Source organism: Aptenodytes patagonicus, chromosome 17 (genome assembly GCF_965638725.1).
Source record: "Aptenodytes patagonicus chromosome 17, bAptPat1.pri.cur, whole genome shotgun sequence".
NCBI classification, from domain to species: Eukaryota; Metazoa; Chordata; class Aves; order Sphenisciformes; family Spheniscidae; genus Aptenodytes; species Aptenodytes patagonicus.
The window spans coordinates 6,479,220-6,751,153 of NC_134965.1; the positions used below are offsets into that span (position 1 = coordinate 6,479,220).

A 271,934-nucleotide genomic window follows, 5' to 3' on the forward strand; every position below is an offset into this window, starting at 1 on the left:
CCTGTGCCAGCACCTGGTTCCAGCGCTGCTGCATCCAGGTAGGCGGCATTGCCCCCAGCCCCTGACATGATGAGCCCTGTCGTCAACCCATCTCAGGGTCTCGGGTTGGGCTGGGGCGAGCCCGGCCACCACCGAGCCACTCGCCCAGTGCAAAATTGCAAGAGAGGCATCGCAGCCGAGCTGACAACAGGTGGTTTTGGAAAAGAAACTTGCCCGGGGCTTTGGCAAGCGCAAGCCTCACGCTGCGTGGTTTGCCGGTGGCAACAACCAAACCCAAAACAGACTGACGGCCCTGGCGCATCACCAGTGGCGCAGAGCTCCCGGCTGCTCGCCACACTTTCCAGCAGCCCTCGGGTACCGCAGGGGCCAGAGGGGCCGGGAGAAGGATTTTCCATTCACCGGTTGCCCTTTATCAATATCTCTGGGCGGTTCTTTCCCCGGGGAGAGCCCACAGCTGTCATGGAAAGCCTGGCCGGGGAGTACACCACGCCGAGGTGCAGGCAGGAGAGGCAGGTCACTCTCGGTGGCCCCGAGTCAGCAAGAGCTGCCGGCTGCTGGTGCTGACTGAGCCCCAGGTCGCACGTCTGGGGCTGCTCACCCTGCTGCTGGCAGCTCTCTGGACTGGAAGCCAGGGCGTCTCCTGTAAGTACCGACGTTGAGCCTTTCCCCACGCCTGCCCCAGCACCGTCCCCGCCTCCTCCACTGACGGGGTTTTGCGGGGTCGGGAAGGGGGACAAGAGCTTCAACTCCTGCTTCTGCCATGGGCTTGGGGGGCTAAGGGCATCGCCAGCTGCCCGAGCACGGGGCTGTCCTGGTCTTGTTCAACATGAGCAAAAATAGGCTTGGGGATGGCTTCAGCCCCGGCACCCTGGCTGGGGAGCTCAGTAATAACCCCCCGTGGGCAGGGAAACGGGGGGCTCCTACCCTGGGGCAAAGCAGCACCGCCGGGGATGCGAGAGGGGACCCCTCGTAGCGGGAGGGAGCAGGAGAGTCCCTGGGGGAGCACCCACACCCCTCAGGGTAGCACCCACACCCTTCATGCCAGGCGTGGGAGAGCACTAACCCCTCTCGCCTCCTCTCAGTCTGCAGCCCCTACGGCGCCTGCTGCTACAAGGAGATGTTCGTCCGGCAGAAAATCCCTGCCTTCCTCATCAGGAGCTACCAGAAGACGCCTTCCCACTGCTCCCGCAAGACTGCGTGGTGAGTATCCCCAGCCCCCCACCAAGCCTTCCTCCCTGGCACCTCGCTTCTCACCCTCGCTCGCCCAGCTTCCCTACCAGTTGTTCTGCCTTCAGGGATCCCCCAAAACAAGCCACCCCCAAAGGGTGCCGTGGTTGGGGGTGCCCTGCCCTGGCTCTTCACATGCACCTCCCTCCTCACTGCTTTATCCCAAATAGCCCCCAAATCCCCCGTTTCAGCTGCCAGCCAGAAAAACAGGAAGGAAGACGAGGTTTCAGAGATTGCTAAAAGTCAGCACTTTGGGGGGATGCGGGGGGCAGGATGCTGCAGGCATCCCCAGGCTGGCAGGGGAACCCCAGGGCACGGCCGGAGCCTGCACCCACCCAGCTAACGCAGCCCCTCTCTCCCCACCAGCGTGGAGCTACTGAAGGGGAAGAAGTTCTGCGTGGACTGGGAGGAGGGCTGGTTCCAGCAGTACCGGCGGCAGAAGGAGTCGACCAGCACCTCCACGTGAAGCTGCCTTCCATATAAGCTCTATTTATTCGCATCCCGCAATTATCTGTATGTTGTCGTCTCGTTAACTTACGGAGCCGGCTCCGTCCCCTCTCCTGCCGTCGCCCCCTCCACACTACTGTACATCCCTCGACAGGTGTAATAAAACAGGTCGTGCGGACCTGCAGCTGGAGTGAGACGATGTAAATCCTGCGTGAGAAAACAGGGGTCACATCAGGGCTCAGAATCCCCGCGGGGACCCAGGCATAGTCCTGGAAGCCCCTGGCAGGGCAGGGAAACCCAAAGGGCCGAGGCTGAACCCCTCAGCTCCCCCCCAAGATGAAGCGGCCCCAGCCCGGGCGGCTGCCCGCCCGGTGGGATGCGCATTGAGGCAGGGATAAAGGCAGGTGCAGGCTGGCAATGGGAGAAAGGCTGGGTTTGGGGGGTGTTGGGGGTTTGATGTTGTGCCCATCATCTCCTGCAAGGGGCAGGGAGACGATGAGCACAGCAAGCCCATGCCACACTCCCTCCCTCCCCGGATCACAGCCCTCTGCCCGTCCCCAGGTCCCAGATGCAGGGAAGGAGATGACTGGGCGTGGGGACATTTGTGACCCGGCTCCGCACATGCAGGTCTGTGTTTGTGACCGTACATGCGTGCGGTGCCATGTCACAAACACCCAGGGCTGGATAAATACCCCAACGCAACCGCCCCCTGCTCAGTGGCGCGTTTGCCACGGACGCTGGAGGATCAGGACGGTCTTCGACCGCACCGACATCCCCACGCCCAGCCACCTCCTTCGCTGCAGCCACTTGCGGTGATGGAGCTGAGGTCGCGGCGCCGAAAGGTGCCGCAGTCCCCCCCTGCCCAGTGTCCCGCAGCTCTGCAGGACGAGCAGGCAGGACCCTCCTCTGCGCCTCCCCCGCGCAAAAGGAAGCGTCAGGTCCCCAAGGAGGAAGGTGAGTGCAGAGCAGCCCCCCAGGCACCTGCTAGAGGGGATCTTGGCCGATGCCTGGCTGTGCAAGCAGAGGCCTCTGTACCATGTGAAGGTGCTCCGACCTCTCCCCCATCCCACTCCCAGCATTACCCCCACCGGCACACCCGCACGGTGCTGGGGGTGACAGTGCCATTGTTCCCCAGCAGTGTGTGGGCTGTGCCGGCGGACAGACTGCGACCCCGAGGTCGTTGGGCAGCTCTGCCGTCACCGTGGACTCTGCGTCCATGAGAACTGCCTGGTGAGTCCACGGGGCTTGACACCCCACAGTCCCCAGCACCCCCCGGTCCCCAGACCCACACCGCCAGCAGCCCCTGGCACGCACCCCCTTTTCCCCTCTTGCAGTACCACGCCAGCGGCCTGAGCCAGAGAGGGGCCGATGAAGAGGGCTTCTACGGCTTCCTCTTCCCCGACATCCGGCAGGAGCTGAAGCGGGTGGCACAGAAGGTGAGGTCAGGGCACACGTGTCCCCACCGTGGTCCCCATGCCCGTGTCCGACACTGCACAGCCCAGCAACCCCCCAGGGATGCTCTGGCAGCCGGCTGCAAGCAACCCACCCAGATCCTCCTTCATCCAAAAAGGCCCATTTCTGTGGAAATGGGGGATTTGGGAGGGCAGGTGGCTTGATCGGTGGCCCCGTGTCACCGGCCAGGCGGCCCACCGAAACGTGGCGGGGCTGTGCTGGCTGAGGGCAAAGAGGGTTCCCCGGGGACCTGCAGCGCTGACACTGTCTACCTCCGTGCCATCCCCAGAGGTGCTGCATCTGCCGCCTGCGGGGCGCCTCGGTCACCTGCCGGGGCCGGCGCTGTCCCCGAATCTTCCACTTCCCCTGCGGCAGGGAGCGGGGCTGCGTCTCCCAGTTCTTCGGGGAGTTCAAGTGAGTGTAACCGCCCTGCGGGGCCGTGCCGGTGCCAGGGGGTGGAGGAGCGCTGGGACCAAGCTGTCACCTCCGTCTCGCAGGTCCTTCTGCTGGAAGCACCGACCGGTGCAGCGCGTGCGGGCAGTGCAGCAGGACCAGACCCTATGCCTTATCTGCCAGGAGGCGGTGGCGGGGCGGCCCTGCTATGACACCCTGGTCTGTCCCGCCTGCACCAGCGCCTGGTTCCACCGCCGCTGCATCCAGGTAGGTGGCATCGTCCCTGGCCCCTGACGTGATCAGCCCTGTCGTCACCCCATCACCCACCCCCGGGGGGGCGAACGGGACCCCCCTGCCACTGATGCTGACGCCACCTCTGCCCCAGGGCCAGGCGCTGCGCTCTGCCCTGCACCACTTCCGCTGCCCGCTCTGCCAGGACATGGCCACCTTCCAGGAGGAGATGTTTCGCCTGGGCATCAAAATCCCTGACAGGTCAGTACCCTCCCCCCTGCCTCCCTCCACCTCCGCGATACTCTGGCCGATCACCTCCTGCCTCCCTGGGTGCTGGCGGGGTGTCCCCCACGGCCCCGGGGCTAAGCGCTCCCCTGCTCCCGCAGGGATGCTGCCTGGGAGGAGGATGGGGCCTTCGCAGACCATTACCAGCGGCACAGCTCCTGCGACGCCAGCCAGTGCCTGTGCCCAGCGGGACGGCAGCAGGCGGAGGTGAATGGGTGAGTGCTGGTGGGCCCTGTCCCCGCAGCCCCAGCAAGGAGGCGATGCCTTCGTCTCCTCCTTTGGGCAGGGATGGAGGTTCCCTGGGTGCCGAGCCGGGCATGGCGCAGGGTGCGCGCCGGCAGCTCAGCCCTGGCTGCCAGGGGGTGGAGGTGGGCTCAGCACAGTGCCAGGGCTGGCACCCCACAGCTCGGGGGCCTTTGGTGGCAGTGGGTCCCGTTGCTCCCCCAGGCCCTGGAGACTCCTGCTGTGCAGCTCCTGTGGCTCCCGCGGGACACACCAGCTCTGCTCTGCCGTGGGAGAAGGTGCCGACTCCTGGGAGTGCGGAGACTGCAGCAACACGGGCACCGGTGAGGGGTGCAGCCGGGGGGACAGGGTCCCCAGGGCCACGAGGCCACCACAGCCATCTGGGACCTGGGGAGAGGCGCAGGGCTGTGGTCCGGGCAGGGAGGGACTGTGGCATCGGCTTGTTGTGCTCATCATCTGCCTGTCCCTTGCAGTGCCCGCCGTTGCAGCCGGCCCAGACTCCAGCCCCGCCGGTGCAGGGACCCTCGCACAGCACCCCGGCTCCTGGCACTTCGGCTGAGGAGGAAGAGGCCAGGATCCTCGCAGGACACCCTGTCCCAGAAACCTGCAGATCCTCACTAATAAAAGTTGGATCTTCACACATGCGTTTGCTGATGTGCCCGAGCACTGCAGGGCAAGAGCCTCCACGGTGGCACCGACCCTCCTCTTGGCACCGTGGTACCGCCCTCGGGTTATTACCCATTATTGCTTTCTCATGTAGGCAGCGATGAAGTTGCAATAACTAGTCCAAGGGCAATCAAGAGAGACTTCAGGGCCTTGGGACGACTGGTTAAGGGATCAGGAGCACAAGTAGCGTTCTCCTCTATCCCTCCAGTTCCAGGGAATGATGAGGGAAGAAACAGGAAGAACCTGCAGATCAATAACTGGCTCCGAGACTGGAGTCACCTGCAAAATTTTGGGGTTTTTGATCATGGGTCGGTCTACACGACATCAGGCCTGTCTACCTCCGTGCCATCCCCAGAGGTGCTGCATCTGCCGCCTGCGGGGCGCCTCGGTCACCTGCCGGGGCCGGCGCTGTCCCCGAATCTTCCACTTCCCCTGCGGCAGGGAGCAGGGCTGCGTCTCCCAGTTCTTCGGGGAGTTCAAGTGAGTGTAACCGCCCTGCGGGGCCGTGCCGGTGCCAGGGGGTGGAGGAGCGCTGGGGCTGAACTGTCACCTCCGTCTCGCAGGTCCTTCTGCTGGAAGCACCGACCGGTGCAGCGCGTGCGGGCAGTGCAGCAGGATCAGACCCTATGCCTCATCCGCCAGGACGCGGTGGTGGGGTGGCCCTGCTACAACACCCTGGTCTGTGCTGATCACCTCCTGCCTCCCTGGGTACCAGCAGGGTGTCCCCCATGCCCCTGGCGCTGAGTGCTCCCCTGCTCCCACAGGGATATTGCCTGGGAGGAGGATGGAGCCTGCACGGACCATTACCAGCGGCACAGCTCCTGCGACACTGGACAGTGCCTGTGCCCAGCGGGAGGGCAGCAGGCGGTGGTGCATGGCAGTGGCGGGCCAGCCCTGCTATGACACCCTGGTCCGTCCCGCCTGCGCCAGCGCCTGGTTCCACCGCCGCTGCATCTAGGTACGTGGCATCGCCCCTGGCCCCTCACCTGACCACCCCTGTCGTCGCCCTGTCGCCCAGCTCTGGGGGGGAAACGGGACCCCCCTGCCGCTGATGCCACCTCTGCCCAGGGCCAGGCGCTGCGCTCTGCCCTGCACCACTTCCGCCGCCCACTCTGCCAGGACATGGCGACCTTCCAGGAGGAGATGTTTTGCCTGGGCTTTCAAGTCCCCCACAGGTCGGTACCCCCCGTGGCAGCTGCCCAGATGCCAGCCCCGCCAGCGCAGGGACCCTCGCACAGCACCCCCGCTCCTGGCACTTCGGCTGAGGAAGAAGAGGCCAGGATCCTCAAAGGACACTATCGGAAAATAACGGATGGTTGGCGAGAAGTGACCTGCTTAAGGGACCTGCAGCTGGGGCATAGAAAAACACATACATCATACTGCATGGTGTTTAGCCTTGTGTGTTTGACAAGTAGAACACCTGCATTTAGATAACATAGGCCAGTGACAGACTTGGAGGCACCCCATCGAACACGCTTGAGATTCCTGCCCTGCTACAGGAAAGATCAAAGCACAGTGGTAAACTACGCCTGCGCAAATCCCTGATAAACAGGCAAAAACAGCAGGTTCGGCGATCCTCTAGCATGGACTGAGCTCCGCGGCGCCTGCCTCCCCGCCTGTGTGCCTCTGCCCGGGTGCTGCTTCGGGTATCCCCCCCGACTGGCGAGGTAACGAAAATAAATTTACTCTTTGCATTTTGTCTGTGGTTTTGTGGTTGCTCCTGCGCCCTGCCTGTGCCAGCTCACACATTTGGCGTAGTCGGCAGGATCCAGGAACAGCTATGCCATGGCCGGCAAAAAAATCGGGGACTGGGGAGGCCACGACGGTGACTCCCTGTATTCCGGGATGGCCCAGTACTGAGCGCTGGACCCCTGTGGACACTTTCCTGGCTACATTGGCTCCGCCGGAAGCATGGCCTGAAATAGATGGCGGGGCCGTGGTTGCCCCCCAGACAATTGAAACGGCTATGCGTGGGTTGCCATGGGAAGCGGCATCGGAGTCTTCTCGCAAGTTAGCGGGGAGATTGGGATGGTTATTAGTTACCGGTCTTACAGCTCTTGACTGTGAAGTTGTTGCATGATGCAGCAAAAGGAGAGAGTTGGAAAGGGAAGTCGGGACTTTACAAGATGCAAAGGCAATCGCTCAAAAATTGGTGTACAATGGACGAAGGTATTAATTTGGTGCGGCAGATGGGGATGGCTCATGCGTCAGTTACGGGATCCAATCCGGACAGGGTAGCAGTAACGAGAAGTATGAAAATGCAGCTTTTGAGAGGAGCGCCTGCCTCACTAAAACTCTTGATTATAGCAGCAGTCACAAATGCTACGGGTAATGTAGGTGCCCTAGCAAATACCTTGAGGGAAATTGGGGCTGTAACTTCGGGACCATCTCTGTGGGTGGTGAACAACGGAAAGCCGGCAAAACCAAAAGAGTTGCATCACGGGTGATGAGGAAACAGATGTGGAATGATCCTGTACAAGCCGGTATCCCACAATCAGAAATAGATGGGATCACAGCATCAGAAACGTTTCGCCGATGGCAAAAGCTAGCGCTACCAAGCAACAGGAAGCCTTTGATGCCTGCAAAAATGCTTTGATTGAGCATGCGCAATTATACGCTCCTAGGCAAGGATACCCTTTTGAATTAGAAGTAACAATTCTAGACGATATAGTCTCGTGGGGATTGCGGCAGCTGACTGGGCCCAAGAGGACTGGCATGGACAAAAATACCCTATATGGGGGACAGATATATGGCAACAAATTTGGCAATATGTACAAAGGTATTCTTTAAAAGTAAGGCATGTCTCAGCTCATCAAAAAGATGATTCGCTTGAGTCACAAAATAATAGGGAAGTAGATAATATGACCTCCGCCAAAGTACATGCTCAAGCTATAAATGCGCATATAGCTTGTGGACATCGATCAGCCCATACTGCGCACGCATGGGACATTGCTCACGGTCAAACCCCTTTGCCATTACATATTTATAAAGCATGTGCACACAACGGTACTATTTGTACGCAGCTACATCTAAGGGCATTATATAGGCCATGGGGAAAGATAAAACGGGGTCAGTGGGCCTTCAATACCTGCCCGGTCGATTACGTTGGCCCCTCGCCCCCGTCAAGGGGGTGGCAATATGTATTCACGGCTGTGCATACAGTGTCAGGACTGGTTTTGGCTAAACCCACCAAATATGCTAATCACCAGAGCACAACTGAAGCATTAGAACAACTCGTTCACCAATACGGACCTCCTCACCAAATACAAAGTGACCAAGGAACACACTTGAGTGGACATAATGTACAAGATTGGGCTCAAGGGCTAGGGATAGACTGGATATTCCACATTGCCTACCATCCCCAAGCTAATGGCTTGACTGAAAGAATGAATGGGATGTTGAAGGAACAGTTCAAAAAGCTAACCAGCACTAAAACTTTACAGCATTGGAGTTCACATCTTACTAAAGCAGGTTTTTTTGTTAACCAGCCGGAATATTCATAACCAAACACCCTATGATCATATTACAACACCTCCAGTACACAACATGGTGAGGATTGAAATTCTTCCAGACGGCATCTCTCCCAAAGTATTAACTACAGGGGACATGGAATCCTTTACACCGACGGATTGCGTGGTGGGACCGCAACCTGTTACTCTAGACGTGAAGATTCATATAATAACCCCTGAGAATGCCGTGTGGTTCTGCACCCCAACTTCTCCTCTTATTTTACATCCTCTGTTGAGATCAGATTCTCGAGTTCTAGTATTTCAGGTGTCTTCGACAAATATCTGTGCCTTATCTAGAGGAGATGGCATTGGAACGGTGTTATCGGTGTCACGAACCCAACACCGAATTGAAGTTCAATCTGAAAAAGCGCAAGCCATAGCTCTTCAATCTGTGTGAGCAATTACCCCACATCAGGTCATCAAACCCAGAGTGATATTAGCTGAAGGAGCTGGAGCAACAGCCTATGTATTACTGGAAGGAGATGACACTCCTGTTTTCCTCCCTTATCACAGGTTGGCTCGTCGTGCTTTGTAGTCTTGTACTACAAGCACATGCCCTGGATACTTTTCCGCAAGATCAGCGTGTAAATACTTGGACCTGGTTGGACTCTACTGTAACTAAGTCATCTGCCTGTTGTATTGAGGGAGGATTAACAGCCGCAGATCTTTTGACAACGTGTTTCATTGGCGTGCCAACCCCAGTAGCTGTATTACAGAATTATACTATGCTAAGTGCTTTTGATATGCGTGTTCCTCATTGTTATTTCTTCCAAGTAGGTAACGGCTGTACGCCAAGGAACATGAGGCGCTTGGGGACATGGTTTAGTGGGCACGGTGGTGTTGGGTTGACGGTTGGACTCGATGATCTTAGAGGTCTTTTCCAACCTTAATGATTCTATGATTCTATGATTACAAAATCGATTGGCGGTGGACCATCTCCTTCTTCAACACCATAAACACTGCTCCGATTTTGAAGGCATGTGTTGCTTCAACATAACTGATGAATCAGCCAGCGCAGAAGACGACATCCAACACCTCCAGGTCTTAATGCATCAAATGAAACAATCTACCGGTGGTGCCCGGCGGGCTGAGTGGTTTAATTCCCTGACAGGATGAGTGGGACACCTGATTCAAAGCATTATTGTAGGGATACGTTTATTCCTTTTTCTAGATGTGTTTATTGCGTGCCTCTGTACGTGCCTCTGGTGTGCCTACACCCCACAAGCCCAAATGGACACCTCCAGCTTCGCCAGCCCCAGCGGAAGTGGTCTCTTGAGCGAGGGGGCGGAATGAGGGAAAATAACGAAAGATTGGCTGAGAAAGAGGAGGCCAGGATCCTCGAAGGACACCCCCGACACCCAACTGCCCTCCCAGCCCCTGTCCCAGAAAACGGCAGATCCTCACTAAAAAAAACAGCACCCCAGGATGCGGTTCGCCCTCTCGGCTGCCAGGGCACACTGCTGACTCCTACTGAGCCTGCTGTCGACCAGCACCCACACATCCCTTTCTGCAGGGCTGCTCTCCAGCCACTCCTCTCCCAATTTGTACTTGTGCCCGGCATCATTATTTTCCTATACTTTAAATTGGTTTTGTATTTTCCCTTTTCTCAGCAAAAAATATTTAGTTCTACTTAAATAAGTTAAACGGAATAAATTCTCCCCTTGAAGAAGGCTGCAGCTCAAGCACCCTCTGGTGACTCGGGGAAAACGGCGGTTACACCGCGGTTACGCCTCCCGCCGTTGCTCCTGGCCCCGCCCACGTCTCCTCAGCCGCTGGCGCGCGAGCCGCGGGCTCCTGGCGGGGCTCTCCGCTCTCCTGAGGTTTCCCCGGTTCAGGACCCCCCCGTACACGGCGCTAGACCGCTCCGCTACGAATCGTGCCGGCACCGGAGCTGCTCGCCGGGGCGACTGGCGCAGGGTGAGCGCGGGCAGCTCCGCCCCGGCTGCCGGGGGGGGAGGTGGGCTCAGCACAGCGCCGGGGCTGGCACCCCACAGCTCGGGGGCCTTTGGTGGCAGTGGGTCCCGTTGCTCCCTCAGGCCCTGGAGACTCCTGCTGTGGCTCCCGTGGGACGCAGCAGCGCTGCTCCACTCGGGGAGAAGATGCCGACTGCTGGGAGTGCGGAGACTGCAGCGACACGGGCACCGGTGAGGGGTGCAGCCGGGGGGACAGGGTCCCCAGGGCCACGAGGCCACCACAGCCATCTGGGACCTGGGGAGAGGCGCAGGGCTGTGGTCCGGGCAGGGAGGGACTGTGGCATCGGCTTGTTGTGCTCATCATCTGCCTGTCCCTTGCAGTGCCCCCTGTTGCAGCCGGCCCAGACTCCAGACCCCCGGCCAGAGGGGACTTTGGCCGGTGCCTGGCTGTGCAGGCAGAGGCCCCCACGCTGTGGGAAGGTGCTCTGGCCTCTCCCCTATCCCGCTCACGGCATTACCCCCACTGGCACCCCGGCACGGTGCTGGCGGTGACAGTGCCGCTGTCCCCCGGGGACACTTGGGGCACACGTGTCCCCACCGTGGTCCCCATGCCCGTGTCCGACACTGCACAGCCCAGCAACCCCCCAGGGATGCTCTGGCAGCCGGCTGCAAGCAACCCACCCAGATCCTCCTTCATCCAAAAAGGCCCATTTCTGTGGAAATGGGGGATTTGGGAGGGCAGGTGGCTTGATCGGTGGCCCCGTGTCACCGGCCAGGCGGCCCACCGAAACGTGGCGGGGCTGTGCTGGCTGAGGGCAAAGAGGGTTCCCCGGGGACCTGCAGCGCTGACACTGTCTACCTCCGTGCCATCCCCAGAGGTGCTGCATCTGCCGCCTGCGGGGCGCCTCGGTCACCTGCCGGGGCCGGCGCTGTCCCCAAATCTTCCACTTCCCCTGCGGCAGGGAGCGGGGCTGCGTCTCCCAGTTCTTCGGGGAGTTCAAGTGAGTGTAACCGCCCTGCGGGGTTGGGTCCGGTGCCAGGGCAAAGGAGGGCTGGGGCTGAACTGTCACCTCCATCTCGCACGTCCTTCTGCTGGAAGCACCGACCGGTGCAGCACGTGCGGGCAGTGCAGCAGGACCAGACCCTATGCCTCATCTGCCAGGAGGCGGTGGCGGGGCGGCCCTGCTATGGCATCCTGGTCTGTGCCGATCACGTCCTGCCTCCCTGGGTACCGGCAGGGTGTCCCCCACGCCCCTGGGGCTGAGTGCTCCCCTGCTCCCGCAGGGATGCTGCCTGGGAGGAGGACGGGGCCTCCGCGGACCATTACCAGCGGCACGGCTCCTGCGACACTGGCCAGTGCCTGTGTCAAGCGGGATGGGAGCAGGCGGAGGTGAATGGGTGAGTGCTGGTAGGCCCTGTGCCCGCAGCCCCAGCAAGGAGGCAATGCCTTCATCTCCTCCTTTGGGCAGGGATGGAGGTTCCCTGGGTGCCAAGCCGGGCATGGCGCAGGGTGCACGCCGGCAGCTCAGCCCCGGCTGCCAGGGGGTGGAGGTGGGCTCAGCACAGTGCTGGGGCTGGCACCCCACAGCTCGGGGGCCTTTGGTGGCAGTGGGTCCCGTTGCTCCCTCAGGCCCTGGAGACTCCTGCTGTGGCTCCCGTGGGACGCAGCAGCTCTGCTCTGCCGTGGGAGAAGATGCCGACTGCTGGGAGTGCGGAGACTGCAGCGACACGGGCACCGGTGAGGGGTGCAGCCGGGGGGACAGGGTCCCCAGGGCCACGAGGCCACCACAGCCATCTGGGACCTGGGGAGAGGCGCAGGGCTGTGGTCCGGGCAGGGAGGGACTGTGGCATCGGCTTGTTGTGCTCATCATCTGCCTGTCCCTTGCAGTGCCCGCCGTTGCAGCCGGCCCAGACTCCAGACCCCCCGACCAGAGGGGATTTTGGCCAGTGCCTGGCTATGCAAGCAGAGGCCTCTGCACCATGCGAGGGTGCTCCGGCCTCTCCCCTATCCCGCTCACGGCATTACCCCCACCGGCACACCCGCATGGTACTGGGGGTGATAGTGCCGCCGTCCCCCGGCAGTGTGCGGCCTGTTCCGGCGGGCAGACTGTGACCGCGAGGTCGTTGGGCAGCTGTGCCATCAGTGTGGGCTCTGCGTCCATGAGATCTGCCTGGTGAGTACCCGGGGCTCGACACCCCACGGTCCCCAACACCCCCGGTCGCCAGGCCCGCACCACCAGCAGCCCCTGGCACGCACCCCCTTTTCCCCTCTTGCAGTACCACGCCAGCGGGCTGAGCCAGAGAGGGGCCAATGAAGAGGGCTTCTACGGCTTCCTCTTCCCCGACATCCGGCAGGAGCTGAAGCGGGTGCCACAGAAGGTGAGGCCGGGGGACTCGTGTCCCCACCGTGGTCCCCATGCCGCGTGTACGGTGCTGCACAGGCCAGCAACCCCCCAGGGATGCTCTGGCAGCCGGCTGCAAGCAACCCACCCAGATCCTCCTTCATCCAAAAAGGCCCATTTCTGTGGAAATGGGGGATTTGGGAGGGCAGGTGGCTTGATCGGTGGCCCCGTGTCACCGGCCAGGCGGCCCACCGAAACGTGGCGGGGCTGTGCTGGCTGAGGGCAAAGAGGGTTCCCCGGGGACCTGCAGCGCTGACACTGTCTACCTCCGTGCCATCCCCAGAGGTGCTGCATCTGCCGCCTGCGGGGCGCCTCGGTCACCTGCCGGGGCCGGCGCTGTCCCCAAATCTTCTACTTCCCCTGCGGCAGGGAGCGGGGCTGCGTCTCCCAGTTCTTCGGGGAGTTCAAGTGAGTGTAACCACCCTGCGGGGTCGGGGCCGGTGCCAGGGCAGAGGAGGGCTGGGGCTGAACTGTCACCTCCATCCCGCAGGTCCTTCTGCTGGAAGCACCGGACAGTGCAGCAGATGCGGGCAGTGCAGCAGGAACAGACCCTATGCCTCATCTGCCAGGAGGCGGTGGTGGGGTGGCCCTGCTACGGCACCCTGGTCTGTGACGATTACCTCCTGCCTCCCTGGGTACCAGTAGGGTGTCCCCCACGCCCCTGGGGCTGAGTGCTCCCCTGCTCCCGCAGGGATGCTGCCTGGGAGGAGGACGGGGCCTCCGCGGACCATTACCAGCGGCACGGCTCCTGTGACACTGGCCAGTGCCTGTGTCAAGCGGGATGGGAGCAGGCGGAGGTGAATGGGTGAGTGCTGGTAGGCCCTGTGCCCGCAGCCCCAGCAAGGAGGCGATGCCTTCATCTCCTCCTTTGGGCAGGGATGGAGGTTCCCTGGGTGCCGAGCCGGGCATGGCGCAGGGTGCGCGCCGGCAGCTCAGCCCCGGCTGCCAGGGGGTGGAGGTGGGCTCAGCACAGTGCCGGGGCTGGCACCCCACAGCTCGGGGGCCTTTGGTGGCAGTGGGTCCCGTTGCTCCCTCAGGCCCTGGAGACTCCTGCTGTGGCTCCCGTGGGACGCAGCAGCTCTGCTCTGCCGTGGGAGAAGATGCCGACTGCTGGGAGTGCGGAGACTGCAGCGACACGGGCACCGGTGAGGGGTGCAGCTGGGGGGACAGGGTCCCCAGGGCCACGAGGCCACCACAGCCATCTGGGACCTGGGGAGAGGCGCAGGGCTGTGGTCCGGGCAGGGAGGGACTGTGGCATCGGCTTGTTGTGCTCATCATCTGCCTGTCCCTTGCAGTGCCCGCCGTTGCAGCCGGCCCAGACTCCAGACCCCCCGACCAGAGGGGATTTTGGCCAGTGCCTGGCTATGCAAGCAGAGGCCTCTGCACCATGCGAGGGTGCTCCGGCCTCTCCCCTATCCCGCTCACGGCATTACCCCCACCGGCACACCCGCGTGGTACTGGGGGTGATAGTGCCGCCGTCCCCCGGCAGTGTGCGGCCTGTGCCGGCGGGCAGACTGTGACCGCGAGGTCGTTGGGCAGCTGTGCCATCAGTGTGGGCTCTGCGTCCATGAGATCTGCCTGGTGAGTACCCGGGGCTCGACACCCCACGGTCCCCAACACCCCCGGTCCCCAGACCCGCACCACCAGCAGCCCCTGGCACGCACCCCCTTTTCCCCTCTTGCAGTACCACGCCAGCGGGCTGAGCCAGAGAGGGGCCGATGAAGAGGGCTTCTACGGCTTCCTCTTCCCCGACATCCGGCAGGAGCTGAAGCGGGTGCCACAGAAGGTGAGGCCGGGGGACTCGTGTCCCCACCGTGGTCCCCATGCCGCGTGTACGGTGCTGCACAGGCCAGCAACCCCCCAGGGATGCTCTGGCAGCCGGCTGCAAGCAACCCACCCAGATCCTCCTTCATCCAAAAAGGCCCATTTCTGTGGAAATGGGGGATTTGGGAGGGCAGGTGGCTTGATCGGTGGCCCCGTGTCACCGGCCAGGCGGCCCACCGAAACGTGGCGGGGCTGTGCTGGCTGAGGGCAAAGAGGGTTCCCCGGGGACCTGCAGCGCTGACACTGTCTACCTCCGTGCCATCCCCAGAGGTGCTGCATCTGCCGCCTGCGGGGCGCCTCGGTCACCTGCCGGGGCCGGCGCTGTCCCCAAATCTTCCACTTCCCCTGCGGCAGGGAGCGGGGCTGTGTCTCCCAGTTCTTCGGGGAGTTCAAGTGAGTGTAACCACCCTGCGGGGTCGGGGCCGGTGCCAGGGCAGAGGAGGGCTGGGGCTGAACTGTCACCTCCATCCCGCAGGTCCTTCTGCTGGAAGCACCGGACAGTGCAGCAGATGCGGGCAGTGCAGCAGGAACAGACCCTATGCCTCATCTGCCAGGAGGCGGTGGCGGGGTGGCCCTGCTACGGCACCCTGGTCTGTGCCGATTACCTCCTGCCTCCCTGGGTACCAGTAGGGTGTCCCCCACGCCCCTAGGGCTGAGTGCTCCCCTGCTCCCGCAGGGATGCTGCCTGGGAGGAGGACGGGGCCTCCGCGGACCATTACCAGCGGCACGGCTCCTGCGACACTGGCCAGTGCCTGTGTCAAGCGGGATGGGAGCAGGCGGAGGTGAATGGGTGAGTGCTGGTAGGCCCTGTGCCCGCAGCCCCAGCAAGGAGGCGATGCCTTCATCTCCTCCTTTGGGCAGGGATGGAGGTTCCCTGGGTGCCGAGCCGGGCATGGCGCAGGGTGCGCGCCGGCAGCTCAGCCCCGGCTGCCAGGGGGTGGAGGTGGGCTCAGCACAGTGCCGGGGCTGGCACCCCACAGCTCGGGGGCCTTTGGTGGCAGTGGGTCCCGTTGCTCCCTCAGGCCCTGGAGACTCCTGCTGTGGCTCCCGTGGGACGCAGCAGCTCTGCTCTGCCGTGGGAGAAGATGCCGACTGCTGGGAGTGCGGAGACTGCAGCGACACGGGCACCGGTGAGGGGTGCAGCCGGGGGGACAGGGTCCCCAGGGCCACGAGGCCACCACAGCCATCTGGGACCTGGGGAGAGGCGCAGGGCTGTGGTCCGGGCAGGGAGGGACTGTGGCATCGGCTTGTTGTGCTCATCATCTGCCTGTCCCTTGCAGTGCCCGCCGTTGCAGCCGGCCCAGACTCCAGACCCCCCGACCAGAGGGGATTTTGGCCAGTGCCTGGCTATGCAAGCAGAGGCCTCTGCACCATGCGAGGGTGCTCCGGCCTCTCCCCTATCCCGCTCACGGCATTACCCCCACCGGCACACCCGCGTGGTACTGGGGGTGATAGTGCCGCCGTCCCCCGGCAGTGTGCGGCCTGTGCCGGCGGGCAGACTGTGACCGCGAGGTCGTTGGGCAGCTGTGCCATCAGTGTGGGCTCTGCGTCCATGAGATCTGCCTGGTGAGTACCCGGGGCTCGACACCCCACGGTCCCCAACACCCCCGGTCCCCAGACCCGCACCACCAGCAGCCCCTGGCACGCACCCCCTTTTCCCCTCTTGCAGTACCACGCCAGCGGGCTGAGCCAGAGAGGGGCCGATGAAGAGGGCTTCTACGGCTTCCTCTTCCCCGACATCCGGCAGGAGCTGAAGCGGGTGCCACAGAAGGTGAGGCCGGGGGACTCGTGTCCCCACCGTGGTCCCCATGCCGCGTGTACGGTGCTGCACAGGCCAGCAACCCCCCAGGGATGCTCTGGCAGCCGGCTGCAAGCAACCCACCCAGATCCTCCTTCATCCAAAAAGGCCCATTTCTGTGGAAATGGGGGATTTGGGAGGGCAGGTGGCTTGATCGGTGGCCCCGTGTCACCGGCCAGGCGGCCCACCGAAACGTGGCGGGGCTGTGCTGGCTGAGGGCAAAGAGGGTTCCCCGGGGACCTGCAGCGCTGACACTGTCTACCTCCGTGCCATCCCCAGAGGTGCTGCATCTGCCGCCTGCGGGGCGCCTCGGTCACCTGCCGGGGCCGGCGCTGTCCCCAAATCTTCCACTTCCCCTGCGGCAGGGAGCGGGGCTGCGTCTCCCAGTTCTTCGGGGAGTTCAAGTGAGTGTAACCACCCTGCGGGGTCGGGGCCGGTGCCAGGGCAGAGGAGGGCTGGGGCTGAACTGTCACCTCCATCCCGCAGGTCCTTCTGCTGGAAGCACCGGACAGTGCAGCAGATGCGGGCAGTGCAGCAGGAACAGACCCTATGCCTCATCTGCCAGGAGGCGGTGGCGGGGTGGCCCTGCTACGGCACCCTGGTCTGTGCCGATTACCTCCTGCCTCCCTGGGTACCAGTAGGGTGTCCCCCACGCCCCTGGGGCTGAGTGCTCCCCTGCTCCCGCAGGGATGCTGCCTGGGAGGAGGACGGGGCCTCCGCGGACCATTACCAGCGGCACGGCTCCTGCGACACTGGCCAGTGCCTGTGTCAAGCGGGATGGGAGCAGGCGGAGGTGAATGGGTGAGTGCTGGTAGGCCCTGTGCCCGCAGCCCCAGCAAGGAGGCGATGCCTTCATCTCCTCCTTTGGGCAGGGATGGAGGTTCCCTGGGTGCCGAGCCGGGCATGGCGCAGGGTGCGCGCCGGCAGCTCAGCCCCGGCTGCCAGGGGGTGGAGGTGGGCTCAGCACAGTGCCGGGGCTGGCACCCCACAGCTCGGGGGCCTTTGGTGGCAGTGGGTCCCGTTGCTCCCTCAGGCCCTGGAGACTCCTGCTGTGGCTCCCGTGGGACGCAGCAGCTCTGCTCTGCCGTGGGAGAAGATGCCGACTGCTGGGAGTGCGGAGACTGCAGCGACACGGGCACCGGTGAGGGGTGCAGCCGGGGGGACAGGGTCCCCAGGGCCACGAGGCCACCACAGCCATCTGGGACCTGGGGAGAGGTGCAGGGCTGTGGTCCGGGCAGGGAGGGACTGTGGCATCGGCTTGTTGTGCTCATCATCTGCCTGTCCCTTGCAGTGCCCGCCGTTGCAGCCGGCCCAGACTCCAGACCCCCCGACCAGAGGGGATTTTGGCCAGTGCCTGGCTATGCAAGCAGAGGCCTCTGCACCATGCGAGGGTGCTCCGGCCTCTCCCCTATCCCGCTCACGGCATTACCCCCACCGGCACACCCGCGTGGTACTGGGGGTGATAGTGCCGCCGTCCCCCGGCAGTGTGCGGCCTGTGCCGGCGGGCAGACTGTGACCGCGAGGTCGTTGGGCAGCTGTGCCATCAGTGTGGGCTCTGCGTCCATGAGATCTGCCTGGTGAGTACCCGGGGCTCGACACCCCACGGTCCCCAACACCCCCGGTCCCCAGACCCGCACCACCAGCAGCCCCTGGCACGCACCCCCTTTTCCCCTCTTGCAGTACCACGCCAGCGGGCTGAGCCAGAGAGGGGCCGATGAAGAGGGCTTCTACGGCTTCCTCTTCCCCGACATCCGGCAGGAGCTGAAGCGGGTGCCACAGAAGGTGAGGCCGGGGGACTCGTGTCCCCACCGTGGTCCCCATGCCGCGTGTACGGTGCTGCACAGGCCAGCAACCCCCCAGGGATGCTCTGGCAGCCGGCTGCAAGCAACCCACCCAGATCCTCCTTCATCCAAAAAGGCCCATTTCTGTGGAAATGGGGGATTTGGGAGGGCAGGTGGCTTGATCGGTGGCCCCGTGTCACCGGCCAGGCGGCCCACCGAAACGTGGCGGGGCTGTGCTGGCTGAGGGCAAAGAGGGTTCCCCGGGGACCTGCAGCGCTGACACTGTCTACCTCCGTGCCATCCCCAGAGGTGCTGCATCTGCCGCCTGCGGGGCGCCTCGGTCACCTGCCGGGGCCGGCGCTGTCCCCAAATCTTCCACTTCCCCTGCGGCAGGGAGCGGGGCTGCGTCTCCCAGTTCTTCGGGGAGTTCAAGTGAGTGTAACCACCCTGCGGGGTCGGGGCCGGTGCCAGGGCAGAGGAGGGCTGGGGCTGAACTGTCACCTCCATCCCGCAGGTCCTTCTGCTGGAAGCACCGGACAGTGCAGCAGATGCGGGCAGTGCAGCAGGAACAGACCCTATGCCTCATCTGCCAGGAGGCGGTGGCGGGGTGGCCCTGCTATGGCACCCTGGTCTGTGCCGATTACCTCCTGCCTCCCTGGGTACCAGTAGGGTGTCCCCCACGCCCCTGGGGCTGAGTGCTCCCCTGCTCCCGCAGGGATGCTGCCTGGGAGGAGGACGGGGCCTCCGCGGACCATTACCAGCGGCACGGCTCCTGCGACACTGGCCAGTGCCTGTGTCAAGCGGGACGGCAGCAGGCGGAGGTGAATGGGTGAGTGCTGGTAGGCCCTGTGCCCGCAGCCCCAGCAAGGAGGCGATGCCTTCATCTCCTCCTTTGGGCAGGGATGGAGGTTCCCTGGGTGCCGAGCCGGGCATGGCGCAGGGTGCGCGCCGGCAGCTCAGCCCCGGCTGCCAGGGGGTGGAGGTGGGCTCAGCACAGTGCCGGGGCTGGCACCCCACAGCTCGGGGGCCTTTGGTGGCAGTGGGTCCCGTTGCTCCCTCAGGCCCTGGAGACTCCTGCTGTGGCTCCTGTGGGACGCAGCAGCTCTGCTCTGCCGTGGGAGAAGATGCCGACTGCTGGGAGTGCGGAGACTGCAGCGACACAGGCACCGGTGAGGGGTGCAGCCGGGGGGACAGGGTCCCCAGGGCCACGAGGCCACCACAGCCATCTGGGACCTGGGGAGAGGCGCAGGGCTGTGGTCCGGGCAGGGAGGGACTGTGGCATCGGCTTGTTGTGCTCATCATCTGCCTGTCCCTTGCAGTGCCCGCCGTTGCAGCCGGCCCAGACTCCAGACCCCCCGACCAGAGGGGATTTTGGCCAGTGCCTGGCTATGCAAGCAGAGGCCTCTGCACCATGCGAGGGTGCTCCGGCCTCTCCCCTATCCCGCTCACGGCATTACCCCCACCGGCACACCCGCGTGGTACTGGGGGTGATAGTGCCGCCGTCCCCCGGCAGTGTGCGGCCTGTGCCGGCGGGCAGACTGTGACCGCGAGGTCGTTGGGCAGCTGTGCCATCAGTGTGGGCTCTGCGTCCATGAGATCTGCCTGGTGAGTACCCGGGGCTCGACACCCCACGGTCCCCAACACCCCCGGTCCCCAGACCCGCACCACCAGCAGCCCCTGGCACGCACCCCCTTTTCCCCTCTTGCAGTACCACGCCAGCGGGCTGAGCCAGAGAGGGGCCGATGAAGAGGGCTTCTACGGCTTCCTCTTCCCCGACATCCGGCAGGAGCTGAAGCGGGTGCCACAGAAGGTGAGGCCGGGGGACTCGTGTCCCCACCGTGGTCCCCATGCCGCGTGTACGGTGCTGCACAGGCCAGCAACCCCCCAGGGATGCTCTGGCAGCCGGCTGCAAGCAACCCACCCAGATCCTCCTTCATCCAAAAAGGCCCATTTCTGTGGAAATGGGGGATTTGGGAGGGCAGGTGGCTTGATCGGTGGCCCCGTGTCACCGGCCAGGCGGCCCACCGAAACGTGACGGGGCTGTGCTGGCTGAGGGCAAAGAGGGTTCCCCGGGGACCTGCAGCGCTGACACTGTCTACCTCCGTGCCATCCCCAGAGGTGCTGCATCTGCCGCCTGCGGGGCGCCTCGGTCACCTGCCGGGGCCGGCGCTGTCCCCAAATCTTCCACTTCCCCTGCGGCAGGGAGCGGGGCTGCGTCTCCCAGTTCTTCGGGGAGTTCAAGTGAGTGTAACCACCCTGCGGGGTCGGGGCCGGTGCCAGGGCAGAGGAGGGCTGGGGCTGAACTGTCACCTCCATCCCGCAGGTCCTTCTGCTGGAAGCACCGGACAGTGCAGCAGATGCGGGCAGTGCAGCAGGAACAGACCCTATGCCTCATCTGCCAGGAGGCGGTGGCGGGGTGGCCCTGCTACGGCACCCTGGTCTGTGCCGATTACCTCCTGCCTCCCTGGGTACCAGTAGGGTGTCCCCCACGCCCCTGGGGCTGAGTGCTCCCCTGCTCCCGCAGGGATGCTGCCTGGGAGGAGGACGGGGCCTCCGCGGACCATTACCAGCGGCACGGCTCCTGCGACACTGGCCAGTGCCTGTGTCAAGCGGGATGGGAGCAGGCGGAGGTGAATGGGTGAGTGCTGGTAGGCCCTGTGCCCGCAGCCCCAGCAAGGAGGCGATGCCTTCGTCTCCTCCTTTGGGCAGGGATGGAGGTTCCCTGGGTGCCGAGCCGGGCATGGCGCAGGGTGCGCGCCGGCAGCTCAGCCCCGGCTGCCAGGGGGTGGAGGTGGGCTCAGCACAGTGCCGGGGCTGGCACCCCACAGCTCGGGGGCCTTTGGTGGCAGTGGGTCCCGTTGCTCCCTCAGGCCCTGGAGACTCCTGCTGTGGCTCCTGTGGGACGCAGCAGCTCTGCTCTGCCGTGGGAGAAGATGCCAACTGCTGGGAGTGCGGAGACTGCAGCGACACAGGCACCGGTGAGGGGTGCAGCCGGGGGGACAGGGTCCCCAGGGCCACGAGGCCACCACAGCCATCTGGGACCTGGGGAGAGGCGCAGGGCTGTGGTCCGGGCAGGGAGGGACTGTGGCATCGGCTTGTTGTGCTCATCATCTGCCTGTCCCTTGCAGTGCCCGCCGTTGCAGCCGGCCCAGACTCCAGACCCCCCGACCAGAGGGGATTTTGGCCAGTGCCTGGCTATGCAAGCAGAGGCCTCTGCACCATGCGAGGGTGCTCCGGCCTCTCCCCTATCCCACTCACGGCATTACCCCCACCGGCACACCCGCGTGGTACTGGGGGTGATAGTGCCGCCGTCCCCCGGCAGTGTGCGGCCTGTTCCGGCGGGCAGACTGTGACCGCGAGGTCGTTGGGCAGCTGTGCCATCAGTGTGGGCTCTGCGTCCATGAGATCTGCCTGGTGAGTACCCGGGGCTCGACACCCCACGGTCCCCAACACCCCCGGTCCCCAGACCCGCACCACCAGCAGCCCCTGGCACGCACCCCCTTTTCCCCTCTTGCAGTACCACGCCAGCGGGCTGAGCCAGAGAGGGGCCGATGAAGAGGGCTTCTACGGCTTCCTCTTCCCCGACATCCGGCAGGAGCTGAAGCGGGTGCCACAGAAGGTGAGGCCGGGGGACTCGTGTCCCCACCGTGGTCCCCATGCCGCGTGTACGGTGCTGCACAGGCCAGCAACCCCCCAGGGATGCTCTGGCAGCCGGCTGCAAGCAACCCACCCAGATCCTCCTTCATCCAAAAAGGCCCATTTCTGTGGAAATGGGGGATTTGGGAGGGCAGGTGGCTTGATCGGTGGCCCCGTGTCACCGGCCAGGCGGCCCACCGAAACGTGGCGGGGCTGTGCTGGCTGAGGGCAAAGAGGGTTCCCCGGGGACCTGCAGCGCTGACACTGTCTACCTCCGTGCCATCCCCAGAGGTGCTGCATCTGCCGCCTGCGGGGCGCCTCGGTCACCTGCCGGGGCCGGCGCTGTCCCCAAATCTTCCACTTCCCCTGCAGCAGGGAGCGGGGCTGCGTCTCCCAGTTCTTCGGGGAGTTCAAGTGAGTGTAACCACCCTGCGGGGTCGGGGCCGGTGCCAGGGCAGAGGAGGGCTGGGGCTGAACTGTCACCTCCATCCCGCAGGTCCTTCTGCTGGAAGCACCGGACAGTGCAGCAGATGCGGGCAGTGCAGCAGGAACAGACCCTATGCCTCATCTGCCAGGAGGCGGTGGTGGGGTGGCCCTGCTACGGCACCCTGGTCTGTGCCGATTACCTCCTGCCTCCCTGGGTACCAGTAGGGTGTCCCCCACGCCCCTGGGGCTGAGTGCTCCCCTGCTCCCGCAGGGATGCTGCCTGGGAGGAGGACGGGGCCTCCGCGGACCATTACCAGCGGCACGGCTCCTGCGACACTGGCCAGTGCCTGTGTCAAGCGGGATGGGAGCAGGCGGAGGTGAATGGGTGAGTGCTGGTAGGCCCTGTGCCCGCAGCCCCAGCAAGGAGGCGATGCCTTCATCTCCTCCTTTGGGCAGGGATGGAGGTTCCCTGGGTGCCGAGCCGGGCATGGCGCAGGGTGCGCGCCGGCAGCTCAGCCCCGGCTGCCAGGGGGTGGAGGTGGGCTCAGCACAGTGCCGGGGCTGGCACCCCACAGCTCGGGGGCCTTTGGTGGCAGTGGGTCCCGTTGCTCCCTCAGGCCCTGGAGACTCCTGCTGTGGCTCCCGTGGGACGCAGCAGCTCTGCTCTGCCGTGGGAGAAGATGCCGACTGCTGGGAGTGCGGAGACTGCAGCGACACGGGCACCGGTGAGGGGTGCAGCCGGGGGGGCAGGGTCCCCAGGGCCACGAGGCCACCACAGCCATCTGGGACCTGGGGAGAGGCGCAGGGCTGTGGTCCGGGCAGGGAGGGACTGTGGCATCGGCTTGTTGTGCTCATCATCTGCCTGTCCCTTGCAGTGCCCGCCGTTGCAGCCGGCCCAGACTCCAGACCCCCCGACCAGAGGGGATTTTGGCCAGTGCCTGGCTATGCAAGCAGAGGCCTCTGCACCATGCGAGGGTGCTCCGGCCTCTCCCCTATCCCGCTCACGGCATTACCCCCACCGGCACACCCGCGTGGTACTGGGGGTGATAGTGCCGCCGTCCCCCGGCAGTGTGCGGCCTGTGCCGGCGGGCAGACTGTGACCGCGAGGTCGTTGGGCAGCTGTGCCATCAGTGTGGGCTCTGCGTCCATGAGATCTGCCTGGTGAGTACCCGGGGCTCGACACCCCACGGTCCCCAACACCCCCGGTCCCCAGACCCGCACCACCAGCAGCCCCTGGCACGCACCCCCTTTTCCCCTCTTGCAGTACCACGCCAGCGGGCTGAGCCAGAGAGGGGCCGATGAAGAGGGCTTCTACGGCTTCCTCTTCCCCGACATCCGGCAGGAGCTGAAGCGGGTGCCACAGAAGGTGAGGCCGGGGGACTCGTGTCCCCACCGTGGTCCCCATGCCGCGTGTACGGTGCTGCACAGGCCAGCAACCCCCCAGGGATGCTCTGGCAGCCGGCTGCAAGCAACCCACCCAGATCCTCCTTCATCCAAAAAGGCCCATTTCTGTGGAAATGGGGGATTTGGGAGGGCAGGTGGCTTGATCGGTGGCCCCGTGTCACCGGCCAGGCGGCCCACCGAAACGTGGCGGGGCTGTGCTGGCTGAGGGCAAAGAGGGTTCCCCGGGGACCTGCAGCGCTGACACTGTCTACCTCCGTGCCATCCCCAGAGGTGCTGCATCTGCCGCCTGCGGGGCGCCTCGGTCACCTGCCGGGGCCGGCGCTGTCCCCAAATCTTCCACTTCCCCTGCGGCAGGGAGCGGGGCTGCGTCTCCCAGTTCTTCGGGGAGTTCAAGTGAGTGTAACCACCCTGCGGGGTCGGGGCCGGTGCCAGGGCAGAGGAGGGCTGGGGCTGAACTGTCACCTCCATCCCGCAGGTCCTTCTGCTGGAAGCACCGGACAGTGCAGCAGATGCGGGCAGTGCAGCAGGAACAGACCCTATGCCTCATCTGCCAGGAGGCGGTGGCGGGGTGGCCCTGCTATGGCACCCTGGTCTGTGCCGATTACCTCCTGCCTCCCTGGGTACCAGTAGGGTGTCCCCCACGCCCCTGGGGCTGAGTGCTCCCCTGCTCCCGCAGGGATGCTGCCTGGGAGGAGGACGGGGCCTCCGCGGACCATTACCAGCGGCACGGCTCCTGCGACACTGGCCAGTGCCTGTGTCAAGCGGGACGGCAGCAGGCGGAGGTGAATGGGTGAGTGCTGGTAGGCCCTGTGCCCGCAGCCCCAGCAAGGAGGCGATGCCTTCATCTCCTCCTTTGGGCAGGGATGGAGGTTCCCTGGGTGCCGAGCCGGGCATGGCGCAGGGTGCGCGCCGGCAGCTCAGCCCCGGCTGCCAGGGGGTGGAGGTGGGCTCAGCACAGTGCCGGGGCTGGCACCCCACAGCTCGGGGGCCTTTGGTGGCAGTGGGTCCCGTTGCTCCCTCAGGCCCTGGAGACTCCTGCTGTGGCTCCTGTGGGACGCAGCAGCTCTGCTCTGCCGTGGGAGAAGATGCCGACTGCTGGGAGTGCGGAGACTGCAGCGACACAGGCACCGGTGAGGGGTGCAGCCGGGGGGACAGGGTCCCCAGGGCCACGAGGCCACCACAGCCATCTGGGACCTGGGGAGAGGCGCAGGGCTGTGGTCCGGGCAGGGAGGGACTGTGGCATCGGCTTGTTGTGCTCATCATCTGCCTGTCCCTTGCAGTGCCCGCCGTTGCAGCCGGCCCAGACTCCAGACCCCCCGACCAGAGGGGATTTTGGCCAGTGCCTGGCTATGCAAGCAGAGGCCTCTGCACCATGCGAGGGTGCTCCGGCCTCTCCCCTATCCCGCTCACGGCATTACCCCCACCGGCACACCCGCGTGGTACTGGGGGTGATAGTGCCGCCGTCCCCCGGCAGTGTGCGGCCTGTGCCGGCGGGCAGACTGTGACCGCGAGGTCGTTGGGCAGCTGTGCCATCAGTGTGGGCTCTGCGTCCATGAGATCTGCCTGGTGAGTACCCGGGGCTCGACACCCCACGGTCCCCAACACCCCCGGTCCCCAGACCCGCACCACCAGCAGCCCCTGGCACGCACCCCCTTTTCCCCTCTTGCAGTACCACGCCAGCGGGCTGAGCCAGAGAGGGGCCGATGAAGAGGGCTTCTACGGCTTCCTCTTCCCCGACATCCGGCAGGAGCTGAAGCGGGTGCCACAGAAGGTGAGGCCGGGGGACTCGTGTCCCCACCGTGGTCCCCATGCCGCGTGTACGGTGCTGCACAGGCCAGCAACCCCCCAGGGATGCTCTGGCAGCCGGCTGCAAGCAACCCACCCAGATCCTCCTTCATCCAAAAAGGCCCATTTCTGTGGAAATGGGGGATTTGGGAGGGCAGGTGGCTTGATCGGTGGCCCCGTGTCACCGGCCAGGCGGCCCACCGAAACGTGGCGGGGCTGTGCTGGCTGAGGGCAAAGAGGGTTCCCCGGGGACCTGCAGCGCTGACACTGTCTACCTCCGTGCCATCCCCAGAGGTGCTGCATCTGCCGCCTGCGGGGCGCCTCGGTCACCTGCCGGGGCCGGCGCTGTCCCCAAATCTTCCACTTCCCCTGCAGCAGGGAGCGGGGCTGCGTCTCCCAGTTCTTCGGGGAGTTCAAGTGAGTGTAACCACCCTGCGGGGTCGGGGCCGGTGCCAGGGCAGAGGAGGGCTGGGGCTGAACTGTCACCTCCATCCCGCAGGTCCTTCTGCTGGAAGCACCGGACAGTGCAGCAGATGCGGGCAGTGCAGCAGGAACAGACCCTATGCCTCATCTGCCAGGAGGCGGTGGTGGGGTGGCCCTGCTACGGCACCCTGGTCTGTGCCGATTACCTCCTGCCTCCCTGGGTACCAGTAGGGTGTCCCCCACGCCCCTGGGGCTGAGTGCTCCCCTGCTCCCGCAGGGATGCTGCCTGGGAGGAGGACGGGGCCTCCGCGGACCATTACCAGCGGCACGGCTCCTGCGACACTGGCCAGTGCCTGTGTCAAGCGGGATGGGAGCAGGCGGAGGTGAATGGGTGAGTGCTGGTAGGCCCTGTGCCCGCAGCCCCAGCAAGGAGGCGATGCCTTCATCTCCTCCTTTGGGCAGGGATGGAGGTTCCCTGGGTGCCGAGCCGGGCATGGCGCAGGGTGCGCGCCGGCAGCTCAGCCCCGGCTGCCAGGGGGTGGAGGTGGGCTCAGCACAGTGCCGGGGCTGGCACCCCACAGCTCGGGGGCCTTTGGTGGCAGTGGGTCCCGTTGCTCCCTCAGGCCCTGGAGACTCCTGCTGTGGCTCCCGTGGGACGCAGCAGCTCTGCTCTGCCGTGGGAGAAGATGCCGACTGCTGGGAGTGCGGAGACTGCAGCGACACAGGCACCGGTGAGGGGTGCAGCCGGGGGGACAGGGTCCCCAGGGCCACGAGGCCACCACAGCCATCTGGGACCTGGGGAGAGGCGCAGGGCTGTGGTCCGGGCAGGGAGGGACTGTGGCATCGGCTTGTTGTGCTCATCATCTGCCTGTCCCTTGCAGTGCCCGCCGTTGCAGCCGGCCCAGACTCCAGACCCCCCGACCAGAGGGGATTTTGGCCAGTGCCTGGCTATGCAAGCAGAGGCCTCTGCACCATGCGAGGGTGCTCCGGCCTCTCCCCTATCCCACTCACGGCATTACCCCCACCGGCACACCCGCGTGGTACTGGGGGTGATAGTGCCGCCGTCCCCCGGCAGTGTGCGGCCTGTGCCGGCGGGCAGACTGTGACCGCGAGGTCGTTGGGCAGCTGTGCCATCAGTGTGGGCTCTGCGTCCATGAGATCTGCCTGGTGAGTACCCGGGGCTCGACACCCCACGGTCCCCAACACCCCCGGTCCCCAGACCCGCACCACCAGCAGCCCCTGGCACGCACCCCCTTTTCCCCTCTTGCAGTACCACGCCAGCGGGCTGAGCCAGAGAGGGGCCGATGAAGAGGGCTTCTACGGCTTCCTCTTCCCCGACATCCGGCAGGAGCTGAAGCGGGTGCCACAGAAGGTGAGGCCGGGGGACTCGTGTCCCCACCGTGGTCCCCATGCCGCGTGTACGGTGCTGCACAGGCCAGCAACCCCCCAGGGATGCTCTGGCAGCCGGCTGCAAGCAACCCACCCAGATCCTCCTTCATCCAAAAAGGCCCATTTCTGTGGAAATGGGGGATTTGGGAGGGCAGGTGGCTTGATCGGTGGCCCCGTGTCACCGGCCAGGCGGCCCACCGAAACGTGGCGGGGCTGTGCTGGCTGAGGGCAAAGAGGGTTCCCCGGGGACCTGCAGCGCTGACACTGTCTACCTCCGTGCCATCCCCAGAGGTGCTGCATCTGCCGCCTGCGGGGCGCCTCGGTCACCTGCCGGGGCCGGCGCTGTCCCCAAATCTTCCACTTCCCCTGCAGCAGGGAGCGGGGCTGCGTCTCCCAGTTCTTCGGGGAGTTCAAGTGAGTGTAACCACCCTGCGGGGTCGGGGCCGGTGCCAGGGCAGAGGAGGGCTGGGGCTGAACTGTCACCTCCATCCCGCAGGTCCTTCTGCTGGAAGCACCGGACAGTGCAGCAGATGCGGGCAGTGCAGCAGGAACAGACCCTATGCCTCATCTGCCAGGAGGCGGTGGTGGGGTGGCCCTGCTACGGCACCCTGGTCTGTGCCGATTACCTCCTGCCTCCCTGGGTACCAGTAGGGTGTCCCCCACGCCCCTGGGGCTGAGTGCTCCCCTGCTCCCGCAGGGATGCTGCCTGGGAGGAGGACGGGGCCTCCGCGGACCATTACCAGCGGCACGGCTCCTGCGACACTGGCCAGTGCCTGTGTCAAGCGGGATGGGAGCAGGCGGAGGTGAATGGGTGAGTGCTGGTAGGCCCTGTGCCCGCAGCCCCAGCAAGGAGGCGATGCCTTCATCTCCTCCTTTGGGCAGGGATGGAGGTTCCCTGGGTGCCGAGCCGGGCATGGCGCAGGGTGCGCGCCGGCAGCTCAGCCCCGGCTGCCAGGGGGTGGAGGTGGGCTCAGCACAGTGCCGGGGCTGGCACCCCACAGCTCGGGGGCCTTTGGTGGCAGTGGGTCCCGTTGCTCCCTCAGGCCCTGGAGACTCCTGCTGTGGCTCCCGTGGGACGCAGCAGCTCTGCTCTGCCGTGGGAGAAGATGCCGACTGCTGGGAGTGCGGAGACTGCAGCGACACGGGCACCGGTGAGGGGTGCAGCCGGGGGGGCAGGGTCCCCAGGGCCACGAGGCCACCACAGCCATCTGGGACCTGGGGAGAGGCGCAGGGCTGTGGTCCGGGCAGGGAGGGACTGTGGCATCGGCTTGTTGTGCTCATCATCTGCCTGTCCCTTGCAGTGCCCGCCGTTGCAGCCGGCCCAGACTCCAGACCCCCCGACCAGAGGGGATTTTGGCCAGTGCCTGGCTATGCAAGCAGAGGCCTCTGCACCATGCGAGGGTGCTCCGGCCTCTCCCCTATCCCACTCACGGCATTACCCCCACCGGCACACCCGCGTGGTACTGGGGGTGATAGTGCCGCCGTCCCCCGGCAGTGTGCGGCCTGTGCCGGCGGGCAGACTGTGACCGCGAGGTCGTTGGGCAGCTGTGCCATCAGTGTGGGCTCTGCGTCCATGAGATCTGCCTGGTGAGTACCCGGGGCTCGACACCCCACGGTCCCCAACACCCCCGGTCCCCAGACCCGCACCACCAGCAGCCCCTGGCACGCACCCCCTTTTCCCCTCTTGCAGTACCACGCCAGCGGGCTGAGCCAGAGAGGGGCCGATGAAGAGGGCTTCTACGGCTTCCTCTTCCCCGACATCCGGCAGGAGCTGAAGCGGGTGCCACAGAAGGTGAGGCCGGGGGACTCGTGTCCCCACCGTGGTCCCCATGCCGCGTGTACGGTGCTGCACAGGCCAGCAACCCCCCAGGGATGCTCTGGCAGCCGGCTGCAAGCAACCCACCCAGATCCTCCTTCATCCAAAAAGGCCCATTTCTGTGGAAATGGGGGATTTGGGAGGGCAGGTGGCTTGATCGGTGGCCCCGTGTCACCGGCCAGGCGGCCCACCGAAACGTGGCGGGGCTGTGCTGGCTGAGGGCAAAGAGGGTTCCCCGGGGACCTGCAGCGCTGACACTGTCTACCTCCGTGCCATCCCCAGAGGTGCTGCATCTGCCGCCTGCGGGGCGCCTCGGTCACCTGCCGGGGCCGGCGCTGTCCCCAAATCTTCCACTTCCCCTGCAGCAGGGAGCGGGGCTGCGTCTCCCAGTTCTTCGGGGAGTTCAAGTGAGTGTAACCACCCTGCGGGGTCGGGGCCGGTGCCAGGGCAGAGGAGGGCTGGGGCTGAACTGTCACCTCCATCCCGCAGGTCCTTCTGCTGGAAGCACCGGACAGTGCAGCAGATGCGGGCAGTGCAGCAGGAACAGACCCTATGCCTCATCTGCCAGGAGGCGGTGGTGGGGTGGCCCTGCTACGGCACCCTGGTCTGTGCCGATTACCTCCTGCCTCCCTGGGTACCAGTAGGGTGTCCCCCACGCCCCTGGGGCTGAGTGCTCCCCTGCTCCCGCAGGGATGCTGCCTGGGAGGAGGACGGGGCCTCCGCGGACCATTACCAGCGGCACGGCTCCTGCGACACTGGCCAGTGCCTGTGTCAAGCGGGATGGGAGCAGGCGGAGGTGAATGGGTGAGTGCTGGTAGGCCCTGTGCCCGCAGCCCCAGCAAGGAGGCGATGCCTTCATCTCCTCCTTTGGGCAGGGATGGAGGTTCCCTGGGTGCCGAGCCGGGCATGGCGCAGGGTGCGCGCCGGCAGCTCAGCCCCGGCTGCCAGGGGGTGGAGGTGGGCTCAGCACAGTGCCGGGGCTGGCACCCCACAGCTCGGGGGCCTTTGGTGGCAGTGGGTCCCGTTGCTCCCTCAGGCCCTGGAGACTCCTGCTGTGGCTCCCGTGGGACGCAGCAGCTCTGCTCTGCCGTGGGAGAAGATGCCGACTGCTGGGAGTGCGGAGACTGCAGCGACACAGGCACCGGTGAGGGGTGCAGCCGGGGGGACAGGGTCCCCAGGGCCACGAGGCCACCACAGCCATCTGGGACCTGGGGAGAGGCGCAGGGCTGTGGTCCGGGCAGGGAGGGACTGTGGCATCGGCTTGTTGTGCTCATCATCTGCCTGTCCCTTGCAGTGCCCGCCGTTGCAGCCGGCCCAGACTCCAGACCCCCCGACCAGAGGGGATTTTGGCCAGTGCCTGGCTATGCAAGCAGAGGCCTCTGCACCATGCGAGGGTGCTCCGGCCTCTCCCCTATCCCGCTCACGGCATTACCCCCACCGGCACACCCGCGTGGTACTGGGGGTGATAGTGCCGCCGTCCCCCGGCAGTGTGCGGCCTGTGCCGGCGGGCAGACTGTGACCGCGAGGTCGTTGGGCAGCTGTGCCATCAGTGTGGGCTCTGCGTCCATGAGATCTGCCTGGTGAGTACCCGGGGCTCGACACCCCACGGTCCCCAACACCCCCGGTCCCCAGACCCGCACCACCAGCAGCCCCTGGCACGCACCCCCTTTTCCCCTCTTGCAGTACCACGCCAGCGGGCTGAGCCAGAGAGGGGCCGATGAAGAGGGCTTCTACGGCTTCCTCTTCCCCGACATCCGGCAGGAGCTGAAGCGGGTGCCACAGAAGGTGAGGCCGGGGGACTCGTGTCCCCACCGTGGTCCCCATGCCGCGTGTACGGTGCTGCACAGGCCAGCAACCCCCCAGGGATGCTCTGGCAGCCGGCTGCAAGCAACCCACCCAGATCCTCCTTCATCCAAAAAGGCCCATTTCTGTGGAAATGGGGGATTTGGGAGGGCAGGTGGCTTGATCGGTGGCCCCGTGTCACCGGCCAGGCGGCCCACCGAAACGTGGCGGGGCTGTGCTGGCTGAGGGCAAAGAGGGTTCCCCGGGGACCTGCAGCGCTGACACTGTCTACCTCCGTGCCATCCCCAGAGGTGCTGCATCTGCCGCCTGCGGGGCGCCTCGGTCACCTGCCGGGGCCGGCGCTGTCCCCAAATCTTCCACTTCCCCTGCAGCAGGGAGCGGGGCTGCGTCTCCCAGTTCTTCGGGGAGTTCAAGTGAGTGTAACCACCCTGCGGGGTCGGGGCCGGTGCCAGGGCAGAGGAGGGCTGGGGCTGAACTGTCACCTCCATCCCGCAGGTCCTTCTGCTGGAAGCACCGGACAGTGCAGCAGATGCGGGCAGTGCAGCAGGAACAGACCCTATGCCTCATCTGCCAGGAGGCGGTGGCGGGGTGGCCCTGCTACGGCACCCTGGTCTGTGCCGATTACCTCCTGCCTCCCTGGGTACCAGTAGGGTGTCCCCCACGCCCCTGGGGCTGAGTGCTCCCCTGCTCCCGCAGGGATGCTGCCTGGGAGGAGGACGGGGCCTCCGCGGACCATTACCAGCGGCACGGCTCCTGCGACACTGGCCAGTGCCTGTGTCAAGCGGGATGGGAGCAGGCGGAGGTGAATGGGTGAGTGCTGGTAGGCCCTGTGCCCGCAGCCCCAGCAAGGAGGCGATGCCTTCATCTCCTCCTTTGGGCAGGGATGGAGGTTCCCTGGGTGCCGAGCCGGGCATGGCGCAGGGTGCGCGCCGGCAGCTCAGCCCCGGCTGCCAGGGGGTGGAGGTGGGCTCAGCACAGTGCCGGGGCTGGCACCCCACAGCTCGGGGGCCTTTGGTGGCAGTGGGTCCCGTTGCTCCCTCAGGCCCTGGAGACTCCTGCTGTGGCTCCCGTGGGACGCAGCAGCTCTGCTCTGCCGTGGGAGAAGATGCCGACTGCTGGGAGTGCGGAGACTGCAGCGACACAGGCACCGGTGAGGGGTGCAGCCGGGGGGACAGGGTCCCCAGGGCCACGAGGCCACCACAGCCATCTGGGACCTGGGGAGAGGCGCAGGGCTGTGGTCCGGGCAGGGAGGGACTGTGGCATCGGCTTGTTGTGCTCATCATCTGCCTGTCCCTTGCAGTGCCCGCCGTTGCAGCCGGCCCAGACTCCAGACCCCCCGACCAGAGGGGATTTTGGCCAGTGCCTGGCTATGCAAGCAGAGGCCTCTGCACCATGCGAGGGTGCTCCGGCCTCTCCCCTATCCCACTCACGGCATTACCCCCACCGGCACACCCGCGTGGTACTGGGGGTGATAGTGCCGCCGTCCCCCGGCAGTGTGCGGCCTGTGCCGGCGGGCAGACTGTGACCGCGAGGTCGTTGGGCAGCTGTGCCATCAGTGTGGGCTCTGCGTCCATGAGATCTGCCTGGTGAGTACCCGGGGCTCGACACCCCACGGTCCCCAACACCCCCGGTCCCCAGACCCGCACCACCAGCAGCCCCTGGCACGCACCCCCTTTTCCCCTCTTGCAGTACCACGCCAGCGGGCTGAGCCAGAGAGGGGCCGATGAAGAGGGCTTCTACGGCTTCCTCTTCCCCGACATCCGGCAGGAGCTGAAGCGGGTGCCACAGAAGGTGAGGCCGGGGGACTCGTGTCCCCACCGTGGTCCCCATGCCGCGTGTACGGTGCTGCACAGGCCAGCAACCCCCCAGGGATGCTCTGGCAGCCGGCTGCAAGCAACCCACCCAGATCCTCCTTCATCCAAAAAGGCCCATTTCTGTGGAAATGGGGGATTTGGGAGGGCAGGTGGCTTGATCGGTGGCCCCGTGTCACCGGCCAGGCGGCCCACCGAAACGTGGCGGGGCTGTGCTGGCTGAGGGCAAAGAGGGTTCCCCGGGGACCTGCAGCGCTGACACTGTCTACCTCCGTGCCATCCCCAGAGGTGCTGCATCTGCCGCCTGCGGGGCGCCTCGGTCACCTGCCGGGGCCGGCGCTGTCCCCAAATCTTCCACTTCCCCTGCAGCAGGGAGCGGGGCTGCGTCTCCCAGTTCTTCGGGGAGTTCAAGTGAGTGTAACCACCCTGCGGGGTCGGGGCCGGTGCCAGGGCAGAGGAGGGCTGGGGCTGAACTGTCACCTCCATCCCGCAGGTCCTTCTGCTGGAAGCACCGGACAGTGCAGCAGATGCGGGCAGTGCAGCAGGAACAGACCCTATGCCTCATCTGCCAGGAGGCGGTGGTGGGGTGGCCCTGCTACGGCACCCTGGTCTGTGCCGATTACCTCCTGCCTCCCTGGGTACCAGTAGGGTGTCCCCCACGCCCCTGGGGCTGAGTGCTCCCCTGCTCCCGCAGGGATGCTGCCTGGGAGGAGGACGGGGCCTCCGCGGACCATTACCAGCGGCACGGCTCCTGCGACACTGGCCAGTGCCTGTGTCAAGCGGGATGGGAGCAGGCGGAGGTGAATGGGTGAGTGCTGGTAGGCCCTGTGCCCGCAGCCCCAGCAAGGAGGCGATGCCTTCATCTCCTCCTTTGGGCAGGGATGGAGGTTCCCTGGGTGCCGAGCCGGGCATGGCGCAGGGTGCGCGCCGGCAGCTCAGCCCCGGCTGCCAGGGGGTGGAGGTGGGCTCAGCACAGTGCCGGGGCTGGCACCCCACAGCTCGGGGGCCTTTGGTGGCAGTGGGTCCCGTTGCTCCCTCAGGCCCTGGAGACTCCTGCTGTGGCTCCCGTGGGACGCAGCAGCTCTGCTCTGCCGTGGGAGAAGATGCCGACTGCTGGGAGTGCGGAGACTGCAGCGACACAGGCACCGGTGAGGGGTGCAGCCGGGGGGACAGGGTCCCCAGGGCCACGAGGCCACCACAGCCATCTGGGACCTGGGGAGAGGCGCAGGGCTGTGGTCCGGGCAGGGAGGGACTGTGGCATCGGCTTGTTGTGCTCATCATCTGCCTGTCCCTTGCAGTGCCCGCCGTTGCAGCCGGCCCAGACTCCAGACCCCCCGACCAGAGGGGATTTTGGCCAGTGCCTGGCTATGCAAGCAGAGGCCTCTGCACCATGCGAGGGTGCTCCGGCCTCTCCCCTATCCCACTCACGGCATTACCCCCACCGGCACACCCGCGTGGTACTGGGGGTGATAGTGCCGCCGTCCCCCGGCAGTGTGCGGCCTGTGCCGGCGGGCAGACTGTGACCGCGAGGTCGTTGGGCAGCTGTGCCATCAGTGTGGGCTCTGCGTCCATGAGATCTGCCTGGTGAGTACCCGGGGCTCGACACCCCACGGTCCCCAACACCCCCGGTCCCCAGACCCGCACCACCAGCAGCCCCTGGCACGCACCCCCTTTTCCCCTCTTGCAGTACCACGCCAGCGGGCTGAGCCAGAGAGGGGCCGATGAAGAGGGCTTCTACGGCTTCCTCTTCCCCGACATCCGGCAGGAGCTGAAGCGGGTGCCACAGAAGGTGAGGCCGGGGGACTCGTGTCCCCACCGTGGTCCCCATGCCGCGTGTACGGTGCTGCACAGGCCAGCAACCCCCCAGGGATGCTCTGGCAGCCGGCTGCAAGCAACCCACCCAGATCCTCCTTCATCCAAAAAGGCCCATTTCTGTGGAAATGGGGGATTTGGGAGGGCAGGTGGCTTGATCGGTGGCCCCGTGTCACCGGCCAGGCGGCCCACCGAAACGTGGCGGGGCTGTGCTGGCTGAGGGCAAAGAGGGTTCCCCGGGGACCTGCAGCGCTGACACTGTCTACCTCCGTGCCATCCCCAGAGGTGCTGCATCTGCCGCCTGCGGGGCGCCTCGGTCACCTGCCGGGGCCGGCGCTGTCCCCAAATCTTCCACTTCCCCTGCAGCAGGGAGCGGGGCTGCGTCTCCCAGTTCTTCGGGGAGTTCAAGTGAGTGTAACCACCCTGCGGGGTCGGGGCCGGTGCCAGGGCAGAGGAGGGCTGGGGCTGAACTGTCACCTCCATCCCGCAGGTCCTTCTGCTGGAAGCACCGGACAGTGCAGCAGATGCGGGCAGTGCAGCAGGAACAGACCCTATGCCTCATCTGCCAGGAGGCGGTGGTGGGGTGGCCCTGCTACGGCACCCTGGTCTGTGCCGATTACCTCCTGCCTCCCTGGGTACCAGTAGGGTGTCCCCCACGCCCCTGGGGCTGAGTGCTCCCCTGCTCCCGCAGGGATGCTGCCTGGGAGGAGGACGGGGCCTCCGCGGACCATTACCAGCGGCACGGCTCCTGCGACACTGGCCAGTGCCTGTGTCAAGCGGGATGGGAGCAGGCGGAGGTGAATGGGTGAGTGCTGGTAGGCCCTGTGCCCGCAGCCCCAGCAAGGAGGCGATGCCTTCATCTCCTCCTTTGGGCAGGGATGGAGGTTCCCTGGGTGCCAAGCCGGGCATGGCGCAGGGTGCGCGCCGGCAGCTCAGCCCCGGCTGCCAGGGGGTGGAGGTGGGCTCAGCACAGTGCCGGGGCTGGCACCCCACAGCTCGGGGGCCTTTGGTGGCAGTGGGTCCCGTTGCTCCCTCAGGCCCTGGAGACTCCTGCTGTGGCTCCTGTGGGACGCAGCAGCTCTGCTCTGCCGTGGGAGAAGATGCCGACTGCTGGGAGTGCGGAGACTGCAGCGACACGGGCACCGGTGAGGGGTGCAGCCGGGGGGGCAGGGTCCCCAGGGCCACGAGGCCACCACAGCCATCTGGGACCTGGGGAGAGGCGCAGGGCTGTGGTCCGGGCAGGGAGGGACTGTGGCATCGGCTTGTTGTGCTCATCATCTGCCTGTCCCTTGCAGTGCCCGCCGTTGCAGCCGGCCCAGACTCCAGACCCCCCGACCAGAGGGGATTTTGGCCAGTGCCTGGCTATGCAAGCAGAGGCCTCTGCACCATGCGAGGGTGCTCCGGCCTCTCCCCTATCCCGCTCACGGCATTACCCCCACCGGCACACCCGCGTGGTACTGGGGGTGATAGTGCCGCCGTCCCCCGGCAGTGTGCGGCCTGTGCCGGCGGGCAGACTGTGACCGCGAGGTCGTTGGGCAGCTGTGCCATCAGTGTGGGCTCTGCGTCCATGAGATCTGCCTGGTGAGTACCCGGGGCTCGACACCCCACGGTCCCCAACACCCCCGGTCCCCAGACCCGCACCACCAGCAGCCCCTGGCACACACCCCCTTTTCCCCTCTTGCAGTACCACGCCAGCGGGCTGAGCCAGAGAGGGGCCGATGAAGAGGGCTTCTACGGCTTCCTCTTCCCCGACATCCGGCAGGAGCTGAAGCGGGTGCCACAGAAGGTGAGGCCGGGGGACTCGTGTCCCCACCGTGGTCCCCATGCCGCGTGTACGGTGCTGCACAGGCCAGCAACCCCCCAGGGATGCTCTGGCAGCCGGCTGCAAGCAACCCACCCAGATCCTCCTTCATCCAAAAAGGCCCATTTCTGTGGAAATGGGGGATTTGGGAGGGCAGGTGGCTTGATCGGTGGCCCCGTGTCACCGGCTAGGCGGCCCACCGAAACGTGGCGGGGCTGTGCTGGCTGAGGGCAAAGAGGGTTCCCCGGGGACCTGCAGCGCTGACACTGTCTACCTCCGTGCCATCCCCAGAGGTGCTGCATCTGCCGCCTGCGGGGCGCCTCGGTCACCTGCCGGGGCCGGCGCTGTCCCCAAATCTTCCACTTCCCCTGCAGCAGGGAGCGGGGCTGCGTCTCCCAGTTCTTCGGGGAGTTCAAGTGAGTGTAACCACCCTGCGGGGTCGGGGCCGGTGCCAGGGCAGAGGAGGGCTGGGGCTGAACTGTCACCTCCATCCCGCAGGTCCTTCTGCTGGAAGCACCGGACAGTGCAGCAGATGCGGGCAGTGCAGCAGGAACAGACCCTATGCCTCATCTGCCAGGAGGCGGTGGTGGGGTGGCCCTGCTACGGCACCCTGGTCTGTGCCGATTACCTCCTGCCTCCCTGGGTACCAGTAGGGTGTCCCCCACGCCCCTGGGGCTGAGTGCTCCCCTGCTCCCGCAGGGATGCTGCCTGGGAGGAGGACGGGGCCTCCGCGGACCATTACCAGCGGCACGGCTCCTGCGACACTGGCCAGTGCCTGTGTCAAGCGGGATGGGAGCAGGCGGAGGTGAATGGGTGAGTGCTGGTAGGCCCTGTGCCCGCAGCCCCAGCAAGGAGGCGATGCCTTCATCTCCTCCTTTGGGCAGGGATGGAGGTTCCCTGGGTGCCGAGCCGGGCATGGCGCAGGGTGCGCGCCGGCAGCTCAGCCCCGGCTGCCAGGGGGTGGAGGTGGGCTCAGCACAGTGCCGGGGCTGGCACCCCACAGCTCGGGGGCCTTTGGTGGCAGTGGGTCCCGTTGCTCCCTCAGGCCCTGGAGACTCCTGCTGTGGCTCCCGTGGGACGCAGCAGCTCTGCTCTGCCATGGGAGAAGATGCCGACTGCTGGGAGTGCGGAGACTGCAGCGACACAGGCACCGGTGAGGGGTGCAGCCGGGGGGACAGGGTCCCCAGGGCCACGAGGCCACCACAGCCATCTGGGACCTGGGGAGAGGCGCAGGGCTGTGGTCCGGGCAGGGAGGGACTGTGGCATCGGCTTGTTGTGCTCATCATCTGCCTGTCCCTTGCAGTGCCCGCCGTTGCAGCCGGCCCAGACTCCAGACCCCCCGACCAGAGGGGATTTTGGCCAGTGCCTGGCTATGCAAGCAGAGGCCTCTGCACCATGCGAGGGTGCTCCGGCCTCTCCCCTATCCCGCTCACGGCATTACCCCCACCGGCACACCCGCGTGGTACTGGGGGTGATAGTGCCGCCGTCCCCCGGCAGTGTGCGGCCTGTGCCGGCGGGCAGACTGTGACCGCGAGGTCGTTGGGCAGCTGTGCCATCAGTGTGGGCTCTGCGTCCATGAGATCTGCCTGGTGAGTACCCGGGGCTCGACACCCCACGGTCCCCAACACCCCCGGTCCCCAGACCCGCACCACCAGCAGCCCCTGGCACGCACCCCCTTTTCCCCTCTTGCAGTACCACGCCAGCGGGCTGAGCCAGAGAGGGGCCGATGAAGAGGGCTTCTACGGCTTCCTCTTCCCCGACATCCGGCAGGAGCTGAAGCGGGTGCCACAGAAGGTGAGGCCGGGGGACTCGTGTCCCCACCGTGGTCCCCATGCCGCGTGTACGGTGCTGCACAGGCCAGCAACCCCCCAGGGATGCTCTGGCAGCCGGCTGCAAGCAACCCACCCAGATCCTCCTTCATCCAAAAAGGCCCATTTCTGTGGAAATGGGGGATTTGGGAGGGCAGGTGGCTTGATCGGTGGCCCCGTGTCACCGGCCAGGCGGCCCACCGAAACGTGGCGGGGCTGTGCTGGCTGAGGGCAAAGAGGGTTCCCCGGGGACCTGCAGCGCTGACACTGTCTACCTCCGTGCCATCCCCAGAGGTGCTGCATCTGCCGCCTGCGGGGCGCCTCGGTCACCTGCCGGGGCCGGCGCTGTCCCCAAATCTTCCACTTCCCCTGCGGCAGGGAGCGGGGCTGCGTCTCCCAGTTCTTCGGGGAGTTCAAGTGAGTGTAACCACCCTGCGGGGTCGGGGCCAGTGCCAGGGCAGAGGAGGGCTGGGGCTGAACTGTCACCTCCATCCCGCAGGTCCTTCTGCTGGAAGCACCGGACAGTGCAGCAGATGCGGGCAGTGCAGCAGGAACAGACCCTATGCCTCATCTGCCAGGAGGCGGTGGTGGGGTGGCCCTGCTACGGCACCCTGGTCTGTGCCGATTACCTCCTGCCTCCCTGGGTACCAGTAGGGTGTCCCCCACGCCCCTGGGGCTGAGTGCTCCCCTGCTCCCGCAGGGATGCTGCCTGGGAGGAGGACGGGGCCTCCGCGGACCATTACCAGCGGCACGGCTCCTGCGACACTGGCCAGTGCCTGTGTCAAGCGGGATGGGAGCAGGCGGAGGTGAATGGGTGAGTGCTGGTAGGCCCTGTGCCCGCAGCCCCAGCAAGGAGGCGATGCCTTCATCTCCTCCTTTGGGCAGGGATGGAGGTTCCCTGGGTGCCGAGCCGGGCATGGCGCAGGGTGCGCGCCGGCAGCTCAGCCCCGGCTGCCAGGGGGTGGAGGTGGGCTCAGCACAGTGCCGGGGCTGGCACCCCACAGCTCGGGGGCCTTTGGTGGCAGTGGGTCCCGTTGCTCCCTCAGGCCCTGGAGACTCCTGCTGTGGCTCCCGTGGGACGCAGCAGCTCTGCTCTGCCGTGGGAGAAGATGCCGACTGCTGGGAGTGCGGAGACTGCAGCGACACAGGCACCGGTGAGGGGTGCAGCCGGGGGGACAGGGTCCCCAGGGCCACGAGGCCACCACAGCCATCTGGGACCTGGGGAGAGGCGCAGGGCTGTGGTCCGGGCAGGGAGGGACTGTGGCATCGGCTTGTTGTGCTCATCATCTGCCTGTCCCTTGCAGTGCCCGCCGTTGCAGCCGGCCCAGACTCCAGACCCCCCGACCAGAGGGGATTTTGGCCAGTGCCTGGCTATGCAAGCAGAGGCCTCTGCACCATGCGAGGGTGCTCCGGCCTCTCCCCTATCCCGCTCACGGCATTACCCCCACCGGCACACCCGCGTGGTACTGGGGGTGATAGTGCCGCCGTCCCCCGGCAGTGTGCGGCCTGTGCCGGCGGGCAGACTGTGACCGCGAGGTCGTTGGGCAGCTGTGCCATCAGTGTGGGCTCTGCGTCCATGAGATCTGCCTGGTGAGTACCCGGGGCTCGACACCCCACGGTCCCCAACACCCCCGGTCCCCAGACCCGCACCACCAGCAGCCCCTGGCACGCACCCCCTTTTCCCCTCTTGCAGTACCACGCCAGCGGGCTGAGCCAGAGAGGGGCCGATGAAGAGGGCTTCTACGGCTTCCTCTTCCCCGACATCCGGCAGGAGCTGAAGCGGGTGCCACAGAAGGTGAGGCCGGGGGACTCGTGTCCCCACCGTGGTCCCCATGCCGCGTGTACGGTGCTGCACAGGCCAGCAACCCCCCAGGGATGCTCTGGCAGCCGGCTGCAAGCAACCCACCCAGATCCTCCTTCATCCAAAAAGGCCCATTTCTGTGGAAATGGGGGATTTGGGAGGGCAGGTGGCTTGATCGGTGGCCCCGTGTCACCGGCCAGGCGGCCCACCGAAACGTGGCGGGGCTGTGCTGGCTGAGGGCAAAGAGGGTTCCCCGGGGACCTGCAGCGCTGACACTGTCTACCTCCGTGCCATCCCCAGAGGTGCTGCATCTGCCGCCTGCGGGGCGCCTCGGTCACCTGCCGGGGCCGGCGCTGTCCCCAAATCTTCCACTTCCCCTGCGGCAGGGAGCGGGGCTGCGTCTCCCAGTTCTTCGGGGAGTTCAAGTGAGTGTAACCACCCTGCGGGGTCGGGGCCAGTGCCAGGGCAGAGGAGGGCTGGGGCTGAACTGTCACCTCCATCCCGCAGGTCCTTCTGCTGGAAGCACCGGACAGTGCAGCAGATGCGGGCAGTGCAGCAGGAACAGACCCTATGCCTCATCTGCCAGGAGGCGGTGGCGGGGTGGCCCTGCTACGGCACCCTGGTCTGTGCCGATCACCTCCTGCCTCCCTGGGTACCAGTAGGGTGTCCCCCACGCCCCTGGGGCTGAGTGCTCCCCTGCTCCCGCAGGGATGCTGCCTGGGAGGAGGACGGGGCCTCCGCGGACCATTACCAGCGGCACGGCTCCTGCGACACTGGCCAGTGCCTGTGCCCAGCGGGACGGCAGCAGGCGGAGGTGAATGGGTGAGTGCTGGTAGGCCCTGTGCCCGCAGCCCCAGCAAGGAGGCGATGCCTTCATCTCCTCCTTTGGGCAGGGATGGAGGTTCCCTGGGTGCCAAGCCGGGCATGGCGCAGGGTGCGCGCCGGCAGCTCAGCCCCGGCTGCCAGGGGGTGGAGGTGGGCTCAGCACAGTGCCGGGGCTGGCACCCCACAGCTCGGGGGCCTTTGGTGGCAGTGGGTCCCATTGCTCCCTCAGGCCCTGGAGACTCCTGCTGTGGCTCCCGTGGGACGCAGCAGCTCTGCTCTGCCGTGGGAGAAGATGCCGACTGCTGGGAGTGCGGAGACTGCAGCGACACGGGCACCGGTGAGGGGTGCAGCCGGGGGGGCAGGGTCCCCAGGGCCACGAGGCCACCACAGCCATCTGGGACCTGGGGAGAGGCGCAGGGCTGTGGTCCGGGCAGGGAGGGACTGTGGCATCGGCTTGTTGTGCTCATCATCTGCCTGTCCCTTGCAGTGCCCGCCGTTGCAGCCGGCCCAGACTCCAGACCCCCCGACCAGAGGGGATTTTGGCCAGTGCCTGGCTATGCAAGCAGAGGCCTCTGCACCATGCGAGGGTGCTCCGGCCTCTCCCCTATCCCGCTCACGGCATTACCCCCACCGGCACACCCGCGTGGTACTGGGGGTGATAGTGCCGCCGTCCCCCGGCAGTGTGCGGCCTGTGCCGGCGGGCAGACTGTGACCGCGAGGTCGTTGGGCAGCTGTGCCATCAGTGTGGGCTCTGCGTCCATGAGATCTGCCTGGTGAGTACCCGGGGCTCGACACCCCACGGTCCCCAACACCCCCGGTCCCCAGACCCGCACCACCAGCAGCCCCTGGCACGCACCCCCTTTTCCCCTCTTGCAGTACCACGCCAGCGGGCTGAGCCAGAGAGGGGCCGATGAAGAGGGCTTCTACGGCTTCCTCTTCCCCGACATCCGGCAGGAGCTGAAGCGGGTGCCACAGAAGGTGAGGCCGGGGGACTCGTGTCCCCACCGTGGTCCCCATGCCGCGTGTACGGTGCTGCACAGGCCAGCAACCCCCCAGGGATGCTCTGGCAGCCGGCTGCAAGCAACCCACCCAGATCCTCCTTCATCCAAAAAGGCCCATTTCTGTGGAAATGGGGGATTTGGGAGGGCAGGTGGCTTGATCGGTGGCCCCGTGTCACCGGCCAGGCGGCCCACCGAAACGTGGCGGGACTGTGCTGGCTGAGGGCAAAGAGGGTTCCCCGGGGACCTGCAGCGCTGACACTGTCTACCTCCGTGCCATCCCCAGAGGTGCTGCATCTGCCGCCTGCGGGGCGCCTCGGTCACCTGCCGGGGCCGGCGCTGTCCCCAAATCTTCCACTTCCCCTGCGGCAGGGAGCGGGGCTGCGTCTCCCAGTTCTTCGGGGAGTTCAAGTGAGTGTAACCACCCTGCGGGGTCGGGGCCGGTGCCAGGGCAGAGGAGGGCTGGGGCTGAACTGTCACCTCCATCCCGCAGGTCCTTCTGCTGGAAGCACCGGACAGTGCAGCAGATGCGGGCAGTGCAGCAGGAACAGACCCTATGCCTCATCTGCCAGGAGGCGGTGGTGGGGTGGCCCTGCTACGGCACCCTGGTCTGTGCCGATTACCTCCTGCCTCCCTGGGTACCAGTAGGGTGTCCCCCACGCCCCTGGGGCTGAGTGCTCCCCTGCTCCCGCAGGGATGCTGCCTGGGAGGAGGACGGGGCCTCCGCGGACCATTACCAGCGGCACGGCTCCTGCGACACTGGCCAGTGCCTGTGTCAAGCGGGATGGGAGCAGGCGGAGGTGAATGGGTGAGTGCTGGTAGGCCCTGTGCCCGCAGCCCCAGCAAGGAGGCGATGCCTTCATCTCCTCCTTTGGGCAGGGATGGAGGTTCCCTGGGTGCCGAGCCGGGCATGGCGCAGGGTGCGCGCCGGCAGCTCAGCCCCGGCTGCCAGGGGGTGGAGGTGGGCTCAGCACAGTGCCGGGGCTGGCACCCCACAGCTCGGGGGCCTTTGGTGGCAGTGGGTCCCGTTGCTCCCTCAGGCCCTGGAGACTCCTGCTGTGGCTCCCGTGGGACGCAGCAGCTCTGCTCTGCCATGGGAGAAGATGCCGACTGCTGGGAGTGCGGAGACTGCAGCGACACAGGCACCGGTGAGGGGTGCAGCCGGGGGGACAGGGTCCCCAGGGCCACGAGGCCACCACAGCCATCTGGGACCTGGGGAGAGGCGCAGGGCTGTGGTCCGGGCAGGGAGGGACTGTGGCATCGGCTTGTTGTGCTCATCATCTGCCTGTCCCTTGCAGTGCCCGCCGTTGCAGCCGGCCCAGACTCCAGCCCCGCCGGTGCAGGGACCCTCGCACAGCGCCCCGGCTCCTGGCACTTCGGCTGAGGAGGAAGAGGCCAGGATCCTCGCAGGACACCCTGTCCCAGAAACCTGCAGATCCTCACTAATAAAAGTTGGATCTTCACACATTCGTTTGCTGATGTGCCGAAGCACCGCAGGGCAAGCGCCTCCATGGTGGCCCCGACCCTCCTGTTTGCACCGCGGGTGCTGCCAGGCCATTTACCAAATAATAGCCGGCACTGGCAGCCCCATGTGAGGTGCTGGTGTTACACCGTGGGGACATGCTGGGTGGCACCGGAGCTGAACCTGGGCTGGGGAGGGGGAAGCAACGTGGGAGCTGCCGTGGGGCCAAGGTCACCCTGCCCAGGGGGGAGCAGTGAACCCAGGGTGTGGGGAGGGCAAGGGGGTCCCCGTGTCAGGGCTCCAGCAGGGACTTGAGAGACACCCAAAGGGGTTGTTAGCACAAACACTTTATTTAGGCATCAAATGTCCTGACTCTTCATTAACAGGCGCATTGATATAGTTTAAATTATTTTTGTATTTTCCCTTTTCTTAGCAAAAAATATTTAGTTTAACTTAAATAAGTTAAATAGAATAAATTTTCCCGTTGAAGAAGGCTGCAGTTCAAGTACTCTCTTGCGTGCCTGGGGCTGGAAGCCAAGCCTGCCGGGGGTAGCACCAGGGGCATTGTTGGGTGGCAGTGGGGAAGGGTCAGTTCCTCAGGGTCTGGAAGTGCTTCAGATGCGCCTGCACCCAGGGCGCCTGGGGGTCCGCGCACAGCTCCTTCTTCTTCTTGGTGACCAGGCTGCCGGGACAAAACCTGTGTCGGGGCGCTCGGCCGGGGCAGCGGGGTGCCTGCGCTGGGTCCTGCCAGCAGCGCCCTGGGTGTCCCCGGCCATGTCCCCATCCCGCTCCCGGCCACCCTCTGCCCCGGCCATCGCACCCTGAGCCCCCCGTAGCAGTGGGTACTCACATCACCCCTGGCTGGGTGCAGCTGCTGCTGGTGATGTAGGCGGAGGTGATGAGGCCCCGCGGGACGGGGCGTTGCTGGTAACTGAAGCAGCAGGCGGTGGGGACGCCGTCTGTGAGGGCAGAGAGACAGACAGACAGCCCTGGTGAGACCCCAGCCTACAGCACAGGCTCTGGCCCCACCGGCGCTTGGGGTTCCCCAGGGATTTGCCATCTCCCTTCCCCCCCTTGTGTCATATTCCCTGGCAGTGGCCCCCAGGAGACCCCTGCCCCAAGCCTGAGTCCCAGCATTGGCGGTGGTCTCCTGCTCCCAGCCCTCCCCACAGCCACGAGGGTGCCCGCTGACGGGGATGGGGCTCTCCGGCTGCCCCGGCAGCTCCCGTGGAGCGATGGCACACCCAGCCCTGGGGAGGACGCAGCGATGCCGGACTTACCGAGATGGGCCTTGCACGGGGAGCAGGTGGCCATGAGGAGGAGAGCGACCAGGGCGGCTGCAGGGACCTTCATGGTGCTGCGGGGGCCGAGGGATCTGCAAGCAGGGCTGGAGCTGGGGGGGCTGCAGGGCTCTCCTCTGCACATGCTCGGCCCCTGTGGCAATGCCCTCCTTTTATCCCCGGCTGCTGGGCGGGCGCAGGGTTTCAAGGAAAGAAAAAATGAATGCATCATACCGGGGAAATTATGTCAGGATCGCTCAGTTTTGCTGAGCTGGAGAAGGCAAGGAAACCGCAGAAGGGGAAGCGCCGGCCACGGGGCTGCGACTTTCAGATTCCATTTGGGTGCCCAGTGGGGACCGGCCGGAGCCCAAACCCCCATGACACCGACCCTGCCGCTGCTGCAAGGACCCCACCGGCCGTGAGCCGGGCTGGGGCACGAAGCTCTGTGGCCAGAGCCCTGATGGCACTCCCAAGCAGGCAGCCGTGAAGCAACACCAGCAAGCTCCAGGCAGGGATTTGCTTTGCAACAGCCCAGCAGCATCACTGTGTCAGGGGGCTGCGGAGCTGCTCTGCGGATGGACAGCCCAGCCCAGCCCAGTTCAGATGCCATGGACACCCCCAGCCGCTGCTGCTATGGCTGGCAGAAAACCACTGCCAGGCGCCAAATCCCAACTTATCCCCAGTTTTGCCACAAATAGCACTTCTCACCCTGCTCCACCGGTCACAGCAGGGATACAGAGTTAGCTCCATAACGATGCATTGCATCTCGATATAATGTATGAATGTAACGATACATTCATCTCCACTGATAGCACTGATTCTTAGTTGGACATGTAAGAAAGGAAAGATCATGTAGGAACGAGGTTATGTTGAGCTAGAAGTCACTGGGGGTCTCACATTTGTCTCTTTTTGCTGGTAATACAGTCAAAAGCAGTATTCTCATGCTGGAAAGGTTGCAGAGACATGGAGGACTGGATGGCTTGGAGGGACTGGACTCTGTTGCCCTGCTCCAGGGCTGGAGCAATGGGCTCAGGCTGCAGCCTAGCCTGCCACCCTTCCTGTCCCCAGGATGAACAAAGGATTTACACCTCTCTAAGGATTTTAGTTTTGGCTGCAGTCTGCAGCCTCTTGACAGTCAAGTTGTTGCAATTACTGCTTGCCCACTTCCTCCCAAGCAGGATAATTTCATCCAATTTAAGCTCTCTCCACTGGCTTAGCCCCAAAAAAGCAAACACATCCGTGTCAGGAGATAGGGCATTAAGAGTAGGAGCTAGACGGAGGAGAAGATTCTGCTGGTGTCCACTGAAATCAGCTCATTGCAGCCTTGCAGATGAAACCTCGAGGAGATTGTAGCATGACTGAAAAGGGGCATCATTTGCAGTCCCAGAAGGTAATTCCCAAATGCCCCCACCAGTGCACACCCAGAAAGAGCGAGCTGCCAAACTTGCTACTTCCTCCTTTCTCTTTTTCTTTTTCCGGCCTTGCCCTGGTGCTGCCTTGTGGTGCCACAAAAGGTTTGCTGCCCAGCTCCCAGCTACCACAAAAACCCCCAGCCTCCCACCGCCTGCCTCCTGACCCTTGCTCAGGCATGGCTAATTCCTGCTGCCCTGATTCAAGGGAAAAGTCTAACTCACCGAGACGTTGAGCAATGGCTGCGCCTGTCCTCCCATCCCCACCGCACGGCAGGGGTGATGCTCCCCATTCACACACAGGGATAAACCTCTCTTAACCTCAAAGCATCCTCTGTGTGCAGAGGAATCCCAAGTTCAGGGGTCAGCCAGCAGAAGCCTTCTGTTTTTATGAACCCCTCTGCCTGTAAACCCCCACATCTCCCACAAAGGCCTGCCCCAGACCTCTGCCCTCTAACCACCCCATTCTGGCATCCCTCCTGCCCTCACCAGAGCCAGCTTTGCTTTGTTTAACAAGGAGAAGTGTCAGGGAGGACATCAGCATGCAACAGGTTGTTATAATGAAGGCAACCAGCAATTGCTCTCTGGGTCAACTCTAGGAACAAGATGCTGAGCTACCCGAATGCCAGGGTGGAATACTTCTGGGGAGAGCAGCCCCGAGCCAGGGTTGAGCTGGGCTTGGACAGGAGAACCAAGTCACAGGGCCCACAGCCGGGGATGAGCAATGGCAGTGGGCCACACTAGCTTGGTGGGAGCACCTTTGCCTGCGTAAGCAGAGAGAAAAGGGGTGGGATAGGCAAGAGAATAGCAACAGGAAACAACAAATGCCAGGATGGTGGTAAGAAATTAGAAACTGAGATCATCGCAATGACAAGTAGAAGCGTGATGATCTGTGGCATTGGCTCTATTAGCTGTTACCAGAGGAAAGCCTGTCATCCGGTAGGAACCACAGAAAATCTCACAATTGCAAAGATTATTTCTGATGGAAATGGCGAAAATATTTCCTCTTTGCTGCAGAAGCGGTTGGCCAAGCTTTCAGTTCTCCATTTAGATGACAGCCGGATGGGACTTCTTACTGGATGCTGATGAAATACTTTCCATTCTAACTGGAATCAAGGACATTTCAACGAATTGCACAAAATTGCAGCTCAGCAAAAGTAGATAGCTTGTGTTTAAGTGTGTTTATGGAATTAAAGATAAGGAACTGATGTAAAGGGAGAGTGAAGAAATGACTTATGGTTTTATTACTCTTGCCATGGAAGACCTCTGCAAACAGATGACTTTCCAATCTGGCAGAGAAACACAAGAGAAATTGGGGGGGGGGGAGGGCGAGGAGGGGAGGAAACACAGGAGACCAGAAAACCCAGCTTTACAAATACAAATTTGAAAAACAAAAGAAAGTAAAAGCCCATTAGTTAGGAATGGGAGCAAGTAGCCAAAGATGCCACCTCTTTTTGGTTTGTCTTTGCATAAACAAAACAAGAGGTTATGGTCAAGTACTCAACACAATCAAAATTTAGTGCACATAGGTGAGAAAAGGGAAAAGAGAACAAGTAAGGAAGGAAGAGGTAAATAAGGCAGGTGTAGTGAAACAAAAAGGCCCCAAAGGTTCCCCAAACTTCCTCCTGAGCCAGGCTGTGGCCATCTCTGAATCACTGGTGATAAGTAGGAGAAACTCACATGGAGTGGGAGAGGTACCAGAAAGCCAGTGATGAGCAAACATGACACTAGTCTTGCATTATCAGATGCTTTTGGCACTGCCTTGCATGTGTCTCTTTAAGAAAACAAGGGAATTAAAGTCTAAAAAACACATTAACCCCAGGGGCTGCGAGCAGGGTTAAAAGAGCAGAGGGACCATCATTACTGACCTGACAGCAGGCAGCTGGCAAGGCAAAGGGGGACAAGTCGAGGCATGGCAACATGTGAAGAGCTGCACTGAGAGAGCAGCCAGAAACAGCAGGGACGGTGTGCAGTCAGAGCAGACCCCCAGATTTGCTCAGTACTGGGGTGACTGCTGCTGGTAAGGAACTTGCCCCTTAGGGCCTCACATTTCAAGAAATAAGTGAGAAGAGCAAGAAAAGAGCGGCAGGAAAGTCTTGTGTCCTGACTGGGCAGCCAGACAATGTCACAGGATTCATTTAAACTAGAAGAGAAGATGAGGGATGATCTCAGTCGTTGTAAGAGGACAGCATTGCTTCTGGTCCCCAAGTCTGCTAAGGAAAGATGAGACACAACTGCCTCGGACTGCAGCCGACTTTAGGAAAGCCTCCCCAACTCTGCAGACAGTTTACCCTGAGGGCAAATCCCTGCTAGCTGGCAGAAGCAGGCTGTATTTCTGACCCTGAGTCAGGGCAGAGGGATGCTCTCTGCACCTCTTTCAGGAGAGGCTGCCAGACACATGGGGCTCCGCGCTTCACAGCACTAAAGGGATCACAGCAGCCCTTCTGCCTGCACTGTGCACCAGCGTAGGACAGAAGGAAACCACAGGCAGAAAGAAATGAAAGAAGCAGCCAACACCACGATCCCATGCAAGCGTAGAGAAAACCACACAGCATTATGCAACATCTGTCTGGGAAGTGACACTCATCATTGATAAAAATTATGCAAAGGGGTCCTGTGGCTAGAGGTTACAAGCTGCAGTGAGCTGTCACTGACCCTTGCATATATTGTTTTATGAGAGTAACTCAGCATTCAAAGTGGAATTCCTAAGCCAGTCCCCACTGCTATCTTTTTAATTCAAATTCCTGAATGTCCCTTCCCCCTCAAAGGATCCTGTGCTATGCCCTGCACAAAGACCCACAATGCAGGACAGGGATTTTTCTATGGTCCTGGATCAAAGATAGACCTCTTCCCCCCACAGCTTGAGTGACTTCTACACTAGACTGAAAGGAAAGAGCAAAAATAATCTCTCCCCAGGCAGGAGGTTGCAGCACACACACAATGTGTGTGCACACATTACAGAGAAACACAAGCACCTCAGTAAGGTCCAGCAAAGGGAGAGCAATTTGGCACTGCAGGCACATGGGCCTGGAGACCCTCCAGCCACCCAGCACAGCTCTACCAAACCACAGGGGCACTTGGAGCTGGTTACCCTCAGCTCTGTGTCGGAGAGCTTAGAGACCACTCTAGGGGATGTATTTCACGCAGAGATGGCTGCAGCCTCAGCTTCTCTCACCCTCTCCCAGACTCCCCATATTGACTCCAAGTCCCCAGCCTCAAGCACCCCTTGCTCCTTAAGGCAAGCAGATACATTTCTTTAAACAAAACTAGGGAAGAGAAATGCTGTGTGAGCAGAGCAAGCATTTACAGAGAAAGAAGTACCCTGCTTCACCTAAATGTAAATACATCCCTCTGTATGTAGCAGGATTCAGAGTACAAGGCACAGTGAAACACCCAGGCTAGAAGCTCACTCGCCAGCCCACTGGCACCTTCTTGCCACACTCTGAACCCAGCTTTGCTCTGCCCTAGCTCCTCCAAACAGCACCCACAACCTCCCTCTCAGCTCTCACACAGTGCTTACCCCCACCCCAGGTCCCCATCCAGCTGTTTGTCTGCTGTGCCTCATGACTTGCCTCTGCAGCCCTGTCCCCACCCCTGTGCTCAAGTGGAGGAAAACCATGGGGCTAATTCTCACCAGGGCTGGTTTTGGTTTTCCTATGGCACGTGGATTGTGGTCTCCCAGATGTACTGACCTACAGCTTTTCTGTGCAATTTGGCAGAGCCAGTGGCTCTCAGCTACTGCCTCTGCAGAGATCTGCGCCTGCCCACATGAATACATCATTGGGACTTTAAAAAGAAGTTGTCTGACTGCAAGAAGTTATTTCAGTTTTGAGTTTGCAGACACCAACTATCATTACCTCCTGCACCCAGACGGCAGATTGCATAAGCCCCATGTCCATGAAAACAGGCTAAAAATAAAAAATTACCTAAACTTACATAGCTGGGGTTATCTCATAGCAATTGCTTCTGCCTTTCTTCTCCACTTTTTGCCCTTGATGAGACCTTCTGGCAGAGAGTTTCACATGTTAATTATGCCTTGTGTCAAAATATTTCTCTCTAGTGCACGGTTTCTCTCTTGAAATGGTTTTAACCACGTAGATGTCCCTTTCTTCTTCAGCAAGAAAGGGTAAATAATCAATATTGAATGTTTATTTTTAAGCTCCCTTCATCTATTTGCCCCACTCTTTTCAATCTTTAATCTCCAAGTCGCTAAATGCTTTCATCACCTGGCTCAAAGTCTTCTGTGTCGGCTCTATCCATCTCTGAGTCAAAATGATCAGAGCTGAATGTGGCATTCAGAAACCATCCTGCTGGTTTCTACAACAACATTATGGCATTTGGAGAATTAGTTTCTGTCCCATCCTTCACACGCTCCAATATTCTGCTTAATCCTTGGACTTGCAGCACCAAAGATCAACTCTAGAAAATAAGGAGATGTTAAGTCTCATTTTATAAAGAAAATAGCATTTAGGGGACCTGAATGTCATTGAAGAGGAATGGAACAGAGACTTCTAAGTCACATGGGCCAAATATTCAGGACCCAAATATCTTTAAAATCTGGCCATAAACTCAAAAACATTACCACATGCCTTTTTCTTCCCCAAGTAGCTGTAGTTCATTTGACCTTAGAAACAGAAATTAGTATTTCAAATGACTCCCAAGTGAATGTCATCTGCTAGCATGTTGCTCCATCAGCTAACTCTGTTAAACCCCAGTCTTCCCCAACCCTGATTAATGTAAATAATCTTGTATTTTGCAGACATATGCCTCCCACTGAACTCCCTTCTCCAGACCCTCAGGCATCTCACAAGATACAACATAGCCACAGTACATCACGCAGTATTGGTCCTGACGCACACCAACACTAACCTAATAGCTTCCTTTTATAAGTTCACAGATATTTGCGATGAAGGAACAGCAGTAGATCTTACTCATCTGGGCTTCAGTAAGACATTTGAAATGGTGCCACATAGTAAATTACTAGCTAAGCCAGAGAAAATGTGACTGGCATATAAAATGTAAAGTGGGTAAAGAGCCGCCTGAAAGGGGCATGGTAATTGCTTCAGCTGAAAGGGGATGTGTTAGACTGAAAGGGGTTTACTAGTACAGTTCCTTGAATTTCTGCCTCAAAAATTATTCTGCTTAACATTTGCATTCATGATCTTGGCGCAAAAAGCAGGAGAATGCAAAGGAAATTTGCTGATGAGGCAAAACGAGATGCTATTATCAATCTAGAAGAGGCCAGGATATCACACAGAAAGTTTATAATGACCTTGAGGACTGGAGTAATGGAGAAGGGATTTGATTCAGCAGTGCAGACTGTACGATCATGCAGTTGGGGACAAGGGATGACAGTATCAGCCATTCCAGTCTGGGAGGCTGTCAGCTGGAAATGTCTGGGGCAGGGAAAGATCCATGCTACAAATCACAGGTCTGTGACAAGACCCTGGTGTTATACGACATGAGAAGAGTCAAATGCAAAGAGCTTGGGTTGAGGGGTTTGGAAAATGGGGGACGGATCAGTGAATGCATCAGAGTCACCACCAGGAGTGGAAAAGAGGTGCAGTGGACACTGCTGGTATAAGGACATATGGCTAGAAACTGGCTGGGAATACAAATAGATGGGAAATTAGATTTCCACATGAAAGCAGTAAGTTTCTCATGCAGGTTTCTGACCCAAGCAGGGCAGATAAAAAACAACCACCACTCAGATGGATATCAGTCCTACTGTGCAACCAGCATGCTCGAGAAGCCAGCCAGATTAGAGGTGTGATCTTCCTTCTGAATTGGAACTGGTTTGCCTTTACAAGGGCCTATTCACAGAGGCATTTTAGACTCCTATTTTAAAAGGTGTCACTAACCACAATGTTATTTTGGAATCAAATGTTCTACAAGACTGTACAAATGCCATCAGCTGGGGTGGACAGCAGCTGCCTGCTCTCTTATTCCCAGGACAAATGCTAGATTCACTTGTTCCCCTCCAGGACTGGAAGTGGTTTCAGCAGTTGTGGGGTTTTGGTATGTGATTAACTGCTTCACTCTGAAACCCTTCTGGCCTGCTCAGCTCAAGTGAATAATAGTACTTCTTACAAATTTCCTCCAGAGTATCCTTTTTGTACACTCCCACCTCCAACAGCTCCTCTTTCTCTGCCCTGAAGGAGTAGGGCTGAGGCAGAGTCTCTTGTAGTGCAGACACCCCCATCTCCTAAGCTGACTACTTGCTGCATCTGCTCCCCAGGAGTGAATTTAGTTTTGCAGTTGCAACCTTTTACCCTTCACATCCCCTGTATTTACCCATCCCAGCTCGCTGTCCTTGCTGCCACATCCCCAGGAACACAGTCACCTTCACGGCAGTACCTAAGCACATTCAATCTCCTTTGGGATCATCAGGGGTTTCTATTTCTCTCTTTTTGGTTTCCTCTGCATACATGGCTCTGATCGCCTCCTGCAAGTCCCTCAGAACTTCCTGGGCTGCTTCTCTGCTGAGTCAAAAGATTTTTATAACACTATTTTAAATTTTCAGGCTTTTTCTATTTACTTCCTCTTTCTCTGGAATCTCCCTTTTGAATTTACTGGCACAAGACTATTTCTGGGGTCAGCTTGTATCCCTTTCCCCTTGCTCCTTTCAACCACAGGATGTAGGGCTGAATCACACTGTAGGCAAGATTATTTAATGGTCCCTCCAGGTCTCTCACTTCTATCCCCCCCAGTCTGTGAACCCCAGCACCCACAGCATCCCCCCCACACCCATGGCCCAGCCACAAAGCTGTCTCTTTGGACAGTCTCTTCCACTTTTCAGCTGAAGGGGACTGATTTTTTCTTCTGTGAATTCCCCAGTGAGAGCACAGAGGTTTACGGCCCAGCAGGTAACAAGCTGTCACATCTTGGCTTTGCTTTTAGGACCAAGCCTGGAGTAATGGCAACCATTAGCCCTTTACTATCCTTTTAAGAGATGGCTCTTTCCTAAGGACTCCACGCCCTAACCCTGCTGGGTGTAATTCAGCATGACAAAGCCTTCTCCTCCCAGGAGAGGTATCACTCCTGATTCAAAGTGCTCTTTGGTGTGAAAACTACTTTCTACCCCGGTCTAAATGCCTCAATGCAGACCCAGGGGTGGGCTCCCCTGTGTGCCCAGAGCCCCTCCAAAAAGCTGACCCTGCTATCCCTGAAAATGCCTTGCAGGAAGATAGAAAGGAGTCCAAAGAGTGCAGAGAACCAGAAATAACAATACATAGTTGAGTCTTGCATCTGGGCCTGTCTTTTGCCCATAGAGCTGTGTGAAAAGAGTTTGACCTGTGATTTTTGCCACCAAAGACTCATCACAGCTGTCCCCATGCCAGGACTGCGTCCCCACCATACTCCCCATCACCCAGAGCAGCAGGCTGGGAGCACACGTGACTGGCAAATTAAGGGTGCTAGCCTAGTGTCCCACACACACTCCTGAGGTTTGAGCACAAGTGCCAGGGATGCTCTGGGAAGGATACAAGAAGTTGACAGCTGCCTCCAGCAACAGAGAGCAAAGATCACGGGCACAAGAGACAACAATAGACCTTGCTGGCTCAGAGTGCACGAGGCTAGAGAGAAGTGAGGTAGCAACACAGTGGGATGCAGGGATGACAGTCTGTTTGCAAGGAAGAAGAGGAAGAAGCTTGCTTGTGCATAATTCTGCAACAGCAGTCTGTGAAGGCAGGATGTGCACTCGTGCTGCTGGTGACTGGCCTCCTCAACAGCAGCAGTGCAGGCTGGAAAAGGTCAAGAGCAGATGACTCGGGGGTCAGCCACGTGCACTGTGGTGCCTACCTTCCAGGGCCAGGTTAACTCTGGATCAAAGGTAGGTGAATATGAACTGGCTGGTCTTTAAGAGACAGGTCCCCCAGAGAGGACATGCTGTCCCTAAGGACTAAACAGCATTTGGTTATTCCCACAGCTCAGATAAGGAACACCCTGCTGAGCAAGAATACGCAGTTTCCCATCTAAGGTTTTTTATGAGGGCAGGGAGAGCTCCTTGGGGTTAGAGCAAGTGGTTTTTCCACAGAAACACAGAAAATAGGGCTGGGGAGAGTCATCAACTTCCACACAGATCAACACTCATCGTGTCACTCCAGGAACAGACTTCCTGGCTCTCCGGTCATCTGCTAGCACTTCCTCACTGCTGCAACTTTTTTTTTTCTTTTCCATTTTTTGCTGCAGTTTGAGACCAGAACATCATGTCTTATCCAGCATGAAAACAAAGGATGAATTTGTTCTTTCCTCCTTGCAGTGACCCTTGTAGACTGTCCTCAGGCCTCTCCCACCTTCTTTAGACTTACACACCACAATTCTTCCACGCTCTGCAAATTTAACAGGCCTGTGCTTGTTTCAAATAGCATTAATGAATGCATCACATAGCACCGGACCTGTGGGGTCCCGCATGCTTCTGGCAGTCATGGATGAAATCCACTCAGGCCATTTTCACAGTCTGATGATGACAATGATATGTCAGAACTATTACAGGATTTTTTTTGCAATATGGGGAGCTAGCTCATACGCATGGGACTAAGCTGTTTGTGCAATAATCACTTCTCAGAGTATAGTGCTTGCACATTTTGAATCCCCATCAAAAATTATGCCAGGTTAAACTCCAGGAAGAGAATACGAGCAAGTTCAGGCTAGTGTGGGAACATACAAATTGGTAGAGATTCCCAAGGAGCAATAGTTTCCGAGTCAGGTCTTTCCGAGCTATGGTAGAGCACATCTAAGCTGTGCGGCAGAGCAGCATTGCAGCACCATCTGCTGACTGCTGGCTGCAGGTCCACAGGTCTTCAGTCAGCTGTATGTTAGGCCTCGAACGTTCAGAGATGCCGACAACATCATCAGATAAATAGCTCGCTCTTTAGGGTGACCAATCTTGCAATTACTGATTAGAACAAGGTATCTGTGTTCTCTTCCATGCTTTGGGGGAAACCAGGGCTCACGCTTCTCATACTTTCTTCAACTGAAAGACAATCTCACATCCTCCTCAACACATCTGTAGCTGCCTGTTTTAAGAATTGGTCAATACTGCAAGTGAGTATGAGCATCAGAAGCACCAACATAAAGTTTAATTGCTGCAAATATTTATTTAGGTTTTAAGCAAACTAATGCCTGGGTGGCACTTCTCTTTGCAGTGCCCTCCCAGCAACACCCCAGTACATCTGACTTCATCTGTGGTTGTGCAAGCACTTCTCCAGCAGATCCCAGCTCCTCTTGCCCCATCTAATCTTTCAAAGACCCACACAAGTATGCAGGAACATGGTGCTGCACATGAACAATGCACAGTGAGAATACCTGCAAGCCAGCAGGTTGAGAACAGCTTGTGCAGATAGGCTTCATTTTTAAGCTGGCAGCAGTGTGACCCCGTCCTTTTCTTCATTGTGATACACAGGACCAAGTCCAAAGAAATGAATCGATCATGCATGCGGAGCATGCTTCCTCTATGCCCTATACCATGATGCAACTCAGATGACAGCAAAAGGAAGACCCAGCACATGTGGCAGAATGAAGGTACAAGCTTAATTATCTGTGGCAAGACACACAAAAAAGAGGAAACAGGAAAAGAAGAACCAGGGAAATCCCAGCACTCCTCCCCCCCCAAATCCGAGAATGCCATGTTCAGAGTTGTTTTGTACTGTTTTCCTCTAGGACCGTTTCCGATCTCACCACTGTCCAAGTTCTGGCCAATGCCACCTACCCAACCTTGGAACCTTGACAACATCTGCCCTCTTGTCTGACACCTCTGACAGCTTCTCCATCTCACACACAAGGCTTTTCCCAAACAGATCAGAAACTATGCACATAATAGCCAATAGTCTGCAAACACCTCCTATCAGACAGAGCTGTGAAGAGAATTAACACACCCCCTAGACCCCCCCACCAACCAAAGGCAGCAACCACCTCAAGGCTGAGAAAAGAGACAACAGGACACCACTGCAGATCGCCGTTATGTGCATCTTGCCATGTAACTGTCACGACTGTCATGAGCTGGCTACAGATGCTGTTCCTCACTGTGCTCTCAGTCTGTTGCAGATGTGTACAGAGGAGATTTGTGTGTTTGTTCTTAGAACTTGCCTTGCTAATGTTGTTGTAATATTGACACAACATTCAGTTCAAAGCTGCTCCTAGCAAATGGAAATGGAAGGTTTTTATTGAATGTACTTTTTTTAATCTTAGCTTTCAGAACAAGTATTTAACAACATTAACATTCATTTTACATCACATGTCCCATGCTCAACCGTGCTACTACTATAGCTACAGCTGCATCTTGTCTGCTTCCCCAGAAGTCCTCAGACTGAAGATTTATGGTGAAACAGACACTTAAACACACACAAAACCAGAAAATGCAAGTAGGTTTTACTAATGAGGCAGACATTTTGCTGCATGCACCATGCACCTCTCCATCAGAAACAAGTCCAACTTTAGCAGACACCAATAGCATCTTTTGTCTTTGTCTAATTTGGAAGCTGTGTTGCACAGAACTGGGAAACAAGTTAATGTATGCAAAGTTTGCTGGAGCGGCAAAAGCAACAAAAGTGCTTGATCTAGTGAAAAATTGTAAAGAGAACGGAAGCTTTGCATTCCAAACAAAGGATTCCCCCAGGAACGAGAGGTATTTGAAGATGTCCACTTCTACATCTGGAATTAAAAGCTGAGATTTCTCACAGAGAAATGCAAATCAATTAAGCAAACCAAGCAATGTTTGGGGAGGAAAAGGAAAATATTTGGCAGGCAAACACTAAAATGTTGAGCAGCTCTGTGGGAGTCACGTCCCACAGACCAAAGCAAAAACATAATTAGTCCATTGCATAGGTAAAAACCAAGCTCGTGTACAATGTTTTTCTCATCCCAAACATCTCCTGGACACTTGCTGCCTAGCATCCTTTCTACAAAAGTAGAGTATCACACTGATAAGTCGGTGTGTAAAAACACCTGGGGGAGAAAGGTTTAGCAAAGTATAAAGTGTTTCTTCAAAAGTGCATAAGTAGTAAACAACACTCCTCTGGGTTTGTATGTTTACCATTGTACCCAAAGACACTAGCCATTTTACACTGGCAGTTTTAGTGCTCCCAGCTTATGTTATCTGCTTGGAAGCTGAATAACACCACTAACTATAGTACCATGTCTCTTACACTGATGCCCGTCAGCAGAGCTGCGCAAGCGTCCTCGTATAGGTGCATTTTGCAGCAGCCAAAAAGATGGCCACCAGGTTCTACCAGTCTGGTAAGGAAACGAGAGGCTTCAAATGTAGATCACATCCGAGTCATGCTGCTGAACCTACAGTCAAATCAAACAGGAAAAGTTAATTTCGTCCTGAACTCCTACTTAAAGCAAAGTAACTCCCTTTGGTCCAGTTCTTCCTTTACCTCTGACTGTAACCTTTTGCAAGATGCTCTGCAATAGCTTTTTCTTCCTTCTTAAAACAGGCATATTTGCCTCACCCCTGCTATTTGGATTAGGTTAGTCTTAAAAGTTGCTTCTGTTACTTGCATTAGAAAGAGCTGCTTCCTCATCTGTTGCTACACTCAGTTGTGTTCCTTCTAGTTTAAGCACACAACCCTGAAGAGTCAGGTCTTGAATGTTATATACTAGAGCCTCTAACTGATCCTAAAAACCCTCAGTTTTGTTCATATAAACCAGCAGCAAATACATCAAGCTTTCTTTATTCCCAATACCTCACACAATTAGCATTGACTAGAGAAAGCTGATTTCCTTCCCACTGTTCAAGATCGCATGCCCTTACAGTTCTTCTTGAATGCATACTAGATTCTCCATTCTAGTGAAATTTAAAAGCAGGTTGTTTTTTCATAAGACCCAGCTCATTAGCTCTTCAGGACTCTCTGATAAGGAACACGTTGGAAGAGAACTGAACTGTTGGAAGTCTAGGCATTTATTGGTATCTTACTCCCTGCCCCTTAAAACCAGAAGGCAGGCACAGTATGTTTTAAGCTCTCTGTACTTGGGAGCACATTCTCATTTCCAAGCCTGGCTGATACAAATAAGATTTAACACAGATCCTCCTACTGCATACGGGCATCTGTTTCATTCACCAGGGCTTACAGCTTTGCATCATAAGTGAGAAAAAACAGGTGCCCTCAAGTTACAAACAGTCCCGAATGGTGTGCCATTGCAGGGTCTCAAAACTCATCCAACAGTCATGCATTGACTCGTCATTTGGGAGGCTGTGACAGAGCTGGACAAAACAGGCCCCTAAAGCCAGACATTCTTTACCTCTCTGAACTTTTAGTCAACATTTGGGAATTTACTTACAAATCTGATTACCTTTACAATCTGTTTTCTGGTTCCTGTGCCCACACTGTTGGCAACCAAGGAATTTGCTTGAAAAGATGATTTTTCCACTGGCACTGTGTGTTGAATTTTGTTGGTACAAGGCCAGCTGCTTGTAGTATTTAACGAGAAAGCAGGGAAAGGTCTTTGAAGATTTATACCCAATGAATCTCCAGGTTCGAAGGTTTTCATCCATGATGGGGTCTTTAAAAGAAAAGAACACATGGAAATTTAATGCCCTCTCTATATCAACACTCATTAAGCCAAAAAACATCAGACGCATATTCAGAAAATAAAGGCCATCTTCCCTATGATTTTTTGAAGCCTCCCTTCTCTCTCAAACTGTTGACTCAGAGCCATTTTTGCTACATGTGGAACAACCTGGAAAGACAAAGCCAGCCCTATTCTTGCACTGGTTCAGGAAGAGGCTGGAGTATTTATATAAATAACATGAAACTTACAACAAAAATCTGGGCTTAGCTCCTCACTGTGTTAAAAAAAAAAATACACCAAGACTTTTATGACTTTTAGCAACCACAAAGCACGTGAAGAAGAATGTGATGCAAACTATGAGGTTAACAAATGTGATGCCCATCTACAAGAAGGGCCGGAAGGAGGATCTGGGGAACTACAGGCCTGTCAGCCTGACCTTGGTGCCGGGGAAGGTTATGGAGCAGCTCATCTTGAGTGGCATCACACAGCACGTACAGGACAACCAGGTGACCAGGCCCAGTCAGCATGGGTTTATGGAAGGCAGGTCCTGCTTGACTAGCCTGATCTTCTATGACAAGGTGACCCACTTAGTGGGTGAGGGAAAGCCTGTGGGCGTTGTTGACCTGGACTTTAGGAAAGCCTTGGACACTGTTTCCCACAGCATTCTCCTGGAGAAACTGGCTGCTCATGCCTTGGACAGCCATACTCTTCACAGGGTAAAAAACTGGCTGGATGGCCGGGCCCAAAGAGTTGTGGTGAATGGAGTTCAATCCAGTTGGCAGCCGGTCACAAGTGGTGTTCCCCAGGGCTCAGTGTTGGGGCCAGTGCTGTTTCATACTTGTATCAATGATCTGGACGAGGGGATCGAGTGCACCCTCACTAAGTTTGCAGATGACACCAAGTTGGGCAGGAGTGTTGATCTGCTCGAGGGTAGGAAGGCTCTGCAGAGGGATCTGGACAGGCTGGATCAGTGGGCCGAGGCCAGTCATATCAGATTCAACAAGGCCAAGTGCCGGGTCCTGCCCTTGGGTCACAACAACCCCATGCAATGCTACAGGCTTGGGGAAGAGTGGCTGGAAAGCTGCCTGGCGGAAAAGGACCTGGGGGTGCTGGTCGACAGCCGGCTGAACATGAGCCGGCAGTGTGCCCAGGCGGCCAAGGCGGCCAATGGCATCCTGGCTTGTGTCAGAAACAGTGTGGCCAGCAGGAGTAGGGAAGTGATCGTGCCCCTGTACTCGGCACTGGTGAGGCCACATCTCGAATACTGTGTTCAGTTTTGGGCCCCTCACTACAAGAAAGACATTGAGGTGCTGGAGCGTGGCCAAAGAAGGGCAACGGAGCCGGTGAAGGCTCTAGAGCACAAGTCTTTTGAGGAGCGGCTGAGGCAGCTGGGGTTGTTTAGCCTGGAGGAAAGGAGGCTGAGGGGAGACCTTATCGCTCTCTACAACTACCTGACAGGAGGCTGTAGCGAAGCGGGTGCTGGTCTCTTCTCCCAGGTAAGAAGTGATAGGACGAGAGGAAACGGCCTCAGGTTGCGCCAGGGGAGGTTTAGATTGGATATTAGGAAAAATTTCTTCACCGAAAGAGTTATCAAGCACTGGAACAGGCTGCCCCAGGAAGTGGTTGAGTCACCATCCCTGGAGGTATTTAAAAGATGTGTAGACATGGCGCTTAGGGACATGGTTTAGTGGTGGACTTGGCAGTGTTAGGTTTACGGGTGGACTCCATGATCTTAAGGGTCTTTTCCAACCTAAATGATTCTATGAGGAACCACATTTAAATGTGTTAAATTACAACAATTTAGTTTGCTCCAAGACCTTAAACCGTTACTGTGATTTCATAATCTGTAAAGTAAGATGATTATTTTTTGCTTATGGTAGTAGTATCCCGCCCAAGAAAAACTTCTTAGATTTTGTTTTGACATGAATTTTCCTTGTCTGTGTTCACATTTTTAATATTTTACTATCAAGGGTACTAAAGCATGTGCCTTGAACTGAAATACAGCAACTGCCTTTGGCACACCCACACTATTCTCTTTTATGGTTTATGCTGAAAGAAGTGGCAGGTATTTAGGGTACATACATTTCCTAAAGAGCGATCCAAGGATCCCAGTACTTCATTCCAATGAGAGTAAAGCCCAGACTGTTTTTCTTCTAGTTTCAAAGCATGAATTTCGGACTTCAGTTCTTTCAGCCGATCTTCGAATTTTCTGCTCTTTTCTAAGTAGTCTAGCCTGTAGTCCACACATTGGAGACAAAAAGCTCATTGGCATGACATAGCTCAAGAACAGGTGTGTGTGGAAGGAGGAGAGAGGAAGTTCTTCGTTTCATTTTGGTATTTTGATAGGCTGACATGTGCCAGGCATCATTTTGCCTGACTCCCCTGACCCAGTGAGAAGGGGGTTCACTTCCACCCTTCAGCATTCACACACTTACTAACTTTTTACCAAGCATTTCCTTCCAGACCGAGAGGAAAAGCCTCTCGATGTATTAGATAAAAGCAATACCACACTTCAACACTAGAGGGAAACTTCTGTCCTCTAACATGCTGTTATTCCAGAAAAGTACTTTGCCCCTGACATAACGCTCTCCAAGACAGAAGGGTCCTGGACTTGTCATGGCTTGATACCACCAGAACACTTCCTCTATGTAAGTAACTAGTCTTACACAGACATAATCCACACCAGCTCAGTAAAGGCCTCCAGCCATATGTACAAGTAAGAGGCCATCCTGAGTTGTTAAAAGGATCAACTGTGATTCCCAGAGATTTTTTTTCCTTTCTGTACTTTCCATTATTAACCGTCTCATTTATTTACACCATAAGAATACTGATACCTCTCTCTCTCTATCTCAAAGGATAGTCTCTTGAGGTCAATGTCCTTCAAATCCAGCTTTATAGATCCTTTGTCAAAGTTGGCATCTCTGGTGTCAGTTGGTGAGTACTGTGGGTACTTGACCATGTGCTGAAAGAGGCAACACAAGCAGTCAGTAAGATCTGATTGTTTGATTTTGGGTTTATCTCCCCAGTTTCTGCAAGAATGCCATGCTGAGCCATTTCATAAAGTTACCCATGGATTCTGAGACACATAGATGCTCCTGCAGCCCTTCACCTCTACCTGAGTGGTCCCAGATGAACTGCTGAAGCCCACAACCCACAGATCCAAGGGCAGAGTAGTATCCTGGCTGCAATGTTCCTCTCTATTTCAGCAGAGAATGGAAATCCATTCTCAGCAAGACGAGCAGAAGAGGGTGTTGGGGCACACAGCCTTAGCACTGCCTTCTTGCTGGAGACAGCTTCATCTGCTTTGCCTAAAGACACTTAGGGGAAATTCACATGCCAGGACAACATAGCTGGCTCAGTACAACCACCTCTGCAAATTATTGCCTGACTGAGATGGCACAGAGACAATATTAGGCATGAATGCAGGCAAGACAATCTCTGCTCACTAAGTCCCAACACCAGTCCTGTTTTTTTACTTTTGTCTTGCCTTTCTTATCATCCTGACTTACTGCCCAGAACAAATACAACTGCCATCCTAGATACACTGTGTTTAAGCACCAATTGGTCCTATAGGTGTTTGTCCCCCAGCTGGATGCAGACATGCCACTACTCAGCTTGATGGGGGCCATAAAAATGCAATCAACATCTGACTATCTCTGAAGATGAAGTGGTGCCCAGCAGAGCAGAAACTTACAGGATAATTAAGCCTGGTTATGTCTAAGAGTTTCTGCTTTGCTTTCCGTTCAGCCTCTCTGGCTTCATGCAGATCTTGTTTCAGATGCTCTGCTTCCTTGGCTCTGTAAGACAAATATCCTGACATGAATGGCTGATGATTTCCAGTATAGAGCAACACATGGATTTCAGAGCTATGTACCTCACTAGCTTCCAGAGAACAAGATCCATTACTGTGGGTGATTCCTTTACTCAGACACTTGTGGTAGGATGGTCACATGGAGAACTAACTGGACACAGCATGACATGTGCTTTCAAAGACAGTCCTGCACAAACTGGCTGAATTAACATGTTTTTCCCACTCCTAATTTCCATAGGCTCAGTTATGACCCACTGATGCAGATTCTCCAGGCTGTCAGAGATCCTCCCTGAGGTGAGGAGAGGTGCAACATACCTGCTCTTTATTTTGGCAAGCTTTTTGGCAGTACCCTAAAACAAGCAGAAGGCCCTTAATAGCAAGGTTAAACATCCTCTGTCAACACTGGTCTGCTCTACATCTTCAGGCAGCACAGTGTTATGGAACATGCAAACACTTAAGAGTGGTTTATATTCCACATGAGTTTACCTGGTTTACACTTCTCAAAGATCTGAAAGGGATACAAGAGACCATCGCTTGGTACTAATGAATGATAACAGCCTCATAACTCACAGGGTATACAGATTGGTAAATTTAGATAGCTAGGTAGCCAGTGCTCTTTTGATAATACTAAATAGAAAGTGCTTCTGCATTCTGGATCTTTAATACTAAAGATCTAAAACCTGACATCTGATCCTCTGTAAACTTCTTGACCTGCTTCACAACCACCGGTACCAAGTGGAACAAATAAGATGCAAGAAGGCTTAGTCACTCTGAAGTGTTGCTTTGGGAACAATTCCTCCCTCCCGGGCTTAGCTCGGAGAAAAACAGCACTCTCTCAGGCATCCCAGTAGAGACCACACAACCCCACTCAAGCAAATCTAACCTCCGGTCAGACTCCTTCACCAGCTTCACTGCTATCAGCTCTGCCTCCCGCATCTTTTGCTCCATGAGGCGTTTCTCCTCCTTGGTTTTCAGAGCTGTGATCTCCAGCCTCTGTCGCTCTTGCTCAGCTTCTGCAGCATTCTGGGCCAGCAATTTTGCCTCTTCTTCTGCAATCTGAGCTTTCTCAGCCAGCAACTCTGCTGCTTCCTGGGATCGGAGCTAAGAAGAAACAATTTTTCTTAGTTACCCTGTCTAGCATCTACAAAATCATCCCTGCAGACAGTCAGGAAGAGGATGTATTTTCCCAAAAGATGCAGCGATAAAAATATTATTCCTTAAAATAAAAAGAATAGTAAACATAATTGTAGGATCTGATGTTCCTCCTCTGCTGAAGTGCCTAACTTCCTTCTCCTGCCTCTCACCTCTACAAAGCAAGGAGAGACATTTGCTTAGAGTTGCACAAAGACATCAACCAAAAATTGAGGTTAGCCCCTTCAGTTGCCAGTGCATCATGCCCCTTTCTCCCAATTTCAGCTCCAAGGTTGCTTCCTTTCTTCCCTCTTTGCCTGAAGAAAGCACTGTGAACCAAATACAGGGAGAAAATGGCTCACAGTAAATGGAGATTATGGCAGATCAGAGTTTTCCCAGGTATTCCAGCACATCCTCTCCACCAGTGGTCAGAAACTCTCCAGCCTTGTCTGAGCCATAATTCCTGGTGTCTCACAGGAGCCATAAGAAAAAAAAATGCTTCCAAACCAAGAAAGCTCGTCAAGCACAAGAATATTCAGACTGATGTGCTACTCACCAGGGCCTCATTGGCCTGCCTGGCTTCATCTTCCAACTGGAAAAGACGCCTTTCCAGCTCTTCTTTGGCTCGCTCAGCTTCTTCTCGGAGCTGCTTCTCCCTGGCCAGCCTTTGATTCTCCATCTGGAAATAGAATGAGCAATACCACATTTGTGGGTTTGCAGCAGAATCTCATCTGGGCCTGAGGCAGCACAGCAAATGAATCTAATGAAGAACGGACTGCTCTCTAGCTGGTGGACTGATACTCACCAGAGATGCAATGCTGAAGCTGCTTGCACTTTGCAGCACTGAACTCCTCTAACAGGTAATACTGGTTATTTCAGACTGCTGAAAGAGCACTTGGATCAAGCTGTTATGTACCCCAAATCTTTGCGATCACCTATGCAGTTTCACAAGCATCACTTACATCCTCAGATGCTGCATACACACTAGAGCTGTTCCCACATTAAATCCTGCTGCACTTTCTCACCTGCCACACACATATTGATGCAATGCATGGACAGCAAGGGCACCAGCTGGAATAATAATCAGTGTTTTCAACAATAGAGGAGCAGAAAGAATCTACCTTTTTTCTAGCTTTTTCCTCCCTGGCTTGTGCTTTCATTTGCTGGATTTCTATTGAGTCCACTTTTCTTCTCCTCATAAATAGGTCGTGGTTTCCAATGCACAACTGCAAAATCTGGATAGGAAAAGCAAAGCAAATGTGATTTTTATGTACTTGTGCCCCAGCCAGAGGGACAAAGAGCCCCACATTAGCCTCACAGGACAGAAGCTGACAATTCTGACTTCAGCACAAGTATTGGCAGTTGTTTCCCTTCCAAGAAAATCAGCACCCAGGGCAGGCTCATACCCAGATACATAACAGTTTAGAAAAGTTCTTAACAGGATGAGGGGTTCCTCCTGTCCTTCATCCCCCTCTGGTTCCATTTTCCTAAATAAGAACAGGCAATAGATCTAGGCCAAGAGTACACAAGATGTAGCTGTGGGAATGAATGGTCACCTGTGATGGCCCCTCCACAAGCTCATTGAGAAGTGACCCAGCCCCTGTGGTTGTGTTAAGAAGCAATCAATGATGATACAACTAGCCAGTTGATTAGGTCCCTTCCTTGTTGCTTCTCCCAGAAAAGGAGAGGCAGTAGCTGATTAAGAACCCGCAGCAGCCAGATAGGCAGATGCTGCAGTGGCTTTGCACCTTTCCATACACTACATCCTCCCCTTCCAGCATCTGGATTTCCCTTTGTGATTTGGGCCTTCTTTCATATCTCACTTTCCACCCATCATCTCCCCTTCCCAGAGAGGACAAACGTAGGCACCCTCACTTCCCGGATAGAACAATCCTCAGGAAAACACATGCTGAAACTCAGTGATCCCTGGCCTCTCCACAGGTTTTACAGCATTTCTCACTCAGATATCAGTCAGTATTACCAGGCTGTTTTAAAGAAGGAAAGCAGGACACTTACCAATTTGTTCACTTTGAGTTGAGAGGAAAAGAACTTGAAGACTTCTGCTTTTTTGTCAAGAGGTTTAATAGTTAACTATACAGGCAAAAGAAAAAAGGAAACAGTGAGAAGGAAGAAAAACAAAGCTGAAACTATTAATACTAATGCAAACTTTAGCCTATCTCCACTTCTCTCCAGGGAAGCAGTGATTTATGCGACAAACATGGGGAGAGTGATGCAAAAATGTTTTGCTCAAAAGAATCAGAACCAGGGCTGCTGTTACACAGGTTCCTCATCTGCTCCCGTAGCAGGCTGTTAGAAGATAAAGCCTCCCACAGACCCACCCCAGTGCCAGTTTGGATGGTGGTTTTCATAATACCACCACCTATGCATTGCAAACTATCCTAAGAACACTGGAACAAGCACTGGTTATCAGGAGAACAGAATACATCACAAATCCCCAGAAGTAGTCATATTCTTAAAGTCAGGGAGATGTCAAACACCTCTCTGAACACCAATCATTGCAGGCGTAAACAAAACGTATCAAGGGCCTGAAGGACCTGTTCTTCTACCATCAGATAACAGTCCTGGAGCTCCTGCTTTCTCACATTTTCAGTCCTATCTCCCGAGCTGTTTCCAGAGGACATGAAGGGCTTTCATGCTGCCAGGTCAGTACACACTGTTTCACTTCATATGTTGTGCTCGGTTTGGCTGCATAACAAAATATGGCTCCATTCTTTAAGATCCTGTTTTCTGTGACTCATGGGTTAGCTAGCACTCTATTCCTATAATTCATTTGCAATGCAATGTATAATTTCAGGCCATCTGAGTCACCAAGATCATAATGTGCTAGAGTTCGTTTCACCCCGTAGGTAACAACTGGTTGAATGTGTTGCCTTGTGAGGAGCAGGGCTGTGAATGTGTCACTGAATATAGTGCAGCTTTAGTATAGGGCTGCCCAATTTCCCAACAACAGGGAGTTAAAGCAGTTTATCCACAGACCAGAGGAGAAGTTTAATGTCATGCAAGGACCGAACACTTTTTGGAGGCAGAACTCCTGCAGGCTGCCCTGCCTGATTTAACATATGCACATCTAACTCTGGACAGCAAGTCGCATCCTCAATGTTTTTCAGAAGGCCCACAGAAAATGGAACAGGCTGTGCTGTCCTTTGGCTGACAAATTCCAGGTATTCCAGTACCAATGTAGTTTTTCTGGTTTTGTTTTTCTGATTATAGCCTTCATGTAGCCACATGATTTGTAAGGAGACTAAATTTCACCCACTCCCCACTGTACCTTCTACAAGTGAAAGATGGGCTCTGAAATCACAGTGAAATTGCAATGGTAGGGTTGTGCTGAAGACTGAAATCATGCACTGACGAACTGGCAGAATTCAAGCAGAAAAACATGTACATCTCTCTGCATGTCTCCTCTTGCCAGTGTGCTTCAAACCTCATCTACAAGGACAGCTTCTGCATATGAAAATGGCATTAAGTCTTTACAGATCATCTAATTCCTGCTGAGATAACTGAAGAAGCTAGTCACGGTGGCATTCATAATATCTATCTTTTTCAGAGATCAACACACTTGTTTTGCAAAGGACAAGCAGCAGGGAAGGAACCAGAACAGTGGGCTCCACAAGTTTGGAGAGCTCAGAGCAGCCTCTAGCTCCTAGGGGAACTGAGGTTATGCAGCACATCTGAAAGGCAGGTCTGTTATTTATAGTTTTGTAACAAAGCTCCCTAGGATTTTCCCCTTCTCCCCCAAATTATTTAAACAGAGACAGCTTTCAGCCTGTTCCAAGAATCCCAGTCCACACCCATGCCCATATAAAAAGAATAATATATCAAAGCCATCATACCTCTTTCTCACTATAGGAAATGTTTCTGATAGCACTCCACTCAAACGACTTATTTGGAGAGAACCTGTTATTAATGCTGTAGATATGAATACCTTTGGCATCAACTCCAAGTAGGAGATCTGTATGGTTTTTATTTTGCTAAAAAACAACAGATATCAGTAAATGCCATTTATGGTGACATTAAACAGCCACAGACAAGAACCACACTTATTCTAATACATTGATATTTATCTGTATTTTTAGGAAATTGATGTTTCCACAAAATATTATGAATGTTGTCACTGCTAGCTAATAAATCCAGTCCTCTAGGTTGACTGTAACAGCTCAAACTTTCAGTCTATTTCTCTTTCTTCCTATTACATACCCAGAGCTACTCCAGACCTTCGTCAGATTGTAAAACATTAATCTTAACCGGTTTATTTACCTACTCATTTAGCAGGCAAGTAAACCAAGTCAGGACAATCAGTACACAGCCCACCATCAGCAGAGAAAAGCAGAAGTCAGGAGTCCCAGTTCCAAACTCCTTGGAGGATTTTAAAAGGACAGTACCATCATCTACAGCAATTGAAAACTACTAAAATAAAGCACTTACAGCAATTGGAAAATAATTGACACCGTACATTTCCAAGTCTTGGGCAATTTTCAGGTAGTTCATCTCAGCTTCATCCCTAGAGAATAAGGCCATGATTATACTTGGAGATTCCTTTCCAACCTTTCTCTCCTAGCTGACTCTACATTTTCCACTTAGAAAAGAACAGGCAATCTGGTCCTTTGTACTTTCTTTAATTTTGCCATCTTACTCTCAACAATAGAAAAAGGATAATAAAAACAGCATCTCTACAGAATAAAGACAGTAAAGCTGTACCTATTTTGAATCATGTATAGTGTAATCTTTATTAAAATTCAAGTCCAGTCTTATCCTTGTGTTAGTTTTGCCACTCCATCATTATTATGTCTTGAAGACTTACCCTACCATTGTTTTCCATGACATCAGGATATTTCCTTCAGGAAATAGAGTTCCTTGAGAAATGAATCCTGAACAAATTCTAAACAGACCTTTGGGCAGAGGCCAAAGAAGGGTGAGAATCTCTCCACCCATCTTTCTTCTCCCTTCAAGGTGAGGCATCAATAAGTTTTGAGAAGAATATTCAGTAAAAATAGTGCTAAGAGGCATCTAGAACAGCCAAAGAGAAACTGAACTGAAATACTAGGAAAGGCTGCCTCTGGGTGCCAACAGCTCCTACTTCTTGTTTAATTGAATTTCCAGGCATGCTGAATGTCTACATGGACTAGCACCAAAACTCAGTCCTGGAACTATGATGCTGTGTCTTTACTGTTTTGGTTCCTTGCTAAGTATGCTGACACCCTTTTGAGCCATGATTTTCAGAAGGTATAAAATATATCAGATTCATTCTTTTTATTCTAGGGGGAGACTGGTGTGATATGGCTCCAGAAGGGCAGCTGTTGCATAGGGCAGACACACCAGCAACTCCAGGTAGCTAACAGCCTTAAATGAAAAGGCTAACTCTCAGGGCTAACTGCAAATTCAACACAACGCAAACTTTTTGCAGGAACTTGTCTCTGCTGGCATACATGGACTCTGATGAGACAGGACTCCTGTTTTAGATATGTTAGGTCATGAAGCTCTGCAAGAGCTCTCAGCTTCTCAGTTCACTTCAAAGCAAGTCCAGTTTACAAGCACTTGGAGCCCTACACGAGACACTTTTTACCCCAGATGGGTGTTTTTATCCTTAGTTATAAATTAATCTATTAACATCACAGCTTGGAAACCGGTATTTCTTTGCTCACTCTACAAAAGCCAAATTTCACGGAAGACAGCAAATAACCAGTTACTGAAATGTATGGAATTTCCAGAGAATGAAATGATTTCAATACCTGGCGATACCCCTGTGCTCAGCATACCAAGCAGTAATCTTTTCTTCCCACATCTCTGCTGTCAGCTGATACTGCCTGAGGACCTACAGAGAAAGGAAGGAGTTTGGTTTCCTTTGAAGATACAAATACATGTGCTGCCTCTCCCAAGCAACGTGAATGCAGCAATGCAGTTCGCAGCTCGGTCATTTTGCCAAGTTCAGGGCAGACACAAACAGTTTCTAATGCTCCGATTAATCCCACAGCAGTATCTGTGCTGCAAAGAGTAGATTCAAAGATTTAGTTTTATACAGAATAAAGACTTACCCTTTTGGGTAGAAGTTCATCATGGGCTAGAAAGCCTGGCTCATGAAAATTTGGGTCGTAGTCACCATACTGTCCCAAGAAAAGAAAAGATACTTTAGTTTGTTAGATGCAGAATGCTGAAGAACTTGTTGCTTCCGTAGTTTGACATGATCTCTTGAGACAGATCCTGTTTAGGTTCTCCTGTATACAGGGTAACACATAATAAACAGGCTCCCCTCATCTGAACTGTCTGTGGAAGTTACTTCCAGCCTTTGTGCTACACACATGGCTCCAATACAGCCACTAAGGTGGCCTATAACCTTAGACTTCAGTCCTAGCCTGCAGCTCTCGGTAACTGCAGGTATGAAGGAATCTCCCATGACTTCATACCCTTCTCTGAACTACAGGCTACATTCAGGAGTGTAAGCTCCGCTACTCCTATAGCCTACTGCATATAGGCTGGGCTGCTGCAGAGAGCCCATTGTATAAGTTTGGCTCTTGGTGGCATGAAGTGAACTATGTTCTGAGAGATACTAAAAAACATCATGTCCTTCCATTGTGAGCCCTGGTATTAGCACCTGCTGTATCCATGAACATTTTTTAAAACAGGAAATAATTCTAGCTGGGAGAAAGATTACATTAAAATGTTAGGTCCAAAGAAATCCCCCTAAGTTGTGAAAGCATAGCACATAATACCAAAATCCTTGTAGTGGCATCTAATGCTTATTTTTCTAGCTGCACCTGTACCTCCCAGGATGACCTACTTCTTTAATAGCAAATTTTAACACTGCTGTGTTTTGCATACCACCATGTATGTGTCTTGGTTAAAAAAGAAAAAATTCAATTAAAAAAAGCGCTTCTATGCACAAACCTTGGCCTGAACAGCATAAGAAGCCAGTAAAACTGTTGCTTCTGGAGAACAATAGATTTCCTCATCCAGTATTTGTTTCTTAACCTAAATCAAGAGAAAAAGGAAGCAAGTTAAAGAAGCTCAAAGTCAGGACTTATGTCAGGCTTGAAATGAAGCTAGACATGCCCGGACTGTAACTTAGCACCAAACATCACCATTATGAGTTAATAACAGCAACAATAAAATGGCATTCAGAAACACAGGAAGCCTTTACTTAGCATTACATTTAATGAAAAAAACCCAACTTTTGAAAGTGTTTTAATTCTAAGTTCATAGAAATGCCAGTTGGCTATCTCCACACATTTATGTAAGGAGTCCTGAAAAAGAATGTGTTATAAAACATGAATTTTATTGTCTGCGCTTCATTCCTTTTAACAATTCTTCTTTTTCCTGCTTTGGAAAAGTTAGCTTTACAACATGTAAAACATCAAATTTAGGTTGGAAGGGACCTCTGGAGGTCATCTAGTCAAAGCAGGTACAACTAGACCAGATTGCTCAGAGCTGTCCAGTTGACTAATATTGCCAAGGACAGAGACATACTGAAAACCACAATAGTATGTTCTCAAGCTTTCCAGAATGACGGAATAAAGGAGACCCCACAAAGGGAAGCTGACTAACAGAGCATTTAGTTTATTCAATTACAGTGGTCTAAGCACAACAAAAACATAGGGGCTTAAAAATGAAAGCCCAGTATAAATGGTGGAGAGTCTTTTAACATTCTTTTCATTTTAATAATCTATGGTGCTACCAAGATCAGAGGTGTAATAGTTTGTAAGATGTTGCTTCATTTTAAATCAGTTGGGTAATTTTTACTTGAAAACCTAAAGAGGAAAGGGGAAATTAATCTTCACAAATCCTCCTCTCAAGTGTAATGTATTTAGCCTACTAACAAGCACAAGACAAGAAAATTTTGCATAATGCACAGTCTTAAACATTTCCAAAAAGAAAAATTACTTGAGATAGCTCTGAGCTATCTTTACAAATACACTTCGGCACTGTAGGTACTGTGAACTGAAATGAACCATCAAGAAAGTTTTTCTTTTAAATTTAGTCTCTGGTGAGCACAATATATGAACCCAAGTTATAGTACAGGGAAAATTCTTGCTAAGCTGTTAAAATGGAAAGAATGAAAAGACTGAAAAGACTTTTCTTCCAAATTGGAAAGCTTCAGCTTTCATGTTCCATCATGCAAATCATACATTTCAGAACTTAGAACCACTTAAGCTAAATCCTCCATAAGTGTCTGGGGATTTTTTCTGATCAGTTCTTACAAGGACATTTATGAATGAGCAAATTACCTAATCTTTACACAGACAACATTTAGCTTTAGTTGTTTACATTTATTCACGCATTTTGCAAAAAGCTATTATGCCACATTAATTTGTAAAGATCTGAATAGTCAGTGGAGCTGCAATCTGTACGCATCCAGATGTCTGTACATGTTTTTCCTATTAGCATCCAGGTGTGATCTTAAGTTCTTATAGTCAGGAAACTTTGCAAGTTCAAATTTGTTTCAGTCTTGTTTTTCTACTTTGGAATGAGAAGAATTTGCTAATTGCCTATCTGCTAGTCAAGGCAGGTTCAAGGAGAAAAGAAAAAAGTGAAAAAAATCAGGATTAAAAGACTAGGAAAAGAGTTCTGCCCCTCTCATTCCTTTCCAAAATTAGCTTAAGAAACAAATTGCCAAGTGATTAAGGGTTCTGGATGAGTTCTAGTTAGTATATTAACCCTCGGAACAACAGCATTTTCCCATTACTTCATTAACACATCCTCCTCAGGGAACAAGTGTATTTACTGTGTTTATTTACAGATGCAGACTGAATTTATTCCATACACCCAATCTACTTGCACAGACACATACTGCTGAAAGCTACCAGAATAAAGCAACACATCAGAAGGCTGTAATTTGCAGAGGACTCCACAGCAACTCAGGAGAGAAGCTGGATGTCACAGACATTGGAACAAACAGCTGACCAACAAGTGACCATCTAAAAGTCAATGCTTGTATACCTATTGCTACAGCTACAGCCTGTTGCTGCAGCTATGGAGCCACAGCATGGCTTTTCCTGGTTGATGCATCTGTGTTTTGATAACAAAGCATTGTACTCCAAGAATTTGCTCCTTCATCTACTTTTTAATGGAGCTAAGAGAACCCTAAATTTCTGGGACAAAAGAAAACCAAATGGCAAACAAGAAAGCTGCCTCTGCAAAGCTACTAGCATCAATGCATGTGTGGGGTATTACTTTTACTGGCTTCCATCTCGCAGAAATTTGTAATTTGTAAGAAGCACCACAGTGTACAGTCCAAGCTGTGTTCACATAGCTAACAACTCTGCTCTTGAGCACAGTACTGTTGTCCTGCAGCTCATCAGTAGCTGCCCCTATGGCAGAGCTGAAATGGGTTCCGTTATCTGTAATGAAGATTTGTCAGGGCTGGAGATTTATTCTGCTAGTGTGAGTAGCAGGCACCCAGTTCAATGGGGTAGGGAAGACAACCCAAACTGGCTAATTTGACTGGCAGAAGCCAGCATGTGCAAGTCTGGACATTTCAGAAGAACACCGACACCATACCAAGGGAACAGCACTTCTCATCCAGGGCCTATCAGACAAATATGATGATGCCTCCAGACTTTGTCTTTAAAAGGATCACACATTGTGGTGAATCTTCTGTTTGAGTCGTAGCTGTGTATGCTGCTCCACTCCTTTTCAAACTTGCTAGATGAACAAACCTGTATTTCAGAATGGCTATCAAATTCTACGATCTTTTTTCCCTACAATCCAAAATGAAGATTTAAGAAGGACACGTTAGGGAGTTCTTGTTTTCTACTAATTGTGCCTTCTATAGTCATATACAACAAGATCTCCCAGTAACCACCTGGTCTATTTTTAGGAACTTCTAAGTTTTAGTTTCAGGGATAGGCTGTAGTCACAGGTCTTGTTCCATCTGCAGCTTATATGGGTGAAAAAGCTTATTGTCCCCAACTGCCGATCACCATTCCTTCCCTCTTCACCTTCACAACTACCACCGTAATTGCTTGTGTAGTCACTCCCCCACACAGTGCGTACATCTAATAACAGGTCTCTTCTGATTCTGCCCATTTTGGAAGAACTAGGTTAGGGAATGGTTACACAAGAGGTTACACCAGCAGGTCTAAGATGATGATGACAAGGAGCTGTTGAGACTCTCTTAGCTACAGCCAGAGCAGACCTCAAAAACTTCTGAAGCTGATAAAAACAACGGCTTCACTTCATTCTTCTCAGCACTGACCAGTTAGGGCAAAAGTCTCGCAGTTCTTCAAGCAGTGCCAGCCTTGCATGGATTTTTTTTTTAAACACATACTATAGGAGCAAAACAAGTCTGGAATATCCAGATGTGGAATTATCACCCAAACTGCTAGGTGTAAAAGTCATTTTACATAAGACTACAGGTCTCAGCAATTTAACTCCCATTCCTAGCACAAATAGTAAGAGAAGCCATCAAGAGGAAAAAAACCCACAGAAGGCAAACGACATTCAGCTTACCAATACACAAAACCACAGCAGTCAGGAGAGATGTTTGTATTTCATAAAAATGAGATCTTTACAGAGACACTGATACAGCTGAAGCCAGCAGAATCATTCTGCAGCTGCCAACAAGATCAAAGACAGTACAAAAGGACTGGGGTAAATACGGAAGGAATTCATAGTTAAAAACTGTTCCTGACCTGAAGGAAGAATAAATGTTGGGTAATTTCCTGTAATAGTTCCTCTTCTACCTTCTCTGGGTAGAATTTAGCCAGAAAATGAAAGCTAATGGGATCTTCTTTGGGGATTTCTTGATCTAAAACCTGTTTAAAGATAAATAAAATCAGCAGCAAAAATAGTACATAAGTGTCCCAAAATAATATTCCAGAGGAAAAATCAGAAAGCAGATGATAATCCATTTAAAGCAGCCTTTCCATATATTAGAAGGAAGGGCAATGCTGAGCTTTAATCTAACAGCAATCAGTGCGTATAGTGGTGATTGGTGTGTGATACTTCAGGCCAAATGTGATAGAAGCAATCAGACCAAATAACACAATGAACTTTAGCCTTAAAAAAATAATACCATCTAAAATTATGAGTTGTCATGTAACACATTCCTTTAGCTCCTGTGCTAAAAAAGTAAATCTTTTTATATGTAGAAAATTGCCACACTGTTATTTTGTTTCCTATACCTTTTTGTCCATCTTTAACCAGGTGCACATTCCTTTTATTGTGTACTGCAAGCCAAAAAACCAAGTCTCCCTTAAACCAAGTGCTCGGCACACCAGATCAAACAAGTCCTTTCCCTTCCACTTCATCTAAAAGAAAAAGAAAATTAAGAAAAACAGGTATATATTGAATGAATTTCCTATTTTTAGTCAAGCAAACCAGGCTACCATTTGCCTTTCTCCTATGAACTCTTATTTCACCTTTAGCTTTTCAATGAAATATGCCTACTGCTGTCTACAGCAAAGGTGCAATAGTTATAATGCTTTACCTCCTCTTCCTCTTCTCCAGAGAAACATTTACAGAGCAGCTGTAGTCATTTAACCACAGCATCATGCACTTTATGAGCTCAGGGAATGAGGACTGTACTGTTGATTTCCTAGTACACGGCAAGGCTTTATTAATATTTGTAAAAATCTTATTCAATAGTTTATACAAATTGGAGAGACTGAGAGATGGCCAGGGAAATCAAAGGAGTGTCAGGGCACAGTGTAGAAATGCCAATCAAAGCAAATCCATCTTTCACATACCTCAGCTATTTCAGTAGCACCAAGCCAAGCCTTTATGCTACTCTGATTTAAATGAACAGGAGCCTGTCTTCTAGAGTAATTTACTAGCCTGGCTCCATAGAGAACAGAAACTTTGATTAAAGATCCCGAAATTCACACACACGACATCACATTTTTTTCACTGCAGACGCAGCACATCTTTCTTCTGTTTGGCTACATATTAAAAAGATTATTTTGTCTAATTGCATGGGTCAGCCACTAAAAACTTAATGGCAAACAAAAGAACTTTGGGGCAATATTTGGATGGAAATCATCTCAGCAAAAGCATAATATTTGGGGAGAAAGAGATAGCAAAGGAAGGAATACATCAAGCTGGATTTGATAACAAGGACTCTAATCTCTAAATCAAATTTTCCAAATCCTTTATTTTCACAACTCTGCCTGCAAGTATTCTAGATCAGTAAGTCACAGAAGTGCACTGCTTGTGACTAATCTATTCTGAGGGACCCAGTAAATGAAATAAGACATGCCCCACAAGACAGTCAAGTCTCTCATTTGAATTGCCAGTCCCATTGGACCTCAGTTTTCTAACTCCTCTTCTGAAAATAACTGCATGTCTTTCTTTGCTTTTGCTGGATGATTAGGAATTAATCATGCACAGTTCTGTCTCCTCGATAGGTGCAGCCCAATTCATTAGCAATTGATCACTTGCTATATTTGTTTTCTTCCATAGTTTTCTGCAGTCACAATTTCTCTATCCAATTTACTAGATAGCCATAACTAATAGAAGAAAAGCTGGCTTTTCCATCTGATCATTTTTCTCTTCTGCCCAGAGATGTAAACCAGCCATTGTAGCTAAAGAAATAAACTGGAGTTTACAAATGGCAAATTGCATTTGAAGAGAATGTCCCAGATCAACTGAGCCCAAAAGTACCATTTTATAAATTATTTTATAAGTAACATCTTAGGAACAGCTCTGACCAGACTTCTTTATCCAAGCCAGCAGTGTCTTAAAGAGCCGTGTCACTTACAAAAAGATAATTTTGCGGAGAAGTAGGTATACTTACAAACAAGCCCTGCATCATGTGCTGGAACGCTTATGAAGAAAGCAGGCCTACTGCTAATTTAGCAGTGTCACAGTCAAATGGATTTAATGGAAACAGCTTTAAATTCTGAATAGTCAAGAGTTGTTTAACAGAAGAATGCATCTGAGCATAAGTAGTCCATTGTTTATAAAAATAATAATCAGTTTTAAGACCATCCATGAACTGATAATCTGAACTTTTCAAATTTATGTCTTGCTAATACAAAGGTCAGTCTCCATCTTTCTAGCCATCTGCTGAGGACTCTTACCTCACAGCTGAACTCCATTTCAGCATCCACTGTTATAATTTTGACTTTAAAAGTCTTCGGTTGTTTCTTCTTCAGGCCTCGGATGGACATATTTTTTAGTTTATGAGGATAGCCACACCTGAAATCAAACATGCGATATGTTTAGGACTGGAAATTCAGTAACATTTTCTTGGCTAGATTCCAAAGTAGGATGAGTCCAAACTTGCAGAATAAAGTCACCTTTAAATATGCATTTCTGTGTCCAAGACTATAAGAAAGAATGTTGAAACAAAATATTTAGTTTGCTCCTTAAAAATCAATTGCTCCAAAATGTCATTCCTGTCTTTCCTCTCAGACTTTGACAAACACTGGGTTCCTACAGTACTAGAAAGAACTTCATTCAGACCTTACATTGCAAGATCCAGGGGCCTGCCTCTCTCTACAGCTGAGGACATCTAGGGAACCTCCAGTCCAGCCCTCGTGCTCCATACAATCACCTGCATCCATGCAATTCAGTAGTCTCTTGCAACGAAACTCTGCAATGGATGAATGTTTACAGTTTCATAAAAGTAATACCTGGCTTTTGAATAATGCCAACAGAAATATGACATTCCTCATCCCTTTTACATATCCAAGCAAAATTCCCTTTCTCTGTAAAGGTCTCTGCAGTTATGTACCAACACCAAATGCATCAGTGGAGGCTTCACTTGTAAAACACAGTAGAGAGTAGAGAGCTACATCACGCAGCAAAGCCTTATGATATCAAATCCAACTCAATTCTTTTCCATCAGTTATGGCTCCTTGAGCAACTAACCGATTGAGTTTCTTTACAAAATTACATCTTAACTCCTTGAAATGATACAAATGCCAAAAATATGCAGTAAAATTAAGCTGAATTTACCCTGTTCTCTTGGGCACACTAACTCACAATGATGAAAGCTATTTAGAACACAAATTTTTCCAATGGAGTTCTTGTGAAGTGAAATGAATTTAATTTTGCAGAAGCCTACAGAAAATTCCTTCACAAATCTTCTATTCTAAATGCGATTGACTGCATGCCATCAAGAAAATTGATGAGACATGCTATTTCCACAGCCACGAGGGTTTTGTGGATACCATTCAAACCAAATGTTGAAAGTTGGGGTTAAATGATAGTGCGAATCTGCACTATGCAGTTCTCATGTTTATTTCCGAGCACAGGAAATCAGCCTGTAAAGTTTTCTTCTTGTTTTTACTTTATAAAATTAATAGCTCAGACTTGCAAAACCTAGTTACTATCTGTGAACTATATAGGTCAAGAAGAGACTGAGGCATTCTTGGTTTCCTACAATATAAAACTATTACAGTGTGGCAGACTTCCAATCTCTCCTTAAGGAATTCCAAAATAAAGTTCTAGTTTAAACTGAGAAGTTCAATTTGTCTGTTACCTTCCAGGATTTTATAAAACATCTTGTCCCCTTCTCTGCTTTTGCTGAGCTCTAAATTGGCTTGCAAATGTACTGATTATTTTCCACTTACTTCGTATCTGCCCCTCATCCAAAAACTTCAAGTAGCTAAATAGGAGGTAAAATGTATATGGAAGTTTTTCTTTTCAAATTGTAGAGAAGTTGAGGCAGAGAACAGACAAGTTAGTTACCAAATCATATGGACATCAGTGGCAGAGTTGAGAACAAGTACTTGAGACAACTCAGAGTGGGGAAGAAAAGCTCAGGAGGAAATTCATCTTTCTGACGCCACTGAGGCTAGTTGAGGAGTCCTCTCCCTCCAGTTGGCTCTGGTGAAGCTTCTGCTGAAGTCTTGTTCAGTTTGGGGCAACACACTTCAGGAAAGATAATGGGCTAACTGGAGAGAATCCAAAGGAGAGATCCAAGGGCTAGAAAATAATCTGTGGTGAAATGAAAGTACTGGTTAGTACAGAGAAGGGACAAGTGTGGTGAGACATTATAATGTCTGCTCTTCATGACCACAATGGTTAGGACAAGGAATAATGGGCTTAATTAAATTGCAGACAGGTTGCACACTGAGAAAAATTCACTAGCAAGAAGAATATTATGATGCTGGAAAAGCATAGGATGGAATTTCTATCTTTCTGAACTTCTACCCAAAACAGTGTGACAGTATCTGCTCCCTCCTCACGACTGGAGGAACCACATGCCCTCAAAGTACTCTTCCCAAGCTGGTCCTGCTGCTGGTGCCTGCCACCAGTCCTAGGAGAGGCCAGTTCACACTACCGAGAATCAGTGCAAGCCAGGGTGCTTCAGGGATAGGCATACCCAGGGCCTAAATCCCATCACCCCCACGGTACCCCCTTGTCCTCGTGGAATATTTTTTTAGAGGAGTGAAAAACAGATCTTGCCACAGAGTGCATTTCCTCTGTAATTTAGGCAACACCTCAGTGCACACTACTGAGCAGAGCTCAGGTCCTTTCTACTTAGCATAGAAAAGTGTTTTCAATTAAGGGGAAAGGAGTATTTAAAAACCAAAAAATGACCACAGTAGTATGGTGTAATGTGACCACAGTAATACTGACAAGGAGAGCATCATGTGAAGGCATCCAAAACAGCAGTAATTATTCCAGTAAATTTTGATCTCTAATCTGCAAGCTGCAACACAGCTAACACCAAATTATATTTTAACCTGTTACATTCCAAAGGTCTTTCCTGTCCACTTTTCTTCAAAACCAGAGATTTACTGTAAATAATTGTACCATTGGATACAGCAGTTAAAGCATGAGAACTACAAACTACTATACAGTACTGGAAACAACCCCTTCTTTTATTACTTCTAGAAGAAACACCAATGGCTGAAGACAAAGGAGAAAAAATCTTCACAATTCATTTTTAATATGTAATTTGAAACGGCCAATTGAATTAAACAGGAACTTGGAGTTAGGGCCAGTACAGAACATTCTCAAAGAGTTTCATATGGAAAATGCTGAACAGAAAATTGAACAACTGCAGAAGAATGTACTAATTTTCTCAAAATATGAGAAAAACACCAGAGCCCTTCATTTTTACTTTGAAGTTCTTTCTTTTTTCATGTATAACCTGTTTGAAATGACAATATAATTTATTCAGCATTTCCAATAGCATTTTTTTTCCTTTCCAGAATTTTTATTCCATGGAAAAGTACATTCTGACTCACAGTGAAAAGACATTTTTGAATATAAAATTTTCCCAAGAAATGTAAACTGCATTTTAATCACTAGCACCGGTAAAGAAATAGAAAAGGTTTTCGCACTGAATAGCTTAAATTAATGTCAGATACTGACAACATAAGCAAAAGCACTTAACAGTCAAGGTTTTAGAAAAATAACTTTTTCAAATAAGAGAAATCTTGCCGAATAAGACAATCTGGGTTTGCAATCTTTTTGTTTAAATGCAAAAGCAATCCACTCTCTAGATCCCTGCTAATAACAGCATTTAACTGTGAATCATGTGCAACGTGTTTCAAGATAGAGTTTCTGTCACCGAGCTCCAGTGATTTATTTCTGCAGTTGCCACAGGGATCTAAGCTCAAGACCCAGAAGCAGCAAAATGCAATAGATCAGAGCATGTCGCAACCTTACCAAATAACATTAATCCAAAATAGGGCGGGGTGAGAAAAGATTCCTGTCCAGCCAGAATCTGGGAACAGATAGTTCAGAAGCTGTGAACGTGCACAGCTTCTCCTGCACCTTACAAAAACCAACAGAAAGATGATTAAAGCTTTGCTTGATGAGGGGAGCAGAAATGCAGTGATGAGGAATATAATTTGCAGGAACTAAACGGTCCTGCTGCCTTTCAGCATGTTCATGTCCAAGATGAAAGAACTGACATCCACCAGCTCTGAGGATTACAGTCTTCTCCCTTCTTCACAATGAAAAACTAGTGCCTGAGCAAAATGTGGGGGTGCAAGGGAAACTGGGAACAGCAGGCAACAGCAAGAAGAACTGGCAAGGCGACTCTTGCAAGGACTAACGCTTATCTATATCACAGCACTAGATGGGCAGTCGTGTTATACCACTGCGCTGCACACTATTGAAATGGGAAATAACCCACACATCAGATACCACTTACTTAGAGTGTTAACTGAAAAGCACAAAGAGAAAAAGTGAAATCAGCATTCCCCTCCAAAAGCTCAATAAATCCACCAGAATTCAGTACATTAGAGACAGACACAGAGAAATACCTCAACGAACAAGCTGTAATTAACCTTCCCAAGAGCGAGAGTACAATTTACTTTCAGTTGAGCATTTCCAAGGTGAATGGATGGTTTGCAGGGCTCTCCACAGGATATAAAGATTTCCCTTCACATGGCACTTGCTCTCAGTGACAACTGTGCATGAGCTATTACCATCCAATCACACTTTGGTCATCCACACTCAAGTGAAAAAGCATCTGTTTTCACACGCACAAAAAGCCAGCAGCACTTTTTAAGGTGAGACCTCCTTAGTCTCAGCTGCAGACAGGCTAGGAATGGAAATTGTGAGACCCCTCCCTCATACCCCCAAAAGCAGTCTGCCCTTAAGGATCAGAACATGCACAGGGGCAGCAACTGTACCATCTGCTAGCCAAGTCCTTAATACGAGCTGGAAATATAAAACCCTTGGGAGTGCAGTGTGGTTTAAAGAAACAAGGTTTGGGAAGTACTTTAAGAGCCACCAATAGAAGATGCTTGAAGCATCAACTGCAAAAGTACATTAACATAGATACTAGTACAATTTGAAAGTCTCCTGTCATTGCTGAAATACTTACTGCAACTCTTAATCGCAAATTCCCCTGACTCATTATGCTTCTCCCAGTTCCTGAATTTCTATACTTAAGCTCATAAATTAATGCAAGCAATTTGAATGCAGACAATACAGGAAAGCATTGTGGGCTTTTTACAGTTGTTGACTCACACTTCTGCCTGTGCTCCCTGCCCAAGTAACAATTTAAGCGAAGAATTCAGTTTTAAAATGGGTCAGCAATAGAAAGATTTTTCTTACCTCTCAATCTAAAAATAAGTTATCTAAAGTCACCAGTTGGAATCAAGACTTACCTCACAGATCATTTTCTGAATGAAGATAAGAAGAAAAAAAATTCTTTTTAATCCAAAATTCCATATTTTTCAGCAGACGTCAATATCCAGCCCTCACAAGTTCTGCCACTGAAAATAAAATCCAAGAACAACTTTTATACTTGATCCCCTTTCCTTTGTTTCCTATGAACTGCAGCATGTTAGCGCCCTCTGAAAAATCAAAGAATTGCTTTCCCAGGTGATATGAAAGGCTGTTAACCATTTCCTGCCTGTGCCAGCAAGACTCCTCCCAACTTCTCTCCACTCTAATTCAAGCAATAAGGCACTAAAATAAGAGAAGCCCATGAACCTTGACTTGGATATCTCTAAGAACTGATAATGAACTTCCAAATAACTCCTTTGATAGCATTTGATCAAACTATTTCAACAGTATCTCCAGCCATACAAAGAATAGCCTGTTCTCACCATACCCAGCCACCTTAAAAAGGGAAGCTGCACAGTATTGTCCTACTAAGTAAATACGATTCCCTACCTTCCCTCTTCCTGTGGTGAGAGATGATGGGACAATAATGCCTAAAGAGAACAAGCCTGAAAACTGGGCAGCAGCCAAAATACTTGCCAGCAAAAAAAGATAAATGAACACATTTAAATAAAAAAAGGGATGGCCTCAGCCTGAAGTCACACAGAGACCACAAGCTCCATAAGCTGCCAGGAGCACGTTACCTTAAAGGCAATGGCAAAGTCAAGACTTTTTTTGCTATTATTCATTTTATAAGTTGGGGGTTTTTTTAATCCTCCATTTTAGATACAGATTTACAGAAACTGAATTTCTACCGGGGTATGGATAAGCAAGGACAACAGGCCAGCTCTCACTTCATACATGTTACAATTATTCCAGATTTACATGGGAAACCTTCAAGATTTACCTCATTTACATAACTTAACAGCAGGTGGAAGAGCACAAAACTACTTCCTGTGGAAAGAGACCTCAGTGCCACGCAGCCACAAAGAGACTGCACTGACAGCTTCATCTCCTGAAATTCAGAGTGTAAAAAGGCACCTCAGCTCTCACAACTCTGCCTCCTCACCTCCTTCCAGCGCCTCCAGACCGAGGCCTGCTGCAGATTGTGTCCAACCCCACAGCACAACACATTGCTGCTGAATGTGGCACCCAGATCAGTTATTTATACTAAAAGTCAGGCTAGATTCAGCTGTGTGAGCCTGCAGAGGCCAGAGGTAGGGCAGGTCTCCCCACAGACAGTGGCACCCTGAGAAAACAGGGCCCATGCCCAGCATCTGCTCCCCAATCTCCCCTGGCTGCAGGCCCAGGCAGGGCCCCCTACCCCCCTCAGCCTGGGAGAAAAAGAAAACCTCATTTTGATCAGCTTTAGCCTCTTACTGCACACTGAGGCAGCCTCGGGGCAGCACACAAACACCGCACTACCTCAACAACCCCCCTCACCCGCTTCTGGAGAGGTGAGGGTGGCTGCCTGCGCCTTTAAATCCTCCCAGGAGGCTCCTCCCTTCCCCGCCGTTGGCTCCGCCCCGCTGCCGCGCGGCTCTTCCGGCTTCGGCTCTGCCCCTTCCGCCTCCTTTTCTTTAAGGCCCCTGAGGCGCGGCGGCGGGAGCGTTGGCGGTGAGAGGGGCTGAGGGGTGGCCGTGGCGGGGGTGTCTGGGCGTAGGGCGCTCCCTGGGCTGGAGCTGCTCTCTGGGAGGCGGCTGAGGCGCTGAGCTGAGGCCCAGCGCCTGCGGAACAGGGCCTCCCCCCTCAGCCCTGCTGGTAGGGAGGTTGCTGAGGCTGGGCCTGGTGTGGAGGGATATGGAGACCGGGGGTGGGGGGGTAAGGCTCTAAATCTGTTTGAACTTACTCTTTTATCCTCTTCTTCCGCGTGAGATATACCTTGCCTAGCTGCCTGGCTCCTGTCTTCCTGGTAGCTCCTTCGTGCTTTGTGGGTGTTGCTTATTTTGTACACGTTTGCCTCTCCCTGGCCTGGTCACTGTGTGGCTGTGGTGGTTAGCCCTGTTTTACAGAAGGAGGGCCTCTCACACTGACTCCCTCCTCCAGGCTTGTGGGTCACACAGCTGAGTCAAGGATGGTAACAGCAACCCTGAGCATTGCGGCTTGAAGCATTTCATCTTATGGATGTGTCTATGTATCCCTAAATTTTTCTTTTGATGTGTTGCAACATCAAAGCAAGTGTGACTTAGTGTTACAAAATGTGTAGATGGAGAATTCAACAGGTGTCAGTTGTGCTTAACAGTACATAGCTGGGTGGGAGAGAAAAAGGTCATTAGTCTTCAGCAGTTTTAATATTGGTTCAAGTCTTCTAATGTTTAGCTATCTGTTTTGCCTGTGACTCTTGCAGGGGTGGTATAGAAGGCTTTCCCTGTTTAAACAAAACAAATAGGGTAATGGAGTATAATTACTTACAAGAAAGAACTAATTCAAAAGTGATTAAACTTACTGTCAGTCAGACAACTCTCTGATATGTCATTTGTGCTTTGAGAAGCTTATTACCTTTCTTCAGTTTCATCAGCTCAGCTAACAATGAGATACACAGAAGCAAATTACTTTCTAACTAGAAGTTATAGGCTGCTCCCTGTTCGGGTTAACTCTGGTCGTATACAGATGTGATTAACTATTCATCAAAAACAGCTGCTGGCATATGAGTTAAATTCATAATAATTTCCACAGCTACACATTTCTGTATTGTGTATGTGACAACTGGTATGATTCAAAGGAATTTTGTGGACCCTGTGGGATAAGGGTTCATCGTCACGCTATTATGTCCATTTTTACTGCCATCCTGAAGTAATTTTCCCTGGTAATGGGGTCATATTCATATCCCTTCTTACATTGTAAAACAAGGCTGAGGTGCAATATACGGAGTTTTGAACTGCTTGCATCTACCCTGTTTTTCCAACAAAATGACCGAATTAAACTGTTAGTCTGAAATGGAAATTGTAATTTCAGTATTGAGCAGAAACTGGTTATGTTTTTTTGTTAAAATAACATGTCTGCTTGCTTGTTGCCAGGCACTGGATGACCATAACTAAACAATGTCTGTACCACGTGGAGCTGTCCATGCAAAATGGATAGTAGGGAAAGTAATAGGAACCAAAATGCAGAAAACTGCCAAAGTGAGAGTGACAAGGCTTGTGCTAGATCCTTACTTACTGAAGGTAAAAGCTGGTTAACAACTTGTCTTGCATGGTAATTTTTGTACTGTGTGGAGGAATGTTTTATTGATTTGACTCTTAGAATTTTTGATAGCTCTTTACAATACAAACTCCTTAAGGAACTTGCATAATGATTTGGCTGTGGGGTTGACTGCAAAGGATGAAAAGCAGTGTGTTGTGATGATACTTTCATACAGATTATCTGCTAAATATATTTCTTTGAAGTGTTTTGTTAATGTACTTCATTTGATCTCAGTTGAGAAGGTAAGTTTTTCTTGTTTCACACTTAGATTTAATTTTTCATATTGGAGTATGCTTTGTTTTGGAAACTTGATATTATATGGAACACTTTTACAATAAATTTTGTAGCAGTTTTTCTGTATGCATAATTGTAAGTATACTTAGTATTTGAATCTGTACTGTGATGTGCTATACGAGCTTTGTATTTATCACTTCTTGTCAATGCATTTCAAACAGGGGTTAAAATTAGTATTTTCTCCATTTTTAAATGGGGAAACTGGTACATGTAGGTGGAATAACTTGGTGACCAGAAGGTTAAGGATAGAGTCAGGATTAGATAATGGATCTTGCGGATCCCAGTCCAATACTTTATCCAGTAGAAGAACCTGTTAATTTCTTTCTTAAAAGAAAGATTCTGAATTCTGCTGTTTCAATAAGAATAAATGTTGAATTTTTATATGAAAGAAAACTAATTGAGCAAGAAAACTCAAATGACAAACTTCAAAATACTGATTTCAGGGCTAATGAACTTTAGACATATTAGGATGAATAAGAATTCATATCAGTTCTTGAAGTGTGGACTGCACAGAAAGGTCATTCAGCTTGGAAGAGCCAAGGCAGCTGTCTTGCTGAAGCAGTGTTGATGTGAAGCATCTTGAGAGGAAAGGCTAACACAGCAGAACTAGAGAGCAGAGAGGCCAGTGGAAGGTGGTGATGCTAGGAAAGGGAATCTATGTTAAGTGAAGAGCTTGTTGTTTTTACCTGTTATCCACATGTTCACTATGAACAGCTTTTTGTACTTGGCTTTTTCTTCCCCATCTCCCTTTCTACAGGCTTGGTTGGCAACAACATCCTGACCAGAGAGATTGTCAGGGAAGGGTAGTGCTGGGCTTCTTTGGAAAAAGAGCAGAGTGCACAGTTGCATTTCTCTTCATGTTCCAAACTGAATCTCATTAAAAAAAGACTTACTTCTCCTTAGTTAAATTTAGTTTGTTTCATATTAACTATATATTTGCCAATTGCTTAATTTTGAAATCTAATGCCAAGGTTTCCTTTTTTCCTTCTACAGTTCTTTAACAAACGAAAAACTTATTTTGCCCATGATCCATTGCAGCAGTGTGTTGTTGGAGACATTGTTCTTCTGAAAGCTTTGCCTGAGCGAAGGAGCAAACATGTGAAACACGAACTGGCTGAAATTGTTTTCAAGGTTGGAAATGTCATAGATCCAATAACAGGAAAGCCCTGTGCAGGAACCAGATTCCTTGAAAATCTGTCAGATTCGGAAAATCTGACAGAGGCAGATACTACCTATCTAAGTGAAAAACTTCAGGAACTTAAAGTTTGTTCAACAGACAAATAGAGGGGAAAATATTTAAACAGAGGACTTTTCAGCTTGTCTCTGTCAGGGATGTTTGGGGCCCTGCTGTTGTATGTTAAATGTTTCAGTGAAATCTGTAGTCAAAGTAAATAGTAAACATAGTTGCTTATAAAAACAGGTGTTACAGGTTGATAGGCGCCTCAAATCTTTAAATGAAGATACAGAGAAAATGTGAGTTTAGTGTTCACACTTCATTTTGTTGCATGTAGTTTTGCACCAAGCCTTGATAGTTTCAAAAGCCAGCTGCTCACTTGGAATGACTCTTCTGTATTGAAAAAGACAAGAATATAACTGTATAATGTTTAAGTTTGATGGGAAGGTCATTATATTTTATCTGTATTTCAGACAGTCTTGTGTGGTTTGTAGGATTACTTAAGATAATGCTATTAAACCTCTTGAAAGGAAGTGTAGAATCTTAAAACCAGCTACCTGCATGTGTCCTTATTTCCTCTTACTGCAATGTGGTATGAGTGACTATCTTCTAACTTCCAAAATCTAACAAAAGCACAGCCACTTGCCTTTATAATGGCAGTAAGGTAAGAATAAAAACTTTGAGTAGCTTAGCATGGTTGCCTTTGTAACCTGTCCAAAGGAAGTATTTAGTTCTGGGAAAGATGGATCTCTTTGAACTGCCAGAAGGAAATAAAGCTGATGAGAATACAAAGCCAAAAAAGTAGAAGTAAAGATGGTTAGATTTAGTCTCATCAGAAATGCTAATTAAAACAACACATTTTGGGAAAGATACAGGTACTGATTTGCTGCATACTTTAATATGAAACTAGAAGGCCATATAGCAGTTAATGATTAAGCATCACTTTATCCTGCTGCAGCTCTGGGGATCTTGTGTCCTGTCTTCCAGGACATGAGGCAAACTAAGGGTGTGCAGCTGTTACAGCAGCCTTGTGTTGCTGACTCTTCATTCTGATCTAAAGGGGCATCTGCCTCAAAACCCAGCATCTGTGGGGACAGTATTCCATGTCCCTGTATGGAGGGGCGAGTGGTATATTAAAGCTATGAGAAATCCTTTTTTGAGGTGTCCATTTATGTCATTGGTCTTTGTTTAAGATCAGAAGCTAAACAAGGTGTATCTGAATGGAGTTCCTCTGACCTAAAATATCTTGCTTTAAGAAACTGAGCCAGCTTACAATAGTAAGCTCTCAGTTGTGTTCTCTTCCGTTGTCAGAGTGGTGTAAGTCACTTGCCCTTTTAACTTCCTTCACCTGCACAAAGTCAGTTTCAGCTGCCTGCAAACTGCTAACAAAGTCCAGTTGAACTCCGCAGATTATTTGGGCCAGGAAGAATGAGAAACTTAAATTTTCTTTAGTGCTTCAAACCGGAAAATACTGCTCTTTGAATGCTAGTCCTCAAGTACTGTCCTGCATGTCAGATCAATAAGCCAGGTTGTCAAGACACCTTGATTCAAATGTCTCTGTAAATCAATAATGTGAACATGGTCTCTGACTTTGAGGAAGTGTCTTAAACATATGGCTGTAGGTTATTCTTGTTGGTATGTTTGAAGTGGTTTAGGTTTATGTAAATGACTTAGTAACTGTAGCTGGCTGGTTAAGTCCCTCATCGAAGTGGAAGGAAACCTGGGCTCTGACTCCTGCTCGAGTGAATGTAAAATGTGAAACTTCATCCCTAGCAGAGATTAAGAGAAATCAGACCCGGGCCAGAACATGGCCCTGGGCTGTAGGAAATACATGTAAGTTGTGTCCAAGCAGGCAGTAAAGGAACTTGACTCTCAGTACTTGTGATATGAGTGTTCTAATAACTAGACATAAAATGTTTGTAAGAAACAGAAAAAGCTTCCTGTTTGGTTCATGAGTTGCATCTACATCTAATCGGGGAAGTAAATCTTCTTTCCTGATATTTCCTGTGATTTTTCTTGAGTAGGTGTGAAAATATGATTTTTTTTCCTAAGATTGATTCATCACAGCAGGTTGTCAGTTTTTTTCAGTTTACAGGTAGGCTTTTGAGGGTTGCTTGAGAACTCAGCATGTTGTCAGATCAAAATGTGATTAAATGTACATAATCTGAAGTGTAACTTGGTTTTGAAAGAATGAGGCAATTGTAGGTTAAACTGGTTTATAAAGAGGCACCACAAACATTGTACTTTACTGATGTTAAAGCACGCTGCATGTGCTAGCCTCTGACTTTCGCAGAGTGCTGATAGAAAAATCATAAAATGGCAATGGATGAAAGTGAAATGATAAAGCTTTATATGTGCTATGTAGAAAGACAAGGTTTGCTCATTAACTTGTTTTCTGTGTTTACTGGCTAGTTGCTTTTAGAACTGTCCTTTAACTATTAGCCTAATTGTAAGTTTATTCTTAATTTAAAGTCATTCAAGGATTTGATGCTAGCACACACCACCAGTTTAGCCAAATTAAATACTACTGTAGCTGAACAGTGTGAAGAAAACACTGCAACTATCTGTGGGTGGAAAATTTATTTGGGGAATAAGAAACAAGTTTTTGCACGCGATTCAAAAAATGTGTTCTTAGTGGTTTTTCAGGCGAGACCCTAAACTAGGGCTGGGGTCACCCCAAAAGCTGAGCAGCCAGGGTACGGAGGGGGATTCCTGGGCTGCGGCAGTCCGCGCATGCGCACCTGTGGCTTTCCCCCCTCCTGGGGGCGTGGCCGGAGGACCACCGCCCCCTTCCCCCCGCCTCTGGCGGCGGTGCGCCCCTTGCGTCTGGCGGCGGCGCTGCAACTCTCAGCCCCCCCCCCCCCCCCCCCCCCCGGGCCCAGGAGGGAGGCGGCCGGAGCAAGATGGCGGCGCGAGTGCTGCTGCGGCGGAGCCTGGCGGGAGCCAGCGCCGTGCCGCGCCTCCCGCCCGGCGGCGGCCTGGCCCTCAGGTGAGCCCTGAGGGGGTGAGGCGGGCGGGAGAGGGCCGCCGAGGGAGGCTGGAGACGGAGCCGACGCCGCCCGCGCCTCAACTCGCCCCGCCGCGTAGACCGCCCGCCCCCCCTCCCCTTTCCTGACTGGAAATGGCGCCCCGCTCGTCGGGGCAGCTGACGGGCCGGGCCCGCGGCCCTCCCGTGGGGCGGGGAGTGCGACCCGCTCGGGGTGTCCTTCAAGGTCATGGGCCCCAAAGCCAGCCCCTTCCCCTCCCTCCCCCAAGTCCGCCCCTGGGTGGGGATCATGGCCGCGCCGCTGACCCGCCACGCCAGGGACGGGCTGCCCGCCACCCCCTGCCGCCTATCCCCCGGGCTCAGGCTAGACGGACACCCCACCCCTGCAGTCAACAGGGTGCACAGACACCCCACGGCCACGTATCGCCGGGTTTTGGAGTGCACAGCCGCCCTGCACACGTATATTCCCGGTGTTGGGGTATATGGATGCTCTGCACCCAGATACCCCTCCAGGACCAGGGTGTACAGCTACTCTGCATCCCAACTCCACCAAGCAACAGGGTGCGTGGCCACGCTGCATCTCATGTCCTCTGGTATTGGAATGCATGGCTGCACGCACAACACCCGTTGGTGTCAGGACGCACAGCTGCTCCACACTCAAGGTGCCAGGTTGCACCCCTACCCAACATCCATCTTTCCCCCAGTGTCAGGGTGTATGACTGCGCACACCAGCATCTTCCTGCCTTCATAATGCACAGTTACACATGGACCCCAGCATGTGTGTGCACCCCTTGGGTGTCAGGGCACATGTATTCATCCTTGCCTTAAGAGCTGGGATGTGTGTGCATGTGCATACAACCCCCAGGTGTCAGGGCATGTGCACAGACACATCCATCATATTTTGGGGTGCAGACATTTGCATGCCCACATCTGGTGTGTGAAGGGTCAGACACGTGCATACCTCTTGGGTGGCAAGGATGCATACACACATACACAGCTCTCAGGGCGCAGATATGTGCACATGTGTCTTGGGTATAGGAAACAGACAACACGTGCTCCCTGGGTGTTGGAGACACAGAAGCACCCAAGCTGGGATGGATCTACACACATTTTTTCCTCCCTTTCTTTGAAGCCGGGAAAGCTGCTGTCTCAAGCCTCAGAATGGGCAGCAGCCCCTGTGCAAGACTAAAGGCATCACTGCAAGCAGCTGTTTAAAACAGGAATGGGGAGAGTTGTGGAGAGTATATGTTGTGAGATTTTATGTACGTTTTGGGGGGTTTTTTTAGTTTCAAATAAACTTTGTTTAGATCACAGATCAAAACCTGTCAATTATAGACAAGTTGTTTTTCTTCCTCTTCCAGGCAGACATAGGTTACTACAAAATCTAAATATTTGACCTGATATCTCTCACCCAGTTTATATTTTGTACTAAAGCAGAAGCTAAGTGGGATAGAAGTGTTTTCACTGTCATTTTTAATCTAATATAAGCAAGCTATTCAGTGTTACCCTTTTGTGTTCACAGCCCAATCTTTGTAGCAAGAAAGGTAAGCCCATAGTTAACATTTGTAGGATAAGAACTTGCTAGCAAAGTCAAGCAGTGCCTTAAGAGATGGCATGAAAACTCTCTTTAATCAGTATTGTTCCCAGAAAATAAAAAATTGTGAAGTTTGATGGTAATTCCATATAGTGTGTCTACATCCATTCTGTGTGTATATTCACATTTTCATTAGTGGTATTTGGGTTTTGGAACAATTTGGATCCAATATCTGTTTTACTTGGAACAGGTATTATAATATGGTGGGACATAATGTTAAGAAGTTAGTTAAAAGTAGATCTTTTGGATGATGGATTAGTTTTGAACTAATTTGTGGTTGATGCTCACAACTGGCAGTCCAAAGACATGAATTTAGTCCCTACTCTTCCAGAGCTAATCTTGGGTACATATTGCCCACACAAGCGAACCAGTAATCAGTTCAGGGTTTCTTGATTTGTGGGTATCTAGAATGACACCAGTAGTGTAGGACTTCTCTAAGGATATGGATTAAAAATAAGGCCCAAGCATCTCAGGTTGGGTGCACTGAGTATTTGTTTTAATAAACTTCAGCTGTTACCATTCTTTATTATAAGTAAAGTGTATATTGAGATGGATAGTCATGGTTTGTTGGTCATTGTTCATGAGGAACTTTACAATTGCTGGGTAAAAGATTTTACATAAATGTAAAGTATTACTCATTTCATTGTATTGAAAATTAAATATACCTCCAGTTTTAGGTGCAGTTTAACACTCAAGTCATGAGACTCTCCTAATAGCAAAGGAATTTGCTTTTCAGTATTATCTCCGTAACTCCAGCTTACTCTTGCTGCTGATAAAGCTGGTTCCCAAAAAAAGCATCATGATTATTTGTCTCTTTCATCTTCAAAGTTTGCTGCAAACAATAATCCTCATAGAATAGTGTTCTAAATATTAGTTTGCTAACTCTGTTTAATAAAGGGGAGGAAATGGCGATAGTTTACAGGTCTGAGTTAAAAAAATGAGCACTGCAGGACTGGGATTGAGTTTTGTCTCCTGGAGCCCCATTTGCTGTCCAGTGAGCATTAGTGCTTTAAGGGAGCTTTTTAAAACAACTTGGATTTATTAGGTGGTGTTTACCCCCTATCATCTGGGACAGCTTGTGTCCCTGTGGCACCTGATACAGATGTGACAACACAACTGCAGTCACCTGTGCCTCACCTCGTCCAGCTGAGATCAGAGATACGTCTACTCCAGGCAGCTGCGTACCCTCTATTCTAGCAACAGCCTTATTGTGGAATGCCCTTTTAAATGCTTGTACTCAGGAATAGCTGCTTAGCTTTCAGCACAGTAACTTGTTTGTGTGTTTGCCTAGGGCCAAAGAAGGCACCCTTTTCAATAAATACACCAATAAGGCATTTACCAATTACTTCTTAACATTGAAGGTCATCTCAGCTGCAGTTGTTCTTCTGGTTGTTATTGTTTCCCTGCCATGAAATACTTTTCCTTTCCTCCATCGTGCTTCCACAGCGTGAACCAGTTCATTATGTTATTTTCAGACATTAGGAGGTTGATTGTTGAAAAACACTGCTAGTGTGAACTACTTTTGTGTAATACAGACAGGCATGTTCGTGAAGATATTTCTCCCAAAGGAAGTTGAGATTTTCTTTCCCTATTTTTTTTCATTGAATGATTGTCACAAACTTGATACCTGGAAGACAGCTTTATAGGTGAAGATTGATAGCTATCAGCTGGATCCCCTAGTCAGTAATTAATGGTGAAGAGTTGACTTGTGAGGCAGGAAAAGGTTTAAATTTCCAGCTGTAGTGCCACCTTTTTAGTATGTCAGAGAAATATTTTAGTATTTCAGCAGAAACCCATGTCAAAAAGAGGCAAATTGAAGGAAGTGCTTCTTATGAGAAAGAAGAAAAAACATTTGAGCTTGGGGTCTCCTGTCATATGTTGTAGAGAATCAGTTAAATACATCACCTTTCTTGTTGTTCTGCACAATTTTTGGTGATTGAGGGGTCTTCTGTGAGCTGGAGAAGAGAAGGGTAATTCCTTTAACATACAATTTTAAAAAAGCACAGTTACCAATTGTAATGTTTTGTGTACTCTGTGGTATAAAGGGAAGTGGTATTACTTTGGAAGTGTACTTGCAGAAACTGCATAAAGATTAGATAAAAAAAGACAGTGAAATTCTTCTGTTTCAAAGAAAGGGAAATTGTGAATGTTGTACAAAGAATGTGGTTCAGTACCCCTACGTAGTACAGTTGCCAGAATTTGGAATTGAAATATTTGCAGGCTGTTTGTTTCCTGCCACTCGTCATTTTTCCCAAATTAGACTTTCATTATATTTTTTCTCTTGAAAGATGTGCTATTTAACTTTTCCTTTTTTAGAGCTATATTTAAGCAACATAGGAACATATGGCAGTTACTTTCCTATTTACACTGTACCAATTTTTCCTTATGCACACTTGCTCTTTTTCACTCTTGCCTGTGTACTTCAGGATAGACCCAGCCTTTTTGAGCAAAGACACTTGATTAAAAAGAAGATAAATTGGCAGCAAAAGCAGCCATCTATCCATTCCCTGCCATGTGCACAAAGAATAAAAGTGGATAGTGTACCGTTAACTGTTCAGCTCTGTGTCAAGTAAAATGGTTTGTGAGAGGGTAAATCTCAGTGGGGGAAAAACTGCCTTTACCTTGCTAGGAAGTGGCTCAGTGGAAAGTTTTAGTAACAGACATGTATGTAACTGTGTGTTATGATACTGTTTGCATTAAACTTGATTCTGCCTATCTTCCCTGTGTTGTGGGCATTTTCAAGACACGCTCAGTGACAGTATAATGTACTTGTTAATATGTAGGGGGCTGGTATCTTCAGCTAGCAGACCTCGTGAAGACAGTTGGTTAAAATCGCTATTTGTTCGCAAAGTTGATCCAAGGAAAGATGCTCACTCCAACCTTCTAGCCAAAAGAGAGACCAGCAGTCTGTATAAACTACAGAGTGAGTGATATTTTTATATTTAACATTGCCATTTATTTATTCTGTTCCTGCATTTCTCACGTAATGTTGTTGTTTCAGTTCACAATGTAAAACCAGAATGTCTAGACGCCTACAACAAGCTTTGGTAAGTGTGCGTATGATGTTTTCACATTTTAGATATGTTGATTTGATCACAAGTTGTTCTGAAAATTGGCAAATATCATAATTATTTAGAGGGGAGGTAGAAAAATTCTGCTTTTACTTTCAGGGTATGATGGTAAATAGATCATGTTATTCTTGGAGGGAAATGGCAAAAGATACTTTACTCAGTTCACCCCCTGCCTTCCCTCTTGGCGGTGTCATTTTCCTAAGCTGCAATTTAGGATGATGCCTTTTCTGAAAACATTGGTGACATTTGTTGGAACAGCTCTCCCCCGTCCCTTAGTTGTCTTACAATTGCTGGTCCATGCGGGTAGATCCTGGTATGCTAGCATGTCCCACTCCAGCTGCCATGTAGGAATGTGTTGAGGGTGGTTATTGTCTGCATACAGGTAGGAAAGGGAGAGATCACGGGTAAGTAAAACTACATGCCAATATTAAATTGAAGTATAACTTTGAGGAGATTTTAAAAACCCAGGGATTGACTTTCTCTCAGCTCATCTATATCCTTCTACAAAAATAATGTTACTGAGATCTACTCTTAAAGAGCTATGCAAATCCTTGGATAGGATCTTTGCATTGGGGTGATATCCTCCAAAGGGAGCAGTACTGTTATGGGTTTTCCAAAAAGTTACAGCTTTATAAAATGTATGCATTAGTAACATTTTAAATTTACTACTTTAAGGACGAAATTGCAGAAATATTAGTCCTGTTCTACCTACATAATCACTCCTCTGGAGCCAGAACAACTGCCTTTTCAAGAACTGTATGTTTAAATTTGGAAATGTAGTGAGCCTCACACGTTTCGAAACAGCAGTGCTTTCTCACTGACAGTGATCATCTTGTCAGTTAAATAAAACATTCTTAGCATAATGATACCCTACTGCAACCAATTTTTTAAGTGTGGCGTATTGGTGAGAACACCAGCTGGGCTGGAGGGTGGGGAAGAAGTTCACAACTCCCAGTTTATGTCCTCGACTCTGTTATGGGTTGGCTGTACAGCCATGAGTAGGTCGTTTAACATCTCTGTGCCTTCATGTGTTCAGCTTTGAAATGGGGCTAATTAACCCAAAACTCTTTTCCTTGCTATACAAACGTAGAAATCCACTAGAATAACATTCAATCATAAGGTACTTTTAACTTTTTTATTTTAAAGAATAGATGCACAGAGAAGCACAGTTAGCATTCAGCCAGCTTTCTGTTTAAAAGCTTAATATGAACATGTCCCATTATACAAGACAGGGAACCACTTCTCCGCGTTATCTCATGAGCTACCTAAATGTTGAGTGAAAGCAGAGACTTTTATTTTCAAGGAAAGAGACAATAGCAAAGAAAGAAACTGCTGACAGTAATCGGATGAAGGTGTTTAGATTTATTCTTTCCAAACCAAAGCAAATTAAGTATTCCATGGAAGGAGAAAACATAAGAATGGAGTAATAAAAAAACCTAAGCATCTTGAACTTCCCTCCTTCTTCTCCCTAAATTAAAGATGAACAGGTTAATTCCTTATTCTGTATCAAATCAGAATAAGGATTAGTCATCATGTATTAATAAAGAAAAAATGTAATGAAGACAATTATGAGAGTACTTCATGAATCACTGTGGTTAAGGACCCCTTCTGAAGAATTAGGAACAGTTATTTTTAAAAAGGAAAAAGATGGTGTTCATAACGTATTCTGTGGGCATTTTTTTCTATAATTTGCAACAAAATATATTTTTAGCGTTATTGTAATAATTCAACATTCCTGTTTAAAGCTGCCTTTCTAGGATCTCCTTATGCTTTGCAAAAACGAACTGATGGTGAAACATCCTTGAAAATATCCTTGGAGAGTCATTCTATCATATTATTTACACTATGTAGTGAGAAATCTTGAGGTACAAATTGGTAATGAGATTTGCTCAAGGTTGTCTAGAAAGTCAGTGGCAGAATCAAGAGGAAAACTCGTATCTAACGACTCTCAGCCCAAGACCAGCCTACTTCCTATTATTTGATATTGTGCAGAAACTGATTGCCTATGAGCCAAACTGAGTAAGAGGGGTAATTATTCAGGGAAAAATATTAAAAGGCAGAGTTCAACCAGACTAATTGACTTATTCATCAAAGTACAGTGCAATGAAAGCTGTCTTAACCAAGTTAGCAATTGGTAAAACTTAATTTCCTAATGCTAATGTAGGCCACTTTTAAAGTTTGAAAAAATGTTAGAAATACTGGAAATAGTCAAACAGATTTTGTGTTGCAGGTATTTTTAAAGCAGTTTCAGTGTATGCTTTAGTGGGTAAGTTGCCTCAAACTAAGACCACTTTCTGAAATGGTAGAAAGCAAGAAGGCTGCATACTATGAAGTACAGTCATCATTTGATCTATCAAAGTACTTGTTTTTATTCACTCAGCTCAACAGAATTAATACCATTGTAACTGGTACAGAAGACTGTCCTTTCCTACTTTTGTGTATTCTACCTCCCTTGATAAAGAGCTTTTCCTAAAGCACATCACCCATGTAGTTACGCTGCATTTTCTGCAAGTGAGATATCCTGATACTTACTTTACTAATGTGTTGGATAACCTTTTAGGTGATAGACAGACATAATTTATTGCATCGAAAGAATTCTACCATGCTGTGTATTTGTCATACAGTCTAAGAAATGGTAACACTTACCTTAATTTTTCATAGTGTTGTAGCTATCTTTCCCCTGTATAGCAGATTTTTGTATTTCAGCTTTCTCTTCTGAAAAGTAGAGCTTGTGAATTTTCATACCATAATGATAAACGTGTGGTGATTTGTTATACATATCAACTGTAGCCTCCCTGAAGGAAATGCAACATAGTGTCTGTATTCCTTGTTTTCAAGTCAAGAGGTGCTGCCAAAGATTCATGAAGAAAAACACTACCCATGTGCACTGGTGGGGACTTGGAACACGTGGTACGGAGAGCAAGATCAGGCTGGTAGGAGATAGAAGTACAACAGAACGTAAAACCATACAAGTGAAACGTGTGCTTGGCAGGTTTCTTATCTTTAAATCATCTCTGTTGACAGTAAACCTTTAGCAATGTATACAGCGAGGGTGTGTGTGCATCAATTATCAGTATTCATATTAACATTTACAGTGCTTGCTTTTTGTCTTGTTGAGTTTGACAGTAAAGCATTAATTCCTAAAATTTGTCCTATTGTTAATACACTTTCATGTTTTCCAGGTGGTAGATTAACAGTTTTGGGAAATGCTCGTAAAATGTGGTCCTGTAATATTTTGCGGGCACAGATTATGTTCCTGAATATTTAGGGTAAAGGCAAAGGCTTACAAAGACAGAGTTTATCTTGCATTGGCCAGTATAAAAGCTTTACTCAGACTTTCATACTGTAACTGCTGTATGATAATGAAATGCAAATCATTCACGCCATCTGAAAAAATGATTGCATTATAAGCTCAACAATAAGCTAGGCCTTTACTGGAGGAAAGTAAAAATACTTCTGTTCGTGTTCATATAAGGATACTGCCTAACTGTGCAGATTGAAAATATATTGGAACTAGAAATTACTGAAGAGCTGCTACGGAGGTAACTACAAGGAGTCTAGCATAGAGAGAAAACCTGAAAAATTTCCTCTGGGAAATTGAAAGGAGTGGGAAGCCACAGATACAGAGTGGTGTACTGATACTTGTTACGTAGTTTGTTGTGTAGCTCCATTGTTAGAGCTATGCTAGTATCAATGTAATTGCTTCGTTATTGAAAAATAGGTGCACGTTAATTTTTCCTGCATTCACAGCATATTGCAATATTGACACTGAACAAATGCGAAGAAATAACAGTAGATAAACCAAACGATGTCTGAGAAACAATTCTAAAAGTTGAAAGGAAATTAGGGAATGAAGACAATTGAAATGAGAGTATCTTAGCAAAGTCTCATTTGTTGCTTTTGTAACGTATTAACACAGACTGTATCTGTAATTGCATCCATAGCCTGCCTTGAAAATGTTATTGCAGCAGTTCTAGCAGTGTAATAAAGCAGATTATGGGGTTTTGACTTGTTCAGTACTTGTGCCCAGGCTGTGTTAATATTAGGTGGATATATCAAATTTGCCCTGGGGATAAGACAGCGGAAGTAGACGCACTGGATGAATCTGCTATCCTAGTGAAGTGCCTTACATTAGTCCCCAGTTCGCTCTCCTGGGAAAGGCACAGGACTGCTTTAGAGGAGAGAAAATAGCTTTTGTGACTCTTTGAGGTGAAATATTGTTGCCTTGCTATATTAAGTGCTTGTACATAAATCTTGTTATGATTTATTAAAGGGTTTTATTATGATTTATTAAAGAGAGAATGCTTTGAAAAAACTCAAATGTAGATACCTGTTCTGAAATTGTTTTTATGGGGAAAATCCTAGCAATTGTAACAATTCTAGCATGTTCAGATGTCTTCTGCTTTTTTTAATGTAATGTTTACCTCAAAAATAACATTTGCATCATTTTTCATGTCCTACAGAAAGCGTGTTGCTCTTTGTGCTTGAGTAATTAACTGAGCTAAAAAGTCCAGCCCTCTATTGCTCTTAGATGAAATTGGTATAAAACACATTTTTGGAATCAAGTTACCCTCTTAAATTCAATCTCAATTTCAACTACAGTCATGTGAAGTCATCACGTCTTACTAGCATGGCAACAAAAAGTCCTTTCAGAAATTTCCCTGTTACCTTCAGAGTAGATTGCAAAATTTTCCAAGAGAACCCTTTTCCAAAAGCAGATGATTCCATTATTCGTAAAACGTTCAAATGTGTAGTGCTTTCTTTAATGAAAATCTATTTTTAAACCTGTTACCTGATTTCTGGTTTTGTATAATTCTGTAGTATGACGAGCATTTTACACTGTGATATTCCATAAGATTTAGCACTGGTCTGTGACATCCCTGAAAAAGCTTTCTTTTTTCTATTTCAGTTCATCTGTGGAGATATGAGGGAGGCTATCCAGCTCTCAATGAGGTCATGAGTAAACTCCGTCAAAATAAGGTAAAATGCATTGATTTTGTTAGAATTGGTTATTTTACTCAGAAGAGAACAAAGAATATTTGAGCAAAAAACCTGCACATTTGGATACCCGCTTTTATTTCAGTATCTCATCACTTCCTGTACAAACTTAGAAACCTCTTTAGAAAAAGGTTTATTCTTGTATTCGGAAATACTAAGGTTTAATATCTGAACACTTTATGAAACACTTGCACTTAGTGCTGTGTAAACATGCCACTTGAAATTTTCAAATATGCCAGGGGAATTTAGATACCTTTACAATTTAAAGGATTTCAATGTCCCCAAACCCCAAGAGAGCATTAAAAAAAAAAGTCTAAGCCACCGTATGGTATACTGCTTTTTGTTGTTGAAGCATAATACACAGTTTGACAATGATCACATTGGTTTTTTAGGAATTCACAGAGTTTCGCAAAGAAAGAGGTAACATGCTTCTCTCACGCAAGAACCAATTATTGTTGGAGTTTAGTTTCTGGAATGAACCTGTTCCCAGAGAGGGGCCTAATATTTATGAACTGAGATCCTATCAACTTAGAGTAAGTTTAAATTTTTCTTTTTATTTTTTTAAGCTCTGTGCTGTCGTAAAATGTTCAAAGCATGTTTATACAATGTAGATGGAAAACAGACCTCATCTTAAAAATCTGTTTCTTATCAAAGCTGATGTCTGAGTCATTGTTGCTCTCAAAGTGTGGGGTCCAAAATGAAGGCAGGCTCCAACAAGATACTAATATCTGCAGGGCTGAAAACCCTGTGTTTTCATTTGAAGGAAACTTCAGGCAAATGACTAAGAAGTAATACAGTAAGCAAACAGAGTAATTACAGATTAATATAATATGCTTATCAGTTGAAGGAAGTGATTTTGTTAATACATTAGTGTTTTCCATATGTAAATGTTGTGAAAACTGTCCAAGTATTCTAACTTTCTTTAAACTACAGTTTTAACAGTCTGTTTTGTTTTTGTAGCCCGGAACAATGATTGAGTGGGGAAATTACTGGTAAGTGTTGCTTTAGCACTTGCGTTCTCCTATTTGAGAGACGTAAGTTTAAAAATCATGAAGTGGAGGTGGCAGAATGGTACCAGAGCATTTCAGTCACACAGTTAATGGCCTGCTTCTGTACTTATGCCACGTGTAAGATAGTTCTTTGACCCTTAATTTATCCTTTGAGGAAAGAAGGAGGAATTCTGTGTGCCAACAACATTGTGGGCTCTGTGGTTTGGCTTTCCTTCACATAACCCTTTTAGTTTGCTGTAATATAGCAGAAACCATTTATTTTCAGCAGAAAGCACTGCTTAGTGAAGGATGGTGGTTAACTCCTTGAGACTATGTTGATCTTTCACAACTTTCACGAGACCACTAGAAGCTGACTTACTTTTAGTTTAAATGGGCTAAATCTTGGCTCTTTTAATCTTTAAAAGTCAAGTTGCTTCTTGAAAAGCTATTGAGCAGCACATTTGTATTTTAATCTAAAGGTTAAAACCATTTGAGACAGTCTTCTGTTGAGTATATGCTTCTGATTTTGTCTTATTTAAAACCAGTGTAAGTTTCTTTCAATTTACATTCACTGTTCTTGCAATTCTAATGGTTATAGTTAAACAATTTGGAGTATTTTCAATTATTTTGACAAAGGTGAGGACTTGGATTTTTAGATGTGTCATTGTCATTAATATAATTTATTTAATTACAGTAATTTGAATAAAGTAAATTGAATTTAGAATTTTTATAAAATAGGCATATCTATAGTGGTAGCCAATCTGTTTTAGAAGATGCAACAGATTTATAGTTAAGAGAAATACTGATCTTACTTACACAACAAATCATGGAGTGTTGCATAGGACAGCTGCAAAGCAGAGGTCTGTGTGAATAAAAAAGTTGTATTCTGCTACCACAAAATCTGTGGTAAATGAGTATGGCAAAGACAATATGGCTGAAACTCATGGATTTAGTTTTAGAAGAACCTGCTGTAAAAATGGCCTGCCACTTTACACTGTTCCAGCAATTATCTTTATACTGAATCTAACGTTAAAGAATAATTAATGCACAGTCTAGTGAAACTGTAGGCCTCCAATTTTAACTCATTCTAACAAGATATATAGGTATATTTTAATTACTTAATGCTGAAAATCAGTGTATTGAAGATTTTTTTTTTTTCTTCTTTTTAATTGTGAAGTGTACTGCAAATGCTGTTTAACATTTCGGCTTCTTTTCAACTCTGTTTTCCTTTCAATTATCACTTATTTCCTACCCAGATCTGCTGTTTTTAACGGCTGCTTTGCTCTTCTGTAGGGCTCGTGCAATTCGTTTCCGACAGGATAATAATGAAGCAGTTGGAGGATTTTTCTCACAAATTGGACAGCTGTATATGGTTCATCACCTTTGGGGTAAATTTGTGTTCTCTGCTTTTTTCTCACGGAATCAGCCCCTAACAGACTGTTGACTTTGCCCAGGAGACAACGTTTTTACAAAAGGCAAAGGAATGTCTTAAAAGGGTTTTTTTGTTTTGCATCAAGTGTTGATTTTCTTCATTTTTGTGTAGGTAACTTTATTCTTCAAACAAGCAAGCAGAAGTGAACGTTTCATGTTTTGTTCTGTTTCCATCAACAGTTTCTCATGGCCCTTTCTTATTGGGGACTACTTGTTTGCTTTCTATAACATGAGCATGACAAGCCATGTCCTGCCATCTCTTTTCTCCATCCCCATTCATGCTGAAGTCAGGTTTTTACAGTTTAGTTTCAAGCATCAGATATACCACACCTACAAAAAGGAAAGTCAAGCATTTATTTACATTACTACATCATGGTGTTTTGGCTTTCTCTGTGTGTTAGTCTCCACAAATGCTTAGCTGCTTTTCACGTTAGGATTGTTTCAACTTGAAGAAACTCATTGTCTAATATTTATTTTAGAAAATATGCAGTATTACCTTCATATCTCGACAATTCAGAATATTATATTCCAGCATTAGAAATCTGACACCACTCGTGTAGAGCTGTACTCTTTTGCATTATCTGTCTTACCTGTGTCTAAGACATTCTCTCTCTTCCCCAGTTCTTTCTGCTTGCGTTGGGTTTGGGAGCTTTTCCTTTTTGTGGAGAAGAACTTCTGACTTTTTTCCTTCCCAGTGTTTGCAGCTTCCTAATTACGCATGAGAATACTTTTAAGGGAGCTATTCATGTGTAGAAGGAAAAGGAGTTACTTCTAAGCTTTGTGCTTGTTGTTTTCCCTCACCAGCTTACAAAGATCTCCAAACCAGAGAAGATATAAGGAACGCTGCGTGGCATAAACCTGGCTGGGACGAACTAGTCTATTACACAGGTAACCTATTAACTTCATTGGAATGCTGGAGGTAGACTTTTGTGCATGCCATCATTTTTGTTTTTCAGTACATTGCACGATGATAAAAAGTTTTGCATCTCTGGCGTGTGTGCGTGTGTGTGTCGGTTTTTCTACTGTAAGGGAAAGGAGGGACATTTCACTAAGCTGTAAAGTGAATTTTGCAATTGATCGTACCAACTTGGAAAAGTTGCCTAATTGCTAGAAAATGGCTACATTAATAGTAAATTTTTATACAAGCACCTCTCCTGTAGAAGAACAGATTTGTGTAAATGCTTAAGTTTGTGTCCAAAAATTTAGGGAGCCACTAGTGAAATTTATCTTTATATTAAATTATTACCTCTAATATTTCATGAAATACGGGAGCCTTGTTAAATGCATTCCTTTGAAAAGGGAATTTAGACTTTGGAACTAGAAGCCAGGAGATCTTTGAGATCAAAGATAGCTTTCATAACAAAACTCTCAAAAGTATGCTAAGCATGTCAGATTTTGGTTCCATAGGTACACTTCAAAGGAAGTATACCAGAAAAATGTAAGATAACTTTCATTATGGTGAAAAGGAATAGAAATATTTGTCTTCAAAGGAGCAGACAGATTATATTAAAAAATCACTTGTTCTCAAGACTACTATGCTTCAGTTACAGGAATGTTGGTGGTTACTGATGACTTGGCATGCACTAGCTAGGAGAGTAATTTGAAGACAATAATACCTGTTCAAACTGAGTGTGCAGAACTGCTAATGATCTCTGTTAGTGAAATTAAACCCTGTCTCAATTTTTTTTCAGTGCCCCTTATTCAGGAAATGGAGTCCAGAATCATGATACCATTGAAGATTTCTCCGCTTCAGTAAAGTCACTGATTTACTTGTGCCTACATAGATAAAGTGACAAGTATTTGTCTTAAATTAATTTATGGTATACATTGTATATCATAGTCTGAAATATAAAAGTACTGTATTGAGCTTATAAAAGAGACCTCTTTTCTTCAGAATCTAATGACGTTTTGCTCTTAGGATTGTACCAGGAAAAAAAGAAATCTAGGACTGTAATTAAAGGGTTGGTTAATTGAAAACAAGTACAAAGACATATATGAGTTCCTCTGTGAGACAGCTCCTCAGGTTGGGTATGGCATACAGTATTTAATATCTTCTGCTACATAGGCAATGCCTGGTGTTCAGGAACAGCAACAGAATGGAGTGTTACAGTTGCTGTGGCCTTTGTGTTAGCATTATAATGACTGCAGATTTTAAAAACAAACGTGGGAGTTCTGAAATTAGAAGCTCTGAAGCCCTCAGGCAGCTCTGAAATACACCTAGCTGTTCTAGCAGGCCTGAACTCAGTAAATAGCTCTAAATTTACAAATAGGCAGTCACTAATTGAGGATAATGCTGTTTGTCAGGAGATAGCTTATGGACAGAGAATAGGGCATTCTGTTTTGCAAGGACTCTGAAGCCTGTTGAAACTAATCGCACATTTGTGTAGATATCTACACCTGAAATTAATTTTGTGAAGTATGACCTACAGTTTTCAAAGAGATACTGACAAGACGTGGTTGCCTGAACATTCTGCAGGGAATCAAATTCAGTTAAATACATTTATCTCTACAAATAACTTGGAAGTCTAGGAAAAGGGGTTTAATTTGATAAGCATTCATGACTTCAGACATATGCTTGGTCGGGTGTTTCACTAACTGTACAGTAGGTACTTATGAATTGATGTGTGAAACTGGCGCATGTTGAGTCAATAGGATTGGCATAAAGCGGTGTACCATTATGTCCAGTTCTATTTTGGTTTCACTTTTAGACTAGAAAATGTCAACACTTTTGGTGTCTGCAATGATGTGAACATCCTGTAAGTGAAAATAATATTCTCTCTTTAAAGTGGCTACAAGAATCAGTGTAACATACAGAATGTACAAATCAGTTACTGAATGTCCAGTTTGTACATTTCAATGAGTTTTCAGGAAGAACATATCAGTCAATAAAATCCTTTTAATTTTCACATTTTACTGGCACCTTATATGTATTGCAACACCTGTGTTTTCTCTCATCTTGCAGTGTTTATTATGGAAAATTTGAATAATTGCATAGAATATTTCATCTTAGTTAGCCAATATCACTTCTCTGTGTCAGGGACAGCATTTCCCAGTATTCTGCTCTCCTCCTCCAGAATGAATTTACAGTATCTCCATTACATCCCATTTTGCTAAGTGTTCTAGAGGTCCTAAGTGCTGTGGTGATCAATACAAAATATTTTTCCCTTCGATTTTTCTCCACAAATTATGCTTAATTTTTCAGCTCTGATTTCTTTGTTTCTTCCCATGTGAAATACACTGCACTCTTGCCTTTGCTTGAATTTCATCTTGAACAAAGTCAATATTTGATCTGATTCTTGTCTGTTTTCATATTTTCCTCCTGTTGTCAACTGATTATGGGATTTTACTGAGTAAAATTCTGTACTATATTAGCTGAAAGTTCTCAGCTTGGCTTACTCAGTGGGCCAAGTACATCATCTCAGCTGTTCCTTCTTGTAAATCAGTCATGAGCAGTACTGTCATCTGGGGCTGTCATTTTTCCAGACTTTTGGGACTACTGTAGCTGCAAAAAAGAAAAAAAGGATGACAGTATCAGCTTCCGGCCCTTGTTATTTCTCCCACCATCGTCCCATATTTCTTGTTCCTAGAGAATTATCCTTGTAACCTACCCCTCATAACCAGCGATCTCGGTCAGAGACAAAAGGTGAAAAACATTTTTGGAGTTACAGGATTTTGTGGGTTCTGATGCAATCCGTGTTTCTTACCTTCAGCCAGGAGCACTAGGAATTAAATAGTCGGGCAGAGCTCTTGTTGTTTAAGGACCATGAAGTTTTGCATGAATAAGAAATCTAAGCAATAACTGGATGTTCTGCAGGATGACATTATACGGCACGAGTCTCTTCAGCCTTTATACACTACCTAAGATCTGAATTCCCACTAGTGTTGTTGTAATGTATTATGAATGTGCCTCCTGTTGTTCTGAGCTTCAAACTTGTGCTCTGGTTGTCATCAGAGAGAGATTAGTTCCTGTTATTTTAGTTACAGATAACTGTATAAACTCACCGAACATAACACAGTAGATAAATAAGTAATGCCAATCTTTTCTTGCTTCCCTTTGCGTGAGCCCTTTCTGAAGTTGGTTTTCCCCTGTTGTGAACACTGTTCTGGTTTTCCCTCTTAATTTCATGGCCAAGTCTGCCTTCTTGCTTTGACTAGCAATACTTCAGCATTTCTTAGAGCAGAATTTGTAGAGTTCAGAACTGAAGTCACTTTCCAGTGGTTGGAAAGTGGGGGACAATGCCTGGAAGGGTCTCTGGTAATTATCAATTCTTGTTCCACTGTAATGAAGACACAATTAAAACTCAAGTTCAGTTGTCCTGTAGTCTTCCTAGAAAAGACTGCAAACTGTTCTATTAAGAAGTCCCCTCATGCAAATTGAATATATAACTTAAAGCAATTCTGCCTCACTGGATAATCGCATTAAAATAAAAGGCTTTATATGAAGCGGTGTGCCTCCCCATGCTCTTAGTCAGGAGACCTGCCTGAAGACCAGGTATTACTTGCCTGACGTGTGCTGCTCTCCAGACTTTGCTGTACTGTGATGAGATATGTTCAGGTAAATTGGTAGCTTGGTTGTAACATTGAAACTTCCCTCACGCTGCTTTATTCCCTCCTATTTTTTTCCAGTATTTTACAGACAAAAGAGCTTAGCCACTGACTAAGCTAAGTAATCCTTTTGCTACCTCCTGGACTAGAGGTCAGGCTTGATATTTGCCCAGTGGAAGGGGGGTGGTTTTTTTTTTCAAACCAGTCAGACCTAAAGAGCTCTTGGGAAATCATTGGCACAACACCATGTTTCCATAGCACTCAGACTGGCAGAAGATTCTGCCGTGAATGTTAACATCTCTATGGCACAGAACCTCCTGCACGGTCTTCTGACTGTGGCATTAGTGAAATTACATATACTTGAAATGAAGCGTGTCACAGTGTTTGTAGGATCAGGGCCTGTAGCTATAGCTGATTAGCTGGATGTTAGGGTTTGGGGTTTTTTTGTGGCCTTTTAATTTAATAGAAAACTGCAGCAAATAGAAACACTTCTGCTTCATAACTGTAGAATTGCAGAGGAACACACTGAATGAGCAGAAAGAGTTTATACTTGTTCTACTCGTGCAGTCTTGACTAAACAAAAGCATGATTGTACATGAGCTGCTCTTGGAGCTGGCTGAGATTTTTCTCAGGAAGAATTTAAAAGAGATCATCTTTAATACCCCCAGAAGAGTTCTGGGGAGCAGCCTGCCAACTATTGTCTGTCTTGGCTTTTGTGAAGTTTTTTAAACTCTGGATACAGATATTCATTATAGCTGTTTGTATGTCTTGCCTTTCTCTAAAAAGCCATCGTAAGTTTGTTTCTGGATTTGTTTTCTTTTAACCCTTCTACTTCTCTAGTATTTAAATGCTGTTGTAACTTCAAGCAATTATTGCCTCAGTTTTTTTCCTAAAAACATTAGATGGCATCACTGAGAGCTGCCATTCATCACTTTCTGGGGCTTTGTTAACGCCTCTTTCCCCTATCATCATCCTTTCTGATGATGTCGCAGAATGGACAGAACCAGTATTTATTTTAACTGTTGGTGATGCTTAAACAATTGGACAGGAGCTCTCTCACTGCACCTTGATTTAATCTTATTAAATTAAGGAAATCTAGTGCAAGTTGTGAAAACCTGTGATTATGTTGTGGAGACAGTGTGAGCTTTTGGAGGGTAGGCACATCCCTTGTTTCTCTTCCTATCTATGAAATATGTTGTGGGATGGAAGAGAATTGGCGCACTCAGCCTGATCTTCAGTTTCCAGAAAAATACTGGGACTGTTTGTAAGCACCCAGAACATAAGAGCCTGCATGGATTTTTTTCCGGGACAGATCACGTCATATCTACCCATCTTTCTCCTGTGATGGTATTACGTGGATGGAAGGAAGTGGAAGATGTGACATATGTTTTAACATTAGTAAAGCTTTTCACATTATCAGAGGTGGGATTCTTAAAAGCCAGGGAAATAAAAGTACCATGATGTGTCAGCAAAGCTGGTTAAAAAGACATCCTCTGAAGAGTTGTCAGGAACTTGCTGACAAAAAGGCAGCATTTATCAAGTATGTTCTGCATAAGGACCCTCTTGGATCAGACACTGCAGCCACAAGAGACAAATCCTTAAGAAACTAGGATTCGTTAGCTGAAGCTCAGAGAAGTACGTAGAACAGGTGAGGCATTTTTAGCACAAACAGTTCAAGGGTGGTTGATCCACACTTGAGGCAGAGGAAGAGACTAGACAAGTTTCACAGTATTTTCTTAATCAGTAGACCATTTTTTTTAAAGGTTGATGAATTAGCTTCCATCCAGTTACAGGTTGATGTGGGGGATTGTTAAATAAATAAAACAGTTAAGTGAACAGTGTGACCATTTTACAAAATCACCATTTTGGAGTTTAGTTTAAAGTATTTTAATGAGGTATGGGAACCACTATATCATTCACCTTAAAATATGCTTCTTGGACACTGATGAATATTGCATATATCTCAGATTTGCTTGCATCTCCTGTCTTTCAGACTACAGGTTGAGTAACAGTGATATTGAGTAACAGATGACATCTCGGGTTCTCCTGTAGCCATATTTCAATGAAATCAGAGATACTTGGTAATGTTTCCTACCTATCCATTCACTGCTTAACCTAACTCTGAGATTCTTCGGAATGGAAAGTACTTACCGTACCGTTTACCTTTTAGACTATATTATTGGGTATTATTATTATTACTATTATTATTATTATTATTATTATTGATTAGACAAACTTCTCATTTGTGGCCCCCTTATTCTTCTTTTGCCACCCAAAATAAGTAGAGGTATTAGCTTCAATGATTCTGAAACAATAGATATGCAGTACTGACCAGGGGCCAATCCATTAAGGTATTTTTAACTTACTGATAATTTCCTACCTTTGGTCTTCACTTGTGAGTGAATAATCAACTGACATCTTCTACCTTGGAAAAGATGTTTAAAAAATCTTATCGTTTTCATTACAAAGTATGTGAGTAGAATGGTGCCATTTGCAACACAAATTTCAGGCCAGAGAGGAAGGTACCCAACACCCAGAATCATTAAAAAATCCAGAACACAACTTTGCAAACAAATATATGTTTAATTGCATTGTATAATGGATTTATAGTTGTTAAATATATTATTTTACTGTATAATTTATCGTTCTTCCAGTTCCTTTAGCAGTTCGTCAAAGTGAGTAATGTACCATTTAGCTTTCTCCTTCACTTGCTTTCTGATTACATTTCCTCCAAATCCAATGAAGCAGTCCTGGCAAAACAGAAAGAATGGGCACATATATTATTGCAGTCTCATGTAAGGAACGGAGCTTCTTAGCAATTACGTTTGTTTTTAAGATTGGTTTTTAAAATTACGGTTTTCCTCCCTGCCTCTTCCCCTCTTTTACTTTGCATGTTCATTTTTCAAATTTATTAACAAGAACTTCATTAACATTTAATTTTGCACCACTTTGGTTATTAGAGTTTTGTTCCAATAGGAAAGTTGTATCTCTCTGCCTTGTAACTTCCAAGATTGTTCAGATCTGAGATTTTACTGAAAATCTGATGTAAATGTGATGCAACATAAAGCCTTACTATTCAAGAATGAGTTAACATTCGAACATGCATGCAGCATCTCACAATTATGTGTATACTGTTTATCTTAACTCTGTTTACCTCATTTGATAGATACCAAAAGTAAACATTAACCACATCTTCAATCATTAACCAGGAACAATCATCATTTCTACATCTTAGAAAACCATCTGCAGTGAAAGTGCAGTGTTCAAAATTTCCACTGCTGCTTTTTTGCCTTCAGGTGGAAAGCACTCAGCAAATACTAAGCTGCTTTGGTCGTGCACATATTTAATACTAAGGGACCAGCTGTCGTAACTCACATCAGAATAGCTCTCAGAGTTTGTTCCTGTGCATTTCCATGCACTGGGATATCTGTCCTTCAGCACTGGCGAAGAAGGGGTATTGGGGTACTTCCATGTAGAGAAAGGCGCTAAAGGGGAGATGGAATTAAGATCTCTCCTCTCTGAAATGACCATTAATAAAAGTTGTCTTTCTATTCATTTTTTTATTATTTCACCCTGTCAGGGCTGATATCTTCAAAGGTATCATCACTGTACAGTGAGATGAACCCTCTTGCTAGGCCAATATCAGGTAAACGTGCACCAGATCTGTGCCAGACCTTCATGCCAAGCACCATTAACCAGCGTTCAGAACCAGGATCTTGGCAGGGTAAGACCTCTGCACAGAAGCAAGCACTTACTGTGCAGATATAGAGGGGAAAGGTAGACATGATAATACCAGCTTGATTTGAGACAGGTCGCTAGACTATTACACAGTCCTGCTAGACCCAGCCAGCATCCTCGCTTAGAGGGTGACACCCTTACTGAGATTGTTTGAACTGAGAGAAATCAACCATTGCATGATGCAGGATTTCTAGAGGAAAATTACCTACACAGATCTCTTTTAGGCTGTGGGAAGTGCTAAAGATCTTCCCTGAAGTCCTATAAAGAATTCAAACCACACTTTTTTTTTTCCCCAAAGGATTTGCTCAAAAGGAATTTAGATTCCAGTTCTTTAATACTTACAGCAGGGGGACAGGCTTCCATGTCTGTAGCTCCATCTCCAATCATAACTACTTTCTTAAAGTGGAATTGTTCCTTCAGATGAGTAATAACCTTTCCTTTCCCCCCTGATTCAGCTGTTGGTTGTGTTTCATCAAATCCTGCGTATTCTCCTAGAACACAGTGGAAGGACAAGTTAGACACATAGCATATTTTCTTGTAAATGAAGAAAGAGATATGCCTATGGTCTTCACTTCAGAAAACAGCTAATTACATGCAGTCCTGTAAGCCTCACAATATCAGCATCCCAAAAAAGTAATTAGAAGGTAAACGTAAAAAGTAGGATTTTACCCAAGTCTTCAGTGGGGATATTTTCAAAGAGCTGAAATGCTAAGGCAAACGTAGAAACCCTGTATGGGTAGTGTTACAAATCCATTCCCAGTCACTCTGGTCCAGTCATTCTGGTGTAAACATTTCAAAAGCAGCATCCAGTATGATGTATAGATAGTGTGTGAAACACTGAGTAAGAAACAACCTCACTAACTACAGTTCTGCTTGATTACACTAGCTTAAAGTCCAGAGCAGCTCTACTAAAGTACATCGGTCTCCATACGTACCTCAAAGTCACTGAAAGTGAAGTTTGCCTCTGAAAGCAGGTAAGTGTAATAAACTCTTTTAACTTGAAGGAGCAAGAGAAAATGAAACCCTGCTGTCAGCAGCTGTAACGGGTTTTACCTTTGGCACAGCTTGCAATTAAAAAGTAACTACAGCTCTATTTCCTATGTCTGGAAAATGACCTGAACTCATGTTTTTGGTAAGGTCTTGCAATTTTCCTACTTAGAGCTAGCTGGATTGGTAACAAGGTCATGTAGGCTGGACAGTATCTGTAGCCCAATATCTGACAGTTTGAACCAAAAAAAGTGGCATTAGCAGAGAAAAGAGACTTTAAGGGCATCTCACCATTAAAGTAAAACTTCAGCCTGTTGGCAAAGACGTTTGCTGTTGGAATGTTCAGCTGCAAGGCCACGTGCTCCACGATGCTCTGAAACCCCCCCGAGACCAAGAAGACCTGGACCCCTCGTTGATGAAGTCTGCTCACCAGCTCCCTGAGAAGAAAGAGCAGTCACCAAGTGTGAGTGCCTGGCAGCATCTAGGGATAACAAGAAAGTTAAAATACATCTTTCCTAAAAAAGACTGCCCATACTTTGTGTTATTCCAGTTTAGTTAGGATGTGTGCTGCTTTCCAGCTCCATCCATCTCTGCTGCCCAAAGCTTTTCCTTCTTTCCCTTGCAAGTTTGTGCATACACCTTGCTTGAAAAGAGCTGAACAAAACCATCATGTCTAGAGACAAACAGGTATTTAGTTGCTCAGAAACAAGCACTCCCTAGAAATGTTTTCTTTACACTTTCATACTGTTCACATTAGTTCCCTTGAACAGATGAGAGCAGATCCAGTTCAGATTCTTTTCTGAAGTGAAGTAAAACAACAGCAAGAAAATGAATTTATAATGCAGAAAAAAGTAGGGGATGTGGGGGAGATAAAGCCACTGCACCAAAATGCAAAAGTGGGCTGAAAAGTGTGCGAAGTGCAAACATTTTCTAACTTGGAGTTGGTTCCCCAGACACTGGACGTCAATGCCATCTTTAGAAGAGGGCACCAGCTACAGAAAAGGAATCAAAAAAGTAGCAGTTTTCAGACCCAGTTAATGTCAATGGGGCTTGAAGGCAGTTAAAAGTTTTACAAGATTTGGCTCTAGAAGCGGGAAGATCAGCATGCAACAATGCTGAGCAGTAGAAGTGGTAGCAGTAACAGCAGAAATGCTAAATACTAAAAAGCAAAGTGGAGGCTTAAAGCAAGCTACACAGAAAAGGAGGAAGAAAGGGAAGGGTTGAAAAGAAAAATCATGTGATTCTAAAGGAAACAATGTTCTCTTTGTAGTTATATCGAGCTATGCCTTCTACAGAAAAAGCGGAGCATGTGCTTCATTTCAAGGAGAAAATACAAGCACAATATCGTCTAAAACTACTGTATGTGCTAAAAATATTTTAGAGTTGGAGCTATGGCCAGGTTTTGTAGTAAGGAAATTCTTTCCGATTGTTGAAACAATTTGAATAGGAAAAAACTTTTCAGTTTAAATAGTTAATGTTTATTCCAAACCCAAGGATGAATGAATAGACACATATATATGTATTTCCCCTTAATGATTTTTTAATACTTTTTTAGGGACTTCAGTACAGGATGGGTAGCTCTGAACAATGGATCCCCTAAGCTGAGTCCAGAGGTGTGACTGCACACAGAACTGTAAGAGAGAGGTAATATAATTGCAGAATAGACCAAGCCAGTAGTTCATACTGGGTATTAAATCTCCTCCCAGTTCCATCACTCATCAAAAACCAGATGTGATTGAACAGATTATTTTCCATGCCCGTTTAATCCTTGAGCCAGAATTTGAGCTTGCCAGCCAAAATGCCAGTTAACACCTAAGGCTTTTCTTTTTACGTGGATGCTTAGCCACTTGACATGGACTCAGGCCATTATAAGCTCTTGATATAAGCTTTGTACACAAGCAACATGGAAATGGAGTAGGAAGGCAATCTAAACCAGCTCTATGGTCTTACAGCCTCAGTAACATCACAGAATTTTGTTGATCTATGCCACATGCAGAAGACTTTTTCATTGGATCATTTGAAATTCTTCTTACCTTATTCCTGGTGTTAGCTGAGGTGGGTTGTCAGATATTAGTTTTTGCACTTGCTCATAGGAGGGACGTATGAGACCTAGTCGTGCTGTTAAAGCTGCTTTGAATGTCACAGTGCCACCCATAGCTCTGCGGGTCCTAAATTGTGATCCAGAGAAAACAAATCGGTGATGCTTAAGAAGTTGAGGCTTCTCCCAAGACCAGTTAGTTAAAGAAGAATGACAAGGAACAAGGTAAGAGACCATAGGTTCTAGGTTATACCATATCTGTGTGGTAAAGGAGAAGATTGGTACACTGCAAGGATTGGTAGCAACCACTGGTAGAAGATCTCCACAGATTGGAGCTCTTGTGAGAACCAGTGAGGCAAAGGAAAACTGCTTCATTCCCTCTGAGTGCATCTGAGCCACTGGGACCAGTATCCCTAAACGGCAGCCCAGGTGCTGCTCTTTGAAAGTAACAGAACTTTTGCTACAAGCTTCAGTGGAAACAACATCAGCCTCAGAGAAGTGTTAAGAGAATTGTCCCCTCTCCCCTCCATCTCATAATAAGGTTTGCTAGCACTTAGCCAAGTTTAATGAGGCTTGATCTTAGTCTATCAAAGAAATTTACATTAGAGAATTTATGTCAGTATAGTTTTGTTGAGTGGCTTCACAATTCCAAAAGAAGTTACTTCATTATGCATTAATTCCACTTATTATTCCTAAAATCCTTTTTAAACTGTAATAATCTCTATGACAGAGTTGAATTAATCCCTATTGCAAATTCATTGTCACAGATTAACCTTATCCATGCTTATTTTTTACTACTATTCCTATGAAGTAAACAGCAAATATACATACATCTCTGCGACAGCATCTCCAACTCCACAGAATTTCGCAAGCTCATCAATGCCTTCTTCCCTGATGACTGTACTGTCCACATCAAAGCATACTGCATCAGCATTGCGGAAGATTTCTTTCATCTCCAAGAGGGACGCCATCCTTTTAGGAACCTTCTTACTGTGAGGGGACAAGATAAAGTCTTTCTCTAAGTGACAGTACTGCACTCCGTCTTGAGCCATTGGCACAACTGATCTGGTTCTTGCAAGTAGGGACAAGCACAGCCTGGTAGCCAGCTTTTATCAAAGAGTGTGAGCAGTGGTGGAGGTCTGGCTCGGTTGCTGATTTGCTCTCTCCTGTTGCTGCCTACTGATGTTCAGTTTACGTTACAGGTGGGCTGTGGAGCCCTGTCAGTTGCTGATTTGCTCTCTGCAGGCTCGGCCCATTCATGTTCACATGGGGTTCAAGGTTGTAATACTTGGCATTTGCTGAACCATCAGACAGCCAACTGCTGTGTGGGACTTGCAATTCTCTGTCTCATCTTGCCCTCACCACTCAGATGGATCTTGATTTCTCATCAGACCCAGTCTAGTGTGTCAAATTAGTTGCTCCAGGAGATAGTAAAAGACACCCATCCCTTAAGGATTTGCTTGATCGCAGTAGACATAACTATTTTAAACCTATCAGTGAGTGGTTGTCCCTAAATCATGAAGGTTTAGATCCTTTTCTATGTCCTGATTAATATAAACTAAATATTCGCATCATCTCTGAAGGCATAGAAGATTTGGCCATTAGCATTGGGAATTAGTCTTTTATAAAACCCAATAAAGTCTTGGGCTTTGGGAACTTCACTCATGCCTTAAGATACCACAACATCATGACACAACTTTTTCCATTACAATGCCTGACAAAAGTTTATTTTCTTCCCTTTTATATCTGTCCACTTAAAAGTGCTGTTGAGCACTACTTCTTCTGCAGATCAGAAGCACAAAGTGTTAATCAGGTATTTTCTTACTCTACCCTGCTCACCTTGTGCTTCGCCTTTCATAAGGGAATTGTGTGGACTTCACTATTTACCAATCTGTACATTTAGATTGGTAAATAATCTTTCAGCTTTCCATCTATACCATTTCCCAGATTTCTGTAAAAGCTTTTGTTTGGTTGTCTCTTCTAATCTCCTAGACTCCTCTCAGAACACGTCTTGTGTAATTGGTCTGGGTAGCAGGTTCTCTCTTTTTCTGGGATAGGGGAAAAAATACCATCGAACAGCATGTTACATACCTTCATCACGTTATATACCTTCATCTTTTGTTTTCCTCTCACTAAGCTAATTTATTTTTCTCCTATATATCATGTGAAGTTTGATGGTGAGAGGTCTTACTCACACAAGTTCCCACAAAACATTTATTTTTTGCCCTTTTTGGACAAACTTTGCACCCCCAGATACAAAAGACATTCAGTGAAGATGGAGAAAATGATCCCTATGTACTTTGCTGTGGAAAAGTACAGGAGCTGATCCGTACTGATGTAGCTCACTGCCAGACAGGAGTCATCCAGGGATCACACATGGTAAGCACCAGTGCTGTTTTCTGAGGTGACCTGTGTGCTCACTGAGAGGTCACAGCTAAATAGTTAATGGTCAAAGCAGGAACAGGAACCTTTGGTTTTATTCACACGACTAGTAACCGTATGGTGAATACTGGGATACAAAAGGCTTTACGAAAAATTACCATAATCACTGAAAAAAAGTATAGAACACACACTCATCTTTTATCTGTTCATGTGTATAGAATAAAAGAGAATACTCCAGTCCTTCATTGAAAGGTAAAAGTCTGTATAAATGAAGCCACCAAACCTAAGTGGTGAAACCTGTTGTGAACAGCTAAGAGCCATATCTGTAAGAGAGAATCTCTGTTTAACAAACAGGTAGATATGAAATAGCAAGCAACAGAGAGAGGAAGTCACATTAAAGGCAAAGCTATCCAAAGGCAGCCATGAAACAGTACTGTTTGAGAGGGTCGTTCTAGCTATTCTTGAGGTTTTTGGTGTGAACACACTGCTATAGTAACCAAAGTGGGTTCGTGGCTTTTGCCCAAGGCCGAGAATGTGACACAGGAGCTTCCTCAGTACTCATCTGCATCGCAGGTGTGAGTGAGAATGGGAAAGCATCACCCAGCCCATATTTCCCTCCTGTGCATTCGGTTCAGGTGTGGGAAGGTAGGACAGAGCCTGGGCTCAACCTCCCCAGTGTGCCAGAAAGCAAAGGTGAGTGGGTATGCAGTAAAGAGGAGATAGTGCAGAAAAGGGCTTTTACAAACTCCACCTCTGGGAAGGGCAGAAACAAGGACTGAACCATAGTTTGACAGGTCTCTGCTCTTCCATGCACGGACCTATTGTAAAACTCTGGTCTAGCCTTAGAAGCATCGCTAAAGAATTATTTGCTGCAGACAGCACATGGTTTTTTATATTCCTCTATAAAGACTGCACTGTACAAATAAGAAATACAGTCATGTGCCATCAGCACGGCACATAAGAGAAACCTCTCTCACTTAAGTGACTATGGACACAAAAACTTCCCTCTGACAGAGACTGTTTCTGAGCTAAGACTCGGCAGTAGGTGGACAGGTGACACGTGAATTCCAAGTTTACTTTGCGTTAGCCTTGACTTGACATTGACTCCACAGCACTGCGTTTGTATTTTCAGTGGAAGATTTTGATTTTCTGAGCAGGAGGACTTTGACTTCAGGGCAGGCCTTGACAGCCATTTGCTAGATATATTTGTGCAGTGCAATTAAAAAAAACCCCATCCACTAACATCTTGTAAATGGCAGAGCGTTAATTTTTTCCAGCCTACTGGAAATTATAAAGTCTACCAAAAATTCAGCCATGGGTTTGGTGCCAATTTTAAAGATTTGCTCTACTGGACAAACTTGTTGCATCACTGTGGCGTGACATTTGCATCACGGTGTTCCAACACTGATTCTTTATTACGCAAAGCCATCACATTGCCTCATGCTAACCTGAGGCACTGCAACATTGCCACATTATGATGCAATGTCACTGTGTGGGGACACCGCACTGTGATGTGATTTCTTGGTGAGAACCTGAAATATATTTCTGGATACGTGTCTTCAAAATTTTAATCTCTCTGAGAAAAATGTTATCGCTAGAAACACACATTGGGAGCAGGAAGGAAGAGACATTAACTTTTCTTTCTCCCTGGTATCCACATTTCCATACTCCTTTCCCTTCTAGATGCTCCTTACAATGACAAGACCACTGCTGTGGTGGCCTTTGCACTTTGATGGACAAATAGACAAGTTAGAGGAAGAATTACGGATACTAGTTGTGCAGCCATGGTTGGAATTAACCCTGTCCTCTCTTTGTTCCATGCAATAACTTTTTTCAAGAGAGTTTCAAGCTGTGGTTTATGGTGCCTAAAAATGACAAGTTGGAAGGGGAGAATTGTGTTTTGAAATGCAGAAACCATCAGTAGTTCCTGATCTCCCTTGGCCTGTGACCTGCTAAAATCTTTCCACTTTCTGCTATAGCTGGGCACTGAGCCCTGGAAAACACAGACCTGGTTTTGGCTAATGTACCATTACACATGTTGGAGAACTTGTGATGAACTGTAAAGTAGGGAAGCTCATACAGGAGCAAAAAGGAGAACCCATGAAGGAAGCTTCAGCTATTGCAGGGAGTCTTGCTGGTGGGGAAAGCAATTTTTAGGAATTAAAGGTGGTTCACATGGAGTGAAATAAGGTTCTTCTGCCCTTGTTGGAAGAGCTCCAGGGGTCACCATCAACTCCAAGGGCTGGCGAATGCCACTCCAATGGTAACATGCCAATTTCAGTAACTTGTGAATGTTTTTTCCCAGCCCTAAATGTAGATGAGAACATAAGGCAAGGCTATTAGTGATTGAGTAATGGGCAACAGGAGTGGGGAGAAATACAAGCAGGAGAGGTTCTGCTCCTTCCCTTGTTCTCAGAATTTTCACTGGGCTATCCTGGCATGTCATCCACCAGGAAGCTGCCTAGAATTCACCTCCAGGTAAGTGCGCATAGGAAATAAGGACAGACACAGTAGCTTCTCCACAGGTAGGTGTCACTTGGAAACATGAGCAAAAAGAACTGAAGCTGTGTAAAACCTTTCTATGGACAAATATCTACCAGCTGTAGTAAGGGAACAGCAATTTTTTGTTCCAGAGTGGTATAGGCCTCTACAGTTGGCAGAGATTAAATTACTCTGAAATACAGGGCATCTGATTGCTTAAATGTGTCAATGTTTTAATGAGATGGTAAGAAAAAAGAAATTCCCACAAATAATAAGTTCTGTCTCCATATGAAAAACATGCGTAGAAAATCCCTGATCTTTCTGCCATTGAATTTCAGATAGGTAATCTATCCCTATCCTATTATTTGCAAGCTGGAAAAGCATCCAAGGAGCAAACATTTCAACAGGTCTGATAATAAAATATTGTGGGGAAAAGCTGAAAAAAAGAATATGGGGAAGAGAATAAACAATGGGCAAAGAAGTGACTAGAGAAGACACAAGAAGAGAGTGACAGAGGGAGAGAGGTAGGGTGAAACTTGAGATAAAGATGGAGAAAAAGGAAGTCACAAGGGAAAAGTGGAATTCCCATGCGATCTCCTTGCTTCCAGACTATGAAGTACTTCATTAGGCCATTTGGGAAAAAAAACGGCATTTCCACAAGAAATAGTTCTGTTTTGTAACAGAGAGGGTGGAGTCACAGAAGCGAGCACAGGAATTATGTAAGACCACGTGTCAAAGGAAAACAACTGAAATGTTTTCTGTTTGCTGACCCTTCAAAGAAGGGCACTTGCCACACTGTGAAAAACTGAAACATCCGCAGTATCTGCTGCATATAATGCAAAAGGAACAAGTAAATGGTACTCAGAACTCCAGGTATTCTGGGGCTGGTATATTTTGATGAGATCTTGACGAGATCTCAAAATCCTCATTGTGACTAGACTTCACTTGTTATCATATTCCAGCTTTCAGAAGTGCTGCCACGCTGCTACTTTGTATTATGTTCACATTTATTGCTGTGAAAAAATGAAGATTAAGTGAATCTTAATGAAATATTACCTAAAATATCTTTTTAAACAGATCACTTGGGGATATCCTAATTTGCAAACAGTTTCTGGTGTTTCTGATTCTGATTCACTTTCCCATTTAACAAGGGGAGAGTGAGCACTTCACTGAGATACACTCCAAGATACATTCCTGCAGCAGAGTAACATTGCATTGAACATGCAGTGAGATTAACAGAAATGCGACCACATTAAACTGTTTCTGTTGCATTGAAGGGAAACTGCTGCTTAGAGTAAGGGATTTGGAGAAAATAGTTCTTGAAACACTTCTCGGGACCTGTTCCCACTACAGGAGTGGTCCTGCTCAGGAGTGTTTCCATGGTATTAGTTTAAACAAACCACTTAATCCTTGTTGTTTCTAGTCCTATGTCTGTAAAATGGGAGTAATATAGTGATACGGCTTTTCTATGCTGAGGTTTAACTCTCAGTATTAGCAATATGTTTTGAAAGCTTCAGAGGAAAGGGGATACATTTAAGCAGATTAGTTATATTTAAGCAAATTGTGACTGCTGTTTATATCCCTGCAAGTACTACTCTTTAAAAGTTCAACCCATCCATCCATAATTGTGAGTTTCTGTGGTTTTCAGCGCGAGAATAGAAAGATTCAGTCCTTAACCTCACTAAGCTTGCTTCACACTTCCTGGTTTTCAGTTCAGTTTTTAAAGGTAGTAATACAAACCTGTATGCAAGTCAAGAGATTAATTGTTTGCAGCTATACACTAATACTTGAACAGCAGTGCCTAACAGTGAATTTATTTAAGCACCTTTTAAAAAGTAGTTGAAAAGGGCTAGAAGGAACCTGATGGATGTTGACATACACCTCCCAACTCTCCAATCCACTCGTGCCTGTCCTGACAAAATGATGATGCTTTCCCCCTGCATGATTGCATCATTCATTCATGCTGCTGTTATAAAACAGGCACCACACTGCTGCTGCGTCTTGCAGGGCAGTACAGTCACAGCCCCAGCAGAAGAGACTCTTCATTTTCTATGCTAGAAAAATATGGTAAGTGTTACGGATCTGATATGCCAAACACCAACCCCTTCCAAACTGAGAGAAAAAAACATTCCCAGTGACTTACAGTATTGTACTGGCCGTGGCTGTTGCTGCTGCTGCAAACCTCTTGGCTGCACAAGAAAAGAAGATCAGCTGAGACCTTCAGTCACATAAATACAACGGCACGGGCTGATCTGGAAGAAAGCCGCATTTTGTAAATCACTCTTTTATAATCTGCTGAGTAAGCCAGCCTGGATGTTTTTTTTAAATGGTTGCACACATGTAACCAGAGAAGTCCAGCTGTTCGCTGACAGGCGTAGGGAAGAGAGGTGTAACCTTGCCTACGTCGGGGGAGGAGCCGCTCGGGCCCAGTTTGGGGCGCCCCCAGCTTGGGTAGGCACGGCTTGGCAGGGAGCAGACCCTGCACAAGATGATGGGGAGCTTGCTCACCCGTCAGCTGGCCCGTGCCACAGGCATGGAGAACAAGACAGGTCTTAGCAAACTCACCTTGCTCCACGCAGAGCGCCAGCACGGGAGGGCGAGGGACGAGAGCCGAGGAGGGGCTCTGACAAGCAGCAGTCAGGAGCTTCTCTTGGCGTGAAATCAGAGGCAAGGCAGGGGCACTGTTTTCTTTCACTGTGGATGAGATGAAAGGTTTTGTGAGTTAAGACTGCAATATTGTATTTTGGCTTAAGCTGTTACTCGGTGCATCAGAGTGTGCAATGTTACACACAAAAAAAATCACAATTCATCAAAAGCTTTGAAGGCAAAATTAGAACTTTTGCTTATGAGAAGGCTCTGTTTTGTTTCCCCAAATGCAATGTTGTCAAAAGCAACAGCAAAATTGCAAAACTTGTCTGTGCTCGTGTTTTGGCATCCCACGGAAGAGCTTCCCTCAGACATGACTGTGGACATTGGTTAGGAAATGGGAAGCTGCCAACCCAGAACTATGAAGCTGGTTGTTTGGTTCAAGGTCAAGAAAGCCAGATTTAGCTGATTTAGCTTCTTTCATTCGCTTGTGATAGGGGTCTTATGACTGCTGCCTGTCTTGAAAGACCGTTCTGCACCACTGGATGCACCAGTCACATTCTATGCATGATCTCTTTTGCAATTCTGGCAGTATTAGCCCTCAAAATTACATGCATTAATTAAAATCAATAGCCTTGTGTGCCTCTCCTCCCATCTCATCCTTTATGTTTTTTCAGAAGTTCTCAGTACATGACTGTTTGTCAACATGAGCATCTATTAGTAACTTCTTGTGTCAGGAAAAGCTGGTACCAAGCCCCTTTGCTGCAAAACTGGTGACATGGTTCACTGTTGTCTGGTCCTGTTTGTTAGTTTTATCGTGGCAGGACAGTATGTTTTTAAAACAGATTTAGAAATCATTTCTGTGAATAAGGTTAAATGAAAACAGATCTTGATAAAGATGAAAGAAAACTGCTTTTACTGAGAATCTCAGAAGTTTTTTTGCCAAGATAAGCAGTGCATGATTTGACTAAGAGAATTGTTGCTGAATATTTCATGAAGGATATTCCTTTTATTTGGCTTAGTTTAACAGACACGTTGGTTGTAATTCAATTAAATATTTTGATTCTAATCTGGTGTAATTTGTTGTAAATCCATTCATTTCAAAGGACAATTTAGGCCTAGTAAGCATCTGCCCTGTATTTTTACTATGCATTAAAACCAAAGATGCAGAACAATGCAACAACTACAGCTAAGACTGAAAAATGTAGAAAAGCTTGTCCTGATGTCTGAAAAATGCTGCAAAATGGGGATTTAATGTGAAAATGCTAATGAGAAATGTTACTATACCATAAAATAACTATCCTCAGACATGTGATCCAGGAAAGAAACACAGAGAGTTCTGCCTGGAAGCTTTAAGAGGATGTTGAGGAGTGAAAAACACAGCTCACATGGATGTGTGACTGTCAACACAAGCACAGCACCTAACTCTTGTACATGACTATGAAACCTCTCCTTTTGTACAAAAAGCAGAGACCACCTACACGAAGGACTAGAATGTCTTTGAAAATGGCTTTCCGTTTTTTCCCAAAAAACCCATCTAAAATTCAAACTAAAATTTGCCAGGATGATTGCTTTATTTTCTCACAGTAATAATTCCCCTCACAAACCTGAACCTGCTTGGGGAACGGCCATATCACTGTCAGCAACCAGCCCCACACATCGCAGGTGTTTAGGATGGAAAATTCCCGCCTTTCCACAGGACATCACCCACGAGGGTCACAGAACAGCAGCAAGAAAAACATAAAATACAACATGCCCGCTGGTTTGCGTATGGGTTTGACAAGGCTGCCCTCTGCCGAGAACAGCCCCAAGAGAGGATCAAGGCAAAAAAATTACAAAGCAGAGAAGCAAGAATAGCAAAATATTTGTGTGTGACCTGGGGGCTACAGAATCCAGGGCAGAGCTGGGGATTCAGGTGTTTTAACTGGGCATTGCATCTAGGCGCCACAAATACTAGCACTGCAGCCCCTCAGGGCTGGGTTGGCGTGTTTTGTTTTGTTTTGTTACAGTTTCAGCAAGCCGGTAGCATCCCAACAAAAGTGAAGATTAAACATTAACAGAGTTCTAGAGCCAATTATGAAATGCCAAGTGTAATTTCCTGCATTTTGCAATGTTTAATTTTTATTTCTAATGATTACAGTAACAGAACAGAAAGCCCAGCCACTATACTAAAGAGTCAGCATTAAAATATTTCACAAGATATATGCGCTGCTCAGCTAAACAAAAAGGCTCCAAGCTTGTGTTGTATTATGTTCAAACACCAACTCCATCTAAAACGTTTAAAAACCAGAAACCCAAGCATATTAACAGCTGTCCCCTCCAGACCTGCCAAGTCAGACTGACAGGCCATACATGGGAGTCCTCCTGCACAGCATGGTGTTTTGCCCAGAAATCTGAGATCCTCACCCAAGCAGATTCCCAGAAGGTGCCATAGCCTACTGGCAAAAGCATTGAGGCTGGTGAGTCTGCCCTGACACTTGAAACTCACCAACTGTTTCAGTCAAGCTCCCCCAAAACGCTTGTGCAACAAAATTGTACCCAACAGCAGGCTTAGACTTTACTACTGGAAGTGGTATGATAATATGAACAGCCCATTGCATTGCTGCTCAGCACCACTACAGTGGGTTGCCGAAGCCCGGCATCCAGGGCTGCATCCAGGGCTCCCTGCTGCAAAGAGTGGGACGGAGTGGGGGAGATTTACCCTGTGTCATCCTCACGCCTGGTGGATGAGCGTTGGGGGAGGCTGTCTTTCTTCTCTGTACCGAAGACTGACAAAATCCTCGCCTCGGGGCCAATTGTCCCTGTTTGCTGGGGGTTAGCACCCTCCAGGGAAGATGGGCTGCAGGAACACCAAAAACCGCTTGGCCTGAATCTCCCTGGCACACCTCTGCAGCCACAGGCCATCATTATTCTGGGAGCAGGCACCTTGCTTACGAAATATGTGAAATAACAAGAGGGTTGTGTCATGTCTGATATTGCCAGTTGCTTAGATGCAGCAGATGGGTGTTTGGGGGTACAAGCCCAGATAGGACAATGTGGGAGCCAAACCTGGTTCAATCTGTGCCCACGGTGTGTGTAAGGAACCATGGCAGGAGCTTTCTTCTCAAGCTCCTCTCAAGGGAAACTGTCAATTGTCCTCCATTTCAGAGCCCAAAGACAGTAACACGCAAATGTTTCACAGCCTCAAGGACTGGGCCCTGACAGGCCACGTAGGCCAAACGCTTCCAGCACCCATCAAGGTTGCCTTGACTTCAACAGTGTTTCTCGTTTTCTTCCCCAGGCCTCATGGGAAACCTCTGCGTGGCCTTGGGAGAGATCATCCCCCATGCTTAGAAAGCCTTGTGAAGGGTTCAGGCCCAGGACAGGCCTGGGCGTGTGGGGCTGTGCTGTGGTGGCTGTGCAGGCCCTGGCAGCCCACACAGCAGCTTCTGTATTAAGAGAAAACGAGTTTTGATTAACCTCAACTGAATTTTTAGCAAGAACCATTTTGATTATTAATCCGGTCTGCTTAACTATTAATTCTATCGACATAATGTTAAATCACCGGGTTTAATTATTTATTCTCACGGTTCTACGAACCTGCCAGGGGTGTCTGTCACATGAGTGGGTGGGACTAACGGCCGAGCGACCCTGCCCGTTCGAAGGCCTCGTGCACACACGCATCGCCTGACCGCGCTGAGCGCCGGCCCCCACCGGCCGCTCCCCCGCAGGGGGCCGCGTTCCCCGTTAACCACCGCGCCCGCTTCCACACGAGCCAGCGGCTTCCAACCGCCGCGCCCCACCGGCGCCTCAGCGGCGGGGCGGGAGCGGGCCGGCGGAGCGACAGGCGCCGCAGCCAATGGGAACGCGGCTGGCGCGCCGGCGGGCCAATGGGCGCGCGCGCGCCTCGGAGTGTTCTAGAAGGGGCGGGCGGGGAGGCGCGGCCTGCCCTGTCCCCGCCCCTCGTTGCGGCGCTCGGCTCGCCCCGCCCGGCCCGGCCCGGCCTGGTCCAACGCGGAGCGGAGCGGTGGCCATGGCGGTGAAGGCCCTCAACCCTAAGGCGGAGGTGGCCCGTGCCCAGGCCGCGCTGGCGGTGAACATCAGCGCGGCCCGCGGGCTCCAGGACGTGCTGAGGACCAACCTGGGCCCCAAGGGCACCATGAAGATGTGAGGGAACCCCCCGGCACCTCCCGTCGGGGTTGGGGCGGCGAGCGGGCGTTACGGCCTGAGGGGAAGCGTGAGGAGAGAGGCGGGGGGAGGCTCGTGTGAGGCCGGGACGCCGTTCCTGCTGCCGCCGTGCGGCGGAGAACAAAGGCGGAGGCCGCCCGGCCGGGTGGGGCTGAATGAATGGAGAGGGAGCGCTGCGGGCCTTCGGCCGGGCACGTGTGGCGGGGCCGGGGGGGGGGCCTGCTCACCCGCCTCGTGTCGCCCGCAGGTTGGTGTCGGGAGCTGGAGACATCAAGCTGACCAAAGATGGCAACGTGCTGCTGCAGGAAATGGTGAGCTGGTTCTTGCCCGCGGGGGGGTGGGGACCTTGGGGAGCCGTGGGGGGACTGCAGCAGCCTGCTCGTATTCCCTTAGAGTGCCTGTGGCTGAGGGGGGACCGCGTCCCCTACTGCCCCCGGCCTGCGTTTCTGGGATATTTAGCCCTGTGCGTTGAGGGGAAAATGTCCCTCGGGAGGAAGGTAAATAAGTGCAGCTTGGTAGATGGTCAGTAAAGTTTGTGTGCTAATTTGGCAATTAAAAAGGAAACATAAACTGTTTAATTATATTGGCATTTTTTTCGCTTTCTGTTTTGCTTACGGGACGCAGCATACTTCTGTTGTACTCAAGCAGGCCTAAGACAGCAGAGTTCTTCATGAATTCTTCATGGGCTTGGAAAGTGTTTAAATCTGGCTGATGGATGCAGCTCATACTGCTTTCCCATCGCGTCTGGGGTTGTATCGCGGTTTCCCCCCTGTAGGGGTGAAGGTTACCCGAGGGCTGGTGTCACCCCGTGGGGTCTCACGTGCTGGGGACCGGCGGCGTGGCTGGGCCCACCGTGGGCCCTGGGTCCTGGGGCTGTCGGCTTGCAGCGTGCCCGCATCCCCCCTGGGTGGGCACAGCCTGTGGTGGAGTATTTAGCTCTACTAGCTGTCTGTTGTAATTCAGCATAAAGTATCGAAGTTAATATACGCAGTGATCTGGCAAACAGGAAGAATTCATTACATCAGTTCTTTGACACTAGAGGTAGTACTTTAAAAAAAAAAAAATGGTAAAAAGCTAAACGACAGTATAAATGGTCCCATTTGATTTTACCTCGCTCTAGTACAGTTACCAAGCACCAACCTGGATACTGTTCTGTAGGTTAAAATACTGTTAAAATACTCTTCAGTCAGCCATTGGAGATGCTAAGTGATGTGCGTGTTCCATAAATTTAAGAGGCTGACTTGTGTAAGTAACGTATGGTCGTGTGTGGTGGTTGTGAAGTTTGGCCAGACAGGAATGATGTCCATAGCTGGAACACCAAATGTTACTACTTATCAGAGGAACTGACAAGCAACAAACTAGTTGAATGTTCTTTAGTTTCATAAGAATGAGTAAAACTGCCAAAGAAATAGCAAACCAGGTAGGGTATGTACAGCACTGATCGTGCAGAGATTCCGAAATTAACCCCTAAACATGCTGGTTTTAGCACCAGCAACAGTCTAGTTGTGATGGTGCATCCTTTGCCTAAAGGAGAAAAGGGCTCTGTCAAGTTCATGAGTTGAGGGCTAGTTTGGCTCTTAGCACTTAACATTTTTGTGTATAGATGCATAATCTGAGGGGGGAAATAGTGTTACATGGATTAATTCAATCAACCTATTGTCAAAGTGATCGTTGTTGTTAATTGGTGTTACTTGTTGAAACCTGCCAAATTGACATGAATCATGAAAACATCGACTAGTCCTTAAATATTTTGTTAAGCTGATTTCAGATTGCTTGCTTCCTGTACCAGTGCAGTGAGGCTTACTGCTCAGCTTCTTATTTTTGTTTAGCAAATACAACACCCCACAGCCTCCTTGATAGCAAAAGTAGCAACAGCGCAAGATGACATCACTGGAGATGGTACCACTTCAAATGTCTTGATCATTGGAGAACTCCTAAAGCAGGCAGACCTCTATATTTCTGAGGTATGTATGCAGTATTGCTTTCGTAGGTGGACAAGTTAAAAGCTTCATCTGAGACCATTCAACTTGTTTTGTGTTTAATGCTTAATACTCATAAGTCAAACGTGAAAATGAATATGTATTTCTGCTTAAAATGAGTGCATTACAGAACTTGTCAAATGGGGAAAAGCTGGAGAGGAGGACTTAAGACTTGTTCAAAATCAAAACCGCTTATTGTGGATACTGTAGCTTTTAATAAGGTTTTATCTGATAACTGCTGTTACTTTTGTCTGTTTTGTGTGAGTTAAATCACTTCTTTTACTTGTATGTTAACAAGGAGATCCTCCCTCATATTAGGTATTTTGGATGTTGTAAGTTACAGAATAGGCATTCATATTGCACAGTGAACACCCAAGTGTGCTTTGTAGTTCCCTTGGTTTCAATTCTGTGCTAGAATAATCTGTACTTTTCCTCTGCATTGGAAGGATTTGCATTCCTTTTATATGTATTCAGAAGGACAGTACATTTTCTTGTCTTTGTGGGATGCATATTCCCTATGTTTTGACATTACATGGAATGTTGAAACCACAGGTTCTATTTGTGAAAAAGTACCATTTTGTCTTCTATTGTCTAATGATTTTCCTTCTTTCCTTGCATTAGGGTTTGCACCCTAGAATAGTAGCAGAAGGATTTGAGATTGCAAAGGAAAAAGCACTTGAAGTTTTGGAGCAGGTCAAAGTAACCAAGGAAATGGACAGGGAGACCCTTATAGATGTTGCCAGAACATCCCTCCGTACTAAAGTTCATACCGAGCTTGCTGACATCCTAACAGAGGTAAGTGTACATGTCTCTTCTGCCTCTTTTTGTGTGAAGAGGTCCAGCTTTTAAAGTGCTGTGATCATTACTTGAGTGAAGGGTGGATGGAAAGATGTGAACTTGCACTTTGGAAGACTAATGGTCGTTTTGGGGCTTTTTCTTCCTTCCTCTCTATTCCAGGCTGTAGTAGATTCTGTTTTGACAGTCAGAAAACCGGATGAGCCTATTGACCTCCACATGGTAGAGATTATGGAGATGAAGCACAAATCAGAAACTGACACAACGTAAGTAATGAGTATCCTTGAGCTTCACTTTAATGGTGCCCTGACGTTTGAGTAGTCTGTGGGGTTTTTGTTTCCTTTTTAGGAGAATTTGGGTGTCCTAAAGCTACCACTAGAAGAGTTACTAGGGAAGGGGTGAAAGAAAGGCAGAAATACAGATTTTAGCCATAAGTTACCTAGACAGCAGAAGTTCCCCAGTCACTGAACTTGATTCCCTGATGAGATTTTTGAATAGCAAAGGTTAACACTGGCTTAGGCTTTTACATAACAATGTTGAATAAATACTTTTTTCTTAGTAATAGTGTCTGTGGCTTGATTATGCTTTAGGCTTGTATCTGTTCATTACAAGTACAAAATGGCATTCGATAAATGGAAACTGGATTGTTGTCATCTGGCTGGATATTCCATAGGCTTTATATTTACCTCAGTGGCATGGACGAATTCTGCACTAGCCTTCCTCAGTAGCTAATGCAGTCAGACACTATGCCAGAGTAAATTCCTTTTTCACACTCCGATTGGTATGCTTTTTATATGAGAATGGGCATGCCCTTGGAAGTGGGATACATGGTTGTCGTTTACTCCCAACACAAGTGCACAGGCAGTTCGTGTTTGACCAGTTGCACTGTCAATTCTCTGGGTGGTCTGCACTTCCATGAAGTGTGTATTTTCTGTATGTGTATGTTGACACGCAAAATGCTTTTTAATCTCTCAGGCTGATTAGGGGGCTGGTTTTGGATCATGGTGCTCGTCATCCTGACATGAAGAAAAGAGTGGAAGATGCTTATGTTCTTACTTGCAATGTATCTCTAGAATATGAGAAAACGTAAGTACACAGCAATAAGGTGAGGAGCGGAAAACGCTCCTGTCTTAGAAGACTTTTATTTAAGGTGTGTCTAAATAAGAACTGAAAGGACTGCATAGACTCTTCTAGAGCGAGGCAGGTAGTGTAGAAGGTGGAATGGAAGAGGTGATGCTCCTGCAGTCTGTTCTTGGAAAGGGGAAGCTGGTGGCTGAGAAAATGTCTTTGTCAGGCAGAGCTTCGTAGTTGTTTTTATTTTGTTGTTTCATTGAAGAAAGGCTGGAAGTCCTTCCTTTCTTAGGCATAATTTTATATTCTAGAGCAAACATCTAAATATACTTCAGAGTTCGCTCAGTTTCAAATGGAAGAGCTCTGAACTAGAGAGCAGGAACAGCTACATGTTGCATGCTGGTTTCGGGGGTGTGTGTCTTGTTTGTTCTCATTTTTTTTTTATTTTATTTTTTTAGAATGTAGCTGAAAGGATTGATTCCTTATACTTAAGTTTATTTCTACAGCACAGAGGATAGTTAGTTACTGCTTTTTTGTTTTTGTTTTCTCCTTCAGAGAGGTGAGCTCTGGATTCTTCTATAAAAGTGCTGAAGAGAGAGAGAAGCTAGTGAAAGCAGAAAGAAAGTTCATTGAAGACAGAGTGAACAAAATCATAGACTTGAAAAGAAGAGTCTGTGGTGATTCAGATAAAGGATTTATTGTGATCAACCAGAAGGTGAGATGAAGGGTATAACTAACTAGAAAAATTAATCTGAAATGCTGGCTTTCTTGGCAAGCCGTGTGCTGTTTGACTCACTTGGTACAGTTCTTCAGAAATAGCTAAATCTAGGCTGATGTACTTTTGAATATGTGCGTACAGTTCCTTCTTGAGATCTTCTTTGAGCCCTGAGGAAGAACTTACTCATTAGTGTCAGACTAAGGGAGGGTGTTTTTAGCTTTTCCTTTATACTCATGGTCACTTTTCTTTGTTTCTAGGGAATTGACCCATTTTCCTTGGATGCACTTGCAAAAGAAGGAATAGTTGCTTTGCGGAGAGCTAAAAGGAGGAACATGGAAAGGTCAGTTCCTGGGGAGAGGAGGGGGTAAGATAACTTGCTCTTTCAAACTCGAACAATGAGTCAAGTCTGGCTTGAATCCACCTTCAAGGACTTGCACTAAAAAGTCCACTTCAATCTGTCCAGCTCTTAAAGGTGTAACTCAGGGTAGTTTGTACAAACCATAGAAATGTCAGTTCAGCACATGGAGTGATGCAGGAATTTGAGCTATCGATATGCTTCGGATGTAGACACCTATAGAGGAGACTTAATTGTACAAGCTTATTTTTGTGAAGAGGTCTTTCATGAACAGAAACAAACTTGTTCCAAGCCTAGGAAGTGCAGTGTTCTGCGTGCTGAAATACTGTTGTTATGTTAGTGACTTCAGATTTTACTTAATATAAAGCAAGTGCCAAGCTGTATTTGTTCTCTCTCAGACTGACCCTTGCATGTGGCGGTACTGCCATGAACTCTGTGGAGGATCTCACTCCTGACTGTCTGGGACACGCAGGGCTTGTCTATGAGTATACACTGGTGAGTAGGACTAAGCTTTCAGCTGAAGCCAGGTTAAATACGCCTCACTTGATGCCAGCTCTTCTTTTGTCTTGGTATGTCCGTGCATGGATTTTTCTTCAGTGTTTTAAGAGCTACACTGGAGCATGAATAAAGGCTGGAGGCATTTCACATCCCAGTGTACGTGAACAGCACTTGTATGTGAACATCTGCCTGGTTATTTGCTCTTGTCATAGTGTGTTTTCCTGTTGTTATTTCCATATTATGCTTTTAATATCTGTAAAATTGAGAGAACGGAAACAAGGTTCTGCTGCTTCTCGTCACTTCTTGAAGTGCTGTTAGTGCAGAACTGAATCTGAAAGTGTCTGTTCAATTTTTTTTAATTATGTGTGTATGTTGATTAAGCGAATGTATGACATGAACACATAACCCTGTTCTACAGGGTGAAGAGAAATACACCTTTATTGAGAAATGTGACAACCCCCGCTCTGTTACCCTGTTGATCAGGGGACCAAATAAGCATACGCTCACACAAATCAAGGATGCAGTAAGAGATGGTCTGCGTGCTGTTAAAAACGCTATTGAGGATGGTAAGTCTCAGCTCTGTTTAGTGATGTTAAGGATCTTCTGTTGAAACTCATCTCAAAATCAGTGAATTTTGTATCAGCTTCCTTGGTATCCGATGCAGTCAGACACCAAGCTAAGTGTATTTCAGTGTGAAGTGCTTTTAGTTACTGTTCTGACACCTTGTGTTCTACAAGTGGTTGATAACTGTGTAAGTACTTACCTGATCAGATCACAGGTACAAGCTGTCCTTTTTAAGGATGAGGGAAGAGATGAAACTACACTAAAAATTAACTGTTTAAATAGGAGTAGGTGCTTGTTGCAAAGTCTCAATGTGGAGTTTTCCCTTGCAGGATGTGTGGTTCCAGGAGCAGGTGCACTAGAAGTGGCAGTAGCTAATGCTCTTGTTAAGCATAAACCTAATGTAAAAGGAAGAGCCCAGCTTGGAGTTCAAGCTTTTGCTGATGCTCTGCTCATCATTCCTAAGGTATAAGGGACTCCTGAATAAAGCGGCTTTAAAGCATGCTGTGACCCATTGCTTTTTCTGCTGGAGGTCTCTTCTAATTAACAACATGAAATAATGTCTCTGTTCTCTCAAAGGTTCTCGCTCAGAACTCTGGTTACGATCCCCAGGAAACACTAGTGAAGGTTCAGACGGAACATGCAGAATCGGGGCAACTCACTGGAGTTGATCTGAACACTGGTAAGAATCTTCTAAAATAATGGGATGATGCTCTAGTAAGAAACTGTCATGGCTCAGCTCCATGAAGAATAAAGTTGCTCTGAATGCAGAAAGCTGTACCCTTTTTCATAAAAAGCTATGTGGAATGCCTTGGCAGGTGTCCTGTGCTGCGGGCAGTCTTGGCATGCCGTAGTACTTAAACGCATTCTGGTTAAGTTTTTTTGTGAAGATAAAGCACACAGTTAACACTGCGTTGGATGTTGCAAGTAATATCAGATGTTAGAGAGCGGGAAGTCTTACTTTGAATTATGTGAACTGGTTATTCAAAGATTGTTTTACTTTGTAGGTGAGCCAATGGTAGCTGCAGCAGCTGGAATCTGGGATAATTACAATGTCAAAAAGCAACTGCTTCATTCATGGTAAATGTTACAGTATTTTCACTTTAAATACCGATGGGTGTTTGATCGTTGAAATTGATAGAGTAATATGGAATCGAGGGGATCCCGCATAGAGGAAGCTGTCTTGAAAGGCAGAAATGAAGCCGAGTTGGCTTTGAACTACGTTGAAATGGATATTCTAACAATATTTATTTAATATTTCTAGCACGGTGATCGCTAGCAACATTCTCTTGGTGGATGAAATTATGCGAGCTGGAATGTCCTCTCTTAAAGGCTGAGTTGGGTCTGCTGTCATTGACGGTGGTCATCTCTGGGAGTGCCCCATGGAATGTCTAAGAAATCCACCCGAAGGCGCTCTTTTCTTAGCCGTAGTGGGTTTGCCCAGCAACGGAAGTTACTGTGCTGTAACGAGCAGCCCCTCTTTGGTAAACATGGCCACTCAAAATATTAGCAACTCTTCAAATATTTGGCTCTAAAAATCAGTTATTTATTTTTAATTTCACTGAAGTGTACAACTGAAGTTGCTTTCCTTTTTACCCAATAAACTGTTACGTTCCGTGCTTTATGTGTGTTGGTTATTTAAAACTTTACCTTTCTTGGGCCAAACTCTTGAACATTCTGCTCGCAGCCTTCGTCACCAGTGGTGGGCTACAGGCCTTGATTTGCAGTTTCTGACTCCCGCCTCTGCGTGCTGGACTTCATTATTGACTCTGATACTTGCCATGGCAGGAGGGCTGTGAAAATGCTGCTCAAGGCTCTGCTTCTAGCGTGGTGTGGGTTCAGACCTGGAATTTGGTCAGTCCATCGTAAAGCTGGATTAAGCCAATCGCTTCGTAGTTCTGTGCTTGCTCGCAGATGGAACTGAGTGAGTTAACGTACTCCACAGTGGCTTGAAGTGTGTTGCGTGTTATTATCCTTGTCATAACAGCGTTAAAAATCCACCATTGTGTTAACTGCTGCATTAAACTATTTACGGACAACTAGCAATACCCGAAGAGGTGGTTGGGTTTATGGGAGGGGAACAGGCTTCTGCAGTCCTACTGTGATTTTCCCTAATCCTAATAACAAAGCTGTGCTTTGTTATGTTAATGGACAGGAGTTTCCTTCCCTAGTCACAGGTGGCTGGCTGAATGACTAGAAAAGCAACGGTTTTTTGTTTTTTTTTTTTTTTAAAAAAAAAAAAAACACCACCACACCCCCCAAAAACCTGCTTCTGCTTGTGGAACACTCAAATTCCTCAAGGCTGGTGCTGGTTTTGTTGCTGGCCCCGGCAGCAGGAGGCTTTTCACGTGCGGAGACGAAATGCTTTTCAACCTTTACGCGTAACTGCCATGTTATGAAAGTATCCCTTTTCTTAAAAAAAAAACAAACCAAGTAATCCTGAAATACACACGCGTGATCCTGCGGGTGGCGGTGCGTGGCCGGGCCGCCCACGCGTGGAGGCGTGCCCGGCGTGGGGAAGGGCTTGGCCGCCCTCCCGGGGAGGGGGGGAGCGAAGGGCCCGGAAACACTTCCCCGAGCCCGCAGCTCTTCTGGGTCAAAGCCCTGCGGTTCCGCCGGTGATTCGCTTTTCTCTCCCCGGAGCTCCTGCCGCTGCCCGGCATGGCTCCCGGGGGCCTGGGGCTGGCTCTCCTGCTGTGCTGCTGGGTGCTGGGCAGCGGCCGCGCTCCGCGGGGTGAGTGCGTGAGCTGGTGCTGCTTTCGCCGGTCCTTCTGCCTCGGCTTGTCGCAGGGAAGCCGTGAAAATCGCTTTGCTTCTCCCCGCATAGGTTCCCTTTCTTCTAATTGCAGCAAACCATTAATTTAAAGGAGCCGCTTTGCTGATTTCACCTGACTGGAGTGGTTCCTTTCCCAAGAGGGACACTGAAAATGTAACTTTAAAATACTTTAAGCTTGTTACCAAAAAAATGCAGACCTATATAAATGCTAATCACAGTCACTTACTATATTGCACCCTACCTCCAGTGCATGAAGTGACTTTCTGGCAAATAACGCGTGCTGTCCTGTGCGGTCATGTTTAAAAATGAAAGTTCTTGTACCGAATTTCTTCACTTTTAGCATTTGGAAAGGATGAAAGCATGGTGCAGCTGCCTGGGGGCAAGTTTCAGATGGGATCCAGTTCCCTGGAGAAGAGGAGTGAAGAGGGGCCCGTCAGGGAGGTGACAGTGAAGCCATTTGCTATCGACAAATATCCCATCACAAACAGGGATTTCAGGTAAGAGTGAAGTTTGGGGTCTGTTTGGCTCGTGGGGTCTCAGCAGCTCAGGGACGGTGCAGGTGATGGTGCTGGGTCTTTTGGGGCTGGTTGGGTCTGAAAGCCAATGCTTGGATGCTCCCAGCAGTTTCATTAGAACAAAAAAATGTGTCTTTCAGTAATAGATCACCTCTATGGGTGCGGCCTGAAGCATCTTACCAGTGTAGCTTGCAAACATGCTTCCTTTTCTCTCCTTTTCTCTCCTTTTCTCTCCTTTTCTCTCCTTTTCTCTCCTTTTCTCTCCTTTTCTCTCCTTTTCTCTCCTTTTCTCTCCTTTTCTCTCCTTTTCTCTCCTTTTCTCTCCTTTTCTCTCCTTGCAAACATGCTTTTTTATCTGTCTGTCTTTTTCTTGCTAATAGGGCTGTACTGTTTCAGATTTCAGGTTCCTATAGGTTCAGTTTCCATTTGTAAATACAGGACCACTCCTCCATGTATTTTACAGAAACCCTTGTACAGAGCACTAATAAACGCACTGGGGGAAATGCCTTTCTTTGCCTGGCTGAGCCCTTGCCGGTTAAAAAGAGCCAGTACTTCCACCCACCGCTAAGTGCCCAGCCACACACAGTAATGGCAATTACTGCAACTTGGGCAATGGGGAAACAAATGGGACAGAAGCAGGGTGAGATTATTCAGCAGTATGTGACATTTTTTTGCATTTTGGGGACATGTAACTAACAGCAGCCGTAGGTTTTAGTGACTTGAAGGGATTTTTGATCCGTGCAAAATTACGTTTTGTGGAAGACCAGGGTGCAGGATGAGTTTACCTGTATAGGTAACATAAAAACTATCAGATCTGCAAACAGATGCAAATTGGACTGTTTTATCTGTTAAATCTGTATCAGACCAGCTGGACCTGTGCCGGGGAGGAGCCGGGACTCTCCGCAGATGGGGTGTCTGTAGGTCGTGTACGTTTTGCCTTGCTCTGAACTTGTTGCGTGTGCAGATCGCTGTATTTGGTGGTGCGACTCTTGAAGAACTCTTACCCAGATGCCTGAGCGTGTTGTATTTATGCCAGGGAGTTTGTTAGAGAAAAGAAATACAAAACAGAAGCAGAAGCATTTGGCTGGAGCTTTGTCTTTGAGGATTTCTTATCCGAAGAGCTGAAAAAAAAAGTCACCCAAAAACTGGAGGTAAATCTAAATCCCATGGGGATGAGTTTCAGTGATGATGATGGAGATGGTACTTCTGATCACATCCCTGTCTGACCTCTCTGTTTTAAGTAAAAAAAACCCAGGAGGGGAGACCCTTGCTGGTATTGCTTTTCCACTGAGTAGCAGCTATGTCTCAGTGCAGAGTCTGGCCATTCTCAGTGGTTTTTCTTTAGTCTTGGGTGGTTTTGCTTTTGAAATTAACAGCAGGGTTGAGCCTGGGTCGATTTATGGCATTCCTCTGTTTACATCCTCTCCAAACACTGTCAGACTGGACTCATGAGATGCTCCAGTGAGCTGGGAGAGAGCAAAGCGCATTTCAAAGTACTTTATTAATCAAACCTTGAAATAGAAAAAACTAAACAGCATGGGCTTCTTCATCTATTTTCACTTGTAAAAGCAGAGGCCTCTACTCTGTTGGAAAGCACTATCAAAATGCCCGTGATAACCCAGCTCAAACTACAGCATTTAACCATTTCCAGACTAACAAACCCTCTTGTTTACACATGCTGCTGTAGGATGGTGTCGGGGGGGTGTTGCCAGTTCAGCTTTAATCTGGTGTTGTTTCTTTTCCCAGTCTGCCCCTTGGTGGCTGCCCATCGAGAAGGCTTTTTGGCGACAGGTGAGTAAAAACCCAGTGCGGTGAGTCCTCTCCATGCTGGGAGCGTGCATGTGTTAGTGTGTGCTGAACCTTATCGACCAAAAATGGGGGGGGGGGGAAAATAGCATCTCCGGTTGCTGCACGTTCCCTGCCTTGGTCTGTTCTGTCCTTTTATTCCCTTTTTAATTGAAAAATTTATAAAATCAATTAAAATCTGTTCAATGCAATTCTTCCCAGCCCTCAGGTCCTGGCTCCAGCATAAAGGACAGGCTGGATTATCCAGTGCTGCACGTGAGCTGGAACGATGCGCAGGCATTCTGCGCCTGGAAAGGGAAGAGGCTCCCGGCGGAGGAGGAGTGGGAATTTGCTGCCAGGGGAGGACTGGAGCGTACGTACGACAAGCTCTGACCTTTTTCCAAACGGAGGCACCGAGTAATGTTAGTTCTACCAGATCTAAACCTCCATCCAGGGACGTTTTCAGAGGTTAATCTGGGGGGCTGAACCACCTCTTTTGGCCTGGGAGTCGAATTAATAATAATACTAATAAATAATAATAATATAGGAAGAAGAAGTGGCTTATCTATGGTCTTAATGTATCTTCCTAAACAAAGCACTTCTGCCAGCTAAAAATACCATTTCTTGGGTTTTGGGGCAAGGAGTGACCCACCTGCCCCCACACATTGGTGGTGGCATAAAGCAGCTCCTGGGATCGCTGAGGGGACCACGGGACTCCCTGGCGTGAGCGATGGTTTGTAAATGGGAAGCTGTTGCTGATTCCCATCTCTCCTCGCCTCCTTGGCAGTGTCTCTAGGGATTAGACCAACTAGCTCCGTTCATATAACCCCTCTCAGTGTCCTGAGCTGAGCAGAAAAGGATGGTCATAAAAGCCTGGTTTAAAAATAGGCAAATGCAGAGGCTGGAGTGACACAGGGGTAATGGGTGTCTCTTCCTCTTTGGCAGAAAGGGTGTATCCCTGGGGAAACAAGTTTCAGCCAAACCGTACAAATCTGTGGCAGGTAAGATCCTAAAAATCATCCTGTCTGTGCTGAGCTCTTCTGAGGAGGGTGGTGTCTAACTCGACCACAGAGTGTGCGTGGCTGCCTGAGCAGGCTGCGTGGTCCCGGGAAGCAATGCAAACTTTCCTGCAGAGTACTGAAATTCAGCTCCTGGTGGGTTATCCGAAATACCCTTAGAGGGAGCAGTCTCAGCCCAGCTTCCCTGGGAAACCAGGATTTCAGTGCTTCCAGAAATTCATACATAACCAAAAAATCATACGTAAATTTGTTTGAAAAGGAGGTTGTCTTGGGAGAACTTTAGATGGTTGATCTCCTCGCTCGGCCAGAAATGCTGCGTAGAGTTAATTTGCAATGGAGACTTATTTCCATTATTTAAGTGTAACACAGTCCTGTGAAGAGCAGGACTTTGTGTCGTCTCCGTGGTGGGTCTTTGCTCGGAGTGATCTTTCTTCCCACAGGGCGATTTCCCGAGGGGTGACACAGCTGAAGACGGTTATCACGGCGTCTCGCCGGTGGCAGCATTCCCTCCTCAGAACAACTATGGTACAGAGCAGACATCCCCATCCTGGCTTCGGGGATGGCATCTGCTTCCTAATATCCATTCAACGCTAATTACAAAATCCCGTCATTGTAGCAAGGTTTCAGATATGACATAGGATCACGTCAGCATCTTGACAGAATAACCGAGCCCAGCAAAAGCACTGATGGTTGTTACTGAAGTTGGCGGACGTGCACCTAGTGCACTTCAATGCGCCAAACCGTCCCCTGCTTTTAATTAGCAGTCAGTTATTTTGCACTTCCATGTGATTTACCTGCAAATCCCAAGCGTGTTGTTTTGAGGGCAGCGGATGCCATGCCCTCACGCAGGTGGGAAACAATGAGACACATTTAAATGAGAGATTTGGTGAAGGTTGAGTTGTAAACGGGGGCCAGTTTGCAATACAGTAAAGAGCTTCTCGTTCCTAGTCTCACCATTAAACCATGCTCTTGCAGTGATGCTCTGAATGTTGTTCCCCCCTCCCATACATCAAAGTGCTTTTGCAGCCCTTGTAAATGTGCTCTCATAATCCTGATGCAAAACCGTCCGTGTCTCAGGGCTCTACGACCTGCTGGGAAACACCTGGGAGTGGACCGCGTCGGAGTACCTGATTCCGGGGCTCTCATCGAGGCAGCGCGCTCAGAACATGCAGGTCCTGAGAGGTGCCTCGTGGATTGACACTGCAGATGGGTCTGCAAATCATAAAGCTCGTGTTACTACCAGGTAGGTCTGGGCAATGCCCAGGCGCTGTTTCGCAGTGGTTTCTTCTGGCTTGGTTTTATTTGGAAGGGGGGTTTATTGTAAAAGACATTTGTTTGTTCCTACTCAATTTTTCTGAGAAACAGTTAGGAAAACATACTACAAATACTGCTAAAAATTTTGGTGCTATAAATACGTTCCTAATTGCTTCTCAAATCACATGTATTTTCCATCAAGTATTTAGAATTAAATGCTTTTCTTGAAGTTATTCAAGGGAAGTGGAAGGTGTTTCTAGTCCGTTACAGAGGGTCACATTGAAGGATGTAAACGTTAACTAGGAATGATCCCTAACTTTGGGTCTCTTTTTCCCCGTGAGAATGGGGAACACGCCGGACTCAGCCTCCGACAACCTCAGCTTCCGCTGCGCTGCCGACGTCCCGCCCATCATGGCCAAGAAAAGCCGGACCAAACCCGAGCTCTAAAGAGGTCGCTCAGGAAGACCTGAAGGCATTTTCTCCTGTGGAGACGAACAGTAACCCCCAGCAGTCACTTTCATCAGGACAGTTTTAAAAATTAAAATGAAATACTTTCAGCTAAAACTCCTTTCTGCACTGGGATGTCTGGGCATGAGCAGGGACTGGGAATGGCAGGCAGGGCGTTTTGTCTTTAATGTCCTCTTGCTGTAGTAGATATTACAGCTCTCCTTTCAGTGTCTGTTTTAAATAAGCAGAGGGGTGCGTGTGTGTGGGACCAGGCCAGAGCTGCTCTGACCTCCAGCCCCAGCCAGAGGGAGCGAACGCCCACAGCCCCGCCGTGAGTACCGGCATGGGGCTGCCGTGAGGGGCAGCTGCTGGGGGGGAGCGATGGGGGCATGTCCCTGGAAGGGGGGACTTGTATATCGGTCCAGCTTCATACCAGCCTCCGAGCCTTCCCAGAAGTGACAAGTTTCCACAAGCTCTGCCACCAAAGCCCTGAGCACATGGGTGGGCAAGGACACTCCTCCGGGGGCACTGCTCATCCCTCCTCCACCTGCAACTGCCCCAAAAGGGTCCAGCTCCAGGGCTGAGCTGAGCCTTCCCCAAACAGATCTGCTGCTCTGAGCACATCAGGAGCAGCAGCTGGTTATGGCTCTATTAGAGGCAGCTTCTCCAAACCCATCCCTTACAATGGGACATAGAATCATTAAGGTTGGAAAAGACCTCTAAGATCATCGAGTCCAACCATCAACCCAACACCACCATGCCCACTAAACCGTGTCCCTAAGCGCCTCATCTACACGTCTTTTAAATACTTCCAGGGATGGGGACTCAACCACTTACCCAGGCAGCCTGTTCCAATGTTTCACCACTCTTTCAGTAAAGAAGTTTTTCCTCATGTCCAATCTAAACCTCCCCTGGCGCAACTTGAGGCCATTTCCTCTCGTCCTAAAGCATAGCCCGGGAGCAAACCGCAGCTGTCTGCTGGGTTTGCATTGGCACCTGACCCGAGGCCAGCTGTATCTCTTTAAGAAAATGCGAAAGAAATCACCAGTTGGTTTTCAAATATTTTACTCGCCTTAAGTCTGAGCAAACTCATCGGCTTACGCAGCGGCAGTCAGAACAGCCCTTCCTCAGCTGCCAGGGTCAGCAAAATGGCCTTGCAGGTATTCTCGAAGAGGGCAGCTCTGTTCTGCACCTCCCCCTTCTTCACCCAGTGCCGGTAGGTCCTGAAGGCGCAGGCATCGATCAGCTTGCGGATGGGCTTCAGTGCATACGGGTCCCGCACCACCAGCTCCCTGGTGACTGACTTGACCAGCCGGTACTGGTAGTAAATACGGACCGATGCCAGGACGGTCAGGCAGATCACCTGCAGCACAGGGGGGGAACAGGCTGGAATTTGTGGCCAGTCCTACAACGGGACCGGATCGGCCCCAACACATCCCACATGGCTGCTATCTGTGTGGAGGAGTCAGGAGGGAGCCCGGCTTCTGGCACAGGTATTTAGTCCTGTGTGAGCAGTACAGGCTTTTTCCAAGTGTGCCCTTAACATCAAAACTATGGGTCAGTCCTAAATGTGTCACCTAATGCCACTTTGGGTACCTCTGAGCTGCCCTAATGGCTGGCTGTAGGGAAGGGAAAGGATTCCTCTATCAACTTTCGCACCATTTGATGCACCCATGTGATGTCAGACTCATCGATTTCCCCTTAGAGGTGATTTTTTTTTTTCCTTTTTAATGATTTGCGGGGAAGGCAGGCTTTTCCCTTTTCTTATTTAATCCTCTTCTGTGAAAAAGCCCTTAGGAAGTACCAGAAAGTAAGCAAAACAGTGCTTGGAGAAGGGTCTCCACCCAGGCTGCCGCATCCTGCCAAAGCCCAGGTCCATCAGCCTTCTTGAACTCCCAGTTTCTCCCAGCTCAGCTGCAAAACCCATCCCACCACTCATCTCCTGCAGCTCCCGGGCTCAGGGTCGGCATGCTGAGACACCCCCATACCCAACCTCACCCTGAATTTCCGGAAGGGGCTGAAGTGCCGGACCTCCTCCACATCGTACTGCTGGAAGAAGGGGTGGGCCAGCGCCTCGCCAGCTGTGTATCGCTGCCGCGGGTCCACCACCAGGAACCGGGAGATCTGCACCAGGGCACTGGATTGACCTGGGGTGTCCCAGGTGTCTGCAAAACCCACCTCCCAAAGGTTTTCCCATCCCCAAGCACCTACCAGGTCCTTGACGGTGTCCGAGCGGTCATCCCACTCTGGGGAGCCAAACTGGTAGTCCCCGTTCATTATCATCCGCAGCATCAGCATCTGCTTGCGGTGCCAGAAGGGAGGCGAGCCGGCCAGCAAGGTGTACATGATCACCCCGGTGCTCCACCTGCAGGCAGCCCAGTGGGACCCTCCAGCCCCGGGCAGCACCCCAAGGGCACCTGGCCAGATCCACGCCCTAAGGGTGGCTTGGTGCCTCCCCCCAACCGGGGCACGCTGCACTTTGCCACCCTGGAAAACCAGGAGGACACTGCCCTGCGTGGTGTCTGACGAGGGAGGCTGAGCTCACTGCTGAGGCTCGCTAGCCCTGATGGGTAATAAGAAGCAGGGGCTGTCCTGCTGCTGGGGAGGGGCTTGAGGATTTTGAGTTGAGTTGATGTAGAGCTGCTCTCCTAGATGCTGCAGGAGGAAGCTGTGAGTTGGAGGTGTTTGCCTTTCTTGGTTTTTTTAGGGGAGGGAGAGGATGCAGGAGGGTGGGATGTGGTGGGACACGGGTGTCAGCAAGGCTGGGTGCTTTGGGGCTGTCTCAGTTCAGACTGTGGTGTGCAAAGTGTCCTGGCATGGGGCTTAATGGAGGTATTTAAACTGAAAAGGGGCTGAAATGCCCTGGTGTGTCTCAGGTGGTTGCTTATAGCTCTGACCACTGCAGACCTGAGCCCAAAGCCACCAGAAATGGTGGCAAAGTCCCTGCAGGGCTCAGACTGAGCTCTGATGGGCTTTCCTGAGCTGGCTGCTCTCTTGAGGGCTGCCTCCGGCTCATGTCTCACCATGGAGTGTGTTTATAAAGCCCTGTGTCTTGGATTCCAGCCCCTGAGTTGATTTTTATGAGCAGAAAATGTCGCTTTCCCCCTTCCCTGATGGGGCAAAGCAGGGAGACAGGCTCATCCCCAGGCTGCTTCTCCCCCAGCTCTGTGCCAGAGCCCCCTCGTCACCAGACAGCCCCTCACGGCCCCTGAGGGCATTTTTCGGTGCATTATTTAATTCCTTCCAAACACTCAAATTGGTTCCCATCTGCACAACTCTTGCTGTGCCTCAAACCATGCATGTTTTGGGAGCAGCCTGAGGGGCGAGGTAGAAAGGCAGATGTCTCACTCACATATCGACCTCTTTGCCATAGCCTTGGTGCTCATCGTCCATGGAGCACTGCAGGATCTCGGGGGCCAGGTAGCCAGGTGTGCCGCAGATCTCTGCAAAGATGGGGTAGAGCATCCCCCTGAGCCACCCAGGAGGGTTTGTGCTGTCCCCACCCACCCCCGAGCAGTTGATGAGGGGGTCTGGATCCCAGGTGGGATTTTTGCAGTGATGGTGCTCACAGGGAGTAGCTGCAACTTGTGTGCATCTCACTGGTGACTTTTCTTGGCGGATTATAAGGGCTAAAATGTGAGTGAAGAGAGCGATGGGGATGCCAGTGCGGGGGGATGCCCACTGTTGGTTATGTGGCCCTTCATAGGGTAGGAGTGGGAAAAAACCTTAAAGTTGGGCAGTAAATGGATGGGGTAATGATGGTCAGCTGGAGGGGAAAAAAGTGGAAAGAATAGGATGGTTTTCCTAATGGGCAGCAACTTCTTCATGGCAAGGAGTGAGGTGTGGAGGCTGTGCCGCAGGCAGAGCCAGGCTCGCACATGAGCAGGAGGGCACCCCAAGCCAACAGGCAGCAATTTGCACCAGCGGCAGTGAGACTGGCCCCAAGGAGACAGTGGGGCTGGAGAGACTCCACTGACTCCCTGTGGACACTGCAGCAACGGAGCGGCCATGGGCAAGCCCAGCATCGTCCCCGCCTCACCATCCTCCTACCTTTGAGCTTCTCGTTCTCATGCAGCTGGCAGGAGAAGCCGAAGTCCGTCAGCTTAATGTTCATGTTGTCATCTAGGAGGATGTTCTCTGGCTTCAGGTCCCGGTGGACGATGTTGATGGAGTGGAGGTACTGGATCACTTCCAGCAGTGCACGCATGATCTTCCTGGGGATGGGTGACAGCAACTCTCCTAGCCCGAACGCCCACTGGCACCGTGCTCCCAGGGATGGGGATGGGGACAAGGACCGTGCAGCTCAGTCCCTGTGTCTGAGCGCAGGGGCACAGCCTGGGGTGCTGTTTTGCCCATGGGAGCCGTGCTGGCTGCAAGGTCGTCCTTCGAACCCGCGCTCTGCTTTTGCAACATGACTTTCAGCCATCTGCATCTGGCCTTACCTGGTTTCCTTCTCGCTCAAGGTGACTTTCTCGGTGAGGTAGTCGAAGAGCTCCCCTCTCTTCATCCTACACATGGGAGGGAAAATGGAGGCAGGCAGCGGCTGAGTTGCAATGGCAAACTGGCCCCAAGCCCTTGGGGAGGATCGCCCGGGGGTCGCTGCCCCTTAACAGCCCCAGGGCACCCATTGCACAAAATGACAAGCCAACTTGTTAATAAAAAGGGGTAAAAATGCCTCTATACTGCTGCAAAACATCAGGCAAGAGGAGGAAAGGCTGTCCCTGGAGAGGGCGGGTTTCGGATGGGACAGGGACGGGGCTCTCCTGGTGCCATCCCCCTCCAGGGCAGCATGATGGAGGTCAGCGGTGTCAGGAGTCATGGTGTCACATGTGCCCTGGTCCCGCTGGGCATATAAATAACCCGCAGGGATGCGTGATGGCTCCCACCAAAGGTTACGGGGAAACCTGAGTAGCGCTGAGCCGCTGACGGATGGGAAACACTGCCGACGGCAAGGCTGCAATGAGCTGGCTCGCAGCAATCAAGGCTCGTTTCTACCTTAAGCAAGAGCTGGTTGTCCCCCTGCTTTGCCCTGTTTGGGCTATAAAAAGCTGGGGCGAGTGTTGGCTCTTGGCCATCTGCAGAGCAGGAATGGGCTTGGGGAGATGGTGCTGCGGTGACAGGCAAGCTGGTACTTACAGGTCAAACACTAAGAAGAAGAAGGTGCTGGATTCATAGCTGTCCTTCAGCTGGACTGCAAAAAAACATGGGGGCTGTGAGCACAGTGTTCCTGTCCATTAACGGACTAAAAATTGCTGATCTAATTGCTAATTGAATTAATGAGGAGTTGATCTTCACTAGTGTTTTGGTTAGGAGACAACCTTGGCAGCATAGGCATGGCTAGCGTGCGCACGGAGGTAGAGCAAACGATGCTCTAAGTAGGTGCCCTGCATTGCGTTAGGACCATCGGAGGTCTGACCCTCCAGGGATTTCACCCCAAAAACCCTTCCTGGGGACACCTTGAAGAATAAATGGGGCAGAAAACCCCCTTGCCCTGATGCTCAGAGCCTGACTTACTGACGTTGGGGTGGCCTGAGACTTTCCGGAGAATGTCGATCTCTTTAGTGGTGGCTTCTCGCAGTTCCTGCACCTCCTTGGGTGATATGTTACCTGCCGTGATGTCGATAATCTTCACGGCATACTCCTGCTGGGTGGTTTTGTGAATGCACCGACGGACAATGCTGCTCACTCCCCTGCCAGGGACAACACAGACAAGATTTTCATTCCGTTTCCATTTCTCCCTGTCCAGCCCGACTTTGCGGCCGTGCCATCGGCACCTGGCCTGGTTGGTATTTTCATGCACGAGTGGGTCTCGCTCTGTTACCCTGTCTTGGTGGGACAGATTTTGAGCTGATGGAAAGTGCTGCTTCATGCTATTTTTAACCCCACGCTGCTATGGGCCCTGTTCATGTCAGATTCCCGGGGACACTGTTCCTATCGGGTACTGGAGTACATGAAACCACAGTTTCCCAAAAACAAGCTTTACCTGCCCAAAACCTCCTTCGGCTCATATTTTTCATAAAACTCCTTGGATGAATTCCAGTCCGGTAGGTCTTCTTCCTTGGTCATCTCTGGGTCCTGTCTGGTGGCACTCTGGACTTGTCTGCTGCCGGAAAGGGGCTGCAAGGAGAAAAGAGCAAGGATGGGCGCTCGCTGCACCCGGGGCAGGGACCCTTGATCCCTTCCAGAGGAGAAAACATTGAGGACAAAGAGGAGGATGATCCTGGACCACAGACCAAAGCGGATATTTTGCTGGTTGGAAAAGCAAAGCTTTGCCCTCAGGACCCCGTGGAGATCCCGTTGAGAACAGGAGAAATCCCACTGGATCCCCCGTAGCCTGCTGGGGCCAAGGCTTTGGGAAGCGCTGCAGCACCTCAAAACCTCATCCCTTTCTGCAGAGCACCCGCACCCAGCTCACAGAGCATCATCCTCCATCTCCTACCATGTGCCAAGGGCTATGCCACACCTCTCCTGGTTCCTCCCACCTGGGAAAGCAATTAATTTTTTTGAGACTCCCATGGGGAGAGCGCTGGTGGGGGAGGCAGGGGCTGAGCTGCACCTTAAGCTCGCAAAGGCACACAGCAGCAAGGCAATGCTGGCACAGCAGATCCAAAGGTCCCCAGCAGCAGCAGCCTCCAGAAATGTCACCCCATGCCAACACCACCCAAAGACCCCTGCGAAGTGCTGAAATCTGCCTTGCCTTTTTTTTTTTTCCTTCTTTTTTTTCCTGTTTATTTTTAAGACGACAAAGTTGTCTGGAATGGTTTGGCTGAGAACAAAGAGGAAAAAAGAGTGTTTAAAGTGAGGGGAAAAGGACTAAGGAGGGAAAATGCGTGGCGAGGGTTGGTGAAGCGGCATGGGGGGCTCGGTGGGTCAGGGTGCAGGCAGGGGACTGGGTGCCCGGGTACAGCCAGCTCTGTGGGGTCAGCCAGGGCCAAGCCAGCCTGAGGACAGCAGCTGAGTGAGCTTCCTCGGCCACACGCGTGCAGCTGCCAGCAGCCTCCAAAACTCCTGAAAGGCTTTTGTCCCATTTTCTTTTCCCTTTTTTTGGGAGTTTGTTTTTTGTTGGTTTTTTTTTTTTTTGGTATGTGCTGCCATTGCTGAAGGAGAAGTGGTGTGACAGTATTTTGATGGGGGTGGGGGAAATAACCAGTAGTCCTGACCCCTAATTTTCACCGGCATTTCCCTTTAAGCCCTGGGAACTGGATGTCCTCAGCTTGTTCCTGCATCCTGAATTGCTGAAATCATGATTGTCTGGGTCCAGCTGCTCCGCAAACGTACAGAGACCAAGCAGCTAGTGTGGAAAGCAGCTCTTACAAGCTTGGGCAGCAAAATTGTCACTTTGGGGTGACAGAGTAGGTGGGCAGGAGAGCCCCGATACTGTGGGTTTTCCTTTGCCCTTCTCTCCGAGGTGGCAATAATTCTGCCAGGATGCTCCCAGGCAAGTTTGCAACTCTAAGTACATTTAAATCTCATTATCAAAGCGTATCTGTCCTGACCTGGTTATAAGGACCAATGCTGTGTTTTACGTGTCTGCTGCCGCTGGGAGGGATGTCTAACGAGGGCTGGAGCATTTCTAAACAGCCATGAGCTTGATTTAATTTGTAAAATTTTAGCTGTTGGAAATATTGTGAGCAACGCCAAACCAAGTCAGGGCTGAAATTACAAATGAGAGGCAGGATAAGGGAGTAGGGAAAAGAAAATCTCCAAGGTGGGGGAGAACCAACAACTTTGGGTTTGGTTGGTTTTTGGTTTTTTTTTTCCAAGCTGAAAATCAAAGTCCTGGGGGGTGGTGTTGTAGGGAAGGGCTGGAGGCTGCGGAGCATCTGCGGAGCGCTGCCAGGAGAAGCTCGGGGTCTGCGTGCCGCCTTCTGGGAGGAAAGAGCCCAGGAGTTTGTTTAAAACGTCCTGATCTTATATAAGCAGCCGGTACAGAGCACTAACAGCGTAACCCGGTTTTATTATCAGAGCTGTACGAGCTCCACGGGAGTGCAAGGGGGGGGTAAAAAGGGGGTCGGGGGGGGGGGGTTCTGGCTTGAGGCAGAGATGCAGGACTGCTAACGGCGGCGGCGCTGGACATTGCCGCCCGGCGCGTGGCCGGCCCGCTACTGTGGAACGGGGCTTTAAATGTTTGCCTTGGTAAATATTCAATAACATGCAAATATTTATTGAGATAAATCTGGAAGGCCCAAGCTAAAGTCAGCTTTTAGGCCAGCACGGGAGTGACCCCCCCCCCCCGCCAACCTCCCGCCTCGTCCCGGCCCCGCGGCAGCACCCCCGGCCCCCCGGCGAAGCCCACCCCCCGGGAGGGTGTTTCTGCACCGCAACCTCCCGCTTCGGGGAGGGCAAGCGAGCAAGGAGACGCTGCAGCTCCCGGGAAACCAGCCCCGGCGCGCTTAGCAACTAAGGAAAAAATAATGCTTAAAATAATACGGAAAACAAGCTTTTTGCGGTAGCTAAAACCCCCACCGGCTCCGAAACCCTCCCCGCCCTTAAAGCACCGTCTCCTGAAGCCGGTTGCTTCCAAAACCGGGTTCCCGGCAGAGCGGCTTGCCGCCGGCCTCACCTCGCTGCAGGCAGCCTGGGTCCGCCGCCGCCAGTCCGCCCCCGTCCCCGGGCCTCGGGCGGGCGAAGGGCAGAGGCCGGGCTGGGACGGGGGCCTGGGCGCTGAGGAGCTGCCGCTCGCTCAGGGCTGCCCGCCGCCGCCGCCGAGCCAAAAATAAAGCGCGACGCGACTTGGCAGCCGCGGCCGGCGGGCGGGCATGGCGGGCCGCGGCTTGAAGTGAGGTTCTCTCCGGCTGTGGGTGGCGGGGGGGAGCCCGGGGGAGGCGGCGGGGGGCCGGGGGAGAGGAGCTGCCGGCTGCCGCGGTGGGGAACGGAAGAGCCGCGCGGCAGCGCGGAGGTTGGGCGACTTCCTCCGCGGCACCGCAGCCTTAACTCTTCCCTGCGCGGCCCTGGGCTCAGCCCCGGAGCTGGGTCGCCTGTTTGGTTCGCGTCTGAGCCGCTCGTCAGCGGCGGTGCTGCGGGGGGGGGGGGGGGGGCCTTGGCTCGCCCGGACCCCCGCCTGGCCGGGTCCCTCCTGCCGGCTTTTCTGCGAGGGCGTTGCTTTTCAACCACCGCGGGTTGCAGACCGGCTTACCGGCCGCGCTGTGCTTTTCCCAAAGGCTGAATGCATCTCCCTGCCTGCTCGTGAAGAGTATTTTAGGGGTGTCTGCTGGAAACTCGGCACCAGCCCAGTGCAGGCATTTCTGGCCCAAACTGTTCTTATTGCTTTTCATCGGGACAGTGAAACGCCTGTGAGGTGTGAGTTTGATCAGCAGAAGCAAAGCTTCTCGTGTCACCAGGAAAGGTAGTCGTGTCCTTGTCCCCCGTGTTTGAGGTAACCCTTCCCCATTTTGAATACTGATTTTATCTTTTCACTTCCAGGAACTGCAGATCAGAGATGAAGGCTTTTAGGAACAGGCAGAATACCCAACAGCATAAAAGCAGTTCAAGAAAAACAGGTCATGCTACGAAAGTATTTTTAACAGGAACTGCACTTTTCAGTGCAAGGTTATTCCCCGCTGCACTCCCCCCGTGAGAGTACACCTTCCCGGTACTCGCAATCCTCCCTTCGCTGTTTACAACACAGCTGAAGTGCAGGAGGGTGTTTACTCCGCAGGCTCCAGGGATTTTGGCAGGGCATGAGCTGTCTGCTCTCTCTGATGGAAAAACATTTTGCACTTCGCATCAGTAAATACTTTTCAAACAGAGATTTATTTTTTCCTTTATGTGGCAGCAGTAGCTTTGTCACTTGCCCAAGCCAGGTGCGAGGAGGTAAAGGCCCCACCACCCGCCGTCAGCTGACCCACCTTATGTCCACAACTCCTACCTCAAGATGGAGGAAGAACAACCTACAGCCTCTGCTTCTGTTATTGGGAACTGCGAGTCTGATGCAAGACCGTTATCTTAGAAGCGTACAGCTGCTTGATAGTGCATAGGCTTGCTCAGGTAACGGCCTCCCACAGAGATGCTCTCTGAGCAGAGGGAAGATATTTCTCAGAATCTCTTGAATCTGAATACAGAGCTTGTTTTTAGAAGTATGACAGGAAGCCGTTGGAGAGCTGAGTCCCACTGCATGCAGAACAGTGGAGTCAGACACAGCCTTCCTTGTCACTATGTATTTTAAACAGCTGTGGGGTTCAAATGCTCAAGCAGGAGATGTCTGGTAGCCACTGAACTACGGGTGTTCCTGAACTCCTGTAGCCATTGCTGGCAGCACAGCTGGCAGGCAGGCAGAAGCCTGCCAAAATCAGTTCTTGTCTGCTCACCCTTCAGACTGAACTCCAAAGTCCACTAAAGGAAGGTACTTCTAGAGAGAGAAATTTATTTAGACACCATATCACTTACATTCAACACAACAATCAGCAAACCGGTTAACCCAAATTAGCTCATTTCTACTTTACTGTTCATTCTTCCATTTTGTGCTAAATTAATTTGCTGCTGTAAGTTGTATCACATCTGTAGCGGCTATGGCAAGAATCAAGCCACGAGGAGGACAAGAGTGTGAATATATGAACTAACAAGATATCAGACAGCTTTAGACTTTATTACTGAAGCTTTTTTTCATTCATAGGTCAGTTCTTGTAAGATGGTCTTCAGCAGCCTTGTTCTGAAGGCTTAGGCTAAACCTGTAAGGTAAGAAGTTATCACAGTTAATTGCACTAAGTTTTGAATCCCTGAACGGCAGGTGGTCTTCCTTGCTACAAGGCAGATGTATGTTAAGTGTGTTCCCTCTCCCCTCATCTATTTGCTGGGACTGCAGCAGTCCACCGGGACACCGGCATTCGGCAGCCTCCTTTCTCCCAGGTCAGGATGGTTTGCCAGTTGTGCCAAACAGGCGCTTGCTACAGGCCAGCAATGCTACGCTGCTTCTCCAAGCCTGCTGCCACCACTCTCCCAAATGGTCAGCTTCGGTCCATGCACCAACACAAAACCTTCAGGAATTCATCCTCTCTTCACCCCATCACCTCCAGCTACATGTACAGGACCAAAACAGGAAGCCAAACAGAACAGCAACTTGCTTTAACTGACTTCAGTGTATGTGCGCTGTATCAACCCCCATTCTTTACCGGATGGCTTGAAAAATACAGGACATTATTCCCACGGTAATTTTACCGATTAGCTCATTTAGTAGTTGCCTGGTAGCACTGTCTACTTACCATTAGCAAACCTGCACTGCTTCAGTACTTCACTGAAGCCCTCGCACAGCTTGAGGTCAGTCTGGTTCTGCGCACACTCCAGGAATTGTTTCATTTCATACTGGCAAGGAGCAAACTGTGATTGCTGCTGCTGCTGGTAGGCAGGCTGAGCTGCCTGGGGCTCCTGAAATGGCAGACATGTCCATAAGCGCCCTTTCAACAGTTCCAACCTATGAAGCCACACCACCCCAGTACTGCTTGCTGTGTATTTCTTCCCTGTGTTTTAGTCAAAATGTTGTATTACTTTTTAAATGGAAAACAAATAGCGGGCTAAAGTACGAAATAGTTTCCAGCAGTGGCATGACACATTCTGAACAGTTTTGTAAGTTACAAACACTTAGGTAACTCTGGATAGCATCTGGGCAAGGTAACAGCATCATCTTAATGTCTGAGCAGCACAAAAAGGTCTTGCGATAGATCTTCCTGTCATCAGACCTGGAACACTAAGTCCTGTCTGAATCAGAGGGGTACTTGTTGTAGAAAACAACACTAATACCCTACCACAAGCCCATAGCATTCAGGCATCTCTTTGAACTACTTTTAAGACGCTCATGGTGATTGTGGTAGTTACCTTGGAGACTGAGTCACTACAGTTACCCCAGCTTTCCCAGCCATGATTTGTGTGATTTTTATGTCTATAGCAATTACATCAGCCTATACGTAACTGATGTCCCAAGTTAACTGCCCCTCATTAGTTGGTGTCCAGTTGTGCTTTCTCTTACCTGATAAGTAATATCAGGCCTCGCAGCTTCAGAGCTGCTTCCTCCACCAAATCCTCCTGTAAGCGCATGACCTATGGTATGCCCGACAGCAGAGCCTACAGCAACTCCAGCAGCAGTTGTAGCCATCTGTGCCATCAAACCGGGCTGCTTCGGTGCAGGAGCAGCCACAGCAGAAGCCGGTGCTGCTGCTGGGACAGGTGCCCGAGCAGCAGGTGCTGGTGACGCAGCTCTCATTTGTGGTGCCCGACTGCAAGGACATAAAGAGAAACCTCACATCACCACTGCAAACTCAAACCGGGCAGAGGCCACCTGGTTGCAGGGCGCAAGCATTTGCAGTTCCTCCTTGTTATGCCCTCCACATTGATGGCAAGAACTCAATGTTCTGGTGAGCGATTTATGCACAACAGGTTAAAGTTTACGGGCTTCTTTTTGGCTGTATTTTAAAGACTAGCCGCACCCCCACACCCCAAAGGCCTGCGCTGTTTTGCGGGAAATGAGATATAACCTAAAAGGGGCTGATTAAATAGGGCCTGAACGCTCAGGTACTGGATGGCCGGTCCCTGCCGCCCAGTGAGCGCTGAGGAGCTCCACTTCCACCCCCGCAAAGTGCCGATCCCGCCACAACCGAGCTCAAAGCTGCCGGGCCAACTCCCCCCACCCCGGTGCGTCCCCAGCCCCGGAATGGCGGAAAGGCCTTCGCCGCCTGCGGCCTGGGCGGGGGAGGAGAGGAGAGGAGAGGAGAGGAGAGGAGAGGAGGGAAGGGGCCCAGCGGCCCTCACCTGGCGGGGGGCGCCACGCGGGACGTGCGGCTCCGGCCGCCCCTCGGCATCACGGCGGATGAGGTTTGCTGAGGTGAGGTGAGGAGAAGGGAAGGAAAACCGGCCTCGCGCCGACCGCCAGCCGCCGCCTCTGAAGGTCACCCGACACCCGCCGCGCGCGCCTGCGTCACTGCCGTAACGCCGCGCAGGGAGGCGTGGCTTGCGCCGGCCCCGCCCTTTCCGCAGCCCGCCTGAGGTGCTGCCCCGGAGCGGGAAACGGGGGTTTGAGGGAGCGATGGCGGCGGGTCCGGCTGTAAAAATAAACAAATAAGCCGTGTTTAAACGCGCGCCTGCCCCGTAAGAATCGCTCTGTCTGGAGAAGCCCAGAGGTGGCACGCGAGACACCGTGGAGGAGCCTCAAAAAGCCCTTCAGCCTCTCGCAGAATTGCTGAGTTTCACCCGAAAAGCTGGGGTTTACCGCCATCCACCCCAAAAAGGAGGGAGGGCGCCTCCTGCCCCCCTCAGCCCCACGCACAAGACCATCCGCACGGGCTGGCACGTGCTCTTCGGGTTCGTGTTTCAAAACACTGTCCGTATTTCGAGGGATGTGTTTTTAAAATTTATTGATTTATTAATTTATTAATTGTATACAGTGCAGCTCTAACATGGGATACATCATGACGGCGCCATGGTCGCCGGCCACTCCAGCGAGGCCTAACCCCGTCTTGGCCGTCCCTGGGGGTCTGCACACCTGAACCAGGGTTTGGAAGGTGACTGCTTTTTTAAAAAAAAAAAAAAGTCTGAGAAGTTTGGAGACAGATGGTGAAAGACAGCTTGAAAAGACTGGTATTGTGTAGCCTGGGGAGGGGAATACAATAAAAATAGCAAATGGAAGAGAATAAATAAAAGTCAGGCCTTGTACCATGTAGTCATGATACTAGATCCAGAACTGTTACAATCAAGTGAATGACACTGCGCTTACTTTGTTAAATGGAGGGAGTTTTTTAGACAAAACACAAATGATTTTTGGAATCTGCTGTGAGTTACGAACCTTAGCAGAGCTTTAGAAAAGAATGAATTATCACTTCATTATAAAGCCGTTATCATGACAAAAAATTGCTTGTTCACAATTTCTTCAGTTGTAAGGCAGGTAGCTACGTAAGACCAGTCATTTCAACATCTTGTATGTAAGGGGATGTAACTATTGTCTGATAAAGGAAGCGTGAATATTGTGAGTTTATATGGCAATGGCAATCCAAAAGCAAAGCTTTGGTCAGAAAAGCAGTTGCTGTTAATGTAAAAATTATTAGGAGGTAAATATAAACAATATATCACAATTCAGAACAGCAGCACCCAGGTAAGTTCAGACTGCTGGCGTTACTGCAGGAGCTCATCTCTGCACGCATCTTCTCTCTGGTTCTTTCACTCTTGGCCTCCCTCCATTTTGGCTGCTTCCTCAGCAGCTCTGGGTTTGGGGTTTTGTCAAATGGCTGCGAAGCATTATGAGTTCTGCATTCCAGACAGACAGTAAGTATTTCACTTCAGATTTGGCACTTCCTCTCCTGCAGTTGGCCTGGTGGATAGTTCCCGGAGTAAAGCAGGACCGCTGAGAGCCTGGCAGGGCAGAGCTCAGCCCCGCTCTTCCATCTGCTGCTGCCAGCCTGAGCGATGCTTCCAGGGCCCAACGACCCATGGCGTCCATATGGTTGACAAAAGGAAAAGCTTTGACTAGACCTCATCTTATTTAAAGGCCAAGCTATAAACATATGAGATAGGGTGATTTCTTTTCCTGCAGCTTTACTACATCTGTTATTTTTTCGGTTGCCCCTTCCATCTTGGTCATCTCCGCTCCTTTCCCATTGTCCCTCTCCCCTCATTCCCACAGCAGAAGGCACAGCGTTGACAGCAGGAGGTTTTTAATTTAGTTTATACGCTAGCTAGAGTTCAAACAACTCATTTCTTTATTAATGTTTTTCTCAACTCTTTTTAATTAATAGTTTTCAATTTCCCTTTTTTGCTGGCAGAGGGATTCCTTCTTGTTGCTGAAGTCATTTTGCAACATGTCTCTCCTTGAATTTGTTTTGTTTTGCAGAACAATGAAGGCACAGTTGGCATAACTGGTGGTATGAATGCTGCCATTGTGTTTTGCCATCCTGCCTTCCTTGGGAAAACTTGCAGAGATTCGTTTTGTACTGACTCGCTCTTCCATCTGCTAATGCCCAGCGATAATGTGCGTGCAAGGAAATGGGGAAGGGAAGGAGAACGAGTAGCTGGTGGCCATCCTGAAAATAAAGCAACAATGGTGGTTATGGTGGGTGTTTACAGTAAGCTAAGATTGTTTTATCTTCAGCTACTAGATGACTTCCCTGTTGGTAGACCAGAGATATTAGCTGGCTTCTTAAACTACAGCCAGACAGGTATTGATGCTACTTTAATAGAAACCAGACACACACAAAAGAAGGAAGATCCAGCCCTGATTGCCTTTGGTTGTATCCATCTAATTCCGACTAGCGCTATTGACTCACAGGTCTGCTGGCTATATTTAGAGGTGTGATACGAATGTGATCCTAGATCTGTGAAACAGATGACAAAATCCCGTTGCTCAAGTGCAAAGCGTATTCTTCCAAAGATAAGGCTGAGCGAGGTTTGGGGAAATCCATCGACAGCTGCTCTGGAGCCAGGCGGAGCACGCTAGAAAAAACAAACTTTCAATGTGCTTTTTATATCACTTGTCCAAATTACGCATCCCAGAATGTCTCAGGGTAAACTTTGGGAATGTAACAGGCCCTCAGCGAGGTCACTCTGCACAGGAGGCACCAGATGGGCTTTGTGTGGCTGCAGGCTGCGGTGCTTTGGCTCATTCTCTCCAAAATCATGGAAAAAACTGGAGCACTCACTGGTCTGAGGGCCCAGCGTCGCCTTAGCTATAGCGAAGTGGTACCTCAGCCCTGAGGGTCACGTCAGCCGTGCCGGGTTTCGGAGCACTCCCCGGAACAGTCCAGATCCCCCCCGCGGCCCGGATCTGAGGAAAAAGGCGGAACCCCGATTTTCCTGCTGAAATTGGGGGGGGGGGGGGGGCGGGGCGGGTCGCCCCGCAGTGCCTCCTAATGGCCGCCAGGCGGCGCCATTACCTCCCGCCGCGCCACGCCCCTGTCCGGGCCTGACGTGACGTCGTCGCGGAGCGCCACGTCCGGCGCGGTCGGCGGGGCGGGGCGGGACGGACGCGCCCGCCCAGCGAGCCAATGGGGTGTGGGCGCGCGTGCGTGGCTCGTCGGCGCCGGGCGCGCGTCGCGGGCTGAGGCGGAGGGAGGGGGTAAGATGGCGGCGCCCGTCCTGCTGCGAGTGTCGGTGCCGCGCTGGGAGCGGGTGGCCCGCTCCGCGGTGTGCGCGGCCGGCATCCTGCTCTCCCTCTACGCCTGCCACCTGGAGCGGGAGAAGGGCCGCGACCTCCACTACCAGGCCCTGTGCGACCTCAGCGAGCGGGTGCGCTGCTCCGCCGCCATCACCTCCAGGTGAGGTGGGGATGGGACCCGCCGCCGCCGCGGGGAGAAGGGGCTGGGGATACGGGGAGCAGCGGGGCCGGGCCCCGGAGCGCTGCCTCCGGTGCCTTCGGGGCTAAGGCGGGGGCTGCTGGGGGTCCGGTCCGGCTGTCAGAGCGGGATGGCGGCGGCGGGCGGGCTTGGCTGAGCGTACAGGCGGCAGGAGTCTGCGGCTGCGGACCGGGGCTGGCCCCGGGGAGGGCTTGCCTGAGGCGCAGAGAGGGCTGGGCAGCTGGGCCTGTGCTGGGGGCCATAGAGAGGGGGCAGGCCGAGGAGGGGGGTGTCGGGGCTCCCGGTTTAGGCAGCCCCTTCGCTGGAGGGCTGGCGTGGGACGACTTTTTTGGGGGATCACTACGGGCTGGAGGGCGAGGCACCCGCAATTTCTGTGTTGTAATCAATGGCAATTAGTGTGACAGGCATTTTAGTGGCAAATGCACGTTAGAGTAAAATGCTGTAGGTGTGTCTAGTGGTTGAGGCTAACATAAACGTGCAATTATAGATGATTGGCTTTGGGTGGTTTTAATTGGAGTATCTGAACTGCTTTTTCATTATAATGTTAGCTGGCAGCACAGAAGACTGTCTTCATGATACAGAGGAAGTGTTTAATTTGAGAGAGATTTGTATGCCTCAGCAGCAAAAGCCCAGTCCAAATCTTGATTTATTTTACAGGTTTCCTGTCAGTAATTACTTTAGCAGTTGTTTTCTAAAGGCCAGTGGTTCTTCTTTCTGTTAGGAGAGTCAGTGTATAAATTTTAATATGCTGCTAGCTTGACTTGTCAAGTAACTAGAATTACAATAATGAAAAGACTTAATCTGCTGTATAGTTACGAGTGCTACCAGTATAAACATGCTACAGGAAACACTTTCAGGTGTAATTTAGCTAAGAAACTCTCCTAAAAGCATATTTTCAGCTGAAGAAATAAGATGATTTGTCAGCAATCTTAAAATGGCTGTGTGTGTGTGTGTATATATATATATAGGCATATGAAGACACATGCAAAAGTATCCACCAGTAAGGAGCTGGGAACGGGAGGGGTTTGGTTCTTCAGCAAAAGTATATATTAAATGCTTTCTTTTTTTAAATGAGAATTTTGTTGTTATCATGTTAGTGTCTTCTGCTGCATGAGTACTTGAGATTTTTTTTTTTTTCCTCTCACTGTAACCTGCATAAAAGCTGTCACAGTTTTTATAAAGGTACTTGCTGTGTTATCATAACAAGCCAATGGGGGAGAATATGCCCATACTCTGTCAAGGTGGAAGCTGGTTAAATTGTTTAGGCAAAACATACAGGGGACTCTTAGTCTTAAAACCACTTCTGTGGTGACAGGAGTGGGACTGTGTTATGTTACAAAGAGATGTGTATCTACAGATGTCTGAAAAGAGGCTCTTGTGATTGAATAAGGGCTTTAACTCTGCTTTTCTGTCTGTCATCAGATAATCTTTAGTTTGTGAAGGTGCTTTTTCATGTCTCTATTAGAGAAGTGTCTTGAAATGAGAAGTTTCAATCTAAACAGGAAGAAGACTTCAATAAGCTTGCTAGATAACTTAAACTTATAAATTAAAATTATGCATAGGCTACTGAGGTTAAACCATGTGAGTATTGTCAGTAATCTAAATTTTACCACAGCTATAGAGGTAAAAAGAGAATAACAGGCATTTAAGCACCTAAGTGGCCTTTGTAGTAGTCTGTTCTTGTATAGAATTGGTCCTTCATTAGCTTTTTATTGTTATTGCAAATGCTGCTATTGAGACAGGGAATTTGAAGTAAGAGTTTTAATGCATGTTTACTAACCACTTTGAAGAAGTAAAATAATTCCAATTATATCTTTAGGTATTTCTAATTATAGAATAATGCTTGGTAATTACAGTGTTCATTAGTAATGCTGCAGCTGAAATGTTGAGTATGCCATGGTAAGACCTGTAAATACTTTACTGTAGGAATTCTGTACAATAATATGAACAGTTAGGGATAAAATCAACTAAAATTTCACTGGCAGTTGCTAGGAGAATCATGCTTGAAGACTGAAGTGTTGCAAATGTCAGGATAGCTCATGATAATTAGAGCAGGTGGTAAAAGTAGTTTGTGGAAAAGGAGCATGCAAGTTCTGTTCAGTCAAACCATATTTGCAGAAGAATGTGCTTTCAATGCTGTACAGGACACAGACAAAAAAGGAGTATTGCTTTAAAACTAAGACAAGAGGGCAAGTTATTAAACTTTGAAGTAAGAATAACATTGAAAGAAATCAATCTTATTTTCCATGTTGCCACAGCTCCCTATCCGTTAGTCATTCTCTCTCCCTCTGTCCAACTGAACGTTCCTTGTTGCTACCACATGTCACCAAAGTTTATCTGAAACTTGATTTCTAAAAGGAACTTTTAACTACTATTTAGATTTCACTGAGATAGCAGAGTTTCAAATACGGTGTTCCAGCATTTTCACGTGTGATGCAGATTTAACTTTCAACCGTTTCTTTTCTCATTAAGCTATTACACTGGCAATCACAAATTATTTGATTAGCTGATTAGCAGAGTTAACTCTGCAGAGTTAAATGGGTGACAAACTTGTACTTAGTGGCTTTTACTGGCTTCTAGAGTGTTTGTTCGGTTGTGTGACTTTTTATTTAAGCTAGATTTACTAATGGAACTTGGAATGTAACGATCCTCACATTTCGAGTGTTGACTCCAGCAGTGGACTGAACTTCGAAAAGCACATCATGGTGTTGGGATTAATTTTAACTGTATAGAATAACTAGAATAAATTAGTGTATTGTTCCCTGAGCTGAGTTAGTTTGGAACTAAGTTCTGGTCTTTGGGGAGGATTTTTTTTTTCACTAATAAGCTGTTAGTATTTCCAAGTCTTGCTTTTAAGCCAAATCTGGTATTGGCACAACAATGAGAACAGAAATGTTGTAAAGATGACCAGCGTGCAGAAGGAGGAGCATGGAAAATCTTATATCAGAGACTGACTCATCCAGAAGATTATGTTGGAGAGATACCTTCCTAGTATCCCTTATTCAAAATATTAATGGTCAGCATATTTCAAGCTTTTATCATGGGGAAGGTTCACGAAATAGTTTAGAAAGAAAAACAGTTAAGGACTGTATAATGACCACTGTCATTTTCCGGTAAGACACAAGGGAAGGTATTAGGGAAATACCTAATGTTTTCATTTGGCAATTGCTCTATATATTTTAAGTGAATTGCTCTCTTATATTTGAGAATAATTAAGTGGCAAGAATGTCTTTATTTATAAATAAAGATATACAGCGGTGTGTGCCCTTTGGTCATTCATGCCAGCTATCTTAAGTCTGCTCACCTTCATAAATCACTTGCAGTGAATTTAGACCTATGTAAATGTTATGTTTTAATTGCTTAGTCTTGTGACACAGTACTTCAGCGTTATGTTTTGTAAGTTATGCTATGTTATGCTGGCGTAGAGCTCATTCCTCTGCAGAGCGGGCGTGCAGTTATGCTGTAAGATATTGCAGTTAAAACTTTGACCAGTGCTGGTTTTTCAGTGAAGCACGCCTTGCCAGAACTATTGTTCTGGTGCATCTTTATAGAGTGCAGACCGTAACAGAGATCAAGTTGACAAGAACAACCCCATTATCTAAGGAAATGGGACATGGAAGAAAACTTCTGACCTTCTCCTTAACCTGATGTTTATATTGCAGGTTCCCATTCAGTTCTGTTGTGGGGCAGTTCCTGTAAACTTGATGTCTTTCAAGTTTGCTTGATTCCAGGTTAAGAACATTATATAGCAGTTATCTTTCATATTAATGGTAAGTTCCTCATGTCCCAGCATTCTTTTTATTGCTGTACCTGCAAGCAAGTATACAGATATGTTTGAGGTTGACAGCTGCAATTGTTAGTGACTGATGTAAGGTGAGAAATGGTAAAGGTAGTATAAAAGGGGAAGCTTGTTTAGTCCATTCTTGTGAACCAGTATAGGCAAATGATGCTTGTGCTTTTTTGAAATTTTACTAGTTTTGTAAGTCTTTGCTAGTCAGTAATTTCTCTAACCTGAGCCAAGTTACTGTTTTTGTTAGGCATCTTCGATTCACTACAGAAAAAGATAGAAGTTTGATTAAACTAGTGAAGGGCAGTATGTGGAACAGCTGGTGGTCATTCAACAGGAATCATATTTGTGATTCTTAGGCTATCGAAATAGTTTACATAAAAATGTGGTCTCCTGAGACCGAGATAAAAATCTATCCTGTGATTTAAAATTGGTTGTTTATTTCTGAGGTCTGCAAATTGTTAGGTAGCAGGTGTAATGGTGCTTTTTCAGTTACTCTGTAGCAGAGATTCATTGTTTTTGCTGTGTGAGGGAAGGTTTGAAGATCTCTAGTTTGATTGGGCAGGGGGAAATCAGTGTAGGCAGAAGCCATCTAGTGTGTCAAGCACTTTGCTTCAGCAGGATTTGGAGTGCTGCGGGTTCAAGATGATGGTGAATTGGCATAGCTGTAGCTAGATGAGTGCGATACAAGTTTTACAGCTAAGAATACTGAGCCAAAAAAGCGCAAACAACTTGAGGCCAAGAAAGGTTGTATTAGCTTGCTTTTTTAGCCTGGTTTCTGAGAATATTTTGCCTTTGTGTGTTGTGTATTAGTCATTTATTTTATAATTTTTCATTTTTTTTATGGCAAAATTTAACAAAGGATACAAGTTACTAAAGTTTTATAGAAACAGATTCAGTGCCAAAGGGGAGGGGAGAGGGACTCAAAGTAATACCTCTGCTGAAGGGAAAAAACCTGCCGGGTGAGCTAAGGTTACCTGTCCCATTGGTTTGCCAGCCAGACAGGCAGCGCATGTGCAAATAGGACTCAGACAGAGCTGATAGAGAATGGACTTGAGTGGGGAGGCAGGGTGCAGAGGCTGGAGGGTGTGCGCTGGGAGGGACCTGGTTATTCTGTGTGCTGGGGAAGGAAGGGGTTTCAGGAACATTTATAGAAAACCAGCTTTGTTAGTTCTAAAGCAAGTTGTTCCCAAAGCAGCAGAAACTGATAGTTCAAGTGATTTTTGTCTCATCTTTTTAAAGGAAAATTGATGACTTTATACTTCAGGCTGATATAATACGTAGTGGCTGAGGTACTTTTTTTATAAAATACAGCAGTACCCTAGCTACATGAGGGTTTTTTTTTCCAACCTTACAGTGATCTGATCTTGAGCACATGTATTTTTGCTTTTCATAAATATTTCATAAATATATCATTTCTAGCTTGACTGGAATTTGCAATAGGGCTGAAAATTATTTTGCCTGATGCAAGGTAAATTTCACAGAGTGAAAGCTGTCATTTATGATAGCTTAATAGAAGAGATTATATAAAAGCAATACAGTGCTGTTGGCTTGTAGCTTGAATAACCAGTGCTTCTGTAAAGACTGCTATAAAATAATTAACCACTGTCTGCTTGAGATTTTGCTGATCTAGACACTGAGATTTTTTCAGACTGTTTCTGAGGTAGAGCTGTAGGATATATAGAACAAAACTTCATTTGTTTATGGTAAATACTGCTAATAGATTTAAACATGAAATTAAGTGAATCAAAATTTTTGAGCACTCTTGGCAAGGCTACAAATGGGAATTTTTAATCTCCTTTCTTTCTTGTGGCTTCTGATTGAAGGCTTTTACTTAATTTATTAAAACTGTTAGAGTGGCCTGAGCGACCTTGTAACCATGAACTAGGTTTAATCCAAAATCCTCTAGTGAAGCTGTAAAGAAGCTGCAACCAAAGTTTCTTAACATTGCTAAGTATTAACACGCTCCAGATCCTTTGACCTCTATATGAGCTTTTTGCTGAAAGCCATGTGTGAGCATAGGCCAGCTTTACTCCCCTCCTGAGAGCTTTCATTCTGTACTGTAACTTATCTCAGAAGTCAGATGACACTTAAAGAAATGTGCATATCACTTGCCAAGTGTAGGCTTTTTTTAGAAAATGTGTATTGTTTCCTCAGGGTTATAAAGTCGTAAATGGTGCTTGCTGTTGATAACAAAATAATGCTTATAGGATGAAAAATAATCCTGAAATGAGGGGTTTTAAGTAAGCTACTACTACTCAGAAAACAGAACTTGAGCTTTTTACTTACAGTTCTCTGAAAAGACAATCTTTTGTTATTACTGTTGTTTGCCCTTTTCATTGCAGCAAACCTAAAAATTGAGAGAGAGAAATGTGTTGGAAAACCTGCTGCTGCACAAATGCAGAGTGTCCTCAGATTTTGAATCATGCATGCCATTTAATAATCTGGTCTCCTGAAGGATTTGATAGTGTTTTCAACTAGACGTTTAGGAGACTAGAATTTGAACTGGGAAGTATATGTGTGCTTTGTTCAAGGCATCTGCTACTCGCTGATGTCAGAGACATGGTACTGAAGCTAGCCGGGCTTGACCTGACCTAGTATGGTTATCTTCATGTTAAAATGAATATACATTAGTTTTTTTTCTTGACATGAGAACTAAGGATTGCCAAGTGAAAATGAGGTGATGTGATTCTGGAATTCATTACTGGGGGATGTTGTGGGGGTCAGAAGTACGTGTTCAGAAAGCATCTAGGGACATTCAGGAAGGCCTCAAGGTAGGCTACTGAGCATGTTGGTGCAGGTGAAACCCCAGTTCAGAAGTTTCTTAAACTGATTCTTAACTTAATGATGGTGAGGTCAAGGAGAGCATCTTGGGGAATAATCTTTTTGTAAAAGCCCTTAAAAACATCTCCTGCAGGTAACTGTCAGAATTGGGGTGCTTGGCTAGAAAAAACAGTGTAGCATTTCTTACAGAGAGTGGATGAGTTGATAATCTGACTCCTGGCTAAATGTATGCTTTTTGTTTGTTTGACTTGTTGTGTTTGGCAGGCTTGGAATTCTGTTGCTTTTTGAGCTAATACTGATAACTCTTACAGCTTTTAACTTGTTAAACATGGAGGTTGTTTACTTGTCCTTTAAAAAGACTGAGATACTGAGTGTAATGCATGAGGTTCTCTTGGTTGCCTTTCTGCCAGTGGTATATCGTCTGGTAAATTACGTTAAAATGTTTAAAGTGTACTCCCATAATACGCTGTCCTGGAACATAGAGGATGTTCATAATTGTGCAAAAGAGGTAATGATTTAACAGTATAAGATTTTATTGGAGATATGTCACTTGTGGATCAAAATGACCTCTGTTCTTCTGGTCTTCCTGTTAAGAAGTGCAAATACTGCTTTAAACTTCTAAAAATGCAACACTTCTGAGCTTTGTTAAATATCACAAACCAAAAGGGGCACTGTTTAGAGGATGGATAATAATTTTCAAGACCCCCTTTTGATAAAAGGGAATGCACATTGGACTAAAAGTCACTGTAGTATTCAATTTTAGATGTTGGGAAACTACATGAACAGTTCTAAACACTTTGTCTTGGATTTCTTGAATCACTATTCTGAAAACCTTTTTAAAGAACATTCAAAGTTGTACCAGCAAATGAGAAGTGAAGCAGGCTGTCATCTTGAACAGAGAGGGAATTTGAGTTACTTGAAACATACAGGAAGATGTCTTAAAGATTTATTTTAAAACTTCCTTGAAGTTAGTTCAGATTGGGTTGGTTTTTTTTTTCTTTTAATAGGAGTGAAACTCGGGTGTGGCAAAGTAGGCTTGCCACACGTTTGTCATAGTGCTCTGAATCATGCAGGGTGACTTCAGCGTGATTTTCACAACAGAACACTTGACTGCTTCAGGGATGGGGGGCCACAAGTCAGTACCAGGAAAAAGTTGGTGATGCTGGACTATGCTTTTAGCTTGCTGTGCAAGCAACTCTTTAATTAGTGCAGCTCATTCTACTTAGCATTCTGTATCCAAAAAATTGATCCGAGTTAACAATAGTTCTTGTAAATTATATACTTTATAAAGAAAGGCAAGTTCTGTGAAGAACTTCTGAGCAGTTTATAGTCCTTTTTACTGATGTTTTATTTCTTGGAGTTTATTCTGTTGTTAGGATTGCAATCTTTCTTCTTGCTATTTGTTTGCCATATGTTTTTAGACTCTTAAGGTTACCATAACTCAAGTGTGATTTTTGGTGTGAGAAGGAAGATTATCATACTCAGTCTTCCTCCTTCCTCCTTTTGCTTGCGAAAGTACTTGGCTCACTGTGCATTTTAGTGGGTTTTGGGACCTCCTTGCTAGAACTAGGAGATGATTTAGCCTCTTCAGTAGAGAAATTAGATGGAAATAGAAATATATGAAGTCTAAATATTTTGCTTTTCAGTTTGATGCAGAAAACTTCCTCACACTTCAAATCTTATAAGGCTGGAAAAAGTGCTTCGTCTTAAACCACAGGCTTCTTAGCAGTCTTGAAGTGTGTGGAATAAGATGCGAGTGAGAGCTGTACTCCATGGATTGAAATTTAATACTTGATGTCCTTAAAGCTGCTACAAGGCCAACAAGATACTTAATGAACTATTGCATGTGGAAAAAGCTTTCACCATGCTCTGACCTTCTTGCAGCTATGAACAGATCACTTGGGGACACTGACTGTCAGGAAGGGCTTGAACTCATTATCTTTCCATTAGCAACATTTTATTCACTTGCAGAATAACTGTAGTGTCAGATTCTGTAGTCTAAAGTTTCTGATGTTTTAAGCTTGAGTTTGCTCTCAAACACGACAGGATCTCATGAGCATCAGAAGAAGTGAGTGCATACAGCTAGGGCAGGGAGAGGGTAGGAATTCAGCATCCTGCAGTTACTTTGAGCTAGGCTAATGTTGAACCACAGACTTAGGCACACTTTGAGTTATGCTGTTTAGTCTCTCGGTAAGGAAAGTCTGAGTGTGTTCAAACAGAGTTTAATGTCACCCTATAAAGAATTCTCACTTGGAGACTAGAACAGTAAATTGCACCTGTGGATAGGAAGCTGACGCATCTATAAATGTGGTAATACAGAAAAATAAAAATAGACTATTAAATGCAAAATGATGATACCTTTAATATATTTGCCTAGCTCTTTAATACTGCGTTTGGTAGCTGGACAACATGAGACAATTGTTACATGTGCTGTGACCATCTTATCAAAGTAAGGCTGAAAAATAAACAGTTCTCACTTAGAATCCAGATAACATTCAGTGTGTGGGAGGAAAGTCTCGTCATAGCTGAGATTCTTTGGAACTTGAAGTATTTATTTATAATGTTTGCTTATGTATTCTTGCATGGTGTTTGGTCTCTTTTTAAAACCCCTCCCTCTTGGAAGCGTGGCTCCCTTAGCTGTGAAGTGCTGCACTCGCATCTGTACAGCTGCTTTTCTGGATCTTTGCCATCCATCCTTGATACTGCTTCTCCTACAAACTACACCATACGCTAATTGGGACTGTTGGCCTTCGTATGCTGCAGGGAGGATGTGTAACCAGTCTTGTCCCCCATGGTTTGCATAGCCCCAAACTTGCACTGGGATAACTGCAGGGAGCGAGGCAGTATTGCACTGCTCCCACAAGCAGTTAACTGTTTTTTCTAACCCCTCACAGCTCTGGGATGCAAGGCATTGTTCCCATGGTAAAGCAAGCATCGGTCTTTTCTATGGTGGCTTGAAGCTTTATATTTGCACATAAGTTTCACTTCAGTCATTTACAAGATTTGAGACCAAGCCAGTGGAAAGTATGTTTGGTTTTTTTTTACTGTTTATGCAGTAAATATGCTTTCTAGGCATTGGTACCTAATTCTCTGCTTGGTTTCCTGGGGAGAAGAGCACAAGACTTGGGTATAATAGTTAATTGCAGACAGTTACTAAGTTTGAATTAAAATGATTAATTTGAATATGTTTTGAAAATACTACACAAATGGCTGTGAGATTATGAAGTATTTTGGAGGTGGTATTAAGTTGTATTTATCGTGGTACCCTTCTTGTGTGAGGAAACTGCTTGTAATGTGGTAGCCTTTCACTGGTCTTTGATGTATGGTGAAGTATATCAGCAACATTCTGTAGTGTGCAGAGAGCAAACGTACGCTGTGTCTTGGTTTAGTAGAACCATTGCCTCTAGTACAACAAGCTATTCTGAAACTGCATTTCTGTTGGCATAAATGTAGCACGCTAGCGTTTTCTGCTGCAACAGCAGTGAGGAATTGTGCTTTTTTTAACATAGTTATGTGACAGTTAACCTGATAATGTGAACCTAGCCTTACATTTATGTAGTGCTTGACTTGATGCTCCAAAGACATGCTGGCAGATATCCTAATGTTCTCTTGTAAGTGAATTCAGTTGCATGTTGAAGCAGTGTTAACTTCTCTTTGTATTTTCAAGTGACACTAATAAATATGGTCCTCACTTTGCGTGGTCACAAATAATGGCATGGTCTGCCTTAGGGCATCAAATTAATGGTTTCTAGCACAAATACATTTGCTGATTTAATCTTTTACCCCGCTTATTGCAGCAGCAGTTTTGTAGGGCTTGTGCTGCTTTCTACCTTATCGCTAAAAAGTTGAAAGTACTTTGTGGTTAAGGTGCTAGTTCAAAATGTCACACTGTGCAAGGGCTCTAACAAATAAGGTGTGTGACTCTTGTTATGGTACCATCCCCAGCTTGTCTGCTTGGCAGATTTGGGTTCCTCCTAAGGTGTTAGGCTGATCAGGAGCAGCTGAAGCGCAAACATATGTTCTGATTTGCTTGCTCTGATGCCAGTGAGGTAAGTGCTGGCAGAGCTGGTAACAACTAGTTACCAAGTTGTACCATTTTCCCTCAGCTGTATAGTAAGCATGTGTCCAACTTACTGTGGTGGAGAGAACTGTTGTTCCCTCCAAGCTATCGTTGGAGGAAAGAAGTGTTTATTTGACAAAAGAGCTTTAAACTACAACCCTAGGAAGCAGACATGGTATTTGGTGAAGTTGCAACTGTGTTAACTTGGTAGTTTCTGCCATGTCAAATAACTTCAATCAGCAATGTGTGGGATAAAATCATACCTCATGCACCCCCTGTTGCAAGCTGCTTGGTTTTCCAAGATAACCCTGAACCTCATATATTCTGACATGACCACTACAGTCCTGTATGTATCTATCTTTTTTTTCCCAACAGTGATGAATTGAAAATACTGATGTAAAGCAATAGGTGCCCAAATAAAAGTTAATTAGTTTCACTGTTTTACAGATGGGGTCGAGGATTCGGTCTGTTGGGTTCCATCTTTGGAAAGGACAGTGCAATGAATCAGTCAAACAGTGTTTTTGGGCTTGTGTTTTATATACTACAAATGCTACTTGGTAAGTATTAATTCATTTTAGAGCCTAAAGTATATAACAGGTCTGTGGTGATGAAAGAGGAGTGCCTTATACATTGAGCAATCTGCAAGAGACCAGATAAATGCATGTGATGTTATCTTTTTTTTTTAGCACCAGTCTAATCATACATCTGTCCAAAGGGCTTAAAAACCCAGCTGATAACAAGAGCAATTGCATTTTCTCTTCCTATGCTATTAATAATATAAGCATCAAGGCAGTTGCTGCACTGGTATTTTCACTTAAATATATTTAGCATTGGATTGCATGATAGAAAAGAGAGGAAATAAAACTGGAATTTTTAAGTTTTGCAGGAGTAATAGAGATAGCAGGCAAAAAAAGTGCATGAAGTGTAATGTATGCATATTTCTTTGTAACTATATGGTCTGCTATAAAGCTATTAATATTCATAGACATAACTTGACCAACCTGTAACTTTCCCATAACTCAGGAATACGGAAGATGGTAAATACTACACATACTTCTTATCAAAGGACTGTCGTACAGAACCTAGAAGCTCCCCTCCAAATAGCGATTTGTCAGCCATCTTGAACTCATGGTATTTTAAACAGACTTTTGTGTAATACAAACTTGCTGAGTAGCCTTCAGTTTGAATTAGAGTGCTTAGGCTTTTTGCTTTGTGTGGAAGGGGGGAATGAGAGCAGCAGTAGTAACTTTCTCTCTCTTGTTGCAGGTATGACAGCAAGTGCAGTAGCAGCTCTAATCCTCATGACATCCTCCATAGTGTCTGTAGTAGGGTCATTGTACTTGGCATACATTCTGTACTTCGTGCTGAAGGAATTTTGCATTGTCTGCGTCATCACATATTTGCTGAACTTCATTCTCTTTATCATCAACTACAAACGACTAGTTTATTTGAACGAGGCCTGGAAACGGCAACTCCAACCCAAACAGGAATAACGCCTGTTTGAACTTTTGACTGACAGTCTGAAGACCCAACTTCCATTAAGTTTATTTTGCAGTAATTTTTTATTCTCCATATCAGACACTTTCCCTGAGAATCATAACTGAATTTTTAATTATAAATTTGAAGGGGCCCTAGATAATTTTTTTGTGCTAATCTTCAATTTAAATGTGGTTATGAAAGAAAGCTCTAATACAATCCAAGACAAGCTTTAACTTTACTTTGAAGGAGTTTTAGCCACAGCAAAACCTAGACTCTCTCTCTTCCCCCTCCACTTGTGAAGTGGGTAACACTTGGTATAAAATATCCTGTATATAAATTCAGGTATAACAAGATGTGATGACATTAAATATTCTAGACTAGCATTACCATATTTAATGTTGCCATGTTTACAGTATGTGTATTACTTTTTTTTTAGCTGATGGACTTAGGTTTGACTAGGACTTATACTGTAAATAAAACTAGAAATATTGGTTTCATCCCTGGAGAACTCGCTGTACAATCAGTTTTGTTAGCCTAGGAGCTGTCAGAGTGTTCAGCTAATAGTCGACTGACATGATGGAAGAAGTGGCCTCTATAGAGAACACCGTGTTGCTGCACTCACTGCTAGTGCTTTCACAAGAATGATGGTTGGGTTTTGTTCCATGGTTGTTTTTTTTTTTTTTTTCCTCCAGTAACAAAAATGGAATTAAAGCTGAAACCTGAAGTATGTTCATTAAACCACAACTTCATTAATTTCTGTAAAGAATGAAAATAGTTTAATGTGGTCAATCGAAAGCTGCCACTGGGATATTATATGCAGATTGGGGGTTGGTGTATCAAAGAATGTTCTTTGAAAGGACTTAATTTCCATGCAGAGCTGTTTCATTGTTAAACTGCGGTCAGACAGCCAGTGTTACTAATGTTTGATGTTATATGAATGCTGCAGTATAGAATTGCAATTTGCAGTGGAAACCGCTGACTGAGTGGGATAACCAAGTAGTGCACTGAAGAAGCAGTTACTTAATTGATCTTCGTCAGGATCTTTGGTTTGTGCTATATTGGGAAATGAACTTTAGGCCTGACACGCATAAGATCCCTTGGAAGGGCAACCTGTTTAGCGGGATAAGTAAGTAAATATGCTCCTGAAAATGAAATGTGATATAGTGCTATCATTGCTCTTTCTAATAACTAATTGAAAAAAAATTAAACTGCAGATTTAAACAAAGGAACAAATTTGTAAATGTTGTTTCTGCACTCAGTATTCTAAGGCTGAATGTTAAAAGTGCCTTCTGTCTTAAAATCTTAAACCAAATACTTTGTGTTGAACTTGGCAGGCAGAAGTGTCCTTGCTTTAAAAATGAACAAACAAACAAAATTCCCAGCAAACCTGCTGGGGATTTAAGAGTATTAAGAGATCTAATTTAGTTTTTAGACTGAGAAGTGGTAGCAATATTGTTGCAGTTAACTTAAATCAATCCGATAGAACGTTGATGATGTGATTCAGAAAAGTAAAATACTTGTGTTTCAGACTCTGTGACACCAAAATGTATAGGTTCAGCTACTTTCTGTAATTGGTGCTGTGCTGCTTTTTGCCCTTGTCAGCTTCTAAATATGAAGAATTCCAACTGCATACCCATTTATTTAAAGAATTAGTTTAACTAATTTTAGGATTTTTTTCTTAAACTTGAATGTCAGAGACACTTATGTTGTATGGCTAAGTGGATTATAAACACTAAGTTGCTGAGGATAACCTTGACTGTGAAACATACAGTGTTCCGTAGAGAAAATAGAATTTTTAGATTGAATTCACAAAATAGTATTTAAATTACTACTGAAGTAATCTTCTGGTTTGTATCGAGGATGTAGGTGGAAACTGCTTTTATGTATAGAGTTCTGTGGTATGAGTAACATCTGTTGCATGTAACACTAAATTACTTGTCCCTCTTGTCTAACAGTTTTAGACAACAATTCATTAAATGAGTTTGGTATTGACCAGAGTATAGTTAAAGCTTGTCTTGATGTTTAGTTCTGTCTCTCAAATGCCTTGAACTTTGATATGAGGGGAGTGAATGATGTTAAACTGGTCCCTCGAGGTTTTACTTTGTTCTTTTACAAGCCTTGAGGCAGTATTACTGTTTAATGTGTTGTATAGATTTATTTTGATGCCTTAGTGTAGATCACAAGAGTGCATCTTTTTCATCCAAGGAAGAGGTGAACACGTGCTGCCTGAAATGGTTAGTCGCAGTGCTAATATCTCAGAACAAGCAGCAATGGAGACAAGTCTAATCAGTGATTACTTGGTCCAATTTCTGGGTGTAGTGCACACCGTAAAAAGGAGAAAAGCCCCATCAGCTGAAAGTATAGGTGTTGACTAACTTCACTGTGTCTTGTGCTTGTCTGTGTGGGCATAGTCTGTTAATTCAGTTTGTTTAGTAAAATTGTTTAGGGCCAGATTTTCAGCAGTCGTGTCTGCAGTCCTTGTTTGTGTGCCCATTGGGATCAAATGGAAATTGAGTTTGGTCTCTGGAAGAATTTGCAGCTACACTTTGTGCACGAACTTGCAAATCTGATCCTTAATTGTGAACTCTCTTGTCTTGTGTGCTTTTCTTGCAGTTACTTTTTACTGGAAGTGATTTGCTAGAAATGGCCGTAACTCTTCTACTTTCTCTCTTGTGCTTCAGAAATGCAGTTGGCCTGAATAAAGGGCAAAATAATATTAGCAGTAGAAATTTGGACCTTTTTGCTTCCAGTTCTTTGACTCTTTCCTCATTGCTCCCAATGATAGAAACGGCATATTTCTTCCAGTAAAATGGCTCAGGTTACAATTAGTAATGTGATGGAAATCTGATGAGTGCTTCATGCAACTGCCCCCAACCAAAACAAGTATTGTGGCAAATGTGTGGTTGCTATTAATTTGAGCCTTACAAATCCGAAGGCAAATTCTGAGAAATCCTGAGGATACAAGAGTAGAGTATGGGTAAAAGCTAGTAAATAATACCTGGTCTGGCGAAATTACCTGTGGACGTCTTGCTGCAATCATTCTTATGCTGCATTCATGCAGTCCAAACATAAGAGCTTGAATGAACCCAATCAGAGGCCTTTTTGGTTGTGGTCTCAACACTCATGAGAACGGAGGGGAAAAAATTCATAATTTACAAACAGTGGTTCTGAATTTGGGCTCCCCCCCACCCCGGCTCTCAGTTCTGCAGGGAGGAGCGGATTGTAAAGGCAAAAGAACCTCATCCCCAAACCTGCTTAGGAACTAAACATTCCTGAAATCCTCTTACTGTAAGGTACTTGCTACTCTTAAGGCCAACGAAGCATTCAAGTCTCGTTTAGGAAATGAACATTCTTGAAGTTTCTTACTGTAAAGTGTTTGCAATGCTAAGGCCAATGAAACATTCCCTACCACCTTTATCTAAAGTGACAATAATTCTCTCATTAGGAGATTTCTGCATATTGTAGTACGCATTTGTCTTCTGCTGTACAGAGTCTCTCGATTGCTCAAAAAGTTTGGTGAGGTGCTTCAGGCAGCACTTGATGCTCCTAATTTATATGGGCTAAAGTCAGAGAGATCTAATAGCTTTGGTTCTGCCAATGTTGTTTAAATGTGATCTAGACAAAACTGGTCCAGAAAAGATGAAGTATTCTGTTACCATAAAACTGTATTAAGCATGGCCTAAATATTAGGTGTTTGTTCTGTATAGTATGTTCCATCAACTATTTATTACTAGTGCTTTAAACTCCAAATTAAACATCCATTTAAATGGAGTCATTGGGCAGATGTTCCTTTTATCAATGTAGGTTGAGAGATTCTCTATTGGAGATTTAGGATACAATTTTGCTAACAGGTAAACCAATGTAAATATGTACGAATTCTATTTGTTGCACATAACTTTTTGGTATAAAAAATAAATGTAGAAATTACCTGTGGACGTCTTGCTGCAATCATTCTTATGCTGCATTCGTGCAGTCCAAACATAAGAGCTTGAATGAACCCAATCAGAGGCCTTTTTGGACTCAGTCTGAGCCTTAGAAACTGTTTTTAAAGTCAGTACTGTAATTCTGTTTCTAGAAATGTACTAAGTTGTGATTTTTTTCAAAGAGATTGTGTGTTAGCAGTAGAAGGGTTAAAGCACTTGGGTCCCCAGAGATACCGGTTTATAGAATTTCTGCAGCTTCATTGTGTCTTGCTGAATGTTGCGTGCACATGGGTGTGTAAAGGTTGAGCAGCATTGACTTGAGGCTTTCACTGTTTACAGTTCTTTAAGCAACATGCAAATACTCCTGTTAAGTATGTTATTTTTATCACTTCCTGCTCTCCTTGTTCTGTAGGTCTGCTTTAACTCCACTCTGAGAAGATCACAAAGTTATCTGGAAACTGCTGTATGTTTTCCTGGATTTGGGGGGGAGGGAGGGAGCTCTTGGGGAAGGGTTGGATAGGCGGGTTGGGTTTACAATTGCACTGAGCTGTTAAGAACAAGCTGGAACTAAGACTCTGAAATGTGTGCTTACCATATGTGTGGATATTAAACTCTGCATCTTTTTTCTTGGACTGAATGAAAGTAATAGCTTTCTCTTCTGCAGCCGCAAGCCCCGTTTGTTACCATAGGGATCTGAGCCCTAGTTTGTAATGTGTTAACAACGTCAAATCTTTATCTGTATTTTGATGTGGCAGTTGTTGGTATGTCATGTCTGTTGAAATGGGGAAGAAAATGGTTTAAAAAAAAATTATGTCTAGAGATCGAGAAGTTGAAATGACTTTCAGACACTGGTAGTGGGCTTAAATACGGTATTCACTCTTATACCATGGTACATTTGAGCAAGTGTCTTTTTACGATGGGTAGACTTTTATATTCTGTGTTTTTAGTTATATAGAAAATCTGTAAACCTAACATGGTATAACCACAAAGAATGTTGATAGTATGTTTCTTCTTTTCCCTTAAACTCAAGAAAAACTGTTTTGAATTCTGCAGTAAACATATATGTCCTTATTCTGCATGTAGCAGTGTGGAAGGTGGTGTTGGTTTCTAATGTATCACATCTAAAGGAAAGAGAATTTGGCCACCACACAACATAAGAGCAAATATTTATATTGGCAGATGTTTTTTCTTGAGGTACTAGCAAAAGAGCCAGTTGCAGAAAAAGTAGTCATAGCAACAGTTTCACTCAGTATCTGTGAATCAGAATAATGAAACTATGTAATTGTGCCAACTTGCAAAATTCAGCAGGCAGCCTCCAATTTTGCGGTTCTGCTACAGGTGATGCTGCTCATGGGACAGCCCTGGGATGTTGCAATAAGAAGCTTGCAGACTAAGCATTCTGAGCTCTTCTGTGAGTATCGGCACAATCTATTACAGTCTAAAGCCTGGCCTTTAGAGTCCTCCAAGACTGGTGTGCGGCCTGAGAGGGACGTTACTACACTACATTACTGTCTAAAGTAGCGTGTGCACATAAATTTACACATCGCCCTACTCCAGAATGCTTCAGGCCAGTATCAAAAAGGTTTCAATCAAATTTACCCTCAGAATGCTTCAGGCCAGTATCAAAAAGGTTTCAATCAAATTTACCCTCAGAATGCTTCAGGCCAGTATCAAAAAGGTTTCAGTCAAATTTACCCTCTAGACTATTATTACTGTAGTACATAGTGACAATTTAATATGAAGGAAACTCTTCCATGCTGGAAGGTAAAACCGCATCTAATAGCGGCAGTTCTGGTACTGTGACTAAAATAGTTTTAAACAAAGTTCAGTTAATGTAGTACCTACCTATCTAACATATTCCACCTTGCTGCTGTAGTATGAATTCCATACTGTATTGGAGTATGTTGGGTATCCTCACAGAAGTGGTGGTTCATATACTTCCTGAATGCTGTGAACTCTCAGAATTTCTCAGCCAGCCACATACATTCTGTCCAGCAAGAGAAGCTATATAAATTGTGCTCTTCAGTAATCCTGTGGACAATTTGCTGTGATCTGAGTAGTGTAACTGTTAGGGGAGTATAACTGGAAAACCTCATTTGCATTGGAGGGATGTGATGTTCATTTAGAGTAACTTGGATTTTTTTTTAAGTATTCAGCATTGATTTGTATCATGTAATATTTTAATTTTTTTGCCATAAACAGATACCTCAGTCAGGATCTCTAACTTCAGCTCCTTGAAACTCTGAATATTCATTTTACTACCTGGAAACAGGAAGCCTACAGACATGGCTAAGCACAGGAAACCAGTGTTTCTGATCTGCTTTGTATCATAGTAACTACTTCAGTAGAAATTGCATTAGACTTGCAAAACTTGAGTCAGGCATAAGTATTATTTAAACAGAAATTTAATGAACAAGTTCAGCATAGTACCCAGCCACTATACCTTTTGATTTCATTTTAGAAAGAGGGTATGTGATTTTATTATAGGAGGAAGACAGCTTGATTCATTTGCAATCTTCCAGTATCTTTCTCTAAGAACAAATGCAGCTGATTTGGGCTGTCGTTGGCGGGTAAAGATTCCTTTCTTGTTCCCCAAAACACGTGTGGTCCCTGTAGAGAAGTTATAAAATAAAGCAAGTGTATATAAAATGCTTTTATATCCCCTACTGTGAACTGTTACGATATATGTACTAAATCAGGTTAGGTGGAAGAGACCTATGCACTTTCTGCTACACACAGTCAGGTACAAAGGGGAACTTGGCAGATGTAATCTGCGTCATCTTGGCAAGATTAATTGATGTAACTGAGCAATATAGCTGCAATTCATTGTATTTACAACTGGTAAGTCGATAACAGTTAATTCAAGTGTGCCCATTAACTTGAGCAGAATTTATTTACAGCAGATGTTCCTTCTGCCTTTAGTTCCACCTTGAAATTTGATGGTGAAAATGTTGATTACTAACTGTTTGACTGTACTGTCCTTTAGCAGTTCCATATCCTTTCTGCCTATTTTAGTTTTCATAGGAAACTAGAAAAGATGATCGCAACATGTAGAGAGACTGGAACTGCGTATGTGTATGTGAATTTGTCTACATTTTCTCCATCCTCCTATGTGAAACTAATACTACTTTTCTGACTGCTTCTCTGCAATGACTTAGCTTTCTAATACCTATATTGGTGCTCTACAGATTATTCCTAATTGTGTTTCTCTGCCTGAAATTAACACTGACTGTTCACCACCCTAACTCACTGCAGGTGGCATACGCATAACTGGTTCCTTACTGGGTCTCTTTCTGAGTTGTAATAGTTTAATTTCTGTGTGACTGCACTGTAGATTAAGTAATGCCCCATACTTTGCAAATGCACTTATTTATTAATAGTGGATGGAGTGTCATGATAGACTGTTGTCTACTAGTGTGGCATCTGGTCCTTTACTGCTAAACCTCTATACCAACTTAATAATATGTTATTTAAGGTGCTTGGTTACTAAGGGCAGTTGTAGATGAAATATGAAGCAAGTGAGACACATCCCTAACAGCTGACTGAAGCTCTGAATTGAGGATGGCCAAGAAAGAAAGTAATCTGGGTCTGCTCACGAGCCTCCCTTGCCTTCTGCCCTAGTGCATAGTCGCATATTCTGGGTAGCATCTTTGCAGGTGAGACACCTAGGAACTCAAGCTGGAGAGAGAGGATGCATTAAGTACAGGCAGGGCCTTCCCTCTTGACTCTGGTCACACTGGACTTTGTCACAGAGACCAGCTATGCTCTATCTTGGTAAGCAGAGGGCCCTTTTGTCCTACCCTACAGCACAATATTCTTCATGTATCGTAAACCATTTTAAACTTGCAGGGAGGATGGGGAGTTGTTTAGAATATAAATACAAGCTTACCTTGATTAGTCATGAAATCAGCAAAATTCCATATGAGCTCCCCAATCACATACTCTTTCCTCTTTTTGTCAAGAACGGAATGGTACTTTTCTAGCATAGCTTTCTGATACTCCTCGCTGAACATAAGAGGTGGATCCTACAGCCAGGAAAAAGAGGTGGCCCTGAATGAAGGTGACAGTTGATCTCAGCAAAGGTTCCATATGTTAACTTCCTATTTACTGGGGACCTGCTTCCTGAAGACAAACTTTACAATTGCTTGGTCTTTTCATTGCTGCCGCATTAACAATGGCTATTTAATGAAGATTAGCAACTACTAAAATTGCAAGGGGAAACTTTGCATGTAAAATACAAACATAATGCCAGGTATACTTGGGGGGGGGGGGGGAGTCCGTGGTTTTGCTTGGTAATGGTGCTTTATCACGATAGACATAGGAGTGCCACCCCCTTCTGTGCAGGATAGGATCATGAAATGAAAGTCCAGTCTCCTGTGTCGTATCTTCCGATTAAGCATTTTCTACAAATGCCAAAGTACACATTTCAAAGTGCTCAGTGCTTTTTACTCAAAGCTAAAAAATTCTCTTTAGGTAGAATCTAACCTTCGTTAGCCAGTGGCAAAGGTCATTGATTTCAGTGGAGCAGGATTACAATCCTGGAGTCTTTCGGACACTTACAAGCTAATGCATCTCAAAACTAAGTAGTCAGGCTCAGTGGTACCCATCTCTTCTAGTTAAGCTTTTCTGACCCTGTAAGAAGAGCAGCGCTTTTTTCCATCTAGGGCATCTATAACACTTACACTGTGAAGTCCAGGAACCGAGTCTGCTCCATATTCACTCTGGATAATGGGTTTTTTGTAGGTTTTGTACCAGTTCTCAAACTGTGTTGTGAGTTGTAGTGTAATAACTTCCAGGTGGCCTGGGTCATGATACCAGGAGAAGTAGCTATTTACGCAAATTACATCCACATAAGGAGCCTACAGAAAACAAGGTGAGAGTGTTTTGTCACAGAGCTCAAAAGTAGACAACCTTAACTCATAAAGCTAAATCCTCCTTTTGGTTCATTTTATGGAATCCAGTTTTATTACACGTAGAATAAAGTCTTTTCCCCCATCACTCAGGCCCTTCCAATGTGACATCTTTCCCCCCAAAAAAGCAGGATAAATTTAAATGCCAAATTAATATGCTTTTAGCTTATTTTCTTACAGACTTAAGAAGTCACAGCACAGAGTTAGACAATATCAACCCATTTCATCCTCAGGTTTGTTAGAAGTTTTTGAGTTTCCAAGATGTCTCTGGCTTGCTGGTACATTTAGATGTACTTTTTGAGTATTGGAATGTGATTATCAAGTTAGTGATGTCAAATATTTTGACTAGCAACTAAATTTGTGCATCAATGGTGCAATACTAAAGACTAAGCATTCTGCAAGTTATATGCCATTTCTACCACATGGACAGTATGATAAAAGGGCACAAAGCCCACTAAAGATAAAGTGATGTTGTATGTAACTTGTTCAATGTTCTCTTAACATGTTTTGTAATAAAAGGAAAAAAAGTTCTAATATCACATCGGTGTATGAGATCTGTTCTTTGGTTTTGTTTTCCTGTGTTGTCTCAAGCTGGTCAGAACATGCTAGTGGGGATGGGATGTCAGAGTCTGTGTGTGTGTGTGCCTGATGAAACAGCAATGTTCAAGTGCAGATCCCCGCTGGGCTCCTTCAAAACTAAGGCTACCAGTTGTTTGTTTGTTTGTTTGTTTGTTTTCCTGGGGTGGGGAGGAACAGACCTCTCAGTTACAGAAGGCTGTTCCTGCTAATTGTAGGACACTTTGGAAAAAAATACAAAGTGCAACCTGTAGCAGGGACATGTGGTAGTATCATGTACCTACAAACTCACCTGCTAGAAGTGTTTATTGTACAGTAGTGACAAGCATTATAACGCCATCTTGAAAAATTAAAAGTGACATAGGAACTACCCCGGAAACAAGTTTATGTGTGTTAAAGATCCTTGGTTCATGCTATGGCCAGCTTAAGGCACAGACATCCAAGAATAGTGCCTTTCAGCTATTTATACAGCTCTAGGACTTTAATTATGAAGCTGGAAGAGCTTTTAGGTTATTCAACATTAACAGAAATCTGCCAAAGAAGATCTAGAGCAGTTTAAAGCAGGCATTAAAGCAAAGCTTCCTTCCTTTAGACTTCCACAAGGGCTGTTAGCATTTTAAAGAGGTTTAAGCTTTGATTTAATTGCAAATGAAAATCCTGAGCATTAGTAAACACAATCAATGGAATAGCAAAGCATGACAATGCTAATGGAATCCAGGGGTGTGATACTGCGTACTTCACTCAAGACAACTGTTATTCTCTCTTTCAGATATTTTTTTGTTCAGCTGGACTACAACTATAGGATAAGATGCTTTGTAGTAGAAAGAAAAATATAAGTTTTCTGCGTCTCCCTGTTAAGTATCTCCAGTAAACTTGGGGAGGTGGGGGAAAGGACTGTAAAACAAATGACAAGAATAGGAAATTTAATGTATGAATTGGAAAAAAAAAAAGCTAGAAAATAAAGGAAACTTACACCACGATCAAGAGCGTAATTAGCATCTGTCACAAAGGTTACTGGTCTGGAGGGATCGAGAGCTTTAGTGCGAGCTATCACTGTCCTGTTTGCAAACAGTAAAGCAAGAGTTCAACAACAGCATGGAGAAGCACAGCTCCATTTCCCCAAGCTCTCTGTCCTTTCACCCCCACTCAGACATTTGGAGCTGCTTTTGATTTAGCAGGCAGAGTATTTTTAATTAAATACTGCAGGATACTTAGTGATCATCTGCTATAAAGTGCCTGCAATTCTAGCCAGTTCTGCAGGAGTATAAATATCATGGCAAAGAGACCTTTATCTGTCACAAAGTTTGTTGCTATCCCACCTGAAAAAAGAGTAGAAGTGTACCAAATGCAGGCATGTTAATTTGTCTGTTGGTGCCAGCAGCTTGCAAGTTGGTGAAGGGACAGTGAGTTTGGTCATGAAAATGTGAGAAGGGTAGCAGGAAGTTTCTGAACAACCCTTGGGATGTGTTCCTGCAAAAGCATGAGGCCTTAGCCCTACACCACAGCAGGCAGAGCAGTCAAAGGTTGGCTGCTTTTGCAGAAACCCTGAATGAGGGAGATGAGACAGAGAATGGGAAGGCCAAGCTCTGCTGCTACCTTGACATTGCAGGACAGTGGTGGATCATTCTGAAGAATGAAAATTCAGTTACCTCTTAATGCACCTACAGCTACTAGGGATGGTCTGCTACCCCATTACAGAGATGACTCTTGGCTATCCAAAGCTTAAATCTCTTTAAAAATAAAACCAAGGGGTCTGTAGGGACTCAAAGCAGTGGCTTTGAAGTGGAGTGTCACTATCCCCTGCAGAACAAACAAATAGCGCTAACTGAAGAACCTTGTCCTCAGAATTAAAGGTCCAATATTTTACAACTTTGCTGTAATTCTCAGATTTAGAGAATTTAAGATTCGTCTTCCATTGGTAACGAGGAATGTCCCATTACCATCAGGCCTGCTTTTGCTTGACCCATAGCTGAAGAAGAGATGCTCAGACCAAATGGACTCCCAGTAATTTTGCAGAGGCTTACTGGTTCAGAAACAACAGGTTGAGACCGTTGTGTGGTTCTGAACATCAGTTCAACACATGCAGCGGTTATGCTTTTAGTTTGCATCTGCAAGTACTGTTTCAGGGTTCCCAAAAACTGCTTCCCTTCTCTTCGCTACTTCTTTATGCCATTCCAAAGGAAGATGCATCATCTGCCAAGATTCAGGCCTCAGCTCTGTGTACAGGCAGATGCACTTACTTGAAGTAGTAAGCTGCTGGGGGCAGTTCCGATGCTGGCTCGTTGGCTACTGACCACATCACGACTGATGGCCTGTTCTTATCCCTGCGGATTAGCTCCTCCATCACAAGAAGATGATGCTGCAGGGACTTGTTCCCAAAGCTCTCACTTAAAGACAAAAGGAAGTGAGACCCAGTGAGGTGAGGGTATAAAATCCATCCCCTTTGCCTTTCCCTGTGAAAACTCAAGCCTCTGGGGTGCATAAGCACAGCTGAGCCTTAACACTGAATATGGCTTCTGCCCTATTTCCCCAAAGCCTGTTGCACAGTTCAGGGCTGTGGCTTGGGCTTATTAATCGAGCCAGACCAAATGACATGATGGCCATGTGGCACAACGCCCTCCGGTTGCCCAATCTTAATAGGCACACGTGGCGCAACGGGCTGATTTCTAAATAGAGCAAAGTACTGCCATTATCAGGACAATGGGCACTGTGGAAACTATGGGACGCTTTCAAAGTGGCTCAGAGAGGAACACAGAAACAAGGGGAAGGATCTTTCAAGCAGTCACTTACAGCATTTTAATCCCCACTCCCGGACACTCATCGATCACCACAATGCCGTAGGCATCGCACAGGTCCATGATCTCCTCGGCATAGGGGTAGTGGCTGGTGCGGAAAGAGTTTGCCCCCAGCCAGCGCAGCAGGTTGAAGTCCTTCATGACCAGGGGCCAGTCGAGGCCTTTGCCACGGATCTGTGGGGGGAGACAGACATCACACCCTGTCACGCTGCTGGGTCAGGACTTCTCCTCACGTTAGCTGGCCACCACCGCTTTCCTTCTCGCTCCCAGAGTGTTTCCAGCCTCAGGTACCATTTCTAGCTGACTGCACTGTCTCTCCGTGCAGTGTTTGCGTTTTTGAGGGGCACTGCCACATGCATACCCAGACCCTGGGTGTTTGGAGAAGCAGAGGGGATGGCGGTTACAGCCAAGCTGCCGGCACTGCGGCTGCCTGCCATTTTGGGGAGCTGCCCTGCCCTGCCCTGCCCGGGCTGCCCTCTCCCTCCCTTTCACAGGTGTTATCCATGAGGCAGGCTGATGAGGACAAGGGTGAAGGAGGAGCCCGGACCGGCGAGGCTCTCTGCATTCCCCCGAGGAGAGCCCGCGCTCCCCGGCGCCGCGAGGGAGGCGCGCCCGCCGCCACTGAGGTGAGTGGCTTGGCTTGGCAGGGGTGGGGCGGCTCTGCCCGGCGGGGACGGGGTCTCTGGCGCGGCTGCGGGGCCTCCCTGTGGCCGGGCCGCGTCTCGCAGCCCTGCCGCTCCTCTACGGCTCAAACCTCCCAGCTGGAGACTTTGTACCCCGCGTTTCCCAGGCTGGGGAACCTGTGAGCCGCTATTTCTGACTGGAAGCCATGGCCGCGAGATTGTTTAGTTCCTCTGCCAGCACACCCGGGCTTGCCCATGCGCTCTGAGAGGGATATTACAACTACGGCAGGACTGGGCATGGTGCCCCCTTAATGCTGGCAACAGTTCGCCCTAGCCTCCCTGGCAGCTCCCGGCCTAGGAGAAGGGTGTGAGGAAACAGCCCCTTTGGGTGGAGAGGTGAGGCAAGAGCGGGCTCTGCCTCAGTGGCACAAAGCGAGGTGCCATTAGGTGCCCCTGCTGCAGGCACCACACACTTACGTCCGCGTCTTCGTGCTTGTTGACACCGTGGAAGTAGAAGGGCCTGCCATTGATGAGGAACTGCGTGCTGGTGATGTGGACGGTGCGGATACCGACCGGGAGCGTGTACACGTCCTCCAGCAAGGCCCCGTTCGCCTGTGCCTGCATTTTCACCTGGATTTCCAAGGGGGAGACGCAAGTGACGTGCTTGGGCTTCACAAGGATGCCCTGTCCTCCCTTCCCCTTGTCTGTAAGGGCTATCCTGACCTCCCGTCCATTCCCCAGCCCTGCTTCATCCGCCTCTTGTGGTTCCCATGTGCCTCCTCAGGGAAGGACCAAGGTCTGACTAAGCAGAAAATAGAAATCCAAGCTGGGGAAGCTGAAGGATGAAGAATGAACCCTGGATGACCCTTCTGGGGCTTGTTTACCCCAAGAGCTTCAGTTTCATTTCCCCTTACTCATCCAGGCCATTTCATTCCCCCAGGCAAGGCAGCGGTATACATCTTCTGCTCTGTACCTTGATATCAGGCAACGACTGAAATGTCATCTGCTCACAAGAGCTACAAAGCTGAGCCCCTGGAAACTCACAGCAGCTCATCTGCCCTAATTTCTGCATCTAAATGTCACTACTCATCCTTAACTCACAGAGTCTTCCAGGCTCATGCTATTGATGCTGAACTCGTCTGGCAGAGTGGGAAGAAAGCTCATTGCATGGCAAAGCATGTGGAAGTGGTTAGCAGCCTGCTCCTCAGAGACTCTGCTTTTGCGATATCTCCTCCCCTGTATTGTCTCAAACAGTCCTTTTGCAAGGGATGGATTGGGCCCTAAATGTGAAGGACAAACATCTGAGAGTACCTGCGTGCACTCTAGGCATGCCCCCCTCTTCTCACTGACAGACCTTTCAGTTCAGCATCCAGGAAGCTGGCAAAGCTTGATTTGATTACTGTATAATTAGCAATGCCACTCCGGTCACGTGAACAGGATCCGTGGGAGAAGATGAGTATGGAAGATGGGCCATATGGCAGTTCCTTAACCCTGTTAGACAGTCAGAGGAAATGCACACAGAAAGGAAGAAATGTCACTGTTACCTCTAAGGAGTAGCGGTATCCGGGGTTCTCATGCATCAGGTAAGGCCACCAAAGATTTGGGTTCAGGACTTTTAGCTCTCCAGCTGGCCCATCGCCTGTAGCAACCACTTTCCCTTCTTGGTCACGTAAACTCAGGGACAAGGAATAGAGTGTGCTGCCAACAACTGACACCTGATATTGCACCATTGCTGGTTCAAAGGAAACAAAAGACAATCGGAGACTGCCATGAAAGGAAAAATACATGCATCAAATGTTGGAGGGTGTTCACATACAGCAGCATTAAAAAATGAGGGAGATGTAGAACAACAACAGAGTGGCATGAATTGAATGTAAGAAGCATGACCTGTCTGTCTTGAGGTCCAGAAGTTTCCAGCAGGATTTGTGTATCATACAGCTCTGTTAGAGAGAATCCTGCTTTAGGTGGGAGGCATACCGCCCCTACTGAGAAATTCTACTTTGAAACATCTGATCATCCTTTAACAGCAGTCTCTTGCAAGCACTTCTTTTTTCTTATTGCTTCTGAACTCTTTATCATACTCTTGCAACTGCTGAGCTGTGCAATAGACCAGCTCAGGTTCCAGAAAAAGCCACTACGAAACAAATTCAATCAGACCTCTGCAGGATATTTTCTCTGCTGCCCTTGTCATCTCCATTTGGAGCCTGAGGTAGCTGCTGTAATTGTTCTGGACCTACCAATGCTCTCTGATGAAGTAGTTGTCACAGTAATATCATCTATGTAGATAGAAGGAGTAGTGTAAAGCACAACCGGGCGATGGATTCCAGCATAGTTAAAGAAATCAAACCTGATGTTCTGTACAAAATAGTTCTTGGGATACCTGAGTGAGCAAGACAGGAGAAATGGCTACATTATGTTTCATTACACAAGAACTGAAGGCAGCATATGGATGCTAGCAATGTAAAATAGTCATGTAAAAATAGATGCTAGCTGGCAAAATAGTCTTTACAACAGGATGGATCTATCTCTCAGTAGTGCTACTGCTGCTACATTGAAGGGGACTAGCAGTTAACAAACATCTAATGCACGGGATAGGTTTGATCCTTCAGGATAGCTGGTACTTGCAGTTTCCAGCTGAACTCAAGCTTCTCAAATCTGCCACTGATTCAGCTTGGCAAATCACTTAATCTCAGTTCCCTGTGTATAAAACACATGCAATAACTCAGTGCAGATTCCTCACAACACTCAACTCCTCCCTACTCGACTGATGAATTTTGGCATAAATACAGCCCGTGCTTTTTTAAGTTGCTTGGAGGGTCTTATGAACCAGCAGCTGAATAAATTCCCATCCTCTCATCCCTGGGATAAGCTCAGCAGCACAGAGCTTTAGCAACTCACCTTGTTTTGTCATTCATGTACTGAATTGACCCTGGAGGCAGAGTATGGGGTGTCAGAGTGTTGTTGAGCGCAACAGTGATGCGGCAGGGGATCCCTGGGCTGCCCTGGATGATGCTGCTTATATCTGCTTCAAAAGGGAGGTGCCCCCCTTCATGCTCCACGACTTGCACTCCATTGACCCACTGCAGGAAAAGACACCCGTGAGCCTAAGAGGCAGGGATATTGGGTTTTTGTGGCAAGCATAGCAGGGAGAAGGAAAGGAGCCCAGCAAAGGGCAGTCGGGATGCCCGGTAACACTGAACCTTGTTCTGGGCTCTTAGTCCTTGAGGGATCAATCTAGCAGCCCTTCCTTTCCTGGGAGCTAGGTCTGGGTCACGTACAAGCAAGTGTCACTGAGAGACACTCCTTTGGGCAGATCCTGTAGCAAGGAAATGTTTTAGTTACTAGTCCTGATATTGGAGGATCAGAGAAGAGAGAGTTGGGAAACATGGCCAAGTTCTTGGCTGGAGGAAAACAGCCAAGAGTTAAGAAAATAGCAAACTGATAAAATCTAGGCAGAGACGTGTTTGCTGAAGAAGTCATAGGACAGATTTTAGTGCAGCGTGATTTTGGAAACAGACGGACAATTTCCTGTGCAACGTACCACAATGGAGTAGTAATGGGCACTACCGAAACGGAGCACCACTCTGGTGTTGAGGTCATCCTGAAGCCAGCGGAGAGGAAGCAGCACCTCCTTCTCATACCAAACCCAGCCAATGTAGTTCTCCAAGCTGGGGTCTTGAGTGATATCGTTGAAGCTGGCAGGCACTGGCATGTCAATCACAGGACCAGTCTGGCAGGAATTGCACAGAAAGGGAGGGAATAGATCATTTAAAAAAAGAAATTTTACCATCTTGGCTGTCCAACCTGTACTGCCGGAGGTGTCCCCTTCCACTGACAGCCTTAGAGTCCCTTTGCCAAGTGGAGAAATACTTGGGAAAACCTGTTTAGAAACTGGTGTGGTCTGTCACAGGTCCTATACAAGTCCTCCTTAATGTCAGACCCAGGAACCTGCCTGTTCCTACAGGAAGAAGCTGCTCATATCTTTTTCCCCTCCTGATTTTATTAATGGCTCTGGTATTGCGGACTCAGAAAAGTGAGGGGAAAAAAAATAAATGCCCAGGTCATTGTTTCAGCCTAGGACTTCTCACAAACTGTAGTTTCTCCCGCACAGCTCTAGCTGTTTGGTGAGCAATGCTGGTGGTGTGCTGTCAGTTCACTGGCGTGGGGTGCTGCTTGTCAGGCTAAGAGCTGTAGTAGAAGGGTGGCAAGAGTCACGGATATTTTGGGCCAGATCCCCCAGGGAAGGTCTGTGAAGACTGTTTGGGATGAGTCCAGCCTTTCTCACTCCCTGAAAGCAACATAGATTCCTGAGGATTACAATAGAGTCAATTCACTTGCTTATTTTTAATATAAGGATTATAGGCAGGCAGTGTCATAATACATTTAACACTGAGGTAACCGGATGCTATTGCAAAATAGAGCTGTTCATTTTTAGCACCTGCTGTGCTCATGATGTTGCATAAACGAGTGCTGCAGCAGCTTCCCCTTTCCTACAGAAGCCTTTCCATGGAGAGCGGAATGAGGAAGGTCTGGTCACCCAGGGGTGAGCATCATGTGTGCGGCTGACTCAGCACTGAACTGTATCGGCACTGCAGAGAAACTCAATGCCCTTATTAGACATCAGAAAATCCTAGCAGGAAAATCCTTGGATGGTGAAGTGGATCTTCTAGTATCTGATACAGGATAACCTTTGACTGGGATGGCCATAATGTGTGTCTCCTTCAGGGAGGTTCTCTGATGTCTAAACTAAGTTGAGTGTACACGTCTAAGCCTCCTTTGGGAGGGGGGGGCATAGTCCAGGATTCCTCCCCTCTGGCTGTCTCTTTTTGCAAAACTTCTAGCGGCATAGTGTCTTTCAGCTCTTCTTGCCTTCCACAATTTGGCAAAAAAATGGCCAAAGGGCTAAAATAGAAATGATGAAGGACACATACATTTCATGCATAGAATACATAACTCCTTTCTTTAAGGTAATGGTGTTAATTTCATAATGGATTTCAGTTACACTAGAACTTGTTTATCTGCACTCGGCTGCTTTGGAATAAATAATTCAAGAGTGCCCTTTCCAGGCATGTTTTTATTTATTCTATGCTGCTGACGATAGGTAAATGTCGTGCAAGGCCAGCCCTGCTTTTGCAGCACAGGGATTTCCATGGCAGCTAAAGGTGGCCATAGTTCATTCAAATGCTTTCTGGCTTCTGAGCAGAAGGGGGATAATCAGACACCGCTGTTTCGTCGGTCGGTAATTAGAAAGCCTCTTAAGAAAAACCTGCATAGCGGTAAGACACTTAGCGGGGGCCAAAGAGCAGCCGCTCCGCAAGCCTGATGGGGAAGGAAGGGGGAAACGGTCCTCTCGGGAGAGGAAGGAAACCCATGTTGCAGGGGGACCCTTCCCGGGAGGAGAGCACGCCCCTGCCGCACCGCCCTGCCCGGGGGAAGGGGCAGCCCCTGCCCGCGCCCCACTCCCGGCCCCGCGGTACCTGCCGGAGCGGCTGCCGGTACCAGCGCTGCACGAAACCGGCGTCCCTGCCCGGCGAGAAGTCGGCGCGGAAGCTCCAGAGGCCGCCGAGCTCCTTCCGCTCCCGGGAGGGGGTCTCCCGGGGGTAGAGCATGCCGCCCGGCGGGGCCGCCGCCCGCCCCAGCGCCAGCAGCAGGAGCAGGCGGCAGCCCCCCGCCATGCCGCGGCCCACCCCGCCGCCTGACGCTCCCGCCGCCATTTTGGTTGTGGGCAGTGCCCAGCCGCGGGGAGGTACCGCCGGGGGAGCGGCGGGGACGGGCAGCGGGGGGAGGTCCCGCCCCGGCACGTCGGGACGGGAGGGGCCGCTGCAGAGCCTGAGCAGGGTCCGAGTGCTGTCGCACGGGGCTGCAGGCGCCTCCAGCCAAAGCCATCGGTAGCTTGGTGTAAAAACACTTGCAGGGGTTGGGCTGTGTCCAGGATTGCTGGATTTCCGGGGAGGGGGTGGGGTGGTTTTATTTATTTATTTAGTTGCTTACTTTTATTTATTTTTCAGAGTCACTTGTTGAAGTGGGAGGGCAAGAAGTTATTGGAAATGTCAAAGAAGAGCACTGATGACCAGGCGGCATCTTGGGGCCAGGCAGGAGGAGGATCTCTGCATTAGAAAAACACATCTGGACTCATCTGTGAAGCATGGTAACATTTCCTATTTAAACCATGTCGGTCAGAACTTCATTAGGAATAAAGCAGACTGGAGAAAAGTATCACAGGGGCAAGAGAGGAAGGAAATGCCATCGGATTGATTTTAATTTTATGGTACATTTATTTGTAGCCTGTTTGTTTCCTGGATGAGAACATATACTTTCATGTGCAATATGCAGCTGTCAGTCATGCTGTATCTGATTCAATTACAGAAGCAACAGCTCAGTTTATTGCAGATCAATGAAAGGCTTGGTGACATGTGAGAATATCAGAAAGGTGGAGGGTCAAATGGGGAGTACCAGTGTTTATGAACTTTATTTAAGCGAGAGATTGAGATGTGATAATCTGTTAAAACCACCTTCTTTTTTCAATCAGCAGGGTCCCACGTTACTCAGCACTGACCCCCGAGACGCTGAACAGTGGCTGCTGGGAACAAGCAAAAGTCTAGTTGGCTGAGGCCTGTGAAGGTACTGATCAGGAACAAGAAAATACAAATAGGAAGAAAGTTTATGTGAGGAAAGAAAAGAACCGTGAGCTGGGGAGGAGGAGATAATCCCTTCTGAGTCTGTTGGTGTCACCTCTCCATTTGAATTAAGTGTACATAATTGATTTATCTGCCACAGCTAACTTAGCTGGAAGGTGAGACAAATGTACTAAATCAGAAAAACATGGCAGTAAGCAGTAGGGGACTCAGGAACTTCCTGGCATTTCATTCCTCAAGTAAGACTTTTCTGGTCTTTGTTCCGATTTTACTTCTGTAAGGACAGAAGGGAAGATGGTAAATGATTTTTGTAAGAGGCAACAACAGTGCACTACCAGGGATTTTTTTTTTTTTTAAAGCACTCTGCCCCAGCTAGGTTGGAGGCAAATCAGGGCATGTGTCACGCACAGGAAAGAGCTGACCTTGGGACCATGCAACCCTGTGCTTTGGTGTAAACCAGAGCCAAAGGTGGTTTTCTGGTGGACTGGGATGACCTGCGGGTTGACCTGCTGGCCCAGTCCTGGCTAAGACTATGCAAGTTCCAGTGCCAGGTGGTGAGGAGATTTTTTTTTTCCTGCCAGAAGGCAGGCAGGGAAACATAATCCTATGAGGAGGGCAGTGATAGCTGGAGATGTGGCATGTGTTGCAGATGTACCAAGTGTCTCTCTTTGTGGACACACACAACCCGCCCTCAACACATGCACTGACACTCTTGCTGCTCTCTACCTACTGGCCGCCTAGAAATTGACACCCCATAACTCAGCTCCTCTGCCAGGTTCACACACAAGTGAACATTTCCCCAAGCCTCACGAGGGCTGAGGAAGCCCAGCTCAATCTTGCCCCTAAGAAGAAAGACGCAAGACAGGAGTTTCAGTGAACTACAATGCACCCCAGCGTTTATTAACTCCAGATTAGCGTGACAGGCACAACGCTGCATCCACGGGATATCTCCCCACACTCTAAGCTTGCTCCTTCAGCTTCTTCAGCAGCTCCCTCAGCCGCTCGATCTGGGCAGTCACGCTGCTCTTGGCGGTACCGCCCATGGCCCTGTACTGCTCCACGCTGTTGGCGACGTTGAAGACCTGGGAGACGTCGCTGCCAAACAGGGGGCTGGGGAGGCAAAGAGAAGAGGTGTCAGTGGAGAGCGCTGGGTGCTGTTTGCTGGCTTTACATGCTCACTGCCTGCAGAGACGGGGAGGGAGTGTAGACGGAGCCTTTTTCCACGGGGAAAGACCGCCTGCAGCCCTGCTTCTGCACTTCTGGTGCCTGGCAGTAGCTGCTTGTGGCAGACCAAAGAGTCAGCTCCGAGGGGAGAGCGAGGAAGTTTGGAGCCAAACTCTTCTGGAGGGCTGGTGCCGCCAGGTCAGGGCATGAGTTTCTTCCAGTCCCTCCCAAGAGCTGCTGCCCATGCCCCGCTGGAGCTGAATGGTAGCGATGTTGTCGCCCTTCAGTTATTTCAGGCCCAGCAGTAGCAGCACTGATATTCAGGCCAGGAGGACTCTGGGGAGCTGTGCGGCCCAGGCATTTTGGGGAAGGGCACCGTAAGGAGGCCCATACGAAGGGAGGCCGATACCTGCCTGTTGAGGGGAGTCACGGCAAGAGAATAGTGACACAAACCTGATGGTCTTCAGGTCATCCGGGCTGAGGTTATTGATGGGTATGCCTTTAGACTCGGCGAGGTGGACGGCCTTCCCAGAGGCAATGTGGGCTTGTCTGAATGGCATCTACAGTGAGAAGCAGAGGCCACGGTCAGTGACCGTGGGGTGCAGCCTCGAAGGAAAAAATGGATGTGCTGTCTTTTTTGGCTGTCTGGTGTTCACCTAGGGCAATGCCATCTGAGTCTGGGTTTTCTGGGGTGTGAAGAGGGGAGGCGATAGGAGGTAAAACTCCACCTGTAAATTACTACCAAGTCCACCCGGCAGCAGTTCCACTACTTGGGATACATGTAAAGAATGGGTTTCCAGCTTTCGTGTTTGTTGACCCAGACTGATCATCACCTGGGGACAGAACAGAAGGCCTCATCTCAGGCCCTCGCTGAGCAGTATTCTGCATCCAAAGAAACCACAGCTCCAAGTCTCCCTCGGGTACTTACTCCTTTACGAACCAAGTAGATAGCAAGATCAGTGGACAGCATCTCAGGGCTCAGAGCCTTCTCCATGTTCTCCTTGTTGATCTGCAGAAGAATGGTCAGAGGGAGACATTATCATCAGCTCCTCCTTGGGGTCATGTTAGCGGTCACAGTGAGGGGACGTCATCTGTAAGGGACCTGGCTCTAAAAGGAACCTCTGACCCCCTGAGCAGCTGACAGTGGGGACCATAATGAGCAGTATGGGTGAGGCACTGAAGAGTGCCTCCATCTTAGAGTCTAGAGCTCTTTTACCGGTGTTACTCTCAGAATGTGCGCCCCAACCATGTTCGATAGTGAGAGGCTGAAGCCTTACCTGGAGGGTAGAAATCACTCCAGTGGCAACCTGGAGCACAGCATTCAGGGTGTCGATGACATCAAAGACGGCCTCCTTGTCCTCCTGCGTTAGAACGGGCATGGAAATTGCTGTAAGTCAACCTGATGCAGCCCAAAAGCCCAACAGCCTGAGCAGCCCAGCCAGCAGAGCAGGCACGTCATGCCAGGGGCTCCTGCTAGGGGCCGGGGTGTCAACTGCAGCATGCCGTGCCTCGGCCCCCTTCTCAGCATCCTGCACGCAAGCAGGGTCTGTGCTGGGAAACGCAGTGGCAAGACTGCTCAAGAGTAGAAGCCAGCTGCGTCTGCTCAGAGAGGTGGTGTGAGGACTAACATCTGTTTTACCTGCAGATCCTTGTTGTAGGTGCTTGGAAGTCCTTTGAGAACCATGACAACAGCAGCCAACTGCAGAGAGAAAGAGGTGAGGCAGTTAGTTCTGGGAAGAGAAGCACATTGCCCCAGCAGGGGCTCAGGGCACATTTCTTTACGCAGAGGCAAGAAGAAAGGAGATTCTTCAGCCCTGGTATGAGCAGTTTCCCCGTCCCGCTTCTTTCTTTAGCAGGCTCACCCGTCCGAACACACGACCAGCTTTGCTGCGGATGAGTTCCAGACTATCGGGGTTCTTCTTCTGAGGCATCAGGCTGCTGCCAGTGCTGAAAGAAAGGTGTGTGGAGTGTAACGGTGAGCAAGACCCCAGTCCATGCAGACACAGGCTAAGACAGGTCATGCAGCGTACTGACCCAGCCCTCCAAAAGCGACACATAGGTCCCCCTTCCCCGGACACCTTTCTAGGGTGTTGGAAAGCAGTGAGCTGAGTGTGCTGAGTTTCTCGTGTTTCCCACAGCAAAGCCTTTGGTTTTGCAGTCTTGTCTGGAGCTACCACGCAGTCCCACCCCTCAAAGAGGAAGCAAAAAGGAGGCTTCCCCCCAAGCCTCTCCATAGGTGGTATCAGCAGGCCAGCCTAAGCGTTGCTGTGACCTCAGAGAGGGAGGGCTGTGGTTGTGCCGCCCTGAGAGACAAGGAGTGTGTTAGGATCGCAGACCCGGCTAGCCAAGGAAGGGCTTTGGCAGGCATTCCCAGCAGAGGGGGAAGTTCTCTCTGCCAGCAGTTGCTGGGGAGGAGTGTCTGCTGAAGGCAGACTTGGTTGAGGTACCGGAATGAGAAAAAAGTGGTCATTACTGAGGAATGTTCACCCTAAGGCTGCCTTTCTGCCAGCCTTTTAATGCCGTGTCAGCCTTGTGCAGCAGGGAGACCCCAACCACTGTCTCATTCTCTCAGGTGAGGGTAGCTGAGCAGCAGAGACTGAGGGAAGGGCTCTCTGCCCAGAGACCTACCTGTAAGCATCAGAGAGGGTTAGAAAGCCAAACTCGCTGGTACTGTAGAGGATGAGATCTTCAGCCATCTTGCTCAGGTGGATCATCAGCAGGGTGGCAACAGAGAGGAATTCCACTGCAGGGAAGGCAGGAAATTGGGAGGTGAAAAAGGTGCTTTTTTGCTTGACAACCCAGGGAGCCCTGACTGGAGCTTTGGAGTTACTTCCTAGTGAGGGATTTTGGTCCCCTTGTTAAAGGAGGTTAGCTGGGAAGGTCTCAGAAGCCTGCTTCTAAAATAGCGGTGGGAAGATGTGATTGGGTTGTGCTTACCCACAAAGTCTCTCTCGCTGACGGCATCCATGCTGTTCAGGCTGATGGAAGCAAAGTCCAGCTCTGTAAGGAAAGTGATGGACAGAGGAGGTCAGGCTTGGCATGGCTGGAGCTTGGATGCAGCAGGTTGCCCCAGCATGCAGGTGACTGTGAGCCCTTGAGTAGTCCCAGGAACACAAACATGCTTAAGTGTGACACTGACTGGGGTCTTTGTTATTAGCCCCAGGCAGCCAGCGTGCAGCAGAGGTGGCTCTTCCTGCTCCGACCTCACAGGCGTTGCCTGTCTCATTGCAGTAAAAAGCCTTACGAAAGAAAGGCTTTGGCTCCGGGACAGTGCATTGCAGTGCCATTGGGAGCCATGTATCAGTGCTTCCCTCCCTCCTAGATATTACAGGTAGTCCTGTGCCACTCAGTCGTAGGGAGACATTTACCACTACGCAGAAGCTCTCTATCAATTTCCAGTGGGTTGCCAGCCAGAGCACCGCTGCCAGGGAAGAAAGAAACAGAAGTCATGCAAGATACCCTGCATATCGCAACCAAAACTGAGCTCTAGGAAGCGGGGAAGGCGCCTCTGAAGACTTCGCTGGGCCTTGCTTTGCTCTGCCATTACATGAACAGTAGGCCTTACCTTCCCAAAGGCAAGACGTTCATCCTCTTCTTCATCTCTCCCAGGCGCTCAGAATCACGGGTCAGAGGAACAGCATGGCTAGGAAAGGACATGAGAGATGAAGCACGTGAAGCCAGAAAATGTCACTTTCCTTCCCAAGCAGTATGCTGCCACGCCTGGAGCCTGGGATCCCCGCTCAAACAGAAGAGGCTTGAAATGGAGCCTAGGCACTAAGGGCCTTTGAAGTGGAGCAGCTAGCGGCCGTACAAGATTCTCCATGTTACCCCATTAGCTGAGGTGTAACTGTGGCCAAAGGATGGAGCATACAGGGAGCTGGCCTCTGCTGCCCACTCAGTGCTTGGGTCCCCGGTTGGTCAGAGCCACGCAGCAACACGGGGAGCTCCTGTTCCAGTTTGCAAGGTTAGCTCTGGTTTGTCACCGCCCCGGGCTGCCCCCTCAGAGGATGATGCACTTCTAGGCTCCAGCTGAGCAGGGCCCCGCGGGTGGAGGCGGCTTCCTCCCGCCAAGTGTGCAAGGTGTTTACCTGAGCAAGAACTGGCTCCATCTGACGGGCTGAGCTTTCTGCAGGTGGGTGTAGCCAGGGAGGATAACATCAATTTCCCTGCGTGTGAAAGGAGAGAAAGAGGTGAGCAGCAGCTGTCAGGAGAGAAGGCAGTGGCAGGTACACTCCAGGGTTTCCTGGCAAGGTCACGAAGAGAACATCTTTAACCTGTGTTGTGCTGAATTTGATCCACGTCTTCCTCTCCCTGTCACCTGCTACCTAAGCACACTGGGTTTAGATCTCCCGGTCTTCCAGTGTGGTGTGTCTGCCCTAGGCCTCCCTGGGAAATTGCCTGGGACAGCAATCCCTCTGTGGCAGGCAAAGATTCCCCAGTCCACCACTCGTTTGTGAGTGTGGTTTGTGAGGAGGAGAGTTAGGCAGGAGTTAACGGAGCTGAGCTTTTCTCCTACGTAGCAACTTGAAGCATGTTAAAGTTCCCCACTCCTTCAGATGGATTTGGCACCTTCTGAAGTCTTGTGCGGACCTCCCGCCTCAGTTCCTTTGCCAGGGTACACTGGGGGAAGAGGAAGGTCTCTGTGAGGTGACCTGTGGAGAAGGAGGGGCTGTTGTCTTTCCCTGTGCTATCACACACTGCCTGTCTGTAACTTCCTCCGCAGAAGACCCTGCTGCTGCCCTGATTGGTGTCAGTCAAAGAGCAAGCCTAGAAGTCTCCTGCCCCTGCAAGGCCAAGGCCGTGGATATGGAATAGGACTTACTTGGCAGCGCGTTCCACCAGGGTCTTAATGAGCTGCAGGAGGTGAGTGGAGATGACAGAGAGGGAATTCTTCATTAACAGCTTCAAGTCAGTCACAACCTGGGCGAGACCAGCCACAGTCAGACAAAGCAGAATGTGACATACTTAGTGACCAAATCCTGTCCAGCAGAGAGCCGTAGCAGAGTTATCCCCTCCTTGTTCTGTGTGATGGGAAGGGACACCTTCCTCTTACCAGGTGTGTCCCTGGTCACTGATTTGTGAAAGCCGCTGTATCTTGCTTTCCATGAACAGGATCAAAGCCCGTTCTTTTCGGTGGACTTTTTGGGTATGGTCACCTTTGGATCAGAAAATCCCCCACTGACGCAAGTCGGTCATCAGTAGAAGGACTGATCCTGAAAGATGCATGGCACCCAGCCAGTAAAGTCACGGTTTCTGTAGGCTTTCAAAGAGATGTCAGTGGACGTTTGCGGCCTTATACCACCAGGAAGCAATCCTGCAGAGCCCATTCCCCTGCGCGGATGAGTCACTGCGGCGTCACTAGTTTAAAGCCCTAGGGAGTACATGCTGGAGAGCGTCAGGGCACGTGAAAGATGGCATAAAGAAATTTGATTAAGGAACTGAGGAGGGGGAGGAATACGGAAGGAGGAAAACCAGCCAGTTCTGTGCATACCTGATCGTTCCTGCTCCTTCCAGTGTGCAGCTTTCCAGCTATGTCTCCAATCAGCTCCTGAGGACGAGAGGAGGATTTCTGTCAGCGCCTCTGTATTCTAAGGAGGAGACTCCGCACGAGCAGACCTCCTCCCTGCCTGGACGGGACTCGGCTCTAGGATCCTGTGAGTAGCCGTGGGATCCCTTCTGGGGAAGGGCAAGTTTGGGTTCTACGTTTGTACAGCGCCTCTTCCACAAAAGGGGTCTGGGAGACACGTGGTTGTGCCATAAGGCCCGGAGTGCCACAAGGTCCGGAGGAGTTTCACAGTGGGACAGAGGCGCATGCACTTAACGTCAATCAGATCTAGCTACAGAGGAGCGGGAACAAGCGGTTAGAGGACTCGAACCTTTAGTCTGCGTTCGTTGGCAGTGTGGATATCCTCATCGCTTTGTTTCACCACAAAGGCTCCTTTAGACCATTCCTCGGAGATCTACAAACATCAGCAGAAACACCAGTCAGCCACTACTGTTACCCTGCTGCGCGTGGGGGCTGTAATTGTCCCCAGCGAATGCCAGCTTCTGCCGTCCCAATGGAAATCAAAGTGTTAAGTCTCACGCGAGCTCTGGCATTCCTGTTCTTTCAGGCCAAGGCTGGCTGCTTGCTATATCCAGACACTCTGTACTGAGCATTGACAGTGTGCACATCAGGGCTTCAGGCTGTCAGTGGGGGCTTGTCAGCTGGTTCACATCCTACTGTTGGGCTTTGGTGCCTTTAGCGGGATGCAATTTGAGCATCAGTCGCCTGCCCAGAATGCCTCCAGGTGTACCGAGTCCAATACACATGGGCCTGTCACGTCCATGATTTAGGACAGCATTCCCTTTCACAAAGCACTTCAGCACACGCCTAGCTCTAAGGACTAGGACACGAGGACATTTGAAGATGCTTTTTAGAACAGCAGATCAGGGGGGCTACTACAGATGCTGTCAGATAAGAAGCCATTCGTTCCAGCACGCGTGCCAGTTTGTGAAGGAAATAAATACCTTTTCCAGGCCACTCAGGATCTTCTCCAGCTCAGGTTTAGATAGGATCCCAGCCTTCTCCAAGGCTTTGGCATAAGCCATGCTGCCCCGGATATCAACTTCAGACAGCCTCTGATCATAGGTAATGGAAGCACTGAACATCTCCATGACTGGATCTGTGCTTCCACTGAATCTTCCTCCCCAAAGTTTATCCCCCTGAGAGAGAGGAAGAAGCAAATTAAAGAGGCCTAATAACTTCAGGTATGGTGCTACGCATGTAACATCCAGTGATCTGTTTATCCAATATAAAGGCCATGTTCAGCTCTGTCCTTTCAGTGCTGTACCATTGAGGCCCCTGGATTTCGGGACCTTTGGCAAGTAGTTGAAGAGGTGGAGAACGTGTCACTGTCACTAGCACTTAGCCCTTGAGGTGTCAGGTCTGGCTCAGGAATCCTCCAAGATACTTTACTCCTGCAGGACTCTGCCGGGAGTCCTTGCAATGACTATCGGGGCATACGCTGCAAGACCGGCATGGATTTCTCTTTTGAGGCAGCTGCCGGTCAACAACCCTTTGATAGCCTTTTAAAGGGGGGAAAAAGTAAGGCGGTCAGTAAGGAATATAGTGAAAGCTAGTGTTCTCTAAGTCGTTTTTGCGCTGTTGAGCTAGCAGGGAGATTTCTCCTCGATTGACAGAGAGCTCTAGGCCAGCACAAGCCACATTATGAAGTGTTTGCCGTTACCGTTTGAAGCATCTCCAGAGTCCATGATGTGCTTGCAAGCTTTGGCATAAGATTAGCATAAAACTGGTTAAGGTGCAGACTCCAGAAAGGGAGATCTGGGTACCTTTCAGCATCAGGAATGTTCAGAAAAATATATCGACAAGAAGAAGGTTTCAGAACACATAGGAACAAAGGTTGTTTTTCCACCCAAACCAAGATTCATATGGTAACCTCACTCACTTGAACGTGTCATCTGCGTCTACATAACTACTTCACTGGGTGACCAAAGACAGGTACACAATTCCAGCTATGCATCGCAGCAGGGTGTGTGTAAGCTTTTTTCCCCCAGTGATTCGGCAACTGAGTGGATTCCCTAGCTAAGAGCCATGTAATGTCACTTGACCAGAAGCCTTTTGCTTGCCCAGGTAGGACACCCCCTGAAGCCCTGACCCTGGCAAACTTGCACTGAAATGGATAGGAATTTTACTCGTGCGGAGACCTTACAACTTACGCCGGATTTCAAAAGCAACTCTCCAGCGCTAGCAGGCACAAAAAAGAAACGGGAGGACATGTAAAGGAAGGGCCTAAATGCAATTGCCATTGCAGAGTGGGTAGTCATTAGGAATCTACTTGATTTTTTAAACACCCCTGTCGGTCTCTTCTCATGCTGTACACTATAACTACCATGGACAGCAAGAAGCTGGCGGGACAGTTGCAAGCTTATCTGTGCCCGGGCCTTATCAGTCAGACAAAGCACTCTTGAGTAACCTTAGAAACTTTTTCCCTAGTGACTGTCTCCACCTCTCTGCCGATGCCTGCGGAAAGGACGTGCCTGAGAGGACAGCAGGAGAGAGCCTACAGAGGTAGGAGTGTAGGCACGTGTTTTTTGATGTCGTCAAGGCAGCTTTGTCAGAGAGCTGAGGGAAGGCAGAGGGGGGAATTGGAATCGAAACAGACAAGTGTTAGAGGCCCTCAGCGTGCATCTGGTGCCCACAGGAGCACGGCATAGGGGATGCTAAACTAAAGGCCAGTACCAGAGGCTAAGCGCTTGAATGGGGAGCAGGTCTATCTAGGCATCTAGGTATATCTTCAGTATTACAGGTTTCCACCAAAGTAAGAGGTGGGTCAGCAGAAACATTGCAGCAGACGCGTTTGCAATCAGGAACTCCAAACTGAGAGATTAACTTTAGCTAGCTGCAGGACTCTGGTTAGAGCAGTAGCTAGTACAGTCAGACAGCTGATGGACACTCATCTGCAACCCAGAGCAGAGGAGGCCAGGGTTGTAGTAGCCGTTCGGAAGGCAGAAAGCGTGACTCACTAAGACGACTAGTCACGTCTCACCCAGCAGGCACGGAAACTGAAAATGCAGCTTTTGTGTTGAAACAAGCTGCTGTAAAGTACCTCCTGCCTGAACGCAAGTCAGCAGGAATGAACCACGTCAGTTATTAGTCTCTCCCAGGTAGAGGGAAGAACCTGAAGGAAATGTCAGGGACTTAGATTTTAACTCAGTTGAGCTCACGTCTGCCAGAGCACCCCCGAGACTACCCCTCCAGAGAAGCAAAGTTCACCCTCACCTCGGCTGCCATTTCAGACGACGTTTTGCTCGTGTGCGCAGCGATCCCGGCAACTGGTGCAACCTGTGGAACAGCGAGGCGAGGCGAGGCTCAGCTCTGCCCCCGGTCCCGGTCCCGGCTCTGGTGCCGGTGCCGGTGCCGGACGGGGTCCCCGCTGCCCGCCCGGCCCCGCTCACCTGCTCCGCAGCACAGCCCCGGCTGCTCGCTCGCTGCTCCCCGGCCCCGCCGCCCCGCTTTTACACGCCTCGGAGCGGGGCTGGCGGCTCGTCCCGCCCCGGCGGGGCGGGGTGTCCCCGGGGCCGGCCCCGCTCCGGTCCCCCCTCCCCTCGTAGCACCGCGCAGCACAGGGGTGTTTCTGCTTTGCGTGAGGGAGTGTGCTACTGCGGCCTGTTTTTTTCTGTGTGCGCTGTCAGAGGCCTTTGAGGGAGTGCGGGAAGTGCATCCCAGTTTTCTTGTCCCCTTTTGGGTTTTTCTGCCCTTTAACCAGCCCTGTTGTCACAGGACCGTAGGCTAGTTCAGGTAGGAAGGGACCTAGTCCAGCTGTCTTTCCTATGTTCTTCTCTGTCCTACTATTCGTCCCCTTTCTGAGTTGACGATGAAGTCTAGGGCACAGTGGGGTTGCCTGTTTAGGGCGTGCTGCTTTCTGCAGCAGAGAGGACACGGGCAGAGTGACATGGCTAGCATCAGGCAGCCTCTGGCTACGCAGCCTGAATGAGCAAGTACCTCTTGCAGCTGGGTTTCCAGTGTGCTGCCTTCAGGATCAGTCCAGAACAAGGCTCAAACTCTCTCTCTGGATTCGCAGCCAACTATTAATTCACCGCTTCTCATACATTTCCCCTTATGATCATTTTTTCTGCTCCCTTTCAGAGTTCCAGGCTTGCAGATGCACAGAGCATCGTGCTGTCTACACCGAGAAAGCTCTTTGAACCATTTTGTTGCCCGAATCCTTCCTCTTCTCACGTCCCTCATTTTTAATGCTTCTCTCGACATGTTCATCTTTGATGAAAGTCTTTGTCCTTATTGTGGGCTTTGACAGGAGGCTGCTGAGGATTTGGCAAAATAGCAAGGACTAGATTTACATCCAGAATGAATCGTACGCAGGGAGAGGCTTTACCTCGTGGTGTCTGTGATACGGGCTCACGCGGCTGTGTGGAACATGCACAGCCCATGCAAAGATGGTACATCTTTCTGCCTGAAGAAAGTGCACAGAGATTGCCCAGAGTGAAAAAGGGAAGGGGGAGGGTGCCCGAGGCACTGCAGCCAGGAGGGGTTAGAGGGCACCCTGCTGGTCCTGGCACCTCTCCCTCAGAGACAGCATTTGTGACCCGCAGGGCTAGAAGCGGGCAAATGGGCTCTCTGTGGCACTTTCAGAGTTCCCCTCTCTCTGTTTTGCTGTTTGTGTTTTCACACATCATTAACCCTATGTATGTGTGATACACGACAGCTTTGATTTCTAGATATTACCTGCATCTAAACAGTTACACGGTTAAATGTAATGGTGAAAGCTCCAGTTTCTGTTCCATCAGTTCCAGGCCTCTTGGTATGTTTTCCCACTTACCTGTATGTGCATCTCTCTGTAAGGTGAGGAATAGAAATGGTTGAAGAATCACAATGAAGTTGGTTTGTGTTGCCCCTGGCAAAGAGGAGTCCAGTCTAGATGGACACGTTTGGCTATTGCTGTCTCAAATTCACCCATGGTGCCTGCAGGGGACGTTGCCGTCACGCAGTGCATCTGTTCTCGCAGCTCTCTTGTGGTGGCAGAGAAGTGTTACTAGCTCAGCTTCTTCACTAGAGAGCTAGGGGATAAAAAGACCAGGCACAGCAATTTGTTTAGGAGGCAAAATATGCAGCGGGATTTTTCCAGAGCGTAAAAGCAGGTTAGAGATCTTTTCCTTCGGGGGATCCAGTGAAGAGTTCACTACTTCTTGTAATGTTTCAAGAGCCCTTCTGTAGGTTTGTTATCTGCTTGGGTGTCAGATCAGAGTTACGTAGCCATCTGCTGAGCGTTTCAGTAGCTCACGATCAGCCTACGTGAATTCTTGGCCTGAGTCCCTTCCTGTGGTCTGTAATGGAGGAGGTATTTAAGACCAAGTCCAGAGTAGTGTCCAAGCGACTGACCCTTCTGCCTATACAGATCTTCCCGTGGTAAGGGACAGGGCTTTAAAAACCCAAATCACAGTGAGTCATAGTAGGGTGATGGTGAAAGTCCAAAGATGCTGTGGACCACACACTCCTGTGATGCCTGTGGAGCTTCAGGGACCTCCACAGGTCCCTCCCAGTCTAACTTATTTCGCACTGTTACGAAGAGGGTGGCTGGGTGGGACGTACCAGTGATGATGAACTGCTCCTTGAAGTAGGAAACCGAGGCGTGATAATCTGCTAAGACCTCCCTTTTGCTTTCAGTTTGGCAGGGCCCTGTGTTACTCAGCACTGGCCACGAGGACCAATGCCGGACATTTGCTGCTGGGAGCGAGAGACAACCTATTCAGCTGAGGCCTCTGAAGGTACTGAGCAGGAGCAAATAGGAGGAAAAAGGGGAGCGGGAGCAGGAGCAGACGCAAATAGGGAAAAAGAGGGGAGTGGCACAGATCGAGAAAGCTTATGGGAGGGGAAAAAAAAAGAACCGTGAGGAGGTGGAGATGAGGAGGTATCCCTTCTTCTGCCTCTGTTGGTGTTGGGGATTGGTGTCCCCTCCCTCTCTTGCTCCTTCCCCCTACCAGCTAAGTGTGCGTAAGTGATCTCCTGGCCACAGCTAACCTATCTGGAGAGTGAGACACAAGTGCCAAAACAGAAACACAGCAGGAGGTAACAGAGCAAACACAACGGAGCTTTATGGAGTGGTGATTGAACCGTGCCGTTCTTTAGATGCCAGGAGAATAGATCAGGTTTCGGGCCAGAATAAGGGGAGACTGAGGTGGGGGGGAAGTGTTGAAGAAAGGGAAGTTCTGTTGCTGGTTCTCCCACGTGTTTAAAGCACAAATGCTACAAAGGTGGGACGAAAGCACTTTGTGTGTCCTGGGGTACTTCGTTAATGGCAGGAGATTGAGCTCATGGCAGTTAGTGCTGTCTGTGCTACAGCCCTTAACCTGAACGTGGTGAGGCAATGCTTGCGTTAGTGCCGTTACCTACGTGGGTTAGAGAGTCTTGCAGTCAATAACGTGTTGCTGCATCAGCATGGAGGGCGGGGTGCTGAGCAAAGCGCCAGCTTTAAAATGCTGTGACAGAAAAGCGATTGTCTGTGACAAAACTAGCGCTCCTGTGCTGCGGGTGCCAGGTTCAAGCTGGTTTAGCGTTTAATGAAAATCGCCCCACCTTCCCTGTAGCCAACTGGTCTTTCTCTACCTTTTGAGTCAAGTAGTAGGCATATTCCGTCCAGAAATGACTGCAGCACAGTAGTGGGGAGTAATGTTTCAAGCGTTTGTTCAATCAAGCATTTTCACCCTGTGAAAGACACAAGGTTGCTGCGTTCTCATTCCCCAAGTAAGGCTTTTCCTGGTCTTTGTTCTGATTATATTTTTGTAAGGGCAGAAGGAAGACAGTCTAAGATTTGTAAGAGGCAGCCAGCCATGCCAGTCTCTTTTCAAGCATTCTGCCCCGGCTAGCTTGGCCTGGGTCACACAGAGGAAAAAGCTTGACCTGGGACCATGCAACCCCTGTGCTTTGGTGGAAACCAGAGCCAAAGGTGGTTTTGTGATGGGCTGGAACGACCTGTGGGTTGACCTGCTGGCCAAGTCCTGCCTAAGAGTATGCAAGTTTTGGTGCCAGGTGGTGAGGAGACTTCTTTTGGCCACTTAATGCCCCCTGCCAGAAGGCAGGCAGGCAGGCAGGCAGGCAAGCATACTCCTACGAGGAGGGCAGTGATAGCTGGAGATGTGGCATGTGTTGCAGATGCAGTACCAGGTATCCCTCTCTGTGCACACCCACAAGCCTCCCTCAGCCCGTTGTGTAGCCTGCTCTGGCACTGCTGGGTCCGGCCTTGTGCTGCATAGAACCGTAGAATCGTTTAGGTTGGAAAAGACCCTTAACATCATCGAGTCCAACCGTTAACCGAACACTGCCCAGCCCACCGCTGAACCATGTCCCTAAGCGCCACGTCTACGCGTCTTTTAAATACCTCCAGGGATGGTGACTCAGCCACTTCCCGGGGCAGCCTGTTCCAGTGCTCGATAACTCTTTCGGTGAAGAAATTTTTCCTAATATCCAATCTAAGCCTCCTCTGGCGCAACTTGAGGCCGTTTCCTCTCGTCCTATCACTTGTTACCTGGGAGAAGAGACCAGCACCCGCTTCGCTACAGCCTCCTGTCAGGTAGTTGTAGAGAGCGATAAGGTCTCCCTTCAGCCTCCTTTCCTCCAGGCTAAACAACCCCAGTTGCCTCAGCCGCTGCTCAAAAGACTTGTGCTCTAGAGCCTTCACCGGCTCCGTTGCCCTTCTTTGGCCACGCTCCAGCACCTCAATGTCTTTCTTGCAGAGAGGGCCCCAAAACTGAACACAGTATTCGAGGTGCGGTGTGACCGGTGCCGAGCACAAAGGGACGATCACTTCCTCGTCCACCACCCTCCCCTCCAAGAGACACGTTTTCAGGTCTCTTGTTGTAGACAGACACTCCTGCCGCTCTCTACCTACCAGCCCCCGAGGGCTTGAACACCCCATAACCCAGCTCCACTGCCAGGGAGGGGAGATCCCCCGTTCTTTCACACCAGTGAACATTTCCCCAAGCCTCACGAGGGCTGAGGAAGCCCAGCTCAATCTTGCCCCCAAGAAGAAAGACGCAAGACAGGAGTTTCAGTGAACTACAATGCACCCCAGCGTTTATTAACTCCAGATTAGCGTGACAGGCACAACGCTGCATCCACGGGATATCTCCCCACACTCTAAGCTTGCTCCTTCAGCTTCTTCAGCAGCTCCCTCAGCCGCTCGATCTGGGCAGTCACGCTGCTCTTGGCGGTACCGCCCATGGCCCTGTACTGCTCCACGCTGTTGGCGACGTTGAAGACCTGGGAGACGTCGCTGCCAAACAGGGGGCTGGGGAGGCAAAGAGAAGAGGTGTCAGTGGAGAGCGCTGGGTGCTGTTTGCTGGCTTTACATGCTCACTGCCTGCAGAGACGGGGAGGGAGTGTAGACGGAGCCTTTTTCCACGGGGAAAGACCGCCTGCAGCCCTGCTTCTGCACTTCTGGTGCCTGGCAGTAGCTGCTTGTGGCAGACCAAAGAGTCAGCTCCGAGGGGAGAGCGAGGAAGTTTGGAGCCAAACTCTTCTGGAGGGCTGGTGCCGCCAGGTCAGGGCATGAGTTTCTTCCAGTCCCTCCCAAGAGCTGCTGCCCATGCCCCGCTGGAGCTGAATGGTAGCGATGTTGTCGCCCTTCAGTTATTTCAGGCCCAGCAGTAGCAGCACTGATATTCAGGCCAGGAGGACTCTGGGGAGCTGTGCGGCCCAGGCATTTTGGGGAAGGGCACCGTAAGGAGGCCCATACGAAGGGAGGCCGATACCTGCCTGTTGAGGGGAGTCACGGCAAGAGAATAGTGACACAAACCTGATGGTCTTCAGGTCATCCGGGCTGAGGTTATTGATGGGTATGCCTTTAGACTCGGCGAGGTGGACGGCCTTCCTAGAGGCGATGTGGGCTTGTCTGAATGGCATCTGCAGTGAGAAGCAGAGGCCACAGTCAGTGACCAGGCAACTGGGGTGCAGCCTCAAAGGAAAAAATGGATGTGCTGTCTTTTTTGGCTGTCTGGTGTTCACCTAGGGCAATGCCATCTGAGTCTGGGTTTTCTGGGGTGTGAAGAGGGGAGGCGATAGGAGGTAAAACTCCACCTGTAAATTACTACCAAGTCCACCCGGCAGCAGTTCCACTACTTGGGATACATGTAAAGAATGGGTTTCCAGCTTTCGTGTTTGTTGACCCAGACTGATCATCACCTGGGGACAGAACAGAAGGCCTCATCTCAGGCCCTCGCTGAGCAGTATTCTGCATCCAAAGAAACCACAGCTCCAAGTCTCCCTCGGGTACTTACTCCTTTACGAACCAAGTAGAGAGCCAGATCAGACGACAGGATCTCAGGGCTCAGAGCCTTCTCCATGTTCCCCTTGTTGATCTGCAGAAAGGAGGGTCAGAGGGAGACATTAGCATCAGCTCCTCCTCGGGGACACGTGAGCGGACATTGGGGGGCCATAATGAGCAGTATGGGTGAGGCACTGAAGAGTGCCTCCATCTTAGGACGAGTCTAGAGCTCTTTTACCGGTGTTACTCACAGAATGTGCGCCCCAACCATGTTCGATAGTGAGAGGCTGAAGCCTTACCTGGAGGGTAGAAATCACTCCAGTGGCAACCTGGAGCACAGCATTCAGGGTGTCGATGACATCAAAGACGGCCTCCTTGTCCTCCTGCGTTAGAACGGGCATGGAAATTGCTGTAAGTCAACCTGATGCAGCCCAAAAGCCCAACAGCCTGAGCAGCCCAGCCAGCAGAGCAGGCACGTCATGCCAGGGGCTCCTGCTAGGGGCCGGGGTGTCAACTGCAGCATGCCGTGCCTCGGCCCCCTTCTCAGCATCCTGCACGCAAGCAGGGTCTGTGCTGGGAAACGCAGTGGCAAGACTGCTCAAGAGTAGAAGCCAGCTGCGTCTGCTCAGAGAGGTGGTGTGAGGACTAACATCTGTTTTACCTGCAGATCCTTGTTGTAGGTGCTTGGAAGTCCTTTGAGAACCATGACAATAGCAGCCAACTGCAGAGAGAAAGAGGTGAGGCAGTTAGTTCTGGGAAGAGAAGCACATTGCCCCAGCAGGGGCTCAGGGCACATTTCTTTACGCAGAGGCAAGAAGAAAGGAGATTCTTCAGCCCTGGTATGAGCAGTTTCCCCGTCCCGCTTCTTTCTTTAGCAGGCTCACCCGTCCGAACACACGACCAGCTTTGCTGCGGATGAGTTCCAGACTATCGGGGTTCTTCTTCTGAGGCATCAGGCTGCTGCCAGTGCTGAAAGAAAGGTGTGTGGAGTGTAACGGTGAGCAAGACCCCAGTCCATGCAGACACAGGCTAAGACAGGTCATGCAGCGTACTGACCCAGCCCTCCAAAAGCGACACATAGGTCCCCCTTCCCCGGACACCTTTCTAGGGTGTTGGAAAGCAGTGAGCTGAGTGTGCTGAGTTTCTCGTGTTTCCCACAGCAAAGCCTTTGGTTTTGCAGTCTTGTCTGGAGCTACCACGCAGTCCCACCCCTCAAAGAGGAAGCAAAAAGGAGGCTTCCCCCCAAGCCTCTCCATAGGTGGTATCAGCAGGCCAGCCTAAGCGTTGCTGTGACCTCAGAGAGGGAGGGCTGTGGTTGTGCCGCCCTGAGAGACAAGGAGTGTGTTAGGATCGCAGACCCGGCTAGCCAAGGAAGGGCTTTGGCAGGCATTCCCAGCAGAGGGGGAAGTTCTCTCTGCCAGCAGTTGCTGGGGAGGAGTGTCTGCTGAAGGCAGACTTGGTTGAGGTACCAGAATGAGAAAAAAGTGGTCGTTACTGAGGAATGTTCACCCTAAGGCTGCCTTTCTGCCAGCCTTTTAATGCCGTGTCAGCCTTGTGCAGCAGGGAGACCCCAACCACTGTCTCATTCTCTCAGGTGAGGGTAGCTGAGCAGCAGAGACTGAGGGAAGGGCTCTCTGCCCAGAGACCAGAAACCTACCAGTAGGTGTCAGAGAGGGTTAGAAAGCCAAACTCGCTGGTACTGTAGAGGATGAGATCTTCAGCCATCTTGCTCAGGTGGATCATCAGCAGGGTGGCAACAGAGAGGAATTCCACTGCAGGGAAGGCAGGAAATTGGGAGGTGAAAAAGGTGCTTTTTTGCTTGACAACCCAGGGAGCCCTGACTGGAGCTTTGGAGTTACTTCCTAGTGAGGGATTTTGGTCCCCTTGTTAAAGGAGGTTAGCTGGGAAGGTCTCAGAAGCCTGCTTCTAAAATAGCGGTGGGAAGATGTGATTGGGTTGTGCTTACCCACAAAGTCTCTCTCGCTGACGGCATCCATGCTGTTCAGGCTGATGGAAGCAAAGTCCAGCTCTGTAAGGAAAGTGATGGACAGAGGAGGTCAGGCTTGGCATGGCTGGAGCTTGGATGCAGCAGGTTGCCCCAGCATGCAGGTGACTGTGAGCCCTTGAGTAGTCCCAGGAACACAAACATGCTTAAGTGTGACACTGACTGGGGTCTTTGTTATTAGCCCCAGGCAGCCAGCGTGCAGCAGAGGTGGCTCTTCCTGCTCCGACCTCACAGGCGTTGCCTGTCTCATTGCAGTAAAAAGCCTTACGAAAGAAAGGCTTTGGCTCCGGGACAGTGCATTGCAGTGCCATTGGGAGCCATGTATCAGTGCTTCCCTCCCTCCTAGATACTACAGGTAGTCCTGTGCCACTCAGTCGTAGGGAGACATTTACCACTACGCAGAAGCTCTCTATCAATTTCCAGTGGGTTGCCAGCCAGAGCACCGCTGCCAGGGAAGAAAGAAACAGAAGTCATGCAAGATACCCTGCATATCGCAACCAAAACTGAGCTCTAGGAAGCGGGGAAGGCGCCTCTGAAGACTTGGCAGAGCAAAGCAAGGCCCAGCGATTACACGAACAGTAGGCCTTACCTTCCCAAAGGCAAGACGTTCATCCTCTTCTTCATCTCTCCCAGGCGCTCAGAATCACGGGTCAGAGGAACAGCATGGCTAGGAAAGGACATGAGAGATGAAGCACGTGAAGCCAGAAAATGTCACTTTCCTTCCCAAGCAGTATGCTGCCACGCCTGGAGCCTGGGATCCCCGCTCAAACAGAAGAGGCTTGAAATGGAGCCTAGGCACTAAGGGCCTTTGAAGTGGAGCAGCTAGCGGCCGTACAAGATTCTCCATGTTACCCCATTAGCTGAGGTGTAACTGTGGCCAAAGGATGGAGCATACAGGGAGCTGGCCTCCGCTGCCCACTCAGTGCTTGGGTCCCCGGTTGGTCAGAGCCACGCAGCAACACGGGGAGCTCCTGTTCCAGTTTGCAAGGTTAGCTCTGGTTTGTCACCGCCCCGGGCTGCCCCCTCAGAGGATGATGCACTTCTAGGCTCCAGCTGAGCAGGGCCCCGCGGGTGGAGGCGGCTTCCTCCCGCCAAGTGTGCAAGGTGTTTACCTGAGCAAGAACTGGCTCCATCTGACGGGCTGAGCTTTCTGCAGGTGGGTGTAGCCAGGGAGGATAACATCAATTTCCCTGCGTGTGAAAGGAGAGAAAGAGGTGAGCAGCAGCTGTCAGGAGAGAAGGCAGTGGCAGGTACACTCCAGGGTTTCCTGGCAAGGTCACGAAGAGAACATCTTTAACCTGTGTTGTGCTGAATTTGATCCACGTCTTCCTCTCCCTGTCACCTGCTACCTAAGCACACTGGGTTTAGATCTCCCGGTCTTCCAGTGTGGTGTGTCTGCCCTAGGCCTCCCTGGGAAATTGCCTGGGACAGCAATCCCTCTGTGGCAGGCAAAGATTCCCCAGTCCACCACTCGTTTGTGAGTGTGGTTTGTGAGGAGGAGAGTTAGGCAGGAGTTAACGGAGCTGAGCTTTTCTCCTACGTAGCAACTTGAAGCATGTTAAAGTTCCCCACTCCTTCAGATGGATTTGGCACCTTCTGAAGTCTTGTGCGGACCTCCCGCCTCAGTTCCTTTGCCAGGGTACACTGGGGGAAGAGGAAGGTCTCTGTGAGGTGACCTGTGGAGAAGGAGGGGCTGTTGTCTTTCCCTGTGCTATCACACACTGCCTGTCTGTAACTTCCTCCGCAGAAGACCCTGCTGCTGCCCTGATTGGTGTCAGTCAAAGAGCAAGCCTAGAAGTCTCCTGCCCCTGCAAGGCCAAGGCCGTGGATATGGAATAGGACTTACTTGGCAGCGCGTTCCACCAGGGTCTTAATGAGCTGCAGGAGGTGAGTGGAGATGACAGAGAGGGAATTCTTCATTAACAGCTTCAAGTCAGTCACAACCTGGGCGAGACCAGCCACAGTCAGACAAAGCAGAATGTGACATACTTAGTGACCAAATCCTGTCCAGCAGAGAGCCGTAGCAGAGTTATCCCCTCCTTGTTCTGTGTGATGGGAAGGGACACCTTCCTCTTACCAGGTGTGTCCCTGGTCACTGATTTGTGAAAGCCGCTGTATCTTGCTTTCCATGAACAGGATCAAAGCCCGTTCTTTTCGGTGGACTTTTTGGGTATGGTCACCTTTGGATCAGAAAATCCCCCACTGACGCAAGTCGGTCATCAGTAGAAGGACTGATCCTGAAAGATGCATGGCACCCAGCCAGTAAAGTCACGGTTTCTGTAGGCTTTCAAAGAGATGTCAGTGGACGTTTGCGGCCTTATACCACCAGGAAGCAATCCTGCAGAGCCCATTCCCCTGCGCGGATGAGTCACTGCGGCGTCACTAGTTTAAAGCCCTAGGGAGTACATGCTGGAGAGCGTCAGGGCACGTGAAAGATGGCATAAAGAAATTTGATTAAGGAACTGAGGAGGGGGAGGAATACGGAAGGAGGAAAACCAGCCAGTTCTGTGCATACCTGATCGTTCCTGCTCCTTCCAGTGTGCAGCTTTCCAGCTATGTCTCCAATCAGCTCCTGAGGACGAGAGGAGGATTTCTGTCAGCGCCTCTGTATTCTAAGGAGGAGACTCCGCACGAGCAGACCTCCTCCCTGCCTGGACGGGACTCGGCTCTAGGATCCTGTGAGTAGCCGTGGGATCCCTTCTGGGGAAGGGCAAGTTTGGGTTCTACGTTTGTACAGCGCCTCTTCCACAAAAGGGGTCTGGGAGACACGTGGTTGTGCCATAAGGCCCGGAGTGCCACAAGGTCCGGAGGAGTTTCACAGTGGGACAGAGGCGCATGCACTTAACGTCAATCAGATCTAGCTACAGAGGAGCGGGAACAAGCGGTTAGAGGACTCGAACCTTTAGTCTGCGTTCGTTGGCAGTGTGGATATCCTCATCGCTTTGTTTCACCACAAAGGCTCCTTTAGACCATTCCTCGGAGATCTACAAACATCAGCAGAAACACCAGTCAGCCACTACTGTTACCCTGCTGCGCGTGGGGGCTGTAATTGTCCCCAGCGAATGCCAGCTTCTGCCGTCCCAATGGAAATCAAAGTGTTAAGTCTCACGCGAGCTCTGGCATTCCTGTTCTTTCAGGCCAAGGCTGGCTGCTTGCTATATCCAGATATTCTATACTGCACTTGGTGGGATTCATGTCTCTCCCCGTGATGATTCTGCAGTGTTATGGCTATAGGAGGATTTAAGCATTGCAACGAGAAAGTGAGCTGAAATGTCAGTGATTGCTTTAGCATTGTCCACAAAGATTTTCCTATACAAAGATTGTATAGACTCACCATTGTCCACGGTGGGTGAGCAACAACAATGGAGATTTTAAAAAAGCGCTTAGCTGCGGACTTCTCTTCACCGCTATACAATGCTATGCATTGCTTCCTACTAACTCAGTCAGCCAGACTCAAAAGGATCCCAAGTGCCAGCAGAAAAAGAATATTCCTATTTCATACTGAAACAATTCCTCGTGAATGTTCAGTCTGAAGAGGACGTGCGGGCAGGTCACACTGAGCACACCTCACCGGGGCACCGGGGCTGCCATAACGAGCATTGACAGTGTGCACATCAGGGCTTCAGGCTGTCAGTGGGGGCTTGTCAGCTGGTTCACATCCTACTGTTGGGCTTTGGTGCCTTTAGCGGGATGCAATTTGAGCATCAGTCGCCTGCCCAGAATGCCTCCAGGTGTACCGAGTCCAATACACATGGGCCTGTCACGTCCATGATTTAGGACAGCATTCCCTTTCACAAAGCACTTCAGCACACGCCTAGCTCTAAGGACTAGGACACGAGGACATTTGAAGATGCTTTTTAGAACAGCAGATCAGGGGGGCTACTACAGATGCTGTCAGATAAGAAGCCATTCGTTCCAGCACGCGTGCCAGTTTGTGAAGGAAATAAATACCTTTTCCAGGCCACTCAGGATCTTCTCCAGCTCAGGTTTAGATAGGATCCCAGCCTTCTCCAAGGCTTTGGCATAAGCCATGCTGCCCCGGATATCAACTTCAGACAGCCTCTGATCATAGGTAATGGAAGCACTGAACATCTCCATGACTGGATCTGTGCTTCCACTGAATCTTCCTCCCCAAAGTTTATCCCCCTGAGAGAGAGGAAGAAGCAAATTAAAGAGGCCTAATAACTTCAGGTATGGTGCTACGCATGTAACATCCAGTGATCTGTTTATCCAATATAAAGGCCATGTTCAGCTCTGTCCTTTCAGTGCTGTACCATTGAGGCCCCTGGATTTCGGGACCTTTGGCAAGTAGTTGAAGAGGTGGAGAACGTGTCACTGTCACTAGCACTTAGCCCTTGAGGTGTCAGGTCTGGCTCAGGAATCCTCCAAGATACTTTACTCCTGCAGGACTCTGCCGGGAGTCCTTGCAATGACTATCGGGGCATACGCTGCAAGACCGGCACGGATTTCTCTTTTGAGGCAGCTGCCGGTCAACAACCCTTTGATAGCCTTTTAAAGGGGGGAAAAAGTAAGGCGGTCAGTAAGGAAGATAGTGAAAGCTAGTGTTCTCTAAGTCGTTTTTGCGCTGTTGAGCTAGCAGGGAGATTTCTCCTCGATTGACAGAGAGCTCTAGGCCAGCACAAGCCACATTATGAAGTGTTTGCCGTTACCGTTTGAAGCATCTCCAGAGTCCGTGATGTGCTTGCAAGCTTTGGCATAAGATTAGCATAAAACTGGTTAAGGTGCAGACTCCAGAAAGGGAGATCTGGGTACCTTTCAGCATCAGGAATGTTCAGAAAAATATATCGACAAGAAGAAGGTTTCAGAACACATAGGAACAAAGGTTGTTTTTCCACCCAAACCAAGATTCATATGGTAACCTCACTCACTTGAACGTGTCATCTGCGTCTACATAACTACTTCACTGGGTGACCAAAGACAGGTACACAATTCCAGCTATGCATCGCAGCAGGGTGTGTGTAAGCTTTTTTCCCCCAGTGATTCGGCAACTGAGTGGATTCCCTAGCTAAGAGCCATGTAATGTCACTTGACCAGAAGCCTTTTGCTTGCCCAGGTAGGACACCCCCTGAAGCCCTGACCCTGGCAAACTTGCACTGAAATGGATAGGAATTTTACTCGTGCGGAGACCTTACAACTTACGCCGGATTTCAAAAGCAACTCTCCAGCGCTAGCAGGCACAAAAAAGAAACGGGAGGACATGTAAAGGAAGGGCCTAAATGCAATTGCCATTGCAGAGTGGGTAGTCATTAGGAATCTACTTGATTTTTTAAACACCCCTGTCGGTCTCTTCTCATGCTGTACACTATAACTACCATGGACAGCAAGAAGCTGGCGGGACAGTTGCAAGCTTATCTGTGCTCGGGCCTTATCAGTCAGACAAAGCACTCTTGAGTAACCTTAGAAACTTTTTCCCTAGTGACTGTCTCCACCTCTCTGCCGATGCCTGCGGAAAGGACGTGCCTGAGAGGACAGCAGGAGAGAGCCTACAGAGGTAGGAGTGTAGGCACGTGTTTTTTGATGTCGTCAAGGCAGCTTTGTCAGAGAGCTGAGGGAAGGCAGAGGGGGGAATCGGAATCGAAACAGACAAGTGTTAGAGGCCCTCAGCGTGCATCTGGTGCCCACAGGAGCACGGCATAGGGGATGCTAAACTAAAGGCCAGTACCAGAGGCTAAGCGCTTGAATGGGGAGCAGGTCTATCTAGGCATCTAGGTACATCTTCAGTATTACAGGTTTCCACCAAAGTAAGAGGTGGGTCAGCAGAAACATTGCAGCAGACGCGTTTGCAATCAGGAACTCCAAACTGAGAGATTAACTTTAGATTTTAACTCAGTTGAGCTCACGTCTGCCAGAGCACCCCCGAGACTACCCCTCCAGAGAAGCAAAGTTCACCCTCACCTCGGCTGCCATTTCGGACGACGTTTTGCTCGTGTGCGCAGCGATCCCGGCAACTGGTGCAACCTGTGGAACAGCGAGGCGAGGCGAGGCTCAGCTCTGCCCCCGGTCCCGGTCCCGGCTCTGGTGCCGGTGCCGGCTCTGGTGCCGGTGCCGGACGGGGTCCCCGCTGCCCGCCCGGCCCCGCTCACCTGCTCCGCAGCACAGCCCCGGCTGCTCGCTCGCTGCTCCCCGGCCCCGCCGCCCCGCTTTTACACGCCTCGGAGCGGGGCTGGCGGCTCGTCCCGCCCCGGCGGGGCGGGGTGTCCCCGGGGCCGGCCCCGCTCCGGTCCCCCCTCCCCTCGTAGCACCGCGCAGCACAGGGGTGTTTCTGCTTTGCGTGAGGGAGTGTGCTACTACGGCCTGTTTTTTTCTGTGTGCGCTGTCAGAGGCCTTTGAGGGAGTGCGGGAAGTGCATCCCAGTTTTCTTGTCCCCTTTTGGGTTTTTCTGCCCTTTAACCAGCCCTGTTGTCACAGGACCGTAGGCTAGTTCAGGTAGGAAGGGACCTAGTCCAGCTGTCTTTCCTATGTTCTTCTCTGTCCTACTATTCGTCCCCTTTCTGAGTTGACGATGAAGTCTAGGGCACAGTGGGGTTGCCTGTTTAGGGCGTGCTGCTTTCTGCAGCAGAGAGGACACGGGCAGAGTGACATGGCTAGCATCAGGCAGCCTCTGGCTACGCAGCCTGAATGAGCAAGTACCTCTTGCAGCTGGGTTTCCAGTGTGCTGCCTTCAGGATCAGTCCAGAACAAGGCTCAAACTCTCTCTCTGGATTCGCAGCCAACTATTAATTCACCGCTTCTCATACATTTCCCCTTATGATCATTTTTTCTGCTCCCTTTCAGAGTTCCAGGCTTGCAGATGCACAGAGCATCGTGCTGTCTACACCGAGAAAGCTCTTTGAACCATTTTGTTGCCCGAATCCTTCCTCTTCTCACGTCCCTCATTTTTAATGCTTCTCTCGACATGTTCATCTTTGATGAAAGTCTTTGTCCTTATTGTGGGCTTTGACAGGAGGCTGCTGAGGATTTGGCAAAATAGCAAGGACTAGATTTACATCCAGAATGAATCGTACGCAGGGAGAGGCTTTACCTCGTGGTGTCTGTGATACGGGCTCACGCGGCTGTGTGGAACATGCACAGCCCATGCAAAGATGGTACATCTTTCTGCCTGAAGAAAGTGCACAGAGATTGCCCAGAGTGAAAAAGGGAAGGGGGAGGGTGCCCGAGGCACTGCAGCCAGGAGGGGTTAGAGGGCACCCCGCTGGTCCTGGCACCTCTCCCTCAGAGACAGCATTTGTGACCCGCAGGGCTAGAAGCGGGCAAATGGGCTCTCTGTGGCACTTTCAGAGTTCCCCTCTCTCTGTTTTGCTGTTTGTGTTTTCACACATCATTAACCCTATGTATGTGTGATACACGACAGCTTTGATTTCTAGATATTACCTGCATCTAAACAGTTACACGGTTAAATGTAACGGTGAAAGCTCCAGTTTCTGTTCCATCAGTTCCAGGCCTCTTGGTATGTTTTCCCACTTACCTGTATGTGCATCTCTCTGTAAGGTGAGGAATAGAAATGGTTGAAGAATCACAATGAAGTTGGTTTGTGTTGCCCCTGGCAAAGAGGAGTCCAGTCTAGATGGACACGTTTGGCTATTGCTGTCTCAAATTCACCCATGGTGCCTGCAGGGGACGTTGCCGTCACGCAGTGCATCTGTTCTCGCAGCTCTCTTGTGGTGGCAGAGAAGTGTTACTAGCTCAGCTTCTTCACTAGAGAGCTAGGGGATAAAAAGACCAGGCACAGCAATTTGTTTAGGAGGCAAAATATGCAGCGGGATTTTTCCAGAGCGTAAAAGCAGGTTAGAGATCTTTTCCTTCGGGGGATCCAGTGAAGAGTTCACTACTTCTTGTAATGTTTCAAGAGCCCTTCTGTAGGTTTGTTATCTGCTTGGGTGTCAGATCAGAGTTACGTAGCCATCTGCTGAGCGTTTCAGTAGCTCACGATCAGCCTACGTGAATTCTTGGCCTGAGTCCCTTCCTGTGGTCTGTAATGGAGGAGGTATTTAAGACCAAGTCCAGAGTAGTGTCCAAGCGACTGACCCTTCTGCCTATACAGATCTTCCCGTGGTAAGGGACAGGGCTTTAAAAACCCAAATCACAGTGAGTCATAGTAGGGTGATGGTGAAAGTCCAAAGATGCTGTGGACCACACACTCCTGTGATGCCTGTGGAGCTTCAGGGACCTCCACAGGTCCCTCCCAGTCTAACTTATTTCGCACTGTTACGAAGAGGGTGGCTGGGTGGGACGTACCAGTGATGATGAACTGCTCCTTGAAGTAGGAAACCGAGGCGTGATAATCTGCTAAGACCTCCCTTTTGCTTTCAGTTTGGCAGGGCCCTGTGTTACTCAGCACTGGCCACGAGGACCAATGCCGGACATTTGCTGCTGGGAGCGAGAGACAACCTATTCAGCTGAGGCCTCTGAAGGTACTGAGCAGGAGCAAATAGGAGGAAAAAGGGGAGCGGGAGCAGGAGCAGACGCAAATAGGGAAAAAGAGGGGAGTGGCACAGATCGAGAAAGCTTATGGGAGGGGAAAAAAAAAAGAACCGTGAGGAGGTGGAGATGAGGAGGTATCCCTTCTTCTGCCTCTGTTGGTGTTGGGGATTGGTGTCCCCTCCCTCTCTTGCTCCTTCCCCCTACCAGCTAAGTGTGCGTAAGTGATCTCCTGGCCACAGCTAACCTATCTGGAGAGTGAGACACAAGTGCCAAAACAGAAACACAGCAGGAGGTAACAGAGCAAACACAACGGAGCTTTATGGAGTGGTGATTGAACCGTGCCGTTCTTTAGATGCCAGGAGAATAGATCAGGTTTCGGGCCAGAATAAGGGGAGACTGAGGTGGGGGGGAAGTGTTGAAGAAAGGGAAGTTCTGTTGCTGGTTCTCCCACGTGTTTAAAGCACAAATGCTACAAAGGTGGGACGAAAGCACTTTGTGTGTCCTGGGGTACTTCGTTAATGGCAGGAGATTGAGCTCATGGCAGTTAGTGCTGTCTGTGCTACAGCCCTTAACCTGAACGTGGTGAGGCAATGCTTGCGTTAGTGCCGTTACCTACGTGGGTTAGAGAGTCTTGCAGTCAATAACGTGTTGCTGCATCAGCATGGAGGGCGGGGTGCTGAGCAAAGCGCCAGCTTTAAAATGCTGTGACAGAAAAGCGATTGTCCGTGACAAAACTAGCGCTCCTGTGCTGCGGGTGCCAGGTTCAAGCTGGTTTAGCGTTTAATGAAAATCGCCCCACCTTCCCTGTAGCCAACTGGTCTTTCTCTACCTTTTGAGTCAAGTAGTAGGCATATTCCGTCCAGAAATGACTGCAGCACAGTAGTGGGGAGTAATGTTTCAAGCGTTTGTTCAATCAAGCATTTTCACCCTGTGAAAGACACAAGGTTGCTGCGTTCTCATTCCCCAAGTAAGGCTTTTCCTGGTCTTTGTTCTGATTATATTTTTGTAAGGGCAGAAGGAAGACAGTCTAAGATTTGTAAGAGGCAGCCAGCCATGCCAGTCTCTTTTCAAGCATTCTGCCCCGGCTAGCTTGGCCTGGGTCACACAGAGGAAAAAGCTTGACCTGGGACCATGCAACCCCTGTGCTTTGGTGGAAACCAGAGCCAAAGGTGGTTTTGTGTTGGGCTGGAACGACCTGTGGGTTGACCTGCTGGCCAAGTCCTGCCTAAGAGTATGCAAGTTTTGGTGCCAGGTGGTGAGGAGACTTCTTTTGGCCACTTAATGCCCCCTGCCAGAAGGCAGGCAGGCAGGCAGGCAGGCAGGCAAGCATACTCCTACGAGGAGGGCAGTGATAGCTGGAGATGTGGCATGTGTTGCAGATGCAGTACCAGGTATCCCTCTCTGTGCACACCCACAAGCCTCCCTCAGCCTGTTGTGTAGCCTGCTCTGGCACTGCTGGGTCCGGCCTTGTGCTGCATAGAACCGTAGAATCGTTTAGGTTGGAAAAGACCCTTAACATCATCGAGTCCAACCGTTAACCGAACACTGCCCAGCCCACCGCTGAACCATGTCCCTAAGCGCCACGTCTACGCGTCTTTTAAATACCTCCAGGGATGGTGACTCAGCCACTTCCCGGGGCAGCCTGTTCCAGTGCTCGATAACTCTTTCGGTGAAGAAATTTTTCCTAATATCCAATCTAAGCCTCCTCTGGCGCAACTTGAGGCCGTTTCCTCTCGTCCTATCACTTGTTACCTGGGAGAAGAGACCAGCACCCGCTTCGCTACAGCCTCCTGTCAGGTAGTTGTAGAGAGCGATAAGGTCTCCCTTCAGCCTCCTTTCCTCCAGGCTAAACAACCCCAGTTGCCTCAGCCGCTGCTCAAAAGACTTGTGCTCTAGAGCCTTCACCGGCTCCGTTGCCCTTCTTTGGCCACGCTCCAGCACCTCAATGTCTTTCTTGCAGAGAGGGCCCCAAAACTGAACACAGTATTCGAGGTGCGGTGTGACCGGTGCCGAGCACAAAGGGACGATCACTTCCCTCGTCCACCACCCTCCCCTCCAAGAGACACGTTTTCAGGTCTCTTGTTGTAGACAGACACTCCTGCCGCTCTCTACCTACCAGCCCCCGAGGGCTTGAACACCCCATAACCCAGCTCCACTGCCAGGGAGGGGAGATCCCCCGTTCTTTCACACCAGTGAACATTTCCCCAAGCCTCACGAGGGCTGAGGAAGCCCAGCTCAATCTTGCCCCCAAGAAGAAAGACGCAAGACAGGAGTTTCAGTGAACTACAATGCACCCCAGCGTTTATTAACTCCAGATTAGCGTGACAGGCACAACGCTGCATCCACGGGATATCTCCCCACACTCTAAGCTTGCTCCTTCAGCTTCTTCAGCAGCTCCCTCAGCCGCTCGATCTGGGCAGTCACGCTGCTCTTGGCGGTACCGCCCATGGCCCTGTACTGCTCCACGCTGTTGGCGACGTTGAAGACCTGGGAGACGTCGCTGCCAAACAGGGGGCTGGGGAGGCAAAGAGAAGAGGTGTCAGTGGAGAGCGCTGGGTGCTGTTTGCTGGCTTTACATGCTCACTGCCTGCAGAGACGGGGAGGGAGTGTAGACGGAGCCTTTTTCCACGGGGAAAGACCGCCTGCAGCCCTGCTTCTGCACTTCTGGTGCCTGGCAGTAGCTGCTTGTGGCAGACCAAAGAGTCAGCTCCGAGGGGAGAGCGAGGAAGTTTGGAGCCAAACTCTTCTGGAGGGCTGGTGCCGCCAGGTCAGGGCATGAGTTTCTTCCAGTCCCTCCCAAGAGCTGCTGCCCATGCCCCGCTGGAGCTGAATGGTAGCGATGTTGTCGCCCTTCAGTTATTTCAGGCCCAGCAGTAGCAGCACTGATATTCAGGCCAGGAGGACTCTGGGGAGCTGTGCGGCCCAGGCATTTTGGGGAAGGGCACCGTAAGGAGGCCCATACGAAGGGAGGCCGATACCTGCCTGTTGAGGGGAGTCACGGCAAGAGAATAGTGACACAAACCTGATGGTCTTCAGGTCATCCGGGCTGAGGTTATTGATGGGTATGCCTTTAGACTCGGCGAGGTGGACGGCCTTCCTAGAGGCGATGTGGGCTTGTCTGAATGGCATCTGCAGTGAGAAGCAGAGGCCACAGTCAGTGACCAGGCAACTGGGGTGCAGCCTCGAAGGAAAAAATGGATGTGCTGTCTTTTTTGGCTGTCTGGTGTTCACCTAGGGCAATGCCATCTGAGTCTGGGTTTTCTGGGGTGTGAAGAGGGGAGGCGATAGGAGGTAAAACTCCACCTGTAAATTACTACCAAGTCCACCCGGCAGCAGTTCCACTACTTGGGATACATGTAAAGAATGGGTTTCCAGCTTTCGTGTTTGTTGACCCAGACTGATCATCACCTGGGGACAGAACAGAAGGCCTCATCTCAGGCCCTCGCTGAGCAGTATTCTGCATCCAAAGAAACCACAGCTCCAAGTCTCCCTCGGGTACTTACTCCTTTACGAACCAAGTAGAGAGCCAGATCAGACGACAGGATCTCAGGGCTCAGAGCCTTCTCCATGTTCCCCTTGTTGATCTGCAGAAAGGAGGGTCAGAGGGAGACATTAGCATCAGCTCCTCCTCGGGGACACGTGAGCGGACATTGGGGGGCCATAATGAGCAGTATGGGTGAGGCACTGAAGAGTGCCTCCATCTTAGGACGAGTCTAGAGCTCTTTTACCGGTGTTACTCTCAGAATGTGCGCCCCAACCATGTTCGATAGTGAGAGGCTGAAGCCTTACCTGGAGGGTAGAAATCACTCCAGTGGCAACCTGGAGCACAGCATTCAGGGTGTCGATGACATCAAAGACGGCCTCCTTGTCCTCCTGCGTTAGAACGGGCATGGAAATTGCTGTAAGTCAGCCTGATGCAGCCCAAAAGCCCAACAGCCTGAGCAGCCCAGCCAGCAGAGCAGGCACGTCATGCCAGGGGCTCCTGCTAGGGGCCGGGGTGTCAACTGCAGCATGCCGTGCCTCGGCCCCCTTCTCAGCATCCTGCACGCAAGCAGGGTCTGTGCTGGGAAACGCAGTGGCAAGACTGCTCAAGAGTAGAAGCCAGCTGCGTCTGCTCAGAGAGGTGGTGTGAGGACTAACATCTGTTTTACCTGCAGATCCTTGTTGTAGGTGCTTGGAAGTCCTTTGAGAACCATGACAATAGCAGCCAACTGCAGAGAGAAAGAGGTGAGGCAGTTAGTTCTGGGAAGAGAAGCACATTGCCCCAGCAGGGGCTCAGGGCACATTTCTTTACGCAGAGGCAAGAAGAAAGGAGATTCTTCAGCCCTGGTATGAGCAGTTTCCCCGTCCCGCTTCTTTCTTTAGCAGGCTCACCCGTCCGAACACACGACCAGCTTTGCTGCGGATGAGTTCCAGACTATCGGGGTTCTTCTTCTGAGGCATCAGGCTGCTGCCAGTGCTGAAAGAAAGGTGTGTGGAGTGTAACGGTGAGCAAGACCCCAGTCCATGCAGACACAGGCTAAGACAGGTCATGCAGCGTACTGACCCAGCCCTCCAAAAGCGACACATAGGTCCCCCTTCCCCGGACACCTTTCTAGGGTGTTGGAAAGCAGTGAGCTGAGTGTGCTGAGTTTCTCGTGTTTCCCACAGCAAAGCCTTTGGTTTTGCAGTCTTGTCTGGAGCTACCACGCAGTCCCACCCCTCAAAGAGGAAGCAAAAAGGAGGCTTCCCCCCAAGCCTCTCCATAGGTGGTATCAGCAGGCCAGCCTAAGCGTTGCTGTGACCTCAGAGAGGGAGGGCTGTGGTTGTGCCGCCCTGAGAGACAAGGAGTGTGTTAGGATCGCAGACCCGGCTAGCCAAGGAAGGGCTTTGGCAGGCATTCCCAGCAGAGGGGGAAGTTCTCTCTGCCAGCAGTTGCTGGGGAGGAGTGTCTGCTGAAGGCAGACTTGGTTGAGGTACCAGAATGAGAAAAAAGTGGTCGTTCCTGAGGAATGTTCACCCTAAGGCTGCCTTTCTGCCAGCCTTTTAATGCCGTGTCAGCCTTGTGCAGCAGGGAGACCCCAACCACTGTCTCATTCTCTCAGGTGAGGGTAGCTGAGCAGCAGAGACTGAGGGAAGGGCTCTCTGCCCAGAGACCAGAAACCTACCAGTAGGTGTCAGAGAGGGTTAGAAAGCCAAACTCGCTGGTACTGTAGAGGATGAGATCTTCAGCCATCTTGCTCAGGTGGATCATCAGCAGGGTGGCAACAGAGAGGAATTCCACTGCAGGGAAGGCAGGAAATTGGGAGGTGAAAAAGGTGCTTTTTTGCTTGACAACCCAGGGAGCCCTGACTGGAGCTTTGGAGTTACTTCCTAGTGAGGGATTTTGGTCCCCTTGTTAAAGGAGGTTAGCTGGGAAGGTCTCAGAAGCCTGCTTCTAAAATAGCGGTGGGAAGATGTGATTGGGTTGTGCTTACCCACAAAGTCTCTCTCGCTGACGGCATCCATGCTGTTCAGGCTGATGGAAGCAAAGTCCAGCTCTGTAAGGAAAGTGATGGACAGAGGAGGTCAGGCTTGGCATGGCTGGAGCTTGGATGCAGCAGGTTGCCCCAGCATGCAGGTGACTGTGAGCCCTTGAGTAGTCCCAGGAACACAAACATGCTTAAGTGTGACACTGACTGGGGTCTTTGTTATTAGCCCCAGGCAGCCAGCGTGCAGCAGAGGTGGCTCTTCCTGCTCCGACCTCACAGGCGTTGCCTGTCTCATTGCAGTAAAAAGCCTTACGAAAGAAAGGCTTTGGCTCCGGGACAGTGCATTGCAGTGCCATTGGGAGCCATGTATCAGTGCTTCCCTCCCTCCTAGATACTACAGGTAGTCCTGTGCCACTCAGTCGTAGGGAGACATTTACCACTACGCAGAAGCTCTCTATCAATTTCCAGTGGGTTGCCAGCCAGAGCACCGCTGCCAGGGAAGAAAGAAACAGAAGTCATGCAAGATACCCTGCATATCGCAACCAAAACTGAGCTCTAGGAAGCGGGGAAGGCGCCTCTGAAGACTTGGCAGAGCAAAGCAAGGCCCAGCGATTACACGAACAGTAGGCCTTACCTTCCCAAAGGCAAGACGTTCATCCTCTTCTTCATCTCTCCCAGGCGCTCAGAATCACGGGTCAGAGGAACAGCATGGCTAGGAAAGGACATGAGAGATGAAGCACGTGAAGCCAGAAAATGTCACTTTCCTTCCCAAGCAGTATGCTGCCACGCCTGGAGCCTGGGATCCCCGCTCAAACAGAAGAGGCTTGAAATGGAGCCTAGGCACTAAGGGCCTTTGAAGTGGAGCAGCTAGCGGCCGTACAAGATTCTCCATGTTACCCCATTAGCTGAGGTGTAACTGTGGCCAAAGGATGGAGCATACAGGGAGCTGGCCTCCGCTGCCCACTCAGTGCTTGGGTCCCCGGTTGGTCAGAGCCACGCAGCAACACGGGGAGCTCCTGTTCCAGTTTGCAAGGTTAGCTCTGGTTTGTCACCGCCCCGGGCTGCCCCCTCAGAGGATGATGCACTTCTAGGCTCCAGCTGAGCAGGGCCCCGCGGGTGGAGGCGGCTTCCTCCCGCCAAGTGTGCAAGGTGTTTACCTGAGCAAGAACTGGCTCCATCTGACGGGCTGAGCTTTCTGCAGGTGGGTGTAGCCAGGGAGGATAACATCAATTTCCCTGCGTGTGAAAGGAGAGAAAGAGGTGAGCAGCAGCTGTCAGGAGAGAAGGCAGTGGCAGGTACACTCCAGGGTTTCCTGGCAAGGTCACGAAGAGAACATCTTTAACCTGTGTTGTGCTGAATTTGATCCACGTCTTCCTCTCCCTGTCACCTGCTACCTAAGCACACTGGGTTTAGATCTCCCGGTCTTCCAGTGTGGTGTGTCTGCCCTAGGCCTCCCTGGGAAATTGCCTGGGACAGCAATCCCTCTGTGGCAGGCAAAGATTCCCCAGTCCACCACTCGTTTGTGAGTGTGGTTTGTGAGGAGGAGAGTTAGGCAGGAGTTAACGGAGCTGAGCTTTTCTCCTACGTAGCAACTTGAAGCATGTTAAAGTTCCCCACTCCTTCAGATGGATTTGGCACCTTCTGAAGTCTTGTGCGGACCTCCCGCCTCAGTTCCTTTGCCAGGGTACACTGGGGGAAGAGGAAGGTCTCTGTGAGGTGACCTGTGGAGAAGGAGGGGCTGTTGTCTTTCCCTGTGCTATCACACACTGCCTGTCTGTAACTTCCTCCGCAGAAGACCCTGCTGCTGCCCTGATTGGTGTCAGTCAAAGAGCAAGCCTAGAAGTCTCCTGCCCCTGCAAGGCCAAGGCCGTGGATATGGAATAGGACTTACTTGGCAGCGCGTTCCACCAGGGTCTTAATGAGCTGCAGGAGGTGAGTGGAGATGACAGAGAGGGAATTCTTCATTAACAGCTTCAAGTCAGTCACAACCTGGGCGAGACCAGCCACAGTCAGACAAAGCAGAATGTGACATACTTAGTGACCAAATCCTGTCCAGCAGAGAGCCGTAGCAGAGTTATCCCCTCCTTGTTCTGTGTGATGGGAAGGGACACCTTCCTCTTACCAGGTGTGTCCCTGGTCACTGATTTGTGAAAGCCGCTGTATCTTGCTTTCCATGAACAGGATCAAAGCCCGTTCTTTTCGGTGGACTTTTTGGGTATGGTCACCTTTGGATCAGAAAATCCCCCACTGACGCAAGTCGGTCATCAGTAGAAGGACTGATCCTGAAAGATGCATGGCACCCAGCCAGTAAAGTCACGGTTTCTGTAGGCTTTCAAAGAGATGTCAGTGGACGTTTGCGGCCTTATACCACCAGGAAGCAATCCTGCAGAGCCCATTCCCCTGCGCGGATGAGTCACTGCGGCGTCACTAGTTTAAAGCCCTAGGGAGTACATGCTGGAGAGTGTCAGGGCACGTGAAAGATGGCATAAAGAAATTTGATTAAGGAACTGAGGAGGGGGAGGAATACGGAAGGAGGAAAACCAGCCAGTTCTGTGCATACCTGATCGTTCCTGCTCCTTCCAGTGTGCAGCTTTCCAGCTATGTCTCCAATCAGCTCCTGAGGACGAGAGGAGGATTTCTGTCAGCGCCTCTGTATTCTAAGGAGGAGACTCCGCACGAGCAGACCTCCTCCCTGCCTGGACGGGACTCGGCTCTAGGATCCTGTGAGTAGCCATGGGATCCCTTCTGGGGAAGGGCAAGTTTGGGTTCTACGTTTGTACAGCGCCTCTTCCACAAAAGGGGTCTGGGAGACACGTGGTTGTGCCATAAGGCCCGGAGTGCCACAAGGTCCGGAGGAGTTTCACAGTGGGACAGAGGCGCATGCACTTAACGTCAATCAGATCTAGCTACAGAGGAGCGGGAACAAGCGGTTAGAGGACTCGAACCTTTAGTCTGCGTTCGTTGGCAGTGTGGATATCCTCATCGCTTTGTTTCACCACAAAGGCTCCTTTAGACCATTCCTCGGAGATCTACAAACATCAGCAGAAACACCAGTCAGCCACTACTGTTACCCTGCTGCGCGTGGGGGCTGTAATTGTCCCCAGCGAATGCCAGCTTCTGCCGTCCCAATGGAAATCAAAGTGTTAAGTCTCACGCGAGCTCTGGCATTCCTGTTCTTTCAGGCCAAGGCTGGCTGCTTGCTATATCCAGATATTCTATACTGCACTTGGTGGGATTCATGTCTCTCCCCGTGATGATTCTGCAGTGTTATGGCTATAGGAGGATTTAAGCATTGCAACGAGAAAGTGAGCTGAAATGTCAGTGATTGCTTTAGCATTGTCCACAAAGATTTTCCTATACAAAGATTGTATAGACTCACCATTGTCCACGGTGGGTGAGCAACAACAATGGAGATTTTAAAAAAGCGCTTAGCTGCGGACTTCTCTTCACCGCTATACAATGCTATGCATTGCTTCCTACTAGCTCAGTCAGCCAGACTCAAAAGGATCCCAAGTGCCAGCAGAAAAAGAATATTCCTATTTCATACTGAAACAATTCCTCGTGAATGTTCAGTCTGAAGAGGACGTGCGGGCAGGTCACACTGAGCACACCTCACCGGGGCACCGGGGCTGCCATAACGAGCATTGACAGTGTGCACATCAGGGCTTCAGGCTGTCAGTGGGGGCTTGTCAGCTGGTTCACATCCTACTGTTGGGCTTTGGTGCCTTTAGCGGGATGCAATTTGAGCATCAGTCGCCTGCCCAGAATGCCTCCAGGTGTACCGAGTCCAATACACATGGGCCTGTCACGTCCATGATTTAGGACAGCATTCCCTTTCACAAAGCACTTCAGCACACGCCTAGCTCTAAGGACTAGGACACGAGGACATTTGAAGATGCTTTTTAGAACAGCAGATCAGGGGGGCTACTACAGATGCTGTCAGATAAGAAGCCATTCGTTCCAGCACGCGTGCCAGTTTGTGAAGGAAATAAATACCTTTTCCAGGCCACTCAGGATCTTCTCCAGCTCAGGTTTAGATAGGATCCCAGCCTTCTCCAAGGCTTTGGCATAAGCCATGCTGCCCCGGATATCAACTTCAGACAGCCTCTGATCATAGGTAATGGAAGCACTGAACATCTCCATGACTGGATCTGTGCTTCCACTGAATCTTCCTCCCCAAAGTTTATCCCCCTGAGAGAGAGGAAGAAGCAAATTAAAGAGGCCTAATAACTTCAGGTATGGTGCTACGCATGTAACATCCAGTGATCTGTTTATCCAATATAAAGGCCATGTTCAGCTCTGTCCTTTCAGTGCTGTACCATTGAGGCCCCTGGATTTCGGGACCTTTGGCAAGTAGTTGAAGAGGTGGAGAACGTGTCACTGTCACTAGCACTTAGCCCTTGAGGTGTCAGGTCTGGCTCAGGAATCCTCCAAGATACTTTACTCCTGCAGGACTCTGCCGGGAGTCCTTGCAATGACTATCGGGGCATACGCTGCAAGACCGGCACGGATTTCTCTTTTGAGGCAGCTGCCGGTCAACAACCCTTTGATAGCCTTTTAAAGGGGGGAAAAAGTAAGGCGGTCAGTAAGGAAGATAGTGAAAGCTAGTGTTCTCTAAGTCGTTTTTGCGCTGTTGAGCTAGCAGGGAGATTTCTCCTCGATTGACAGAGAGCTCTAGGCCAGCACAAGCCACATTATGAAGTGTTTGCCGTTACCGTTTGAAGCATCTCCAGAGTCCGTGATGTGCTTGCAAGCTTTGGCATAAGATTAGCATAAAACTGGTTAAGGTGCAGACTCCAGAAAGGGAGATCTGGGTACCTTTCAGCATCAGGAATGTTCAGAAAAATATATCGACAAGAAGAAGGTTTCAGAACACATAGGAACAAAGGTTGTTTTTCCACCCAAACCAAGATTCATATGGTAACCTCACTCACTTGAACGTGTCATCTGCGTCTACATAACTACTTCACTGGGTGACCAAAGACAGGTACACAATTCCAGCTATGCATCGCAGCAGGGTGTGTGTAAGCTTTTTTCCCCCAGTGATTCGGCAACTGAGTGGATTCCCTAGCTAAGAGCCATGTAATGTCACTTGACCAGAAGCCTTTTGCTTGCCCAGGTAGGACACCCCCTGAAGCCCTGACCCTGGCAAACTTGCACTGAAATGGATAGGAATTTTACTCGTGCGGAGACCTTACAACTTACGCCGGATTTCAAAAGCAACTCTCCAGCGCTAGCAGGCACAAAAAAGAAACGGGAGGACATGTAAAGGAAGGGCCTAAATGCAATTGCCATTGCAGAGTGGGTAGTCATTAGGAATCTACTTGATTTTTTAAACACCCCTGTCGGTCTCTTCTCATGCTGTACACTATAACTACCATGGACAGCAAGAAGCTGGCGGGACAGTTGCAAGCTTATCTGTGCCCGGGCCTTATCAGTCAGACAAAGCACTCTTGAGTAACCTTAGAAACTTTTTCCCTAGTGACTGTCTCCACCTCTCTGCCGATGCCTGCGGAAAGGACGTGCCTGAGAGGACAGCAGGAGAGAGCCTACAGAGGTAGGAGTGTAGGCACGTGTTTTTTGATGTCGTCAAGGCAGCTTTGTCAGAGAGCTGAGGGAAGGCAGAGGGGGGAATCGGAATCGAAACAGACAAGTGTTAGAGGCCCTCAGCGTGCATCTGGTGCCCACAGGAGCACGGCATAGGGGATGCTAAACTAAAGGCCAGTACCAGAGGCTAAGCGCTTGAATGGGGAGCAGGTCTATCTAGGCATCTAGGTACATCTTCAGTATTACAGGTTTCCACCAAAGTAAGAGGTGGGTCAGCAGAAACATTGCAGCAGACGCGTTTGCAATCAGGAACTCCAAACTGAGAGATTAACTTTAGATTTTAACTCAGTTGAGCTCACGTCTGCCAGAGCACCCCCGAGACTACCCCTCCAGAGAAGCAAAGTTCACCCTCACCTCGGCTGCCATTTCGGACGACGTTTTGCTCGTGTGCGCAGCGATCCCGGCAACTGGTGCAACCTGTGGAACAGCGAGGCGAGGCGAGGCTCAGCTCTGCCCCCGGTCCCGGTCCCGGCTCTGGTGCCGGTGCCGGTGCCGGCTCTGGTGCCGGTGCCGGACGGGGTCCCCGCTGCCCGCCCGGCCCCGCTCACCTGCTCCGCAGCACAGCCCCGGCTGCTCGCTCGCTGCTCCCCGGCCCCGCCGCCCCGCTTTTACACGCCTCGGAGCGGGGCTGGCGGCTTGTCCGAGTGTCTGGCTGGCGGGTGTACCCGGCTCCGGTCCCCCCTCCCCTCGTAGCACCGCGCAGCACAGGGGTGTTTCTGCTTTGCGTGAGGGAGTGTGCTACTACGGCCTGTTTTTTTCTGTGTGCGCTGTCAGAGGCCTTTGAGGGAGTGCGGGAAGTGCATCCCAGTTTTCTTGTCCCCTTTTGGGTTTTTCTGCCCTTTAACCAGCCCTGTTGTCACAGGACCGTAGGCTAGTTCAGGTAGGAAGGGACCTAGTCCAGCTGTCTTTCCTATGTTCTTCTCTGTCCTACTATTCGTCCCCTTTCTGAGTTGACGATGAAGTCTAGGGCACAGTGGGGTTGCCTGTTTAGGGCGTGCTGCTTTCTGCAGCAGAGAGGACACGGGCAGAGTGACATGGCTAGCATCAGGCAGCCTCTGGCTACGCAGCCTGAATGAGCAAGTACCTCTTGCAGCTGGGTTTCCAGTGTGCTGCCTTCAGGATCAGTCCAGAACAAGGCTCAAACTCTCTCTCTGGATTCGCAGCCAACTATTAATTCACCGCTTCTCATACATTTCCCCTTATGATCATTTTTTCTGCTCCCTTTCAGAGTTCCAGGCTTGCAGATGCACAGAGCATCGTGCTGTCTACACCGAGAAAGCTCTTTGAACCATTTTGTTGCCCGAATCCTTCCTCTTCTCACGTCCCTCATTTTTAATGCTTCTCTCGACATGTTCATCTTTGATGAAAGTCTTTGTCCTTATTGTGGGCTTTGACAGGAGGCTGCTGAGGATTTGGCAAAATAGCAAGGACTAGATTTACATCCAGAATGAATCGTACGCAGGGAGAGGCTTTACCTCGTGGTGTCTGTGATACGGGCTCACGCGGCTGTGTGGAACATGCACAGCCCATGCAAAGATGGTACATCTTTCTGCCTGAAGAAAGTGCACAGAGATTGCCCAGAGTGAAAAAGGGAAGGGGGAGGGTGCCCGAGGCACTGCAGCCAGGAGGGGTTAGAGGGCACCCCGCTGGTCCTGGCACCTCTCCCTCAGAGACAGCATTTGTGACCCGCAGGGCTAGAAGCGGGCAAATGGGCTCTCTGTGGCACTTTCAGAGTTCCCCTCTCTCTGTTTTGCTGTTTGTGTTTTCACACATCATTAACCCTATGTATGTGTGATACACGACAGCTTTGATTTCTAGATATTACCTGCATCTAAACAGTTACACGGTTAAATGTAACGGTGAAAGCTCCAGTTTCTGTTCCATCAGTTCCAGGCCTCTTGGTATGTTTTCCCACTTACCTGTATGTGCATCTCTCTGTAAGGTGAGGAATAGAAATGGTTGAAGAATCACAATGAAGTTGGTTTGTGTTGCCCCTGGCAAAGAGGAGTCCAGTCTAGATGGACACGTTTGGCTATTGCTGTCTCAAATTCACCCATGGTGCCTGCAGGGGACGTTGCCGTCACGCAGTGCATCTGTTCTCGCAGCTCTCTTGTGGTGGCAGAGAAGTGTTACTAGCTCAGCTTCTTCACTAGAGAGCTAGGGGATAAAAAGACCAGGCACAGCAATTTGTTTAGGAGGCAAAATATGCAGCGGGATTTTTCCAGAGCGTAAAAGCAGGTTAGAGATCTTTTCCTTCGGGGGATCCAGTGAAGAGTTCACTACTTCTTGTAATGTTTCAAGAGCCCTTCTGTAGGTTTGTTATCTGCTTGGGTGTCAGATCAGAGTTACGTAGCCATCTGCTGAGCGTTTCAGTAGCTCACGATCAGCCTACGTGAATTCTTGGCCTGAGTCCCTTCCTGTGGTCTGTAATGGAGGAGGTATTTAAGACCAAGTCCAGAGTAGTGTCCAAGCGACTGACCCTTCTGCCTATACAGATCTTCCCGTGGTAAGGGACAGGGCTTTAAAAACCCAAATCACAGTGAGTCATAGTAGGGTGATGGTGAAAGTCCAAAGATGCTGTGGACCACACACTCCTGTGATGCCTGTGGAGCTTCAGGGACCTCCACAGGTCCCTCCCAGTCTAACTTATTTCGCACTGTTACGAAGAGGGTGGCTGGGTGGGACGTACCAGTGATGATGAACTGCTCCTTGAAGTAGGAAACCGAGGCGTGATAATCTGCTAAGACCTCCCTTTTGCTTTCAGTTTGGCAGGGCCCTGTGTTACTCAGCACTGGCCACGAGGACCAATGCCGGACATTTGCTGCTGGGAGCGAGAGACAACCTATTCAGCTGAGGCCTCTGAAGGTACTGAGCAGGAGCAAATAGGAGGAAAAAGGGGAGCGGGAGCAGGAGCAGACGCAAATAGGGAAAAAGAGGGGAGTGGCACAGATCGAGAAAGCTTATGGGAGGGGAAAAAAAAAGAACCGTGAGGAGGTGGAGATGAGGAGGTATCCCTTCTTCTGCCTCTGTTGGTGTTGGGGATTGGTGTCCCCTCCCTCTCTTGCTCCTTCCCCCTACCAGCTAAGTGTGCGTAAGTGATCTCCTGGCCACAGCTAACCTATCTGGAGAGTGAGACACAAGTGCCAAAACAGAAACACAGCAGGAGGTAACAGAGCAAACACAACGGAGCTTTATGGAGTGGTGATTGAACCGTGCCGTTCTTTAGATGCCAGGAGAATAGATCAGGTTTCGGGCCAGAATAAGGGGAGACTGAGGTGGGGGGGAAGTGTTGAAGAAAGGGAAGTTCTGTTGCTGGTTCTCCCACGTGTTTAAAGCACAAATGCTACAAAGGTGGGACGAAAGCACTTTGTGTGTCCTGGGGTACTTCGTTAATGGCAGGAGATTGAGCTCATGGCAGTTAGTGCTGTCTGTGCTACAGCCCTTAACCTGAACGTGGTGAGGCAATGCTTGCGTTAGTGCCGTTACCTACGTGGGTTAGAGAGTCTTGCAGTCAATAACGTGTTGCTGCATCAGCATGGAGGGCGGGGTGCTGAGCAAAGCGCCAGCTTTAAAATGCTGTGACAGAAAAGCGATTGTCCGTGACAAAACTAGCGCTCCTGTGCTGCGGGTGCCAGGTTCAAGCTGGTTTAGCGTTTAATGAAAATCGCCCCACCTTCCCTGTAGCCAACTGGTCTTTCTCTACCTTTTGAGTCAAGTAGTAGGCATATTCCGTCCAGAAATGACTGCAGCACAGTAGTGGGGAGTAATGTTTCAAGCGTTTGTTCAATCAAGCATTTTCACCCTGTGAAAGACACAAGGTTGCTGCGTTCTCATTCCCCAAGTAAGGCTTTTCCTGGTCTTTGTTCTGATTATATTTTTGTAAGGGCAGAAGGAAGACAGTCTAAGATTTGTAAGAGGCAGCCAGCCATGCCAGTCTCTTTTCAAGCATTCTGCCCCGGCTAGCTTGGCCTGGGTCACACAGAGGAAAAAGCTTGACCTGGGACCATGCAACCCCTGTGCTTTGGTGGAAACCAGAGCCAAAGGTGGTTTTCTGATGGGCTGGAACGACCTGTGGGTTGACCTGCTGGCCAAGTCCTGCCTAAGAGTATGCAAGTTTTGGTGCCAGGTGGTGAGGAGACTTCTTTTGGCCACTTAATGCCCCCTGCCAGAAGGCAGGCAGGCAGGCAGGCAGGCAAGCATACTCCTACGAGGAGGGCAGTGATAGCTGGAGATGTGGCATGTGTTGCAGATGCAGTACCAGGTATCCCTCTCTGTGCACACCCACAAGCCTCCCTCAGCCCGTTGTGTAGCCTGCTCTGGCACTGCTGGGTCCGGCCTTGTGCTGCATAGAACCGTAGAATCGTTTAGGTTGGAAAAGACCCTTAACATCATCGAGTCCAACCGTTAACCGAACACTACCCAGCCCACCGCTGAACCATGTCCCTAAGCGCCACGTCTACGCGTCTTTTAAATACCTCCAGGGATGGTGACTCAGCCACTTCCCGGGGCAGCCTGTTCCAGTGCTCGATAACTCTTTCGGTGAAGAAATTTTTCCTAATATCCAATCTAAGCCTCCTCTGGCGCAACTTGAGGCCGTTTCCTCTCGTCCTATCACTTGTTACCTGGGAGAAGAGACCAGCACCCGCTTCGCTACAGCCTCCTGTCAGGTAGTTGTAGAGAGCGATAAGGTCTCCCCTCAGCCTCCTTTCCTCCAGGCTAAACAACCCCAGTTGCCTCAGCCGCTGCTCAAAAGACTTGTGCTCTAGAGCCTTCACCGGCTCCGTTGCCCTTCTTTGGCCACGCTCCAGCACCTCAATGTCTTTCTTGCAGAGAGGGCCCCAAAACTGAACACAGTATTCGAGGTGCGGTGTGACCGGTGCCGAGCACAAAGGGACGATCACTTCCCTCGTCCACCACCCTCCCCTCCAAGAGACACGTTTTCAGGTCTCTTGTTGTAGACAGACACTCCTGCCGCTCTCTACCTACCAGCCCCCGAGGGCTTGAACACCCCATAACCCAGCTCCACTGCCAGGGAGGGGAGATCCCCCGTTCTTTCACACCAGTGAACATTTCCCCAAGCCTCACGAGGGCTGAGGAAGCCCAGCTCAATCTTGCCCCCAAGAAGAAAGACGCAAGACAGGAGTTTCAGTGAACTACAATGCACCCCAGCGTTTATTAACTCCAGATTAGCGTGACAGGCACAACGCTGCATCCACGGGATATCTCCCCACACTCTAAGCTTGCTCCTTCAGCTTCTTCAGCAGCTCCCTCAGCCGCTCGATCTGGGCAGTCACGCTGCTCTTGGCGGTACCGCCCATGGCCCTGTACTGCTCCACGCTGTTGGCGACGTTGAAGACCTGGGAGACGTCACTGCCAAACAGGGGGCTGGGGAGGCAAAGAGAAGAGGTGTCAGTGGAGAGCGCTGGGTGCTGTTTGCTGGCTTTACATGCTCACTGCCTGCAGAGACGGGGAGGGAGTGTAGACGGAGCCTTTTTCCACGGGGAAAGACCGCCTGCAGCCCTGCTTCTGCACTTCTGGTGCCTGGCAGTAGCTGCTTGTGGCAGACCAAAGAGTCAGCTCCGAGGGGAGAGCGAGGAAGTTTGGAGCCAAACTCTTCTGGAGGGCTGGTGCCGCCAGGTCAGGGCATGAGTTTCTTCCAGTCCCTCCCAAGAGCTGCTGCCCATGCCCCGCTGGAGCTGAATGGTAGCGATGTTGTCGCCCTTCAGTTATTTCAGGCCCAGCAGTAGCAGCACTGATATTCAGGCCAGGAGGACTCTGGGGAGCTGTGCGGCCCAGGCATTTTGGGGAAGGGCACCGTAAGGAGGCCCATACGAAGGGAGGCCGATACCTGCCTGTTGAGGGGAGTCACGGCAAGAGAATAGTGACACAAACCTGATGGTCTTCAGGTCATCCGGGCTGAGGTTATTGATGGGTATGCCTTTAGACTCGGCGAGGTGGACGGCCTTCCTAGAGGCGATGTGGGCTTGTCTGAATGGCATCTGCAGTGAGAAGCAGAGGCCACAGTCAGTGACCAGGCAACTGGGGTGCAGCCTCGAAGGAAAAAATGGATGTGCTGTCTTTTTTGGCTGTCTGGTGTTCACCTAGGGCAATGCCATCTGAGTCTGGGTTTTCTGGGGTGTGAAGAGGGGAGGCGATAGGAGGTAAAACTCCACCTGTAAATTACTACCAAGTCCACCCGGCAGCAGTTCCACTACTTGGGATACATGTAAAGAATGGGTTTCCAGCTTTCGTGTTTGTTGACCCAGACTGATCATCACCTGGGGACAGAACAGAAGGCCTCATCTCAGGCCCTCGCTGAGCAGTATTCTGCATCCAAAGAAACCACAGCTCCAAGTCTCCCTCGGGTACTTACTCCTTTACGAACCAAGTAGAGAGCCAGATCAGACGACAGGATCTCAGGGCTCAGAGCCTTCTCCATGTTCCCCTTGTTGATCTGCAGAAAGGAGGGTCAGAGGGAGACATTAGCATCAGCTCCTCCTCGGGGACACGTGAGCGGACATTGGGGGGCCATAATGAGCAGTATGGGTGAGGCACTGAAGAGTGCCTCCATCTTAGGACGAGTCTAGAGCTCTTTTACCGGTGTTACTCTCAGAATGTGCGCCCCAACCATGTTCGATAGTGAGAGGCTGAAGCCTTACCTGGAGGGTAGAAATCACTCCAGTGGCAACCTGGAGCACAGCATTCAGGGTGTCGATGACATCAAAGACGGCCTCCTTGTCCTCCTGCGTTAGAACGGGCATGGAAATTGCTGTAAGTCAACCTGATGCAGCCCAAAAGCCCAACAGCCTGAGCAGCCCAGCCAGCAGAGCAGGCACGTCATGCCAGGGGCTCCTGCTAGGGGCCGGGGTGTCAACTGCAGCATGCCGTGCCTCGGCCCCCTTCTCAGCATCCTGCACGCAAGCAGGGTCTGTGCTGGGAAACGCAGTGGCAAGACTGCTCAAGAGTAGAAGCCAGCTGCGTCTGCTCAGAGAGGTGGTGTGAGGACTAACATCTGTTTTACCTGCAGATCCTTGTTGTAGGTGCTTGGAAGTCCTTTGAGAACCATGACAATAGCAGCCAACTGCAGAGAGAAAGAGGTGAGGCAGTTAGTTCTGGGAAGAGAAGCACATTGCCCCAGCAGGGGCTCAGGGCACATTTCTTTACGCAGAGGCAAGAAGAAAGGAGATTCTTCAGCCCTGGTATGAGCAGTTTCCCCGTCCCGCTTCTTTCTTTAGCAGGCTCACCCGTCCGAACACACGACCAGCTTTGCTGCGGATGAGTTCCAGACTATCGGGGTTCTTCTTCTGAGGCATCAGGCTGCTGCCAGTGCTGAAAGAAAGGTGTGTGGAGTGTAACGGTGAGCAAGACCCCAGTCCATGCAGACACAGGCTAAGACAGGTCATGCAGCGTACTGACCCAGCCCTCCAAAAGCGACACATAGGTCCCCCTTCCCCGGACACCTTTCTAGGGTGTTGGAAAGCAGTGAGCTGAGTGTGCTGAGTTTCTCGTGTTTCCCACAGCAAAGCCTTTGGTTTTGCAGTCTTGTCTGGAGCTACCACGCAGTCCCACCCCTCAAAGAGGAAGCAAAAAAGAGGCTTCCCCCCAAGCCTCTCCATAGGTGGTATCAGCAGGCCAGCCTAAGCGTTGCTGTGACCTCAGAGAGGGAGGGCTGTGGTTGTGCCGCCCTGAGAGACAAGGAGTGTGTTAGGATCGCAGACCCGGCTAGCCAAGGAAGGGCTTTGGCAGGCATTCCCAGCAGAGGGGGAAGTTCTCTCTGCCAGCAGTTGCTGGGGAGGAGTGTCTGCTGAAGGCAGACTTGGTTGAGGTACCAGAATGAGAAAAAAGTGGTCGTTCCTGAGGAATGTTCACCCTAAGGCTGCCTTTCTGCCAGCCTTTTAATGCCGTGTCAGCCTTGTGCAGCAGGGAGACCCCAACCACTGTCTCATTCTCTCAGGTGAGGGTAGCTGAGCAGCAGAGACTGAGGGAAGGGCTCTCTGCCCAGAGACCAGAAACCTACCAGTAGGTGTCAGAGAGGGTTAGAAAGCCAAACTCGCTGGTACTGTAGAGGATGAGATCTTCAGCCATCTTGCTCAGGTGGATCATCAGCAGGGTGGCAACAGAGAGGAATTCCACTGCAGGGAAGGCAGGAAATCGGGAGGTGAAAAAGGTGCTTTTTTGCTTGACAACCCAGGGAGCCCTGACTGGAGCTTTGGAGTTACTTCCTAGTGAGGGATTTTGGTCCCCTTGTTAAAGGAGGTTAGCTGGGAAGGTCTCAGAAGCCTGCTTCTAAAATAGCGGTGGGAAGATGTGATTGGGTTGTGCTTACCCACAAAGTCTCTCTCGCTGACGGCATCCATGCTGTTCAGGCTGATGGAAGCAAAGTCCAGCTCTGTAAGGAAAGTGATGGACAGAGGAGGTCAGGCTTGGCATGGCTGGAGCTTGGATGCAGCAGGTTGCCCCAGCATGCAGGTGACTGTGAGCCCTTGAGTAGTCCCAGGAACACAAACATGCTTAAGTGTGACACTGACTGGGGTCTTTGTTATTAGCCCCAGGCAGCCAGCGTGCAGCAGAGGTGGCTCTTCCTGCTCCGACCTCACAGGCGTTGCCTGTCTCATTGCAGTAAAAAGCCTTACGAAAGAAAGGCTTTGGCTCCGGGACAGTGCATTGCAGTGCCATTGGGAGCCATGTATCAGTGCTTCCCTCCCTCCTAGATATTACAGGTAGTCCTGTGCCACTCAGTCGTAGGGAGACATTTACCACTACGCAGAAGCTCTCTATCAATTTCCAGTGGGTTGCCAGCCAGAGCACCGCTGCCAGGGAAGAAAGAAACAGAAGTCATGCAAGATACCCTGCATATCGCAACCAAAACTGAGCTCTAGGAAGCGGGGAAGGCGCCTCTGAAGACTTGGCAGAGCAAAGCAAGGCCCAGCGATTACACGAACAGTAGGCCTTACCTTCCCAAAGGCAAGACGTTCATCCTCTTCTTCATCTCTCCCAGGCGCTCAGAATCACGGGTCAGAGGAACAGCATGGCTAGGAAAGGACATGAGAGATGAAGCACGTGAAGCCAGAAAATGTCACTTTCCTTCCCAAGCAGTATGCTGCCACGCCTGGAGCCTGGGATCCCCGCTCAAACAGAAGAGGCTTGAAATGGAGCCTAGGCACTAAGGGCCTTTGAAGTGGAGCAGCTAGCGGCCGTACAAGATTCTCCATGTTACCCCATTAGCTGAGGTGTAACTGTGGCCAAAGGATGGAGCATACAGGGAGCTGGCCTCCGCTGCCCACTCAGTGCTTGGGTCCCCGGTTGGTCAGAGCCACGCAGCAACATGGGGAGCTCCTGTTCCAGTTTGCAAGGTTAGCTCTGGTTTGTCACCGCCCCGGGCTGCCCCCTCAGAGGATGATGCACTTCTAGGCTCCAGCTGAGCAGGGCCCCGCGGGTGGAGGCGGCTTCCTCCCGCCAAGTGTGCAAGGTGTTTACCTGAGCAAGAACTGGCTCCATCTGACGGGCTGAGCTTTCTGCAGGTGGGTGTAGCCAGGGAGGATAACATCAATTTCCCTGCGTGTGAAAGGAGAGAAAGAGGTGAGCAGCAGCTGTCAGGAGAGAAGGCAGTGGCAGGTACACTCCAGGGTTTCCTGGCAAGGTCACGAAGAGAACATCTTTAACCTGTGTTGTGCTGAATTTGATCCACGTCTTCCTCTCCCTGTCACCTGCTACCTAAGCACACTGGGTTTAGATCTCCCGGTCTTCCAGTGTGGTGTGTCTGCCCTAGGCCTCCCTGGGAAATTGCCTGGGACAGCAATCCCTCTGTGGCAGGCAAAGATTCCCCAGTCCACCACTCGTTTGTGAGTGTGGTTTGTGAGGAGGAGAGTTAGGCAGGAGTTAACGGAGCTGAGCTTTTCTCCTACGTAGCAACTTGAAGCATGTTAAAGTTCCCCACTCCTTCAGATGGATTTGGCACCTTCTGAAGTCTTGTGCGGACCTCCCGCCTCAGTTCCTTTGCCAGGGTACACTGGGGGAAGAGGAAGGTCTCTGTGAGGTGACCTGTGGAGAAGGAGGGGCTGTTGTCTTTCCCTGTGCTATCGCACACTGCCTGTCTGTAACTTCCTCCGCAGAAGACCCTGCTGCTGCCCTGATTGGTGTCAGTCAAAGAGCAAGCCTAGAAGTCTCCTGCCCCTGCAAGGCCAAGGCCGTGGATATGGAATAGGACTTACTTGGCAGCGCGTTCCACCAGGGTCTTAATGAGCTGCAGGAGGTGAGTGGAGATGACAGAGAGGGAATTCTTCATTAACAGCTTCAAGTCAGTCACAACCTGGGCGAGACCAGCCACAGTCAGACAAAGCAGAATGTGACATACTTAGTGACCAAATCCTGTCCAGCAGAGAGCCGTAGCAGAGTTATCCCCTCCTTGTTCTGTGTGATGGGAAGGGACACCTTCCTCTTACCAGGTGTGTCCCTGGTCACTGATTTGTGAAAGCCGCTGTATCTTGCTTTCCATGAACAGGATCAAAGCCCGTTCTTTTCGGTGGACTTTTTGGGTATGGTCACCTTTGGATCAGAAAATCCCCCACTGACGCAAGTCGGTCATCAGTAGAAGGACTGATCCTGAAAGATGCATGGCACCCAGCCAGTAAAGTCACGGTTTCTGTAGGCTTTCAAAGAGATGTCAGTGGACGTTTGCGGCCTTATACCACCAGGAAGCAATCCTGCAGAGCCCATTCCCCTGCGCGGATGAGTCACTGCGGCGTCACTAGTTTAAAGCCCTAGGGAGTACATGCTGGAGAGCGTCAGGGCACGTGAAAGATGGCATAAAGAAATTTGATTAAGGAACTGAGGAGGGGGAGGAATACGGAAGGAGGAAAACCAGCCAGTTCTGTGCATACCTGATCGTTCCTGCTCCTTCCAGTGTGCAGCTTTCCAGCTATGTCTCCAATCAGCTCCTGAGGACGAGAGGAGGATTTCTGTCAGCGCCTCTGTATTCTAAGGAGGAGACTCCGCACGAGCAGACCTCCTCCCTGCCTGGACGGGACTCGGCTCTAGGATCCTGTGAGTAGCCATGGGATCCCTTCTGGGGAAGGGCAAGTTTGGGTTCTACGTTTGTACAGCGCCTCTTCCACAAAAGGGGTCTGGGAGACACGTGGTTGTGCCATAAGGCCCGGAGTGCCACAAGGTCCGGAGGAGTTTCACAGTGGGACAGAGGCGCATGCACTTAACGTCAAGCAGATCTAGCTACAGAGGAGCGGGAACAAGCGGTTAGAGGACTCGAACCTTTAGTCTGCGTTCGTTGGCAGTGTGGATATCCTCATCGCTTTGTTTCACCACAAAGGCTCCTTTAGACCATTCCTCGGAGATCTACAAACATCAGCAGAAACACCAGTCAGCCACTACTGTTACCCTGCTGCGCGTGGGGGCTGTAATTGTCCCCAGCGAATGCCAGCTTCTGCCGTCCCAATGGAAATCAAAGTGTTAAGTCTCACGCGAGCTCTGGCATTCCTGTTCTTTCAGGCCAAGGCTGGCTGCTTGCTATATCCAGATATTCTATACTGCACTTGGTGGGATTCATGTCTCTCCCCGTGATGATTCTGCAGTGTTATGGCTATAGGAGGATTTAAGCATTGCAACGAGAAAGTGAGCTGAAATGTCAGTGATTGCTTTAGCATTGTCCACAAAGATTTTCCTATACAAAGATTGTATAGACTCACCATTGTCCACGGTGGGTGAGCAACAACAATGGAGATTTTAAAAAAGCGCTTAGCTGCGGACTTCTCTTCACCGCTATACAATGCTATGCATTGCTTCCTACTAGCTCAGTCAGCCAGACTCAAAAGGATCCCAAGTGCCAGCAGAAAAAGAATATTCCTATTTCATACTGAAACAATTCCTCGTGAATGTTCAGTCTGAAGAGGACGTGCGGGCAGGTCACACTGAGCACACCTCACCGGGGCACCGGGGCTGCCATAACGAGCATTGACAGTGTGCACATCAGGGCTTCAGGCTGTCAGTGGGGGCTTGTCAGCTGGTTCACATCCTACTGTTGGGCTTTGGTGCCTTTAGCGGGATGCAATTTGAGCATCAGTCGCCTGCCCAGAATGCCTCCAGGTGTACCGAGTCCAATACACATGGGCCTGTCACGTCCATGATTTAGGACAGCATTCCCTTTCACAAAGCACTTCAGCACACGCCTAGCTCTAAGGACTAGGACACGAGGACATTTGAAGATGCTTTTTAGAACAGCAGATCAGGGGGGCTACTACAGATGCTGTCAGATAAGAAGCCATTCGTTCCAGCACGCGTGCCAGTTTGTGAAGGAAATAAATACCTTTTCCAGGCCACTCAGGATCTTCTCCAGCTCAGGTTTAGATAGGATCCCAGCCTTCTCCAAGGCTTTGGCATAAGCCATGCTGCCCCGGATATCAACTTCAGACAGCCTCTGATCATAGGTAATGGAAGCACTGAACATCTCCATGACTGGATCTGTGCTTCCACTGAATCTTCCTCCCCAAAGTTTATCCCCCTGAGAGAGAGGAAGAAGCAAATTAAAGAGGCCTAATAACTTCAGGTATGGTGCTACGCATGTAACATCCAGTGATCTGTTTATCCAATATAAAGGCCATGTTCAGCTCTGTCCTTTCAGTGCTGTACCATTGAGGCCCCTGGATTTCGGGACCTTTGGCAAGTAGTTGAAGAGGTGGAGAACGTGTCACTGTCACTAGCACTTAGCCCTTGAGGTGTCAGGTCTGGCTCAGGAATCCTCCAAGATACTTTACTCCTGCAGGACTCTGCCGGGAGTCCTTGCAATGACTATCGGGGCATACGCTGCAAGACCGGCACGGATTTCTCTTTTGAGGCAGCTGCCGGTCAACAACCCTTTGATAGCCTTTTAAAGGGGGGAAAAAGTAAGGCGGTCAGTAAGGAAGATAGTGAAAGCTAGTGTTCTCTAAGTCGTTTTTGCGCTGTTGAGCTAGCAGGGAGATTTCTCCTCGATTGACAGAGAGCTCTAGGCCAGCACAAGCCACATTATGAAGTGTTTGCCGTTACCGTTTGAAGCATCTCCAGAGTCCGTGATGTGCTTGCAAGCTTTGGCATAAGATTAGCATAAAACTGGTTAAGGTGCAGACTCCAGAAAGGGAGATCTGGGTACCTTTCAGCATCAGGAATGTTCAGAAAAATATATCGACAAGAAGAAGGTTTCAGAACACATAGGAACAAAGGTTGTTTTTCCACCCAAACCAAGATTCATATGGTAACCTCACTCACTTGAACGTGTCATCTGCGTCTACATAACTACTTCACTGGGTGACCAAAGACAGGTACACAATTCCAGCTATGCATCGCAGCAGGGTGTGTGTAAGCTTTTTTCCCCCAGTGATTCGGCAACTGAGTGGATTCCCTAGCTAAGAGCCATGTAATGTCACTTGACCAGAAGCCTTTTGCTTGCCCAGGTAGGACACCCCCTGAAGCCCTGACCCTGGCAAACTTGCACTGAAATGGATAGGAATTTTACTCGTGCGGAGACCTTACAACTTACGCCGGATTTCAAAAGCAACTCTCCAGCGCTAGCAGGCACAAAAAAGAAACGGGAGGACATGTAAAGGAAGGGCCTAAATGCAATTGCCATTGCAGAGTGGGTAGTCATTAGGAATCTACTTGATTTTTTAAACACCCCTGTCGGTCTCTTCTCATGCTGTACACTATAACTACCATGGACAGCAAGAAGCTGGCGGGACAGTTGCAAGCTTATCTGTGCCCGGGCCTTATCAGTCAGACAAAGCACTCTTGAGTAACCTTAGAAACTTTTTCCCTAGTGACTGTCTCCACCTCTCTGCCGATGCCTGCGGAAAGGACGTGCCTGAGAGGACAGCAGGAGAGAGCCTACAGAGGTAGGAGTGTAGGCACGTGTTTTTTGATGTCGTCAAGGCAGCTTTGTCAGAGAGCTGAGGGAAGGCAGAGGGGGGAATCGGAATCGAAACAGACAAGTGTTAGAGGCCCTCAGCGTGCATCTGGTGCCCACAGGAGCACGGCATAGGGGATGCTAAACTAAAGGCCAGTACCAGAGGCTAAGCGCTTGAATGGGGAGCAGGTCTATCTAGGCATCTAGGTACATCTTCAGTATTACAGGTTTCCACCAAAGTAAGAGGTGGGTCAGCAGAAACATTGCAGCAGACGCGTTTGCAATCAGGAACTCCAAACTGAGAGATTAACTTTAGATTTTAACTCAGTTGAGCTCACGTCTGCCAGAGCACCCCCGAGACTACCCCTCCAGAGAAGCAAAGTTCACCCTCACCTCGGCTGCCATTTCGGACGACGTTTTGCTCGTGTGCGCAGCGATCCCGGCAACTGGTGCAACCTGTGGAACAGCGAGGCGAGGCGAGGCTCAGCTCTGCCCCCGGTCCCGGTCCCGGCTCTGGTGCCGGTGCCGGCTCTGGTGCCGGTGCCGGACGGGGTCCCCGCTGCCCGCCCGGCCCCGCTCACCTGCTCCGCAGCACAGCCCCGGCTGCTCGCTCGCTGCTCCCCGGCCCCGCCGCCCCGCTTTTACACGCCTCGGAGCGGGGCTGGCGGCTCGTCCCGCCCCGGCGGGGCGGGGTGTCCCCGGGGCCGGCCCCGCTCCGGTCCCCCCTCCCCTCGTAGCACCGCGCAGCACAGGGGTGTTTCTGCTTTGCGTGAGGGAGTGTGCTACTACGGCCTGTTTTTTTCTGTGTGCGCTGTCAGAGGCCTTTGAGGGAGTGCGGGAAGTGCATCCCAGTTTTCTTGTCCCCTTTTGGGTTTTTCTGCCCTTTAACCAGCCCTGTTGTCACAGGACCGTAGGCTAGTTCAGGTAGGAAGGGACCTAGTCCAGCTGTCTTTCCTATGTTCTTCTCTGTCCTACTATTCGTCCCCTTTCTGAGTTGACGATGAAGTCTAGGGCACAGTGGGGTTGCCTGTTTAGGGCGTGCTGCTTTCTGCAGCAGAGAGGACACGGGCAGAGTGACATGGCTAGCATCAGGCAGCCTCTGGCTACGCAGCCTGAATGAGCAAGTACCTCTTGCAGCTGGGTTTCCAGTGTGCTGCCTTCAGGATCAGTCCAGAACAAGGCTCAAACTCTCTCTCTGGATTCGCAGCCAACTATTAATTCACCGCTTCTCATACATTTCCCCTTATGATCATTTTTTCTGCTCCCTTTCAGAGTTCCAGGCTTGCAGATGCACAGAGCATCGTGCTGTCTACACCGAGAAAGCTCTTTGAACCATTTTGTTGCCCGAATCCTTCCTCTTCTCACGTCCCTCATTTTTAATGCTTCTCTCGACATGTTCATCTTTGATGAAAGTCTTTGTCCTTATTGTGGGCTTTGACAGGAGGCTGCTGAGGATTTGGCAAAATAGCAAGGACTAGATTTACATCCAGAATGAATCGTACGCAGGGAGAGGCTTTACCTCGTGGTGTCTGTGATACGGGCTCACGCGGCTGTGTGGAACATGCACAGCCCATGCAAAGATGGTACATCTTTCTGCCTGAAGAAAGTGCACAGAGATTGCCCAGAGTGAAAAAGGGAAGGGGGAGGGTGCCCGAGGCACTGCAGCCAGGAGGGGTTAGAGGGCACCCCGCTGGTCCTGGCACCTCTCCCTCAGAGACAGCATTTGTGACCCGCAGGGCTAGAAGCGGGCAAATGGGCTCTCTGTGGCACTTTCAGAGTTCCCCTCTCTCTGTTTTGCTGTTTGTGTTTTCACACATCATTAACCCTATGTATGTGTGATACACGACAGCTTTGATTTCTAGATATTACCTGCATCTAAACAGTTACACGGTTAAATGTAACGGTGAAAGCTCCAGTTTCTGTTCCATCAGTTCCAGGCCTCTTGGTATGTTTTCCCACTTACCTGTATGTGCATCTCTCTGTAAGGTGAGGAATAGAAATGGTTGAAGAATCACAATGAAGTTGGTTTGTGTTGCCCCTGGCAAAGAGGAGTCCAGTCTAGATGGACACGTTTGGCTATTGCTGTCTCAAATTCACCCATGGTGCCTGCAGGGGACGTTGCCGTCACGCAGTGCATCTGTTCTCGCAGCTCTCTTGTGGTGGCAGAGAAGTGTTACTAGCTCAGCTTCTTCACTAGAGAGCTAGGGGATAAAAAGACCAGGCACAGCAATTTGTTTAGGAGGCAAAATATGCAGCGGGATTTTTCCAGAGCGTAAAAGCAGGTTAGAGATCTTTTCCTTCGGGGGATCCAGTGAAGAGTTCACTACTTCTTGTAATGTTTCAAGAGCCCTTCTGTAGGTTTGTTATCTGCTTGGGTGTCAGATCAGAGTTACGTAGCCATCTGCTGAGCGTTTCAGTAGCTCACGATCAGCCTACGTGAATTCTTGGCCTGAGTCCCTTCCTGTGGTCTGTAATGGAGGAGGTATTTAAGACCAAGTCCAGAGTAGTGTCCAAGCGACTGACCCTTCTGCCTATACAGATCTTCCCGTGGTAAGGGACAGGGCTTTAAAAACCCAAATCACAGTGAGTCATAGTAGGGTGATGGTGAAAGTCCAAAGATGCTGTGGACCACACACTCCTGTGATGCCTGTGGAGCTTCAGGGACCTCCACAGGTCCCTCCCAGTCTAACTTATTTCGCACTGTTACGAAGAGGGTGGCTGGGTGGGACGTACCAGTGATGATGAACTGCTCCTTGAAGTAGGAAACCGAGGCGTGATAATCTGCTAAGACCTCCCTTTTGCTTTCAGTTTGGCAGGGCCCTGTGTTACTCAGCACTGGCCACGAGGACCAATGCCGGACATTTGCTGCTGGGAGCGAGAGACAACCTATTCAGCTGAGGCCTCTGAAGGTACTGAGCAGGAGCAAATAGGAGGAAAAAGGGGAGCGGGAGCAGGAGCAGACGCAAATAGGGAAAAAGAGGGGAGTGGCACAGATCGAGAAAGCTTATGGGAGGGGAAAAAAAAAAGAACCGTGAGGAGGTGGAGATGAGGAGGTATCCCTTCTTCTGCCTCTGTTGGTGTTGGGGATTGGTGTCCCCTCCCTCTCTTGCTCCTTCCCCCTACCAGCTAAGTGTGCGTAAGTGATCTCCTGGCCACAGCTAACCTATCTGGAGAGTGAGACACAAGTGCCAAAACAGAAACACAGCAGGAGGTAACAGAGCAAACACAACGGAGCTTTATGGAGTGGTGATTGAACCGTGCCGTTCTTTAGATGCCAGGAGAATAGATCAGGTTTCGGGCCAGAATAAGGGGAGACTGAGGTGGGGGGGAAGTGTTGAAGAAAGGGAAGTTCTGTTGCTGGTTCTCCCACGTGTTTAAAGCACAAATGCTACAAAGGTGGGACGAAAGCACTTTGTGTGTCCTGGGGTACTTCGTTAATGGCAGGAGATTGAGCTCATGGCAGTTAGTGCTGTCTGTGCTACAGCCCTTAACCTGAACGTGGTGAGGCAATGCTTGCGTTAGTGCCGTTACCTACGTGGGTTAGAGAGTCTTGCAGTCAATAACGTGTTGCTGCATCAGCATGGAGGGCGGGGTGCTGAGCAAAGCGCCAGCTTTAAAATGCTGTGACAGAAAAGCGATTGTCCGTGACAAAACTAGCGCTCCTGTGCTGCGGGTGCCAGGTTCAAGCTGGTTTAGCGTTTAATGAAAATCGCCCCACCTTCCCTGTAGCCAACTGGTCTTTCTCTACCTTTTGAGTCAAGTAGTAGGCATATTCCGTCCAGAAATGACTGCAGCACAGTAGTGGGGAGTAATGTTTCAAGCGTTTGTTCAATCAAGCATTTTCACCCTGTGAAAGACACAAGGTTGCTGCGTTCTCATTCCCCAAGTAAGGCTTTTCCTGGTCTTTGTTCTGATTATATTTTTGTAAGGGCAGAAGGAAGACAGTCTAAGATTTGTAAGAGGCAGCCAGCCATGCCAGTCTCTTTTCAAGCATTCTGCCCCGGCTAGCTTGGCCTGGGTCACACAGAGGAAAAAGCTTGACCTGGGACCATGCAACCCCTGTGCTTTGGTGGAAACCAGAGCCAAAGGTGGTTTTGTGATGGGCTGGAACGACCTGTGGGTTGACCTGCTGGCCAAGTCCTGCCTAAGAGTATGCAAGTTTTGGTGCCAGGTGGTGAGGAGACTTCTTTTGGCCACTTAATGCCCCCTGCCAGAAGGCAGGCAGGCAGGCAGGCAGGCAGGCAAGCATACTCCTACGAGGAGGGCAGTGATAGCTGGAGATGTGGCATGTGTTGCAGATGCAGTACCAGGTATCCCTCTCTGTGCACACCCACAAGCCTCCCTCAGCCCGTTGTGTAGCCTGCTCTGGCACTGCTGGGTCCGGCCTTGTGCTGCATAGAACCGTAGAATCGTTTAGGTTGGAAAAGACCCTTAACATCATCGAGTCCAACCGTTAACCGAACACTACCCAGCCCACCGCTGAACCATGTCCCTAAGCGCCACGTCTACGCGTCTTTTAAATACCTCCAGGGATGGTGACTCAGCCACTTCCCGGGGCAGCCTGTTCCAGTGCTCGATAACTCTTTCGGTGAAGAAATTTTTCCTAATATCCAATCTAAGCCTCCTCTGGCGCAACTTGAGGCCGTTTCCTCTCGTCCTATCACTTGTTACCTGGGAGAAGAGACCAGCACCCGCTTCGCTACAGCCTCCTGTCAGGTAGTTGTAGAGAGCGATAAGGTCTCCCCTCAGCCTCCTTTCCTCCAGGCTAAACAACCCCAGTTGCCTCAGCCGCTGCTCAAAAGACTTGTGCTCTAGAGCCTTCACCGGCTCCGTTGCCCTTCTTTGGCCACGCTCCAGCACCTCAATGTCTTTCTTGCAGAGAGGGCCCCAAAACTGAACACAGTATTCGAGGTGCGGTGTGACCGGTGCCGAGCACAAAGGGACGATCACTTCCCTCGTCCACCACCCTCCCCTCCAAGAGACACGTTTTCAGGTCTCTTGTTGTAGACAGACACTCCTGCCGCTCTCTACCTACCAGCCCCCGAGGGCTTGAACACCCCATAACCCAGCTCCACTGCCAGGGAGGGGAGATCCCCCGTTCTTTCACACCAGTGAACATTTCCCCAAGCCTCACGAGGGCTGAGGAAGCCCAGCTCAATCTTGCCCCTAAGAAGAAAGACGCAAGACAGGAGTTTCAGTGAACTACAATGCACCCCAGCATTTATTAACTCCAGATTAGCGTGACAGGCACAACGCTGCATCCACGGGATATCTCCCCACACTCTAAGCTTGCTCCTTCAGCTTCTTCAGCAGCTCCCTCAGCCGCTCGATCTGGGCAGTCACGCTGCTCTTGGCGGTACCGCCCATGGCCCTGTACTGCTCCACGCTGTTGGCGACGTTGAAGACCTGGGAGACGTCACTGCCAAACAGGGGGCTGGGGAGGCAAAGAGAAGAGGTGTCAGTGGAGAGCGCTGGGTGCTGTTTGCTGGCTTTACATGCTCACTGCCTGCAGAGACGGGGAGGGAGTGTAGACGGAGCCTTTTTCCACGGGGAAAGACCGCCTGCAGCCCTGCTTCTGCACTTCTGGTGCCTGGCAGTAGCTGCTTGTGGCAGACCAAAGAGTCAGCTCCGAGGGGAGAGCGAGGAAGTTTGGAGCCAAACTCTTCTGGAGGGCTGGTGCCGCCAGGTCAGGGCATGAGTTTCTTCCAGTCCCTCCCAAGAGCTGCTGCCCATGCCCCGCTGGAGCTGAATGGTAGCGATGTTGTCGCCCTTCAGTTATTTCAGGCCCAGCAGTAGCAGCACTGATATTCAGGCCAGGAGGACTCTGGGGAGCTGTGCGGCCCAGGCATTTTGGGGAAGGGCACCGTAAGGAGGCCCATACGAAGGGAGGCCGATACCTGCCTGTTGAGGGGAGTCACGGCAAGAGAATAGTGACACAAACCTGATGGTCTTCAGGTCATCCGGGCTGAGGTTATTGATGGGTATGCCTTTAGACTCGGCGAGGTGGACGGCCTTCCTAGAGGCGATGTGGGCTTGTCTGAATGGCATCTGCAGTGAGAAGCAGAGGCCACAGTCAGTGACCAGGCAACTGGGGTGCAGCCTCGAAGGAAAAAATGGATGTGCTGTCTTTTTTGGCTGTCTGGTGTTCACCTAGGGCAATGCCATCTGAGTCTGGGTTTTCTGGGGTGTGAAGAGGGGAGGCGATAGGAGGTAAAACTCCACCTGTAAATTACTACCAAGTCCACCCGGCAGCAGTTCCACTACTTGGGATACATGTAAAGAATGGGTTTCCAGCTTTCGTGTTTGTTGACCCAGACTGATCATCACCTGGGGACAGAACAGAAGGCCTCATCTCAGGCCCTCGCTGAGCAGTATTCTGCATCCAAAGAAACCACAGCTCCAAGTCTCCCTCGGGTACTTACTCCTTTACGAACCAAGTAGAGAGCCAGATCAGACGACAGGATCTCAGGGCTCAGAGCCTTCTCCATGTTCCCCTTGTTGATCTGCAGAAAGGAGGGTCAGAGGGAGACATTAGCATCAGCTCCTCCTCGGGGACACGTGAGCGGACATTGGGGGGCCATAATGAGCAGTATGGGTGAGGCACTGAAGAGTGCCTCCATCTTAGGACGAGTCTAGAGCTCTTTTACCGGTGTTACTCTCAGAATGTGCGCCCCAACCATGTTCGATAGTGAGAGGCTGAAGCCTTACCTGGAGGGTAGAAATCACTCCAGTGGCAACCTGGAGCACAGCATTCAGGGTGTCGATGACATCAAAGACGGCCTCCTTGTCCTCCTGCGTTAGAACGGGCATGGAAATTGCTGTAAGTCAGCCTGATGCAGCCCAAAAGCCCAACAGCCTGAGCAGCCCAGCCAGCAGAGCAGGCACGTCATGCCAGGGGCTCCTGCTAGGGGCCGGGGTGTCAACTGCAGCATGCCGTGCCTCGGCCCCCTTCTCAGCATCCTGCACGCAAGCAGGGTCTGTGCTGGGAAACGCAGTGGCAAGACTGCTCAAGAGTAGAAGCCAGCTGCGTCTGCTCAGAGAGGTGGTGTGAGGACTAACATCTGTTTTACCTGCAGATCCTTGTTGTAGGTGCTTGGAAGTCCTTTGAGAACCATGACAATAGCAGCCAACTGCAGAGAGAAAGAGGTGAGGCAGTTAGTTCTGGGAAGAGAAGCACATTGCCCCAGCAGGGGCTCAGGGCACATTTCTTTACGCAGAGGCAAGAAGAAAGGAGATTCTTCAGCCCTGGTATGAGCAGTTTCCCCGTCCCGCTTCTTTCTTTAGCAGGCTCACCCGTCCGAACACACGACCAGCTTTGCTGCGGATGAGTTCCAGACTATCGGGGTTCTTCTTCTGAGGCATCAGGCTGCTGCCAGTGCTGAAAGAAAGGTGTGTGGAGTGTAACGGTGAGCAAGACCCCAGTCCATGCAGACACAGGCTAAGACAGGTCATGCAGCGTACTGACCCAGCCCTCCAAAAGCGACACATAGGTCCCCCTTCCCCGGACACCTTTCTAGGGTGTTGGAAAGCAGTGAGCTGAGTGTGCTGAGTTTCTCGTGTTTCCCACAGCAAAGCCTTTGGTTTTGCAGTCTTGTCTGGAGCTACCACGCAGTCCCACCCCTCAAAGAGGAAGCAAAAAGGAGGCTTCCCCCCAAGCCTCTCCATAGGTGGTATCAGCAGGCCAGCCTAAGCGTTGCTGTGACCTCAGAGAGGGAGGGCTGTGGTTGTGCCGCCCTGAGAGACAAGGAGTGTGTTAGGATCGCAGACCCGGCTAGCCAAGGAAGGGCTTTGGCAGGCATTCCCAGCAGAGGGGGAAGTTCTCTCTGCCAGCAGTTGCTGGGGAGGAGTGTCTGCTGAAGGCAGACTTGGTTGAGGTACCAGAATGAGAAAAAAGTGGTCGTTACTGAGGAATGTTCACCCTAAGGCTGCCTTTCTGCCAGCCTTTTAATGCCGTGTCAGCCTTGTGCAGCAGGGAGACCCCAACCACTGTCTCATTCTCTCAGGTGAGGGTAGCTGAGCAGCAGAGACTGAGGGAAGGGCTCTCTGCCCAGAGACCAGAAACCTACCAGTAGGTGTCAGAGAGGGTTAGAAAGCCAAACTCGCTGGTACTGTAGAGGATGAGATCTTCAGCCATCTTGCTCAGGTGGATCATCAGCAGGGTGGCAACAGAGAGGAATTCCACTGCAGGGAAGGCAGGAAATTGGGAGGTGAAAAAGGTGCTTTTTTGCTTGACAACCCAGGGAGCCCTGACTGGAGCTTTGGAGTTACTTCCTAGTGAGGGATTTTGGTCCCCTTGTTAAAGGAGGTTAGCTGGGAAGGTCTCAGAAGCCTGCTTCTAAAATAGCGGTGGGAAGATGTGATTGGGTTGTGCTTACCCACAAAGTCTCTCTCGCTGACGGCATCCATGCTGTTCAGGCTGATGGAAGCAAAGTCCAGCTCTGTAAGGAAAGTGATGGACAGAGGAGGTCAGGCTTGGCATGGCTGGAGCTTGGATGCAGCAGGTTGCCCCAGCATGCAGGTGACTGTGAGCCCTTGAGTAGTCCCAGGAACACAAACATGCTTAAGTGTGACACTGACTGGGGTCTTTGTTATTAGCCCCAGGCAGCCAGCGTGCAGCAGAGGTGGCTCTTCCTGCTCCGACCTCACAGGCGTTGCCTGTCTCATTGCAGTAAAAAGCCTTACGAAAGAAAGGCTTTGGCTCCGGGACAGTGCATTGCAGTGCCATTGGGAGCCATGTATCAGTGCTTCCCTCCCTCCTAGATACTACAGGTAGTCCTGTGCCACTCAGTCGTAGGGAGACATTTACCACTACGCAGAAGCTCTCTATCAATTTCCAGTGGGTTGCCAGCCAGAGCACCGCTGCCAGGGAAGAAAGAAACAGAAGTCATGCAAGATACCCTGCATATCGCAACCAAAACTGAGCTCTAGGAAGCGGGGAAGGCGCCTCTGAAGACTTGGCAGAGCAAAGCAAGGCCCAGCGATTACACGAACAGTAGGCCTTACCTTCCCAAAGGCAAGACGTTCATCCTCTTCTTCATCTCTCCCAGGCGCTCAGAATCACGGGTCAGAGGAACAGCATGGCTAGGAAAGGACATGAGAGATGAAGCACGTGAAGCCAGAAAATGTCACTTTCCTTCCCAAGCAGTATGCTGCCACGCCTGGAGCCTGGGATCCCCGCTCAAACAGAAGAGGCTTGAAATGGAGCCTAGGCACTAAGGGCCTTTGAAGTGGAGCAGCTAGCGGCCGTACAAGATTCTCCATGTTACCCCATTAGCTGAGGTGTAACTGTGGCCAAAGGATGGAGCATACAGGGAGCTGGCCTCCGCTGCCCACTCAGTGCTTGGGTCCCCGGTTGGTCAGAGCCACGCAGCAACACGGGGAGCTCCTGTTCCAGTTTGCAAGGTTAGCTCTGGTTTGTCACCGCCCCGGGCTGCCCCCTCAGAGGATGATGCACTTCTAGGCTCCAGCTGAGCAGGGCCCCGCGGGTGGAGGCGGCTTCCTCCCGCCAAGTGTGCAAGGTGTTTACCTGAGCAAGAACTGGCTCCATCTGACGGGCTGAGCTTTCTGCAGGTGGGTGTAGCCAGGGAGGATAACATCAATTTCCCTGCGTGTGAAAGGAGAGAAAGAGGTGAGCAGCAGCTGTCAGGAGAGAAGGCAGTGGCAGGTACACTCCAGGGTTTCCTGGCAAGGTCACGAAGAGAACATCTTTAACCTGTGTTGTGCTGAATTTGATCCACGTCTTCCTCTCCCTGTCACCTGCTACCTAAGCACACTGGGTTTAGATCTCCCGGTCTTCCAGTGTGGTGTGTCTGCCCTAGGCCTCCCTGGGAAATTGCCTGGGACAGCAATCCCTCTGTGGCAGGCAAAGATTCCCCAGTCCACCACTCGTTTGTGAGTGTGGTTTGTGAGGAGGAGAGTTAGGCAGGAGTTAACGGAGCTGAGCTTTTCTCCTACGTAGCAACTTGAAGCATGTTAAAGTTCCCCACTCCTTCAGATGGATTTGGCACCTTCTGAAGTCTTGTGCGGACCTCCCGCCTCAGTTCCTTTGCCAGGGTACACTGGGGGAAGAGGAAGGTCTCTGTGAGGTGACCTGTGGAGAAGGAGGGGCTGTTGTCTTTCCCTGTGCTATCACACACTGCCTGTCTGTAACTTCCTCCGCAGAAGACCCTGCTGCTGCCCTGATTGGTGTCAGTCAAAGAGCAAGCCTAGAAGTCTCCTGCCCCTGCAAGGCCAAGGCCGTGGATATGGAATAGGACTTACTTGGCAGCGCGTTCCACCAGGGTCTTAATGAGCTGCAGGAGGTGAGTGGAGATGACAGAGAGGGAATTCTTCATTAACAGCTTCAAGTCAGTCACAACCTGGGCGAGACCAGCCACAGTCAGACAAAGCAGAATGTGACATACTTAGTGACCAAATCCTGTCCAGCAGAGAGCCGTAGCAGAGTTATCCCCTCCTTGTTCTGTGTGATGGGAAGGGACACCTTCCTCTTACCAGGTGTGTCCCTGGTCACTGATTTGTGAAAGCCGCTGTATCTTGCTTTCCATGAACAGGATCAAAGCCCGTTCTTTTCGGTGGACTTTTTGGGTATGGTCACCTTTGGATCAGAAAATCCCCCACTGACGCAAGTCGGTCATCAGTAGAAGGACTGATCCTGAAAGATGCATGGCACCCAGCCAGTAAAGTCACGGTTTCTGTAGGCTTTCAAAGAGATGTCAGTGGACGTTTGCGGCCTTATACCACCAGGAAGCAATCCTGCAGAGCCCATTCCCCTGCGCGGATGAGTCACTGCGGCGTCACTAGTTTAAAGCCCTAGGGAGTACATGCTGGAGAGCGTCAGGGCACGTGAAAGATGGCATAAAGAAATTTGATTAAGGAACTGAGGAGGGGGAGGAATACGGAAGGAGGAAAACCAGCCAGTTCTGTGCATACCTGATCGTTCCTGCTCCTTCCAGTGTGCAGCTTTCCAGCTATGTCTCCAATCAGCTCCTGAGGACGAGAGGAGGATTTCTGTCAGCGCCTCTGTATTCTAAGGAGGAGACTCCGCATGAGCAGACCTCCTCCCTGCCTGGACGGGACTCGGCTCTAGGATCCTGTGAGTAGCCATGGGATCCCTTCTGGGGAAGGGCAAGTTTGGGTTCTACGTTTGTACAGCGCCTCTTCCACAAAAGGGGTCTGGGAGACACGTGGTTGTGCCATAAGGCCCGGAGTGCCACAAGGTCCGGAGGAGTTTCACAGTGGGACAGAGGCGCATGCACTTAACGTCAAGCAGATCTAGCTACAGAGGAGCGGGAACAAGCGGTTAGAGGACTCGAACCTTTAGTCTGCGTTCGTTGGCAGTGTGGATATCCTCATCGCTTTGTTTCACCACAAAGGCTCCTTTAGACCATTCCTCGGAGATCTACAAACATCAGCAGAAACACCAGTCAGCCACTACTGTTACCCTGCTGCGCGTGGGGGCTGTAATTGTCCCCAGCGAATGCCAGCTTCTGCCGTCCCAATGGAAATCAAAGTGTTAAGTCTCACGCGAGCTCTGGCATTCCTGTTCTTTCAGGCCAAGGCTGGCTGCTTGCTATATCCAGATATTCTATACTGCACTTGGTGGGATTCATGTCTCTCCCCGTGATGATTCTGCAGTGTTATGGCTATAGGAGGATTTAAGCATTGCAACGAGAAAGTGAGCTGAAATGTCAGTGATTGCTTTAGCATTGTCCACAAAGATTTTCCTATACAAAGATTGTATAGACTCACCATTGTCCACGGTGGGTGAGCAACAACAATGGAGATTTTAAAAAAGCGCTTAGCTGCGGACTTCTCTTCACCGCTATACAATGCTATGCATTGCTTCCTACTAACTCAGTCAGCCAGACTCAAAAGGATCCCAAGTGCCAGCAGAAAAAGAATATTCCTATTTCATACTGAAACAATTCCTCGTGAATGTTCAGTCTGAAGAGGACGTGCGGGCAGGTCACACTGAGCACACCTCACCGGGGCACCGGGGCTGCCATAACGAGCATTGACAGTGTGCACATCAGGGCTTCAGGCTGTCAGTGGGGGCTTGTCAGCTGGTTCACATCCTACTGTTGGGCTTTGGTGCCTTTAGCGGGATGCAATTTGAGCATCAGTCGCCTGCCCAGAATGCCTCCAGGTGTACCGAGTCCAATACACATGGGCCTGTCACGTCCATGATTTAGGACAGCATTCCCTTTCACAAAGCACTTCAGCACACGCCTAGCTCTAAGGACTAGGACACGAGGACATTTGAAGATGCTTTTTAGAACAGCAGATCAGGGGGGCTACTACAGATGCTGTCAGATAAGAAGCCATTCGTTCCAGCACGCGTGCCAGTTTGTGAAGGAAATAAATACCTTTTCCAGGCCACTCAGGATCTTCTCCAGCTCAGGTTTAGATAGGATCCCAGCCTTCTCCAAGGCTTTGGCATAAGCCATGCTGCCCCGGATATCAACTTCAGACAGCCTCTGATCATAGGTAATGGAAGCACTGAACATCTCCATGACTGGATCTGTGCTTCCACTGAATCTTCCTCCCCAAAGTTTATCCCCCTGAGAGAGAGGAAGAAGCAAATTAAAGAGGCCTAATAACTTCAGGTATGGTGCTACGCATGTAACATCCAGTGATCTGTTTATCCAATATAAAGGCCATGTTCAGCTCTGTCCTTTCAGTGCTGTACCATTGAGGCCCCTGGATTTCGGGACCTTTGGCAAGTAGTTGAAGAGGTGGAGAACGTGTCACTGTCACTAGCACTTAGCCCTTGAGGTGTCAGGTCTGGCTCAGGAATCCTCCAAGATACTTTACTCCTGCAGGACTCTGCCGGGAGTCCTTGCAATGACTATCGGGGCATACGCTGCAAGACCGGCACGGATTTCTCTTTTGAGGCAGCTGCCGGTCAACAACCCTTTGATAGCCTTTTAAAGGGGGGAAAAAGTAAGGCGGTCAGTAAGGAAGATAGTGAAAGCTAGTGTTCTCTAAGTCGTTTTTGCGCTGTTGAGCTAGCAGGGAGATTTCTCCTCGATTGACAGAGAGCTCTAGGCCAGCACAAGCCACATTATGAAGTGTTTGCCGTTACCGTTTGAAGCATCTCCAGAGTCCGTGATGTGCTTGCAAGCTTTGGCATAAGATTAGCATAAAACTGGTTAAGGTGCAGACTCCAGAAAGGGAGATCTGGGTACCTTTCAGCATCAGGAATGTTCAGAAAAATATATCGACAAGAAGAAGGTTTCAGAACACATAGGAACAAAGGTTGTTTTTCCACCCAAACCAAGATTCATATGGTAACCTCACTCACTTGAACGTGTCATCTGCGTCTACATAACTACTTCACTGGGTGACCAAAGACAGGTACACAATTCCAGCTATGCATCGCAGCAGGGTGTGTGTAAGCTTTTTTCCCCCAGTGATTCGGCAACTGAGTGGATTCCCTAGCTAAGAGCCATGTAATGTCACTTGACCAGAAGCCTTTTGCTTGCCCAGGTAGGACACCCCCTGAAGCCCTGACCCTGGCAAACTTGCACTGAAATGGATAGGAATTTTACTCGTGCGGAGACCTTACAACTTACGCCGGATTTCAAAAGCAACTCTCCAGCGCTAGCAGGCACAAAAAAGAAACGGGAGGACATGTAAAGGAAGGGCCTAAATGCAATTGCCATTGCAGAGTGGGTAGTCATTAGGAATCTACTTGATTTTTTAAACACCCCTGTCGGTCTCTTCTCATGCTGTACACTATAACTACCATGGACAGCAAGAAGCTGGCGGGACAGTTGCAAGCTTATCTGTGCCCGGGCCTTATCAGTCAGACAAAGCACTCTTGAGTAACCTTAGAAACTTTTTCCCTAGTGACTGTCTCCACCTCTCTGCCGATGCCTGCGGAAAGGACGTGCCTGAGAGGACAGCAGGAGAGAGCCTACAGAGGTAGGAGTGTAGGCACGTGTTTTTTGATGTCGTCAAGGCAGCTTTGTCAGAGAGCTGAGGGAAGGCAGAGGGGGGAATCGGAATCGAAACAGACAAGTGTTAGAGGCCCTCAGCGTGCATCTGGTGCCCACAGGAGCACGGCATAGGGGATGCTAAACTAAAGGCCAGTACCAGAGGCTAAGCGCTTGAATGGGGAGCAGGTCTATCTAGGCATCTAGGTATATCTTCAGTATTACAGGTTTCCACCAAAGTAAGAGGTGGGTCAGCAGAAACATTGCAGCAGACGCGTTTGCAATCAGGAACTCCAAACTGAGAGATTAACTTTAGATTTTAACTCAGTTGAGCTCACGTCTGCCAGAGCACCCCCGAGACTACCCCTCCAGAGAAGCAAAGTTCACCCTCACCTCGGCTGCCATTTCGGACGACGTTTTGCTCGTGTGCGCAGCGATCCCGGCAACTGGTGCAACCTGTGGAACAGCGAGGCGAGGCGAGGCTCAGCTCTGCCCCCGGTCCCGGTCCCGGCTCTGGTGCCGGTGCCGGTGCCGGTGCCGGCTCTGGTGCCGGACGGGGTCCCCGCTGCCCGCCCGGCCCCGCTCACCTGCTCCGCAGCACAGCCCCGGCTGCTCGCTCGCTGCTCCCCGGCCCCGCCGCCCCGCTTTTACACGCCTCGGAGCGGGGCTGGCGGCTTGTCCGAGTGTCTGGCTGGCGGGTGTACCCGGCTCCGGTCCCCCCTCCCCTCGTAGCACCGCGCAGCACAGGGGTGTTTCTGCTTTGCGTGAGGGAGTGTGCTACTACGGCCTGTTTTTTTCTGTGTGCGCTGTCAGAGGCCTTTGAGGGAGTGCGGGAAGTGCATCCCAGTTTTCTTGTCCCCTTTTGGGTTTTTCTGCCCTTTAACCAGCCCTGTTGTCACAGGACCGTAGGCTAGTTCAGGTAGGAAGGGACCTAGTCCAGCTGTCTTTCCTATGTTCTTCTCTGTCCTACTATTCGTCCCCTTTCTGAGTTGACGATGAAGTCTAGGGCACAGTGGGGTTGCCTGTTTAGGGCGTGCTGCTTTCTGCAGCAGAGAGGACACGGGCAGAGTGACATGGCTAGCATCAGGCAGCCTCTGGCTACGCAGCCTGAATGAGCAAGTACCTCTTGCAGCTGGGTTTCCAGTGTGCTGCCTTCAGGATCAGTCCAGAACAAGGCTCAAACTCTCTCTCTGGATTCGCAGCCAACTATTAATTCACCGCTTCTCATACATTTCCCCTTATGATCATTTTTTCTGCTCCCTTTCAGAGTTCCAGGCTTGCAGATGCACAGAGCATCGTGCTGTCTACACCGAGAAAGCTCTTTGAACCATTTTGTTGCCCGAATCCTTCCTCTTCTCACGTCCCTCATTTTTAATGCTTCTCTCGACATGTTCATCTTTGATGAAAGTCTTTGTCCTTATTGTGGGCTTTGACAGGAGGCTGCTGAGGATTTGGCAAAATAGCAAGGACTAGATTTACATCCAGAATGAATCGTACGCAGGGAGAGGCTTTACCTCGTGGTGTCTGTGATACGGGCTCACGCGGCTGTGTGGAACATGCACAGCCCATGCAAAGATGGTACATCTTTCTGCCTGAAGAAAGTGCACAGAGATTGCCCAGAGTGAAAAAGGGAAGGGGGAGGGTGCCCGAGGCACTGCAGCCAGGAGGGGTTAGAGGGCACCCCGCTGGTCCTGGCACCTCTCCCTCAGAGACAGCATTTGTGACCCGCAGGGCTAGAAGCGGGCAAATGGGCTCTCTGTGGCACTTTCAGAGTTCCCCTCTCTCTGTTTTGCTGTTTGTGTTTTCACACATCATTAACCCTATGTATGTGTGATACACGACAGCTTTGATTTCTAGATATTACCTGCATCTAAACAGTTACACGGTTAAATGTAACGGTGAAAGCTCCAGTTTCTGTTCCATCAGTTCCAGGCCTCTTGGTATGTTTTCCCACTTACCTGTATGTGCATCTCTCTGTAAGGTGAGGAATAGAAATGGTTGAAGAATCACAATGAAGTTGGTTTGTGTTGCCCCTGGCAAAGAGGAGTCCAGTCTAGATGGACACGTTTGGCTATTGCTGTCTCAAATTCACCCATGGTGCCTGCAGGGGACGTTGCCGTCACGCAGTGCATCTGTTCTCGCAGCTCTCTTGTGGTGGCAGAGAAGTGTTACTAGCTCAGCTTCTTCACTAGAGAGCTAGGGGATAAAAAGACCAGGCACAGCAATTTGTTTAGGAGGCAAAATATGCAGCGGGATTTTTCCAGAGCATAAAAGCAGGTTAGAGATCTTTTCCTTCGGGGGATCCAGTGAAGAGTTCACTACTTCTTGTAATGTTTCAAGAGCCCTTCTGTAGGTTTGTTATCTGCTTGGGTGTCAGATCAGAGTTACGTAGCCATCTGCTGAGCGTTTCAGTAGCTCACGATCAGCCTACGTGAATTCTTGGCCTGAGTCCCTTCCTGTGGTCTGTAATGGAGGAGGTATTTAAGACCAAGTCCAGAGTAGTGTCCAAGCGACTGACCCTTCTGCCTATACAGATCTTCCCGTGGTAAGGGACAGGGCTTTAAAAACCCAAATCACAGTGAGTCATAGTAGGGTGATGGTGAAAGTCCAAAGATGCTGTGGACCACACACTCCTGTGATGCCTGTGGAGCTTCAGGGACCTCCACAGGTCCCTCCCAGTCTAACTTATTTCGCACTGTTACGAAGAGGGTGGCTGGGTGGGACGTACCAGTGATGATGAACTGCTCCTTGAAGTAGGAAACCGAGGCGTGATAATCTGCTAAGACCTCCCTTTTGCTTTCAGTTTGGCAGGGCCCTGTGTTACTCAGCACTGGCCACGAGGACCAATGCCGGACATTTGCTGCTGGGAGCGAGAGACAACCTATTCAGCTGAGGCCTCTGAAGGTACTGAGCAGGAGCAAATAGGAGGAAAAAGGGGAGCGGGAGCAGGAGCAGACGCAAATAGGGAAAAAGAGGGGAGTGGCACAGATCGAGAAAGCTTATGGGAGGGGAAAAAAAAAGAACCGTGAGGAGGTGGAGATGAGGAGGTATCCCTTCTTCTGCCTCTGTTGGTGTTGGGGATTGGTGTCCCCTCCCTCTCTTGCTCCTTCCTCCTACCAGCTAAGTGTGCGTAAGTGATCTCCTGGCCACAGCTAACCTATCTGGAGAGTGAGACACAAGTGCCAAAACAGAAACACAGCAGGAGGTAACAGAGCAAACACAACGGAGCTTTATGGAGTGGTGATTGAACCGTGCCGTTCTTTAGATGCCAGGAGAATAGATCAGGTTTCGGGCCAGAATAAGGGGAGACTGAGGTGGGGGGGAAGTGTTGAAGAAAGGGAAGTTCTGTTGCTGGTTCTCCCACGTGTTTAAAGCACAAATGCTACAAAGGTGGGACGAAAGCACTTTGTGTGTCCTGGGGTACTTCGTTAATGGCAGGAGATTGAGCTCATGGCAGTTAGTGCTGTCTGTGCTACAGCCCTTAACCTGAACGTGGTGAGGCAATGCTTGCGTTAGTGCCGTTACCTACGTGGGTTAGAGAGTCTTGCAGTCAATAACGTGTTGCTGCATCAGCATGGAGGGCGGGGTGCTGAGCAAAGCGCCAGCTTTAAAATGCTGTGACAGAAAAGCGATTGTCCGTGACAAAACTAGCGCTCCTGTGCTGCGGGTGCCAGGTTCAAGCTGGTTTAGCGTTTAATGAAAATCGCCCCACCTTCCCTGTAGCCAACTGGTCTTTCTCTACCTTTTGAGTCAAGTAGTAGGCATATTCCGTCCAGAAATGACTGCAGCACAGTAGTGGGGAGTAATGTTTCAAGCGTTTGTTCAATCAAGCATTTTCACCCTGTGAAAGACACAAGGTTGCTGCGTTCTCATTCCCCAAGTAAGGCTTTTCCTGGTCTTTGTTCTGATTATATTTTTGTAAGGGCAGAAGGAAGACAGTCTAAGATTTGTAAGAGGCAGCCAGCCATGCCAGTCTCTTTTCAAGCATTCTGCCCCGGCTAGCTTGGCCTGGGTCACACAGAGGAAAAAGCTTGACCTGGGACCATGCAACCCCTGTGCTTTGGTGGAAACCAGAGCCAAAGGTGGTTTTGTGATGGGCTGGAACGACCTGTGGGTTGACCTGCTGGCCAAGTCCTGCCTAAGAGTATGCAAGTTTTGGTGCCAGGTGGTGAGGAGACTTCTTTTGGCCACTTAATGCCCCCTGCCAGAAGGCAGGCAGGCAGGCAGGCAGGCAGGCAAGCATACTCCTACGAGGAGGGCAGTGATAGCTGGAGATGTGGCATGTGTTGCAGATGCAGTACCAGGTATCCCTCTCTGTGCACACCCACAAGCCTCCCTCAGCCCGTTGTGTAGCCTGCTCTGGCACTGCTGGGTCCGGCCTTGTGCTGCATAGAACCGTAGAATCGTTTAGGTTGGAAAAGACCCTTAACATCATCGAGTCCAACCGTTAACCGAACACTGCCCAGCCCACCGCTGAACCATGTCCCTAAGCGCCACGTCTACGCGTCTTTTAAATACCTCCAGGGATGGTGACTCAGCCACTTCCCGGGGCAGCCTGTTCCAGTGCTCGATAACTCTTTCGGTGAAGAAATTTTTCCTAATATCCAATCTAAGCCTCCTCTGGCGCAACTTGAGGCCGTTTCCTCTCGTCCTATCACTTGTTACCTGGGAGAAGAGACCAGCACCCGCTTCGCTACAGCCTCCTGTCAGGTAGTTGTAGAGAGCGATAAGGTCTCCCCTCAGCCTCCTTTCCTCCAGGCTAAACAACCCCAGTTGCCTCAGCCGCTGCTCAAAAGACTTGTGCTCTAGAGCCTTCACCGGCTCCGTTGCCCTTCTTTGGCCACGCTCCAGCACCTCAATGTCTTTCTTGCAGAGAGGGCCCCAAAACTGAACACAGTATTCGAGGTGCGGTGTGACCGGTGCCGAGCACAAAGGGACGATCACTTCCCTCGTCCACCACCCTCCCCTCCAAGAGACACGTTTTCAGGTCTCTTGTTGTAGACAGACACTCCTGCCGCTCTCTACCTACCAGCCCCCGAGGGCTTGAACACCCCATAACCCAGCTCCACTGCCAGGGAGGGGAGATCCCCCGTTCTTTCACACCAGTGAACATTTCCCCAAGCCTCACGAGGGCTGAGGAAGCCCAGCTCAATCTTGCCCCTAAGAAGAAAGACGCAAGACAGGAGTTTCAGTGAACTACAATGCACCCCAGCATTTATTAACTCCAGATTAGCGTGACAGGCACAACGCTGCATCCACGGGATATCTCCCCACACTCTAAGCTTGCTCCTTCAGCTTCTTCAGCAGCTTCCTCAGCCGCTCGATCTGGGCAGTCACGCTGCTCTTGGCGGTACCGCCCATGGCCCTGTACTGCTCCACGCTGTTGGCGACGTTGAAGACCTGGGAGACGTCGCTGCCAAACAGGGGGCTGGGGAGGCAAAGAGAAGAGGTGTCAGTGGAGAGCGCTGGGTGCTGTTTGCTGGCTTTACATGCTCACTGCCTGCAGAGACGGGGAGGGAGTGTAGACGGAGCCTTTTTCCACGGGGAAAGACCGCCTGCAGCCCTGCTTCTGCACTTCTGGTGCCTGGCAGTAGCTGCTTGTGGCAGACCAAAGAGTCAGCTCCGAGGGGAGAGCGAGGAAGTTTGGAGCCAAACTCTTCTGGAGGGCTGGTGCCGCCAGGTCAGGGCATGAGTTTCTTCCAGTCCCTCCCAAGAGCTGCTGCCCATGCCCCGCTGGAGCTGAATGGTAGCGATGTTGTCGCCCTTCAGTTATTTCAGGCCCAGCAGTAGCAGCACTGATATTCAGGCCAGGAGGACTCTGGGGAGCTGTGCGGCCCAGGCATTTTGGGGAAGGGCACCGTAAGGAGGCCCATACGAAGGGAGGCCGATACCTGCCTGTTGAGGGGAGTCACGGCAAGAGAATAGTGACACAAACCTGATGGTCTTCAGGTCATCCGGGCTGAGGTTATTGATGGGTATGCCTTTAGACTCGGCGAGGTGGACGGCCTTCCTAGAGGCGATGTGGGCTTGTCTGAATGGCATCTGCAGTGAGAAGCAGAGGCCACAGTCAGTGACCAGGCAACTGGGGTGCAGCCTCGAAGGAAAAAATGGATGTGCTGTCTTTTTTGGCTGTCTGGTGTTCACCTAGGGCAATGCCATCTGAGTCTGGGTTTTCTGGGGTGTGAAGAGGGGAGGCGATAGGAGGTAAAACTCCACCTGTAAATTACTACCAAGTCCACCCGGCAGCAGTTCCACTACTTGGGATACATGTAAAGAATGGGTTTCCAGCTTTCGTGTTTGTTGACCCAGACTGATCATCACCTGGGGACAGAACAGAAGGCCTCATCTCAGGCCCTCGCTGAGCAGTATTCTGCATCCAAAGAAACCACAGCTCCAAGTCTCCCTCGGGTACTTACTCCTTTACGAACCAAGTAGAGAGCCAGATCAGACGACAGGATCTCAGGGCTCAGAGCCTTCTCCATGTTCCCCTTGTTGATCTGCAGAAAGGAGGGTCAGAGGGAGACATTAGCATCAGCTCCTCCTCGGGGACACGTGAGCGGACATTGGGGGGCCATAATGAGCAGTATGGGTGAGGCACTGAAGAGTGCCTCCATCTTAGGACGAGTCTAGAGCTCTTTTACCGGTGTTACTCACAGAATGTGCGCCCCAACCATGTTCGATAATGAGAGGCTGAAGCCTTACCTGGAGGGTAGAAATCACTCCAGTGGCAACCTGGAGCACAGCATTCAGGGTGTCGATGACATCAAAGACGGCCTCCTTGTCCTCCTGCGTTAGAACGGGCATGGAAATTGCTGTAAGTCAACCTGATGCAGCCCAAAAGCCCAACAGCCTGAGCAGCCCAGCCAGCAGAGCAGGCACGTCATGCCAGGGGCTCCTGCTAGGGGCCGGGGTGTCAACTGCAGCATGCCGTGCCTCGGCCCCCTTCTCAGCATCCTGCACGCAAGCAGGGTCTGTGCTGGGAAACGCAGTGGCAAGACTGCTCAAGAGTAGAAGCCAGCTGCGTCTGCTCAGAGAGGTGGTGTGAGGACTAACATCTGTTTTACCTGCAGATCCTTGTTGTAGGTGCTTGGAAGTCCTTTGAGAACCATGACAATAGCAGCCAACTGCAGAGAGAAAGAGGTGAGGCAGTTAGTTCTGGGAAGAGAAGCACATTGCCCCAGCAGGGGCTCAGGGCACATTTCTTTACGCAGAGGCAAGAAGAAAGGAGATTCTTCAGCCCTGGTATGAGCAGTTTCCCCGTCCCGCTTCTTTCTTTAGCAGGCTCACCCGTCCGAACACACGACCAGCTTTGCTGCGGATGAGTTCCAGACTATCGGGGTTCTTCTTCTGAGGCATCAGGCTGCTGCCAGTGCTGAAAGAAAGGTGTGTGGAGTGTAACGGTGAGCAAGACCCCAGTCCATGCAGACACAGGCTAAGACAGGTCATGCAGCGTACTGACCCAGCCCTCCAAAAGCGACACATAGGTCCCCCTTCCCCGGACACCTTTCTAGGGTGTTGGAAAGCAGTGAGCTGAGTGTGCTGAGTTTCTCGTGTTTCCCACAGCAAAGCCTTTGGTTTTGCAGTCTTGTCTGGAGCTACCACGCAGTCCCACCCCTCAAAGAGGAAGCAAAAAGGAGGCTTCCCCCCAAGCCTCTCCATAGGTGGTATCAGCAGGCCAGCCTAAGCGTTGCTGTGACCTCAGAGAGGGAGGGCTGTGGTTGTGCCGCCCTGAGAGACAAGGAGTGTGTTAGGATCGCAGACCCGGCTAGCCAAGGAAGGGCTTTGGCAGGCATTCCCAGCAGAGGGGGAAGTTCTCTCTGCCAGCAGTTGCTGGGGAGGAGTGTCTGCTGAAGGCAGACTTGGTTGAGGTACCAGAATGAGAAAAAAGTGGTCGTTCCTGAGGAATGTTCACCCTAAGGCTGCCTTTCTGCCAGCCTTTTAATGCCGTGTCAGCCTTGTGCAGCAGGGAGACCCCAACCACTGTCTCATTCTCTCAGGTGAGGGTAGCTGAGCAGCAGAGACTGAGGGAAGGGCTCTCTGCCCAGAGACCAGAAACCTACCAGTAGGTGTCAGAGAGGGTTAGAAAGCCAAACTCGCTGGTACTGTAGAGGATGAGATCTTCAGCCATCTTGCTCAGGTGGATCATCAGCAGGGTGGCAACAGAGAGGAATTCCACTGCAGGGAAGGCAGGAAATCGGGAGGTGAAAAAGGTGCTTTTTTGCTTGACAACCCAGGGAGCCCTGACTGGAGCTTTGGAGTTACTTCCTAGTGAGGGATTTTGGTCCCCTTGTTAAAGGAGGTTAGCTGGGAAGGTCTCAGAAGCCTGCTTCTAAAATAGCGGTGGGAAGATGTGATTGGGTTGTGCTTACCCACAAAGTCTCTCTCGCTGACGGCATCCATGCTGTTCAGGCTGATGGAAGCAAAGTCCAGCTCTGTAAGGAAAGTGATGGACAGAGGAGGTCAGGCTTGGCATGGCTGGAGCTTGGATGCAGCAGGTTGCCCCAGCATGCAGGTGACTGTGAGCCCTTGAGTAGTCCCAGGAACACAAACATGCTTAAGTGTGACACTGACTGGGGTCTTTGTTATTAGCCCCAGGCAGCCAGCGTGCAGCAGAGGTGGCTCTTCCTGCTCCGACCTCACAGGCGTTGCCTGTCTCATTGCAGTAAAAAGCCTTACGAAAGAAAGGCTTTGGCTCCGGGACAGTGCATTGCAGTGCCATTGGGAGCCATGTATCAGTGCTTCCCTCCCTCCTAGATATTACAGGTAGTCCTGTGCCACTCAGTCGTAGGGAGACATTTACCACTACGCAGAAGCTCTCTATCAATTTCCAGTGGGTTGCCAGCCAGAGCACCGCTGCCAGGGAAGAAAGAAACAGAAGTCATGCAAGATACCCTGCATATCGCAACCAAAACTGAGCTCTAGGAAGCGGGGAAGGCGCCTCTGAAGACTTGGCAGAGCAAAGCAAGGCCCAGCGATTACACGAACAGTAGGCCTTACCTTCCCAAAGGCAAGACGTTCATCCTCTTCTTCATCTCTCCCAGGCGCTCAGAATCACGGGTCAGAGGAACAGCATGGCTAGGAAAGGACATGAGAGATGAAGCACGTGAAGCCAGAAAATGTCACTTTCCTTCCCAAGCAGTATGCTGCCACGCCTGGAGCCTGGGATCCCCGCTCAAACAGAAGAGGCTTGAAATGGAGCCTAGGCACTAAGGGCCTTTGAAGTGGAGCAGCTAGCGGCCGTACAAGATTCTCCATGTTACCCCATTAGCTGAGGTGTAACTGTGGCCAAAGGATGGAGCATACAGGGAGCTGGCCTCCGCTGCCCACTCAGTGCTTGGGTCCCCGGTTGGTCAGAGCCACGCAGCAACACGGGGAGCTCCTGTTCCAGTTTGCAAGGTTAGCTCTGGTTTGTCACCGCCCCGGGCTGCCCCCTCAGAGGATGATGCACTTCTAGGCTCCAGCTGAGCAGGGCCCCGCGGGTGGAGGCGGCTTCCTCCCGCCAAGTGTGCAAGGTGTTTACCTGAGCAAGAACTGGCTCCATCTGACGGGCTGAGCTTTCTGCAGGTGGGTGTAGCCAGGGAGGATAACATCAATTTCCCTGCGTGTGAAAGGAGAGAAAGAGGTGAGCAGCAGCTGTCAGGAGAGAAGGCAGTGGCAGGTACACTCCAGGGTTTCCTGGCAAGGTCACGAAGAGAACATCTTTAACCTGTGTTGTGCTGAATTTGATCCACGTCTTCCTCTCCCTGTCACCTGCTACCTAAGCACACTGGGTTTAGATCTCCCGGTCTTCCAGTGTGGTGTGTCTGCCCTAGGCCTCCCTGGGAAATTGCCTGGGACAGCAATCCCTCTGTGGCAGGCAAAGATTCCCCAGTCCACCACTCGTTTGTGAGTGTGGTTTGTGAGGAGGAGAGTTAGGCAGGAGTTAACGGAGCTGAGCTTTTCTCCTACGTAGCAACTTGAAGCATGTTAAAGTTCCCCACTCCTTCAGATGGATTTGGCACCTTCTGAAGTCTTGTGCGGACCTCCCGCCTCAGTTCCTTTGCCAGGGTACACTGGGGGAAGAGGAAGGTCTCTGTGAGGTGACCTGTGGAGAAGGAGGGGCTGTTGTCTTTCCCTGTGCTATCACACACTGCCTGTCTGTAACTTCCTCCGCAGAAGACCCTGCTGCTGCCCTGATTGGTGTCAGTCAAAGAGCAAGCCTAGAAGTCTCCTGCCCCTGCAAGGCCAAGGCCGTGGATATGGAATAGGACTTACTTGGCAGCGCGTTCCACCAGGGTCTTAATGAGCTGCAGGAGGTGAGTGGAGATGACAGAGAGGGAATTCTTCATTAACAGCTTCAAGTCAGTCACAACCTGGGCGAGACCAGCCACAGTCAGACAAAGCAGAATGTGACATACTTAGTGACCAAATCCTGTCCAGCAGAGAGCCGTAGCAGAGTTATCCCCTCCTTGTTCTGTGTGATGGGAAGGGACACCTTCCTCTTACCAGGTGTGTCCCTGGTCACTGATTTGTGAAAGCCGCTGTATCTTGCTTTCCATGAACAGGATCAAAGCCCGTTCTTTTCGGTGGACTTTTTGGGTATGGTCACCTTTGGATCAGAAAATCCCCCACTGACGCAAGTCGGTCATCAGTAGAAGGACTGATCCTGAAAGATGCATGGCACCCAGCCAGTAAAGTCACGGTTTCTGTAGGCTTTCAAAGAGATGTCAGTGGACGTTTGCGGCCTTATACCACCAGGAAGCAATCCTGCAGAGCCCATTCCCCTGCGCGGATGAGTCACTGCGGCGTCACTAGTTTAAAGCCCTAGGGAGTACATGCTGGAGAGCGTCAGGGCACGTGAAAGATGGCATAAAGAAATTTGATTAAGGAACTGAGGAGGGGGAGGAATACGGAAGGAGGAAAACCAGCCAGTTCTGTGCATACCTGATCGTTCCTGCTCCTTCCAGTGTGCAGCTTTCCAGCTATGTCTCCAATCAGCTCCTGAGGACGAGAGGAGGATTTCTGTCAGCGCCTCTGTATTCTAAGGAGGAGACTCCGCACGAGCAGACCTCCTCCCTGCCTGGACGGGACTCGGCTCTAGGATCCTGTGAGTAGCCATGGGATCCCTTCTGGGGAAGGGCAAGTTTGGGTTCTACGTTTGTACAGCGCCTCTTCCACAAAAGGGGTCTGGGAGACACGTGGTTGTGCCATAAGGCCCGGAGTGCCACAAGGTCCGGAGGAGTTTCACAGTGGGACAGAGGCGCATGCACTTAACGTCAAGCAGATCTAGCTACAGAGGAGCGGGAACAAGCGGTTAGAGGACTCGAACCTTTAGTCTGCGTTCGTTGGCAGTGTGGATATCCTCATCGCTTTGTTTCACCACAAAGGCTCCTTTAGACCATTCCTCGGAGATCTACAAACATCAGCAGAAACACCAGTCAGCCACTACTGTTACCCTGCTGCGCGTGGGGGCTGTAATTGTCCCCAGCGAATGCCAGCTTCTGCCGTCCCAATGGAAATCAAAGTGTTAAGTCTCACGCGAGCTCTGGCATTCCTGTTCTTTCAGGCCAAGGCTGGCTGCTTGCTATATCCAGATATTCTATACTGCACTTGGTGGGATTCATGTCTCTCCCCGTGATGATTCTGCAGTGTTATGGCTATAGGAGGATTTAAGCATTGCAACGAGAAAGTGAGCTGAAATGTCAGTGATTGCTTTAGCATTGTCCACAAAGATTTTCCTATACAAAGATTGTATAGACTCACCATTGTCCACGGTGGGTGAGCAACAACAATGGAGATTTTAAAAAAGCGCTTAGCTGCGGACTTCTCTTCACCGCTATACAATGCTATGCATTGCTTCCTACTAACTCAGTCAGCCAGACTCAAAAGGATCCCAAGTGCCAGCAGAAAAAGAATATTCCTATTTCATACTGAAACAATTCCTCGTGAATGTTCAGTCTGAAGAGGACGTGCGGGCAGGTCACACTGAGCACACCTCACCGGGGCACCGGGGCTGCCATAACGAGCATTGACAGTGTGCACATCAGGGCTTCAGGCTGTCAGTGGGGGCTTGTCAGCTGGTTCACATCCTACTGTTGGGCTTTGGTGCCTTTAGCGGGATGCAATTTGAGCATCAGTCGCCTGCCCAGAATGCCTCCAGGTGTACCGAGTCCAATACACATGGGCCTGTCACGTCCATGATTTAGGACAGCATTCCCTTTCACAAAGCACTTCAGCACACGCCTAGCTCTAAGGACTAGGACACGAGGACATTTGAAGATGCTTTTTAGAACAGCAGATCAGGGGGGCTACTACAGATGCTGTCAGATAAGAAGCCATTCGTTCCAGCACGCGTGCCAGTTTGTGAAGGAAATAAATACCTTTTCCAGGCCACTCAGGATCTTCTCCAGCTCAGGTTTAGATAGGATCCCAGCCTTCTCCAAGGCTTTGGCATAAGCCATGCTGCCCCGGATATCAACTTCAGACAGCCTCTGATCATAGGTAATGGAAGCACTGAACATCTCCATGACTGGATCTGTGCTTCCACTGAATCTTCCTCCCCAAAGTTTATCCCCCTGAGAGAGAGGAAGAAGCAAATTAAAGAGGCCTAATAACTTCAGGTATGGTGCTACGCATGTAACATCCAGTGATCTGTTTATCCAATATAAAGGCCATGTTCAGCTCTGTCCTTTCAGTGCTGTACCATTGAGGCCCCTGGATTTCGGGACCTTTGGCAAGTAGTTGAAGAGGTGGAGAACGTGTCACTGTCACTAGCACTTAGCCCTTGAGGTGTCAGGTCTGGCTCAGGAATCCTCCAAGATACTTTACTCCTGCAGGACTCTGCCGGGAGTCCTTGCAATGACTATCGGGGCATACGCTGCAAGACCGGCACGGATTTCTCTTTTGAGGCAGCTGCCGGTCAACAACCCTTTGATAGCCTTTTAAAGGGGGGAAAAAGTAAGGCGGTCAGTAAGGAAGATAGTGAAAGCTAGTGTTCTCTAAGTCGTTTTTGCGCTGTTGAGCTAGCAGGGAGATTTCTCCTCGATTGACAGAGAGCTCTAGGCCAGCACAAGCCACATTATGAAGTGTTTGCCGTTACCGTTTGAAGCATCTCCAGAGTCCATGATGTGCTTGCAAGCTTTGGCATAAGATTAGCATAAAACTGGTTAAGGTGCAGACTCCAGAAAGGGAGATCTGGGTACCTTTCAGCATCAGGAATGTTCAGAAAAATATATCGACAAGAAGAAGGTTTCAGAACACATAGGAACAAAGGTTGTTTTTCCACCCAAACCAAGATTCATATGGTAACCTCACTCACTTGAACGTGTCATCTGCGTCTACATAACTACTTCACTGGGTGACCAAAGACAGGTACACAATTCCAGCTATGCATCGCAGCAGGGTGTGTGTAAGCTTTTTTCCCCCAGTGATTCGGCAACTGAGTGGATTCCCTAGCTAAGAGCCATGTAATGTCACTTGACCAGAAGCCTTTTGCTTGCCCAGGTAGGACACCCCCTGAAGCCCTGACCCTGGCAAACTTGCACTGAAATGGATAGGAATTTTACTCGTGCGGAGACCTTACAACTTACGCCGGATTTCAAAAGCAACTCTCCAGCGCTAGCAGGCACAAAAAAGAAACGGGAGGACATGTAAAGGAAGGGCCTAAATGCAATTGCCATTGCAGAGTGGGTAGTCATTAGGAATCTACTTGATTTTTTAAACACCCCTGTCGGTCTCTTCTCATGCTGTACACTATAACTACCATGGACAGCAAGAAGCTGGCGGGACAGTTGCAAGCTTATCTGTGCCCGGGCCTTATCAGTCAGACAAAGCACTCTTGAGTAACCTTAGAAACTTTTTCCCTAGTGACTGTCTCCACCTCTCTGCCGATGCCTGCGGAAAGGACGTGCCTGAGAGGACAGCAGGAGAGAGCCTACAGAGGTAGGAGTGTAGGCACGTGTTTTTTGATGTCGTCAAGGCAGCTTTGTCAGAGAGCTGAGGGAAGGCAGAGGGGGGAATCGGAATCGAAACAGACAAGTGTTAGAGGCCCTCAGCGTGCATCTGGTGCCCACAGGAGCACGGCATAGGGGATGCTAAACTAAAGGCCAGTACCAGAGGCTAAGCGCTTGAATGGGGAGCAGGTCTATCTAGGCATCTAGGTATATCTTCAGTATTACAGGTTTCCACCAAAGTAAGAGGTGGGTCAGCAGAAACATTGCAGCAGACGCGTTTGCAATCAGGAACTCCAAACTGAGAGATTAACTTTAGATTTTAACTCAGTTGAGCTCACGTCTGCCAGAGCACCCCCGAGACTACCCCTCCAGAGAAGCAAAGTTCACCCTCACCTCGGCTGCCATTTCGGACGACGTTTTGCTCGTGTGCGCAGCGATCCCGGCAACTGGTGCAACCTGTGGAACAGCGAGGCGAGGCGAGGCTCAGCTCTGCCCCCGGTCCTGGTCCCGGTCCCGGCTCTGGTGCCGGTGCCGGTGCCGGCTCTGGTGCCGGACGGGGTCCCCGCTGCCCGCCCGGCCCCGCTCACCTGCTCCGCAGCACAGCCCCGGCTGCTCGCTCGCTGCTCCCCGGCCCCGCCGCCCCGCTTTTACACGCCTCGGAGCGGGGCTGGCGGCTCGTCCCGCCCCGGCGGGGCGGGGTGTCCCCGGGGCCGGCCCCGCTCCGGTCCCCCCTCCCCTCGTAGCACCGCGCAGCACAGGGGTGTTTCTGCTTTGCGTGAGGGAGTGTGCTACTGCGGCCTGTTTTTTTCTGTGTGCGCTGTCAGAGGCCTTTGAGGGAGTGCGGGAAGTGCATCCCAGTTTTCTTGTCCCCTTTTGGGTTTTTCTGCCCTTTAACCAGCCCTGTTGTCACAGGACCGTAGGCTAGTTCAGGTAGGAAGGGACCTAGTCCAGCTGTCTTTCCTATGTTCTTCTCTGTCCTACTATTCGTCCCCTTTCTGAGTTGACGATGAAGTCTAGGGCACAGTGGGGTTGCCTGTTTAGGGCGTGCTGCTTTCTGCAGCAGAGAGGACACGGGCAGAGTGACATGGCTAGCATCAGGCAGCCTCTGGCTACGCAGCCTGAATGAGCAAGTACCTCTTGCAGCTGGGTTTCCAGTGTGCTGCCTTCAGGATCAGTCCAGAACAAGGCTCAAACTCTCTCTCTGGATTCGCAGCCAACTATTAATTCACCGCTTCTCATACATTTCCCCTTATGATCATTTTTTCTGCTCCCTTTCAGAGTTCCAGGCTTGCAGATGCACAGAGCATCGTGCTGTCTACACCGAGAAAGCTCTTTGAACCATTTTGTTGCCCGAATCCTTCCTCTTCTCACGTCCCTCATTTTTAATGCTTCTCTCGACATGTTCATCTTTGATGAAAGTCTTTGTCCTTATTGTGGGCTTTGACAGGAGGCTGCTGAGGATTTGGCAAAATAGCAAGGACTAGATTTACATCCAGAATGAATCGTACGCAGGGAGAGGCTTTACCTCGTGGTGTCTGTGATACGGGCTCACGCGGCTGTGTGGAACATGCACAGCCCATGCAAAGATGGTACATCTTTCTGCCTGAAGAAAGTGCACAGAGATTGCCCAGAGTGAAAAAGGGAAGGGGGAGGGTGCCCGAGGCACTGCAGCCAGGAGGGGTTAGAGGGCACCCTGCTGGTCCTGGCACCTCTCCCTCAGAGACAGCATTTGTGACCCGCAGGGCTAGAAGCGGGCAAATGGGCTCTCTGTGGCACTTTCAGAGTTCCCCTCTCTCTGTTTTGCTGTTTGTGTTTTCACACATCATTAACCCTATGTATGTGTGATACACGACAGCTTTGATTTCTAGATATTACCTGCATCTAAACAGTTACACGGTTAAATGTAACGGTGAAAGCTCCAGTTTCTGTTCCATCAGTTCCAGGCCTCTTGGTATGTTTTCCCACTTACCTGTATGTGCATCTCTCTGTAAGGTGAGGAATAGAAATGGTTGAAGAATCACAATGAAGTTGGTTTGTGTTGCCCCTGGCAAAGAGGAGTCCAGTCTAGATGGACACGTTTGGCTATTGCTGTCTCAAATTCACCCATGGTGCCTGCAGGGGACGTTGCCGTCACGCAGTGCATCTGTTCTCGCAGCTCTCTTGTGGTGGCAGAGAAGTGTTACTAGCTCAGCTTCTTCACTAGAGAGCTAGGGGATAAAAAGACCAGGCACAGCAATTTGTTTAGGAGGCAAAATATGCAGCGGGATTTTTCCAGAGCGTAAAAGCAGGTTAGAGATCTTTTCCTTCGGGGGATCCAGTGAAGAGTTCACTACTTCTTGTAATGTTTCAAGAGCCCTTCTGTAGGTTTGTTATCTGCTTGGGTGTCAGATCAGAGTTACGTAGCCATCTGCTGAGCGTTTCAGTAGCTCACGATCAGCCTACGTGAATTCTTGGCCTGAGTCCCTTCCTGTGGTCTGTAATGGAGGAGGTATTTAAGACCAAGTCCAGAGTAGTGTCCAAGCGACTGACCCTTCTGCCTATACAGATCTTCCCGTGGTAAGGGACAGGGCTTTAAAAACCCAAATCACAGTGAGTCATAGTAGGGTGATGGTGAAAGTCCAAAGATGCTGTGGACCACACACTCCTGTGATGCCTGTGGAGCTTCAGGGACCTCCACAGGTCCCTCCCAGTCTAACTTATTTCGCACTGTTACGAAGAGGGTGGCTGGGTGGGACGTACCAGTGATGATGAACTGCTCCTTGAAGTAGGAAACCGAGGCGTGATAATCTGCTAAGACCTCCCTTTTGCTTTCAGTTTGGCAGGGCCCTGTGTTACTCAGCACTGGCCACGAGGACCAATGCCGGACATTTGCTGCTGGGAGCGAGAGACAACCTATTCAGCTGAGGCCTCTGAAGGTACTGAGCAGGAGCAAATAGGAGGAAAAAGGGGAGCGGGAGCAGGAGCAGACGCAAATAGGGAAAAAGAGGGGAGTGGCACAGATCGAGAAAGCTTATGGGAGGGGAAAAAAAAAGAACCGTGAGGAGGTGGAGATGAGGAGGTATCCCTTCTTCTGCCTCTGTTGGTGTTGGGGATTGGTGTCCCCTCCCTCTCTTGCTCCTTCCCCCTACCAGCTAAGTGTGCGTAAGTGATCTCCTGGCCACAGCTAACCTATCTGGAGAGTGAGACACAAGTGCCAAAACAGAAACACAGCAGGAGGTAACAGAGCAAACACAACGGAGCTTTATGGAGTGGTGATTGAACCGTGCCGTTCTTTAGATGCCAGGAGAATAGATCAGGTTTCGGGCCAGAATAAGGGGAGACTGAGGTGGGGGGGAAGTGTTGAAGAAAGGGAAGTTCTGTTGCTGGTTCTCCCACGTGTTTAAAGCACAAATGCTACAAAGGTGGGACGAAAGCACTTTGTGTGTCCTGGGGTACTTGGTTAATGGCAGGAGATTGAGCTCATGGCAGTTAGTGCTGTCTGTGCTACAGCCCTTAACCTGAACGTGGTGAGGCAATGCTTGCGTTAGTGCCGTTACCTACGTGGGTTAGAGAGTCTTGCAGTCAATAACGTGTTGCTGCATCAGCATGGAGGGCGGGGTGCTGAGCAAAGCGCCAGCTTTAAAATGCTGTGACAGAAAAGCGATTGTCCGTGACAAAACTAGCGCTCCTGTGCTGCGGGTGCCAGGTTCAAGCTGGTTTAGCGTTTAATGAAAATCGCCCCACCTTCCCTGTAGCCAACTGGTCTTTCTCTACCTTTTGAGTCAAGTAGTAGGCATATTCCGTCCAGAAATGACTGCAGCACAGTAGTGGGGAGTAATGTTTCAAGCGTTTGTTCAATCAAGCATTTTCACCCTGTGAAAGACACAAGGTTGCTGCGTTCTCATTCCCCAAGTAAGGCTTTTCCTGGTCTTTGTTCTGATTATATTTTTGTAAGGGCAGAAGGAAGACAGTCTAAGATTTGTAAGAGGCAGCCAGCCATGCCAGTCTCTTTTCAAGCATTCTGCCCCGGCTAGCTTGGCCTGGGTCACACAGAGGAAAAAGCTTGACCTGGGACCATGCAACCCCTGTGCTTTGGTGGAAACCAGAGCCAAAGGTGGTTTTCTGATGGGCTGGAACGACCTGTGGGTTGACCTGCTGGCCAAGTCCTGCCTAAGAGTATGCAAGTTTTGGTGCCAGGTGGTGAGGAGACTTCTTTTGGCCACTTAATGCCCCCTGCCAGAAGGCAGGCAGGCAGGCAGGCAGGCAGGCAAGCATACTCCTACGAGGAGGGCAGTGATAGCTGGAGATGTGGCATGTGTTGCAGATGCAGTACCAGGTATCCCTCTCTGTGCACACCCACAAGCCTCCCTCAGCCCGTTGTGTAGCCTGCTCTGGCACTGCTGGGTCCGGCCTTGTGCTGCATAGAACCGTAGAATCGTTTAGGTTGGAAAAGACCCTTAACATCATCGAGTCCAACCGTTAACCGAACACTGCCCAGCCCACCGCTGAACCATGTCCCTAAGCGCCACGTCTACGCGTCTTTTAAATACCTCCAGGGATGGTGACTCAGCCACTTCCCGGGGCAGCCTGTTCCAGTGCTCGATAACTCTTTCGGTGAAGAAATTTTTCCTAATATCCAATCTAAGCCTCCTCTGGCGCAACTTGAGGCCGTTTCCTCTCGTCCTATCACTTGTTACCTGGGAGAAGAGACCAGCACCCGCTTCGCTACAGCCTCCTGTCAGGTAGTTGTAGAGAGCGATAAGGTCTCCCCTCAGCCTCCTTTCCTCCAGGCTAAACAACCCCAGTTGCCTCAGCCGCTGCTCAAAAGACTTGTGCTCTAGAGCCTTCACCGGCTCCGTTGCCCTTCTTTGGCCACGCTCCAGCACCTCAATGTCTTTCTTGCAGAGAGGGCCCCAAAACTGAACACAGTATTCGAGGTGCGGTGTGACCGGTGCCGAGCACAAAGGGACGATCACTTCCCTCGTCCACCACCCTCCCCTCCAAGAGACACGTTTTCAGGTCTCTTGTTGTAGACAGACACTCCTGCCGCTCTCTACCTACCAGCCCCCGAGGGCTTGAACACCCCATAACCCAGCTCCACTGCCAGGGAGGGGAGATCCCCCGTTCTTTCACACCAGTGAACATTTCCCCAAGCCTCACGAGGGCTGAGGAAGCCCAGCTCAATCTTGCCCCTAAGAAGAAAGACGCAAGACAGGAGTTTCAGTGAACTACAATGCACCCCAGCGTTTATTAACTCCAGATTAGCGTGACAGGCACAACGCTGCATCCACGGGATATCTCCCCACACTCTAAGCTTGCTCCTTCAGCTTCTTCAGCAGCTCCCTCAGCCGCTCGATCTGGGCAGTCACGCTGCTCTTGGCGGTACCGCCCATGGCCCTGTACTGCTCCACGCTGTTGGCGACGTTGAAGACCTGGGAGACGTCGCTGCCAAACAGGGGGCTGGGGAGGCAAAGAGAAGAGGTGTCAGTGGAGAGCGCTGGGTGCTGTTTGCTGGCTTTACATGCTCACTGCCTGCAGAGACGGGGAGGGAGTGTAGACGGAGCCTTTTTCCACGGGGAAAGACCGCCTGCAGCCCTGCTTCTGCACTTCTGGTGCCTGGCAGTAGCTGCTTGTGGCAGACCAAAGAGTCAGCTCCGAGGGGAGAGCGAGGAAGTTTGGAGCCAAACTCTTCTGGAGGGCTGGTGCCGCCAGGTCAGGGCATGAGTTTCTTCCAGTCCCTCCCAAGAGCTGCTGCCCATGCCCCGCTGGAGCTGAATGGTAGCGATGTTGTCGCCCTTCAGTTATTTCAGGCCCAGCAGTAGCAGCACTGATATTCAGGCCAGGAGGACTCTGGGGAGCTGTGCGGCCCAGGCATTTTGGGGAAGGGCACCGTAAGGAGGCCCATACGAAGGGAGGCCGATACCTGCCTGTTGAGGGGAGTCACGGCAAGAGAATAGTGACACAAACCTGATGGTCTTCAGGTCATCCGGGCTGAGGTTATTGATGGGTATGCCTTTAGACTCGGCGAGGTGGACGGCCTTCCTAGAGGCGATGTGGGCTTGTCTGAATGGCATCTGCAGTGAGAAGCAGAGGCCACAGTCAGTGACCAGGCAACTGGGGTGCAGCCTCAAAGGAAAAAATGGATGTGCTGTCTTTTTTGGCTGTCTGGTGTTCACCTAGGGCAATGCCATCTGAGTCTGGGTTTTCTGGGGTGTGAAGAGGGGAGGCGATAGGAGGTAAAACTCCACCTGTAAATTACTACCAAGTCCACCCGGCAGCAGTTCCACTACTTGGGATACATGTAAAGAATGGGTTTCCAGCTTTCGTGTTTGTTGACCCAGACTGATCATCACCTGGGGACAGAACAGAAGGCCTCATCTCAGGCCCTCGCTGAGCAGTATTCTGCATCCAAAGAAACCACAGCTCCAAGTCTCCCTCGGGTACTTACTCCTTTACGAACCAAGTAGAGAGCCAGATCAGACGACAGGATCTCAGGGCTCAGAGCCTTCTCCATGTTCCCCTTGTTGATCTGCAGAAAGGAGGGTCAGAGGGAGACATTAGCATCAGCTCCTCCTCGGGGACACGTGAGCGGACATTGGGGGGCCATAATGAGCAGTATGGGTGAGGCACTGAAGAGTGCCTCCATCTTAGGACGAGTCTAGAGCTCTTTTACCGGTGTTACTCTCAGAATGTGCGCCCCAACCATGTTCGATAGTGAGAGGCTGAAGCCTTACCTGGAGGGTAGAAATCACTCCAGTGGCAACCTGGAGCACAGCATTCAGGGTGTCGATGACATCAAAGACGGCCTCCTTGTCCTCCTGCGTTAGAACGGGCATGGAAATTGCTGTAAGTCAACCTGATGCAGCCCAAAAGCCCAACAGCCTGAGCAGCCCAGCCAGCAGAGCAGGCACGTCATGCCAGGGGCTCCTGCTAGGGGCCGGGGTGTCAACTGCAGCATGCCGTGCCTCGGCCCCCTTCTCAGCATCCTGCACGCAAGCAGGGTCTGTGCTGGGAAACGCAGTGGCAAGACTGCTCAAGAGTAGAAGCCAGCTGCGTCTGCTCAGAGAGGTGGTGTGAGGACTAACATCTGTTTTACCTGCAGATCCTTGTTGTAGGTGCTTGGAAGTCCTTTGAGAACCATGACAA

General features: G+C 50.2%; 19 protein-coding genes, 2 long non-coding RNA genes and 2 other non-coding genes across 34 annotated transcripts in view; 8 read left to right on the forward strand and 15 right to left on the reverse strand.

Annotated features, from left to right (window-relative positions):
• Nucleotides 1-2,321: 2,321 nt before the first annotated feature.
• LOC143168471 (E3 ubiquitin-protein ligase PHF7-like) lies at nt 2,322-9,860 on the forward strand. The gene is given in 11 exon segments (XM_076354912.1): nt 2,322-2,628; nt 2,813-2,904; nt 3,009-3,110; nt 3,416-3,540; nt 3,624-3,786; nt 3,905-4,011; nt 4,137-4,250; nt 4,483-4,601; nt 4,752-4,783; nt 4,785-4,871; nt 9,798-9,860. Coding segments are annotated over 11 exon segments (1,311 nt in total).
• A 33,640-nt stretch (nt 9,861-43,500) lies between these two features.
• On the reverse strand, nt 43,501-44,594 carry LOC143168234 (C-C motif chemokine 3-like). The gene is made up of 3 exons (XM_076354455.1): nt 44,452-44,594; nt 44,022-44,130; nt 43,501-43,853 (listed from the first exon to the last, which is right to left on the reverse strand). Exons 1-3 carry the CDS (start codon nt 44,522-44,524, stop codon nt 43,760-43,762), a joined length of 276 nt encoding a protein of 91 aa, XP_076210570.1. The 5' UTR covers nt 44,525-44,594; the 3' UTR covers nt 43,501-43,759.
• Nucleotides 44,595-55,998: 11,404 nt separating this feature from the next.
• On the reverse strand, nt 55,999-82,478 carry LOC143168303 (merlin-like). 5 transcript variants are annotated; one of them, XM_076354611.1, is made up of 20 exons: nt 82,418-82,478; nt 81,351-81,458; nt 77,965-78,213; nt 76,350-76,467; nt 74,454-74,579; nt 73,962-74,084; nt 70,219-70,302; nt 69,369-69,437; nt 69,066-69,148; nt 67,762-67,837; nt 67,170-67,307; nt 65,332-65,406; nt 64,437-64,550; nt 63,872-63,994; nt 63,068-63,285; nt 62,068-62,170; nt 61,208-61,335; nt 60,456-60,606; nt 58,155-58,364; nt 55,999-57,149 (listed from the first exon to the last, which is right to left on the reverse strand). In XM_076354611.1, exons 3-20 carry the CDS (start codon nt 77,970-77,972, stop codon nt 57,114-57,116), a joined length of 1,983 nt encoding a protein of 660 aa, XP_076210726.1. In that variant the 5' UTR covers nt 77,973-78,213; nt 81,351-81,458; nt 82,418-82,478; the 3' UTR covers nt 55,999-57,113. The 5 variants fall into 5 exon arrangements, with proteins under 5 accessions (XP_076210726.1, XP_076210725.1, XP_076210727.1 ...); XM_076354610.1 differs by lacking the exon at nt 82,418-82,478 and having other exon boundaries at nt 81,351-81,510; XM_076354612.1 differs by lacking the exons at nt 81,351-81,458; nt 82,418-82,478 and adding an exon at nt 80,499-80,565.
• Nucleotides 82,479-82,894: 416 nt separating this feature from the next.
• On the forward strand, nt 82,895-88,386 carry MRPS17 (mitochondrial ribosomal protein S17). Of its 2 annotated transcripts, none has more exons than XM_076354329.1 (3): nt 82,895-82,965; nt 84,366-84,512; nt 85,819-88,386. In XM_076354329.1, the coding sequence occupies exons 2-3, from the start codon at nt 84,390-84,392 to the stop codon at nt 86,107-86,109; spliced, it is 414 nt and encodes a 137-aa protein (XP_076210444.1). In that variant the 5' UTR covers nt 82,895-82,965; nt 84,366-84,389; the 3' UTR covers nt 86,110-88,386. The 2 variants fall into 2 exon arrangements, with proteins under 2 accessions (XP_076210444.1, XP_076210445.1); XM_076354330.1 differs by lacking the exon at nt 82,895-82,965 and adding an exon at nt 82,996-83,109.
• A 510-nt stretch (nt 88,387-88,896) lies between these two features.
• On the forward strand, nt 88,897-103,976 carry NIPSNAP2 (nipsnap homolog 2). Its single transcript, XM_076354872.1, has 10 exons — nt 88,897-88,988; nt 93,363-93,502; nt 93,581-93,626; nt 96,489-96,583; nt 98,560-98,630; nt 99,041-99,181; nt 99,609-99,640; nt 100,931-101,025; nt 101,873-101,956; nt 102,760-103,976. Exons 1-10 carry the CDS (start codon nt 88,903-88,905, stop codon nt 102,822-102,824), a joined length of 855 nt encoding a protein of 284 aa, XP_076210987.1. The 5' UTR covers nt 88,897-88,902; the 3' UTR covers nt 102,825-103,976.
• LOC143168438 (uncharacterized) lies at nt 93,625-101,879 on the reverse strand. The gene is made up of 3 exons (XR_012996696.1): nt 101,659-101,879; nt 96,297-96,580; nt 93,625-94,022 (listed from the first exon to the last, which is right to left on the reverse strand). It is a non-coding gene; the product is annotated as an uncharacterized LOC143168438 (long non-coding RNA).
• Nucleotides 103,977-108,176: 4,200 nt separating the features above from the next.
• On the reverse strand, nt 108,177-113,458 carry PSPH (phosphoserine phosphatase). The gene is made up of 5 exons (XM_076354873.1): nt 113,208-113,458; nt 112,372-112,506; nt 110,630-110,775; nt 109,694-109,842; nt 108,177-108,363 (listed from the first exon to the last, which is right to left on the reverse strand). Exons 1-5 carry the CDS (start codon nt 113,426-113,428, stop codon nt 108,253-108,255), a joined length of 762 nt encoding a protein of 253 aa, XP_076210988.1. The 5' UTR covers nt 113,429-113,458; the 3' UTR covers nt 108,177-108,252.
• Nucleotides 113,459-119,388: 5,930 nt separating this feature from the next.
• Nucleotides 119,389-124,288, reverse strand: LOC143168440 (uncharacterized). The gene is made up of 3 exons (XR_012996697.1): nt 124,220-124,288; nt 119,805-119,933; nt 119,389-119,491 (listed from the first exon to the last, which is right to left on the reverse strand). It is a non-coding gene; the product is annotated as an uncharacterized LOC143168440 (long non-coding RNA).
• On the forward strand, nt 123,788-131,591 carry CCT6A (chaperonin containing TCP1 subunit 6A). The gene is made up of 14 exons (XM_076354874.1): nt 123,788-123,971; nt 124,240-124,303; nt 125,822-125,956; nt 126,593-126,766; nt 126,929-127,032; nt 127,742-127,852; nt 128,393-128,552; nt 128,813-128,895; nt 129,309-129,405; nt 129,827-129,974; nt 130,302-130,435; nt 130,549-130,651; nt 130,977-131,049; nt 131,234-131,591. The coding sequence occupies exons 1-14, from the start codon at nt 123,838-123,840 to the stop codon at nt 131,304-131,306; spliced, it is 1,593 nt and encodes a 530-aa protein (XP_076210989.1). The 5' UTR covers nt 123,788-123,837; the 3' UTR covers nt 131,307-131,591.
• Nucleotides 126,329-126,460, forward strand: LOC143168522 (small nucleolar RNA SNORA22). Its single transcript, XR_012996733.1, has one exon. It is a non-coding gene; the product is annotated as a small nucleolar RNA SNORA22 (small nucleolar RNA).
• Nucleotides 127,460-127,595, forward strand: LOC143168521 (small nucleolar RNA SNORA15). Its single transcript, XR_012996732.1, has one exon. It is a non-coding gene; the product is annotated as a small nucleolar RNA SNORA15 (small nucleolar RNA).
• Nucleotides 131,592-132,584: 993 nt separating the features above from the next.
• On the forward strand, nt 132,585-137,882 carry SUMF2 (sulfatase modifying factor 2). 2 transcript variants are annotated; one of them, XM_076354944.1, is made up of 10 exons: nt 132,651-132,703; nt 132,819-132,898; nt 133,086-133,242; nt 134,297-134,411; nt 135,007-135,051; nt 135,268-135,418; nt 135,991-136,046; nt 136,505-136,589; nt 137,142-137,307; nt 137,660-137,882. In XM_076354944.1, exons 3-10 carry the CDS (start codon nt 133,106-133,108, stop codon nt 137,763-137,765), a joined length of 861 nt encoding a protein of 286 aa, XP_076211059.1. In that variant the 5' UTR covers nt 132,651-132,703; nt 132,819-132,898; nt 133,086-133,105; the 3' UTR covers nt 137,766-137,882. The 2 variants fall into 2 exon arrangements, with proteins under 2 accessions (XP_076211058.1, XP_076211059.1); XM_076354943.1 differs by lacking the exon at nt 132,819-132,898 and having other exon boundaries at nt 132,585-132,703.
• Nucleotides 137,883-138,813: 931 nt separating this feature from the next.
• On the reverse strand, nt 138,814-146,555 carry PHKG1 (phosphorylase kinase catalytic subunit gamma 1). 2 transcript variants are annotated; one of them, XM_076354941.1, is made up of 11 exons: nt 146,329-146,555; nt 144,463-144,531; nt 143,749-143,882; nt 143,280-143,455; nt 142,902-142,956; nt 142,208-142,273; nt 141,816-141,979; nt 141,118-141,208; nt 139,977-140,130; nt 139,764-139,889; nt 138,814-139,128 (listed from the first exon to the last, which is right to left on the reverse strand). In XM_076354941.1, the coding sequence occupies exons 3-11, from the start codon at nt 143,829-143,831 to the stop codon at nt 138,877-138,879; spliced, it is 1,167 nt and encodes a 388-aa protein (XP_076211056.1). In that variant the 5' UTR covers nt 143,832-143,882; nt 144,463-144,531; nt 146,329-146,555; the 3' UTR covers nt 138,814-138,876. The 2 variants fall into 2 exon arrangements, with proteins under 2 accessions (XP_076211056.1, XP_076211057.1); XM_076354942.1 differs by lacking the exon at nt 144,463-144,531.
• A 1,553-nt stretch (nt 146,556-148,108) lies between these two features.
• CHCHD2 (coiled-coil-helix-coiled-coil-helix domain containing 2) lies at nt 148,109-150,666 on the reverse strand. The gene is made up of 4 exons (XM_076354327.1): nt 150,504-150,666; nt 149,725-149,971; nt 148,964-149,126; nt 148,109-148,432 (listed from the first exon to the last, which is right to left on the reverse strand). The coding sequence occupies exons 1-4, from the start codon at nt 150,551-150,553 to the stop codon at nt 148,422-148,424; spliced, it is 471 nt and encodes a 156-aa protein (XP_076210442.1). The 5' UTR covers nt 150,554-150,666; the 3' UTR covers nt 148,109-148,421.
• Nucleotides 150,667-153,800: 3,134 nt separating this feature from the next.
• VKORC1L1 (vitamin K epoxide reductase complex subunit 1L1) lies at nt 153,801-166,651 on the forward strand. Its single transcript, XM_076354477.1, has 3 exons — nt 153,801-153,994; nt 165,112-165,221; nt 165,931-166,651. Exons 1-3 carry the CDS (start codon nt 153,801-153,803, stop codon nt 166,155-166,157), a joined length of 531 nt encoding a protein of 176 aa, XP_076210592.1. The 3' UTR covers nt 166,158-166,651.
• Nucleotides 166,652-172,453: 5,802 nt separating this feature from the next.
• Nucleotides 172,454-184,684, reverse strand: GUSB (glucuronidase beta). The gene is made up of 12 exons (XM_076354336.1): nt 184,448-184,684; nt 182,512-182,700; nt 181,869-182,050; nt 181,208-181,350; nt 180,515-180,702; nt 179,448-179,600; nt 178,343-178,521; nt 177,793-177,939; nt 176,526-176,610; nt 174,749-174,925; nt 173,956-174,091; nt 172,454-172,676 (listed from the first exon to the last, which is right to left on the reverse strand). The coding sequence occupies exons 1-12, from the start codon at nt 184,682-184,684 to the stop codon at nt 172,519-172,521; spliced, it is 1,974 nt and encodes a 657-aa protein (XP_076210451.1). The 3' UTR covers nt 172,454-172,518.
• A 1,789-nt stretch (nt 184,685-186,473) lies between these two features.
• LOC143168409 (argininosuccinate lyase) lies at nt 186,474-195,793 on the reverse strand. 2 transcript variants are annotated; one of them, XM_076354818.1, is made up of 17 exons: nt 195,728-195,793; nt 195,552-195,614; nt 193,280-193,474; nt 192,646-192,729; nt 192,261-192,317; nt 191,592-191,689; nt 190,858-190,935; nt 190,335-190,412; nt 190,138-190,190; nt 189,707-189,769; nt 189,398-189,512; nt 188,632-188,716; nt 188,409-188,468; nt 188,047-188,130; nt 187,698-187,778; nt 187,223-187,329; nt 186,474-186,715 (listed from the first exon to the last, which is right to left on the reverse strand). In XM_076354818.1, the coding sequence occupies exons 2-17, from the start codon at nt 195,561-195,563 to the stop codon at nt 186,565-186,567; spliced, it is 1,401 nt and encodes a 466-aa protein (XP_076210933.1). In that variant the 5' UTR covers nt 195,564-195,614; nt 195,728-195,793; the 3' UTR covers nt 186,474-186,564. The 2 variants fall into 2 exon arrangements, with proteins under 2 accessions (XP_076210933.1, XP_076210934.1); XM_076354819.1 differs by lacking the exon at nt 195,728-195,793 and having other exon boundaries at nt 195,552-195,703.
• Nucleotides 195,794-200,332: 4,539 nt separating this feature from the next.
• LOC143168405 (argininosuccinate lyase-like) lies at nt 200,333-209,724 on the reverse strand. 2 transcript variants are annotated; one of them, XM_076354814.1, is made up of 17 exons: nt 209,659-209,724; nt 209,471-209,533; nt 207,506-207,700; nt 206,455-206,538; nt 206,070-206,126; nt 205,401-205,498; nt 204,667-204,744; nt 204,144-204,221; nt 203,947-203,999; nt 203,516-203,578; nt 203,207-203,321; nt 202,434-202,518; nt 202,211-202,270; nt 201,849-201,932; nt 201,563-201,643; nt 201,082-201,188; nt 200,333-200,574 (listed from the first exon to the last, which is right to left on the reverse strand). In XM_076354814.1, the coding sequence occupies exons 2-17, from the start codon at nt 209,480-209,482 to the stop codon at nt 200,424-200,426; spliced, it is 1,401 nt and encodes a 466-aa protein (XP_076210929.1). In that variant the 5' UTR covers nt 209,483-209,533; nt 209,659-209,724; the 3' UTR covers nt 200,333-200,423. The 2 variants fall into 2 exon arrangements, with proteins under 2 accessions (XP_076210929.1, XP_076210930.1); XM_076354815.1 differs by lacking the exons at nt 200,333-200,574; nt 201,082-201,188 and adding an exon at nt 201,276-201,467.
• A 4,545-nt stretch (nt 209,725-214,269) lies between these two features.
• Nucleotides 214,270-223,667, reverse strand: LOC143168406 (argininosuccinate lyase-like). Its single transcript, XM_076354816.1, has 17 exons — nt 223,602-223,667; nt 223,408-223,470; nt 221,443-221,637; nt 220,392-220,475; nt 220,007-220,063; nt 219,338-219,435; nt 218,604-218,681; nt 218,081-218,158; nt 217,884-217,936; nt 217,453-217,515; nt 217,144-217,258; nt 216,371-216,455; nt 216,148-216,207; nt 215,786-215,869; nt 215,500-215,580; nt 215,019-215,125; nt 214,270-214,511 (listed from the first exon to the last, which is right to left on the reverse strand). The coding sequence occupies exons 2-17, from the start codon at nt 223,417-223,419 to the stop codon at nt 214,361-214,363; spliced, it is 1,401 nt and encodes a 466-aa protein (XP_076210931.1). The 5' UTR covers nt 223,420-223,470; nt 223,602-223,667; the 3' UTR covers nt 214,270-214,360.
• A 4,529-nt stretch (nt 223,668-228,196) lies between these two features.
• Nucleotides 228,197-237,588, reverse strand: LOC143168411 (argininosuccinate lyase-like). 2 transcript variants are annotated; one of them, XM_076354821.1, is made up of 17 exons: nt 237,523-237,588; nt 237,335-237,397; nt 235,370-235,564; nt 234,319-234,402; nt 233,934-233,990; nt 233,265-233,362; nt 232,531-232,608; nt 232,008-232,085; nt 231,811-231,863; nt 231,380-231,442; nt 231,071-231,185; nt 230,298-230,382; nt 230,075-230,134; nt 229,713-229,796; nt 229,427-229,507; nt 228,946-229,052; nt 228,197-228,438 (listed from the first exon to the last, which is right to left on the reverse strand). In XM_076354821.1, the coding sequence occupies exons 2-17, from the start codon at nt 237,344-237,346 to the stop codon at nt 228,288-228,290; spliced, it is 1,401 nt and encodes a 466-aa protein (XP_076210936.1). In that variant the 5' UTR covers nt 237,347-237,397; nt 237,523-237,588; the 3' UTR covers nt 228,197-228,287. The 2 variants fall into 2 exon arrangements, with proteins under 2 accessions (XP_076210936.1, XP_076210938.1); XM_076354823.1 differs by lacking the exons at nt 228,197-228,438; nt 228,946-229,052 and adding an exon at nt 229,126-229,331.
• A 4,554-nt stretch (nt 237,589-242,142) lies between these two features.
• Nucleotides 242,143-251,531, reverse strand: LOC143168412 (argininosuccinate lyase-like). Of its 2 annotated transcripts, XM_076354824.1 has the most exons (17): nt 251,466-251,531; nt 251,272-251,334; nt 249,307-249,501; nt 248,256-248,339; nt 247,871-247,927; nt 247,202-247,299; nt 246,468-246,545; nt 245,945-246,022; nt 245,748-245,800; nt 245,317-245,379; nt 245,008-245,122; nt 244,235-244,319; nt 244,012-244,071; nt 243,650-243,733; nt 243,364-243,444; nt 242,883-242,989; nt 242,143-242,375 (listed from the first exon to the last, which is right to left on the reverse strand). In XM_076354824.1, exons 2-17 carry the CDS (start codon nt 251,281-251,283, stop codon nt 242,225-242,227), a joined length of 1,401 nt encoding a protein of 466 aa, XP_076210939.1. In that variant the 5' UTR covers nt 251,284-251,334; nt 251,466-251,531; the 3' UTR covers nt 242,143-242,224. The 2 variants fall into 2 exon arrangements, with proteins under 2 accessions (XP_076210939.1, XP_076210940.1); XM_076354825.1 differs by lacking the exons at nt 242,143-242,375; nt 242,883-242,989 and adding an exon at nt 243,063-243,268.
• Nucleotides 251,532-256,073: 4,542 nt separating this feature from the next.
• Nucleotides 256,074-265,462, reverse strand: LOC143168407 (argininosuccinate lyase-like). The gene is made up of 17 exons (XM_076354817.1): nt 265,397-265,462; nt 265,203-265,265; nt 263,238-263,432; nt 262,187-262,270; nt 261,802-261,858; nt 261,133-261,230; nt 260,399-260,476; nt 259,876-259,953; nt 259,679-259,731; nt 259,248-259,310; nt 258,939-259,053; nt 258,166-258,250; nt 257,943-258,002; nt 257,581-257,664; nt 257,295-257,375; nt 256,814-256,920; nt 256,074-256,306 (listed from the first exon to the last, which is right to left on the reverse strand). The coding sequence occupies exons 2-17, from the start codon at nt 265,212-265,214 to the stop codon at nt 256,156-256,158; spliced, it is 1,401 nt and encodes a 466-aa protein (XP_076210932.1). The 5' UTR covers nt 265,215-265,265; nt 265,397-265,462; the 3' UTR covers nt 256,074-256,155.
• Nucleotides 265,463-270,006: 4,544 nt separating this feature from the next.
• Nucleotides 270,007-271,934, reverse strand: part of LOC143168404 (argininosuccinate lyase-like) — a 9,380-nt gene continuing 7,452 nt past the window's right edge. The window contains exons 13-17 of the mRNA XM_076354813.1: nt 271,885-271,934; nt 271,523-271,606; nt 271,237-271,317; nt 270,756-270,862; nt 270,007-270,248 (exon numbers count right to left, since the gene is read on the reverse strand). The exon at nt 271,885-271,934 is cut by the window's right edge and continues 10 nt beyond it. Coding sequence (XP_076210928.1) covers nt 270,098-270,248; nt 270,756-270,862; nt 271,237-271,317; nt 271,523-271,606; nt 271,885-271,934 — 473 coding nt within the window. The 3' untranslated portion in view covers nt 270,007-270,097. The remainder of the gene's footprint in view (nt 270,249-270,755; nt 270,863-271,236; nt 271,318-271,522; nt 271,607-271,884) is intronic.

Excerpts from the sequence above, each read along its gene's own strand:
- LOC143168234 (XM_076354455.1), bottom strand. The coding sequence starts at position 44,524 with ATGAAGGTCCCTGCAGCCGCCCTGGTCGCTCTCCTCCTCATGGCCACC. Across the intron at positions 44,131-44,451 it reads CCCGTGCAAGGCCCATCTCG|ACGGCGTCCCCACCGCCTGC; the intron begins GTAAGTCCGGCA and ends CTGCCCTCACAG. Across the intron at positions 43,854-44,021 it reads TGCACCCAGCCAGGGGTGAT|CCTGGTCACCAAGAAGAAGA; the intron begins GTGAGTACCCAC and ends TTGTCCCGGCAG.
- LOC143168303 (XM_076354611.1), bottom strand. Across the intron at positions 74,580-76,349 it reads AAATGGAGTTCAGCTGTGAG|ATGAAGTGGAAGGGAAAGGA; the intron begins GTAAGAGTCCTC and ends TTTTTCTTTTAG. Across the intron at positions 64,551-65,331 it reads AACTCAAAGTGAACAAATTG|ATTTTGCAGTTGTGCATTGG; the intron begins GTAAGTGTCCTG and ends TTTCCTATCCAG.
- MRPS17 (XM_076354329.1), top strand. The coding sequence starts at position 84,390 with ATGTCTGTACCACGTGGAGCTGTCCATGCAAAATGGATAGTAGGGAAA. Across the intron at positions 84,513-85,818 it reads TAGATCCTTACTTACTGAAG|TTCTTTAACAAACGAAAAAC; the intron begins GTAAAAGCTGGT and ends TTCCTTCTACAG.
- NIPSNAP2 (XM_076354872.1), top strand. The coding sequence starts at position 88,903 with ATGGCGGCGCGAGTGCTGCTGCGGCGGAGCCTGGCGGGAGCCAGCGCC. Across the intron at positions 96,584-98,559 it reads CGGAGAGCAAGATCAGGCTG|TTCATCTGTGGAGATATGAG; the intron begins GTAGGAGATAGA and ends TTTCTATTTCAG. Across the intron at positions 99,182-99,608 it reads TGAGATCCTATCAACTTAGA|CCCGGAACAATGATTGAGTG; the intron begins GTAAGTTTAAAT and ends TTGTTTTTGTAG.
- PSPH (XM_076354873.1), bottom strand. The coding sequence starts at position 113,428 with ATGGCTCAAGACGGAGTGCAGTACTGTCACTTAGAGAAAGACTTTATC. Across the intron at positions 112,507-113,207 it reads GGAGATGCTGTCGCAGAGAT|GACCCGCAGAGCTATGGGTG; the intron begins GTATGTATATTT and ends ATCACAATTTAG. Across the intron at positions 110,776-112,371 it reads CAGCTAACACCAGGAATAAG|GGAGCTGGTGAGCAGACTTC; the intron begins GTAAGAAGAATT and ends CTTTCTTCTCAG.
- CCT6A (XM_076354874.1), top strand. The coding sequence starts at position 123,838 with ATGGCGGTGAAGGCCCTCAACCCTAAGGCGGAGGTGGCCCGTGCCCAG. Across the intron at positions 130,436-130,548 it reads CTCTGCTCATCATTCCTAAG|GTTCTCGCTCAGAACTCTGG; the intron begins GTATAAGGGACT and ends GTTCTCTCAAAG. Across the intron at positions 131,050-131,233 it reads AAGCAACTGCTTCATTCATG|CACGGTGATCGCTAGCAACA; the intron begins GTAAATGTTACA and ends TAATATTTCTAG.
- SUMF2 (XM_076354943.1), top strand. The coding sequence starts at position 132,631 with ATGGCTCCCGGGGGCCTGGGGCTGGCTCTCCTGCTGTGCTGCTGGGTG. Across the intron at positions 132,704-133,085 it reads CAGCGGCCGCGCTCCGCGGG|CATTTGGAAAGGATGAAAGC; the intron begins GTGAGTGCGTGA and ends CTTCACTTTTAG. Across the intron at positions 136,047-136,504 it reads ACCGTACAAATCTGTGGCAG|GGCGATTTCCCGAGGGGTGA; the intron begins GTAAGATCCTAA and ends TTCTTCCCACAG.
- PHKG1 (XM_076354942.1), bottom strand. The coding sequence starts at position 143,831 with ATGACCAAGGAAGAAGACCTACCGGACTGGAATTCATCCAAGGAGTTT. Across the intron at positions 142,957-143,279 it reads CTCAGGCCACCCCAACGTCA|TCCAGCTGAAGGACAGCTAT; the intron begins GTAAGTCAGGCT and ends GTTTTTTTGCAG. Across the intron at positions 141,209-141,815 it reads TGAGAACGAGAAGCTCAAAG|AGATCTGCGGCACACCTGGC; the intron begins GTAGGAGGATGG and ends CCATCTTTGCAG.
- CHCHD2 (XM_076354327.1), bottom strand. The coding sequence starts at position 150,553 with ATGCCGAGGGGCGGCCGGAGCCGCACGTCCCGCGTGGCGCCCCCCGCC. Across the intron at positions 149,972-150,503 it reads CGCGTGGCGCCCCCCGCCAG|TCGGGCACCACAAATGAGAG; the intron begins GTGAGGGCCGCT and ends ATGTCCTTGCAG. Across the intron at positions 149,127-149,724 it reads GGCCTGATATTACTTATCAG|GAGCCCCAGGCAGCTCAGCC; the intron begins GTAAGAGAAAGC and ends CTGCCATTTCAG.
- VKORC1L1 (XM_076354477.1), top strand. The coding sequence starts at position 153,801 with ATGGCGGCGCCCGTCCTGCTGCGAGTGTCGGTGCCGCGCTGGGAGCGG. Across the intron at positions 153,995-165,111 it reads TCCGCCGCCATCACCTCCAG|ATGGGGTCGAGGATTCGGTC; the intron begins GTGAGGTGGGGA and ends ACTGTTTTACAG. Across the intron at positions 165,222-165,930 it reads TATACTACAAATGCTACTTG|GTATGACAGCAAGTGCAGTA; the intron begins GTAAGTATTAAT and ends CTCTTGTTGCAG.
- GUSB (XM_076354336.1), bottom strand. The coding sequence starts at position 184,684 with ATGGCGGCGGGAGCGTCAGGCGGCGGGGTGGGCCGCGGCATGGCGGGG. Across the intron at positions 178,522-179,447 it reads ACAAGCACGAAGACGCGGAC|ATCCGTGGCAAAGGCCTCGA; the intron begins GTAAGTGTGTGG and ends CTCCCCCCACAG. Across the intron at positions 177,940-178,342 it reads GGAGTGGGGATTAAAATGCT|TGAGAGCTTTGGGAACAAGT; the intron begins GTAAGTGACTGC and ends TTTGTCTTTAAG.
- LOC143168409 (XM_076354818.1), bottom strand. Across the intron at positions 189,770-190,137 it reads TAGAGAGCTTCTGCGTAGTG|AGCTGGACTTTGCTTCCATC; the intron begins GTAAATGTCTCC and ends CTTTCCTTACAG. Across the intron at positions 188,131-188,408 it reads CCTACAACAAGGATCTGCAG|GAGGACAAGGAGGCCGTCTT; the intron begins GTAAAACAGATG and ends GTTCTAACGCAG.
- LOC143168405 (XM_076354814.1), bottom strand. Across the intron at positions 204,000-204,143 it reads AACGTCTTGCCTTTGGGAAG|CGGTGCTCTGGCTGGCAACC; the intron begins GTAAGGCCTACT and ends CTTCCCTGGCAG. Across the intron at positions 201,933-202,210 it reads CCTACAACAAGGATCTGCAG|GAGGACAAGGAGGCCGTCTT; the intron begins GTAAAACAGATG and ends GTTCTAACGCAG.
- LOC143168406 (XM_076354816.1), bottom strand. Across the intron at positions 217,516-217,883 it reads TAGAGAGCTTCTGCGTAGTG|AGCTGGACTTTGCTTCCATC; the intron begins GTAAATGTCTCC and ends CTTTCCTTACAG. Across the intron at positions 215,870-216,147 it reads CCTACAACAAGGATCTGCAG|GAGGACAAGGAGGCCGTCTT; the intron begins GTAAAACAGATG and ends GTTCTAACGCAG.
- LOC143168411 (XM_076354821.1), bottom strand. Across the intron at positions 231,864-232,007 it reads AACGTCTTGCCTTTGGGAAG|CGGTGCTCTGGCTGGCAACC; the intron begins GTAAGGCCTACT and ends CTTCCCTGGCAG. Across the intron at positions 229,053-229,426 it reads TCTACTTGGTTCGTAAAGGA|ATGCCATTCAGACAAGCCCA; the intron begins GTAAGTACCCGA and ends TTCTCACTGCAG.
- LOC143168412 (XM_076354824.1), bottom strand. Across the intron at positions 246,023-246,467 it reads TGGAGCCAGTTCTTGCTCAG|CCATGCTGTTCCTCTGACCC; the intron begins GTAAACACCTTG and ends GTCCTTTCCTAG. Across the intron at positions 244,320-245,007 it reads ACCCTCTCTGACACCTACTG|CACTGGCAGCAGCCTGATGC; the intron begins GTAGGTTTCTGG and ends CCTTTCTTTCAG.
- LOC143168407 (XM_076354817.1), bottom strand. Across the intron at positions 261,231-261,801 it reads GAAGGAGCAGGAACGATCAG|GTTGTGACTGACTTGAAGCT; the intron begins GTATGCACAGAA and ends GGTCTCGCCCAG. Across the intron at positions 259,054-259,247 it reads CAGCGAGAGAGACTTTGTGG|TGGAATTCCTCTCTGTTGCC; the intron begins GTAAGCACAACC and ends CCTTCCCTGCAG.